General features: G+C 29.7%; 30 protein-coding genes across 34 annotated transcripts; 16 read left to right on the top strand and 14 right to left on the bottom strand.

Moving 5' to 3' along the window:
• Positions 1 to 23,846: 23,846 nt before the first annotated feature.
• LOC123297787 (alpha-N-acetylgalactosaminidase) lies at positions 23,847 to 43,955 on the top strand. Of its 3 annotated transcripts, none has more exons than XM_044879570.1 (8): positions 23,847 to 23,950; positions 41,978 to 42,178; positions 42,331 to 42,505; positions 42,567 to 42,998; positions 43,057 to 43,254; positions 43,311 to 43,475; positions 43,533 to 43,605; positions 43,771 to 43,955. In XM_044879570.1, exons 2-8 carry the CDS (start codon positions 42,006 to 42,008, stop codon positions 43,878 to 43,880), a joined length of 1,326 nt encoding a protein of 441 aa, XP_044735505.1. In that variant the 5' UTR covers positions 23,847 to 23,950; positions 41,978 to 42,005; the 3' UTR covers positions 43,881 to 43,955. The 3 variants fall into 3 exon arrangements, with proteins under 3 accessions (XP_044735505.1, XP_044735506.1, XP_044735508.1); XM_044879571.1 differs by having other exon boundaries at positions 23,847 to 23,948; positions 41,974 to 42,178; XM_044879573.1 differs by lacking the exon at positions 23,847 to 23,950 and adding an exon at positions 41,793 to 41,809.
• A 980-nt stretch (positions 43,956 to 44,935) lies between these two features.
• On the top strand, positions 44,936 to 46,206 carry LOC123297788 (omega-amidase NIT2). The gene is made up of 4 exons (XM_044879574.1): positions 44,936 to 45,076; positions 45,136 to 45,282; positions 45,343 to 45,527; positions 45,676 to 46,206. The coding sequence occupies exons 1-4, from the start codon at positions 45,070 to 45,072 to the stop codon at positions 46,171 to 46,173; spliced, it is 837 nt and encodes a 278-aa protein (XP_044735509.1). The 5' UTR covers positions 44,936 to 45,069; the 3' UTR covers positions 46,174 to 46,206.
• A 78-nt stretch (positions 46,207 to 46,284) lies between these two features.
• Positions 46,285 to 52,154, bottom strand: LOC123297954 (protein germ cell-less). The gene is made up of 8 exons (XM_044879794.1): positions 51,858 to 52,154; positions 51,572 to 51,792; positions 51,348 to 51,499; positions 49,884 to 50,187; positions 49,288 to 49,489; positions 48,427 to 48,645; positions 48,034 to 48,288; positions 46,285 to 46,342 (listed from the first exon to the last, which is right to left on the bottom strand). The coding sequence occupies exons 1-8, from the start codon at positions 51,986 to 51,988 to the stop codon at positions 46,285 to 46,287; spliced, it is 1,542 nt and encodes a 513-aa protein (XP_044735729.1). The 5' UTR covers positions 51,989 to 52,154.
• Positions 52,155 to 53,517: 1,363 nt separating this feature from the next.
• Positions 53,518 to 55,976, bottom strand: LOC123298352 (vacuolar protein sorting-associated protein 37A). Its single transcript, XM_044880334.1, has 6 exons — positions 55,828 to 55,976; positions 55,569 to 55,758; positions 55,399 to 55,510; positions 54,771 to 55,055; positions 54,367 to 54,518; positions 53,518 to 53,736 (listed from the first exon to the last, which is right to left on the bottom strand). Exons 1-6 carry the CDS (start codon positions 55,902 to 55,904, stop codon positions 53,542 to 53,544), a joined length of 1,011 nt encoding a protein of 336 aa, XP_044736269.1. The 5' UTR covers positions 55,905 to 55,976; the 3' UTR covers positions 53,518 to 53,541.
• Positions 55,977 to 57,804: 1,828 nt separating this feature from the next.
• Positions 57,805 to 58,658, bottom strand: LOC123299241 (protein lethal(2)essential for life-like). The gene has a single exon (XM_044881564.1). It carries the CDS (start codon positions 58,474 to 58,476, stop codon positions 57,907 to 57,909), a length of 570 nt encoding a protein of 189 aa, XP_044737499.1. The 5' UTR covers positions 58,477 to 58,658; the 3' UTR covers positions 57,805 to 57,906.
• An 859-nt stretch (positions 58,659 to 59,517) lies between these two features.
• On the top strand, positions 59,518 to 62,124 carry LOC123299240 (probable ATP-dependent RNA helicase DDX56). Its single transcript, XM_044881563.1, has 4 exons — positions 59,518 to 59,672; positions 59,748 to 60,235; positions 60,572 to 61,403; positions 61,807 to 62,124. The coding sequence occupies exons 1-4, from the start codon at positions 59,607 to 59,609 to the stop codon at positions 62,056 to 62,058; spliced, it is 1,638 nt and encodes a 545-aa protein (XP_044737498.1). The 5' UTR covers positions 59,518 to 59,606; the 3' UTR covers positions 62,059 to 62,124.
• A 4,534-nt stretch (positions 62,125 to 66,658) lies between these two features.
• LOC123298255 (ferritin heavy polypeptide-like 17) lies at positions 66,659 to 67,633 on the bottom strand. Its single transcript, XM_044880209.1, has 3 exons — positions 67,540 to 67,633; positions 67,336 to 67,435; positions 66,659 to 67,276 (listed from the first exon to the last, which is right to left on the bottom strand). Exons 2-3 carry the CDS (start codon positions 67,430 to 67,432, stop codon positions 66,696 to 66,698), a joined length of 678 nt encoding a protein of 225 aa, XP_044736144.1. The 5' UTR covers positions 67,433 to 67,435; positions 67,540 to 67,633; the 3' UTR covers positions 66,659 to 66,695.
• A 182-nt stretch (positions 67,634 to 67,815) lies between these two features.
• LOC123298241 (ferritin subunit) lies at positions 67,816 to 74,761 on the top strand. The gene is made up of 3 exons (XM_044880196.1): positions 67,816 to 68,054; positions 72,978 to 73,255; positions 74,075 to 74,761. Exons 1-3 carry the CDS (start codon positions 67,976 to 67,978, stop codon positions 74,387 to 74,389), a joined length of 672 nt encoding a protein of 223 aa, XP_044736131.1. The 5' UTR covers positions 67,816 to 67,975; the 3' UTR covers positions 74,390 to 74,761.
• A 6,098-nt stretch (positions 74,762 to 80,859) lies between these two features.
• On the bottom strand, positions 80,860 to 82,576 carry LOC123298249 (mitochondrial import receptor subunit TOM20 homolog). The gene is made up of 3 exons (XM_044880204.1): positions 82,348 to 82,576; positions 82,069 to 82,280; positions 80,860 to 81,316 (listed from the first exon to the last, which is right to left on the bottom strand). The coding sequence occupies exons 1-3, from the start codon at positions 82,472 to 82,474 to the stop codon at positions 81,203 to 81,205; spliced, it is 453 nt and encodes a 150-aa protein (XP_044736139.1). The 5' UTR covers positions 82,475 to 82,576; the 3' UTR covers positions 80,860 to 81,202.
• A 1,438-nt stretch (positions 82,577 to 84,014) lies between these two features.
• Positions 84,015 to 87,408, top strand: LOC123298228. The gene is made up of 4 exons (XM_044880180.1): positions 84,015 to 85,180; positions 85,456 to 85,626; positions 86,403 to 86,593; positions 87,156 to 87,408. Exons 1-4 carry the CDS (start codon positions 84,092 to 84,094, stop codon positions 87,340 to 87,342), a joined length of 1,638 nt encoding a protein of 545 aa, XP_044736115.1. The 5' UTR covers positions 84,015 to 84,091; the 3' UTR covers positions 87,343 to 87,408.
• Positions 87,409 to 89,644: 2,236 nt separating this feature from the next.
• On the top strand, positions 89,645 to 93,617 carry LOC123298243 (protein preli-like). Its single transcript, XM_044880197.1, has 5 exons — positions 89,645 to 89,684; positions 89,762 to 90,046; positions 90,842 to 91,055; positions 91,133 to 91,288; positions 92,201 to 93,617. The coding sequence occupies exons 2-5, from the start codon at positions 89,955 to 89,957 to the stop codon at positions 92,381 to 92,383; spliced, it is 645 nt and encodes a 214-aa protein (XP_044736132.1). The 5' UTR covers positions 89,645 to 89,684; positions 89,762 to 89,954; the 3' UTR covers positions 92,384 to 93,617.
• A 3,495-nt stretch (positions 93,618 to 97,112) lies between these two features.
• On the bottom strand, positions 97,113 to 102,419 carry LOC123298227 (sulfite oxidase, mitochondrial). Its single transcript, XM_044880179.1, has 8 exons — positions 102,137 to 102,419; positions 101,965 to 102,076; positions 101,717 to 101,898; positions 101,043 to 101,199; positions 99,607 to 99,796; positions 99,392 to 99,523; positions 97,832 to 98,398; positions 97,113 to 97,768 (listed from the first exon to the last, which is right to left on the bottom strand). The coding sequence occupies exons 1-8, from the start codon at positions 102,321 to 102,323 to the stop codon at positions 97,640 to 97,642; spliced, it is 1,656 nt and encodes a 551-aa protein (XP_044736114.1). The 5' UTR covers positions 102,324 to 102,419; the 3' UTR covers positions 97,113 to 97,639.
• A 1,611-nt stretch (positions 102,420 to 104,030) lies between these two features.
• LOC123298216 (regulator of G-protein signaling loco) lies at positions 104,031 to 131,587 on the bottom strand. The gene is made up of 10 exons (XM_044880164.1): positions 130,253 to 131,587; positions 128,604 to 129,166; positions 109,881 to 109,979; positions 109,594 to 109,815; positions 108,575 to 108,730; positions 108,280 to 108,516; positions 106,776 to 107,304; positions 106,257 to 106,417; positions 105,886 to 106,135; positions 104,031 to 105,418 (listed from the first exon to the last, which is right to left on the bottom strand). Exons 1-10 carry the CDS (start codon positions 131,427 to 131,429, stop codon positions 104,904 to 104,906), a joined length of 3,909 nt encoding a protein of 1,302 aa, XP_044736099.1. The 5' UTR covers positions 131,430 to 131,587; the 3' UTR covers positions 104,031 to 104,903.
• A 4,330-nt stretch (positions 131,588 to 135,917) lies between these two features.
• On the bottom strand, positions 135,918 to 138,549 carry LOC123298248 (60S ribosomal protein L12). Its single transcript, XM_044880203.1, has 4 exons — positions 138,381 to 138,549; positions 138,227 to 138,300; positions 137,971 to 138,151; positions 135,918 to 136,174 (listed from the first exon to the last, which is right to left on the bottom strand). Exons 1-4 carry the CDS (start codon positions 138,415 to 138,417, stop codon positions 135,969 to 135,971), a joined length of 498 nt encoding a protein of 165 aa, XP_044736138.1. The 5' UTR covers positions 138,418 to 138,549; the 3' UTR covers positions 135,918 to 135,968.
• An 831-nt stretch (positions 138,550 to 139,380) lies between these two features.
• LOC123298237 (store-operated calcium entry regulator STIMATE-like) lies at positions 139,381 to 143,499 on the top strand. The gene is made up of 4 exons (XM_044880189.1): positions 139,381 to 139,829; positions 139,903 to 140,024; positions 140,121 to 140,317; positions 142,443 to 143,499. The coding sequence occupies exons 1-4, from the start codon at positions 139,558 to 139,560 to the stop codon at positions 142,626 to 142,628; spliced, it is 777 nt and encodes a 258-aa protein (XP_044736124.1). The 5' UTR covers positions 139,381 to 139,557; the 3' UTR covers positions 142,629 to 143,499.
• An 897-nt stretch (positions 143,500 to 144,396) lies between these two features.
• On the bottom strand, positions 144,397 to 147,280 carry LOC123297955 (probable proline--tRNA ligase, mitochondrial). The gene is made up of 8 exons (XM_044879796.1): positions 147,142 to 147,280; positions 146,902 to 147,079; positions 146,715 to 146,788; positions 145,950 to 146,211; positions 145,083 to 145,276; positions 144,798 to 145,013; positions 144,469 to 144,740; positions 144,397 to 144,406 (listed from the first exon to the last, which is right to left on the bottom strand). The coding sequence occupies exons 1-8, from the start codon at positions 147,232 to 147,234 to the stop codon at positions 144,397 to 144,399; spliced, it is 1,299 nt and encodes a 432-aa protein (XP_044735731.1). The 5' UTR covers positions 147,235 to 147,280.
• Positions 147,281 to 148,593: 1,313 nt separating this feature from the next.
• LOC123297957 (gastrula zinc finger protein XlCGF71.1-like) lies at positions 148,594 to 149,430 on the top strand. Its single transcript, XM_044879798.1, has 2 exons — positions 148,594 to 149,125; positions 149,240 to 149,430. Exons 1-2 carry the CDS (start codon positions 148,594 to 148,596, stop codon positions 149,428 to 149,430), a joined length of 723 nt encoding a protein of 240 aa, XP_044735733.1.
• Positions 149,431 to 150,828: 1,398 nt separating this feature from the next.
• LOC123298229 (KRAB-A domain-containing protein 2-like) lies at positions 150,829 to 153,244 on the bottom strand. Its single transcript, XM_044880181.1, has 2 exons — positions 153,100 to 153,244; positions 150,829 to 152,647 (listed from the first exon to the last, which is right to left on the bottom strand). Exon 2 carries the CDS (start codon positions 152,566 to 152,568, stop codon positions 151,120 to 151,122), a length of 1,449 nt encoding a protein of 482 aa, XP_044736116.1. The 5' UTR covers positions 152,569 to 152,647; positions 153,100 to 153,244; the 3' UTR covers positions 150,829 to 151,119.
• A 9,319-nt stretch (positions 153,245 to 162,563) lies between these two features.
• LOC123298224 (nucleolar protein 11) lies at positions 162,564 to 167,122 on the bottom strand. The gene is made up of 4 exons (XM_044880175.1): positions 166,937 to 167,122; positions 166,714 to 166,878; positions 164,148 to 164,517; positions 162,564 to 163,725 (listed from the first exon to the last, which is right to left on the bottom strand). The coding sequence occupies exons 1-4, from the start codon at positions 167,066 to 167,068 to the stop codon at positions 162,602 to 162,604; spliced, it is 1,791 nt and encodes a 596-aa protein (XP_044736110.1). The 5' UTR covers positions 167,069 to 167,122; the 3' UTR covers positions 162,564 to 162,601.
• Positions 167,123 to 168,496: 1,374 nt separating this feature from the next.
• LOC123298232 (RNA-binding region-containing protein 3-like) lies at positions 168,497 to 170,658 on the bottom strand. The gene is made up of 2 exons (XM_044880184.1): positions 170,522 to 170,658; positions 168,497 to 170,441 (listed from the first exon to the last, which is right to left on the bottom strand). The coding sequence occupies exon 2, from the start codon at positions 170,431 to 170,433 to the stop codon at positions 169,084 to 169,086; it is 1,350 nt and encodes a 449-aa protein (XP_044736119.1). The 5' UTR covers positions 170,434 to 170,441; positions 170,522 to 170,658; the 3' UTR covers positions 168,497 to 169,083.
• LOC123298223 (ATP-dependent RNA helicase p62-like) lies at positions 170,630 to 177,976 on the top strand. Its single transcript, XM_044880174.1, has 5 exons — positions 170,630 to 170,692; positions 171,912 to 172,254; positions 172,743 to 173,581; positions 174,956 to 175,077; positions 177,401 to 177,976. Coding segments are annotated over exons 1-5 (1,794 nt in total). The 5' UTR covers positions 170,630 to 170,690; the 3' UTR covers positions 177,889 to 177,976.
• Positions 177,977 to 179,652: 1,676 nt separating this feature from the next.
• Positions 179,653 to 188,742, bottom strand: LOC123298217 (splicing factor 3B subunit 3). 2 transcript variants are annotated; one of them, XM_044880166.1, is made up of 9 exons: positions 188,324 to 188,738; positions 186,734 to 187,740; positions 186,075 to 186,243; positions 184,534 to 184,685; positions 183,916 to 184,071; positions 182,631 to 183,607; positions 181,576 to 181,846; positions 180,480 to 180,765; positions 179,653 to 180,113 (listed from the first exon to the last, which is right to left on the bottom strand). In XM_044880166.1, the coding sequence occupies exons 1-9, from the start codon at positions 188,547 to 188,549 to the stop codon at positions 179,695 to 179,697; spliced, it is 3,663 nt and encodes a 1,220-aa protein (XP_044736101.1). In that variant the 5' UTR covers positions 188,550 to 188,738; the 3' UTR covers positions 179,653 to 179,694. The 2 variants fall into 2 exon arrangements, with proteins under 2 accessions (XP_044736101.1, XP_044736102.1); XM_044880167.1 differs by lacking the exons at positions 179,653 to 180,113; positions 180,480 to 180,765; positions 181,576 to 181,846; ... (1 more) ...; positions 183,916 to 184,071; positions 184,534 to 184,685 and adding an exon at positions 185,894 to 185,952 and having other exon boundaries at positions 188,324 to 188,742.
• A 1,338-nt stretch (positions 188,743 to 190,080) lies between these two features.
• LOC123298231 lies at positions 190,081 to 194,235 on the top strand. The gene is made up of 6 exons (XM_044880183.1): positions 190,081 to 190,188; positions 190,259 to 190,567; positions 190,630 to 190,792; positions 191,390 to 191,979; positions 192,696 to 193,083; positions 194,195 to 194,235. Exons 2-6 carry the CDS (start codon positions 190,329 to 190,331, stop codon positions 194,222 to 194,224), a joined length of 1,410 nt encoding a protein of 469 aa, XP_044736118.1. The 5' UTR covers positions 190,081 to 190,188; positions 190,259 to 190,328; the 3' UTR covers positions 194,225 to 194,235.
• Positions 194,236 to 198,842: 4,607 nt separating this feature from the next.
• On the bottom strand, positions 198,843 to 201,031 carry LOC123297961 (E3 SUMO-protein ligase ZBED1-like). Its single transcript, XM_044879801.1, has 3 exons — positions 200,890 to 201,031; positions 199,006 to 200,847; positions 198,843 to 198,886 (listed from the first exon to the last, which is right to left on the bottom strand). Exons 1-3 carry the CDS (start codon positions 201,029 to 201,031, stop codon positions 198,843 to 198,845), a joined length of 2,028 nt encoding a protein of 675 aa, XP_044735736.1.
• Positions 201,032 to 202,954: 1,923 nt separating this feature from the next.
• LOC123297965 (testis-expressed protein 47-like) lies at positions 202,955 to 204,830 on the top strand. Its single transcript, XM_044879807.1, has 6 exons — positions 202,955 to 203,094; positions 203,188 to 203,355; positions 203,540 to 203,650; positions 203,714 to 203,905; positions 204,321 to 204,480; positions 204,649 to 204,830. Exons 1-6 carry the CDS (start codon positions 202,984 to 202,986, stop codon positions 204,828 to 204,830), a joined length of 924 nt encoding a protein of 307 aa, XP_044735742.1. The 5' UTR covers positions 202,955 to 202,983.
• Positions 204,831 to 205,498: 668 nt separating this feature from the next.
• Positions 205,499 to 207,349, top strand: LOC123298247 (intraflagellar transport protein 43 homolog). Its single transcript, XM_044880202.1, has 5 exons — positions 205,499 to 205,618; positions 205,682 to 205,821; positions 205,889 to 205,915; positions 206,638 to 206,748; positions 206,837 to 207,349. Exons 1-5 carry the CDS (start codon positions 205,577 to 205,579, stop codon positions 207,075 to 207,077), a joined length of 561 nt encoding a protein of 186 aa, XP_044736137.1. The 5' UTR covers positions 205,499 to 205,576; the 3' UTR covers positions 207,078 to 207,349.
• Positions 207,350 to 210,858: 3,509 nt separating this feature from the next.
• Positions 210,859 to 216,929, top strand: LOC123298220 (sodium-coupled monocarboxylate transporter 2-like). The gene is made up of 7 exons (XM_044880171.1): positions 210,859 to 211,290; positions 212,911 to 213,188; positions 214,006 to 214,228; positions 214,294 to 214,434; positions 214,762 to 214,983; positions 215,698 to 216,135; positions 216,288 to 216,929. Exons 1-7 carry the CDS (start codon positions 211,076 to 211,078, stop codon positions 216,586 to 216,588), a joined length of 1,818 nt encoding a protein of 605 aa, XP_044736106.1. The 5' UTR covers positions 210,859 to 211,075; the 3' UTR covers positions 216,589 to 216,929.
• A 180-nt stretch (positions 216,930 to 217,109) lies between these two features.
• On the top strand, positions 217,110 to 226,931 carry LOC123298221 (sodium-coupled monocarboxylate transporter 2-like). Of its 2 annotated transcripts, XM_044880172.1 has the most exons (8): positions 219,354 to 219,372; positions 219,456 to 219,681; positions 221,080 to 221,357; positions 222,540 to 222,762; positions 223,457 to 223,597; positions 223,658 to 223,876; positions 224,653 to 225,090; positions 226,266 to 226,931. In XM_044880172.1, exons 2-8 carry the CDS (start codon positions 219,464 to 219,466, stop codon positions 226,561 to 226,563), a joined length of 1,815 nt encoding a protein of 604 aa, XP_044736107.1. In that variant the 5' UTR covers positions 219,354 to 219,372; positions 219,456 to 219,463; the 3' UTR covers positions 226,564 to 226,931. The 2 variants fall into 2 exon arrangements, with proteins under 2 accessions (XP_044736108.1, XP_044736107.1); XM_044880173.1 differs by lacking the exons at positions 219,354 to 219,372; positions 219,456 to 219,681 and adding an exon at positions 217,110 to 217,168 and having other exon boundaries at positions 221,121 to 221,357.
• Positions 226,932 to 228,933: 2,002 nt separating this feature from the next.
• On the top strand, positions 228,934 to 233,870 carry LOC123298230 (methanethiol oxidase). The gene is made up of 8 exons (XM_044880182.1): positions 228,934 to 229,109; positions 230,564 to 230,904; positions 231,267 to 231,426; positions 231,489 to 231,795; positions 232,336 to 232,430; positions 232,604 to 232,720; positions 233,180 to 233,519; positions 233,805 to 233,870. The coding sequence occupies exons 1-8, from the start codon at positions 229,103 to 229,105 to the stop codon at positions 233,848 to 233,850; spliced, it is 1,413 nt and encodes a 470-aa protein (XP_044736117.1). The 5' UTR covers positions 228,934 to 229,102; the 3' UTR covers positions 233,851 to 233,870.
• A 13,268-nt stretch (positions 233,871 to 247,138) lies between these two features.
• Positions 247,139 to 247,825, top strand: LOC123298245 (ADP-ribosylation factor-like protein 4C). Its single transcript, XM_044880199.1, has one exon. It carries the CDS (start codon positions 247,199 to 247,201, stop codon positions 247,811 to 247,813), a length of 615 nt encoding a protein of 204 aa, XP_044736134.1. The 5' UTR covers positions 247,139 to 247,198; the 3' UTR covers positions 247,814 to 247,825.
• Positions 247,826 to 286,803: the final 38,978 nt, after the last annotated feature.

The following is a 286,803-nucleotide window of genomic DNA, read 5'->3' on the forward strand; positions in this document are numbered from 1 at the left end:
GTATCCTTCCCCGTTTCCATTTAAAAATTATAGATCGAGTCGAAGAACTGCCCCGAACATGCAACGCGATTTTACAGGTTCTAAGAACTTAAAAAACTTGAAACTAAATGTTGAAACATCCTACGAACGCGAAATTTCTTAATCCACCTCTAGATCGCATACATTTTCAATAATGTTACTCCATCTTCTATAGATTAAAAAGTAGAAAACTTCTACTTTTATAAATTAAATTCCGTACAAAGTATTGTCCGATCAACCATAAGCCTAAGTTTATATTTAATTAAAACAAATTTGCCATAAATAATTAAAATTGTTTAAAGTATGGTAAGCAATTATAATTACCAACACAAAATTGGCATTTTTCGAAAACCAGGTAATGTATCCACATATGGCAATAACATCCATACTTGTGTAACAATAACCGATGTCACACCATAGGCAATAACAAAATATTTAACCATTGTCATCATAAACCATATTTGTGGAAATTCATTTTCAAAAGATTGTATTGGCCAAAATTCATAGCGTATTTCATGTAATAATTTTAAAACAGATTTTCTATGATGAAATAAAAACGATTGTTTGACAGCAACCTAAAATAAACCATAAATCGTTCCCTTAAGAATTAGATTTCAACTATACACGACTCCTAAGGTTTCGAATTAGAATATAACACATAATTTATTATGTCTAACAATAATCTTAAAATAAAGTCTTTTTAACTCTACAGACCCAAGACCCAAGACCCATAATTGGCTATGTTGCTCATTTACGAATTCAAACTCACTTTTTACGTTTTGAGCACGCTATAAAATATTTCAGCTCGATATCTTTTTTCGTTTAATAGTTGTCGTGTAGACGGACGTACAAAAACAAAGGAAATGGACTAATTCGGTGATTTTATGAGCACCTGTACCAAAATTTTGTTCATATCATCAATATTTCTAAACGATACAAACTTGGGACTAAAATTAGCATGCCTTGATATATATCCTGATATTATAAATGTGAAATTTTGTAAATATGAATGAATCTATCAAACTAATAACAATATAACTGCAAACCCTTAGGTATATATTTTAAACATAAAGGACATGTCACATCTTAGCGTTAAAATAATTCGGCTATTTTTTTCTTTAAATCCTGAACTATCTTCTTCAAATCCCAATTATATACTGGCTATATGCTTGCCTCTATGCGTAATTAAACGGGTTGTTAAAATCATTGTAAACAATCCGAACTAATTGCTTTTCCTGTATATTTAATATGTTTCCTTCCCTATGTTTCCCTAATGTTTGTTTGTTACACTTTCACGCAAAAACTACCTAATGGATTTGAATGAAACTGTAGAACATCTAATAAATGTTTGTTTGTCACGCTTTCACGCAAAAACTACCGAATGGATTTGGATGAAACTGTAGAACAATATAGCGCATTTTGAACCATATATTAAAGATTTCTGTACAAATTTAAAATAATAAATAAATTCATGACCATCTTTTCTGATATACTCAATGAATTATGACTATTTTACATTTAAAAAAATTGAAAACTGTGCGTAGGTATATTTTAGCTGTGTAAAACAATCCCTTCGAGTGTTATGGACTGGTGGCTGTAAAGCGGTGGTTGTTTTACTTTTAGCCCAGTGAAGTGATCGGATATCAAACTATAAGTTCCATATATAACAGGGTATAATAAATCAGAATATTACTAACAAGAATAACGGTTAACAATGTTGAGTAAGCTGCAATAATATACTCAATATTATTATAATTATGATAAACAAACACATTCTGTAATACAAAAATTGTCCAACATGTTACTATATTAAAATAATATAGTAAACGATTCCATATATTATCATTCTCTGGCCAATTAAATGCAAATGTTTGATAAAGTTTTGTTGGTTTTAAAGTTTCTGCAACTTTTTTTAAATGGAATTCTAAAAAACAACATTATTTTACAAAATTAATATCACAAACAAAAATAAATTATTCTTTGACAATTTTAACCTCGATCAGCATTTAATATTTTCTCCATGATGACTTAAATCTCTAGTAAATTAGTTTTCTGATAAAAGCTTTCAATTATATACCATTCACATATATTTGAAAATATTAGCAATGAGCTTTTATACAAAATTAATATAATTTTCGTATTATTTATTCAATACGCTGTACTTTACTTCCATTATTATAGATCTAAAGATAATTACTATATTTTTGGCATGGCAAAAGAGGCACCCACCACCGGTGCATAAGCAATAGAGGCGCAAAACAAAACGTAAGTTTTATACGTAAAACAAAAAGTTAGGAAAGAATCATGTAAAAGGGGCTCAGGAAAATATATAAAGTCATAAAGTTAAAAATTCGACTATTTTGATAACACAGGCAAATTTAATCCGATCTTATTGGGATGTTTTTGAAACCCACTAACTTTGGGTCATTCTTTTGAGCTGCAATGTCAATTTTCCCTAGCTATCACTTATGTGCTTAACTACAGGACCAGGATTCCACATTTTTGAAATCATTGAAAATGTGGATGTGATAGAGCAAAATTAAATTTTTTGGATTCCGATGACGTCATTAAGTTAAAAAATTCAATTTTTTTGATAACACAGGCAAATTTGATCAGATCTTATTGGAATTTTTTTTGAAATCCACAAATTTTGGGTCATTCTTTTTAACTGTGATGTCAATTTTTCGCTAGCTATCACTTTTGTGCTAAATACTCGTTATGGCGCTGCTCAAACTCTTCTTAAACAATATAATGAGCCCAACAGACTAATAACAACAAGACCTATGCTTTCTGGGTTAAAATTGGAATATTTTATTATTATTTTTGACCAGCTACAGTTGGAGGATCACCTTAAACTATTTAAATTAGTTTTAAATAGTTTAGATTAATTTATTTGTGAACTGTTCATTTTAAATATGTTATTTACATAATTTTTTTGTGACCTGTTCGATTTTTTTTACGTCAGTAATTTCATAATATCAATAAAATTTAATTTAATTTATAAAAATAAATCTATAAAAATATTTCTTGTGATCTCATAGTCTAGAAATGTTATTCTGCAAGAAATTTTGAAATAAAGGTGATTAGTAATTTAACAAAATCAAAATTTATAAATTGACGTGTAAATCACAAGTTTTAAAAAATAATAATATATTTATTTAGATTTTTTTTTAAACGATTTATTGATTTGTTAATAAGTATTTATTAGCTATGAATTCGACATCTAAACGTTTAATTTTAAATAGTAAAAAAAAATATTTTACATAATAGATCTAATTCTATATAATTAGATTCAAATTGGCTCAACTTACCTACAGCATTACTAGAAATATTATTATGCATTTATACATTTTAATAAATCAAAACAGAATTACGGGAACAATTTTTTACTTGTTGTTGGCGTTGGGTTATTTATCAGAAAAATCGTTTTTTTTTACGTGATTTTTCAATCTGGAACAAATGGTAGCTTTTCGAGAACATTGATTTTTTCTAGACGGATTCTAAGAAAAATTGATTTTGGTCTATCATATGTAAATTTTATCCAATTTGCTCTGTTATAAATTTCCCATTAAATTTGCACGTTTTTACAAAAATTCATAATTTTAAAATTCAGTATAGCTTTTTCCACAACGAACGTTTTTTGATGGGCGTTTCTTTCGAAAATCACAATCTTATATTTTTTATTTGAGGGTCTAAGATTAAATGGCCGACCGGGGAAACCGAAGGAAACAATTCAAAAACCCAACCTGGCGGTTGTTCGGCTTCATGATCGGGAAAAGACCACGAAATCCGCCCGGGTAATTAAATAATTACCCCGGCTGTTTACTCGAACAGAATGTTATGTGTTTTGAGAGGGTCTTAGCTTAAATGCCCGATCGGGAAAATCGTCAGGGAAAAATTCGAAGACCCGAACTGGTGGTTGTTCGGTTGCACGATCAGGAAATGTCCACGAGCCCAGACTGGGTTATTTAAAATTACTCTGGCTGTTTGCCCAACCAAAATGTAATGCGTTTTGAGAGGTTCTAAGATTAAATTTCCGATCGGACCAATGATCGGGAAAATATACGAAAACCCGATCTGGCGGGGACCCCTTGGGTTTTTAATTACCTCGGCTGTTGGTGCTTAGCTGCATGCAAAATCTTTAGTAATTACTAAAATACAATTAATTAATACCTTTTAGTAATTACTACCATTTAAAGGAGAAGATCTATGCGCACTGAAGATAAAAATAAAAAGAGTACTAGAAATTTCTAAATATTAAACTTAAGGGGGTGAACTAAGAACTGTAAAGTAAAAGTAAAGACGAATTTGTCAAATTTTATTAATTCTTTTTTTTATGGCGTATTATACGTTACAAACTTTAAACTAAACTTCAAACACCCTTCTTATATATTACCTACATGCAGGGTATAAAAATTTCTAAATTTAAGCTTCCTATGTAATCCCATATCCACGATTTGTTTTTCATATTTCTCCATTTTTCATCCTTCTTAATAGTGTCGATACAGAAAATGCTGTCCGGAAAATCTATCGACAAATTTAACAAATTAAAACTTTGCTCACACAACGTGTTTAATTTTTCATACATGGACCAAAGCTACGTTATTTAAATCAGCCAAACCTCCAGCACTTAATTTTTGTGGATTTTTTGCTATTTGCATAATGTGTATCAAACCCATTTTAAATTTTTTCGATGTTGTATACCATCCACTCTCATATGCTCCCATTCCAACAGATTCACTCTTACAAAATAAAAATAAATTATTTATAGAATTTTCCTAAAGTTTAATAAGGAACTATCCATAAAATTGGCGTATGCAAATTTAAAGACGGGGATAACATTATATAACGGGTTTCATTCAAAATTGAAGCGGACTGAGAAAGTAGAAATTCCAAGTTTTAGATTAACGCATATTATGGACAAGTCCTTGTAAATACTTTATAGATAATTACATGATGCTGTAAAAGGGTTCCAATTACGCAATAAACTAAAGCCATAAAAGTCATACAAATCAAAAATGATATCAATTTCAATTGTTTTGTAGAATCTTCTTCCTGAAATAGATTAGTTTAATAAATGAGATCTATATTCTCATAAAAATGGCCATAGAAAATGGGTCATGGCAGGAAGCTTTATAGGAAATCTCACGTTGCGATGAAATATAATTCATTTTGTTAAACTTTCGACTTCATTTTGGAAAAGACTAACCTCTAAGTCTTAATCATAGTGACACCGAAGCCTAAAAAAATTCTCCTTCTATCGTAAAATCAACTTCATGATCGTGTCCTTAGAATATTTTCAGTAATTAGGACCCAAGAAAACAAAATTCCAACTCATTTGACAATTAGACGAGTATTTTTGCAGGACCGCTTCGATATAAACAGGGCCGGATTAACAAGTAGGCAGAAAAGGCAGTTGCCTGGGGCCCCCGATTTTAGGGGGCCCCCAAAAAATGAAAAAGACTTCTAAAATTTTCTTACAAACATAAAATTCTAGAGAGTGAATGGAAATATACCGACGAACTAGACAAAGTTCCTAAAAAGGACATTTCCGACTACTTTGACAAAACTTATAGTCATTTGTATAAGATTCTAATGGAAGATCAATTAGCCGATGTATTTCCTAACACAGAAATAGCTCTTCGGATTTTTTTAACATTAATGATCACAAATTGTTCTGCCGAACGATCCTTCTCGCAATTAAAAAAAAATCAAAGCTGCTGAAAGAGCTACAACGCGACAAGAGCGATTCGAGATGTTAGGTATACTTTGCATTGAGTCAGATTAAGTTTGTATTTTTTAATCGAAAAAAGAAGGGAACGGGCGTGAAAAAAGGGCCCCCAAATTGATGGTTGCCTAGGGCCCCGTTGAGGATTAATCCGGCCCTGGATATAAACGCTCTTAATCCAGAAGTTATTGCGAGAACTCAAAAACTGTTCACTCGTTCGCTTCAGAAATTCGAATTTTGTACTTTTGAGATGAACTTGCCCCTCGTATCAAGTTTGGTCAAATTCCGAAACAAAAATTGTGTGTGTTTTTCTCATTTTTTCAAAAGAATGCAAATTAAAAGACAATTTAAAAAAAACGGGACATTTTTTTATCCGTGATACAAATTATTTTCTAGAGTAATTTTGGCACAGAAATGTATAAATCGGGATTTATTTGATGAAAAGACGTAAAATTTCGTAATTATCTTCTCAAATTGCATACGATGTAGTTTCAGGTAATATCTCAGAAACTTATCGTTTAGTTGCCAAATGAACCAGATCTTCAAGTTTTTTAAAGTAAAATTTTGATATTCGAAAGACAACAAAACAAACTAAAAAGTAAGAACAAAATGGAAAAATATCCGCTCTTGCACTGTATAGATTTCAAATTTGGGGAATGTTCTCTCTAAAGAAAAAAAATGGCGACAATTACTTCTCCAATCAAAAAGAACAGCACACAATTAATCAAACCCACACCAAGTAATTCAAAAAGATTGTGTTTATCAAAAATGCGTCGTAAATTATCACAGAATCTAAAAAAAAAACAAAATTGATAAAATTGATTGATATGTTATTGATTAAATATTTGTACACAAATTCATAAACCATAACACATGAAAATTTCAATATTTTTCAGTGGCATCCTATCATTTTGTGCGTGGTCCAAATTTCTAAAAGAGTCTTAACCGGTCAGCACTCGCGTTATGAGCATTTTACTCACGTTTGACTTAATTGATATATAAAAAACTTTTATTTTTCAAATGGTATATAAGTGGTTGAAACTTTTTTTATCTTCATATAATTTTATATATTTTCGAATTATGAAGTTTTCAGATTTATCCAACCTATCTATAGTTTAAAAAATATATTTTTGTCAATTTCTTCATTAATTGTGAGAATTTCTCTCATCACGAGAATAAAGTTATAAGTAAAAAAATGTTAACTTAGGAAATTATCGGGCCAGTTCGTGTACTTTCGTTTATTATAAGTCGTACTCAGTAAATTTAAAAAAACTTGTGATAGAAACATGGTGAAATTAGTTAAAATAAATTTAATTATTTAGATTTATTAATTTTCTGGTCTAATATTTTCACTTTTAAATATCATTCAATAATCACATAATCAAAATTTTGTTAATTAGCTAGTGCATTAAAAAATAAATTTATATACAATTACTCTCGTCAAGCGACTAAAGATTGCCGAACGGTTGATGCGAGTGCTGACGGGTGAATTTCGTTTCTATGAGCTATAATGGGCTATTTAATCGATAAAAAAATTTATTTTTACCGAACAAGTTTAATATGATGATTTATACAAAAAATCAATTCCTTATAAACACTTTCCTCATCATGTTCGGTGGAACAATTAGGATCATTTGTATAATTAATGGATTTTAATGCAATTTTTAATAAATAAAATTGTATCACAACATGCATTGTTAAAAATACAAATAACATATCAAAACCAATAATACCAAACATTACAAAACATCCTCCTGTATAGACCCAAACATATGCGATTTCATGTATTGGACTTTTATTGACATCGAATGGATACCTATAACATACAGATTTTATTATTTTACACATATGAAAGAAGAATTTTCGATTCTTAATCTAATTTGAATTAACGAGTATTTATGAAATGGGGCTAGATAATTTTGGGGATTATTGCATATAAGATCTACGTAATTTAAACTTTGTTGTCTTCGTAGCCCCTGATCGTAGAATATTCTGGCACATTTTTCGAATTATTCATAAAATATGATAATTACCAACATAAAATTGGCATTTTTCGATATCCAGGTAACGTATCCACATACGGTAATAACACCCAAACTTGTGTAACAATAACGGAAATCACACCATATGCAATAACAAAATATTTGGCAAAAGTCATCATAAACCATATTTGTGGAAATTGATTCTCAAATGATTGTATTGGCCAAAATTCGTAGCGTATTTCATGCAATAATATTAAAACTGATTTTCTATGATGATATAAAAACATTTGTTTGACAGCAACCTGCAAAAAATTTATCCCCTTGAGAATAACGAATTAATAAAATATCCTTGAAAAACGACTCTCAAGACATAAATGAGAGTAGAGTTCGTAATCTTACATCAAGGTCTCCCAACTACAAACAAGCCCGCGTAAACCATAGTACATGTTATGTGAACCATTGTACAAACTCCTAATGTACCATAGTTCAAAAAATAATGTACCTTGAATCACCCCCACTGATTATACCTGAAGGCGCATTCTTCTATAAAAGTAGTCGTTACAGTTCATTCTAGGGGAAAGAATCATAGAATCGTTTATGATTGAAACATTGAAAACCCTTCACGTTTCTCTTACAGGCTTCAACAACCAATAGCTTCAAGGTTTATTTTAATGACTCGGGGTTAATGATACTTGTTTTTCCCACATCCCACTTAAACTTTGCTTACCTATACTTGGAAAACAAAAAAAAAAACAACAATTGTAAAATTTAATGCATAGGTACATTTAATATATTTAAACTTACATAATGTTGTTAGCTTATTAATAGACATTCTGAAGAATCAACATCTTTATCTTTTTCGCAAAAAAACTTTATTGAAAAACAAAACCGACAATCAGTCTTCAGCCTACCTGCATTCTCATAAAATAACCTCATTTCAAAACAAATACTGCCGTGTAAAGAGAAAGTATCTGAGTTGAAAAATTTGAGAATGATTCAAGGTACATTTGACGACACTAGGTGCTACTCCTCCCAATATAATGATTTAATCAAAACATGAGTTTTAAGATTTCTTGAGAGTGTCAAAAATGCTCAATAAATAAAGCAGTCAATAAATTTCGCCAGTTATAATTAATCGCTTATAATCGCTTTTAGCATCTATGTCATTAGCGACCGAACAAGTTAAATTAAAGCTTTCAAAAGAAGTATCAAAACTGTACTAACAAATAGAACAATGTACAATGTTGAGCATGCTCCAATAACATACTCAATATTATTATGATTTTGATAAATAAATACATGTTGCCAAACAACAACTGTCCAACATGTTATAATATTATAAGAATATAATAAACGATTCCGAAAATTATCATTTTCTGGCCAATTAAATGCAAATGATAAGTAAAATTTTGCTGGTTTTATAGATTCCTCAATTTTTTCCAAATGAAAATCTAAAAAAATGACAAAAAATTTTCCAAAATTAAATCTCTATATTAAAAATTTATAAATTCTTTAAATTGATAAACCTCGATCTGCCTTTAAAATTTTTTCCATGATGATGGTTTCAATTAAAACTAAAATTTATTTTCTGCTGAAAAGCTTTAATTGTAGACATGTCTAAAAATAGGAAAGAGCTTTTTGTTCAAAATGAATAGAATTTTTAAATGTTTTATTTAATACATCGTGTTTAACTTCCATTAAAGATCCTATAAAACGTTTCTATTCGTCAATAAACAATCAATTGTTAAGATATTTCGATACCAAAAAAGAAAAAAAGAAATGATCCAAAAAATATGAAATTTTTTTATCAATTAATTATTCTTTTGTACGTCTTTTGTGAAAAATTCATATCGATTCTCTGTAGGGCTTATACGAAATTAACTATCAACGTCAGTGTTTTCACCAAAAAAAATTTGGCACAGTTCTTAACTTTAGTATGATTTTAAAGTTAAAAACTTTAACAATATTGATAAAGGTTTTTTCATGGTACAACATTTTTAAAAGCACTTATTGACTCAAAAACCAACATTTATTACGACTTCTTAATATACCACCTTGCTGTTTTTAATAGTTAATTAATCGTAAACCGTACAGAAAATAGACTTCAAACTTATACAGGAGGCGTATTAATAAATACTCATTAATTGACATACAAAATATCAGTTTTTTGGAAAACACTTTTGGTAACGAAACCTTTAAAATTTCAATTAAAAAATTGATAAATAGGCAATTTGTATGACTTACAAGTGAATGTTTGTCAAATAGTCGAAAAACTATTATGCATGTGAAACATATAAGTAATACAAGTTGCATATTTATTAATTATTTAAGTCAAATTTTACATTGACCGTTTCTTTAACCGTTTCGAATTAGAAATTTCTTGTTTATTAACAATTAGAAACATTTGGGCAACTAACTCATGGCTTACTGCTTACGAATTATATTTAAAACCTAAGAAACACAATCCACCAGGTTTTAACAATAAGTGAGCGGTTTATTTCATTTTCCTTAAACTGTTACATATTTGACTGTACTAATTACTTATATTAAGTAATATTTATAATGACGTGTTTCGAGATCATCTAAATTTTTGTTGGGTCCAAATTATCAGTTTGCTATCTAGCTTCCTTTTCCAGTTACTATGTTTCCGGGCAGACAGGTGGACGGACGAAAATGTGCTAATATCCAAAATATGTTTCCACCACTATCATTTCTTAACGTTATTAAAAATATACCTCTCGACGTCTCAACTAATGCACATATGCAGGGTAAACCCACGACCCCTCATGCATTTTTATGCATGATATAAAAATCGTGAAATTAGATCGAAATTAGTAATTGCTCATGGTATTTCATGGAAGTGAAAATTATTAGTTATAAAAACTAATTTACATATTTAATTTACATATTTAGTTTTTAAAAACAATATATTGATTGATTATTTGATAATAAGTATTTATTAGAGCTATGAATTCGACATCGAATCGTTTAACATTATATGTTAAATAATATTTCACATAATAGATCTAAATTCTATATAATTAGATTCAAATTGACTTTACCTACCTACAGTATTAGAAAAAATATTATTATACATTATATATTTCAAAAATTGATTCCTAATTTTGAGGATTTATGGGGAAAATGGACATTTTATTTTTTGGTGACGTCACCAAAAACCAAAAAAAAAAATGATTGCCCTGTGTCCCACGCAAATTGAAAATAATTTTTCTTAAATTCTACTTTTAGGTCATGTTTATATCAAATTTGGCTGAAGTATCCAAAAATTCAAAGTTTTTATAGGTATTTGACGATGTTATCAAAGTTATATTAGTTTTGTTTTATTACATTCAAATTTTTTAGAGTTTGTATAAACTAATAATTCCCCGTCATTTTTACTAAATTTGTATCCAAATTTTTAATTTTACGCCTGCATATTTTATATCGTGGATCAAAATGAGCAGCCTTATCCAGAAAACTAATTTTTGTACTGTATTTTGTAAAAAATTAATTTTATAATTGAAAATTTTTGGTAAATTTTTGACACTTTAGATCAAATTTACCTCATCCATTTTTTATACTCGGTGACGAAATGTCAAAATATACAAAATATTTTCCCCCCAACAAATCTCAAATTTTTTACAGTTTCCTAGAATGTAATAAAATTCTACCAAATTTGGATTATATAAAGAATGTTTTTAAAAGGCATAAAACTGAAAATATACCTACACTTAAAATTCATATCTATCTCCACTTGATATTAAGCCCATTGGAAAGCTAATTTTCTATCATTTTTCTTTAAATATGATTTCGGGTCTGAGAATACAATGGACAGCATTCTTATAGTCGTACGAAGCTCCAGTATTATGTCTTTATGAGATTAAAAGGCTAAACCTTTAAAAAAAACCCATTATTTAAAATTGTGATTAAATTTTACAAATCGAATTAAATTTTAATGATTTAGTTTTCTTTGATATAAAACTGTGATTTAAAATTCTTTAATTATCAATAAATATTGCTATAAATAATAAATTATTAAAAAATTAAAAATAAGTAGTAAATACTCCCACAATGTCCAATTTTATTTTCGCTCTACAAAATAGCTGCGCCCTAAATATTCAATGTAGTTGAATGTTCATTAAGATTTTTTTGTATACATGTAATTGAATAACTCAATCATTATGTATCATGAATATAATTGTCATAAATATCTGATGATCAATATCCAGTGTACAAACTGCAAAGATTTTGAAAGTTTCTCAATAAAATTTTATCTAGGAAACGATCTGAAAGTAGTAAATTTTTGGAGACTTACAACAGAAAATCCTTTTTGTATTTTTATAAACTTTTATTTAGTTTCACCTGCCCCGTTGTCTGGATGTACCTATAATCATATCTTGCAAGTCAAATTTGATCCACTTCCCGGTTTCCGATTGAGCTGAAATTTTGCATGCTCATTTAGTTTGGATGACAATGGTAAGGTTGTAGCGTCCTGATTTTCCCATCGCTTTGACCATATTTGATATATATAGTTTTCTTAGTTTTCTTAGTCTTAAATTAAAAGTTTTAATAAAAAATACTTTTTAAGGGACAAGCTTTTATTGTACAAAAAAGTAGATAATAATTTTATCTATGCGTCACTCATACCCGACTATTTGTAAAAGCTTGAGGCGCTTAATATCAAGAATGAATCGGAAAATAATAAGGCATGTGGAGTAGATGAAGCGTTCCGATTCATTTTAGATATTTTAAATTGGGTGCCTCAAGTTTTTACAAATAGTCGGGTATAAGTGACTCTTTAAGTAAGTCATTTTCTACTTTTTGCAAACTTCAATATTTATTTATATCCTTTCTCAATCCCTCTTCTAGACCATGTAAAAAAATTGTCCTAAAATTTGAGAGTGCCGGGCATCGATATAACAGATCTACTATAATTTCTCCTTCTTGATCGAGATTTCCCATTTGGACCTCATCAGCACAACACAAATTTTCTTTTATTCACGACCACAAAATCTCCACTCGATCCTTTATTTCTGCAATCCTCACCCTAAATTAAAAAATATTATGCCCTTCTTGTACAAAAGAAATTAAAATTAAGAAAAAAGAAAGAAAGTTTGGACTAGAAAAATAATAGTACAGTTAATTTTTCAACAAGTTAGCCGTCTTATTAAAATATAATTTACTTGTAAAGCTTGAATTCAAAATCAATCATGCATTTAATTCATCTGTTCGATTAAAACAACTCTACTAAAAATCATCAAACCTTTTTTTTAATAATATATATAATTTAAAAGTAGATATTATTAGCATTTGATGCTAATAGCGTCCTTGACGTAAAACTTAAATTAATAAATTAGTAGTATTTTACGTCCATATACAAGCCTATGGATTATTAGAATCCGATTGTTGGATTAAAACTTTCATTTAAATCGGATACAAAAATGACTTAAAAAATATGCCCCCAATTTTCAGAAATACTCCATTTAGAGTTAATTTTTTGCATCCAATAAAAAAAAATGTTATTTCTTTAAGATCGATTCCATATTGTTTCAATATTATTAACTAGCCAGAGTTCAAATCAAAATCCAAAGGATTTTGGTTGGAGTTTCGTTAGTCCTAACTAATAAATTAGATCATCAGTAAAATGAACACACCAAATCTTTGAAAATGCTTGTATTTATTCTAAACATAGGAGTTATATGGCGTTAATTCATACCCGTTTATTTTTATAAAAATTATTTCATTTTAACATTAATTTACCACAAAATTTTTACAAAGATAAATCTCTTATTTGAAAACAAAATTATCACGATTTTTAATTTTTTGAAAGTAATTCTTACAATTATTTTGTATCCTCATTTTAAGGAAGTTTGTCCTACAAAATGAAATACAGTAAATTATATTTTTGTGCTTTTACATATTTTAAGTACAAAAAATGAGGCATTTTTTAGATAAATGTTGAAAAATATCTACACTTAGTCATTCTTATTGCCAACATTTTAATAATTTTGTAGTATAAAATATAAAATCGATCGAAAATTCTTCTAGTTTTCCTCCCAACTTTTTTTGTATTCTTCAGAAATCAACGAAATGCCCGTACAAATATATATCTTAAATGAGTTTCTGAGATATCGCAATATTTGTATCCGTATCTCAAAAACAATTTGGCAAGTCACCAAATGCACCCCATTTTTGTACTTTTGTACTTTTTGGGTCAAAATTACCGTATACACTGAGTTTTATCAAAATTGGAGATAAAAAAAAATTTGGGTGCCCCTTTGAAAAAATCGTGAAAAACGCAAAAAAATTTTTGTTTTGGAATTTGATGAAACTCGGTGGATGTGGTAATTTTGACCCAAAAAGATTGGACCCACCATAAATTTAAAATTCATAAAATTGTGAACAAAAGGGAGGATAAGTGAGGGTTATAACGAGACAGTCTTTGTTTTTAAAGAAGAAATTGCCTACCAAAACGGTTGGGTATCTGCTATAATTCATATAATAACTAGTGCATTTGCATTAAATACAACCTTAAGGTAATAAGATTATCATGGATATAATTTTAATTGGATTTTACTTTTTTTTTTCAAAATATAAAAATTATTTAAAAACTCACACGACCTTCATGTAAGTAAACAAACAACAACATGTTATATATTATATAACAATATAATAATAATAATAATGAATGTTAAACAATATATAATTATTTGTGTTTAGCAATTACACAATCTATAACGCCTACAACAAAAGTACCTTTAATATTACAAATTTAAAACAATAATATTATAATTTATAATACAATCATAAATAATATTTAATATATGTAAATCGTAAGAAGTAAAGAAAATTTCGATCAATATTCATTTGACTAGACACTATTGATCCCGTCAAATTAAATTAAACAAGTGAAAACAAACAGTTGACTAAGTTAATTGTTGAAATACCATGTATAGACAGTGTTGATTACACAGTCACTTTACTCATATATATACATGTCACACGTACATAACTGATATTACCATAAAATACATACTTTACAATTTGAGCTTATTTTGTGCCCTCACGGGTAAACACTGATGTTTACGAAAACATGTTTCAAACAAAAGTTGTTTATTTTTGTTTAGGAAACTTTTTTTACTTTTAAACTTTTGTTCTATCTCTAACGGTTTACAAGATTATTCCTACGGACCCAAGACTTTGACCTATGTTGCTCATTTACGAACTCGGCCTCACTTTTCACGCCCTTAGAATGATGTAAAAATTGATTTTTAGCTGAATGATGTCAGCTTGATATATCTTTTCGTTTTTGAGTTATCGTGTTGTAAGACAGACAGACAGTCAGATAACCAAAAATCGACTAATTAGGTGATTTTATGAACACCTATATCAAAATTTTTTCGTACCATCAATAATTTTAAGCGTTACAAACTAGGGACTAAACTTAGTAAACTTTGATATACATTACATATATACATAGTATAAATATATGATCTGCTGAAATTAAGATCACCATCGTAAATGAAATCTAAAAAGTCCTCATCGATCCGAGACGTGGAAAAAAATTGACAGGGAGGGATGGGGGTCAAAGGTTACAAAAAAGGGTTTTTCGTGATTTTCAGCAAAACGGTAAGTTTTGTCATACAATTAGATCAGGCAAAATTGTAGATCTGATAATTATATTTAATAATGTCTCAGTCCTTTTTACTTGTATTACAGCTTCAGTGATGTATATACGTAACTACATATATACGTAACCTACATATTTAACGATTACAACTCTTGCAACTTTTTGAATCATTATCATATATATAATCATCTCAGAAACGATGCCTCTAAGGAAAAAAAGTATTGAGACATTTTTTATATTTAATTATCTGATCTTAAATTTTCATCTGAACTTATTTAGGAAAAGTTCTCAAAAATTTTCACTTGAATGTCTAGACTTTTAGTTAAGTTCAAATTATTCAAAACGCTTGCCACATATATAAACTAATTTACTATTTATAAAAATTTCATATTCAATAATGAAATATTGTAATAATAACAAAGAGAAGAATTATTACATTAAAAAAAAACTTATACCGACCTTGAGACAGAACAATTTTTTGTGTGTAAAGTATATTTCGCAAAAGATCTTTTCCTCGCATGTCAGTATACCAAATTATCCATTGTCTTTAATTGTGTACTACATGACCAGATCTACGATTGTCATAAAAAAAGACTCACGATCAATATTAATCATTGACTTCAGTTAATTAATTATTTACACATCATGACAAGATGCCAGATTAGAGGAAACCTAATTAGAGCCTCAAAATTAATCTGTTTCCTAACAAAATCAATTTCTTGACCCAATCATATTTTTAACTCCCGAACTAAAATAATAGGAGAGTTATAAGTTTGACCGCTATATGTGTGTGTGTCTGTCTGTCTGTCTATGTTTCAAGTCCGAGTTTACGGTTCCGTACCTGAAAAAACTAAAAAATTTGCAATGATATTCAAAATTGGTTCAGTTTGGAAAAGGCTTTATGAAAAAAGGAAATTTAATGGAGAGTGTTCTTAGATACGTTTCAAATGCGAATTTAGGGTTTCATACCCGAAAAATTGGAGTTATCCATCCATTTGTTGCGCACATACTTAATGCAAATTTAAGACTTATATGATTTTCTCATAGATGCTTTTGTCAGAACTGGACCAAATTGAAATGGGACGACACGGGAAGCACCATCTTTCAAATAGAAAAAGAATCGAAGTCGGTTAAAAACGGTTAAAAACGGTTTGAAGTCGGTTAAAAACGAAAACAAAAATCCTAGAAAATTGTTCTGAGGAAAAATGCCCGCATTTTATCCAACATATTTTTATCTTTTTAAATCTTATAAAAATATATTATATATTTATAAAAATAATACAAGCACTGATATTCAACACAATTAACTTTATTAATTGTTTATTTTCACTTATTCAAAAGTAAATTATTCGCAAGAATTTATTTTAAAATGATTTATTTTTCATATTTTTTCTTTTAGAAAATAAATCTCTTATAAACAATGTACCAAAATATTTTCAAATCTGCAAATAAAATTAAACAATCAATTTATCTTAATGTTTTACCATATTTAGAGAAGGTTAATAATAATTATTATTTAAAAAATTACCCACGCACGTGCAGCTACGAGCGAAACTAATTAAATATGTAGGAATATATTATTTAAAAAAAAAATAAATAAAAAATATTAATAAATAAAAATAATAATATAACTCATATATTACAAAAATGGCTATAAAGACAGGAAACGCATAAATGGATCATTAGGTGAAAGTGATTTTGATTCTGTATAATATTTATAAAATTAAAAAAATAAATATTAAAATAAAAGAAAAAAAAAGAGTGTATGTATATATTTATTATATTAAAAATACAGGGTCTCTTTTAACACTTGTACGCCTTAAGTTATAAATGTTGTTCAATATTGTTTGCAATATAAAGTGTATCGATTTCAAAAGCTATTAAAAAAATACAAATACCATATACCTTTTTTATATTTATTATAATACAATATTTAAAAGAACAGGACCGAATTCAAAGTATAATAATTTTTATGTAAAGTGTGTAGAAATGTTGATGGATTGTCAATAAGTAAAAGTATTGATGGATTTGTTTTTCTTGAAAACCAAAATCCCGATATATTATAAATGACAGTTCACTTCGGGTCAGCAATGAATATCATTGTAGTCATCTATTCAACCAGGGTTTGATATACTCAATACATTATGACTATTTTCCTTTTTTTTTAATTGAAAACTGTACATATACTTTTACCTGTGTTAAACAATCCTAATTCCAATCATTTTCTGAAGGTTTTAGCTTTTCCAAATCTGTCTAAAACATACACATTTTTATGATACAAGAAAACTCAAAACGCTATACAGTTATGATTTATATTAATCCAAATTCCAATTTAAGATCGTTTTAGATAGTCCTAAATAAATTTTCTTAAAAAAGATAAAAAATTAAATATATTAATATTTATACAAAGTTTTTGACACTATACAACTTTTACACAGAAAAATCACAATTTTATGCAAATGAAGAAATTAGTTTTTCTTATTTACGGTAAAACTTTGTTTTTTATTTTCCTATTAAACATCGAGTCTTTTCTTTATTTATTCTTGAAAAACAACAAGCACGGAAGAAACGTCGAATGTGTTATATTGAAATTTATGTTGATCTAATTTCCAGTTTGAGATCATTTTTCATAATCCTAAATCAATTTTTCTTCAAAAATGTATATGTAAATCAATACGGCTAAAAGTTTTGAGATACGTCGAAACTATACTCAATATGAGATTCAAGCATGTTCACACAGTACCTTTTCCGTTAAAAATTCATCAAATTATTTTGCGATTACAATAATTTCTTTTACTCTGTTCAAGGAAGTTAAAAAGAAGAATAGAAACGTAATAATAGTGTTTTCCGACTGGAAAAGTTGTCGTTTTTCTCACAAATTATTTTGCTTTTCATGTACAAAAAAAAAGTTTCTTTTTTAATTTCAGAGATTTTTTTCGTAATGAATACTTCGGGAAAACTCTAAATAGTATCAAAATTAATAATTATAAGACAAAGATAAATTTCATGGCATGACAACCTCTCAATAACCTTATTACGAGGTCGATAATCAATTAATCTCACCTTAAGTAAATAAAAATTAACTATGTACCAGGATTTTAACTAAAAAATAATTGGAAAAACCTTTCGGAAAAAAATCACACTTAATTATCAAGATATATATATATTCATTTATTTAACCAGCAAGGTCAGCTAATTTAAAATAATATCTCATTAAGTGTGTTCATATAAATGTGGGTTTGTTTATACGTGATCTTCATTAATTTATACAAATTATAGTGGCTACTTAAAAGTAAAAAAATGACAATTATTAAATTATAAAAATCTTGTATATTATTTCCCTAGCCTGTTTGTCTGTCACATTGCGAGATCTTCCTTATTTCTTTATCAATTTCCATGATTTTCTCCTCATTTAAGAGCTTATCAAGCTGGCTACTGACCAAAATTAGACTCACAGTCTAAAAATGTACCGCTTATGAAAAATATAGGCTAGAGAAATAATATTAAGATTTAATTTTTTTCAATGTGTATTTTTATATCATATCTGTAGTAAAATTGCCTATAAATAAAAAAAAAAGTATATATATTACTGTGGATATTTATCACTTATATAATATTTCTCCAGCCTGTTTTAAACCACTGGTACTGTATTGCGGAATTTCGCACGGGTCGAGCTAGTATATATATAAATTTATTCTTGATAAACATTGACCACATAATCACAAAAATTTTATAAATTATTATTACAATTTGGATAATTATGATTGAAAATTATCTTGTAACTTGTAAATCTTATAGTACAAGAGCTGGCAATGTTTTCGAGAGTGAATTTCGGAAATTTCGCGTTAATGAAGAACCCTAATTTCTGTCTGGCAAATAAAAATTACATTAATTCCAGTCACACTAAAATGATTTAAATATGTTTCTTTTAATTATTAGATTACTACTTGGCTCGGTGTTAGCAACGGCTAAACTGTCTAGCAATTATAATTGCTAAAAGAGCATGCTAAATAATTTGATAAAAATTGTCTTAAAAAGATTTTAAATTAAGCAATTTTAGCAAATTTTCGAAATTTAGTTAATTTCCGAAATAATTAATAAACGCAATCGCTTTCAGTTTCAGATGCAGGAAGACTTCATTCCTACCCAATTTCAAACATAAAATAAACATCCAAAATCCGTCTTGAAATGATTTTATTCCTGCTATTTTTAAATTTTTATGTTTCAGAATTTGAGACTTTTTTTAACGTTTAGTTCTACTTTCGATTTGTGCAGATCTAAGTGCAGTTGAAAAAATTCCTTAAAATTAAGAACTTCGTAAGTGTAATTGTAAACAAAACTTGTTGTTACACTGTAAGTGTAATTGTATGCAAAAAAGCAACGGTAATATAATCAGTAAGTTTTTTAGATGTGAAATTGCGGTCTATATAATTAATCTCAACATTTTTTCGAATCCAGTTCTGTTAATTGTATTCTATACAATAAAATAAACATATACCAATATGCATTTCAATTGGAAATAATTTCTTTTTACATACATATTAACATATATACCAGTCACGTAATCGGAGGAGAATACAATACCGGATAAAACATAGCTCAGACAGATTGAATTATATTATATTATATTCTCAAAATCTTTGAGAAAACAATCGATATTGTGTTTGTTATGTCATATAGTTAATATATTATTTTTGTCATTTGATAACTTAATATATTTATTCAATCAGCCATAGAAAATTTATTTTTCAAAATAAAAAATATTAATTTTTTTATACCCTTTGTATATGAAATACTAACTTTTTTAAATGAAACTTCTCTACGCGCATCAATCAAAAACGAAATACAAAGATTGAATCGGTAAAAACACCAAACTTGAAAATCTGCCCCTATTTCTTCTTCTCATTGTCCAACATTAATAATAATTTCATTTCCAGTTCACAGATGGAGCTTGTGTTCTGAAATTTAACAATAGTTCTATTTTCCATTCACAGATAGTGCTTGTGTACTAAAATTTTAAGAATAGTTGTATTTCCCATTCACAGATGGCAATTTATCGGCATTTTACTTAATCAATTATAAATATGTATAATTTATACAAATTTTGTTTCAATATGAAGCGAGTAAAGTTTTACTTCTGCCCTGGGTACCCCGATCCTTTTTTTTTCTACTGAGGTGTCTTTCATGTCCGGATATAGTACCTATATAATAAAAGCCGTTCTACCGAAAATATTACTTGGATTGTATCCTACAGTCAGTTCGATATCAGGATTTATTTGTTATCACATGAAAAAAACATAGTCCATGCCATCCAGCTATGCCTTTGAAGGGTCAACTATTAAATTTTTTGCTGTTTTAACATCTGACTAACACATGGCTTTAGTAAAATTCATGCATAATAAAATGCGGTTATCACCCCTTAACCATAAGAAGGCATAATCGAAAATGTGATATTTATAAAACCATGTAAAATTCAACTGCAACTATAATGAAATTTAACTACTTCAAAAGAAATGTCCCATTAAATTAATGGCAGGGGTATTTTCCTGATGAAAAAATTTTCCACACAAAATCACCCTATTCGAATTTTAAAAGGTATCTTCATCCTATACTGCATTTTCTACCAACTAGCAGGATCCTTTTGTGCCGGTTATGGGATAAAATGGACACAAATTTTCAATTAGTTACACTTAAAATAATAATCCTACAAAGTTTCAGTACATACTCAAAGCTCTATGAAAGTTATTACATATTCGAGCACGTCTACACAGGACATGTAGACAGATGAGTTCAGGAGGTTTAAATGTAACAGGATCCGAGAAGCAAAAGTAGGCCCATGATACACCTTAAAATTCACTCAAAAGTGCGCCTATCTGTCGTGATATCTCGTGGTTTTTTTTACATGAAAGAAGTGTATACAAATTATGACACACCACTCAGATTACAGGGTTTATAAATAATCTACTTTGTCCGTTGTTATATGTGTTGTTTTGAAAATAAAATAATTATTTTTTATGTTATTTAAAAGACGGATATCATAAAACTGAATGCTAATTTGATTTTGTAAAAGTCAAAATACTTTTTAAAAACAAAATTGTGTTACTACACAAAAGGTTAAATTATATATTACGAAATCAAATCGTTAATTAGTTTTTATTTCCGTCATAATCCAATAATTTTATTGTAGATAAAACTTACTTTTTCTGTGTATAGGTAAGTATAAAGATTTTTATTTACAACTTTATCCATTGGAAATGGGATTTATTAGAGAAATTAATTTCAAAATTAAGTTGAGGAAAATTTTTACCCTTTGTATGCTATTTTAGAAAATCTTCAATTCATAGTGTCACAAGTTTCAAAACTACTGTCTTGATATCAAAAATTAATTCCGATTTAATGTACTTAGAAGAATATTCGCTTTCTTATTCTAAGTAAAATTAGATTTTTCATTTTTACAAAGTATCATTTAGTGGGAATTTCAATCCGATTGATTAGTGTACATAAGTTCCTGTTTCTGTAAATATTTATTAAAAAATTTATTTCGTTTTCTTCTGAATTCCACAAAATAAAAGAAAAATTAAAAAAAATAGATATTTTGAACAGTTTTTAATCTTAATAATAATCACATTTCCAAAGTCAAGATAATGGAAACTTATTCCTCTTGAATGCACTCAGTAGAAAATTCAATTTTTTTTTGTCGAATTCTCTTCAAACTATTTCAAAAAATTGTTTTGGTAGAAAAATTACCTACGTTTTTCATTTGCAAAACGCAAAGTATTTATAATAAATTGCAAATATTTATTATGAATATGAATCTATTGTATCCCATTATAAAAAATTAAAGGGTCTTTCATTAAGAGTGTCCTAACAAATGATTTTGTTTGATGCCGTAATTTTACACTTCTTGATTAATTTAGTTTAAGACTTGGACACTATCAATGGAAAACTCTGTATTTATAGGTGTTGTCACTCAATAATTCGTTGTGAATGCAATCGATTTCCAAAATTGAATTTCCCAAATTTAGCCACATTTTTTTAGCCCCGGCTAAGAAAGAATGGTGTTTTTTGTAAACTTTTTGTTGGCAAATAAAAACAATCGCAATTGGGTGGGAGCGCATGGAAATACATTCAACATACCTATTTAATTCATGAATATATTGATTGTGCTCTGCGCCTCCACCACAGGTGTAAAGTATTAAATGCATTTAATCTTTCATTCAATGTTAAAAAAAATACTTGAAGTATAATTTCATCAGGTAATTTAAGGATTTTTTTGTAACTTTGAATGTTAATATATACTTATTTTATTTAAAAAATTACACAACTGCAATTATTCATAGAAGAAAGAGTAATCTCTAATATTCCAATTCGAAAAAAATCAAAATAACTCGGATATGTACGATCAAAAAAAAAGATGGAGATATTTAAATTCACTTGATTGTTGGGAAAATTTCGCGCATCAACTTTTCATATTCCTTTGCGCCATAAAAATAAAATATCTACAAGGGATGTAGAAGAGAAACCTCTAAATCCTGTGATTCTTGATAAAAGATTAGAATTTAAATTTAAGTACGAATGCAGCCTAAAATCAATTGAGCAGTATTTGATTAATAAAAATACCCTTAATCATTTACGCTACAACATGTACCAGAGTAATGTATACTCCTTCTGGGGCAGTAAAAATGAAAAGACAAACTTGAACATTCGACGATTCTATATTATACACAAACATAACTACACGGATGTTATACTCATTGCCTATACGGTCCAATCCAAGTGTAAAAATATTTCTTCATTATTTCAATTTCATACACATTTTAATAATAAAAAAAATATCTTACAAAATTCTAGCATGATATTTTTTTTCTACTACATGCAATGCAATCATTGATAATATAAATGTCAATTACTGTAGGAAATCCTCTTATAAAAATTTCTAGTTACATACCTGTATTCATAGATAGTATTTATCAAATTGGATATTTATTGGAAGTACTGAAGTAGTGTGTAAACCAAGCAAAAAGATGTTCGTGATTTTTAACAACAAAATGAAAAGAGGGGGATTTTTAATATTTACAGTTCTTGTAGAAGTAAAGTTGTTGCTGCTAAAAAAGAAACCATATACAACAACCATCCTACATTCACAACACAAGAAATATTATAATAAATAAATTATCAACAAATAAAATATAAAAAAATTAATAAAACAGAAACTATAAATGCATTTTATAAAATAGGATTTTGATGTAACATAATAATAATATCTGTTACACCATTATTAAGAAAGTACTTACATCCAAGGCTGAGATAGTTTTTTTTTTTGTGTGAGTGTTGATTAAATGATTGTTTTATAAAATAGACGAGAAAAAAAAACACATTTCAATTTCATTCTTATTATTTAATTTAAATAAATTGTTTATGTTTGATTGAAATCTAAGTGCGTTGTTTGTTTTGTTTGTTCGGACTGTACCCGTTATTATTATTTTTGTACGTTCTATTTGTTGTAAAAAATTTAAAAACTTTTATTATTAAAAAGGTGTGAAACTTGAATATGAGTTATTTGTTTTGTGTATGAAGAAATTTTTAAAAAAGGTACTTATTTTTTTAAATCATTTATTTTTTTAACACTAGTTAAGGATACAATCTTCTAGAATCTGAAATAACAATCGGTGGCCTTAAGGCAAAGCGTTAACTGCGAAAGCTTGAAGTACGTTTCTCGATTCTTTGTCCTATTTCTGAAAGCTGTATAAGAAAGCTCGTAATTTTTAATATTTGTCTATTTTTGAGTTAATAAAAAATGGGACACAACTTTTCAAGAGAAAGGTCGTGTTCTAATAAACCAAGCCCTTAAATCTAAAAAGCGTTTATTTAAATTAAACTGAATATTCACCTTTCTTTTAAACTTGATACTTGAGATAAAACTAAGAATGGTCCGATTGTTGCGGATAAATTATCAATTATATTGAAAAATAATAGGCGAATTTTTCGAAATTTTTTAAATATTGGTCGACTGAAAAAAGCAAAGCTTTCAATTTGTACGCTATCTTTTGTATGTACACCAATTTCCCGGAAATTGTTTAACCAATTGGACTTGTTTGATATTTATTCAACTGGTAAACGACCGCATAATTCGAAAATACACTTCGAAATAGAATTGCGATACGAGCGAATATAATAGTATAATAACAGCAAACAAAAATGATGGAAAACTCGGGAAAATTTTGTTAGTGTCCAAAGTTAAAAGCATTTTTCAACAAAGTGCTTAAAACTATTTGCTAAATAATTAGTTGAAACCTAATCCACCCCAAAATCCACGATTTTCTGTTCTATACATGCTAGAAAAATGGGATTTACACCAACCGATTCGAAATAAAGTCAAATAAACCGAATACTTCGAGAAAATTTAATATCTAAATCACAACCCCCCGAAAATGGGAAAACACCTCTCAAACTACCCCTTTTATTTTTTAAAAGCTAGAAAGATGCGGCTTTTTGTTTTTTCTTGTAATGATTTTGTCTGTGTCGCGGGGCCAAGACTGTAGGCCACCACGGGGGTTAAATTTTTCTTAAAATATTTTCAGAATTCGAGAACAGCTCCTGCATGGTTCAAATCTCGTTGTCTAGGCTTATTAACTTTTCAAATAACTTACTAATTTTTAAAATAAAAGTAATTATATGATTATTAGATAACTAATTAGGTAAATTAATTTTTTTTTTTAATAATAAATAATTTAACATTTTTGTGTATATGAAGTAAGTAGGAAAGAAATTATCTTCTTATTATTTTATGATAATAATTATTTTATATATTATTTATATATTTTTAATTTATTTTTTTATTAATTTTATTGGAATGTAAAACATATACTTTTTACTTTCTTGTTGATAATTAAAATATAAAAAGTACATTGTACCTACTTAAAAGCAGTACCTACTTACTGTTATTACATAAGTTTTTTTTTTTTTTCAAAAAACGTGTTTAAAGTAGACTTTTTTTATAGCCGAAGTTAAAACTTTTTACTAGAATACGCTACAATTAAAATTAATTGAACTAACTAGACATGATTTATAATAATAATGGCTTGCAACGTTTTCCGATAATTGTGTATAAAATTTACTTTTCCAAATTTTCGTAAAACGGTTCGCAAAGACTAACTTCACTAGCACGATTACACTCTCTCGTTGAAGTCTGAAACTTTCATAAGAAGAGCTTAGTGAAATTTCAAATAAAAAAGGGGCTGCAAAAACAAATTAAAACCATCTAGTATATTTATCGATAGATGGTTTCCGCGCGATCAAATTAATCGTTCAACAAAGACTTATGGTGATGTATAAGCTAATTTGTGATTCGTAGCAAAAATATTAATTTTACTGCTTATGATTTATGGCAAGAGAAATTTCAACGTAAAATTTCTCTTTTTGTATTAGTTTTTGCCGGCTGGCTGTTTTTACTCTTGGCTTTTGTTGACTCTAATCATATTATAACACATTTTCATAGGCGTATAATTTTAAGGTCATTTTTTATGATGAAATTCAAATATATCTTTACGGGTAAAATGATCCCCTTTTTATAAGCTAAAATGATCCCTATTTTGTGTGTATAAATTATATTATATTAAATGATCTCCCATCATGTAGCAGGTCTTGAATGTGTTGATTTAAATGAATATACCAGTGATTTTTGTTTTCATACTAATCGTTGATGCAATGTAAAAGAACAGTTAATATTTTATGTGAACTGTTTGATAAAAAAATGCAATGGGATCATTTTACACACTATCCTTACAAGGTCGGTCAAAACGATCCTTTTTGAGAAATATTGAATAGTTCTAAAAATTTTAACAGATCAGAAGAAATTTACATACAAATATTGTAACATTTGAATAAAGAATTCGAAAATATTTCGACGTTGTACATATGTCGAATAGTTTGGCTATAAATTACATTTTTTCTTAGGAGGATCATTTTAGACCACCTTCCCTTAGAGGAGCGTCAGGTTATAGATTCTGATACTGCAAGAAAACCTTTACTTTCATGGTAGACATCTACATATATACCTGTATGCATGTCTAAGATGCATTTATGAAGGTTTTATTAAGTGAATGTCTACATATAATAAAATAATAAAAGCTCAATTATAAAAAAGTGTATCTAATGTCCGTTGACAGAAATATAATTTACGTCACGTGATACATCCATTACCTTTTTACAATTTCATAATGCAGACTATTACATATTACATATTACATGTTGCGAATGATATAATAATAAAATTATGTGTATTTCTGTTCTAACAATATTTCTATGTACATGTGAGATAGGTCTTTTATTTCGAAATAACAACTAACTATACAAGAAGTTACTATATTTTTATACTTTCACATATGTCTTAGCTCACAAGAATTAAAAAACATAAATATATGTGTAATTTGACAATATTTATGCTTTGTAATCATCTTAATTGTGTAATTTGTCCGAATAAAAATATTATAACTGTGTCTCTCAGTCATGAGTTCTATGCTGCGGAAAATTACTTTATTAAATCATTTGTTTTTTTTTTAGTTTTGTTATTGCAATTCTTCGATTTCTTCTATTTTGAAATAAAGTAAATGTACTATATTACGGGATGTTTAGGCGCACTTTAAGGACGTTCCCAAAAAATCACTAAGATCATCTTTAAATCGTTTTTCTGGGATCATCGTGAAATCGTGTATATGCATTCTAATTAATGTACTTTGTAAGCAGGCAAAGTTTGTGTTACTCCTTACGGCAGAGTTTCAGAGATATCGCAATGTTTGGTTCGATTTTAGTCTCAAAAACTATTCGACCAGTCATCAAATGTAACCGATTTTTGTACTTTTTGGGTCAAAATTACCTTATATACTGAGTTTTATCGAAATTGGAGATTAAAAAAATTTCTCGATTTTTTGCAATTTTTTAAAGAGAATAAGTACTTTGAAAAAATCGAAAAAATTTTTTTGGAATATGATGAAACTCAGTGGATGGGGTAATTTTGATCCAAAAAGTATAAAAATCAGGTTAATTTAATGATTGGGTGCAGAGTTTCTGAGATATCGCAATATTTTGATCGATTTTAGTCCGTATCTCAAAAACTATTCGACCAGTCATCAAATGCACCCGATTTTTTTACTTTTTGGGTCAAAATTACCTTATATACCGAGTTTTATCGAAATTGGAGATTAAAAAAATTTTTCGATTTTTTGTAATTTTTTTAAGGGGTACCATTTGAAAAACCGAGAAAAACGCAAAAAAAATTTGTTCTGGAATTTGATGAAACTCGATGGAAGGGGTAGTTTTGATTCAAAAAGTATAAAAATCAGGTTAATTTAATGATTGAACTATAGAAAGTTACAATGTCAGCGAATATCATGGACAAAACTTTGGAAAACTTTGAACTGGATCTTTCATGAAATTTATACATTAAAATAATTGATTGCATTTGATTGGGATGAGTTGATGATCCAACTGAGAAACATTGCATTTCTATTTTTATCCAATCTCGTTAAAAGATTAGAAAAGCTGAACTAATTCAAACAAGATCATTTATGAAGCCCTACACTGACCTAATATATGAAGTACACTTTCAATTAAAAAAAATTGAAACAATCTTAACGAAAAATAGGAAATTGATTTCTTTTTTTGCGTATTAGGTTAGTACATTTAATTTAGAAATTGAATTTTGGTTAAAATGAATGAAAATGTAATGGATTAAATCTAAAATTATTAATTTAAGAGCTTCATGAAAATTGACCGTGCTTAGTCAGAAAACTTTTCGAAAACTTTCTGCGAGTTTATGATGATCAACGTAGACTAATCGTAGCCACTTCTTGATATGAAATGTCTCAGAACGTCTTGAAAATGGTCTAGTTTATTTACGAATACTTTCTAGGAACATGACAACTCGTTAAAGAAAAGATAGATCAACTTATAGGTATGATTATTACAAGTAGGAAGTAGTATAATTTATGAGCTTTTGATACTCACATAACCTTCGTATACCTACATTATAATAAACATATCAAAACATCTTCAAGGCAAACTATAGTTTTGTCATCGAAACGAGTATATAATTTAGCCAGGCAGTACAGTAGCGTATTTATTAGCATACATTTTTCAACAAATTTTCCTATGATACAATATCAAACGTTTCTATTATTCTGCTAAAGAAAAAACAATTTCTAGTTTTCTAATATGCAAATTGCTCTTAGTTTCAGATTAGAACTTCAATTTATACTATCAAGACAATTTTTTGTTTGTATAACTCTAAAACTAGTTATAATCGAAGTTTGTGCTAGTCATATCTCTGAAATTCAATAAATTGTGCTGAAAGCTATTTTCTACAAAATAAAAAAAAATTATTTTTTTAGATTTCCATAATTTTAGATTCTCTCAAAATTCAAATACGCTACTGCATCATTTATGAATAAAAAAATATAATAAAATAATCAAATAATTAGCTTCTTAATTAAAAAATTTGTTAGCTAATTGCTCACATAAGATTTATCGACCAGTTTAGGCTAGTAATATTTTTCATTTTTATCTTTATTGTAATTTCATGTAAATTTTCACATGTTTTTTCCGTGTTACCATTTTTATAGCATATAATATGCGCATACTACAAAAAATAAGGTGACATTGTATTTATTTTGAAAATTCTTTATTTATTCTTCCAAATTTCAATTTCATCCCCTTCAAAATAATCCCCTCTCGATGCAATGCACTTATGCCAACGGATTTTCCAATCTTCGAACCACTGGTTGTAGTCACTTTCCGGGATTGCCTTCAGTTCCGTCTTCGCTGCGGCTTGAATCTCGTCTATCGTATCAAAACGGTGTCCCCGAAGCGGTCTTTTGAGCTTGCTGAACAGCCAGAAGTCGCACGGCGCCAGATCCGGTGAATACAGTGGTTGCGGAACGATATGGGTTGAGTTTTTGACGAAATAATCACGAATTATTCGTGCAGTATGGGAAGGTACATTATCGTGATGTAAAAACCATGAATTGTCTTTCCACAATTCCGGCCTTTTTACTATTGGACCTTCTTTACTGTTTGGCCGGGCGGAAGGAATTCATAATGCACAACAAACGCACGCAGTTTAAATTCAAATGTCACCTTATTTTTTGGACACAGTATTATAATATTAATTTTACCACAACAAACTTCAAATATTAAATTCTTTGAGTCACCAATACTACATTCAATTTTTCTTCGAAATTTTTAGAAAACTTTCGAAAAAAAATAAAATAAACGATCATGCAACTTCTCTATTGTTATTAATATTTATCTGAGTGATTCTTTCAAAGTTAAAATACAAAACAAGAATATAGTTTTTTTTAATTTAAAATTTTCTCAATTTCAATTTGTTTTTATTATTGTAATACTTAATTATATCTCGATAGAGAGATCGTGTGAGAATTCCAGAGTCTATCGATATATTTATTATGAACTTGTTCTTCTAATGGCAAATAACTACTGTTATGTAAATTTCTTTCAAAAGGTGCGGCTTCAGCAATTTAGGTATTTGCAGTAATTTTACAATAGTTAATTTTATTCTCTTCTTAAGGGGATTCTTTAATTCAAAATTTTGAAAAAATCAAGTTCCTTAGAAAAAACTTAAGATCATAGAAAAGACATCAAGATCATAAAATTATGCTAAAATTTGATGAAGAAAATCGAAATATAAAAAAAATGAAAGCAATGTACCTTATAACCGATTTCTGTAGAAAGCGGCGTGGCGTTTTGTAAAAAAAAATCCTAGAAAACCACCCATCCTTTTTTTTACAGGGGTAAATTTACCTAAATAAGGATCTATTTTTGAAATTTTTAGAAAAACGTGTAACCACGCCCCTCCTTTTTTACAGGGGTAAATTTATCTTGAAAAGGATGTATTTTTGGATGTACTTTTAGTCTTGAGTCTTACAAATCGAAATGTTTTAAATAGGAGGTCAGCAAAGTGTCGCACCAGCTTAGATACACTTTTTGGGAGACGTGCTCTCTGTCGCGGTCAAAATTTACCAAAAGTGCCATAAACAAATTAATTAATATAAAATACTTACAATAATTTTTTTAAATACTTTTTTAAAAAAGGTTTTTTTTGCAATTCTGAGTGAGAAAATCCCCTTAAGCTTTTGATAATATTATAAATTAATTTATTCAAAATCAAGGGTGACTAACCTTAAAAAATAACCCAATAAATACATAAATAATATATTTATTAAAAGACTCTATGCAGAAAATTTTTTCATAAATACAATCTGAATCTTCAATTCAGCGGAAAATTAATTGTAAGACAATACAAAATATCAATATGTACGCCGATTTGTAGGGACCAAGTACAAATTCAGTCTATCTGTATGTAAGTGTTTTAAGGATGTTCCAGCATGGTATTTGCAGTTTCTATGTTAAAGCAATGGTACAATTTTTTTTTCGACAGAATTTAACGAAAAATTAAATTTAAGAATTTAATAATGCTTACTATTAATTCCCAAAGTTTCAGAAATTTTGACCGTTTAAAATGGGAAATAATTATGCCAACGTCCCAATTTCGATCAATTTACGTCAAAATTAATATCTCGAAAGTGAAAATTAATTTCTAAATTTTTTTTTTAGAATTGTATTGTATAAACATTTTTTTCTACTTTTTCTTCAATATATAATAATATCATAAAAAATAGTTGGAGAGACCGGACATTTTACATGATTTAAATGGGACATGACCCTCAAAATCGCGAAATTTGTCTTTAAATATCTCGCGATCTAAACGGTCAAAAATTATGAAATTTTAGGAATTCATAAATAAAGCTATTATAAACCCGAGAAAAAAAATTCGGCCAAATCTGTCGAAAAGTGATTTCATGCTGGTACTACCTTAATTTACTGTGAGTGTACTAAATTTTTTTTGTAATATAGTTATCTTACCTAGAATTTCTGCATATTTTGTTAAACTTGTAGATAGCTAAATCGCTCCTATTTCTAAGTGTGTTAGACTTTTTTCTAAAGTTTTTTAGATATTTTTTATCTGAATCGCTTTTAAAATTGAGATTCAGTCCTCGGTTAGCAGTTATTGAAGAGAATGACTGAACATGGACTCATTAACACTTAAAGCATAAAATAAATGATATTTGACTTCTTAATTTGTTTATAAACTCAAAAAATATTGCTTTTTTAATAAACAAAATGAAAAAGGATCAATTTTTCAGATATTATTTAAAAAAATAGCCTACAAGGTACCATACCGTATGTATGAATCTTCTGTCGTGTATATTTAGCTGGGATTTGACCTTTAACACTCTGGCCAATTAGTATATTTTGAAAGAGCACTAACGAAAAATAATGAAGTATTCTTTATTGACCCAAAATGTTTGATCTTGCTGAATAATTGCTAACCTATCTAAAATTTGGTCCTCTAGAAGTGAAAACTTTTGTAAACTTAAAAATGAATATCAAACATGAACTTGGTGCCTTTTTCATATTTTCATTTTTCGATGATATTTTAATATCATCAAAAATTTCTCCATTTCTTACTAACATAATAATAAAATGAAATATTTTGATTACGCATTTTTATTATCAAGAATGTGTTATAAATTAATTGTTATATTATTGATTTATTGATTTATTTTATATTGATTGTTGAATATATTGATTTATTAGAAAATTTACAATATTTACAATAAAAGTTTTTTATGAGTGTGATTCGTAAGTGTTCTTTTTGTCTATTTTTTTTAAAAACAACTCTCTCGCAAGATTATCCATGTTTTTATTATACGCGGACATAATTTTTTTTAATATGAGTCCGAAATAGTGGCAGATTTTATTGGTTATTTCTAAAGGGCCAAATGGTCTAAAAACCATTTTAAAAGCTAAAAAATGGTTCATAAAACTAGATTTTTGGGTTTATCATAATTCTTAAATAATGTTTGTACAAATTGAACATCCTTTATTAATAAAGAGTAATACAGGTAACTTCATTCTAGAGGCTCAATTTTCAATTCTTAAAAAGATATTTAATTCCTATTATTAACAATGATTAAGACAGAGATTCTGTCTTACACACTGTTATTAATAAGAATTATAACATCTTTTACAGAATTAATAGTTGAGGCTTTAGAATTAAAGAGGCTTGAGGCTGTAATTACTCTTCTGAACTTCACAAAAGATGTTCAAACATTATTTTAGAATTTTGATAAGCTCTAAAAACAAATTTTAAGCCTAGTTTTTCAGCTTTTAAAATGGCCTTTTTGGAATTTTTCCAAACATGAAACTGTTGATATCTCGAAAACGGAGAATTTTACGAAAAAATCACAAAGAGTCTTTTTGATATAAAATGACCCAAAGAACCTAGAGAAACTTTCAATTGATTCAAAAAATGTCTTTTAACTCTTTCTGTGGAGGGGGAGAGGGTATGCAAAAATTGGACCATTAGAGTTTCTGGCAAGATCCAGAATATTAATCTATAAGGCTTTTCTAAACAAGAATCAATGGACAAAATGCGGTACTCATATTTTGCACACTCAATCCCATCCAGCGCAGGCACTCTCCTATTTGTGACATGGCAGAAATATTTCGTACATTGACTAAATAATATATAATTTATTATTATTTCGGATCTAGATGATAAATTAAATACAAGACAAGTATCTATTAATAATTTATGTATAACACCACACTTATCACAAACAACTTTCATTTGTTTTATAATAATAAGTAATATTTATAAAAAATTTTTGAATCCTCCATATAAGTTAGTGTGGCATTTCATTTTTTATTTATTTATTTTAATGAAATTATCATTTTAACAATAACTCTCTCCTATTTATAAATTTGTGACAATTCATTTAACGCACATTGTTAAAATTTTTAGGCAAATTTTTATGTAAGACCTGAAATATAAACTTAAAATTATACACTTCACTGCGCTTCCACCTATTTTCGACTCTATTCTCTTTATATTATTGTTATGAAACCTATTAAATATACATTTGTTTCAAATTTTTGTGTACTTTTTATAAAGTCCCTCATACATGATAGTTTAAAAGCTTTTGTCATATTAATATATTATACCACATAATATGTGAAGGCAAGATAGTGCAGTTCAATGGCTTACATTTACTTTTACCATATTAAACAAAAAATTACACAAAAGCCGGGACCCGAACCTAGATACTCTAGATATCCAGTCTAGACGTAGCCAACTCTGTCATTTCTGTTCTGTATACTCGATTCCAGTGGCGTCAAAATAGGTCGAGTAAAATGCTACAATCTCCTCCGGAAGGTCCCTCCAACGCAAGAAGGTTGTTAGCACAGGAGGATTCTACCATTTCTTATTACAACATTTAGTAAAATTCATTACTTAAATGAAACGGTCCATGTCATCAGAATACAAAAAATTTAATTTTGCTCTATCATATCCAAATTTTATCCAATTTTGATACACCAAATATGTAATCCTACTAAATTAGGGTCATACTTTTCAAATTTGTGATCAAAATGAACCCACCTCTAATAGATTTCAAGAATGTGGAGTCCTGATCCCGGAATTAAGTATATGAGAGATAGCTAGCGAAAAATTGACATCACAGCTGAAAAGAATGACCCAAAATTGGTGGGTTTCAAAAAAAATTCCAATAAGATCGAATCAAATTTGCCTGTGTTATTAAAAAAATGGAATTTTTTAACTTAATGACGTCATCAGAATCCAAGAAATTCAATTTTGCTCTATCACATCCAAATTTTATCCATTTTTGGTAAACCAAGTATGGAATCCTACTAAATTTGGGTCATACTTTTCAAATTTGTGATCAAAATGAACCCACCTCTAATAGATTTCAAGAATGTGGAGTCCTGATCCCGGAATTAAGTATATGAGAGATAGCTAGCGAAAAATTGACATCACAGCTGAAAAGAATGACCCAAAATTGGTGGGTTTCAAAAAAAATTCCAATAAGATCGGATCAAATTTGCCTGTGTTATTAAAAAAATGGAATTTTTTAACTTAATGGCGTCATCAGAATCCAAGAAATTCAATTTTGCTCTATCACATCCAAATTTTATCCATTTTTGATAAACCAAGTATGGAATCCTACTAAATTTGGGTCATACTTTTCAAATTTGTGATCAAAATAAACCTAGCTCTAATAGGTTTCATGAATGTGGAGTCCTGATCCCGGAATTATGTACAAGAGTGATAGCTAGCGAAAAATTGATATCACAGCTGAAAAGAATGACCCAAAATTGGTGGGTTACAAAAAAAATTCCAATAAGATCGGATCAAATTTGCCTGTGTTATTAAAAAAATGGAATTTTTTAACTTAATGACGTCATCAGAATCCAAGAAATTCAATTTTGCTCTATCACATCCAAATTTTATCCATTTTTGGTAAACCAAGTATGGAATCCTACTAAATTTGGGTCATACTTTTCAAATTTGTGATCAAAATGAACCCACCTCTAATAGATTTCAAGAATGTGGAGTCCTGATCCCGGAATTAAGTATATGAGAGATAGCTAGCGAAAAATTGACATCACAGCTGAAAAGAATGACCCAAAATTGGTGGGTTTCAAAAAAAATTCCAATAAGATCGGATCAAATTTGCCTGTGTTATTAAAAAAATGGAATTTTTTAACTTAATGACGTCATCAGAATCCAAGAAATTCAATTTTGCTCTATCACATCCAAATTTTATCCATTTTTGATAAACCAAGTATGGAATCCTACTAAATTTGGGTCATACTTTTCAAATTTGTGATCAAAATAAACCTAGCTCTAATAGGTTTCATGAATGTGGAGTCCTGATCCCGGAATTATGTACAAGAGTGATAGCTAGCGAAAAATTGATATCACAGCTGAAAAGAATGACCCAAAATTGGTGGGTTACAAAAAAAATTCCAATAAGATCGGATCAAATTTGCCTGTGTTATTAAAAAAATGGAATTTTTTAACTTAATGGCGTCATCAGAATCCAAGAAATTCAATTTTGCTCTATCACATCCAAATTTTATCCATTTTTGGTAAACCAAGTATGGAATCCTACTAAATTTGGGTCATACTTTTCAAATTTGTGATCAAAATGAACCCACCTCTAATAGATTTCAAGAATGTGGAGTCCTGATCCCGGAATTAAGTATATGAGAGATAGCTAGCGAAAAATTGACATCACAGCTGAAAAGAATGACCCAAAATTGGTGGGTTTCAAAAAAAATTCCAATAAGATCGGATCAAATTTGCCTGTGTTATTAAAAAAATGGAATTTTTTAACTTAATGACGTCATCAGAATCCAAGAAATTCAATTTTGCTCTATCACATCCAAATTTTATCCATTTTTGATAAACCAAGTATGGAATCCTACTAAATTTGGGTCATACTTTTCAAATTTGTGATCAAAATAAACCTAGCTCTAATAGGTTTCATGAATGTGGAGTCCTGATCCCGGAATTATGTACAAGAGTGATAGCTAGCGAAAAATTGATATCACAGCTGAAAAGAATGACCCAAAATTGGTGGGTTACAAAAAAAATTCCAATAAGATCGGATCAAATTTGCCTGTGTTATTAAAAAAATGGAATTTTTTAACTTAATGACGTCATCAGAATCCAAGAAATTCAATTTTGCTCTATCACATCCAAATTTTATCCATTTTTGGTAAACCAAGTATGGAATCCTACTAAATTTGGGTCATACTTTTCAAATTTGTGATCAAAATGAACCCACCTCTAATAGATTTCAAGAATGTGGAGTCCTGATCCCGGAATTAAGTATATGAGAGATAGCTAGCGAAAAATTGACATCACAGCTGAAAAGAATGACCCAAAATTGGTGGGTTTCAAAAAAAATTCCAATAAGATCGGATCAAATTTGCCTGTGTTATTAAAAAAATGGAATTTTTTAACTTAATGGCGTCATCAGAATCCAAGAAATTCAATTTTGCTCTATCACATCCAAATTTTATCCATTTTTGATAAACCAAGTATGGAATCCTACTAAATTTGGGTCATACTTTTCAAATTTGTGATCAAAATAAACCTAGCTCTAATAGGTTTCATGAATGTGGAGTCCTGATCCCGGAATTATGTACAAGAGTGATAGCTAGCGAAAAATTGATATCACAGCTGAAAAGAATGACCCAAAATTGGTGGGTTACAAAAAAAATTCCAATAAGATCGGATCAAATTTGCCTGTGTTATTAAAAAAATGGAATTTTTTAACTTAATGACGTCATCAGAATCCAAGAAATTCAATTTTGCTCTATCACATCCAAATTTTATCCATTTTTGGTAAACCAAGTATGGAATCCTACTAAATTTGGGTCATACTTTTCAAATTTGTGATCAAAATGAACCCACCTCTAATAGATTTCAAGAATGTGGAGTCCTGATCCCGGAATTAAGTATATGAGAGATAGCTAGCGAAAAATTGACATCACAGCTGAAAAGAATGACCCAAAATTGGTGGGTTTCAAAAAAAATTCCAATAAGATCGGATCAAATTTGCCTGTGTTATTAAAAAAATGGAATTTTTTAACTTAATGACGTCATCAGAATCCAAGAAATTCAATTTTGCTCTATCACATCCAAATTTTATCCATTTTTGATAAACCAAGTATGGAATCCTACTAAATTTGGGTCATACTTTTCAAATTTGTGATCAAAATAAACCTAGCTCTAATAGGTTTCATGAATGTGGAGTCCTGATCCCGGAATTATGTACAAGAGTGATAGCTAGCGAAAAATTGATATCACAGCTGAAAAGAATGACCCAAAATTGGTGGGTTACAAAAAAAATTCCAATAAGATCGGATCAAATTTGCCTGTGTTATTAAAAAAATGGAATTTTTTAACTTAATGACGTCATCAGAATCCAAGAAATTCAATTTTGCTCTATCACATCCAAATTTTATCCATTTTTGGTAAACCAAGTATGGAATCCTACTAAATTTGGGTCATACTTTTCAAATTTGTGATCAAAATGAACCCACCTCTAATAGATTTCAAGAATGTGGAGTCCTGATCCCGGAATTAAGTATATGAGAGATAGCTAGCGAAAAATTGACATCACAGCTGAAAAGAATGACCCAAAATTGGTGGGTTTCAAAAAAAATTCCAATAAGATCGGATCAAATTTGCCTGTGTTATTAAAAAAATGGAATTTTTTAACTTAATGACGTCATCAGAATCCAAGAAATTCAATTTTGCTCTATCACATCCAAATTTTATCCATTTTTGATAAACCAAGTATGGAATCCTACTAAATTTGGGTCATACTTTTCAAATTTGTGATCAAAATAAACCTAGCTCTAATAGGTTTCATGAATGTGGAGTCCTGATCCCGGAATTATGTACAAGAGTGATAGCTAGCGAAAAATTGATATCACAGCTGAAAAGAATGACCCAAAATTGGTGGGTTACAAAAAAAATTCCAATAAGATCGGATCAAATTTGCCTGTGTTATTAAAAAAATGGAATTTTTTAACTTAATGACGTCATCAGAATCCAAGAAATTCAATTTTGCTCTATCACATCCAAATTTTATCCATTTTTGGTAAACCAAGTATGGAATCCTACTAAATTTGGGTCATACTTTTCAAATTTGTGATCAAAATGAACCCACCTCTAATAGATTTCAAGAATGTGGAGTCCTGATCCCGGAATTAAGTATATGAGAGATAGCTAGCGAAAAATTGACATCACAGCTGAAAAGAATGACCCAAAATTGGTGGGTTTCAAAAAAAATTCCAATAAGATCGGATCAAATTTGCCTGTGTTATTAAAAAAATGGACTTTTTTAACTTGATGACGTCATCAGAATCCAAGAAATTCAATTTTGCTCTATCACATCCAAATTTTATCCATTTTTGGTAAACCAAGTATGGAATCCTACTAAATTTGGGTCATACTTTTCAAATTTGTGATCAAAATAAACCTAGCTCTAATAGGTTTCATGAATGTGGAGTCCTGATCCCGGAATTATGTACAAGAGTGATAGCTAGCGAAAAATTGATATCACAGCTGAAAAGAATGACCCAAAATTGGTGGGTTACAAAAAAAATTCCAATAAGATCGGATCAAATTTGCCTGTGTTATTAAAAAAATGGAATTTTTTAACTTAATGACGTCATCAGAATCCAAGAAATTCAATTTTGCTCGATCACATCCAAATTTTATCCATTTTTGGTAAACCAAGTATGGAATCCTACTAAATTTGGGTCATACTTTTCAAATTTGTGATCAAAATGATCCTACCTCTAATAGATTTCAAGAATGTGGAGTCCTGATCCCGGAATTAAGTATATGAGAGATAGCTAGCGAAAAATTGACATCACAGCTGAAAAGAATGACCCAAAATTGGTGGGTTTCAAAAAAAATTTCAATAAGATCGGATCAAATTTGCCTGTGTTATTAAAAAAATGGAATTTTTCAACTTAATGACGTCATCAGAATCCAAGAAATTTAATTTTGCTCTATCACATCCAAATTTTATCCAATTTTGATAAACCAAGTATGTAATCCTACTAAATTTGGGTCATACTTTTCAAATTTGTGATCAAAATAAACCTAGCTCTAATAGGTTTCAAGAATGTGGAATCCTGGTTCCGGAATTAAGCACATAAATGATAGGTAGCGAAAAACTAAATACGCTGTTTAAATTAAAATTTACAAGAAATTACTAATTATAGTATCGTTTTATGAACCTACATACTTTACTTAGTGATTTATTATAAAATTAAGAAAACCTTTAACGTTGGATGAACTTCTTTATACATTGATTAGGAAAAAGTCCCATCCAATTCATTTTCTACAGGCCTCGAACGGTATAGATACGCCACTGGTCTATACTCTATCCAATTCTTCACAATGTTATAAGCAGTGGACATTATACCTACACCAAAGCACAAAGGCTCTTACATAAAAATGTGTAAAACCTACATAAAAAAAAGTGAAAAGCCTAGCTAAAAATACTAAAAATATTATAAATAAAACATCCTGGTCAATTATCGCACGTTTAAATTAAATGAACGATTAATTTTAATAAACAGTAATTTACATTTAAAATTAATAATTAAGAAATTATGAAATGCTTCTCTTTTTTTTATTATCTCAAAGGTCATTTTTAAGTTAAAAAATAATTTTAATTATAACTTAAATATTTACAAAATTTATTTTTAAATATTAATAAATTATTCAAGTGAAAGATAAAAGAAATCCCAGAAAAATATATTTTTATTCAGGAATTTATTCAAAAATTTTAATTAATTAAAAATTAAGTTTTATGGATGATTAAAAATTTAAATTATGTATGTGAAAACGTGTTAAAAACATTAATAAGTTTTTTGAATTTAACAAAAACAAGTGAAAACAAACAATTGACTGAGTTAATTGTTGAAATACCAGGTATAGACAGTGTTGATTACTATGTCACATTACACATACATGTCACACATATATAACTGATATTCTCATATAATACAAACTATACAATTTGCGCTCTCACGGTTAAACAGTGATGTTTAGGAAAAAATGTTTCAAACAAAAGTTGTTTTTTATAAGGAATATTTTTTTCATTTAAACTTTTGTACTATTTCTAACGAGTTAAAAGATGGGTCCTACGGACCCAAGACCCAATTGACCTATGTTGCTCATTTTCGAACTCGATCTCACTTTTTACGTCCTAAGTACGCTGTAAAAGTTTTAGCTTGATATCTTTTTTCGATTTTGAGTTATCGTGTTCACAGACGGACGGAAGGACAACCGGAAATGGACTAATTAGTTGATTTTATGAACGCCTATACCAAAATTTTGTTCGTAGCATCAATATTTTTAAGAGTTACGAATTTGGGACTAAACTTAGTATACCTTCCATATTACATATATGCATGGTATATAAACAAGGTTAAATTTTGTTATAAAAAAAAAACAAAAATTTATGAAATTTTATAAATTTTTCATATGTTACGAATTAGTATTTATGTGTAGATATAATTGACCGGGGTCGTGTCTAGGATCAAGTTTTTAAATTATTCTAATTTTTCTGGTTATGCAAGTTTTTTTAATTTCATGACAATATACACACACAAAAAATTCAAGGAAATGTAAAACTCCTCTTCCTTTTTCCTTTGATAGCAAACGACAATCAAATTAACAATTGCAAAAAAAATTAACGGATGTGATTGTTTACTAAACTATAATCGGAGGTAAAAAATGTTCTGAAATAAAACGATAACTTAACACAATAATTTTTATGATTCTGGGTTCAAACATTTTATGCAGTTTAGGTATTTTTTTGGTATTTTTATACCATGTATATATAAAAGTTTAGTCCCAAGTTTGTAACGCTTAAAAATATTGATGATACGAACAAAATTTTGGTGTAGGTGTTCATAAAATCATCTAATTAGTCCATTTTTGGTTGTCTGTCTGTCGTCTGTCAACACGATAACTCAAAAACGAAAAAAGATATAAAGCTGAAATTTTCATAGCGTGCTTAGGGCGTAAAAAGTGCGGTCGAAAGATTCCTTAGCAAAAATCGGGCAAATGTGTTTCCAATTTCTATAAAATTCATTATATAAGGTAATTTTGACCCAAAAATACAAAAATCGCGTTTATGTATTGATTGACTGTATAGTTTCTGAGAAAATCGCTCTCCGTGTCCAATTTTGGATTATATCTCAAAAGCCACGCATCTAATCATTAAATAAAATCGTTTTTTGGGTCAAAATTATCTTATATAATAAATTTTATTGATATCGGAGCAAAAAAATCTCTATTTTTTGCAATTTTCTTAAGGGGTACTTATTACCCCTTAGAAAAAATCGGGAAAATATTGTTGTTTCCAATTTCGATAAAACTCTATATATAAGGTAATTTTGACACAAAAAATCAAAAATCGGGTTTATATATTGATTAGGTAAACAGTTTCTGAGAAGATCGCTCTTCGTGTCCAATTTTGGTATATCTCAAAAACCTGGATGCGATCATTAAATAAACTCGAGAGATTAATCAAAGAATTATTTTTAACACATAAAATATATAACATTAATCATAAATCAATCATAATAATATTAATCATAAGGGCTTGCAAAAATAGTCTAAAGAATCAACCGCAGCGCAAAACCGCAGATTTTATGCATCCGCAGTATTGCACACAACAATAATTCTGATTAGCAAATTATGCAGCAGTACAAAAGAGCGACCGCTTAATTCTGACCGCCGTCACATAAAGGCAACCGCACTGTTTCTGACCGCCTGTTTCTAATTGTTCTACTCAACATCACCTGAATAAATTTTTGTATGAACCATAAATTCATAAAAATAAAAACTTATCTAAAATTGTATTTAAGTGGAAGTTATTAACCCATTCAATTTGAAGCCATCTGTTAACAACTAGAGCAATTGCAATCGTTTAAACTTGGTTCAATAATAATAATATCGAAGGGGTGGGTAATTCTAGTAAACTGACCTCGAAATACTTTTACCAAAGAATGCTATGTGTATCAAATCATAAGATTTTCTTCCATCATAAATAAAATTGTATATAAAAATTTATTTATTGTAAAAAAAAAAAATCAAAAATTTATAATAATTTGCAATTGTTTTCGTTACAGATTTTGAAGCACATGTGAAAAAAATATAATGAACTTAACATGGGGTAAACTAGTATGGCTTGGTGTAATTGGATCAATATATTTTCAAATAATAAACACATTAGAAAATGGTTTAGCACGGACACCTCCTATGGGATGGTTAGCTTGGGAACGGTTTCGATGTAACACAGATTGTAAAAATGATCCCGATAATTGTATTAGGTTTGTAAATTTTTGAATTATTCAAACTTCTTTTTTTTTGAAAATGTTTTTTTTTTTTTTTTCAAACAATAAACCATGAACGTTGAAACAAAGCATGGACTGTTTGAAATGTAGATGGCAATAGTATACAGTGAACTAAATTATATTTTTAGTGATCGACTATTTCGTACGATGGCGGATATTTTGGTTAATGAAGGATATGCTGCTGTTGGATATGAATACGTAAATATAGATGATTGTTGGCTAGAAAAAGATCGAGGAATTGATGGCACCTTACAACCGGATAGAGAAAGATTTCCATATGGAATGAAAGATCTTGCAGATTATGTAATAATTATAAAATTATCAATATACACCATAAATTACATTATGAAAATTTGTTTTTTAGCTCCATTCAAAATCACTTAAGTTTGGTATATACGAAGATTTTGGAAATTATACGTGTGCTGGTTACCCAGGCATTTTAGGATATTTAGATATTGATGCTGCAACTTTTGCATCATGGGATGTAGATTATGTGAAATTAGACGGATGTTATTCACTTCCATCGGAAATGGATAAAGGTTATCCAGAATTTGGATTTCATTTAAATAGAACTGGTCGTCCAATGGTATACTCATGTAGTTGGCCAGTGTATCAAATTTATGCTGGAATGCAACCAAATTTTTCATCCATTATTGATAATTGCAATTTATGGAGGAATTATGATGATATCCAAGATTCATGGGTCAGCGTGGAAAGTATTATTGATTACTACGGCAATAATCAAGATGTGATTGTACCAAATGCTGGTCCAGGTCATTGGAATGATCCTGATATGGTAGATAACAACATATTACAATCCAAGTTTCCTTTTCCAATTTTAATATATTTTTTAGTTGATTATTGGAAATTTTGGATTAAGTTACGAACAAAGTAAAACACAATTTGCATTATGGGCAATACTTGCGGCTCCATTATTGATGTCTGTAGACTTACGAACAATTCGTCCAGAATATAAAGCAATTTTACAAAACCGAAAGATTATTGCAGTTGATCAAGATCCATTGGGAATTCAAGGTCGTCGAATTTATAAAGTATGTTTCATTTTGGCAAAATTTATTGTGAGAAATAATTATAAATTATTTTTTAGCATAAAGGAATAGAAATATGGTCGAGACCGATTACGCCAATTGATCAAACTTATTTTTCATATGCCATTGCTTTCGTTAATCGACGTACAGATGGTACACCATCCGACGTTGCGGTCACGTTAAAAGAGCTTGGTTTATCATCGCCAGCGGGTTACAGAGTTGAAGTATGCTTATACAAATCTATTTTTTAATATATTATTAAAATTTTTTGCTATTTTTAGGATCTATATGAAGACGTCAATTATGGAATATTGTCACCACAAACTAAAATAAAAGTCAAAGTAAATCCCTCTGGTTAGTATAATTCAAAGATTCCCTTTATTAAATTATAAATTACTTCACTTCAAGAAAATATTAACGATGCTTTACACGACCTAGTTTTCGAATTATTCGTTTTTAATGATTTTTAACTACTTAAATATATTTTAATAAAATTTGCAATGCCAATATGTGTTTTAGGTGTGGTAATTCTTCGCTGTGATGTTCAAAGAAATTTTAGAAGACCCGCTTACCAACAATCTCAATCTCAATTCAATCCGTTAAGAGTTTTCAATGTAAATAGATATTAGGATTAAGCAAGAACAACAAAAAATAGAACTATAAGATATTATTTCGGTTCCATGTAGATATTTAATAAAAAAAATTTTATACAATTTATTTATATATGTAAATCTATTTCGAATATCTTATTTGTTAAAAATTTTTGTAATTAGTATAAACATTGCCAATTTTAATAATATTATAACTCTCAGGGTAACAATAAATGAAATCTTGAAAAATTTTTATAGAAAAAAAGAATTGTGTTTCCTTATCTTTTAACCAAATCCAAAGTTTCTTGTTTCTAGATTTTTTATTCTGAATGAACTGCAAAATTTAAAATAACAAGCTGTGCATGTGAATGCGACTCTTATACGAAAGATGTATAGGTAACTTAAGATGTAGCCCACATGATGACGCCTGAAGCTGACTTTGAGGGTCAAATTAGGGTTCCACCTAGCTAAAAAAATAGTTTTTTCCAGCGTCAAACTATAAAAATTAGTGACAAAAAAATTATTAATATCGAAAGATGATATTTCGAGATAAAAGTTTTCAAACAGATTCTATCATTTACTGTTTAAACTATTCGGTCTACAAAAAAAAGTTTCAAACACAAAATTTTTGCGTATTTATAAAGAACAACTTTCTAATTAAAAGCGTTCGTCTGATGTTTGTCAGTTAAGAATCAGAGTGAGGTTTTAATTTACCTCAAAACTTAAATCGAATTCGATGACGGCATAAGATGTGCCCCTTTAAAACTAATATTTTTCGTTTGAAGAATTTTCCTGGATTAAATTTATTTGTCGAGTTTCAAGCATATGTTCATTTAAAACACCCCGTATATGTTATGTAAAATGCGGCAAATATTATTTTTGCACGGAGTGGCAAAATAGTTAGATCGGACCCTGGTTAATACAATGTCCTACGTAACTTATAAGGCTCGTAATATTTACCGCCGTAAATATTATTATTCGTAATTACCGCCTTATTTACACAAAGTCTCTTTTCCGGTGTGGCAACACTACATTGTTGACCCCAAACTGACATTTACATTGTTATCATTTGAATACTTAACCTTGAATTTGTAATTCATCGGAAAAATTTTTTTTATTATTATTATTGTTTTAATGATAAGAATAGTCAAGATTTTGATAACCACAACAACATCTTTATTCAAGCAGCAAAAGTTTGTTTCCTAGCAAAACAATTTAACTAAAAAAAATGAAAGGTAAAACAATTTACAATAATTATTTAAACTTTAAAAACTAATTAATAACTTGTTTTAAGGTTTCAAACTTGCATTATTACAATTACTCACAACAAAAGATAAAACAGAAACTCTTAAAAACGCTGCACAATGGATTTCTAAAGCTAAAAACAAGGGAGCCGAACTTGTTGCTTTGCCAGAATGTTTTAACTGCCCGTATGGGACTGGTACTTCTAAATTTATTTCAACAATTGAATTGAAATGATAAAGTTTGCATTAATTTTTAGAACATTTTGCAAAATATGCTGAAGAAATACCAACAGGTCCAACTTCGGACATGTTATCAACGGCTGCAAGAGAAAATAAAATTTATCTAGTCGGCGGTACAATCCCAGAAAAGGAGAGTAATCGATTATATAATACATGTACTGTTTGGAATCCAGAGGGTCAATTAATTTTAAAATATCGTAAAGTAAGTTCCCAATTAATAATTTTGTACTTTTGTTTTTTTGTTTTTTTTTTGAGTTAATTCAAATATTATAAAAAAAGAATTTGAGAAATGGAACTAGGATTTTAAGATTGGAAAAGAAATAATTTTGTTATGTCATTTACTGTTTTAGATGCATTTATTTGATATTGATATTCCCGGAAAAATAACATTCAAAGAATCCGATGTTTTATCACCTGGAAATTCGTTGGGGACATTTAAAATTGGTGAATGTAAAATAGGAATAGGTATATGTTACGATTTAAGGTTTGAAGAACTTGCCAAACTGTATAGGAATGAAGAATGTAAAATGCTTATATATCCTGGTGCCTTCAATATGACTACTGGTCCAAAACATTGGGAACTACTTCAACGTGGTAGAGCTGTAGATAATCAATTGTATGTGGCGGCTATCAGCCCAGCTCGAGATACTACAGCTGGTTATGTAGCATGGGGACATTCTCAAGTGACTGATCCATGGGGAAAAGTTTTGGTCACTGCTAGTGAAAAAGAGGAAATGATTTTTGCTGATATAGATTTAACTGAATGTGATAATGTTCGTCAACAAATTCCGATTTCTAAACAAAGACGGACTGATGTATATAATACAATCCACGTAAAGAAGAATTAACATTGAGAAATGTGTTTTAAATTTTTTTATTTTTGTAAAATAAAATTTTATTCTTGTTATTTGTCAATTTATTTTCCAAATTTTACGTTCAGTATTGAATTTTTAAGTTTCTCAACCCTTATAATTGTTTTCAAGTGTACTTTTTATCGAATTAATTGGTTTATCGTCACTGAAATTATACAGAATCAAATCTCATTATACAAAGCGAAAAAATTGTTAAATAATAGTCTGTAAACAGTTCTAGTATTACGCAGAGAGCGCCAATTTCGATTAGAATAGTTTTCGAAAGAGCGACAAGCGCATCACGCCATCTACGATTAAGAAATGTTCGATCTCTCGTTATCTCAAATAATCGGTATTTTAACTCTCACAAAATTTACTTGACGTTTGAATTTTTATTTTTGTATACAATTATACGAGGCAATCTGCTATACAAACTGGATACATAAAACAAGTGAAAACAAACAATTGACATGAGTTAATAGTTGAAATACCATGCATAGTCAGTGTTGATTTCTTTATCACATAACACATACAAACATGTGACACATACATAACTGATAATCAAGTATAGTACACATTATAAAATTTCCGCCTAATTAGCGCCCTCACAGGTAAACAGTGATGTTTACGAAAAAATCTTGCTAACAAAAGTTGTTTAATTTTTTATAAGGAACATTTTTTACATTTAAACTTTTGTTCTATCTCTAACGGTTTACAAGATGGGTCCTACGGACCCAAGACCCAATTGACCTATGATGCTCATTTACGAACTTGACCTCACTTTTTACGTCCTGAGTACGCTGTAAAAATTTCAGCTCGATATCTTTTTTCGTTTTTGAGCTTCGGCCTGAATTCAGGCCGAAGCCGAATGTTTGACCGAAGGTGGTTTTTTTGGCCGAAGCCGAAGCTTTGGTCGGACACTACTTAGAACATTTAATACTCTACATGGTTTAATTACTCTACAATTCAAAGCTTTTTTGAGTTCACATGAAGTAAGGGAAAACAAATTTATGAATAGAAATCCATATAATTCAAGAAAATGAATAATTAGACAATAATTATATCCAAAGTTAGAAATACGAATATTACGTAAAAAAATTTGTGATCTTAGATGCTATCTCTTCCGTCCACAGGATGTCTACCGTATGTTCGTTCTTTATTTCTTTCTATATAATCTATAAAATCGGGTTGGTTTTTCGGACAGTTCTCCAGATGGAACTATCCTTGTTAAATAAGAGCATAGATGGATACATTCACCAAAATAGCACTTTTCTAAATCACCAGAATACATAATTGCTCTATTTTGAACTTCTTCAGTTTTCAAATTGTCAAATTGCTTAAAAACGAAAATTTACAGTACAATTCTCGTCTCTCTTGAAGTTCAACCACAAGTCTGTGTATAAGTACTAGATATACTTTGATTGTTTCTCGACCAAATAATGAAAAAGTAATATCTTTGGCAGATTCATCTGCTGTAAGCTTTCTCTTCCGTATCCACTTTGTGTTCTTTTCATATTCTTTGACTATTGAGAGTTTCAAGATTTGCTGTTCATTTTTATAATAATTTTTCCTTTCTGCAGAAATTATATGAGAAATTATACGACCTTGATAACAACCTTTTAAATTTCCAACCATTTTTTTTTTTTTGAACACGTAGGCTAGGATTATAAAAGATATTTATTCAATTTTATAAAAAAGAAAAACATAAAAAATTTATTGTACAAAAATATGAACATAAACATATTATTTTGTTATTATTAATGAAATATGAAAGTAGTATAAAGTTATATTATTATGTATTAAATTTTTATTTTACATATTAAATTAATATTATTTTATTAATTATCACCTTGTGCATTATTATTAATTATAATATTACTATCGAGTTGAATTGTTGACTCATTATTACTGTCATTAAGATTTAAATTACTATTTAATTCGGAATTCGGTGTTTTTACTAATAAATTGACAGATACAAGTAATGGAAATACTAATTCTCTTTCTAATTTAAATAATGATACTTCTTCGTTACGTGATAAATTAAAGCCACGAATTGGTGTTGTTTGAATATGATGAATTTGACGTTGTTCATTTAAACAAGCAACGGTTACCCTAAAAAGTTCAAAACAAGTGAAAACAAACAATTATCTAATATTAATTTCACTATCTCTTAAGTTTCTAGCTTATCTCTCGATTTCCTGGAATGAGATGGCAGCCCTATCATAAAAATAACTGATAGAAGAAACTTACCGTAATAGAATGTAACGTTTTGGTTGTAAACTAAGTAACGAGCCATTTTCAAATCGATGATTACGTTTTATACGAAACGATCGTTCTTCTAATATTAAAATGAGATCTAAACCAAAATTAAAACCAGTCCATCGCCACATATGATTACCTTCAATTGGTAATAATCGTCCACAACGTAATGAATGTTTATAAAATAATTCATCGCTTATCTCTTTTGGTCTGCTCAATTTCAAATAAATTTTATTAATAAGATTAAAAATAATTATTAAAATTATGTGATCACGATATCTAGTAAGGATAGACGATACCTAGAATAAAGGAATCGATTTCCCTTGGTCAATATGCGACATTTTTTCAATCAGAAATCTTCCCCATGCTGATAGATGCCCAGATCTAGTAACTTGTTGGGTCAGGTTTAGAATGTTTGTGTCCAAAATCTTAGATCCGTCAATCCTGGGTGAAATCTCGGTGAAGAAGCTGTGATAATCTGCTTAAAATGGCAGCTCTTATCCAGAACGTCTCGACTTCGGGTGACAGGTAGTTCTCAAAGGACACCTTGTTCTGGGTGCCACATACGGAATGAATTACTCTTTAACCACTACTTATTCACCCACTAGGGTTAACTCACGGATTATAACCCACGATATAATATCAGGCAGGATAAAAGACCATAAAATGCATAGAGGGGTTAATTTCTGTGTTCATGATAAAATGTTAAAGAAGATTGAAGAGTAAATATCGTATTTGTACTGACCCAATATAATCTAGTAGTGTCTCGATATTCGGACAAAAATTATGGATAGAATAAACCCTTATTAGATATCGTAATTTTGTTACTTTAATAAATAATAAAAATAATACCCTTTATCTAGACTTTGATCTATACGAAGCATGGAATGCCATTGATGAAGAACTGTTGGATTAATCCATTCATTTGGAATAATATTATCTTTTTGTAACATTTCTATGTCCAAATGATGCATTAATATGTGCTGTAAACGTAACGCTTGAAACGCTTTAGCAAATGGTTTACCCTGTTTTGTCAACAAAAATGGTGTTTTATCTAAAAAGCAGAATTCTAATTATACTTAAAAAAATATGCATCAAATTAATAAGAAATTTTGGTTGGCTAGTTTGAATCGCTAATAAATTTTTAAACCATTGGTTTTGGGATAAAATTGCAAACTTGACGTTTGGGCGATGATTTTAGAGCAGTAGATAAAAAAAATTGGATTTAAAACACATAAATGCGTTTATCGTTTGAAAGGTTTAAGAAGATATTGAATTTCGGAAACTATTCGTTAATTCGTTATAAAACTTGATTTTTGGGCCCAATTTAAATTTTCCTAAGATCCAGTAAAGCAACCAAATAAGCTTTAAACTGACTAAACATGTTGGTCAACGCTTTTTTAAATCGCATCTTTAAATTTATCTCATTGGCATTTGAAGATACGTACCTTGGCGTTCCTGAAAAAATTTCTTGGGTTCAAAGTCATTATCAGTATATTCATCATCATTTTCCGAATGTAATTTTAAGTACATCCAATATCGTAACAATATATAAATAGTGAATTCAGTTTGTATTACAAATAAATCTGGACTGGATATTAATTGTGTCATTAATTCAACGGATACTTCTTTTAACCATTTTACATGATCGTAAAAGTAGCCCATTAAATTCACTAATAACCATTTGAATGCAGCCTCTTTTACATTTGTTACGCCATATTCACAAGCCGCTTCGTAATAATTTACTGCTGTCTATTAATAAACAAAATATATGTTAATACAAAATGGATTATTTATTATGATAATAAAAATATAATTCAAGCTTTAAAGTCCAAAAATACATTTTGAAAAGACAATAGGATACTTTTTATACCATGTATATGTAATATACAAGGTATACTAAGTTTAATCCCAAGTTTGGAACGCTTACAAATATTAATACTAAGAATAAAATTTTTGTATATGTGTTCATAAAATCACCTAATTAGTCCATTTCTGGTTGTCTATCTGTCTGTCGTCTGTCCGCCTGTAATCACGATTACTCAAAAACGAAAAGGGATATCAATCTGAAATTTTTATAGCGTGCTTAGGCGTAAAAAGTAAGGTCAAGTTCGTAAATGAGCAACATAGGTCAATTGGGACGTAGGATTTAAACTTCTGTCTCGTTAGAGACAGAAGTTTAAATGTAAAAAGGTTCCTTATAAAAAATAAACAACTTTTGTTTAAAACATTTTTTCGTAAACATCACTGTTTGCCCGTGAAAGCGCAAATTATGCGCAAATTGTATACTATGTGTTATTTGGGAATATCAGTTATATATGTGTGACATGTATGTATGTGTAATGTGACAGTGTAATCAACACAGTCTATACATGGTATTTCAACAATTAACTGAGTCAATTATTTGTTTTCACTTGTTTTCCAAGTGTTTGAGTTCCCTTGTAGTCGAGAAAATAAGGCATTTAACCCAGGAATCGAATTCACGCCAGTAGATTTTTACACGAGTCAGTGGAAAATATTTGCCTGAGTGTACTCAACAAAATCATACTCATGTGAACTTGTTCTTTTTCGATTTACGCCCATAGAGTGGGGCAAAGTACCCTACTTCCGACTTTTCCATCAGAGAATACGAACTATCCTACTGTTTTGGGTTTAATGGCCAGGGCCCGCAAGTTATGCGTAAATTACTAAAAACGGAAATTGATTTCCTAAATCAACTTGTTTTTAGGGTTGCCAGCAGCTTTTTTAAGTTGGTAGATCTACCAACTTTGAGTATTTTTAGTTGGCTTTAAGATACTCAGAGTAACTAGATCTAAAAAAACGAAAAGATAATCTCCGGTTTTAGTGTTATAATTTCCGGTTTTTTTGAAGTTTTGATTTGGTAGTCCTACTTATGTTGAAGCAATAATTACCTTCGTATTGATTGTATCTCGCATAACAAGTGTGCATTGTTCGATAATACCCTCTAATTGAAATAATGTGGCTGTAGCTAATATCGATATAACTTCTTTTGGTTCAATTACAATTTCATCTAAATATAACGAACCAAAAACTGTTGATAAAGCTAAAACAAAATACACCTCAATAACAGTACGCTCAATATGAATTTTATATATAATAAAAATTTTTAAATTACAATCCAAAGTAATCCTAGGATCAGCAATTTTAATATGAACAATATCTTGAAATGATTCTCGCCATGATCCACCAAACATACTCTTAAAATATGGACTTTGGCATAAATATATTTTATGTAGATGCCACGGTTTTCCCAATGCTATAACAGTTACATCGGAATTTTTCTCCTCTTTATACAAAGCTTGATAAATGTATTTGGCTGTAGTAAGTAATTTTTTTCTACATACAAAAAAAAAAAAACTTGTTTTAAACAGTAATCCAAGATGAAATTAATTCAAAAATACCGTTTTGGTGTATTTAATGTTTCTTCAAGAAATGATTCTGTATCACTGTCAGAAGAATCATCAGATCGTCGACGTTTCTGTCCACGAAGTACACTAAATGGATTTATCAAAGAACTGGCAGAGATACCCATTTCTAAATAAAATTATTTCCAGTAATTTTTTAACTTTTTGTTCTACATCTAGTTTAATTATAAAAAAATTTAGATATGTGTTGCTTTGAATTTTGTTTTTATTTTTATTGCAACAGTATGATACAAATCAATTTAGAATACTTTCAAAGAAATTTTTGTTTACATATTTTCGAATAATTTATTAAATTTTCCAAAAATTATTTTTTAAAATAAAAAAATGTACCAGCACAAACTCTTCACAACAAATTCAATTATTCTATGAGCAAATCTCATAAAATATTTGTATTTTGACAGTATTATTGCCTTATACTGGATTTTTTTTAGGTTACAAAGACATCTGTGCCAAATCTGTGCTAACGTTTTTTTTTTTTTTAATTTATGGATTTAGATCAAAATAAGAATACCATTAACGGCAAATTTTTGTATTGTATACTGCAAACAAATGTATTAAATTGGAGAAATCTTGTTTTTGGGAAGGGAAAAATTCATTAGAGTAAATAAATCCAAAAATGGTTATTACCTAGCCGACCCGTGAGGAATTCCGCAATGAAGTACCCGTGGCCAAAAACCAACTAGAGAATTTACTTTCTTTTTATAGCGTAAAGGCAATTTTATTATAGATATGATGTACAAATTACATACTGAACAAAACCATATCTTAAAAATCAAATTTGATGCGGTCCTCTTTTAGACCGTGGCTCTAATTTTCATCGTTAGCTAGCACGATAAGCTTTAAAATGAGGGGTAAATCATGGAATTTGATAAAGGAATAAGGATGATCTCACCTATTAACAGAAAGTATAGGCTAAAGAAATAATATGGATAGAAACATTCGTAAGGTCTTATAGCCTCAATAGACGCACCGTAAAAGTGTCACGTCAAAAGCCTTTTGGAATTGTATACATGCTCATCGTGTCCACAACGGTGTATCCGCGCTTGTGTTCAACACCATTTTCTTGGTTCAGGGTGTAAATATTAATTTCCAGAGCTTATGAGCTTATTTCAAATTTGTGTACACTATATGTCTATACAGCTCTATGGTATTATTATCTCTATGGATTGTACACTTAGGCAATGTGTGTTTTCCATTAAAGTGTACAGTTCCACTCTCATATGTTAAATGGTATAATGTATTGAGATAACAAAAGCTATTAATGATAAACTTTGACTTGTACGTAAAAAATTTTAAATGAATGTAAAAATTAAGTTTCATAATTCAACGTATATGTGTTATTTACACAAACAGGTTGCATATAATTTGAATCATTCACATAGAACAAGAGTGTCGGAGTTCTAGAGGGACCGGGTACAAGCGTGGGATAAAAAATACATGAAATAAAATTGGTTTGAAATATATATTAATATAAATACTGTATATAATTGAAATTACATCTACCACCTTATATTTAAATGACATTAAATTACATTTACTTCGTGCTGATATAAAATATCAAATCGAATGTTTATGTAAATTAAAAAAAAAAGGAACAAAATATTTATTGTAATGGTATAAAAAAATGTATCAGCCCACTCTTTCTTTGTTTGTTTTTGGTTTAAAAGCCTTTACGTTTTAATTCAATCAATTGATTTGCAAGTTTATCTGCTTTTGTTTTACACAATTGACTCGATTTTTTTGCTTTCACATAGTTTTGTAAAAATTTATCGATACTTATTTCTCCACTTAAAAAATTTGTTGCAATCGCTTCACATTCTTTATCTTTATTCATTGCTTCAATTTCAAGTAAATTCTAAAACATAAAAAATTTGTTTGTAAAGTGTGAACTTGTATTTACGTTTTCCTTTTAAAAGAGTATAAAAGAGAATGAATGTTTCATTTTCAGGCTATGTAACTTTGCTGTCGTTGATTCTATTTCGTTATATTGCAGATGCGCTACTACGTACTTTCAAAAGTACTTCGAGAACATTTGCACAAGAGAAAAAGTTCTGAAGCACGGAACTTGCCGCGCATATCTTATTAAAATGATTTTCGTTGTCAGGCTACGAACAATTTTGTAAGAGTAATTTCCTTTTACAAATGGTCTTGAATTTCAGATTACCACTACAACTTCTTATCTTCAAAATTACTTCTTTGCTCTTAAAATGAATCTTGATAGATCCCAAAAGATCCAAGGATAAAAAAGTTACATGCGGAGTATAATATTACCGTTTTGCGGAGTATATTATGTTTGTTATCAATGCTATGAAAATAGATTTTAGATAAGGTCTGCTCTTTTGAGTGTCGAACAAAGTGGTTTTCATATTTTTGATTGATTCAATTCTCTTCTTATTTGAATATCATTCTCAATGAATGTTCATTAATTTAATTTTAGGATTCTCAGGATATGAGGATAAGCATTCTTATATAGAAGTTTTATTACCTGTATATTTGATGGTGTATATTTGTCCGCCCACGATTGATATATTCGATTTAATGTTTCACATCGACCTTTTAAATTTGATACTTTTTCTATTTTTTCTAAAACTTCTTGTTTCTTTTTAAATAACAAATCTTGTTTGGATAACGAACTAACTGAAATCAAAATTCGATTAAAATAGGGTGAATTTTGAATTATTCTATTAGACCTAGGGTCATTAGTATTTGACTGTTGTTAAGATTTTTTTATGAAAAATTGAGAAAGAAGATTATTCATAAATAAATAGCATTAACATGTTTGAGCAGAGAGGCTGCGGCTCTCCAACAATGCGGATCCCTAGGTTCGAGGATATAAACTCTATGAATAAAGACGGAACTGACCCATATGAATTTTTATTCATTTCTCACCTGCAATATTTTCAATCTGAAGAATTAACGCGTCTATTGTATCATTAATTTCTTTGACTTGTATTAAATTATCTAAAAATTCATCTTGTTTACTTTCACTTTCTTTTAACTTTTGTAATTCTTCTATCGTTAAATTATTTAATTCTGGAAAATAAATTGCTTGCATTGGAATTGGTAAAGACATTGATGTTGATGCTCTTGTTGGTGAATTATATAATCTTGAATAATTGTTGCCATAGTTTTGTGATACAGGACTAGCTCTTCCAACATTTACTGGATCCATTTCTAAAAACGCATAAAATAATCAAACTCTGGTTTAGGCAAGGGCAATTATCCTCTCCAAAAAATGAGGAAGTTGACTATTATAAGCAAATAATTTGCAACTCCTAGTCATAATCTACACTAATTATATAAAGAGAAAAGGTTTTATCTTTTTTTGTTTGTGGTGGATAAACTCAAAATGGATCGATTTTAAAAACTTTTTCACCTATAGAAAGCTACATTATCAACGAGTACTATGAGCCGTATTTTATTTTTTTTTCTAAATTAGGGTTCCATCATAAATTACCTTGAATTTGTAACGAATTTCCATTAGGTATGAAATTAAAAAAATCACAAAAATTCTCACCTGCTGTACAAGGAACGTTAGATGTAGCTTCAGACGCTAAAACAGGTGGATTTCGTTCAAATTCTCGGATTATCGCATGTACCACACGTCCAAGATCGGAATGAATTGTATACTAGTAAAAACATCAAATTATGTAAACAAATATTTTAAAGAGAATTACGCTAACATACATTAAGTAAACCTGGTGCTTTAGTAACTTGGCCATCAACAGATACCCAAGGATGTACAATTAATGGTGTTATTCGAATTTGAGGACATTCATTTGGAAAATCGCCGCTCAAATAAACATTTAAAGTAAGTTCATTATTACCAGCCGTAAATACAATTTTATAATCGGTTCCTTCAGTTAACTCTGTTACACTGAAAATAAAACATATTTGAAACATGCTCGAAACATTGAAAAAACATATATTGGAAAATTATATTTACTTATCATTAAAAATCTTCAAGGTATCTATTTGACGTTTTCTAATATCTATTTCTGGTCGAAAATTTCGTGATAACATTTATATTCCGAAAAAAACTTACGTTAAATTCTTGTTAAAGTTAAGTGTATTCGTTTTGGTTAACTAAGAGAAACTGTCAATTTAAATTAAGGGAAAAATTTATTTACAAGAACAATCGAATGACATTTAAATACAAGGTTGCCATGTGTAATATTTTCTGTCAATGAGATAAATGTCAGTAGAAAAAGAAAATATATTTACGGCACAGACTTAATAAACATAGACCGCTAGGAGATATTTATTCGAAAATTTTTTCCCTAAATTCTGTTTCTAATAAAATAGTTTCGACCACGTTACCCTGAATTTGAATTTAATCTATAAAAGCTTTTAAAAATTTAAAGACGCTTGAAAAAAAGATCATATTAGCGCATTTTATCAACATAGATCTGACAACTTTGCTATTATTTCTGATAAGAAATTTGTTTTAAATATTTGCATATTTTTCGCCTTGATAACGTAAAACTAGAATTTATTTATTATTTTTCCTTGAAGAGAGTTTATTATTACTCTTTAGGTTAAATTTTTCGAAAAAATTAAAATTTGTTAAAAATCTCTACCGTGTGAACTATCAAACAGTGTAATCGCCCACGGTAACCATAGGAAGGTGTGCATTTAATTTTAGGTTAATTTTTCCTAATTATTAATTTTCATTACAATTAATTTTTTTAGAGATAATTTGAAAAATTCACTTATTTTAAGTTTTATTTCGATACAAATATGGCAAAAACAGTTGATTTAGAATTGAAAAAGGTAATAATTTTATAAACCGCACTGAGTTTTTCTTACTAAAGTCAATTTCCTTTAAAAAATTTTAGGCCTTTGTTGAATTGCAACAAAAAATGATTGATACATCACAAAAATTACATTTAGCTGATGTACAAATTGAAAGTCTGAAACGTAGCAGGCAACATGCTGAAATTACTGAAAGGTTAGGATGAAATTTTCTGCTAATACATCAAATTAAAATATTCGATGGGATTTATTACAATGTACTTAAATTTTTAGGGAAATCTCATCTTTAAGCAGCGGCACACGGACTTATGATTCTGTTGGAAGAATGTTTATGTTAACAGATTTACCAACAATAGTAGACAATCTCAAGAAACGCCAGACCACTGCCTCAGATAAAATTGCTACATTAGAGGTATGTTAAAAAGGTTCCGAATGAATATATTTTTCTAAGTGGATTTCTGTTTCAATTTCAGTCAAATAAAACTTACCTAGAACGGAGTATAAAAGAAGCAGAAAATAATTTACGCGAAATGGTGAATCAAAGGAAAGAAGTGGCCTAATGTTTTCGATAAATTTTGTCCTTTTTAACTAATACTTTACTAATTTAATAAAACATTTTCTTGTAATTTATATTAAATAAAATTAATATCGAATTAATTGTAAAGGAAATTTAAAATATATATTATATAATTATTCTTTCCATAACACTGCCTAAGATTTTAGAAGATTACGAAACAGCGATTACTTTCGTTTTTCTCAAAATTCTTCATTTGAATTTGTAGCAATTGTAAGCAATAATGTACAATCGTGGCTTGAATTATTTACCGTTCGATATATTTGATTGCACGCAATTATTTAAAGAAGTACAACCGAACACACTCAACTGATGTAGTTGCGAAACTACAATCATACTTAGTTGAACAAATCATCAGCTTATATTATTCAGTCGATGTACTCACATAATTCGGTGTACATTGAATACATACAAGTCGCTTACTTGTTCAAATGCACGTAGTTTAATGCGAATACTTTTCTAACTACGTGCACTTGAAGCCAAAACTGCACAAGTGCAACCCACCTGATAGTAGTCTTTAACAAAAAAATAAAACTCAGTGTTCAGTGGTTGAAAATTAAAATTTTATTCAAAAAAATTATAAATTATGCCTAATTTAAAATGTAAAATTAGAAAGATTTAAAGTTACAAAAAAATCACATTTATAGGTTTTACATGAAGCTAAAAGTAAGATTACAAATATTATGTAATATTGCTTTAAGATGCTTCTTGAGCTTCTTCAGGTGTCTTCCTACCATTGGCCTGAACTTGCTTTCGAACTGGTCCAGTTTGTGTAATTGGAATTGTGCGTTCCGATGATGATCCTTCAATTGCCAATTTTGGTGCAGATATTGTTAAAATACCATCCGATGATAATTTCGAAATCAATTTTGTACCATCATAATCTTTTGGTAATACATATCGGCGTGTAAATTGTCTAGAAATGAAACCATGCTCATCTTGTTTCTCTTCATGTTTCCCTTCCACGATAATCTGATTATCATCGATTGCTTTTACTTCAATTTCATCCGGTGAAAATTGTTGCACATCCAATGAAACTTCAAATTTTTCCTTGTCACTGACCACAGTCGATCCTTGGTCTAATTTTGAGATAGCTGAACGCCATGGTCGATAATAATTACGACTGAGCAATGATGGTAGTATAAATGGCTCCAATAAATCGTCGTTAGCGAGTCCCAACGCAAAATGTTGATCATTTAATCGCGATGATCGTTGCGACCACGGATCATTTAAAATATCTTGTAAAATGTATGGTAAAATAGACATGGTGTATTATTTTTTGAAAACAAATTACACTTTAATTTATTGCAATAATAATCTTGCTCTGTTTTGAGCACCGACTAGTTCAACAATGTCGATTGAATACCGGTCGACTTCTATTTATATACTCAGACGTATTCTAGAATATTCTAGTTCTAGATTTCATGTCATTCACCCCCTAATAAATAAAATATGTTTCCCCGTCCCCTGCAACTATACAGCGCATCTGATCTGATTCCAGCACGGTCGTTTTATATTGTTCTAGAAATAGTATTCTACCATAGAATGATATAATCGAATATTTCTAGAATATTCTATCATTTGAAATTCCCTCCATCGTTATATTACACAATACGTCCATGTGTTACGTAATTTGGAAAAAGTACAATGAATTTGGCATAAAATCGTTCACAGAAATAGAGCAGTAAAATTGGGAACATCTTTGAAAATCTATCATTCTATATATCATTATAGAACTATTCTATATCATTTTAAATATGCAGTTATTAAAAATCATTGAATGATTTGAAATGATTTTTCTTAACCAGGGAAAAAAATTGTTAACATCTCTGTAAATATTAGACTGTAAATAATAGGACATAAAATAATTTGTTTAAATAAATAAAGATTCTAAGTTTTAAATTTAAACAATATAAATGGGTAATTTGTTGTAGGTCTGTATAAATAAGTCTGCCACTGTACATAGAGGCTATATGGAGTTCATAGTCTATTTTTTTTCAGAATCAAGCGAAACTTTGATTTAAGATAAAAATTTTCATTTGCGATAGTTCTAGGTATGGATAAGAATACATGAATTTTGATTTTTTTGACTGAATGAGTCTAGAATGATTCTGAAATCAATTCAGTTAGTTTTTCATGTCCAACGAGAGACATTAAATTTTCAAATTTTTTGGATATTTAAAAAAAAAATTTCGTTTTCTTATTGAATAATAAAAAATTTTCTCATTTTTATAAAATGTTTTAATTTGAAGAAATCAAAGCATGAGCTATGCAATCTTTACATACGAGCGTGTAATTACTGTTGCCTATACGTAAACTGTCTTTTATGTTTAGAACCATTTTAGAACACATGTTTTTGTATATAACCTAAAAATTGTCTCAAAACGGTATCGAAAATGAGTGACGATGAAGAAAATCCTACTAATTTCCATGAAATGGAATTAGATGACCGAATCCTTAAGGTATTTGTTTTTTTTTTTTTTTTTTTTAAATATACTTTTTAAATATTTTTAACAAAAAATTAAATCAATGTGTAGGCAATAGCAAAACTTGGATGGGTAAAACCAACATTAATTCAAGAACGTGCAATTCCATTACTTCTTGAGGGAAAAGATGTTTTAGTACGTGCTCGTACTGGATCCGGAAAAACAGCAGCCTTTTCAATACCTGTTATACAGAAAATATTAAATTCCAAACAAACGGCCGTTCAACAAGATGTAAAATGTTTAATATTGGCTCCAACGAAGGAGCTATCTAAACAAATTCATAATGTTATTATTGATTTAACGTGTAAATGTTCGCGTGAAGTGAAATGTATTGATATTTCACAACAGGTTGATGTGAACATACAAAAGCCTTTATTGATGGATAAACCGGATATTGTAGTTAGTACACCAGCAAGAGCTTTAAAACATTTAAAAGCTGGAAATTTAAAGTTAAAAGATTCGTTGGAAACATTAATTGTGGATGAAGCTGATCTAGTATTTTCGTTTGGATATGAAAATGAAGTTAAAGAAGTTTTAAAGTAAGTTATTCTATTATGTTTACATGACAAGTATCAAACTTTTTCGAGTAACTGTCTTTTTCGGTGTAATAAAAATACTATCGATTGTGTTTTTCTCATAAATGGGCCTCAATATGCATTTTTTTTAAAACAAGAAACTAGTAATTTCGATTTTCAAAGCCTTAAATTTGATTAAATTTTTGTCAACGATATCGTTTTGGTCTGGTTCGAATTAGTTTATTTTGAAAGTTTGATGAATATTTCAATTTTTTAAAAGAATACTACCTTAAATCTAGAAGATCCAAATTATTGAGGGTAAAGATCCTTATTTTTTTATTATCTTTTTTTTTCTATTAGATATTTGCCGAGCATCTATCAGGCTATTCTCGCATCTGCTACACTTAGCGAAGATGTTTTAAGTTTAAAAAAATTAGTTTTACACAACCCTGTTACATTAAAATTAGAAGAACCCGATTTAGCACCAACAACACAGTTATCACATTACCATTTAGCTGCTGAAGAATCTGATAAAGCCGCGATTTTATATTCGTTACTCAAATTACATTTAATTCGTGGAAAAACGATCATATTTGTAAATACAGTAGATCGATGCTACAAACTAAAATTATTATTAGAACAATTTGGAATTCCTACATGTGTTCTAAATTCCGAATTACCTGCAACAATTCGCTGTCATTCCGTGCAGCAATTCAATCAAGGCATCTACGATATTATAATCGCATCCGATGAGAAAGCTTTGGAAGAACCGTTTAGCGCTGCCGTTCAAAAACAATCACAGAAGAAATCAAAACGTAAGAAGGATAAAGAATCGGGTGTGTCGCGTGGTATAGATTTCCAAAATGTATCGAATGTTATAAATTTTGATTTTCCGTTGGATGTTAATTCATATGTTCATCGAGCAGGACGGACTGCTCGTGGAAATAATGAAGGAAGTGTTTTATCGTTTATGAGTTTAAAAGAACGACCGTTGATGGAGAAAGTTGAGAAACGTTTAAAAGCTGGTTATGGAGATACGGATGTTTTTAAAGCGTACCAATTTAAGTTGGAAGAAGTTGAAGCATTCCGATATCGATGCCGTGATGCTTGGAAAGCTGTGACCAGAATTGCTGTACGAGAAGCTCGATTAAAGGAAATTAAACAAGAAATATTCAACTGTCAAAAATTGAAGGTACGTAAATGTTTTGATATACGATGATATACAGTGCGTTTTATAATGCAACCCAAATGAATTATAAAACGCACTGTATATTATTTTAGACTCAAAGGTCAAATATACAATTTTCGATTCTATTGTCTTGATCAAGAAAACTAAAAGTGTAATACCCCCCTTTACTCTTTCCTTAGATTTGTTAAAGTCAGAGAACCTTTTAAAAGATAAACAGTTCGGTAGTCACTGAAATTCAAGTGACGTGTGTCGATTAGGGTAGCAAATATCCGAGACGAGACTAAAAATGCGTTTATCTTGAAATTTTTGAAACCCATGTTGCTTACAAACGTTGCGCAAATTTTCCATTGGTCTGTAAAGAGGCATTCATTTTTTTAATTCTGAGATTTTTATTTTCATATTTTAGAGTTATTTTGAAGATAATCCAAAAGATTTACAAGTATTACGCCACGACAAAGCTTTACATACAGTTCGAGTTCAACCTCATTTAGCTGATGTTCCCGATTATATTGTACCGGATGCATTAAAAAAATTAACACATATTACAAAAAATAAACGCAAACGTACTTTTTCAAGTCGTGGAAATGCTAAAAACCGGCAGAAACTTATGAATCCATTATTAACAATGGAATTAACGAAAAAGAAAAAAAAATCATAATTTTTGGATAAACATTTACGAAACGTGTGGTTAAGTTTTTTGGCAATGTATTATATTTTTTCATAAAAAATAAAAAAACAAATTTGATATAGAATTTAAGAAGTTGAATATATTATTGACTCGCTTTTATTAGGTTCACTTGTATGTAAGTATATAATGTATTAGTTTTTATTTACCTCAAACTGCCGTATTAATTTCTCACCTCATGCTTTTTTATATAAAAATTTAAGAATTATTTTGTACTTTTTATTTCATTTTCTTAGGTTATGCAGGTACGAAAATATTAACATAAAAACTTGAAAATACTCAAATTGTTCAAATACGTAACTTTATTTTAAAGGTTTATGACCATTAAGGATGTACGAGCGCCAGGGCAATTTTTGATAAAAGGCTTAAATATTTTTTTTTTTTTTTTTTTTGAAATCCACAAATTTTGATTCATATTTTTCATGTAATTTACTCGTTAATATTAACCGTTGTGCCAAATGTGGAAATCATGATAGTGCAATTTTGAAATTTATGGAGGATACATTAAATTTGAAAAATATGACCCAAATTTAGTCGAATTACATATTTTATTGATCAGAATTGGATACAATTTGGCTGTGATAGAAATAGATAAGAATGATATATAGGCTTCGAAAAATAGGCTAATGGATTGTCTTCTCAGCTAATTCGATTGTGCCAAACTAATGGTTCGAATCAACGAACATCGATAATAATCGATGATTATTAAATAATTCATTTTTCCGGTTATGTCATTATTAGATGTTAGGCAAACAATTTAGTTTATACTACTGGACTAAGTTCGAAGTTTACGAACACAATTTGAGCTATTTAAAAACCGTATGATTGATTAAATATTCCGACTATATGGCGTCTCTTTCTATAAAAATTGTAATTAACATATATTATTTAGTTGATAAGATTTGTTATCAATTTGAACAATGGTAATAACTGATAAAAGAATATTAAAATTCATCTTTGGTATTTTTTGAAATTTTCATTTTTCAGGAATACGATTATATTTTTTTAAATTGGCATATTTAATAGGTAAGAATTATGAAAATTTTGCTCCGTTTATCTTGAAAACTTCCGATATTAAAATCTCGTAATTTAAGGTTTATAAAAATTCAATGATAAATTTTTAGTGATAATAAATAATAAAACATAAGAGGGATACCGCAAATGGGTTCCTAGACCAAACAGTCTAGGAACCAATGCCCTTCTTGAGAAAAGCCTGTCACCCGAAGGCGAAACGTCTCCGGCTAAGAAATGCTATTTTAAGCAGATGAAGATATAGGATTCTGTCGATGCCAGAACGACGCAGAAAGCTCACAGGATTGTTGGATTCAATATTTCGAAATCAAACATTCCAAACCTCTCGCTCTGCAGATTTCTGCTAGTCCGAATTACATGTAAGGAGGTTTCATCGACTTTTCCATACAAGGGAAATCATCAGTGTTATGAAGGTGATAGTTTAATCGACAGTGTTTGTCGTGAGCCGCATCACCCTTCTCGACTGTGCTTTAGTAATTTTTAGTGATAAGTATTTTAGGAATTTTATCAAATATCTGTTGGTACGCGATTCACACAAGATGCGTTCGCCTAGAAAACTTTCGTGGTCAAAAACTTACCCATAGAATATAATTTTTTCACATCTGTAATAATCTTAAAAATTATTAATAGAAATGACGTAAAACATGAATTAAATATCATCTAAACAATTATTGAATTTAAAAAATTTGTAAAACAGGCAAGACAAATACTTCTTAGCTGAAACATTTGTTCAAATTAATTATGTAATTGAAGATACTTTTTAATTCTAAATTTTTGCCATCTTTGTTAGCTTTGACCATATTTTTATTAGTATTTTATTAGTCTTTGTTTTAACATTGTAAAACACTTTTACAATTATTTATTTAAAAGTTTATTTAGGGAAAATTTGTATAAAATGAAAATTTAAATATTTACTTCGATACATTCAATATTTGTTTTTGTTTGAAATTGATTGATTATTTGATATTTTGTAATCTTTTTATAGTTTTTCACTTCGATAATTGGTACTAGTCGATTTCGAGTTCATTCGAGTTTTTTTTTTTATACTTTTATCCAAAATTAATAGCCTCTTAAACGGTATATTAATAATAGTCACTTTTAGATAAAGAGATTGCAGTATCGTAGTTAGTTGAAATAGAATGATTTCTTTTAAATATTTGCTTTTAAAGAAAATGATATAGGAACCTGAATTTGCCTCCTATAAAATCTAAAAAATAAGTTGCGTAATTTTGATATTTCTTAACCGCTATTCTTTTCATTAAAATTATTAAGAGAAGTTTTTGAAATTTATCATTCTTGATTATTGATTGAGGATGCTGTTTTTTGAATATTGCCTTTACTTTCAAGATTTTATATCTGGACAACTAAGATATATTCCGACAATTTCTAACAAATTTCATCAGCAAAATAATAAATAATGATCGCAAATACAAATCTTATATCAAAATTTATTTTTTTTAGTTTCGCCAATTCCAAGCCAGCCGGTACATCATTGCTTTTCTCTATAATTCGGGATTAATAATTTTATGAAATACGTAATTTTAAATTGTATCAAAATATAATTAAAGCAATATTTTTGCAAAAAGTATCAAATTACCCAATTTACTGTAAATAAGTAAAGATAGAGTCTAATAGAACTTCCATATCATTCCATGTGAGATTTCATGTAATTCCTTATCGATTTTTTGGATTAAATTTTATCACATAAAATTGGAAAATTTATGTTGACAAAAGTAAAGAATGAAAAAAAATATGATTCATGAAATCTATTTTAATTAACATGATAAATATGAAATTTTAACGATCTTCAAACCAATAAATTGTTGCTAAACTCAATAAACAGGTACTTTAAATTTCCAAAAAAATTTGTTATCTTATGATTGTTCCAATCATTGTAAATCATGAATTATGAAATTTTGATAACAATTATTAAAAAATCACAAATTTTCGTGTTAACAAGTTTTGAAGAGGTGTTAATCTTGGTATAGGGTCGTGTGCTCAAAATCGGAAAACCCAGACGCGTGTCTTATATAACACGATATCAATCGCTTTTATCCGTCTTAATACTAGAATAATTACTCGTTTGAAAATATGGAATAAAATTATTTACTTCTTCATTATCTGGTCGGAAAATATTCTGATTTTTACAGTAAATTTGTTTAATCAATTTGAACACTGAAGAAGTTCAAACTAGAGCAAGTATATTAGTAACGATATATTTAGGTGATTTAGAAAAGTACTTTTTTGATGAATTTATCCATCTACGTTCTTATTTAACATCGATAGCTCGAGCCGAAGAACTGACCAGAACAACAAATGCAATTTTACAGGCTCTAAGAAATAAAGAACTTTATTGATAGATTTTTAATCCACCTAAGTTTAGAATAATGCGTAAAAATCCAAAACTAGAGAAATAGTAAAATTATTCAGACAATAATAATTTTATTGACTTCTTAATTTATGTATCAATCCCTACGATAAATTAAAATGTATCGACTATGTAATATTAAGTATACTATATCCGTGTTATCGGCCCGCTGTCGAACCGGTTCTAGAAAAAAAAATTGTACATATTATATGAAATGATTATTTTAATTATTATTTGTTCTGGTTTCGATTAATGTCCTCGATTTAATGTCCTACGTCCTAAGCTGTTAAAAAGTCATATATTGGGCATTCATTTCGAGAATCAAAATTAGAATTATCAAAATGGCGGCTGTGTATACAACATAGAAATTCTAGGGTATTCGCACCGTGTGTGAATTTTATTGCAAGCATTTCCATGGTAACGATACACTACTTTAATTATAGAATTGTATGGATGCATATATAATTGTATGGATTGCATTTATGACTTACATTGAAAATTTAATACTATTGTCTCACAAATTTAAATAAATAATTATTATATAAGTTTAATTAATTAGTGTTTTTCAATAATTTTAATTTGACATTTTCTATAATATTAACATGTAAAGAATTGCAAATTAGTCATAACAGCCTCCTTTATCGCCAAAATTTTTCACTAGAAGCGCTGGCATCGATTTTATTGTCCTTACCATGACTACACACACAACGAATACGATGACATTTTTTCATAGATAACCAGGAGTACGGACGTCTCAAATGCTTAATATAAGTCTGTGACTCAATTTAAATCACGTTTTCTAATCCGAAATTTTGGCTAAAAATTCTTAAAACAAACAATACCTATATTTGGAGAAATATCGGATTTATATTTCCAGGCTTAATTACAAAAAATATGAATTTTCAAATTATTTACATCGTAAATTATTTTAGTTTTTGAAATGGAATTCTAATTCATACTTTCAACAATTTCGTTGATTTATTTTATCTGAAGTACCTTAGAAAAGATAAATAAAAGACATAAATAAATTTTATAAAATATATTTTTTATTGAAACGTGTAAATGTGTTTACAACAGATTTATTTTTTAAATTAACAAAATTGAAAGGACTGTTTCCATTTTAATAAATGAAATATTTACAGTAATACAAGAATAACTAAATTCTAAAAATGTTTTATTAAAAAAAAAAAAAAGTTTCTTTTTTTTAAACTTAAATATTTTGACTCAAATATTCATCAAACAAGAATAATGAAATAGCACTGGATTCTCCATCAGTATGAAGAAGTGTGCTTAAATCGTTGGTATAACCAGATAATTCACGAACATTCTTTGCTTGACCTTCCATTATTTCTTCTTCTAAGTAGTGACCAATTTCAGGATCATACACAGTACTTCCTTCTTCAGTACCACTTGCTTTATGCGAAACTTGTCCATGGATTTGAATACCTTGTTTCGCTAATGATTTCTCAATATCCAAAGCTTTAGCCAAACTTTCCAACTCGGATACTTCAAAAGTCAATGTTTTGTTGGATGTATCACGAACATTAAAGTCCATTGATCCACCACGTTGAGCGATCTTCTTAATAATATCCATGGATTTAGCCCACTTTTCATCAGATAATTTACGGTATAATTTTTTGAAACCATTACGTTCTTTTTCGTAGTTACCAAAATGTGTTGAAAGAAGTAAATAATCGAATGATACCTCAATATGTCTGGTTACATATTTTTGTAAATCAGTTAATACAGTAGTAATACCTCCGTATTTTGCGTTACATTCCAAATCGCTACCTAGAAAGCAAAAAAATTTGTTATAAACATAGTTTTTAAAATGGATGGTGTGAACATACCTTGTGCACTACAAAAACGTTGTGCAGTTTGGTAACAAAATTCATCTTCAGCGAAGGCAACTGCTGCAAGAGCAGTAATTAAAATAACGAATTTCATTGTCTAGAAAATACGATAAAATTTTACAGCAAAATGTTTTATTATTCGTTTCACCTTTACACACACTGGCGCAGAAGGTGACTAAATAATTGATTTAAATGATTTACGTTTTTATAATAAAATTGACTGCCGATAATTCTGCCAGCAATACTAAAGAACAATGTTGATTTGTTTTTAAAGATTCTCACTTTATAATGGTAGAACTAGAATTTAATGTCCTATCATATGTTATGTTCATGACGAATAATGGAAGACATGCGCAATTGAAAACTGCGTATTTTAATGACAAAGAATTTATTTGTATTGCTATGTGTGTGATTATTGTTCAGCTGGTTGAAAAATTATTTTATCTATAAATTAATGAGTTCGTGTATTTGTGTATTGGACAATTTGATCCAATCAAAAACATATTCCATATAAAAGAGTGAAACTTTTTAAGCATTTAAATAATTATTTAATCACCTTCTGCGCCAGTGTGTGTAAAGGTGAATCGTATAAAACATTTGCTCATTCTATAACCTAAATTTTTTAAAGAGAATCAAAATGAGAATTTTATATTTTGTTTTGCTTGTATCAACTTGGTGTGCTGTTGCTTTTGCAGCTGATGGAAAGCGGGCTAAATGTAAGATATTTTTCTTTTCTTGTTTTACAATTTTGGTATCTTAACAAACATTTTATTGGAAGTTTTTATATTCGGCAATTTCTTAAATAAGAATCATATAGGACTAAACTTCCCGAAAGTAATTTAAGAAAGTACGCATAAGAACCACGGTGATTAGAATGTAATTTTTTAAAAACTTTGAATAGAGGTTATTCATTTACGCGATTAATTTACCAAAATTTCAAAACAATTCTTGTTTACATATTTATCAGTTATCAAAAATACGATGTTTTTAATTTATTTTATTATATTTGCAAATCGTAATATTTTAAAATATAATTTTATAACATAAACAGTGATTGTTTCAAATTTTTTTTATTAAATTGTATAAATTTTCATAGAAATATTCATGTAATTTACAAATTCTGAGCAAAAAAAGAAAGAAAAACATGAGACAAACTAATTTTGATCTGGTTGTTTTTTTCTGTGGGTTATTTTCAAAAAATAAAATAATTGTTTATGGTTGTAAAAAAATATGATAATTTTAATTTATTTTAGCTATTTATGCATAAATAAATTAAAAAATATAAACAATGATTTTGCAATTTTTCAAAGTAATGATGATGAAATTTTTTTAAATATTTTTAAAAACGTAAATGGAATTCAATAATTTTTTATTTATTTTGTATTTCCCCGTAAAATGCAAGTATTTAGTCACGTTTTTATCACGTGGTTCATAATTAATTATGTCTTCCTTTCAAGAAGTAAGAACATTATATCTTGTTTTGAACTTTTTTTTATTTCTCCCTTATTTACAATAAAGGTTTTAAAAACAACTTAATCTTTTTTTTAAAGTATGAAATATTGTATTCAAACCAAATTAGTCATAATTGAATATTTATTTTATAATTTCAAAAAAATTCCATGTTGACGCGACATCCTAATTAATTATTTACTGAGAAGTACAGTTCATTTCTTATATATCTATTTTAAATTGATCTAGAATTTAATACTTTTTTTGTCATACTTGGCAAATTGACAGCATTATAGTTTATGAAAATTTTCAATTGTATATAGATAAACAAGAAATTTTCATGCCTTCAACTGAATTTATTTGAATTTTTTTTTGCTAGTCATATTGACTTTGGATCTTTTTTGATAAAATTAATCTTATTTGTCTATCGATTTTAACACCCACTTAAATCCGAAACATATTTCTTCTTATTGCCACATTAAATAAATAAACCTTTTTCTACAAGGAATCATTAAAATTGATTACAAAATTTAAACAAATATAAGTAGATGATTAGTAAAACAAATGAGTTACTTTGTGTATTAATTTAAAACTTATAATATTAATCAATTTAAAGATTTTTTGAGTTACAAGGGTCATCAGTAATTTAATCATGTGTTCTCTCAGCCTGTCTCCATTAAGTTTATGACAAAAAAGGCATCATAGTCTGGGAAACAGAATTATTATATAATATTTTACTTTTGGTTTAAAAAATCCTAGTATGAATATGCTTGTATGGGGCCTTTTATGTTATACACTGAATGACTAGGAAGAATCCAAAACCACTGTCATTTAAGTAATTGTAAATTCGCCGACAACTACGTAACATCCATAGAGCTAATACCATAAAGCTGTAAAGTCGCCGCCAAACGGTTAATGGCCGTAAAGAGGCGCGTATAGTTGTCTTTGACTCTCTTATACGCCTACAATTTCTGATTCTTTGTACCTCTTTCACTGCGGTCAAGAATTAACTTATTGCATTTCCTATACAGGTCTATGATAAAATCTCATGTTATTTTCAGGCAAGAAACACGTGGCTTAATTTAATGTACTACTAGTTTTTTATTTTGTTAATCAAAGCCGTCTAAAACGTTTTTAAGATCTATCCACACGGGCGTAAAAACTATTTGATGTTGATTTCAAGGCACAGGCGTGGCAATTATTTCTTTTATGAAGCGAATATCAGAATAGTCTCTTCAAAAAGTGATATTTTCTTTTTATACATATTTTGAAATCAACAAGTTCTAAAAATGGATATTATTTACTATTTTCAAGATTAAAATTACCGGATCGATATTTTTGAATTGCAATTAAAAAGGTCATATAAAGATTAGATAAAACGTGTCTTAACTCTTTCTACGTGATTTAGAGGAAGAGAACAAGATAAGAATTTCATGCGTAATTCAATTGATAATTTTGTTTTCTATAGAATCGTCTGACTCAATTTTAGGGTATGAATTCAAGGTACTATTATTATTTGCAATCTAGCAATAATTTATGAAATATGAGCATAATTCGTTATGATATTACATTTTGTATATAGACAAAGAAAATCTTGTGTATCATGTCGGTGACCTTACAATAATTTGATTCATTTAAAAATTACAATAGAAGTAAAATATTTTATAATAAATATCCTTCATTCGTCGAAACGATATTGTGTACCTATTAAATTCTTATCAAATTTCTAGTTACTAGGGTAGATTTGTTATCAAAATAGTTGAATATTATTGATAAATTTTTGGAATTTTACACAATTTATCTTTTTTATAGAACTTTATTTAAAAAAATTCTTGAATTTAACGGGATCTTTCGATTGTTTTTATAAGACAGTTGGGTATTATACAAAAAGTGTTGCTTAAACATGTAATAGCAGTAGCTGGGACATTACGTTTAAGTCTGGCATGTGATTTCACTTTCACATCTTCCTCTACCGGTACTATGATTATTTCCTCAAGCATTATGGTCAGTAGCCAATCTATCCCACTTCTTTATAAATGACGAATAATTTTGATTGAGCTGATGGCTTAATACCATAACCTAGCTTTTCAAAGACTGTCTGTTAGAAGATAATAATAAAAAAAGCTTCTAGCTCCTAGAACCAAAAGTCCTCTATGCATGTCTTCATGCACAATCAACCCATAATCTAGAGATAGGAGTGTCTTTTGCTTGTATTAGAAGCAAATAATCTGACAAATCAAGGTCAGAAGTGATGCAGAATGTTAAAGCCTCACTTCCGGGCCTCCCAAACATAGAAAAAAGTATGTGAGAAATAATATTTGCAGCATTTTAATTAAACAAATAAATTTTAATTTTACACCAATTATATTCAAACGTAAACAGTAATAGCAGTCTATAAATAAATACAATATGGCTACCGTTAAGAATTACAATTCTGAATTCAAGATGGCTACTTAAAAAAAATCGTTATCTTTCTAACTTAATTGATTAAGCCTTAATTATCTAAATTAATTTCTACGTTTCTACTTAATAGTAGACTTGATAAGATACTAAATAAACATTTTTTTTTTTAAATAGATTTATCATAAAAAATTTATTAGAACAAATAAAAAGTATAGTTTTTTATTCCTGTACACAAGTGCTTACACACAAAAAAAAACCTTTGGTAATAATCAATATATTTTATTAATCCAATCAACAAATAGGACTTAATAACAATATTATCAATTTTTAATTTAAAAAATTAAACTTTGATACAAATATGTTTACTCGAAATAATTATATAAATAATTTTTTAATAAAATTCAATTTGTGAAAATAATATGAAAAAAAAATTATTTTATATTTAATTAAATAAATCATTTGATTACAATGTAATTTAAAACTAAAATTTGTTTTCCAACCAGTTATAAGTTGATAAGGAATAAATTCAGTCCATGGAACACGATAGAACAAAAGACATTATCTGTTTATGATGACTAAATACTACTCATGCACTTACCACCATCAATGATTCATTTTTCTGCATTGAAATAAAACAAATTCTAATGAATAATCTGCTAATATGACGCCTTAAAATATTTTTGATTGTAGGTTTTCCCCTAGTTTTGTTTTTTATAAATTCCCTTGAGAGCCCTAAATATATAATATAACGGAATTGCTTAAATATTATAAATTTCCACTGTCAATAGAGTACTTCCATATAAATTTTATTATCCAATACTCAAAATAGCCCCAATGAATACAAATAAATTCTTTCCATGTTTAAATATTTTATATAAGAGACAATAGATCACGTTTTCACTCATTTAGTTCCCAGCCATTCACTTTGAGGCGCTGTTTTACTCCACATAGATCCTCTATCTATATATTTCTATGCAATCAATAAAATGGTCTTTTCTCTAACTCGGGCTAAAAATAATTCATTTTGACACTAAATTTCCTCAATGAATTGTTATTGCCTTTACAATAAGGCAAATTACCCCATATGTAATACTAATAATTTTATCTTTTGCACATTTCCGAATGCAGATTCTTGCAATAATTTATCTCGTTTCTTCAGAAATTGTTGATAAATAAGATAGTGATTGCTCAGCTTAAGATCAAGCATCTTTCAAGGCATAGGTGCTTAACAGGGTAAATTATTAAGTAAATATTACTTCCAACCGTTGGCCGCCATCTTGGATTTACTAAAACTAAAGACCTTTTAATTTTATAAAATGATAAGAGTGTTTTTTTTTTGACAAAGATAGTATTTTTACATGCTGTCTGAAACAAAAAATAATCATTTTATAAAATGAAAAGAGCTTTGTAACCCTTTTAAACAATTGCAGTATAAAAATAATTCTTGAGAGTTCCCTCTTTTTAATGACCCGGTATAGATACAGATATATAATACGTTTATAATTATACATTCTGCAATGTTTTATTTTTAAATCTGAAAAAAAAAAAAAAATAAATAAACAAACAAAAACACCGTAGATAAATATTGCAACATGTTACGAAGTTGAAAACATATCGTTTACTTAACTTATGCACATACTTAACTTTCAAGGTCATACATTGTTTTTTTTTATATTCACAATTATCATATTTTAATAATTCCTGCTGGTAAATAATTCTAAGAAATTGCACATGGAATTTCAACCTTTGTACCAATTTTTATACTAAATATGTATTTTTTTCGACAGGCTCACTTACACCACCTGTATTTACAACAGCATGGCTGGATATGGTTGACCCATGTATAAAAGCAATGCGAAATCAAGTTCGGGAAGAATTAAAGGCCGCTATTACATATATGGCAATGGCAGCACATTTCGCAAAAGATACAGTCAATCGACCTGGTTTCAGTAAATTCTTCTTTGATGCTGCTACCGAAGAACGTGAACATGCTATTGCAATCATTAATTATTTGTTGATGAGAGGCGAACTTACAACCAATATTCATAAATTAATTAACAATAGTGTAAGTACTTTATAATTTTGATGTTCCTAATCTAACCTCTCCCCTCCATTTCATAGCTATAAAAGGCAGAAAGACATTGAAGCAATTTCCATTATCTCCTCCTTCTTCTAAAGTACGGAAGCAAGTGGTTACAACAAATCTAGTTGGATAAGGGCTGAAAAATTCGGAATTTTATCATGTTATTTATATCTACAGAATATTTAGATTTGAAAAATTCCAGCAAAGAAGTTTTCAGTGCTTTACTTGCTGTCAAGTTACTTGGCAAGAAATATGACATCACTACCCTCAAGAGATGGATTATACTCAAGTAGCGAAGCTATAAAAGTGCTAATAAATTTTCAGTCTAAATTATAGGTCGTTAAAGAAGGGTGATGAAACTTTTGACAGGACACTGTCAATTGAACTAACACCTTCATAACAAAAGGATTTCTGATGATCCCAATTGTAGGGCTTTAATGGAGGATCCTGAAACCTCCATACATGTTATTTTCCCCTGCAGAAACCTGCAGGGAGTCAAATTCAAAATTTTCGGGTCCAAAATTTTGGATCCATCAATCCTGGAAGAAATACCGACAGAATACTTAGTTTCATCTGCTTAAAATAGCAGCTCTTACCCGAAGACTTTTTTCTTTTAGGTAAATTGTTGTTCTCATGAGGACCGCTCTTATATTTTATTATTATATTATAAATCGCTAGAGATGTGGTTTAACGTCAACCTCTCTCTCTCTCTCTCTCTCTCTCTCTCTCTCTGTTTTGACTTCCTAGGTAGAACATTCCTTTAATAAAATAACCAATATTTTCTTCTTTTTTTTTTTGTAGTTTGTAGTACAACAAAACGATTGGAAAGACGGTGAAACAGCCTTAAGAGCAGCCTTAGAATTGGAAATTCATGTAACACGTAAAATCCGTAACATAATCGAAGTATGTGAACAACCTCCACCAAACGCTAAAGGTGATTCATACAACGATTATCACTTGGTTGATTACTTAACTGGTGAGTTCTTGGACGAACAACTTAAAGGTCAACGTGAAATTGCTGGTAAAATATCCACATTGGGTAAAATGGTTGGTAAACATGGTGATCTTGCTGAATTCTTATTCGACAAGAAATTATTGAAGGGTGAAGTTTTGTAAAAAGTGATTTTTTTTAAAGAAATTAATTATATTACTTGTTATAATTTTCCAATAAAATTTCCACTGAAATAACATTAAGGATTTTCATTTATTCAACCAACATCTATTTATTATAAATACTGTATCTATTAGTTATCTTCATCTTTATCATTTAAAATGAGAAAGTTATCAATATTTACCGGTAGATAAGGTAAATGTTGGTTGAATAAACTAAAAAGCGTATGTATTATTACTACTATTCAACTATTTGTAATGATTACAGTAAATTTTATTAAATTGTGATGTCAATTACAAAATGAAAAACATTTCACATCTTTGTAAAATTATTTTATTATAGATTATCTTAGTTAAATACAGATTTTGTGATTTGAATGTGTACGCTTTTTTAATTACCCAACCTATAGAATGCTTTTGTTTATCATTTTGGGAGTAGTGCATTGAAGAAATTTTAGTCGGTTCTACTGAGAAACAATGAAACATTTTAGAAATACATATTTGATACTTATATAGTAAGAATTGTAAACCGTATTTCGAATAAGTTTTGAAGAATGACTGCTTCTATTTATTCGATTTTTATGTATAGGCACACACTTTACATACGTGTATGATTTTTATAGAAAAATGGTTTGAAGTTACGAAATATCGCAGCTTGAGAGGCAACTGTCCAGGGTTCCCGGGTGATTAACGAGGAGTAAAAAAAAAGGGGAAAGACACATTTTTATGAGAAGTGGGCGCCAAGTTGATTAAAAAAAATAAAATGGAAGGCAAATTTTTATGAGAAGGGTCGCACACATGCGGGTGTCAAACTGATTTATGACTACTAAAACAAGTGAAAACAAACAATTGACTGAGTTAATTGTTGAAATACCATGTATAGGCAGTGTTGATTACTCTTTCACATTACACATACATACATATCACACATATACCACTAATTCGATTTACATCTAGGCATATAAATATCGCGAGTATGACAAAGTACATGCGTTAAGCAATGCATCTAAGTAAGAGGTATTATAGATGTTATATGAAATTGCAAAAAAGACTTGTATCGTGGCTTCGATGTCTTTTCAGCTATACAACAGTTCTTCTGTTGTGTGCCTGCATAGAGTGGGAGAGAACACATGTATATAATACTGCTCACTTAGATGCATTATATAAAAATTTCAGCTTGATATGTTTTTTCGTTTTTTAGTTATCGTGATGACAGATGGACAGACGACAGACAGACAGACCGAAAATGGACTAATTTAATGATTTTATGAACACCTATACCTAAATTTTGTTCATAGCATCAATATTTTTAAGCGTTACAAACTTGGGGCAAAACTTAGTATTTCTTGGTATATTTCATATACATAAACTAAAGTACATAAACAAAAAATCGAAAAAAATTTATTGGTTCTGATTTGGATAAAACTTAGTATATAAGGTAATTTTGACCCAAAAAATTCAAAAATCGTATTCATTTGATGATTGGAAACATAGTTTTTGAAATATCACCCATTATCCCATATTTTGGCTCGATATCTCCGAAACTAGTTTCCTAATCGTAATATAAATACGATTTTTGTAAATTATGGGTCAAAATTACCTTATAAACAGAGTTTTATCGAAATCGGAGCCAACATTTTTTTTTCGATTTTTTCGATTTTTGTAAAGGGGTACCCCTTAAAAAAATTCCAAAAAATCGAAAAAAATTTATTGGTTCTGATTTGAATGAAACGTAGTATATAAGGTAATTTTGACCCAAAAAATTCAAAAATCGTATTCATTTGATGATTGGAAACATAGTTTTTGAAATATCACCCATTATCCCATATTTTGGCTCGATATCTCCGAAACTAGTTTCCTAATCGTAATATAAATACGATTTTTGTAAATTATGGGTCAAAATTACCTTATAAACAGAGTTTTATCGAAATCGGAGCCAACATTTTTTTTTCGATTTTTTCGATTTTTGTAAAGGGGTACCCCTTAAAAAAATTCCAAAAAATCGAAAAAAATTTATTGGTTCTGATTTGAATGAAACGTAGTATATAAGGTAATTTTGACCCAAAAAATTCAAAAATCGTATTCATTTGATGATTGGAAACATAGTTTTTGAAATATCACCCATTATCCCATATTTTGGCTCGATATCTCCGAAACTAGTTTCCTAATTGTTATATAAATACGATTTTTGTAAATTATGGGTCAAAATTACCTTATAAACAGAGTTTTATCGAAATCGGAGCCAACATTTTTTTTTCGATTTTTTCGATTTTGTATAAAGGGGTATCCCTTAAAAAAATTCCAAAAAATCGAAAAAACCAATACTTGTAATTTTGGAATAATTAATAATTTTGAATGGAATACGCAAAGTTAATTTTTGATAAGGAACATTTTTTACATTTAAACTTTTGTTCTATCTCTATCAGTTTACAAGATGGGTCCTACGGACCCAAGACCCAATTGACCTATGATGCTCATTTACGAACTTGACCTCAATTTTTTTGTCCTGAGTACGCTGTAAAAATTTCAGCTTGATATCTTTTTTTGTTTTTGAGTTATCGTGTCCACAGACGGACGGACGGACAACCGGAAATGGACTAATTAGGTGATTTTATGAACACCTATGACAAAATTTTTTTCCTAGCATCATTATTTTTAAGCGTTACAAACTTGGGACTAAACTTAATATACTATGTTTATTTCATATATACATGGTATACAAATTAACACAGCGTCGTCTCGTTTTCACATCGCTTAGGAGCCTAGAAATGGGTTAATTCGGCACTATTGAAAGTCAAATAACTCAGAAATATGTGTACCTTGGTGTTGTGAATCATCCTTTAACGTCCATACCTTTTTGGACATTTCTTCTTTTCTAAATGCCAAGATAAATAAGGTCCAAAAATCAAGTATATTGTTCTTGAATACGATTTCAGCAGATATTCCTAAATTCTGTTTATCTTACACGATTTTGTTATTTATAAGATAAAATTAACAATTTTCTCCTATTCTTTTGAAGATGAATGACATTTTTCTGGATAAATAAAGTCCAAAAATGCATTCGATAGTTATTCAGCTAAAGTATTTGTACCAATAATGAAATTTCAAATCGAAAAAATCGTTTACTTAGTAGATCTTAAGACTTGTATATAGAAATATATATCTAATGAAAACAAAATTGAAATTTTTCTGGTAGTAATAGCAAAATGTAAATATTCATCCTGTATCAAATTTTAGAAAATGTTACTATAATTAATTCAGTCTTCTATCCAACGTAGGACGGTAATTCATCAAAGTAGGAGAAGGTTCTTAAAGATTATTAATATACATTATAAAACTGTAATTTTCTACCAATCAATTACTGAAATTAGTTAATCTAAAAAATACAAATTTCCTACATGACGAATTAAAATAAATGAAAAGTCCAATAAAATTGTGCAAAAAATAATATATTTGAAACGTTATTTGGTGACAAAAACATTTTATTACTGAAATAAGATTTAGAGTTTTAATAAAAATATACTTTATACATAGCGCAATTTAACTTTATGTTATAGGCTTCACTTGTAAATTGTGAACATAATTTTCAAAAAAATCTTCAAAAACATAAAAAGATTTGTACAAGTAAGAAAAATTGTCAAAAATAATTTTCTCTGTTTTGATTTCCAGAAAATGTATGTCCACATTTTACTCGATTTGTTATATATGATAAAATAAAAAGCGAATTATTTGTTTCTTGTAACAATTCCATTTAACTATGAGAGACTCAAATACATATTTTTTTGTAACCGATAAAAAATTTTGGCTATATAAAATACGTTCGAGACTTATAATATTTATGTTTATTAATGGAAGTATTTTAATCGACGATAGTTTTTGATTAGATATTTGAACAACAATTGGTTTTAAATGTATTTATTGATGAATCATTTGACAGAATAATATAGTTATTGACATCATAAAACTGTTCTGTCAAAATCCCATTTAAAAACGAATCATACTTTTAAATAAATTATTTACATATTTCATATTTATTAACCCTTCAGAATGGTTGTGAAAAGAGATTCTCTCACGCTTATTTTAAAACGATTTTCCAAATTTCAAATGGAATGACCTCAAGGAAAATTTTTATACCTTCACAAAATTGCATGCTCTGTAAGATAATAAATCAAAAAAGGGTACCGCAAGTGTGTCCCTAGCACCAAAAGTCCTCTGTGCCCATGCTCTACAGGATAATGAATAAAATTTTTTTTAAACTCAAAATATAAAGTAAAAAAGGTAAGGTAAGCATATGTAACTTAAACGTATTGTAGACCAAGTTTGAAATTTCGTTCCTGTCGCTTGAGCAATAGCTTGAGATTTTTTCTTATCACAAGAGTAATTATTATGGTACGAAAGACGACCAGTCTGAAGGGTTAAATAAACATAAACTAAAAGAGAAAAATCTTAAAATGCTCAGAGTTCCTCCACTGAGAATTATAATAGTTTCAAGTCATGTTCAACCAAGTATAATATTGTATTTTTACAATATATAGAAGAGAGGTTTTGCTAGTCTGAAAGCGATACTTGGTGATTCGTTCTTAATTCTACCTTAATTTAACTTTTATGGTAAAAATTAAAATGCGTCAAATCTCATTGTAAGAAGAACTCTAAATCATCCTATTGATAAGCAATTCAACAGTTCTGTAAGAATACATAGAATTAGCACCAAAACTGATAATATTAAATAAAAAAAAAAAAGAAAAATCAAGTCTTTCAAATCAACAAAACATTTTGAGGAATTTTATTTAAAAAAACACAAAATTATTACAAAATATTTTGAAATTTTTCAGCTGAAACATTTAAGAAAAACACATTGTGTTTATTGTCCCAGTTAGTTCTTAAAACCAAATAATCGTTTAGATTGAGCAGCTATATTTACATTTCCGATTAAAGCTATGACGTTTTCTTTTTTTTTATATAAATCGCCTATTTTTCTCTATTGAAACAAAAATTCCAAAAAAGTTTTAATACATTTATGTAAATCGCAATAAACAAAACGAATTTCAAGTTACCAAAAGACGAAGAGAAAAAAAAGCTTAAATAAATATAGGCTTCAAATAAGTTTTAGTACATAGGAGAGAAAGGTAGGTAACAAATGACTAGGTTCGATTATTTGACTTTAATTGTTGTGATTTACATAAATTTTCATGTAAAATTTTTATGGCACATAATTTTTAAAACACAAATTCTGTAGATAAAAATGCCATAGCTTTAATTCAGATGCTAACGAACGTATTAATTCTTTTTTAAAGATGAATGAAAACACATTTTCTTGTAAAAATGGCTACCATACTGATTTTTGTGAGATAAATTTTTATTCTAATAGTATGTTTAAGAGCCTAGTTTCAGAAACGGCGTTCATTACTACATTTATATTTTCTCTAAATTAATTTTATCTCACAAAATTTAGAAAAATTGTATGGAAGAAGACATTATTTTTTTGGCAACCTTAATATAACGTGCCAATATTTAATGAATAACTCATTTATATCCAAAATCTTGTAACAGGTCTTAACACTTCGAAAATCATTGTTATTGAAATTTATGTCATTGTTGTCGTCAAAGTTTTTTCACTAATTCTATCCCAAATTAGATTGATTTTCTTTTACTTGTTTAATTTTTCCGCAGTTTCGATTTAAAATAATGTCTATGATTTTGTCTGACCAGTTTCGGTTTAAACTATCAAAGAATTGAGAAATCGATCGATTCTTGAATACTAACATTTTATCTTTTATCATTATGCGCGCACACTATAACCGAAACTGTCAGATTTTGAGAAAAACTATCGAACTAACGGGTTCGCCATCTTTTATGTCGGTATGCAAATACTGAATAACTTTGAAAGAAAAGAAAACCGATTTCTGTATATGAGGTATTTTAATCAATTTGGACCTTTGCAATTTATTTGGACTAGTTTTTGAATTTAATCAAGTGGTCGCCACTATTGGCCAAAACAAAATGTGCCACTTTTTGCGCGTTATAGCAATTACTTCAGTCCGAATGTCTACTTTAGGCTCATTAATGGTCTGAGGCTTGCTGGTGTACTTTTCAAATAATCCCCCAAAAGAAATCCGGAGGGTTCGATGTACTTCTTGTGATGCCAAAATGGTGAGCGCGATGACAATACGCTTTTTTTGAATTCTGGATAACGCACTCTCTTTTAATGATCTTCCACTGCCTCGTGTTCATCAAAATTTGACACTAAACGATGAATAGTGTTGTCAGACGGTGCCTGTTGATCACGATATTTTCCACGATACATACCGACATAAAAGATGGCACTCCCTGTATCAAACTTAAAATTCAATTAAAAATTAGCAACAACAAAAACTTTCGCTATTGTAGCATTACAGATCTTAATTTTATCTAACAGAGACAATGTAATACCTGTTTACAAGAGCATACTATAAAGAACTTGAATAACAAATAAGAAGTATTAAACACAAAATATATTTGTATGTTATTTAAAAATACAAGCCATCGTCAATATATTTACAAAATTTGTTTTTCTTACTCTTTTAAGTCAGTACAGTAGCCACCACGTTAAGCTAAAGAACTACAAGTGTTGGTTATTGTGTTGTTATTAAATTATTAATGATAGGTACGAGATGACATATAACATTTAAATATAAATTGAAATATTTGATTTTTTTTTTCACCAAAATATACATTTTTTATCCATTTTGTTTTTGTTTTTTTTTTAATAGTTTTGAAATATAACAGGAGGTAAGCTACAATTATCTAGAAACTCGAAAACTAAACAATGTAACAAAAATTTCATTCAACATCGTCAACTGTGATACCAGATGCACGTGCTTGTTGTACACCCATACCTTGCATCCTCTGTAGTAACAGGTGAAACACTTGTGGTGGCAATGTTTGTTGTAATACCTTTAAACACAAAAATTTAATTATTAATATAAGTAGAGCTCGGCTTACATGAAACTAGCCGTTTTTAATTAGCCTTTTTCCTGGGAAGATTAAAAATAAATCTAGATGGTAATATATATTTGTAACCCCCCCCCATCTAGTCGCCATCTAGCGGATCTTTTTTTAATCTTCAAAGAAAAAAGGCCTGGAATTATTAATAACTGTATGACCGTTAGAGATATAACAAAAATTTAAATGTAAAAAATGTTCCTTATAAAAAACAAATAAGTTTTGTTTGAAACATTTTTTCGTAAACATCACTGTTTACCATGCTTATCATATTAAAATAACAAAGAAAAGGATATCCATTAATTTGAATTTTGGAGGAGCTTCAACAAAATCCAGGGATCTATGAAAGACTACGCTCTGTAGCCCATTATCGAGTTTTCGGGGTAAAGTTAACATATACGAACTCCTAACGATGACTTAATTTTTTAGGTAAGAGCTTACCCTCGGCCCTCAGCTTTTTATGTACAACAAACAATATCCTTGCCTTTTTTAAACCCTTATCTATCGAAAACGGTACCATATCGCTATACAAACCGAGAAAACTTCAAACGAAAGTTTTTAAAGAGAAATCTATAATATCTGATTCGTCTTACACTGGTGAAATCTTAGATTTTATGTGGTTTTGGTAATATTTCAGAGCCATATCCATTCGATAAAATAATCGATTTTTATATTAACAAATGTATTAAAAAACAAAATTTTACTTGTAATAATTGATGAGGTTGTCCACAGTAGGCAACAGCATTCGCAAGATGTTCGACACCTTGTTCCAATTCACCTGTAGCCAACATTTCTTCACCTAACTGTACTTCTTGCAAGAAATATCTTCGAACTGCCTCATAATCTTTAAGATCAGGCATAACATTTGTCCCTCTACCTGAGTTAACATTGGCTGCTTGTTTCTTCGCTTTTCTTTCTAGAAAATTATTCAAAAAAATCATTATTAAAGTCCAAATGACTTTCACTCGCTTTCACAAACTTACTTTCATGTAATTTCCTTTTAAAATCGGGATGACTACGTCTCTGTTTGTCAAAATAAATGCAATATCCTAAAAATATTGTACCACAAACACCCGCAGCAATACCAATTGCAGTTTTTGATATTTCCATAATTGATTTTGATTTTTATTGAATATTTTCTAATTTCTCCAAAAACTAGTAAGTATATCGACCTAACCTTTTTACCCGAAAGACATAAATTTTCTCTACCAAAAACTATGTTGGTGGCACTGATCATCATAGATAACTATTTATACTAACTGATTATTATTATATAAAATAGTTATTTTAAAAAAGGACCACTTTTATTTTTTGAGCCAGAAACAGTACTCTTGGATTAAATAAGGAGAGTCTAAATATTCATTCCATGGATATAGGAATATTTTAAAAGAGATGGAGTATAACCGAGTGTGGTGAGTCTCACTCAGGGGGAAGAGGCAGGGTATCATTGTGCCTACTTTCTATTGGCTGTTAACTAGGCGCATGCTGAAAGTATGCTCAAAGCTTTCTTTAAGTGTTTTTGATTCGTTTGTAAGCATGGAAAAATATATTCCTTCATCCAAGGGTAATTAGATAAAAATATTATATTTGTAATTAATTTCTAAATTGTATTAAAAAAAAAATACATTTTTTTCTTTAGGGTAAAAGATTTTACTTTAAATAGAAAGATTTTTGGCTCGAACCAATCTACAATACACGCACAATTCGCTACCCATTTAAATTTTCCCGCAATTGAGAGTGCGAACAGCCGCAACCAATCAAAAGCAGGCATATTGCTTGAGGCAATCTTAAACCATGGATATAGAAATATTAAAATCTAAAACACACGAAATATTATTGTTTTATTTGAATTTCCCGCAAATGATAGCCGCAGCCAATCAAAAGTAGGCACATTGCTTCCCCCCTGAGTGATACACCCCCCTCGTCTAAAGTAGGACTTTATACTACATCCCTACTATAATTACTAGATCCGTGATTTATTCTATTCTGCTTTGCATTTGGTTTCGATAGTTTGATTACCAAAAATGAAGGTCAATCTAAAAAAACTTAAATTAAATTTTCTCAAGTCGTATTTTTTGGATCCCTACTTCTTAATACAATGAATCTATCCTACTATAAAATTGATTTTATTTTTATTATTTTATATTCGTTTAAATACCCTAATCTCTGGAATATCTCTGGAACTACCAATCGGATTCGTAAAAATTATTTTTGTATATACGATAATCATATTCATGAGGAATAGTATAGGCTTTCTAGTATTAGCAAAAATAGACATCCCTTCAAAAATTGATGAAAGTCAATTTACGTATCAATTTTTATTAGCATTAGTATTCAATTAATAAAATGTGTCACATAAATCGAACAAAATAACAAATATTAAACGTTATTAATTTATTTGGAAGTTAAACAAAAATAATATGATTTGACAGTTCCAAAACTAGTACGGATAGTGTATAGTCGGCTTTACATTTTTACATAAACGAAGAATATCCGAGCTACATTCGTTGAAAATCGTGTGTTTTTGTTTAACGAATATTTTGAAGCATTTAAATAATTTGAAACTTTGACCATTTAAATCTAAGATTTAATTAAAGTTGTTCGTTTATGAGATACATATTTTCGGTTTAAATACGATTATTTAAAAATATTGTTTTATTAATTAATTGTTTTACTATTATGTTAATTTATTAATTCTATTTAACAAAATAAATGCCGGTTTAAAAAATGGCTACAACGACATATCCAAAAAATATGAAGAAAACTGTTGTCGACGAAGAATTGCGAAAAGCATTTCAAGAGAAACGTAAAGCAAGATTTGATGAAATTCAAGAAAAAATTAAATCTCAACGTGAAAAACGTACAGCATCAAATGAAAATTTAACAAAAATATCATCAGCTAGAAAAATAGTTCCTTCTTCAGCTAGAAAACCAGTTACAACAAGCAAGACTAGCACAACTCCACAAATAAAAATGACGAAAGCAAGCCAACTACGTTTGGAGAAAAATAATCCTCTAGCTAAATACAAACCAGAAGAAATTGAAAAACTTATCCGTAATCAATCTGACGATACGAAAAAGGTTCCAGCAAGTGTAAAAAGACCAAATTTTCGTACATCACCATGTGCGAATAACATGTCAGCCTCAAGTGTCAATCGATCATCTCGAATTGAATCCAGACCGAATACTGCTGCAAGAACAGTTGCCAAACCTCCGTTAAGACGTTCGATATCTGCTATGCATATTAAAAACAAATCACTCCCACCATCAAAACGTCCTATGCATTTAAGAGGAATACCAAAAGCTCATTCCGCAGAAAATATATCAATCCATAATGAAATTAACGTTCCAAGTCCAATAATAGAGGAAAATGAACCACAAATTAGTCGAACTGGACAGAAAGCGGTCATGTTTATGACACCGAATAATCCACCAAGAAAAAGTTCTCAATTTTTGCCTGGTCGTACACCAGCTCCATCCGAATTACGTGAACGATTATTGAGTTGGTTAAAGAAACGTGGTAAATCATTGAACGCATACTCTCATTTACGATGTTTTGGAGTTCATCAATCAACACCGTATCGACCAGCAGGACGTTCCCACGTACATACCGTCGTGCAGGATGAAGAAGATGAAAATAAAGAAAATCGACCAGAATTAGCACCTGCTCCATCGACATCCGATTTTGTACCAAAAGTTGTTGACTATACAAATTTCACTAATGATAACGATTTATTTGGGACACCAAATCCAAATACTGACGACAAAAAATTAGCGCAGGAAGCTTTATGTGATTTGCATGCCTTGATTTTAGAAGTAAGTATAATTTTGGGTTGAGTTTTATACATTTTCTATCATGATACCCACCCGCTTCGCTGAACAATTTCTATTTTAAAAGTAAAGACCACCGCGTTATAGCATTAATCTCTCTGCAACTTTTGTTTAAGTCATTTTTTTGATTTGGTGGTCCACCCTGTATAGCTAATCATATTTATCCCCAAAATATAGACTTATACATTGTATCGAAGGTCAACGCAGAGAGGTGTGAGTTTGTTATAAATCCGTTTCACAACTTTAACTTGTATTTCCAGAAATATCCAGAAGATCAGTGTAATGCATGGCTGTCAGCATTACAAAAGAAATACCCACATTTACAGGATCAACCACAATATTGGGAATGTCGAGCCGCTTTGGGTGAATTAAATGGTGAATTTAATGAAGCTGTTGAATGCTATCAACAAGCTATCATTAGTGGTGCTGAAGTAAGTTAAAAATTAAATAATTTACATTATTTAATGTCAAGATTTGTTTCCTTAGAAACAGAAATGGGTTAAGAAAAGACTTTTTTTTAGTTTCAAGTTTTTTATTTTTTTAGAACATGTAAAATTGCGTTTTTTGTTCGGGGCAGTTCTCCGACTCGAGCTATCGTTGTTAAATAAACACGTCGATTGATAATTTCATAAAAAAAGACACTTTTCTAAGTCTCCAGAATTTCAGAATACATCGTTACTAACATACTTACTCTATTTTAAACTTGAGTGTTCAAATTGATTAAATTGCTTAGAATCGAAAATTTACTGTAAAAATTGCTGTACAATTCTCGCCTTTTGGGGAGTTCAACCACAAGTCTGTCTAAAATTACTAGATCACTCTGAATGTTTCCAGACCAGATAATGAAGAAGTAACATCTTCGGCAGATTCATCTGCTGTGTGTTTTCTCTTCCGTATCCTCTTTGTGTCCTTTTCATATTATTTGACTGTTAGTTCCAAGGCTTGCTGTTCATTTTTATTAAAATTTTCCTTTTCTGCAGAGATTATATGAATTAGACGGAAAATTACGGACCGTAAATTTTGCATACTTACACAATTAATTTTTTTGTTTAAAAACTTCCATGCATCCACCCCTTTGTAACGTCGTGTCTGTCGTCACGTGCCTACTTTATCTTATGGATAATCCGCCTCAGGGGACGAGAGGTTCCTTTATTAAGTCTGCTCATAGTTCTCCCCTAGTTTAATGAATATTTAATTTAAATTTTAGATCAAGAAAATTGACCATTCGATTGAAAGATTATTGGAGAAGTTTAGTGTCCTGGATTTGGATACATCAACCAAAAAACAAGATACAAAAGCTAAAAAACAACGTTCGAAAATTATTTTGGATGCTCGAAATGTTTTTAAATCTTCAGTTATTAAGTTTGCTGTGCAACAACGTGAAAGTAGATTAACTAGGTAAATCAGAATACAATTAAAATATTTTTACACCCCCTCCACTCTCTTAACAACCAATATTGATATAAGAAGGGGAGGTGACTGGCGGTTATTACTGTTTATGCGTTATATAGTTATTGTTTCAATAATTATATAACGCATCAAACGCGAATCAACAGAGGGGCAAAATTCTATTTAAAAAAATTTGGCAGTGAATTAGCAAATAACTTGCGACCCTAGCCTATACCTAAACAGTTAGTTTAGAGCTAGAATGGAATATATGGGAAAAAGTTTTGAGTTTACATTGTTTTCTAGAATAAATTGATCCCAAATATAAAAATCTCTAGTTTACAAATAAATAAAGTGTTTTTTTTAAGAAGTTAATCGATGAAATAAAACTGAATAAACAGTTTGGTCCAGGAAATCAACTCTGCGCCAGTAGAGTTTAGTTAGACTGTTATTTTATTTCCTCGATTATGTATGTTGAACCCCCAGAAAATTGTAAAAAGTCAGGTAAAAAAATTCTGAGTACGAAAAATATTTCAACAGCGACATTTCGGACAAATTATTATTTTTTTTACAGAAAAAATCAAGATCCATCCACACCATTGGTAGCAAAACCCGTTCGTCGTAGTACACGATTTAGAAAATCTGTATTTACCCAATCAACACCAGTAAACAATGAAAAATTATATAATTCTATTAATGAGATTGAGACATCAATTGGACATGTGAGTTTTCAAACGAATCGTGCATTGTTTGAACAATGAACGTTGGGGGTTGAAAAACTATCACGAAATAATAATATTGTTACAAAAAATATTTATTTTTATACGAAAACAAACATTTTGATATTAATTGTAAATTTTTTAATTTTATACTTAATTGTACTAATATTTTTCTCTTTATTAATTGTTTTTTAAAAAAAGTTAAAAGTTTAATTACTTATCTTGTATTTATGCTAAATTAAAATAATAATTGGCATTTTTTGAGTTGAAAATTATTTTATTTGTAAAATTAAGTTTCCCGCAGGGTTTGTCACCTGTATTCCCCGGGTAGTGTCGGATTAACCATGTCGGGGTCCCTAGGCAATGTGAAAATCAAACGCGGTGCCGTTTTTAGTCTTGTGTGAGGTCCTTCCCATACAAATTTGTTTTCCTCCTTATAAAATTTCCCCCTTTTTTTTAGTCTTCGTAAATCAACTTTGTGCTTGTGACATCCTTGCCGTACTAATTTGTTTTTGGCCTACTGGTTAATCTTGCCCTGTCTCCGTCTTTAAGCGAAAAATATAATTGTTTTTCACCACCGACGCAAAAATAGAGGTGTTATAAGTTTGACCGCTATGTGTGTGTGTGTGTGTATCTGTCTGTGGCACCGTAACTTTTAAACGGATAAACCGATTTGGATACGGTTTTTTTGTTTGAAAGGTGACTAGATCGAGAGTGTTCTTAGCTAAGTTTCAAGTAAATCTGTTTAGTATGAAGAGAGTTACAAGGAAAAAACCGCATTTGTCGGGGATTTTTTTAATTTTGTATAGATATATAGGGTTGCTACCTCAAAGTTCCGGGATGTCGGAAGATAGTGAAATTAAATACTGTTCAATATTTTTGATATTTGTGTACTCAATTTTTCCGTAATTAAATATTTAAATAAGTATATGCTTCAAATCATTTAAAATAAAATCATCAAAAAATATCTGTATTTTCTGAATTTTGAAGAGTATATGTTGGAGTCGGGAGACACTATACAATTTTGGGAGTACCTACCCTGTATATGTACTCATAAAAATCGCACGGATTTACATAGAGAGAGTATATATATGTACTAAAATGTGCGTTTTTGTAATACAAACTACATATACATGGCCTAAAAGGGCTGTACATCTCTCTATCAGATATAATACAGGCAAAAATAAGTCGATTTAACTAAACTTGTCTTAGTATCTTAGCCCAAACGTAAAATGCTATTTTACAGTAATTAGTTATATTGACATTATTTTTTAGAGCAGAAAAGGCAAGATAAAAATTAAGTATATCATCTGCAATACATTGACGTAGGATTTTTAGAATTCAAACCCCCGTATTTCTATACCCATGTAAGTAAAGAATTGAAAGTATTTAATTAAGATTCAGTAAATTATGTAACCTAAAAAAGATACTAAAAATAAAATAATCAAAAACTGTTTTCGTTTATAAACGGTTAGAAGAAAAATTGTCATCATTTTTACTAGTTCTAGATTTTCATAGAAGAAAATTTATGCATATTATCGTGTTGTGAAATCATAATCTGTATTCAAGCATGATCAGTTTAAATTGGTTTAAATAGAACATGCTGTATTCGCGCTACCTTACATAGGAAGAATACAAAATTATAGTATTTACATTTCAACGTCGAATAAAAGCTTCCAACCTAAAACTTATTGCTAAATGTCATTGACAAAATTTTGAGATGAAACCAATTGAAAATTACTTTTATGTTTGTCTGTTATGTCTTTTATGTTATATCTGTATGTTTCTTCTTTGGTGGCACTCTAGAAATCATACGCGTTGGCCGATTTTAATGATTCTTACGTCAATCGATATGTTTTAAAAAGACATGGCAGTAATGAAAATTCAATATGGCGACAACCAAATGACATATTGTGAATAAGGCAAACATGAAATGTAAAGTGGAGTATCGTTGAGTAGATATTTGAAAATCCTAAATAAAAAGTGTAAAATAAAAAATTAATTTAAAAATCAAAATTCCCAACTGTGATAATTGAAGCCTGAAATAGAAAAAACAAGTCTAGTTTACATAGTGACTATTTAGCAGTCGGGAATCATTAAAATCTAGACCGATTCAAATCTTCCCAATAATGAGTCCCGCTTTAAGTCGCTATGTAAATTATTGGACTTGTTTTATTTTTTTCATTTTTAACTTAACTTTATTAATTTTAAATTTTATTTCGTATATCGAATGATGGTCTTTGGACATTGTTGCTAACTTACCGGAAATTTATTTTATTTTATTCAGGAAAGTTTTGTGTGACTGTGACTATACATATATTCAATATCAAATGGCAGTACAATAGTCCAACTATTATTAAATGTACATTACAAAATGTTTATAGGTAATTATTAAAAATAATTATTTATTAATTAAAAAATTAGTGAAATGATAAACTATATAATATTTTGATAATTTTAGATGTTAAATATTAAAATTTCTGCAATGCATATTTGTATTAATTAAAAAAACATGGTAAAAGTCACGTAATCATCTCGATATAGAATAAATTACCATGTTATTCCAAAGATTGTAATTGAAGTTTAAAATCCTCGTTGTTGGAGCACATCTTTAAATTTTATTGAATTTTTATATTTTTTTTATCAAAGACAAAATGGCAAAGTATTATGAATCGACAACAGTGTTTAATTTTAGTTGGGACCAAGTTGCTCAAGGATTTTGGAAACGTTATCCTAATCCACATAGGTATTGTGTAATTTCTTTTGTGTTTTTTGTGTTGTTAAGTGAATTTGTATTTAGTAATGATAATAATTTTCAATATGAATTACTACGGAAAATCATCGAGAATAATCGATAGATAATAAAAAAATCTTATTGATATATTTTGCAAACATTGGTGACCAAAAAATGTTAGATTTTATATATCTTGGCTATCAAAGAATAAGGTTATTCGGACACTATTGTGTGTTTACCGTGAGTGTCACGTTAAAATACCTTGGAATAGATGATTAGCGTGAACCTAATATTATCAAAGTTTTTTGAGCTTTTCTCAAATTTTCTGAGGATTAGTAAATGAACGCAATTGTAGGGAAAAACTATTGATTTTTTATCAGCTCGGTGAACGAATTCGTAATCTACGTAAAAAAATGCTTAAGTTTGGTTTTTTATCTGACGTTCCAGGAGCTTTTTATGAAAATTCGCTAAAGTTAGCTTTAGATAACTGTTAGATACACGATAGTGCCCGAATATCCTTATCGTAAAATGAAATATACTTACTCATTAAACTGTAATTTAACACAATGAAAATTTAACGATTTGATGGGCTATGTAATATATTAAATCGGAGGATGTCGAGATGCTTCTTTACAGCTCTTTACCAACTCTAGTTACTATGCGTATTATTTTCTAGAGAAAGAAAACCACTGCAAGGGTACTGTTTTTGAGTTTATTTTACATATTGTACTCAATAAATTACAGAATGTCACTCTTTCCACCCAATCTAAGAAAAGTTTGTAAAGGTAATTTTTGAAAAATTTTTAGCTCACATGTTTTATCAGAAGATACAATAACACGAGAAGTCAGATCTGGGAAACTGTTCACTAAGAGATTGTTAACGAAAACAAATCGTGTTCCAAAATGGGGTGAACGGCTAATAAGTAAGAATACTGTAAAAATTGTCGAAGAATCGATCATAGATCCCAATGAAAAAGTACTGATTACTTATACCAGAAATCTCGGATATGCACGAATTATGGTTAGTTTTATTTTGTTATCGCTAGTTTTACAAACTCAAGAGAGTTTTACAAACTATTCTTCATTTTTTTTTTTCAGAGTGTCATTGAAAAAGTAGTATATAAAATAAATACTGAAAATCCCAACACAACAATTGCTGTTCGATCTGCATGGATTGATTCAAGAGTAATGGGTTTGGGTCGAGCTATTAAAGCATTTGGACTCGATAGGTTTAGAAAAAATTGTTCTCAAATGGTAAGAATATTTTTTGATATATTACATCACTTTCTTAATTTTTACATTATTATTACTTATGTAATACTGGGGACCGATCACAATCCGGAAATTATCAGACTATAATAATCAATTTTTGATATTTTATCGATACGTTAAAAAAATAAACAATAAATTTTTTCTGTTCTTGTTTTTGAAGTTTAAAAATAATACTTAAATTTTAGTTTAAAAAGAATTTTATCAAATTCCGACCCCAAAAATTGTTTGTGATTTTTTCAAAGGGGTTTTACCTTAAGAAAACTTCCTCGATTCGATTTAAGGCAATTTCTTTAAGAAAATATTTGTCTGCTAGTCAAACAAATTGGATTTTCGTTGTCTTTGAATGCTACTAAAAACAGCGAAATAAGTGGGAAGTATGCAGAGGCGCATTAAGAAATTTTGCGTCCGTAGACACTTTTAAGAATTAAAATTAGCTAGTTATTAAGTTTTAAGTAATATCTTCGGCAGATTCATCTGCTGTGAACTACCTCTTCCGTACGCCGCCCTCTTTGTGTTCTTTTTATATTGTTTGACTATTGAGAGTTTCAAGGCTGTTCATTAAAACTTTCCCTTTCTGAAGTAAGTATATGAATTAGCCATAAATTTGAACAACTGTTCAAATGTCAATATCAACGGACTGTAATTTTTTTTAGTGCTTACACTTTTATTTTTGTTTGTTTAAAGACTTCCACGCCCGTGCCCGGTCATAACCTCGCGCTTGTAGGCACATGCCTACTTTTTCTTATGGATAATCCACTTCTGGAAGATGATGATATCTTGTTCTTCATAAAAAACAAATTTTGTTTAAAACTTTTTTTTTCGTAAATTTTCATAAACAGAATATTTAAACAATTTATCATGTTAGTTTTATAACTCATGTTGTAATATTTACAGGTAAATGGCTTTGATTATGTTTTACACAATATGTTTCCAAAGATGCAACCACCAAATTCACAATCGCATACATCTCCATTATCGACAGCAGAAAAGCTAAAGGATGCAGCTCGGAGTGCGTCTGATTTAGCAAAATCAAAGGCTAAACCAATTTATGCGTCGTGTCAGGCAAATCAATCTTAAGTTTTTTTATTATTATTATTATTTTTTTGTTAATCGCAAACAAGGTAACTATTTTTTGTTTTTGTAAATATGACTTTTCCTGTATAATTTTTTCCTCTTTTTACATTGAAAGAAAAAGACGTAAGTTGACTAAGTTTACAATTTTCCATTAATTATACGATGGAATTATAATTCGTGCATATATTATTCATTAATTAATTGTATATTTTAAATTTAGTAAGTAATTAAAAAAAAAAAAAAAAGTAAAAATTGTACAAATGGTTTTGTTGCTTAGATTTTTATTATATGTTTTCGATTATTTTCATTTTGAGTCCATACAGGGTGTTATGGAGTCATTCATAAAATATGTCACGTTAAATTTCGTTTTTGGTGATTCAGTCCTTCGGAGCATTGGTAACCTAAAGAAAAAAATAAGATTAACAATGAACTGCGAATACCACGTCTTCTTTGAGTTCTATTCTCTTCTATCACATTTCGCCATCCAATGTGACGTGTAATGTGACAATGCAACACCCCTCCTTCGCCTTTTACGTGACGTTTTTTATAAATGGCTTTTAAGTAAAAAACAGGCCAAAATTTTTTCTCGTACTTAAATAAAAACAAATACCAAGGGAAAATATGAGTTCAGAAAGAAAGGGAAAACGAATTTAATTTTGAAAAATCGGAAATACTTTGTTTTATGAAAAACTGTGTTTGGCACTTTTTAGAAAATAATCTGTCCGTTAAAACTGGTACAGCAAAATCGAAAAAAAAGATTTTAAAGTTCTTTCTTATTTGGATTAATCGACTAAGTCGTCTGATTTATAATTTAAGTACTAGCGTACACTTAGTCTGAAATATTTGAAGTTCGAAATTGTAGTTTCTTCGCGTTTCTAGAATTATGAAATAAAAGCTTAATTTTTCTTAGAAAACGGTACCATCGGCGTTGTAACAAACTTATCATTCATACTTTTTTCTTTGAAATTTATCGGAATCCTTTAGTATTATTTTCATTTCAATTGTTGATGTTGAGAGATTACTTATCAAATTCAAATGATTTAAGTACGAGAATAGCAAATAATAATTGATTAAATTAAAAATTGAAAGAATGAAACTAAGTTCTTAACGAGCTTTAAATGGGATCTTTTCATAATGGTGTCTCGGTCAAGAAAATTTCACCTTTAAATCTATAAAATCTGTATTGTAAACTATCGAGTTTGCGAGTGCCATTTTTATAAAATTTTGTATGATTTTTAGAAATAAGTAAAATTAGATCAAATTTTGACTTTAAAATTTAACGATATAAAAATATGTAATTTTAAGATAATAGAATTCCATAGGAGAAAAAAACGATTTAGAAAACTTTCTTTTCATTAAATCGTTAATTTAGTTTAGAAAATTGAGGTTTTGATTGGTTTGATAATAATAAAACATAAAAGAAAGATCTTTTGTGCTCTTCAGGTCTTAATATATTCTTAAGGATTTAATTTTCTTAATCGGAGTAAAAATAAGCATGAAATAAATGTATTTGACATTGGTTAAGATAGCATTAAAATCGTCGATTATTTCGTAAGCACTTATTTGTAGTCAATTACATTTTTCCAAAATATTTTTACGAAACGTTTTCATTAACGTTGAAATCATACATTCTTAATAGCAACGAATTTTAAATAATTCCAAAGTTTAACTTTGTGTCGACTGTACTTAAAAAAGTATTCAGGTGATTGTCTAGAAGTTGAAGAAAAACAAAATTGTTTTTAAAGCCTTTGAATATAAAGGGAATGTCATAGCAATTAATTTACTAGTCTTAAAAGAATAAATATTCCAGCAGAACAGTTTTCGGGGTAAATTTCCATTCCAACTCGTTTATGGTTACGTCTTACGGTGATAGTTCTCTCAAGAGACTCTCAAGTTTGTGTTAGCTCCTAGACGTCACCTTATATAGATTTTTAAAAGAAGTATCCGAAATTAAAATGCATTTATTTGAACAAAATTTAAGAGCTAAAACGTAGAAAAAATGTAATGGCAACGCATTAAAAATAACTGTTAAATTTTTTGATAGTCAGCGCAATAGATGTTTTAGATTGCAACGCGTTAAATCCCTTAAAAAACATAATACGAGTTCATATTTTAGCAATTTGTGATTGTCATAATAAAGCGATAAAAAATATTACGGGGTTGAATACGAAGTACATTCCTACGAACATATAAACAATCACTTGTTATCCAATTAACGCAACGGCTAAACTCTCGGTTTCGATATGCATATCCAGTGATGATATATTTCGATAATCGTTAATTAATCACAGTTATATGGGTGAAATTGTCAAAAGATTTACGGATGTATCTTATAATTTAAAAATCACGAGGTATAAATAATATGAATATTGGAGCCGAGAAATATGCCACAGCGAAATATTAATCATATTTTAGTCATAGTATTTAGTTGTTACTTGTTTTTTGCAATATTATATTTAACATTGTGTGTATAATCTTTAAAAAGTTTTAATAAATTAATATATTGGTTATAAAATTAGTTGTTTATTTTAAAATTTGAACTGAAACCGTTTATATAAAAAGTGGGCCATATAAAATCAATACGTGAAAAAAATTACAGGATTCTTTTGCAGAATTCATTAAATTTGACTTTGACCTTAGGTCATCTAAACGCCTTTCAAAATGTACAATATGGTTTTTCATGTAAATTTAAAACATTTTTTTGTTTGTTATAAATAAATAAAAATAGTTATAAATAAATAAATATATTTTCAATTTTCTATCGTATTTTTTCTTTCAGAACAAAATTATTAATTAACTAATTAATTTTTTTTTAGTAAAGGTACAAACAAATTCTTATAAAATATAGGTCAGATAAAGAAGTTGGATTGTAAATACGTAATATTCTTTTTGGATTTTCATTTTATTTTTGTGTGGTATTTGGTTTGTAAAAAAAAAGTTGATGCAAAAAAATTTTTTTAAGATGAAATTAATTATATGGAATTATGTGCAAGTAATTCGTAAATAGTTTTTATGTATTTTGATTTCATTTAAATAAAGTTGAAAACTCAAACCCTGTTTTTATTTTATTTTTCCCCATCTCTCTGTAGCTATACAATATTATTTCAGTTAAAAATAGGTGAGTATTTCGAACTTCACGATAGGTAAGTATTTCAAACTTCGTTTGCCATTTTTTTTTGTAATAATACTACTCAAAATTTTCCGAAAATGAGCTTTACTTTTTGTTATAATTTAAGAAAGTCGAAAATATGAATATAATTATTTATTAATACGAATAACAGAGCCCTAATGGTGTAATGGTTAGCGTATCTGACTTCGAATAAATAGTCCCTTGGTTCGAAACTAGGTGAGGACATATATTAAAAAAAAGTTCATTAAATCTTTTAAGCAAAATCTGATTTTTATTTTCATTTTTTTTCAAATTTCCACCATAGCATGTTTGCCTAGTAAATGATGAAAAAATTAGTTTTTTTTCGTTCAAAAACTTCAATTTTTTTCACATTTCTACTAGGAGAACATCAAGGACGGACGGAATAAGTAGTACCTGATAGCAAGGTAATTGTTGTCACCTCGTAAGTCAGAAAGTTAGTGGTCTGCACACCCGTATTTGGTGAGTGTGACCTCTAGTGGGCAGACCAATAACTTTCTGCCAAAATAAAATTTTAGACTTTCGGGGTGAAAACACTTACTCACCTTTCTCCTTATCAGGAACTACTAATTCCCACTTATGTTCTCCTAGTACAAATGTTGAAAAAATTGAAAATTTTTTCCAAATTATATTATTTTTTGAATATAAAATTAAACTGACCAATTATTTATATTAGCTGACCAATTATCAGCGAATGCTTCCCGATCGCGCATAGGTGGAGTTTTTTCAATCTTTAATAAAAAATTTTCTGATGCTGACCAATTAATGAGACCAACTGACCTTTTATGACCAATTTCTGACCTTTCAGATGGTATAATTGGTCAATCGAAATTCCCACATGAGGTGCTAAGATCGCGGAGCTTTCTTGTTAAATGAAATTTTATAAGATTTTGTAATAGGAGAACATGTTATTTCACATAAAAAATTTATTATGTTAGTCCCACCTTCCTACTTATGTCATAAATCATTCTTCTGTCAGGGGGTGGGAATTAAAATGACAAAATATACCTCCTCTTTTACTTATATGTAGCTATTGGTTCTCATATAAATTATCTAAAAAAATTGACTATCTCGTCATATAATTAAAAACTAATGCGTACATAGGAAGTTACGAACCAAAGTACTCTGTAATTAGAGGCGACTGAGCTAACCACTACTCCACCTTGAACATATTATACGTATCAATAATGTAGTATACATACCTTTTAGTCACCTTTTTTCAATAAACTTTCTAAGACCTAAAAATTAATCGAGTATCGAATCTGACAATAATTTATATACTAAAAATTTCTTTGGAAAAAATAAAGAATTGACTTATATACTTACCTACCTAATTTTCAAGGTTTGTATATTTTACGCATTGAAGGCTTCCTTACTCAATATTTTAAAAACTTTTATACTTACCTATTTTCATTTAGAATGCAAACTCGTTTATCATGATTTTCCAAATAACATACATGAAAACTTCGAGAACAATGAAAAAAATCGTACTTTAGAATCTCAAACCACTAAATTGAAATTCCTGAGAGCTTATGAAAACTTTATTGGAAGGATATTTCTAAAACAGAATTTTATTTTTACGTATTTATTTTTAAAATTTTTATTAAAACAAATATTTACAATAAAAACATATACCAAGCACCTTTAGAAACATTAGTTATACTCATAAAAAATCGGAATATCCAAGCTGGAACAAATCTTTCTAGACTGTATTCTTGAAACCAGAAATATTCTGGTTGGATCTTTTCTTCTGAGCTTTGTTTCAGTTCATAGCCCAGAGTAGTGAACGTAGTAAAAAAAATTATATTTTATCTTTTACCAAATAAAATTTTTAGATCAGTGTTCGTAACCGAAAAAATTTAATTAAACATCTTCATGAACATTAACGGTAAAGCTTCTTAAGCTGTCAATTCAGGTTTTTAGATTTAAAAAATTTTTCTATTGCGTAAAATAATCCAAAAAGTTTGCCTTAACGACGATTGTATCCATACCAGACCGGCAGATGATATAAAATATTTGTTTTTTACAAATCATGTTTATTTGAACCTAAAAAACGGTTTATTTTTCTTAAATCTGTTTAATGCCGGTCGAAAATTAATTTTATCACTTTTTTAGTGTTCTAATATTAGTTTGACACGGTGGTAAGCATTATTTAATACACCCCTTAAATTCCAAATATTGTGAAAACTTTCTGGTTGAGTGTTGTAGTTAGAATCTACTGCCTTCGACCAAATTTCAACCTATAAAATTTGCAAAATTTAATAACTCTATAACTAGTTTATATTTTTAATATTTGAATTTACCTCCTTTTCATTAGAGTTAACAGGAATTTTACACGACCATAATGTCCAAGAGAAATGATTTGGAGCAGTTTTCGAACTCTGTTTTTCAATTGTCGCTGTATACCAAAATTTACCTTCATCTTTTGTAACATCGATTCGAACAATTTGAGAACCACCTCCAGACCATGCATAACCTTTGACTGTAATAAACCCATCCTCGACGTGAACTCGTTCACCATGTAATGGTGAACATATTGCCGATATAACTGGTAATTCTTGAATAGCTGGTGATTTTTTAAAATCAACAGTATCCCAATCAGTACTTGGGTTAAATCCTTTATAATCATTTTGTTGCCAATGTGCGTTACTTTCATGCTTTGATAAAATTATACGATTTAACCATTTAACGTTACGCGCACCTACAACACCTGGAATAACAACACGTACGGGATATCCATGGTCACGGGGTAACGGTTCACCATTCATTTCGTATGCTAATATAACTTCACAACGTTTGTCGGTTCCTTTCCAGAAAGGTACTGATGCACCATACGGATGATTTGTCACATCAACATCATATCCTTCAAACTAGAAAACAAAAAATGAAATTTAATCTTTAAATTTTCGATAATGTTTTTAACTTTTGAGAGTTTCGAAAAACTATATCCGCTAGTGTCTTTTTTGTAGTCTTTATAGTAATAATAAAACAAAAGAAGAGTAACGCAAATGGGTCCCTAGCACCTAGACCTGAGGATCCTATCTGTGTCTTCCTTGAGAACAACCTGTCATCTAAAGGCGAGACGTCTCCGGATAAGAGATGTTATTTTAAGCAAATTAAGTTATAGGTTACACAGCTTTTCCGCCGGAATTTCTTCCAGAATTAATGGATTCCAGGCTTCGAACCCAAACATTTTAAACTTGACACCCTGTAGGTTTCTCCAATTGCAAATAACATGTATGGAGGTTTTCTCGTCCTCCATACAGTCCCTACAAATGGGATTATCAGAGATCCCCATGATATAAAGGTGGTAGCACAATCGATAGTGTCCTGCGAAGAGCTCCACCACCCTTCTCAACTGTTTATAGTCTTAGGAATTCTTTCGTTCGCAGAATGAACAGAAAAATCGGAAGATTCCAACAGATTCGCTAAAAAAAAGTGTTTCGTTTAGTAAACAGGTTGTAGATTCACTACATTTGCAAAGTTTTCAGAAAAGAAGAAGGTGCCAATAGAATTACTACAGATAAGCATTTTTTTCTCAGGGGGCTAGAATTTTTAACTTAGTTCAGTCAATTTTCCTAGAATTTTTTTTTTAGAGTGCCAGAATTTCATTTTTTGAGTCTTTTTTTTGCTTGAAGGAAGCACTCTAGAACTCTTTAGGAGAAAATTTATTTCTTTATTAACTCCCCGCTAAAGAAGTGATTTTGAAATCTCTTATCATGAATGCAAACAGAGAGTATCGCTTCTACTCATGAATGCAAATAGAGATTATCATTTCTACATTGTCAATAACGAAAATCGAAATAACACAAAATTTTCCTCTCACAAGTAGCGAACTTCTTAAAAATAATTTTAAAATAAACCTGAATATGATTGTACGGACTGGAATCAGTAACTCCTGCAACCTTTTGTAATACATCGTATAGTTTTGGACCACTCCACACAGCATTTCCAACTGCTGCCGTTCCCCAATCTAATCCTTTAACAGCTTTGATCTAAATAGAAAAAAAAAAAAAAAAAAAAAAAAAAATAGAAAATTCACCGAGAAATGCAATTTATTATTTAAAAAAATACATACTTTTGTCATTTCACTGCGTCGATTTCCAGCACACATTATGGTAGCTTCCACAGAATGTTTAGGGAATTTTTTTAAATCATCTAAACTTAATGTAAATGTTTTTTTCGAATCTTCCAATTCAATTTCCAATTCATATTCATTTGGATCAATTTTCGGTACGGGTAAATGATTTCGAACGAAAAATAAATCACTGAAATTTTTCCATTTTCAATAAAATATTTTAAATTGTGATCAAAGTAATATTTCCAAGTTTTATATTTAAAATAATGGCAATTTGTAATACAAAAATTCGACTAAGTGTGAGTGGACTCCATTCACGGAGTGACAAAGCGATAATTTTTGATTTAAAATGAAATCTTTAGTAAATTTCTGGATAAACAGGATAAAAACGTATTTTTAAAATCCAAATGAAATCCATTCATTCCGATTCTTTTCCAAATAGTTGTAGAATGTTACATACAAAGTACGCAATCTTTTGATCTGAAATGTAAGACCTATTCAGTAGGCGGATTCAGAAATATTGTGGCCGTATGTAGTTTCAAAAATGAGCACCCTCCGTAATAAGAATCTATCAATGAAGTCGTTTTTTACAGTTCTACAGTTCTTTAGTTTCAAGTTCTTTATTTCTTGGAATCTGTAAATTTACTGCAAAAATTGTTGTACAATTCTCGCCTCTCTTTGAAGTTCAATCACAAGTCTGTCTATGTCTATAATTACTAGATAAACTGTTCCGTTTTTTCTTTGTATCCTTTTCATATTCTTTGACTAATGAGATTTACTAGGCTTGATATTCATTTTTATTAAAATTTCCCCTTTCTGCAGAAATTATATGAATTAGAAGACTGTCGTATAGGTCATATATTTTCTTTGAACCTCGCATCTGTAGGCACGTGCCTAAAATAAGCACGCATATTTTATATTCCTGTCCCCAGGAGAAGAATAGCATTCAACGAGAGTACGAAGGTTCTATAGAGACATCGAAGACCTATAAGCTACACGAACTCAGATTAAATAGAAAAAATTGTATACGTTTAGTATATTTTAATTCGGTACGGAATACTTAAAAAGAACAGAAATTATTTTATACCTGTCTCATATTACAATTAAATGAAATTTGATAGAGAATTATCGATGAGTGTAATCGTCAATTAATTGTCAAATTTCATAAAATATTATTATAATTTCAAAAAACTCAGCTTTTATAAGCTCAAAATTTTAATTTTCATCATTAAAACTTTTTAAAAAAATTTTCAAATAAGGTAAAGTAATTTTGTTAAATAATAACTCCATGGATAATTTTTATTCGTGATTTGTGAATTTTAGAATAAAAACAAATTTTACGTGGCCAAAAATGATTTGGAGCTGAGCGCAGAATACCAAATTTGGAATATTATTTTTACATAAAACTTGGAAATAATATGATGTTTTATTTATACTTCGGTGTTAAATAACTTTCAACTAAAATATCTGGACGACATTCAGCATTAAACGGTTTTTCCGATACTGGTTTCAATAATGGATGTCTATGAGGTTCGTTTTCATAAGGATCGTATGTCTCTTGTTTACTCGTTTTTTCGCCTTCTTTTACGTTACCTAAACATAAAAATATTCACAATTTTCGATAATTACTTAACATGTTCGATATAATTACTATTAAACCCTAATTTTCATACGGATATCCGTTGTTGCCACGGATATCTGCGCCTTTAAGGATCACGGACGCAACCACAGGTTGAACACAAGGGCCAAAAATACGCAAGCCTGTACTGACTCGACCCTATTACAGGCATGACCAAATCGTGGGATACAGGGTGAGACCACGTGAGATAAAATTATCAATCCGTGTCTCTAACTGTATATCCACGGATATCCGGGTCTGAAATTTTAGGCACGGTTATATTATGTATTAGTTATATAAATTATAGGCACGGATATTCGTAGTGGGTGGCAATACACACTCTTTCAAGCTCTTCTAATTTATAAAAAAATAATGCAAGCTCTGATATTCAACGCCTTTCATACAGGGTATTTTAATAATTAACTCAGTCAATTGATTGTTTTCACTTATTTTTGGTTGACTTTTCTTTATGCAACTTTAAAATTGCATTACCTATTCGCATATCTTCTAAAATTTCTTGAATTTCGCTACTATTATGTATTGCATACAAAGTCCAAAACGGTTCTAAAGCGCCACCAGCGGCCATGAGAATTTTATCACCTCCAGGATGTACTTCAACAAAATCTGTAATATCGTATACACCATTTCGATATGTTACCCATATTCGATTGTCCCTTGAAAGCAAATTCTTAATAAAACGTAGGGCTTTTCTAAAAAATTTTTATCGCTCATATACATACCTAGTATTGTGCTTAGCAACTTCGTCAAGAGTGTATGTTGGAAGCTTTGCGACAAAACTTTCGGAACTTGCAATTTCAACTGAGCTTGTAGCATTGTAAACCTTTTTTCGAGCTGTGGAAAATGATTTGATTTAGTAAGAAAAATCTGTGTAAGCTTTTTAAAGCTACTTACATGTTAAGTAATAAATAGACCAACAAACTACACCTCCTGTTGCTAGGAGTAATCGATACGATTTTCTCTTATTATCATTATCATTTGAATATTTATAATCAATCGGAATTGTAGCACTTTTTAAAGTTTGCATAAAAAACGTCGAAGTATACGCATTTTTAAGCGTTTTCGCTATTATTTTCGACATGATTAAATAAGAGTAATTAACACAATCTCTTAAGTATTTGCATTATTAATCGCGGTAGTAAAATGTATACATAAAAGTACTTTAGCTTAATTAACTACGTAGATTAGAGTGTTTTTAGAGAGCTTTCTATTTTTTTATTTGAGGTTATCCGATATTTTTTATAATGTTTATTCTTATTTTATGATAATGAAAAATATCTTTTTAAGAAAAGAAATTGTTGACGTATCAAAATAGTTTATTGGGTAAATAAATAAATTATGTAATAATGATTTATTTATAATTTAATATTTTTATCAGACCCATCACGATGTGTTTATTATAATTTTTAATTTTTAAGAAATTTTATCGAATAAAATCATTATTTTTAAATAGAAATGTTCCATGAAAGAAATCATTTTATATGCAAATGTATGAAAAAAATAAAAACAAATACAACAAAGTTTGACAGTTTTACAGAAATATCTGTCAATTATATATAAGGTGGCCATAAAAACAGATTCCGACTTTGTTCTTGGTTTAAGTTTTTAGTCTAGGGTTGATACTTTTAAGTTCCGAGAAGTCGGGAGATAGTGAAATAAATCGAATTTTATCACCGATTCATAAATGCTCATAATACGATATTTTTGATATTTTGAACACCCAGTTTTTCAAAAAATTTAAATATCCTTCAAATAATTTAAAATAAAAGCTGCTCAGAATTATCGAATTTACCGAAATATGAAACAAATATCAAAAAAAAAATTTACTTTACCGTAAGTATTTATGTTGATATCAGGTGTCAGGAAAACCTATTCTATGTTTCTGGAGTTTCCCGATCGAATCCGGAGAGGTGACTAGATTTTAGAGTGAAATTTGAAAATGTCAATGGTATACAGGTTGCCATAACAAACAGATTTTCAAACTCCGCGATGCCGAGAATCATATATATTTAGGATCTCAGCGACACGGTAGTAAAAAAAATGAACCTTTCATCAGGTCATTCAGGTCATTTTCATTGAGTAAAAAGATTATAGATCGATTATAGAATATTTATTTTGATTCCTTTCGTTAGTTTAAAAGGGTGATTATTCTTGTTGTGAGAATTGTTGCCAAAATTCCCAGTTTAGCCATCCAAATTTCCCTTTGGTTTATTAATTTTCCATTCCCTTTTAATTTTTGTTTTGTCTTAGGAAATTCATGTAAAATAACATTTACTGAATTACATTCAGCTACACATAAAATCGGTAAATAGAGTCTTCCTTAGCAGAATTGTCCCATTTAGACTGTTAATTGAACGGCTAATTAAGCTAGCTGGTGCGATATATGCATCGGGTGATTTTGTTTAATATCCATTGGCTTACAGTTGTCTTGAATGCATTGACTTGAAAATTAAGGGATTTAAATTCACTCCTCCAAAATACCTTAGATAATGTAATGGCGGTTGAAGACAATGTAATCATCTATCTGCAAGGTATAATGAAACAAAAAATCATAGAACATAAAATAAACTACAAATTATTTAAAAAATATTTTAATATTTTAATCTATTTTGATATACTGTCTTGGACATTTTTTAATCAATTAATATTATTATATTATTTATATATATATATATTTATAATATATTACAAAAGATGCCATCATATAAAAAAAAAATATTAAAAAATAATATATAAATTATGTAAATTTGTTAAAAAATTTATACAAAAATAAAATTCACACTGATCGTTTAAAAAAATGAATTATAATTATTTACAGATTATGTTAAAAATAGACGGATAATGATAATACATAGTAATGAAAAATGCGAATTTCGTACATAATTGTTCGCAGTGACATTTGGTCAATTAGGATATAACCTCATGATGACGCTTTACGCTGGCGTTGAGTGTTAAATTAGGGTTCTACTTAACTGATAAAGTTAAGTTAAATTGTAAATATGAGCTACAAAAAAGTTATTAATATCGAAAGTCGATATCTCGAGTGTAGCTCTTTACGATGTAACGCTACTAATTTTTTTTTCAGATGGCAGCACGACCTAAATAGACCACATGACCTAATTTGACGCTCAAAATACATCTTTAGAGAAACTTTTCAGAGACGATTCATTACTGTACATCATGGGTATTATTTTAATAAATTACGAAGTAGTCTTAATTTCTATTTTGTCAATATTTTCAGCGTATCTTGATATTATTACACAACGGTTGGGGCAAATACGATAACGTTATCATCTTCCATTTCGTGAACGTATAAAAGCGAACGAACGAATACGCACAAACATCAATCTAAAATTGGTGTTAATTCACTGTCCTGGCTATGAAGATATATTGAAAATTTCAATTTGCCCTACGAGAAGTTAAAAATAGAAACAAACATGGAAATCATCGAAAGTCAAACGAAATGAATATAAGACATAATTTTCACATTTTTTTAAATTTTAATTTATTCATGCAAGTATTCTCCTTCCGCAATTTTTTCCGCCCGACAAATAACTAATTGCCCATTACATGCGCAAATTTCATCATTGCATAGTATTACCCCATTATTACCACACTATTAACCCATTTTTCTTTACCGATCAATGTTTTAAAATAAATTCTATACAAAACTGCTGCTATTACTCGTTGATTGTTCCAAAAACGTAGTTGAATTTCCTTTGGCTTCTGTTTGTTGCTGTGGCTGCGGTTGTGTTACTAATTTTGTTGGTGATAATTTCTTCCAATTGGACGGTTTAATTGGTAACACTTTAGGTTTGGGCGGTAAAGGCGGAGGTTCTGTATCATGTGATAAATTGTCATTAGTGGTAGGAATAGATGGCGGTAATGATAATTTGGACGGGGAAGAATCATCCATTGATGAGGATGAAGTCGCTACTGAATCACTTTTTTGTTGTGTCTTATTACGAACATTATAGAATGTTCGATCATGATTGTCCATACGATGTTCAGTATCGTAAAATTTCGATGCAAGTAACTCAGATTCATTGTAATTTAGTTTCTTTTTATTAGAGTTTTCTTTGTCTTTTAGAAAATCAGGTAATTCGAAATTGATTTCTGTGCCACGTTGATCTTCTAAACGAAAACGTTGAGCTCGTTTTAAGCCTTCGTATAATTCTGTAAACAAAAATTAACAATTTTAATTCAGGCCTCATTAACAGTAAAGATACGGTCTTTTAGGATTCAGAATTGTATAGCAATTTTACGATTTTCTTCTGGGGAAAATCGTGAATATCACAAATTTCAACCGTAAAAGTCTGAGATTTTAAATTACAATACTATTACCAGGATAAGAGATATTCTGGATAGTTTCGCTTTAGGTATGATGAATTTGTATATAAAAGTGCACTCGATTTAAAACTGTCTTTTTGAATCAGTGTTATTAATAATTTATGTATATGTTTTTTTGTATAGAGCCTGAAGAAGCTATAAATTAAATAGCGAAACGTTGCAATTATTTGTTTGCTAATTGGTGCTTATTTCTTTGATTCAGAATATCTCTTATCCAGATAATAGTATTGTAATTTTTTCAGATCTAATCTTTTTAAATTATTTTAAAATTCAATCAATTTTTTATTACTTACCATCACTTTCAGAGGTTTTATGATGCGTCATTTGTAATTTAATACCAGGTTTTAAAATAGCTATAAGCGGTTTTTTAATACTGAAATCAGATCGTAAATCATCTGCACTACTGTGAGTAGACGTTGTATGGTTTCCTTTATTTCGTTCAGATTTTTTACTTTTTCCATTTGCCGAATTGTGCCGATGTAATCGTGATGATATACTTTTAGCAAAATTTGATGAGTGTTCAGAGCCCCAATCATCATCCGACTATAAAATATAAGAAAAAAAACGTATTAATGGTAGATTTGTAGTTTATGAGATATAGCTCACAATCGATACTGAATCAAGAAATATCGAATTCGAAAATGCATAATAATATAATTTGTACCTTTAGTGAATCGTGATCCGATGGCATATGTGGTATTCTATTACATTGTCCTTGACGTAAATCCTCAAAAACTTTATTAGTTATTTCATTCAACGATTGAATTGAAGTTGTGTTTGGTTTCGAAAGATGTTCCGTTGAGTCTTGGTACGACGATGCCATATCTAAAAATAAATTAATTTGATCAAATATAAACTAAAATGCCCCACTTTTAACGTCAATTGGAATGTTGAATATATTTTTTTATCACTTTATCACAAAGAGGCAGATATTTTCAAAGTGATATTATTGTTTAGTATCGCAATAGAGATTACATACATATAAAAAACTATTTTGCAAGAAAAAGACGGGCAATAATCTTTGAATGCTTATACTTTTTCGTTTTTAATCAATTTTAATTTAAATTTTGTTATGATATCAAGTGTATTTTTACATTTTAATGGGTAATGTAGCAAATTCGATATCACTCATCTACTCAATTTGTTAATGTGAATGTATTTATTTGGAAAGAATATATTTTACCTGTCGATGATGCCAACGAATTATTATTATTATTATTACACATTTGTATCGATAGACGAAAACCATCTACAACCGTAACAGGTACATGAACATTCATTAATCGTTCACATTTTGCCGATTCGAAAACTCGTACTAATTCCAACTTATAACCATATTTATGTAGAATGGGTCGTAATACATCTGTTAAAATTTTTGTTGGTTTCGATTTCACCGAAATAATTTTACGATTTGGTAAATCCAATTTAAATACAATACGATGTTCAACGATCACCTCACATCCAGCCAAATCGGCCGATGATTTATTTAAATCGATTGGTTTTGATGATTTTGATTTTAGAAATACTTCGAAATTTTGATATGATAAACCACGTTTATCTAACAAACGATTTATCATTTCACGTATTGTTTCGCATGCGCGAATTTGTACTACAGTTGTCGCACCATCAGTTAATATTACTCGACAAAATGCGTTACGATTTATTCCATAATTATTTACTGATGAGTTGCCTCCAATACTTTTTGAATCATCCTAAAAATTAAAAGTTGTTTATGAAATAATTTTATACAGTCAAAAGGCCAAATAGCCAGCAAATTAGCCTGGCAGTCGCGTTAATATGGGGAGGAGTGTTAATATGTATTTGTAATTGGCTCAATCGAAAGTTAAGGATTTAGTTACAAATTTTTTAAGTTATATTTCTAAAGAGACTAAGGGTAGCAAACTAGCTAATCAAAATGAAGCGTATTATAATATATTTTCTAGGCTCCTTCAAAGTTGATTAGGGTTCAATATCTCACATAAGTACTGTTTTTTTGGAAGATTTAGTTATAAATTTCGAAACAACTATTAAAGGGGCTATATTCGCCGAGCTACATTGACAGGATAAATGGTGTTATATCCCGATACAAAGAAAGAAAATTAGAGTCAGCCAGCTATCCAGACATGCCAAAAGATGTCAATACCCTAAGTAGAGTCAATCTTTTTGAGAGTTTAGGAGCCTCTCATTTCCATAGCAAGATGTTCCGTAATTTACCGAATCAAAAAATGGCTAAGACAAGCCGATCTTGCTTACTGGGAGTTTGCGCAGGACATGCGACAAAATAAACTGTGTATAATCACAGCTATGCCATTCGACTGTGCTTTCCTGAAACTTACTAGAGCACCGTTAAGAAGGGTGGTGGACTCTTGATATAACACTGTCGATTGAACTACCACCTTCATAGCATGGGGATCTCAGATGATCCCACTTGGAGGCCCTGTATGGAGGGCGATGAAACCTTCATACATGTTATTTGCACCTACAGGGCGTTAGGTTTGGAATGTTTGGTCCAAAACCTTGGATCCATCAACCGTCTAAGCAATTCCGGCGGAGAAGCCGTGGGCTTTTTGCGTGTAGTCAGACCTCGACTGAATCCTATAGCTACATCATTGCTATAATTTTTCTCTAACATTAACATATTATTATCATTTTCATAAAAAAGTGACAGGCTGTATTGGAATTCTTACCGTAACATCCCAACTAGTTAACGAAGTTCGACTATTATACATATCATTTTGTTCCGACGAATCCGGTTTACTTTGTAACGAATCATTCGATTGCATTTGGCTCATATTACGAGTTGTTATGTTCGGATGACAATATTCCATTTCACCACGATCTTTTGATTTTGAACGATTTTTTCTATGCCATGGTAATAGAGATTTTCGTCGACGATCTTCGGCATTACTCAGCGATTTTTTTAACTGAAAAAATAAAAAATTCGTTAGTTTTTGCAACTTTTAAATGACAGGATCAATTTACCTTACTAGTAGATGAACATTTTGCAGAGTTATGGACATCAGATTCACTTTTGTTTTGACGATTATCGTCATTTGCCAAACATTTTTTGTATAAATCCGATTTTAAAAAACGTGGATAACAATCGAATTTCATTAAATTGAATATTTGTTTTTGTGCCTATAACAAAAAATTATTACATCAAAGGAGATAGAAAATTAAACTACACGAATTCATCAGTCAGGGAAGTTTTCCACTAACGGCCAAGCAAAAAGAAGAGAAATTTTTTTATGATGTATGTATGAAAGTCTAATTCTTTGGCAAGCACGCTACTAGGGGCCGAAATCTTGGCAATAAAAATCCAGGCGCAATTAGTGTGATAAAAAAAATGTAGATTCAATTATCTCGATGAAACAAAAGGTGGATTGGCAAAACCGCAAAGATAGTCGCGAAGCCCGGACACTGTGGTTTGATATAGATAAATATGCAGGAACTTGTATGCATAACCAACGAAAAAATCCCAAAAATAACTGTATATAGTAAAAAAAATGAAGGACCATAAGTATTTGTTTTTATACTGCCCAGAGTATAAAAATAAGTGCCAAATATTAAACGCTGCGTAAATGGATAGTCTTCGTTTGCTAATAATGCATATCAAGGAATGGCTACGACAAGCCCATCTTGATTACGAGGACTTTGCGCAGGAAATGCGACAGGTTAAACTTTGAAAAACCACAGCTAACTATTCGATTGTGCTCGCCTGAAGCTCACTAGAACGCAGTTGAAAAGGGTGGTGGGACTCTTGACAGAACACTTTGGGTTGAACTACCAACTTTATAAAATGGGGTTATTTGACAATCCTACTTGTAGGGCCTGTGTGGAGGACGAAGAAACTTTCATTCATGTTATTTGCACCTGCAGAAACCTGCAGGGCGTCAGGTTGTTCTCAAGGAAAGCACAGAGGATCCCTTGGTCTAGATGCTAGGGACTCATTTGCGTTATCCCTCTTATGTATTATTATTATTAAATATATATTAGCTTACCTGAACAAAAAGATCCGTATCCGCTAACACCAAAGCATCTTGTGTGATATTTCGTGCTTGTGAATCAACATTCACAGGTTCTACTGCACCCTTACATAGATGTTTATTATAAATTAGCTGGGCTTCTTTAACACGTTCCGTTGATGATTTAATATTTTGGAAATTTTTACATGATACCCAAAAATGTATGTTTTCAGCGGAAAATTCTTTTTCTAGAAATTCCTGTAAACATAATAAATATTTTAAACTAGAATTTAGTTTAAATTGTTTTAAGTGCTAAATCATACCGTAAATGCTTCACGTCCTTTATCATCTTCGAGTAATTTATCAAAACTCACAGCCCAATTAGCAACTCGACCAGTTTTATTTTCATTAACATCTTCTAACTGAAAATTGAAAAAAAATTGAAATTAATTTTTAGTAGTCAAATTTTAGGATAAAAAAAGGAGCGAGGCTTTACCAAATTATTATAGCAAGCAAAACCTTGCGCTTTTTGTCTCATCTGATAACAAAAATCAAATGAAATAATATTTCATTGTATTTTCATTATAAACTTTCACCATTTTTTCTTTCAATAATTATTGGAAGTGAAAGGAAATTTTATTGTTTCCTATTTAAAAAAAAATCTTTATACGGAGGTTCTTCCAAAATAACTATTTTTTTAATCTTTGTATTTGTGGTAGATTTTATCAGAAAATCCGTTTTGATTTTAAATAAGTCTAAATAAAATTTTTTCTTTATTAAGGTTGTATGGTGACTATCAACATATTCATTATGAGTGGCCAAAGAGAGTTTTTTAAAAAGTTTTATATGAATATACGAATTTTCAACTATTTATAGCATATTATCATCAAAACTAAACGTCAGAAGACTTTTTTATAGTTTTTCTACAATGTACGATAGTTGATTGATACCAAATAGATCAACAGAAAAAAATAATTAATTTTTTACAGTTTGCCAATAATAAAGGTCATACATAGTCACAAGCAACAGACAATTGTAATAACGAATTAACGCATAGCCTAACAAGCGAAAACAATTGTCTTCTATCACTGGAAGACAGTAAAAAATAGATTATTTTTTTCTACCAAGAGCTGATAATCCATATGGAATATTTGTTAAAAATCCAAAACAGTATATTATAAAGAATCATATTTAATCTATACATGTCATTGATCTAGTGGCCGTACAACCTTAATGCTCAAATAAAATGTGAATTATTTGCAATATATCGTGCAAATATATCTCGATAAGAATAAGTTCAAGGAGATTTAAAAGTTCAATTTTTATTTAATGATATTTTTTCGTAACAAAATAGAGACAGGAAACGGTGTTTTGTTTCTTCCATATCTGCTAAAATAACAGAGACCCCGATCATGGGGAATACATTTATATAAAAATTAAAATCGAACTTAAATTTTGCATATTTATGGTAAGAATGACCTGATTTTCCCATTGCTTCCACCATATTTCATATACATACATTTTTTAGTTTAAGAAATAAGCTTTTATTTTACTAAAAACTTTCAATTTAAAATATCGAGGAATACTATAGAAGTCATTATAAAAATAAAAATTAGTTTTTGATTTCCTAAAATGCTAATATTTTAAAATTACAGGATATTTTATAATCAAAAATTAAAAAATTTAAAACAAACCATTAAAAAAACGAATATTTTGCAAATCTTTTTAAATTTACAAAGTCAAATGTTATCGTGATTTTTATTTTTATACACAATTTTGATCTAATATTTAATTTATGAGCAATTAAATTTTAAAAAATATAGTTACTTTTTAATTGGGTAATACGGTTTTGTAAGCAATCAGGACTGTTGTAAGAATATGCAGGGTTACATTACTACATTAGAAAGGTAAAAGTAAATTTTTAAAATTCTGTTTAAATTATTTTAGGAATTTGTATAAATTGGAATTAATTAAGGAGCTGTTCATAATTGAGTCAGCAGATGCCTAGTTAAAATTATCCATAAATGAGGTGACATACTTCTTTACTATGAAAGTAGGACACAAACATAATAGTACCAACAGTAAAAGATGTATCAAAAATCGGCTAATAAAGGAAAATGAAATAAATCGCTCGCTTTTTTGCAAAAACCTGCAGAGGGAGAGGGGAGGTGCATATCTTAAATTTCGAGTTACTTTAGCATTTTGATCTTTTTAAAATCTTTTAAAAGTTATTTTATTCTATCTGATTTACTTACGATTTAAACCTCCTTCACTTACACCCAGCAAATAATTTTTTCTTAAGAATCAATAAATTCTAGGTTTATTTATCGTACTATATGTAGAGATTATGATTTACAAAGCGTGAGCAAATCTCTCATCACGCGACTAAAGGTTATCGAACGGTTTACACGAGTGCTGACTGATTAAATTAGGCAAAAAAATTGGATCTGAACAATTAATTCTAAACACTAAATAATTCCAATATTTCTATCAATACAAAAATGTTTAATACCTGTGTTAACGATAATGTTATATATTCCGAATATCGTAACGATGATCGATGTCGATGTGATAAGCTACGTAACGATGTGTTACGCCATCTTGAAAATGTATTATCAGGTGCACAATAATTAAATGGTAAATTATTATTATGACCACATATGGGTGGTAAATATCGAATAGCACCCATTGATTTACGTCTTTCTTCCGTTACACTTTCAAAATTATTGTTATTAGTCATGATTTTTTTTTTTTATTAAATTAAAAATATTTTTCAATTACATAATTTACATTTATTTAAAAACAGAAAATTTTTTAGACACCCTATATAAAAAAATTTATATTTTAAAATTCATGTGATGCATTTTTCATGTTTCGATTTATATTTTTTTATGTAAATTTGTGGATTTATCTAATTTTATCTGACCATTTCAAGGATATTTTCTGCATAAATTTTTATTTGTTTACATTTTTTCTAGTATCTACGTCATATTCAACAGTTGGCAATTTTAAAAATAAACATGTTTTTTGTTACGTGATCTGAAGTGTCAATCAGGTTATGACGTGATTGTTCACCTTTACTATCGAGAAGAAGGAATCAAGGTTGAGCCAGTCAGGTCCGTAACTAGGACGTGGGAAAGAAGGCAAAAGCCACCGACGCATAAGAAATAGAGACGCAAAACAAAAAGTTAGCAAAGAATCGAATCATGTAAGAGGCGCTCATTAATTGACGTTAGAAAAAAAATTAAAAAATTCGATTTATTGATAACACAGGAAAATTTGATCCGATTTCATGATTTTTTTTTTGAAACCCACTGATTTTGGGTCATTTTTTTCAGCTGTGATGTCGGTTTTTCGATAGCTATCATTTATATGCTTAATTCTGGGACAAAGACTCCACATTCTTGAAACCAATTAGAGCTAGTTTAATTTTGATCACAAATTTGAAAAGTATGACCCAAATTTAGTAGGATAACATTCTTGGTTTATTAAAATTGGATAAAATTTGGATGTGATAGAGCAAAATTAAATTTTTTTTATTCTAAATTTAGTAGGATAACATTCTTGGTTTATCAAAATTGGATAAAATTTGGATGTGATAGAGCAAAATTAAATTTTTTTTATTCTGATGACGTCTTCAAGTAAAAAAATTCTATTTTTTTGATAATATAGGCAAATTTGATCCGATTTTATTGGAATTTTTTTTGAAATCCACTAATTTTGGGTCATTCTTTTCAGCTGTGATGTCAGTTTTTCGCTAGTTATCATTTATTTGATTCCGGAACCAGGACACCACATTTTCAAAACCTGTTAGAGCTAGGTAAATTTTCATACTTGATTTATCAAAATTGGATAAAATTTGGATGTGAAAGAGCAAAATTAAATTTTTCGAATTTTGATGACTTCATAAAATTTAGTTTGACTATAAATTACATTTTCTTAGGAGGATCATTTGAGGATATTTTCCTCTAGGTCCCCACATAGGATCTTGGGAATTTTTGCACTAGTAGTAAATATATTCAATTAAACGACATATTATTTATTTACCTTAAAAGTTCTATCAACATAATTTAAAGTAAAGCACATTTTCTATTTTCTGCAATATACTTATCGAATTTATTGCCGCAGTAAATATTCGCACAATCGTATTGATATGTAATAAACACTTCGTATAATAATCTAACACTGATATAAAACATATTCCCGATTACAACAAACATAACTCTGATTACTCTCTCTGATTAATCTTTAATATGAACAATAATTTCAATATGGATTTGATGGTATCTTCATAAAATTATGAATCATTAATTAAGTGGTATTGGCATTCTAAGTTATCTATTTGGGTGAGGTTTGAACGAATAATAACATGGCTGATAAGATTTTATTTTTATTTCCTTGAAATATAAAATAAGTCATGCAATGCAGACAGGTGTAAATACACGCTATGCTTTGCTGCTTTGGTGGCGCCAAATTATCATCGAGTTCCTGATAAAAAGAGATATCCACGCCTCCTTCCCGGTCTTATAGAGCCTTACTATAGATTAGGATATCATTTTAGACAAGCCCAAGAAGAAGAAAAGATTTCACTTTCAAGTTTCTGGTAAAAATATATATATCGATTTTACTTCCTATTCTTTTCACAGAGTTTTTAAGAAATCATTTCAGGCATAGAAACGTCTACATTTAAAGTCAACTTTAATTCTTATTGAATAAGAGAGACAGGACATAGAGGACTTAGATCCTTTAATTCGGCGACGGATTCTGTTGGAAGCAAAGGGCGTTTAAAGGGTTTTGAGCTTGAGGTCGAGAGCTTCTCAACGGAGATTTCTCTAATAATGGACGTGTCTAAGGTTTCCGAAATATTATATACTTGGCTTTTCTTACAGGTACCTACAAGTGTAAATTCGAGACTATCGAAAATTTCGAAAAAAAATTACAACATTGTTTAGTCCAAAACGCCTTAGTCAAGTGCAAAAAAACAACACAATTATGCGGCCTCGCCATTTAACTCGGCTTTCAAAGTATTTTCTAGAATTGTATTAGTTTTTATCTTTAACAAGACCACTAGTTTTTTTTGTGTTTTTTAAATTGGCTTTAGCTACTGCTATACAGCCATTATCAAGACCACTAGTTAAAGCTACCTGCAAATTTTCCACTGTCTGTTTTTTATAGATTTGAAGAAAATGCACACAAAAGTATTGTCCTAATTTGCACCCTCACAGGTAAACAGTGATGTTTACGAAACATGTTTCAAACAAAAGTTGTTTATTTCTTTATAAGGAACAGTTTTTAAACTTAAACTTTTGTTCTAATTCTAACGATTTACAAGATGGGTCCTACAGAAAATCCAATTGACCCATGTTGATAATTTAGAATTTCACTTCTTACGGCGTAAGCATGATATAAAAATGATGAGGGGTGGGCAAGCGGAATTGGACTAATTAAGTGATTTTATGAACACCTATACTAAAATTTTTCTCATGGCATCAATATTTTTAAGCGTTACAAACTTGGGATTAAGCTTAGTATACCTTGATTGTATAAGGGTATAAAAATTAACTTTATTTCCAAACAGTGTATTTTTTATTGTAAGTAAGAAAAAAATGGGCTCCCAAAACGCAGAGAACTGCAGGGGTAAAAATAATTGAGTGAAATGTTATAAGCAACGATTACCTAGGAAGTGTAATGCCAAATCTTCTTATATTATTAGTACAAATTATCGATTTTTTTGTTCTAAAATTAATAGTTTCAAAACTTCGAAACTGCATATTAAGGTACGAATGGCCACAATTACACCATTTAAATGATTTGAGTTAGCCACCGTTTAGCTAGCCACCGTTTTTTCCCTCAAAAGATGGCCTACAAGATAAAAGTGAGAAAGACACATGATGTTTCAATCTAGCGATTTTTTATAGTTTCAAAATTCTCGAGCACTCTGTATGTATTGATTCTCGTTTGCTATCAGTATTTTGTCAAACTATACGTACAACAATAGTTACATTTAAAAAAGAATTTTATAAAAGACAATTGACAATAATATAATTTCATGAGAATTGTAAAATATTTCTAAATAGATTTGTGTATATATTTTACATTTTAGAGATTCTATCAAAAAATCATATTTAACAAAAACAACAACAACAAAAAAAGAAAAATGGGTTAACAGAATATCATTATATGTTTTATTGTTATATAATATCAGTATAATAATATAACTGTACGCAATCATCCATCGAAATTTCTCATGCTCCAATATACACAATAAAATATATTTCCATTATAAAAAAAAAAAACTTTGGTGTGGTAGTTACACAACTTCCATGTATACACTCCGTTTACGGGTTGATTTTCTAAAACTGTATGGAGAAAATAGAAAAGGAGTTCCCACAAAATCTGAATAGCTAACTTTATCGTTATGGACTCCCGCTTTAAACCAAAAATCTTCGCTCTGTTAGTAAATGCCCAGATCTGAAATACTTTTTTCAGATAGTTAGACCGCATTTCGTCCTTTTGAGATTTCAAAACTTTAATCGAGTCTACGAATGCTTCGAGGAGCTAAGCCCTCTAGTACTGAATAATATAGCCATCTATATATCTATATATCTAGGCTAAAGTGGATGCCGGTCTATACTGGCGTGACTGCCAACTTGTTGGTATGAGAGGGATCATCTCAAACGCCCTTTTTACATGAGACTAGAACTCCCAAAAGAATGGAGTGGCTACGACAAACCCAGCTTTATTACTGAGCTTTTTCATGGAGCATGCAACAGGTGAAACTGAGTATAACTATAGCTAGGCTATTTGAATGCATTCGTTTGAAACTAACTAGATTACAGTTGAGAAGAGGAATGGGCTCCTGGCAGAACTACCATTTTTTCATAACTTGGAGATCTCTGATGGTCCCACTTGCAGAGCTTATATGGAGGACGATGAAACTTCCATACTTATTTGCAGCTGCAGAAGTCAAATATAGAAAGTTTGGTGTCCGAAACTTTAGACGAAATCGGTGGAAAAGCTGTAAATTTTCTGCACTTCTTCTGGCCTCGACAGAATCATATAGCTCCATTTACAGTAATTTCGACTTAGAAAGGCAAAATTATATTTTACTAACTACTACGACATTATATTTTACCAGCTACAACTTACGGAGTTTGCTTTTTGAAATTTTGCAGGGAAATAACATTTTGCTCAAAGAATTACAAAGTCTAAATAATTCGAACTACCGCGTATTTTTAGTGGTTCACCGAAAGTAATCGACATTTTTTTTCGATTTACTGAGGATTACGACTTAATGAGGTTCGAGTTATTGAGATTCCACTGTATTATTATTAAGGGCTTCCACATAAGTTTATTGATTTGCCGACGAGCAAATCTGATATCGAATAATAGTAATTGACAAATTTATTCCTGATATCATGTCGCAGAGAATCTAATGACTTTGTTTCTTCATGAGGATGCGAAGAGTGTGTTGAGAGTGTATGAACAAAAGAACCTCTTTACTTCATGCAACTTGTACATGGAAGTAAAATATAGTTATGTTCATATTATCATAATAAAATAATCAAATGTAAACATGTGTTCATGATATACAGGTGAAAAAGTGTTTTTATCTACATTCTTTATTTGCTTTTATTTAATTTTTAAATTCTAAATTTTCATTTGTAGGTAGACCCTACATTGATATGTAATATATGTGAGGGTATATTAAATTTAATCGAAAGTTTATAATACTCTGCAGGATTGATGATATAATCATCATCTCATTTCAAAAATTATTGATTTGCTAAAACAAACAATTTTTGTTTTTAGACTTATCTTCTATGTCTAACGTTTTAAAAGATAAATTTTTCGCTTGCCACAATGTCCGATTTTACTTGTTCGCGGACTTCAGGTCACTTGATGGACTTTTTAAGAGCTTTTATGAACATTTGTACCAACATTTTTTTTCAACTCTCATTATTACATACAGAGTTGTTAAGCAAAATTTTACAATTTATATGGTTATACGTTGTAGACTAAATGTGGCCACCCGACTGACTTTAGACTACCACCAGGGTAAATTAAAAATAATATATTACCATATAAATGGTAACATCTTATTGAACAACCCTATATAAAGAGATTTTGATATAATCTGGGTGTGGACATCGGAAATGTATAAACATTCTTTAAGAATAAAATGGATTCAGGCCATTAACTTTTTAAGGGGTAAATTATTAATGCGTAATTAAATAACATAACAAGTGAAATTATTCAATTGACTGAGTTAATTGTTGAAATATCCTATATAGACAGTGTTGAATATTAGTGCTCGTATTATTTTTATAAATAAGATAAGTTTAAAAAAATAAAAAACAAAAAGATTAATGTAGAATAAAATAATGGTCATTTTTCTCCGAAAATATCGAAAATTATTCGTTTTTTGAATTGGTTTAATACGATTTTAGAATCAATAGACTCACTATTTGAAGCTACCTACAATTTTTTAACTTTCTATCTTTTATAGGTTTGAGCAAATGGAAACTTTTGGAAAGTTTTGCTTAATTTGGACCCTCGCGGGAAAATAAAGATATTTACGAAAAAAAGTTTCAAACAAAAGTTGTTTATTTTTATATATAACAAACATTTTTTGTATTTAAATTTTTGTACTATCCCTTACGGTTATGCTACGGACCCAAGAATCAATTGACCTATGTTGCTCCTTTACGAACTCAGACTCACTTTTTAAGTCTTGACTGCGCTATAAAAATTTCAGCTCCATATCTCTTTTCGTTTTTGAGTTATCGTGCTGAAGATAAGTAAAATTTTGATATTGATAGACTAACGAAAATGGCTTAAATTAGGTGTATTTATAAACACCTCTATCAAAATTTTGTTTACAGCATCAATATTTCTAAGCGTTACAAACTTAGAACTAAATTTTAAATTTATAAGAAGTAGTCACAAACAACGTTAATTATATACCGGGTGTAACGAGAAGATTGGAACACACGTAATAAAGAATTAAATAACAGTCATAAAAATTTGAAATTGAGTCATTTTATTTTGTACTAAAATATACTTGACATAGAATTGATATTTTATTTAAAAATTTTATAAAATCATAAAGATCTAAGACAAGTTGGTGACTGGAGCTATGGAAGTATAGAGAGCAAACTATTACTAGGATAAAAAACTTTTTTTTTCCAGTTATTTATTAAAATGACCTTGTATATTAATTAATACTAATGAATAATGTTTGTATATTTATTGTTTGGTATTCAACAGATCATATTTTATCGTTGGACATTTACTTTAATACAGGATGTTCTGGGTTTTTTTATAAAAGCTCTAGAAACGTTACACAAAAGTTGATTTCAAGACGGCTGTATTTTGAATATTTCTTTTGTTATTGAAATTAGATAAGGATGAAGATTATCTGCATACTTCAATGGATATCTGAGAGTTTTTCAGATACGGACTAAAATCGATCAAAATTTCCCCATCTACCGAGTTTCATCAAATTCTAAAACCAAAATTTTTTTCAAAGGGGTAAAACTCAGTATATAAGTCGAATAGTTTTTGAGATACGGACTAAAATCGAACCAAACATTGCGATATCTCAGAAATTCTGCATTGTAACTTATTATAGGTGAAATAATTTTTTAAATCGGTTAAGCAATTAATTCAAAAGTGACGAATTTTCATACAAACGAGTTTCATATAATCTTTCATCCCCAATTTGACCCTCTTAAAGAATGAATTTTTATGAAAAAAGTAAAATAAACTTTTGTCTCAAACCATTTTTTATTTACTATGATTTAATTTTATAATCAAAGAGCGTGCGTCCAGTGTTAGTTAAAGCAACGTTTTTCATGTGCAACACGTACTTCATTTCGAAGTACCAAAGTTCAATAAGAACAGAAATTTCCAAAATTTGCGCATAATTTACGCTCTCACGGGTAAACAGAGATGTTTACGAAAAAATGTTTCAAACAAAAGTTGTTTATTTTTTTATAAGGAACATTATTTATAGTTGAAATTTTGTTCTATCTCTAAGGTTTCTCTTAAGGTTTACAAGATGGGTCCTAGGAACTCAAGACCCAATTGACCTATGTTGCTCATTTACGAACTCGACCTCACTTTTTACATCTTAAGCACGCTATAAAAATTTCAGCTTGATATCTCTTTTCGTTTTTGAGTTATCGTGATGACAGGCGGGCAGACAACAGACAGACAACCGGAAATGGACTATTTAGGTGATTCTATGAACACCTATACCAAAATTTTGTTCATAGCATCAATATTTTTAAGCGTTACAAACTTGAGACTAAACTTAATATACTATGTATATTTCATATATACATGGTATAATAAGCAAGTTTATTTTTTTCCTGGGACACAGTGTACACGTTATTGAATGAGAATATATTTTTATTGTGAATCTTAAATGCATAGATAGATCAGAGATGATTAAATAATAGTAGGATAATGATTTTTATGACTAAAAATAATTTTAGTAATTGTCAAATCATTCATCACTCATCCACTGAGTACAATTTATTTAATTGATTTAATTTAATTGAATTAAGTATTTTATACTTATTGACAACTCTATGTATTATGACTGAGTAGTACATTCATATTTTATTATTGTTGAGAGTTTAAAGTCGAAACATTCAATATGATGTTTAAACTGTTGCATAGTAGACAGATGGAAGGTTGTTTTAATTTATATAATCAAATGGCATGTAGAAATGTAGTTAGCATAAACGCAATTTAGACGACGCAGGCTATAATGTGGTTATCGAAAGAACGATCTTGTGGGTATAAGACGATAGACTAATTGGTATTGAAGATAAACTTTAAAACTTGCTAACGAAAACAATTATTAGATCCGTTAAAATCCGCCATTGAACATGAATAATTTTTGCAGGATCTCGTTTAAAAAATGATCCTGAACGTAAAGTTCAGATTGCCGGTGGTTAACCCGGTAGGATATTGCTTAATTTTTTTTTTTTGGGGTCAAAATTAACAAAAAAAACAATTTGTATAATGATCTTAGACATTTTTCTATAAACCCTCCAATTTTCGAGTAGAAAATTCGTAAAATTTTTACGATTTTCATCTCTCAAAAAGTGTACCAAAAATCAACTTTTAATATGTATAAAACTTTTATTTGTAGTGTATTTTAAGTGCTTGATAGTTGTAAGACTGCGCGAGAAAAACCACCCAAAAATAACGATTTTCTGTTCTATACATGCTAGAAATATGGGATTTTCACCAATCGATTCGAAATAAAGTTAAATTAACAGCAAAGTTCGAAAATTTTCATTTTCCACAACCTCCCGGAAAATTGTAAAAACCGTTTTTCCGACATCTTTGGTTTCAAAGCTTGATTCAATGCTCAACAATCACTTCCAAGATTTGAATCGATATTGATCCGATCGTTATTCCTTCTATAGGAAGTTGTAGGCAAACTATGCAGTTTGAAGAGAATCTATCATCGATTTTAAATATGTAGCGCTCTCACTAGCCGTGGTATACCCCTTTTGCTGGACAAGTCTCTTATATTTGTTGTCCGCTTTGACTTCCGTTCGTGTTCAGTAAAGTTTGTATTTGTTCGAATTCCTTAATTAATCGCTTGTTATTCAATGTTTGTAGACAGGTTATAAAAATTTATCATCGATTTTAATTTCTTCGAAATAATTATCACTTTTTATCAAAAAAGGTGATTTACCGAAGCATTTTACACTTGTAAAAAAAAACCTTCTAGACTTTTTCTTTTATGAATTTGCTGGTGTGACAGGAAAGCTTGACTATACTATTATAATAGAGCTGAAGAGTTGTTCGTTTGTTTTATCTCGTTTAAACGGAACTACCAGTCGGTTTCGAAAAATTCTTTTGGTATCAGTAATGAGTGAGATCAAGACCAAGACCATAGTTGTCTTAACTAATTACAAAAAATTCCTTCATCTATAGAAAGCTACATTATCAGCAAGTAACGTGGACTGTATTTTATTCTTTTTAAATGGTTCCGCACCAAAAAATTAAAATCCCATGAAATTGGCATCAAAAGGGGGAATAAGTGAGGGCAAAGAAAGTGTCGACTTATAACGCGATAGTTTTTAAGGTGAAACTGTCCAACAAAGTGGACGGGCAACTCTTAGTCTTATGAATAAATCTTTTGGAAATGATTTTTAAAATATTCGTTAGAAAATATGACCGAAGATAAAATATCCAATATAAATATCCGTTTTACATAGTTTTTGAAATATTTTTTAGCGACACGGTAACACCCATCTACTAAAATATATTGTTATTCAGAATGAGGACCCTAATATTTTTTTAATCGTGAGAATCAGAGGTGTGGATACAATTACTATAGCATAATATATCAATGATGTTCTTCATTTTGTCACATGATCAAGGAAAACGATATAATCAGTAGATCGGATTACTCATCAAGAGTCTTTTTTTTAAGCATTTCCGTCCTTTCCCTCCTAAATATAAATCCTATCCTTATGCATGATTCATACCGTTAAAAACACATGTGAATTTCATTATTATCAATCGCAATTAAATTGTTTAATATTGTAACTATACAGGGTGAGTTGTGAGGAATGCACCGAACAGGAGTGTCTCGTTAGCTAAAAATATGAAAACGATCGGACAAGTTTTGGTAAGGGGTGTCCTAAAAGGGCACTAAAGGCTAAGGGTGGTAGGTAAGATGTGCAAAATTGTTAAATAGGAGAGATAAAATTTGAATAGCCTAATTGCGGCAAATGTGTAAGTCTGCCACTGGATTAGTTAGCCACTTAATTCTTAAACAATTTTGATAACATAGGCAAATTTGATCCGATTTTATTGGAATTTTTTTTGAAACCCACTAATTTTGGGCCATTCTTTTCAGCTGTGATATCAGTTTTTCGCTAGCTACCACTTATGTGCTTCATTCCGGGAGCAGGACTCCACATTCTTGAAACCTATTAGAGCTAGGGTAATTTTGATCACAAATTTGAAAAGTATGACCCAAATTAAGCAGGGTTACATACTTGGTTTATTTACATTGAATAAAAGTTGGATGTGATAGAGCAAAATTAAATTTTTTGGATTCTGATGACGTCATAAAGTTGAAAAAATCGATTTTTTTGATAACATAGGCAAATTTGATCCGATTTTATTGGAATTTTTTTTGAAACCCACTAATTTTGGGTCATTCTCTTCAGTAGTGATATCAATTTTTCGCTAGCTATCACTTATGTGCTTCATTCTGGGACCAGGACGCCACATTCTTGAAACCTATTAGAGCTAGGTTAATTTTGATCACAAATTTGAAAAGTATGGCCCAAAGTTAGTAGGATTACAAACTTGGTTTATCAAAATTGGATAAAAGTTGGATGTGATTGAGCAACATTAAGTTTTTCGGATTCCGATGACGTCATAAAGTTATAAAATTATTATTGTTTTTGATAACACAAGCAAATTTGATCCGATCTTATTGGAATTTTTTGTTAAACCTACTAATTTTGGGTCTGTGTGTCAGCTGTGATGTCAGTTTTTCGCTAGCTACTATTTATGTGCTTAATTAAGGAACCAAAACTCCACATTCTTGAAACTTATCGTAATTCATCCAAATCGTTAGAGCCGATCCCGACATATTTAAGGCGCAACCTAAATACTTGCCACCAGCGCTATGTACCCTCGTTACGGTCCTGAGGGCAACATCCCGGAATAATTTCAATCGTTATCAAAAAACTTGCCATTTTATCACAAAATGTACTAGATTTTTATAGAATTATCAGATAATCATGTCTGATTATTCTGTTCACCGCGAAAAATAATCACATTTTATATAAATAACCACAATTTGTATTGGAAAATCTGGATACTAAGGTAAACCACAAAAGGCTAGGAGACATTTTATATTGCGTTTCACAAATCTACAGCTAATGAATAAAAAAGAAAGAAAATCTGCATTATATATACAGCGTGTCTATTTAATTTGGTCCCATATGGAAAACTCTTTTTATTATAAGGTTTACGAAAAAAAAATTTTCTTTATAAAAATCTCTGCTTTCGAAAATATTAACATTCAGCTTGTAGCCACATCACCCCCCTGGCCAGTGATTCGCTATGTGTAGCCACAAGCTATTCACTTTTGACATCGAATGAAAAGGATGTCCCCCTCAAATTGAAAAAGTTCGATAAGCATGTTAATGATCGTTTAGAAATGTAGACCATTTAAAACAGATAATAAGGGTAACGGTTCAAGAAATCACTCCCGAGATATTTGTGAAAAAACTCAAAAACTTCAAATCCACTTTTTAAAGATCTAAAGCACAGCAAAATCTTACGAACACTTATTCTTTAATTTTTGTCGAAATAGATAATTTCTAGCAATTACAAACTTAAGAATATAAAATAAATAATGTATTTTAAATATTTTCAGCGATAAATACAGACAGGAAATATCGTAAAATTAAATAAACCGGGGTGGGGTCCACAGAAACGTGTAACAAACAATCAAATTTAACAAATTATAATAATACCTAATTATATACCTATGATTTAAATATTTGTTTAAAATACTCAAAGATAAAACTACTTTTATCATTAACAAAATAATCAACTCAATTAAAATGCATCACATTACTTAAAATAAATAAATTAAAATAAAAACTGCTTAGTAAACAAAATTTTAACGAAATAAAATAACACTTGCAATAACAAAATCACAAAAAATCACGCAACACTTTTACATTTTTGAAAAAAAAGAACTTACAATTTAAAAGAAACTTTTATTATTATTATTCAACTGAAATTTTAACAATTTAAAAAAGAAAATATTTTTGAATAATTGTCATAAATATTCCTATTTAAGAGACACCACAATAATGAATCAGTCTCTTCGTTTCATATATGTCTCTCAGCCACATATTATTAACACAATAAACCTTTTTATTTATTTAAGTTAGTAATACAAAATAATAATGCGCGATTAATCGTGTATATGCTTTAAAAAACTGATGGTACAATATGAATAATAAATAATATAATACTGTTTAGTTGTTGAGTAAAAGTGACTTAAACTCAATGAAGTTTCAATTAATACTAAATATTGTGATGTATTATTTAATTGTTATACTTTTTTTAAAAGTAGGGGGATCGATGGTGGGGGATTATTTATTTTATAAATAAATTAAAGTTTTTATAAATTTTATAATAATTATTTTAAGATGGTAATCGAAACGTTTCATGAAAGAACTCTGCAATAATAGATAGAAAAATGGCTTTCTGTGAAACTTTTCTTAACCCACCCTAAAATGTTCTTTGAATCATTCTGATCAAAAGCTCTCACTGTCACACTGTCACAAAAATGTTAAATGAGTAGATTTCGAGTTGCGAGCGATCAAAGCTACACATATAATATATTTATTGAAACTTTTTCAAGTCACCCCCAAAATGTTCTTCAGATCGTTCTGATCAAAAGTTCTCACGGTCATAAAATTTTTTAACGAGTACCTTTCGATATAGCCCATAGTATAACCATAATGTATGTGTAGCTCTGATCGCCCGTAGCTCGTAAAATACTGAAAACATAGTCAGACTGATCTGGGTACCGTACCAATCTAACGTTAAAGGAAATGAAGAAGTGGGCTCGTTGATGCGAGAGGAGTCGTCTTAAACGCCCCTGTGATATCTGAGACTACCATTCCTATAGCAAGATACTCTGTCATTTATCGAATCAAAGACCAGCTACGAGAAGCTCCTCTTGATAACTGGCACTTTGCGCAGATCCTGCGACCGACCAATCTATGTATAAACACAGCTAGATCATTCGACTGTACTCGTCTGAAACTCACTAGAGCATAGTTGATAAGGATGTGAGACTCTTGTTAGGGCACTGTCAGCTACCACCTTTATAACATGAAGATCTCTGATGATCCCACTTGTAACGTCTGTATGGACGAAATCCTCATACATGTTATTTGCACTTGCAGAAACCTGTAGGGCGTCAGGTTTAAAATTTTTGGATCCGAAATCTTGGATCTATCAATCCAGGAAGTTTAGAAGTGATGATTTGGCTTTGTCATTTGGAAGTGGTGATTTTTTTCGGCATAATGAAATCGAATTTTAAATAGTTTTAAGTCCAATGATTGAATTGTTCGTGCATGAAAATTAACATTGTTTAATAGAATATGAAACCTCAAGCAACGTGCCAGTTACCATTTTAAATATAATAATATATTTTTTTTTTATTATTTGATTAATTCAGATGAAAAACCACAATAAATATATTACGTAATAGACTACAATAAATAATGTCTTTATTTATCTATTGCATACAGAAATACCAAAAATATTATTATATACATTATACAAAAATGGGGGAAAAGTTTGGCAACCCTCAAATTACTTCCAAACGGTTTAAGATAAAGGTTTGAAATTGATATGGAGTTCAAAAGGGCTATAATACAGTTTGTGTAACAATCATATCACTTACGCATCTCTCTTTGATGGGGCTGTCATCTCAAAGGGATTTTAAGACAAGCTTAGATTTCCAGGCCCTAATTCCGACACTGGCAACATCTATTTTGAGATGATTTTATAAGCTTCGGTCAGTTGCCATCCACAAAAGCGACACTTCAGAACTCGAATACTCATCACAACGACTCTTACCTTTGCCTAGAACCCCGGAACAACTGCAATAACTACCTATAATCCCGGACAGGGGCCTTGGGTAAAGATCAAAAGAGAAAAAGACAAATTTGTGCGAAAAAGGCGCCATAATGGAGTACCAAGTTGATTTACGAAAACTTAAAAAAGAGAGGGGGAGACCATTTGATATTCACATTGTCTAGGGGACCCGAAGAATCGCATTGCCTAGAGATTCCAACATGGGTTAGCCCGTCACCAACCTTTGGTATCTTCAAATAACTCTTTGCTTTTAATACTACTTTGTTGAACCCAAAAAACGGATTAACATAATCTAGTCGTTTTGTCGAATAGCAGCGAATGGCTTTCGAATCGGAGCACGAAATTAAAAACATTACTATTTACATACAGATAAATTGACTGTAAATACTTTCACCCTCCCTATTTTCTAAACTTCAAATTGAGAATCTTGTATGGTATAATAATATTTATCGTATACATGTATGTATATAACATTTAATACTTAAGTATACTAATTAAAACGAATCAACTCATTAATATATTCATTATATTAATTAATATCAATTATTTTTTTTAAATATGTAAGTAAACATATTTATTAAAGCAAAAGGCGTGGTATTTAAATAACCCTTTCTATACAATTTAGTGAATGAAAAAGATACAAATAAATTTTGGGGTTCCATGAATAATCATAGTGACAGAAACACATTGGTGTTTCATTTCATTTACACATAACAGCCCCTTTCACTTAGAGGTGTTCCTACCTTCAAGTGAGAGCATGATCTCAAGCGGTACACAGAGGTCCTATAGGAGAATCCAATAATATTGGGGTTAATAAAAAAAATACCAATAATATTGGGGTTTTCCCTCGTTGATATCTCACGAATAAATTATTCATACAAAAAATAATGAGGTTACCCTCAATTATTAATAAGATCATCAAATTTTCGCGGTATTTAAGATTAAATTCAATGAAAAAAATAAGTTTTAAATTGCACGTACGCATATGCCATAATTGTAAATCTTTATTAGATACAGAGTGGGTAGGGGGTGATAGCTTGCATGAGAATATTAAATTAACATAAAATATCAATTTTAAACTGGCAGGTGTTAGAACGTTTAAATTTTCTAAAAGAAGACCTTGATAAAATTTTTCAAAGATGCCTCGTGTCTAGTCTTTGGTACATTTATCAATTACAGTAAAACTTACTTAATTCGGACTAGCATCTAATTTGATTCAGCGAAAATAGTAATCAATTTTTAGTAGACTAAATTTTTGCAGCAAGACAGCGTGTGGTTTGAAAACATTAAACTACCCGGCATCGGTATTTAGTTATCTCAAGGTTGAATGATAGTAAAAAGTATTCCATTCAAATTTAACAACGTTTATCTTGCTATATTGTCACGAAAAAGAACTGAAGAGATTTACTAATGGTGGAGGGGAAAATAAAGAGACCCATTTTAAAATTTTAAGCGCAGGAACAAAAAAAAATTATTCGCTGCAACTTTTAACTCAAAATACACTGATTCCATTAGCAATTAGCATTGTTTCATAATTAAAATAATTTCGCATGGACCCTGCATTCCAAAACCCTTTGAAAAGTGAAAAAAAAAAACCAATTGACTGAGTTAATTGCTGAAATACCATGTATAGACAGTGTTGATTACGGAATCATTTGTTTTTTTATCATATAAGAAAAGAAATATAGCCACTATTAGAGAGCCACATATACATACTTGTCACACACACGTAACTGATATTCCCATATAATACATAATACATAATTTGCACCCTCAGAGGTAAACAGTGATGTTTACGGTAAAATGTTTCAAACAAAAGTTGTTTCTTTTTTATAAGGAACATTTTTTACGTATAAACTTTTGTTCTATCTCTAACGGTTTGCATAAGGTGAGTCCATAGGCCCCCTTGATCAAGACCCAATTGATCTATGTTGCTCATTTACGAACTCGACCTCACTTTTTACACCCTGAGCGCGCTATAAAAATTCCATTCTGATATGTTTTTTCTTTTTTAAGTTATCGTGTCCAAAGACAGACAATCGAAAATGAACTAATTGGGTGATTTTATGAACACCTATACCAAAATTTTGTTCGTAGCATCAATATTTTTAAGCATTACAAACTTGTTATCGACTACATAAGCCTATTAGCGACCCAAAATACACCTCCTAAAAGTAATACCACCGGTGCTTTTGCTAGCGATCTAATTGATTAAAGGTCGATGGCAAATGTACAACTTTTTATAAGCAAATTTATTAAACAATTAACTCTGTTATTTGTTATATGTTATATCATAAAACTTACTTACGAAGATAATCAATAAGGAATCCAAACTAAAGAAAATACAAGAAAAAAACACTTACCATTTCGGTACTTTCGCTGCAAATTGATTCCTGGCAATCATTATCATTTAAATAACCACCTCGTGAACGCACATCCGGTTCGCTAACAGCTGACAATTGTATACTCCGTTGATGATTTTGTTGTAATTGCGTTGAATTTCCCGCTAGTCCACTTAAATCTTGTAAACTACCAAAATTCGTCACTTTATCATCATAATGATGATCTAAGATCAACGGTTCCGATTGTATACTATTCAAATCATCATGACTATAATTTCGTGCGGAAGATGATGTCGATGTAAAACCTCCACGTGATTGTTGGTGATGCTGTCCAATACTTTTTGGTGTTTTAAATAAATATTGATCTGATATATTATCAATTGATTTACTACGCTCTAAATGTCGATCCTGATGTAGATGGTCATCATCTTCGCAGGTATTTTTTGTTTGATTACTGTTAATCAGAGTATTTATTGCAATCGATGAACCATCAATAGCTGCAGGACGTGGATGAATTGATTGATTATGAACTGTTGGTAATGGTAATTGTGCTGGAAAATCGACGACTAGAATTCGATCTGAAACTAAACCACAATAATTATGCAACAAAATGACATCTCCAGCTACTTTTTTGTTATAATATATCGTACAATTAACATTTTTGGCTTATTATTTCTCTACTCGACAGCGGATTATTGAAAATTGACATTCACGCACAGAAAACGTCCATAATAAATACGATAGAGAGTAGTAGGGAAGGACTCTCGGAAAGACAATTGTAACTGACAAATTTATTCTTCTTTCATGTATACGAAACTCCTTGTGTATGATTATCAATTTGAAAAAACTAAATATTACTGAAAATCATAAATTTTAAGTGGTGCCTTAAAGTTTCTAAAGTGATGCAAACTACTTTTATTGGGAATATAAGTATGGAATACCGGGATCCGTGAGATGGAGATCGAAAAACCAACTTAATGATTTTTCACCCAAACGATTTTAATTTTATTTACTTAAGAAAGTTTTCTGAGCATATCAAGATTTTAAAATGGTGCAAAGCTATTTTTCAGGACTTTTTAAGTATATAATTAATCAATTTTAATAAGAATTGTGAGGGAGGAAAACCTATAAATGGCTTTAAGCGTATTATTTAATTGTCTGCTAGCTTCAGCCCCAGTTTAGCTTTCTTAAGCATATAAAATGAAATCAAAATCGTTAGAAAGGAAAAACATTAAGTTAGTTTTTCGACCTCCATCTCCACGAATTCCGGCATTTCATACTATTTTTTAAGTCCCTATAAAAGTGCAAACTTGAACCTTTTTAAAACTTTTCAATAATATTTATACAAAATATTATTTTCAATAATGTTTTGGTTTTTTCAAATTGATAATGATGTACAGCGAGGTTCATATATACCTAAGAGGAGAAAAATTTGACTGCTAGCTTCCGTTCACTAGCTTTTAAAATGATTAATTACTGGAAAAAATGCTCATGAAAAGCATAGACACTTACTTTGTACCTTTTAGAATAGCTAACTTGCCTTTCAAGCTTTCTACTACAATCATAAATAGCTACAAAGGAAAAAACCTTTCAAAACGTGATTTTTCATCAATTGACCGTCGAGAAAAACAAAAATAAAACGTTAATCTTACAAGATTATGCATAATTACCTAAACCACAATCATCACGAAATCCAATTCCTGAATCACTGTTACTCGATGCACTAGGTTGTGGTGAATTCGCTACCAAATTCTCACCAATTTTATGAATAATCGGTGATTGTTTCATAATCGATTCATTTAAATTTGGTGGGGGTGTACGTGGTAAACCATACATTTTTTGTACTAAATTCACAATGTACTCCGATGATTTTGGAAACTCCAAGCAATCGCCTGAGATAACATCTCGCGTACATTTTATGTTAAATGTTTCCGATTTTGGAATATGTAAAGCGTGATCAGCGGCTAATCGCGTATCAATAACAAAAACATGGCAACTTATTGAAATATCAATGTCTTCTCCAGCATGTGGTGGTGATTGTCGCCACGATTGATTAAAATACCGCGTTGCATAATTTTCATCAGTGGTATTAATAGCGGTAGTGATTAGACCGAAATAACTAGGGTCTTTCTCCGAGGAGTTAATATAAGCGATACGATTTGAAGGATACACAGCTAACGTATGTTCGTGACAATTTGTCAGGGTAATACAAGATGGAAGAATCATCATGACGACACTTGTCGGTGATCGACGTTCTTGACGAAATTTTCGTATACAACTTGAAACTGTATGCATTCGTGACGACGGTTGTAATTGATTTGGCATCTCGATCGTTCCCAAATATCCAATAAAAACTTTATAGCCTGGTGGACTTACAACTGTTGGAGGTGATGGACACGATTCTTGTACTTCAACATGATTCACACCCCATTGTGGTTTTAATTTATTCTTAAAATTTGTATACAATGAAGTTTCCAATTTTTTATTAACCCGTGGTCGATTTGGATACCTGGGTTTTCGTGTAACATAATTTTCGCTAACATCTTCATCACTACTATCGGAGTAATAATATTCAGCAATTGACATTTTAATTGGACCAACACTATTGCCAATCAGTTGGACGACTGCATCGTGAGTCACTTTGGATACAGATAAACCATTCACAGAGATTAAAAAATCACCAGCTTTTAAACCAGCTTGATCAGCTGGTGAATTTGTTACGATGCATGAGAGTATACAAGGTTGTTGTCCTGATATTGTAAAACCAAAACCATTTACACCACGATCCACTTCGACTGTACGGATACCATAATTAGGTCGTTTTTTACGACGACGATGCGCTATCATTTTGAGTTTTTTTTTGGCTGTACCTAATTTTTCTATAAAAATGTCATTTTTTTTTATTACACTCACACACACACGTCACGAGATCAAACTCTCACTTCAAAACAACATCTTGTGTTAGCATAATATTGTGGTACATTCCTCTGTGTATAAACTACTTTCAGAACTTTCAAACAACAGCCAATCATACAGGTAGGTTTGTTAACTTTTTACAACAAACTTTTATTAAGGAGACTAGAGATGTTATTATCATTAAAAAACTAGTTAAGATTCTCAATGTCAAACACTATTAAAACGTTTGTAAAAAATCTTTTATAAAGAGTAGTATACATACAATTTAATATTTTATAAATGCAAAAATATAAAATCATAAATTTATTGTTTAATTTTATCAATTTATACGTAAAACTAAAAAATTTAAATAAAAAATACTTTTTAAAGCACAAGCTTTTATTGGACGAAAAAGTAGAAAATAATTTATTCTTATGAGTTACTCATACATGACTATTTTTAAAAGCTAGAGACGATCAATTAAAAATAACAAGAATGATTCGAAACGCCTGCTTTTGAAAATAGTCATGAGTGACTCTTAGAAATTATTATTTTCTACTTTTTAGTACAATAAGTGCTTGTCTGCTTGTCCTTTAGGTATTCATAAAATCACCTTACTAGTCCTTTTTCGGTTGTCCGTCTATCTGCCTGTCTATCTGTGGACACGATTACTCAAAAACGAAAATAGATATCAAGCTAAAATTTTTATCTCGTGCTCAGGACATAAAAAGTGAGGCTAAGTTCGTAAACTTCGCAATGTAGGTCAATTATGTGTTGGGTCCGTAGGACCTATCTAAACCGTTAGAGATAGAACTTAAATTTAAATTCAAAAAAAGTTCCATATAAAAAAATAAGCAATTTTTTTTTGAAACATTTAAATTAAGGTAGTACCTACACGAAAGTGATATTCCAAGAATTTCTCAAAACTCAGAATATAAAATATTTAATTCATAATACACTTGCTGTTAAAATTAGAAGATGATTTACCATGCCATACATGAGATATTAGCAATTAAAAGTGACGCAATTTGTACGTGTACATGGGAGAAGTGTATAAAAATACACAAATTTACAAATATTATATTTATTTACCAATGAATGACGTCCACCATCTCTATGAAAAACTAATATAATGTAGAATACTATATTTAGAAAATATATAAATAAAAATAAAAATTATTTACCATATAGTTTCGATAAAAACTTAAATAAATAACTCGTTTTAGCGATGATTTTTGTGGAAAAGATATGAAGACTAATGTTAAAGGCATATGTCATAGTGTGTGTGTTTATATGTATACTAGAATCAGTAGTGAGGAACTACAGTCTTTTGAAAATAATATATGGTATATGTATAATAGTCATAGCACAGTTAATGCACTGAATGATAGTATTAGTCCAAAACTTTTTGACTGGACGGTCGCGGAGGAACTACCTTAAATTGTTAGAGCATGCATGTATGTATGTGTCTGTTTATTAACATTTAAACTGATAAAGTAAGAAGAAAGAAACTTCTATTACTTTGTGTGTAATAGTGGCTATCTTTCTTTACTTACTTGACGTAAAAAGCAAACAACTGCTCAATTAACTCAGACAATTGTTTGTTTTCACTTATTATATTGAAATTTTTTACATACCATTTTTATAATGGTATTAACTGTACAGTCTCCTTAATTTTAACAAAACTTTTAACTTACCTGAGATTAGTAACCCATCAGTTAAATGGTATTCTGTACAAACTTCATTTAGGTCCATTTAATAATTATTTTTTAAAAACGGTTAAATTTACATAGAAATTTAAATGTGGGAATGCGTATAATTATTTTATATATTTTTTAATTGTTTATAACAATGATCATGTCTTAAAATATGTAAATAGAATAATAATTCAAACATAAATTATTATTTTAAAAAAATTGAATCCATATGCACTTTTTTTTTAAATTAGATTTTTAATAATTTATTCCGAAGATTAATTTAATTGGGTGTTTTCCCTGCCATCCACTCAGTTTTCCAATCAACTTTCCAAATCTCTATAATCTAGAGTGTGTAGTTTGGCAAATATTTCATTCTTCCCCATCTTGCATTTTTTAAGAAATATTAGTAAAAGTTAGGAAAGCTCTTTCTCCGATAATAGATAGAATACTAAGAGCTGTGAAGGTGTCAGCTATTTTATCGTTTCTGCCTCCGAAGGCTGAGTAAATATGTATAATTAGTTTTGAATAGAATGAGTGGATATGAGATTCAAGTTTCTTACATTGAAAAATTCATTTTGTATTTTTCGTTAAATACTTTTAGGTCTTTTCCACTCTTCGATATTTACTGAATGCATTTTATGATAAAACTCAGTATCGGAAAATGATCAGGATGAGTATTATAAGAGTTGAAATAAGGATTTCATTTTTTAAGGAATTATAATAATTTTCCGCTCTTTAGAAATTTCTTCTTTCTAGAAAAAGGCACAAAAATTTTTCGATGTTATATATGTAAATCACTTGAAAACTTGCCTCATTTTTAAGCAACACTAAAATACTTGCAATCCTCTCGAAGGTAGAAATGGAAAAATGAGACACTCTAATTTTGTCACTACGAAACGTATACTAGCAAAAAATCTAGAAAACTTTGAATTTTCAATTTAAGTCATGTTTTGAGTACAACAAAATTAATACGTACACGTATTTTAAATTAATTTATAGTTCAATATAATAAAATGGAAGATCTCTTTGACAAAAAATTACTTAATAAAAAGGGCGGACTTACTATCTTTGGAGAAGATCCTATTTTAAAACGTTTGAATATTATAGTTTATTTATTTTATAGTGAAGCTGCATCAGACATGGATAAATTATTAAAAGAATTGAAAGCAATTAATGTTGTAAAATCATTTTTTTAATCGCTATGCCTAATTTTTTGCCTTCTACATCATATTAATCTCGGTTTTTATCATGATCCAAAAATTGACCAAAGATCTTGTATAATAATTCCCGAAATACTTGCATAATGGTTGCCACCAGTAAGGTAAATTGTTCTATTTACGGCCTTATTTCGAAGGTATCAATCGACCATTAAGTAAATAAATTAATCCCTTAAGGCCTCAATATTTACGATCTCATTTCGAAAATATCAATTGACCATAAAGTAGATAAATTAATCTCATAAGGCCTCAATATTTACTGTCTCATTTCGAAGGTATCAATCGACCATTAAATAGATAAATTAATCCTCTAAATCCGCATTAATGAGGCTATGGTTGATACATAAAGGTTCGTCACCCCTGTAATACAGTATCTTAAAATCCTAAGTTTTTTCTACAACATATTACGATTCTAAATTTATTTGTGTAAAGCTGAGATTCATATTTGCACTGAAGTCAGAAAGCCTAACTACACATTTTTTAAAACCTTTTAAATTTTGAAACTGTTCATAGGAAAGTCACCGACGTAATTTAGGAATTGAAATTGTATTCGTTCCTTTAGAATATGATCCTGAAATAGTGAAAGCACAATTTAAAAAACAAGGCAACTGGTACGCTGTTCCTGTGACGAATGATTTGACTAGGTAACAAAAATCTTGAATCTTTTGATAGCTTGGGCGGCGCTAAGATTTAATTCAGGGGATGCGCCTGCATCTACACCTGGGTTGATCAAAGCAATCGACTATTTTCTTTTACTTTCGATACCGAAATATGGTTGCAATGCATCTCTAGAAAATTATCCCCAAATATGGAATGATATTTATTATTATTAGGAAGGTCCTCCTCATCAAAATTTTCATTTGTACCTGAACCCATTATGAACAAATTCATATCTTGACATTTAACGAACGTACAGCAAAGCCAGCACAAAATTTTGTAGGAAGTTTAACGTTCTACAGACGTGTCTGGCATTTTTTCCACTAATCTAAACAATACACAGATATTAAGAAAATTTGAAAGACTGAAAAAATTTTTTTTCGTTAATAACTCGCTAATTAATAAAACTCATAAAATGAGCAATATATACTTTTGACGAAAATTAACTGATCTACAAAAATCGTCTCTTTTGTTTATTAAATTACTGTAAGCGTTTAAAAGATATTCACGTAACTAAAGTTCATATCAATTTTCGAAGTTTTAAATAATTTTACCTTAGAAAATAATATTTTAAATTGTTTACACAAAACGCATTTTAAATAACAGAACGCTGGAAAAAATATTATTATCTACAAATTTAAGAATTGTGCCAAAAGTTCGAAAATCTTAATGAAATTAAAATACATGTGTTGTTTTAACTATTTCAGAGAACTTATATTCAAATATGGAATAATAAAAGATCCTACCGTTATGGTAGTAAGAAGAGACGGGAAAATCATTTCATGGGATGCAGAATCAGAAATCAAAGATATTGAATTAAATGTATTAATAACGTGGCCTGAAAGATAAAAATAAAATACTACTACTAATTAGAAATTCGTTTTTTTTGTTTTTATTTACTGCAAAAAATACATAATTTCCTATTCTTCTGGAATTTCAATGCTTCCTGCATTGATTTCTTCAATAACATCATGTGGTGGTTTACCATCAACAGTACATCCAACAGATTGTGCTGAACCAAGTACTTCTTTAACTGTGCCAGACATTTGTCGTGCCATTGATCTAGGTCTCATTGTTTTTGCAATGTTTATGATTTCATCTAATGTTAAATTTCCATTATGTTTAACTGTAATAAAAAAATATAAAAATTGTAGAAAATAGTGTAAAAATGCTAATTCAAAATGCGGTGGAGTAAGTTTCTCTCGGCAAAAGCCTACAATAATCGTTTAAAACGAATAAATTGGTATTTAGGGCGAAAAATACAATATTGTTTAAGGTAGTTGGATCACGCCAGCAAAATTTTAAAAAATCTTTTATATTTTGAATAAAAGTAAATTCACACCCTGTTAAATTTTAAGACAATTTACGACGCCTAACATGAGATAATTGCAATTATAAATGATATTTTTAACACACAAAAGTATGGGAGAAGCGTCGAAACATGGCAATCTTTGTAATTTTTTCCAGTTAAGGAGGCTTACCGTTTTGACTAAAAACTAATATTTAGAATAATAATATATTTCGAACCATTACCAAAAAAAATGCAAATTATTCACCATTTAGTTTCTATGTGTATTCCTAGCATATTCTTTGTGAGACAGTATTTGTAGAGGTACAGTAAAGGCCCTCTTTACCAGGGAAGTAGAGGATACGTGGCACCCGAGCGCGGAGTCATGGTGTATAGGGACAAACCATACCATATTTATGGTATTTTTTATGTAGATTACGCATCTGTTGGCGTAAATAGTGAAAAATTAACAGTTGTTCTTTAATTAACGAATAAATATGTTTTTGCATGAATAAATAAACAGGATGAACTTAAGGATAAAAAACACGCAGACCCATGCTAACTCGACCCCATTAGAGGTATGGACAACCTGTAGATCAGGCGGTGAACGCACTCATAATGTAGATTCAAGTTGCTTTAAAATGGACACCATTATATACTGAAAGTGATTTTGAAATATTCAGTTTTCGCGATTAATAACACTTTTGGTACAAGCTTATTTAATAATTAAATAAATACAGCCTAAATGGCCAAGCGGTCTAAGGCGTTAGTCTTTGAACGTTGGACTATTTACACAAAAAATAACTTTTATTGAAAATGGAAATTTGTAATTTTCGATTAAAGAAAAACTGTTAATTTTTACCATTTCCACCAACGTATTCGCAATCTACGTAAAAAATGCTTTAATTTGGTTTTTCCTGACGTTCTAGGAGCTTCTTTTTTTATACTTTTTCTAAGATATTTTTTATGGCACTTGTAGAACTATTTTTAGAATTTTGTAATATATAAATTTTTACAATAAATTTTTCTATAATTACCTAACCTAATTATTATATATTGTGTCCCCGGATAGAGGTAACTATACTGGTAAATTGCCCTTTTTTTTTATAAGTTGGCGAAATGTTACTAAGAAAAGTCACTCGTAAGTTTTAAATATACCTACATACTTTTCGTAATAAGCAAAACTTCTTATAAAGAATGACTTTTTTTCTTAAAATGTGAAGTAAGAAAATTTAAGTATAGTTACTTCTATCCGGGGACACACTGTATGTAACAAAATGGAATTTACATTAACAGGTGAAATTATACTTAAAAATCTAAATGAACAAAATAATATAGTTTACATGAGCGCTACTCAGCTTTTCAATTGCTCAAGATTTTTAATATACCGCAATAAATAATTTCTAAAAACAAGTCGTCTCCAGTTTATTAAATTAACCCAGGTTCAGTTTTGTTAAAGGTAAAGTGTTCTGACTTGGGTCTCAGAAATTTCGGTTTGGTTTTAAGAAATTTCGCAGCAAAACATTACACATTGACATTTTTAAATTTGTACTTAAATATACTTATGAGATGGGACACGATTTAGGTCATAAAAACCTATAACATAGTAATTTAACTAGAAAACAAACACTTACTATTTTTTTGCTTCTTTCTGTCACGTGGAGGTTCTTTAAGTGCTTTGATTACCAAGGAAGCAGCTGAAGGTACCACAGAAATAGTAGCTTGTCGATTTTGGATTTTTAACTGTACTGTAATTTTTAATCCTTTCCAATCTGCTGTTGATTTGGCAATATCATCACCAACTTTTTTTGGAGACTAAAAAAACATTGAACCCATTATTTAGTACAACTTAACCTTAAAGTGTAAAAAAAAATAAATTCGTATACTTACCAAACCAAGTGGACCGATTTTGGGGGCCAGTGATGAGGTTGCTCCAACTTCTCCACCAACACATCTTAAATTTACTACAAATACAAATATGTTAAAATTAGTTTGAGGTTATATGGCATGTCCCGAATTTCTAATAAAAAATGTTTATAATTACCAATTTTAACTTCGGTAGGATCGAATTTTGGTGGCATTCTTATAAATTATTAAATAATATTCTACAATTATAAAACTGCTATACAGATGTTGACAGATTTTAAAAATTATTTTCGATGAGCGAATGTGTTTACTTGTATCACACCGTCCATCAATTTTAAGAAAAGAGACAGTATTGCCATCTATACATAGATGCATGTTTCCTGTTGAACAAAATTCCCTACTTTTAAAAGTACTTTTTTTAAACTTAAATATTTATTTTAAATTTATTAACAAAATTAACTACTTATATCATTGAAAAGGGCAAAATTTATGGATAAAAAAAGTCTCGATTTTTTGCAATATTTTTAAGGGAAAAATTTGAAAAATTAAAAAAAATGCTCCCTTTGCAAATGCAAAAAAAATTTTTGTTTTGGAATTTGATGAAACTCGATGGATGGAGTAATTTTTACCCAAAAAGTATAAAAATCAAGTTAATTTAATGATTGGATGCAGAGTTTCTGAGATATCGCAATATTTTTATCGATTTTAGTCCGTATTTCAAAAACTATTCGACCAGTCATCAAATGCACCCGATTTTTATACTTTTGGGTCAAAATTACCTTATATACTGAGTTTTATCGAAATCGGGGATAAAAATAAAGTCTGGATTTTTTGCAATTTTTTTAAGGGGTTTGAAAAAAGTCGAGAAAATCGCAAAAAAAAAACTCCGTGGATGGGTTAATTTTGATCCAAAAAGCATGAAAATCAGTTTAATTTAATGATTGGACCTATTGAAAGTAACAATGTGAGCGATAGTATCATGGGCAAAACTTCATTTTCAAAAAAGTTCGAGTTCTCCACCAAAAAATTAAAATCTATAAAATTGTGAACAAAAGGGAGGATAAGTGAGGGCTAGATAACGTGATAGTCTTTATTTTTAAAGGAGAAATTTCCCAGCAAAGTGGGCGGGTATCTGCTAGTATCTGATATCTTTTATGAACGAAGCCATCACTCTAGTCGTCACACGTATTTTGATTTTGACAGCACTGTCATTTGACAATACTCATAAGTGACAAAAGTCAACATGTACCAAAGATTACGTTTTTGAATAAATACTTACAATAGCACTTTACATATGTGGCGATTTTTGAAAAATCGTTTAGTTATTTAATGGTTTTGAATAATGACAATTTGAAATGGGCGGAGAAATAGTTTCTATTCAAAATGAATCCAATCCACATTGTAGTAAAAATGCACTTACGAACATGTTTGGATGGTTTTTACAAATTGTTTTAGCGTGTCTGGCATTTACGTGTTTAATTTTAAAACGATATTTTGAGCCACCGTTGGAGCGACGTCCATGGCAAATATGGTGGTATGATACTTCAAAACAAGGAATGGGAGCATTAGTTATTCATTTAGCGAATGTGTATCTTGCTGGTCAATTTCAAGGCGATCCATGTACCTGGTAAATCACTCATGAGCTCATATAATAGTACTGAATTTGTTAATTACAAAAAGGTTTCAAATATTTTTTTTAGGTATATAATTAGTTTTTTGTTAGATTCAACCGTTGGTTTGTTAATTATTTGTATTGGTATTCGAATGTTCCAGTATTTAGCTCAATCAAGAAATTGGAGCGCTATTAATTTTGGAGAGTATGGTAAGTATTTAATTTCTATTTAATCTCTTTAAAATATTCAGAACTAAAAAGTACTTCTTTAAGATTGTAAACGATTTGTTTGTATATTTGTTTTAGGTAAACCTGCATCCACGAACGCGTGGCTTGCACAATGTTGTTTGTATATTCTGTTAATGATAATTGTTAAAATTTTAATTACAATAATAATACAGTTAGAATTTTGGAAAGAAGTTCGAGAATTTATTTTAGCACCAATCACAAATCCCGACGTTGAAGTGATTTTTGTAATGCTCATTATTCCATTTTTTGTTAATGTAAGTATATGGAATATATCTTATGTATTTATCCAGTCAAATTACACTTTGAAGGTTAAAAAAATTCCCATAGAGCTAAAAATTGGTATGAATGATCAGAATACTATTATAAATGAATTGTGAAAAGTCCCCATCAATCCTCCTAGTGCAAAAATTTTTAATGAGGGGGGAAGTTTGCAAAAATAGGTTTTTTCGTTTTTCAGCAAAACGATGAGTTTCACAGCAAAAATAGTTCAGACAAAAATTGTAGATCATTTAATTTGCTACAAAATGTATCTCTGCACCTTTTTTTATAAGTACTGCCATTTTTGGGATATAGCGGTTCAAAGTATTGAAAAAATTATTTTATTCGTAATGTACTTTTAATTACATTTTTGAACCGTTGTACGTGTAAAAATATGAGTCCCTATATCTTATACATAAAAAATTATAAAATTTTTAGAATTTAAATCAACATCAAGCACTCCGTCCCTATTTTTATTTAGTAGCATGGCCTGAGTAACATCTGCCTTCATTCAATTGTCAGCGTGGTGATGCTCGTATACCTACCTCGTTTCAAAGGTCTCATACTCCACAAAATACTGTTAGTCGTAAGTATTGAAAGAGGTGGTGAATTTTCGGAGTACCTGAAAGACCAGACATCTGTAAAAATTCATGTGCAGTGTCGAAAAAATTTTATACTCGAAAGAGTAGCATTGATGCTGTGAAAAGACAGCGCCAAGAAGAAGAAGCTAAGCTGGTTCATCAAAAATAAGTCCTCATATTTTTACTCGCATAACGGTTCAAAAATGTATTACGAAAAAAATACTTTGTTCAATTCTTTGAACCGCTGCTATATCACGAAAATGACAATACTTATGAAAAAAGGTGTAGAGACACTTTTGGTAGAGAATTGTTTTGCTGAAAAACGCAAAAAACCTATTTTTGCAAACTTCCCCCCTCAATAAAATTTTTTGCACAAGGGGGATTGATGGGGACTTTTCACAATTCATTTATAATAGTATTCTGAACATTCATACCAATTTTTAGCCCTATGGGAAATTTTGTAACCTTACTTATATTTTATGGACTAATTTGATTGGAAAATTATATTATTTTCACTTGAATAAAACTTCAATCGTGAAATTTTGAATTCACATAGATATCGCCTGAAATCAATCACAATCATCAAAAGAGCTCGATTTTTTTAATTTTTTGAATCAAAATTACTCTAATTACCAAGTTTTATCAAATTTCGATAAAATCAGTGTGTAATATTGATAATCTATTCGACAGATAGGAAAAATTTTTTACGTGGAAAAAGGTCGTAAGTTACTGAAACTTCGGGATATTGTTCAGGGAAACATTTTCTCAAATTTCGACTCCGAAGATTTTGTGCGAAAAGAGGGAGAAGGGAAAATTTTCGACCTGCAAAAAAAATTAAGAATTCTATCTCATTTCTCCTTTTATACCCGAAATGGTTTCTGGTTACCATCACCAATTTGGAATCCGAATGTGGCCATAAAAAATGTGAAATATCGAAATAATATAAAGAAATGATATTGTTCTAGGGCTTTCGAGGTTGGTGATTCCAAATCTGAACTTATTATTATATTATAAATAGCGTCCGGAAAATTCAGTTTTTAGCCAAAAATTTTATTTTGACCAATAACAATAAAGTCAGATATCTTTTTTTGTATCCAAAGTTGGTGATTGTAGTCAGGAATCATAATTACAACATTTTAACATAATTTGGATATACCAGAAGAAATAAAGTGGATTTTTGCATTTTTTGCGAATTTTGCTTTTTCACGAAACGTCATATTTCAAAATTGTTCGAAATTTAACGTTCTATAAAAAATGATGAAGATGGAGGAAGAAAAACCGGAGGAAGATCGTGAATTTTGCAGTTTTTCCACTTTTTTTCGTCAAAGTCCTGGGGATTATAAAATGGAGAAAATGTTAATTAACCGTCTCTGAACAACATTCCAAAGTTTCATAACTTCCGACATTTTTCCATCTGAAACTACCTGTCGACTGTAGTATTAATGTCTTCAAAAATACGAAAATTACATTAATTTGATTGCACGATAAGTAATTTCTAAAATTGTATACAAGAATTTACAACAGATATTTTGTTTTCTAGATTTTAATATTTTGGGTAACAGATAACTATTTAATGAGAAAGAAGACTGTCTCATTCGATTATAACAATGCAAATCGATTATTAAAAATACGTTTTCGTAATTTACAAAAAGTGAAAAACGAGGATTCTGGAAGTGATGATCAATTATTATCTGATGATCTGTTAGATATCAATGAATGTCTTTAAATTTTTTATTATCTAATCTTAAAATATAGATACTTGCGGGCTAAGAAATTGACTCGTTTTTTTACTAAAAAAATGGCATGTGTACAACTTAAGAGTCGTCTGATTTTTCTATTAATATTATTTCTCCGCCGAAATATATCTCGTTATTATTAGTAGTCTTTTTTTAATCGAGTGATATAATCTAGAAACAGGAACATTGATTCAAATCCATGTCAAAATTCAAAAATTTCTTTAGTTTAAATAAAGTGGATCGATTTCTTTGCTATTGCAAGTATTTCTTCAATGCCAAATATTTAAAAAAAAACATGAATTTTTATGTTTTAGAAATAGTTTTATGAGAGATCTAAATGCATTTATATTTTATTAAAATATTTCCATATTCCAATGACTTGATTTACAAATTTTAGACATATATTCCAGAAAAAGATCAGAGCTGCCAGCTAGGGCCAAACGTTTTTATTCCGTTGGGTCACTGAAATTATTCCGGATCAAAGCTTATTAAATAATTATTGATTTTTAGTCAGTTTAAATTACTGTAAATTAGATAGAATATGAAAATAACTAAATAATTTGTTTTTTTTTTTTTTATTGCCATAAATTATAAACGATGAGTCTAGCCTCAAATAAATAATGCATTCCTTTGGCGATAAAATTTTTTAACACAAAGTTTACTTACCATTTGAAGTTTTGCCCAATCCAATTATACGAGGCAATCTAGACTGCAAACTAGATACAGAAAATAACAAACTGATTTTGGTTTTGTATCCAATTATTCCATCTGGCAGCAACCCGTGTAGAAAATTTTCTCGAGTAAAAAACACTGGCCTAAATATTTTTACTGAGAGTTTCTTTTTTTTTCTGACATACTAGCGCGCGTATTAAATTTTTTTTTTGTAAATATTTTACTGATGTAAATATTTCAGTCAGTTACATATTTCAATTTGTTATATTTATATGAGAAAAATCAATATTTTTTTAAATAAATGTATATTTTAACATGTTCTGTATTTTATTTTTAACTAGAGCTTTCATTTGCGATTGCGTTTAGCTTTCACAAAATTTCTATTAGTGCAGTATGTATGGCGGAAAATACCTCAGCATTAAAATAATGCTAAGAAATGCTATTCTAAACAGATGAAGTAAAAGGATTCTGTCGAGGCCAAATGCCACGCAGAAAGCCCACAGCTTCGCGGCCGGGATTTCTCTCAAGATTGATGGATCCAAGATTTCGGACTCAAACATTATAAACTTGACGCCCTGCAAGTTTCTGCAGGTACAAATAACATGTATGAAGGTTTCACCGTTCTCCATACAGGCTACAAGTGGGATCATCAGAGATCTTCATGGTATGAAGGTGGTAGTTAAATCGATGTCCTGTCAAGAATCCAACCACCCTTTTCAACTGTGTTTTAGGGAGTTTCAAGTACAATCGAATGTTCTTGTTGTGTTTATACACAGTTTGGCCTGTGTCCATCTTGATTATTGTGTATGCAGTACCAATAATCAAGATGGGCTTGTAGTCATTCGTTGATTACGTAAATTACGGAGCATCTTACTACTAATTACGAGTTCACTGCCTCATTCCCTTTAATGCTAGAGTGTCCCGGTACCCAAATCAATCGGACTGTGTTATTCAGTGACATTAATGGGTAACTTGATGTAAATCTACGTTTAGATGCCATTACTGTAAAAATGAACTGAAACTAAGACCGCTATAGAGATACTCGACATCAAACACAATTTTTCTAAAATTCACATAAAAAGTCATTTAATCCAACCTAGGAATATGGGTTTTAGAATAGAAAAAGAAATATTTCTAAATTAAGTTTTTATTTTTGACAAAAAATCAATAAGTGCTGATTCAGAGAATGAATGTTCAGTTTTATTGACTAAATCGTGTAACTCAAATTCTGGTATATCTTCTAAGCTTTTTTTACCAATTACAAGAATAAATGGATAGCCAACACGTTTTGCTTCCAAAAGACGTTTCCCAATCGTCATATTATTTCGATCATCAATTAAAATATCCTCATGTATTGTTGGTACGGCATTCAATGTATTATACAATTCTTCTGGTAAATTCTGAATTTTTGTCTGTTCTTTACTACCCTCCTAAAAAGATATTCAAATTGAAGTAACAAATTTGAAAATCAATGTTCTAAATTTTACCTTTGGGCCAATTATAATCAATGTGTATGGTGAAAGAATTCGAGGCCATCGTAATTGATCATTTTCTGATAAAATTTCTAATGTTGCAGCTAAAATTCGTGATAAACCTAAACCAAAACATCCCATTTGTAAATGTTTGGGTTTACCCTCATTTGATAAGTATGTGGCGTCTAATGGTTTTGAAAAACGGTCTCCCAATAGAAATGTATGCCCAACCTAGAAAGTAAAAGATCATTTTTACCATCTCCTTCGTGACTTTTCTCCCCACTTTTTCAAAGTATTTACCTCAATACCGTTTAAAATTTGGAAATTATCATTCTCTCCACATTTTGTACATATTTTCTGATCAACAGCGATTAGTTCTTGATTGCAAGCATATTTACATTTATTACAAACTATAATTTGATCTTCTCCAATTGGAGACATAAAATGGTATTCGTGAGAAGATGTGCCACCAATTGTTCCAGTCGAAGCTTGTACTAAACATAATGGGTGGCTCATTTAATTTATTTTGCCAAATCTTCAACAAATTTTAAGGTAAGTCTAACGGCAGAAGAGAGAACGTAATATCTTTATAAGAGAAAAAATATAGTTCTCACGCAGAGTAAATTCAACAACGTTCCCGCTTGTACAATTCACTTCTGGATTAGACTAAATTTATCGTCGAAAAGTAATTTTTGTTTATTGTTTTTTCGTAAACAAACGGTCAATTACATCCCTAATTTGTTTTATTTACATATATCTAGTTTTTGTGCAAAGTTATTTTCTATAGCAAAAACGCGAACTAAAAATGTTCAAAAAAGTCTTCTAAATAGAATGAACACCTATCTTGAATGAACGCTGCTTTTCAACTTTTTATCGTCTCAAAACGTACCTTAGATCGACAATGTCTGAAAATCGGCCTCGCTCGATATACATCGCGGTGTAGAGGTCCATGCGCACAAAATTTTGGAAAAGTTTTTTGCTGTAGCTAGCATAATTGACTTATTGAAAAATATTGACTGAATTTCACATTTTGAAGTTTCTTTTATTTACAAAAACAAAAGTTTTAAACCCTCCCTTGGATGATGCCTGCGCACTGGCATGTTTATTTCAATAGGAAATCTACTAAATTTTTTACCGTCTACGGTATGCTTTAGCAATAATAATTACCTTTTAGAAAATCAATTCCAATTTTTTGAAAAATTCTATCGTATGACTGACAAATTTCATTGTAAGTGTGTTTAGCGTTATCGATGTTCGAATCGAAAGAATACAAATCTTTCATTAAAAATTGACGACTCCGTAATAAACCAAATCGTGGTTTCATTTCATCACGAAATTTATTTGTAATTTGATATAAACGTAATGGTAGTTGTCGATGAGATATGGGAGACACAGATGATATTAAATCGGTGATTGATTCTTCGTTTGTCTGAAAATTTGGAAATATTTCAATTTTGGTTCTTTTTGATTTTAACTTTACCTCCATAAACCGGTACAACATTGTGTATTTTCATTCAAAAAATTTGAAACTCGTAATTAATCGCCTTAAATTAACACTTAGTAATTTTGCACCTTCAGAAATCTGCAAGACCTCATATTCAGAATATTCGGATCTTTTGGGTAACAGATTATTCTCAAGGAAGGCACTAGGTCCTAGGGATCCAAAGCTCGAGCACTTGAAATAGTAATCAGATCTCGATTTCTTACCAGAAATCTGGACCTCACAGTATACCAAATGATGGTAAGAGCACCATTTTATTATGATAGCTCTAAGACATGGCCATAACCATCGCAATAAGACTCAATTACCGCCTAAAAAATTGTTTTCTTAGATAATTTCCCTAAGAAAATAATGGCTGACGAATATAATTATTATTGTGTCTGTATATAGAGGTTGTGTGAGTTAACATCGATTTTTTGATAATTACCTACAGGATTTATAATTAGTTCTTTGCTATGCCGATCATTAACCACAAATAATTCCGAAGTAACGCTCTGATATCTACCTAAAAATTTAAATTTGGGAAATTAGGGTAAACAATTTATTGATTTTAGGAGCAAGATTATGATCTAGATAAATTTGTGTGTTAATTTTTTTTTTCCAAAACTATTAATCTACCTGTTTTCTGCCATAGCTGTGCACTTGTTAACAATGGCATTTCAATTTTCTGCCCATCAATTGTTTTCATTTCGAGTTCAATAAGTTTAGTCAATTTTTCAATAGATCGTATCCCAAGCGGTAACAAATGATAGCATCCAGGATTTGATGGTTTTATAATTCCCATATTCATCATTAACTTAAAAAATAATCAATTCATTAGAGATTTATGTTTTTCTTTTAATTTTGCAGATATTTTACCTTTTGACTACATGATAAACCTTCTAAATTTAAAATTTCCGCGTTTCTAGGTTTTATGGTTAATGGTTGAAAAATACGACTTAATCTGTTCATTTTTTTCCTATTTATATATTGTGAAAAATTATGGATAATTTAAAATATTTTCACAATACATAATTTTTTGTTTGGAGAAAATTTTCAAAGGAATTGAATTTTAAACCAAATTCACACAAGTATTTTAGGTTATATTATTTTTATTCATAGACATAGAATATAGATAAACATTTCTAGACTGCGGAGTGTAGATGTAGAACAAAAGTAAACAATTATAGAACGAAACTTTGGTGTCTATTTTCTCCAAAACTTTAAAAGATAGGGAATTGAAAATTTGCAGGCAAATGGCCTCATGAAAGACTTTCAAAAAACAATTTCTATACCAAGTATTGCGATCTGACAAAAGGAGGCATGACATCTGGTTGTCAAAGTAGAAACTAATTTCAAGTTACAACTTTTAGTGTTGATCATTGAGAAGTTTGGAGTTGATAACTTTTTGCAAGTTGTTATTACAACAATAATAAATAATTGATAAAAAAATTAAATTATGGCGTCTGGAAAGTATTTACCTCAATTTAAAAGCACGAGAAGAGTAAAGTGTTGTGTGAAAAATTGCCAAAGTCGTTCCAATACCAATACAGATTTTAGTTTTCATAATTTGGCCCAAGGAAGCAAATATTACGAAAATTGAAAATTATTTTGAGAAAATTGATGTCTTAAAATTATGGCAGAAAGCACTACAATTAAAACATATCTTGCTTAGTCAAAAAGTATGCCCACTTCATTGAACAGAAAATGATTATGTCTTATCAAGTAAGTAATGTCTTATAAGTAAGTACAATGTTTATAATGTATTATAATGAACTAATATGTTTAAATCTAAAAAGATTACTGAAGGTTTTCTTTTAAATTAGTTGTTTGTAAACAGTATGACGTTAAACTGAGCACATCCTCCTCACTTTCGATTTGATTTTTTCCACATTTAATCACATGATCTGCTTTCAAAAGTCTTTCACCTTCAGAAAAATTACGATTACTCGGTTTTGTTTGTCCCCAACAACATATTTCATTAATATTAATCATTCCCTTTTTGAAAAATTTCACAAAGGGTATGCATTGCTATGTTATTTTTCAAATTTGTCACTTTATGTCAGCCATGTTTTTTTAGCCTCGCCCATATGTCAGATCCCAATTTCAACAATTAACTGAGTCAACTGTTTGTGTTATTTTTTAGAATAGTCGGTCATTTTTTTAATTATAGTCTGTGGGTAACATTGACAATAAACGTCGACTCGTAAACGCGTTCCGCGTACTCTCTTAAATACTAAATAGGTGAGAGCAAAGAACACAGATATAACACATTTATATAGGATAAGAATTTAAAACGTTGGCTTTTGAGAAAATTGAAATAAGTTCATAATGGCTAACATTGAATTTGTTGATCCTTTGCTAATCAAAGAAGAACCTATCGAAAATGAAGAACAATTAAATACCGAATTGACATTTCTAAATACCGAATTAACTTGTGAAAAAATATTTACTAAAAAACTAACTTTAATTGCACATCAAACAATTCATACCGGAGAAAAATCATTTTTTTATTGTGACGTGTGTGGTAAAAAATGTATCAAGAAATCGGATTTAGTTAGACATTATCGTATGCATACTGGCGAAAGACCTTTTCCTTGTGATATTTGCAATAAAGCATTTAAAGGAAAATCCGAATTAAATAGACATAGTCGTCTTCATACAGGAGAAAAACCATTTTCGTGTGATATGTGTGAAAAAACATTTAATGATAAACATTATTTAGCAACACATAGGCGAATTCACATTGAAGGAAAACCCTTTTTATGTGGTGTTTGCGGGAAATCATTTGATCGCCAATCACATTTAATTCAGCATGAACGAGTTCATACTGGAGAAAAACCCTTTTCATGTAATGTTTGTGGTAAAACATTTGCTGCGAAAAAAAGTTTAAGCTCACATGAACGAATTCATACGGGAGAAAAACCTTTTTTATGTGATATTTGTAATAAATTATTTGCTCATAGACACTCTTTAGACAGGCATAAACGATCTCATACTGGAGAAAAACCATTTTCTTGTGATGTTTGTAATAAGAATTTTGGATATAAAAACGATTTAGTACGGCATAAACGAATTCACACTGGAGAAAAACCTTATTCGTGTAACGTATGTAACAAAAATTTTAATCAGAAAAGTACTTTAAATAGTCATAGGCGAATTCACTAAAAAATTACTCCACCTTATGAAGTAGAAGAAAAATGAGAGGTAGTTTATGTGAAAATACGTGACATTGTTTTGAATTTTGAAATTGGTTATTCGTTATAATTTTTTTGTATTCATCCAATAATAATTAAAGCCATTTTTTCTATTACTATTCTTTTTATTTTATTTAAAAATCACGGATCTAGTAATTATAGTAGGGATGTAGTATAAAGTCCTATTTTAGACGAGGGGGGTGTATCACTCGGGGGGAAGCAATGTGCCTACTTTTGATTGGCTGCGGCTGTTTGCACTCTGAATTGCGGGAAAATTTCAATGGGTAGCGAATTCTGCGTGTGTTGTAGATTGGTCAGAGCAAAAAATCTTTCTATTTAAAGTAAAATCTTTTACCCTAAAGGAAAAAATGTATTTAAAAAAGCGAATTTAAAAAATTATTTACAAATATAATATTTTTAACTAATTACCCTTGGATGAAGGAATATACCTTTAATATTCCCATGACCGACTAAATACCTAAAGAATATATCGTAAATAGTTCGTAAAATAATAAAAATAAAACTTCGCTTATTTAAATTTAGATTAGGTTTACGAGTACATAATTCAATACATAAATAAGTAATAATTTCGTCAAATAAATTTTTACATTAATTTCATATTTAAAAAATTCTATAATACGTTGAAATTTAGTATTGAAAATTAATCGACGTATTTTTGAGACATTCTTAAGACTTCTTTTGAATTTCATTAGTTAACTTATAATAGTTGTAACACTAGGATTGAAGATTGAATATTCACTAAATTGAATAGAATATTGTTACGTTTATTTTACTTATATCGTTGATAAAAAAATACTTCACGTATTTATTTTTTTTTATAAATTTTACTTTTCTTTTGAATATAAGATAATTTATTTATGTTGTCCACACACTTCATCCATATGTCAAACATGTTTCCATGCTTACAAACGAATCAAAGACACTTAAAGAAGGTTTTGAGCATACTTTCAGCATGCGCCTAGTTAACAGCCAATAGAAAGTAGGCACAATGATACCCTTTTAAAATATTCCTATATCCAGGATAAAAATATATTATCTTAAAGATATTCGCTCCGTGCATGATTTCTATTTCAGGGAGTTATCATATTAACGACACAATACTTTATTAATATCAGTGTATGAATGTACTGATAAAGTCTATGGATTGTATTTATGGTTTACATTTAAAACTTAATACTATTAAACTATCAAATTTAAATAAGTAATTATGTTAATTTACATTTAAAAAAAATATTATTTATACAATTTCGTCTCTTATTTCCACAATTTCTAATACAGCTAGTTTAATTAATTGTTATTTTTCAAAAATTTTAATTTGACACTTACTATACCATTTACATGTAAACAATTGAAAATTAGTCATAGAAATTCCCTTAAACGCCAAAGTTATCCATTGCCTATGCATCCAATGAATACCCACTTCAATTCAGTCTACCCTTTTTAATAAATATTCAGCCAAAACTTCTAATACAATATTTAATGAACTGGCTAGCTGATGCTTGGGCCATTCATACAAAAGGGTGACCATCGAAAAAAAAATCGAATACTGTGATTTGGTAATAATGAAATCAAACAGCGTAACTTAATAAGTCATCTTTTCAGCTGCTTTCTACATTTATTTTACCCTCTTCACCCACTGTTATTCCGCATATTGCATTACAACACTATTGCAAAATTCACACTTGTGCGCTCCAGTGACGTCATTATGGCATACTGCACAAGTGAAGTTCGACTCTAAATTTTCAATGTTATCATTATTTTCATCACAGTGCGTCACTTCAATTTCATATTGCGTTACAACACTGTTGCAGTACTCACACTTGTGCGCTCCAGTGACGTCGTTATGGCATACTGCGCAAGTGAAATTCGCCTCTAAATTTTCAATGTTATCATTATTGTCATCATAGTTCGTAACTTCAATTTCATATTGCATTGCAACACTGTTGCAATACTCACACTTGTGATCGGCGTCAGTTAGGTCGTTGTGGCATACTGCACAAGTGAAGTTTGACTCTAAATTTTCAATGTTATCATTGTTGTCATCACTGTTCGTAGCTTCAGTTTTCAACTCCATCTCCGTTTCTATCATTGAAGGTGTAGAAGTTGGAATATCAGACCCATTTAAACCAGCTTTAGATTCACTGCCAAATAGTGTTTTGTATGGAGATCTTCCAATGATTCGATCGAATGATGCATCACTGTTCGTAGCTTCAGTTTTCAATTCCACCTCCGTATCTATCCTTAAAGGTGTAGAGGTTGGAATATCAGACTCATTTAAACCCGCTTTAGGTTCACTCCCAAATAGTGCTTTGTATGGAGATCTTTTAATCGTTCGATCTAATGAAGTATTTTTAAAATATTGTATGAAGAAGCAGCCCAAAGACCAGTTTGTTGAATTGTTTTCATTCATCCAGGCTCGGAGATTATTTTCGATGTCTTGATTGCTTCTCTCGTGGCTGCCTTGAGTTTGAAGCCCACGCGGATTCCCATGAACAATTTTGCACTCGGGCCACATTATAACTAACTCTTTTATAATATTTGCAGTGAATTTACGGCCATTGTCTGATTGTAAAGTGCAGGGTACCCCGAATGTTAAAAAAATCTTCATTAGTTCAGAAGCTACCTCAACTTCTCTTTTTGTTTTAAGCGGACGTAGATTTAGAAATTTTGTTGCGTTGTCTTGGTAGCTTAAAAGCCATTTAAACTCTCCATCGGGGCAGGACTCAAAATCTATAAGGTCGACTTTTCCACTTAAATTAAAATTACGTGAGTTGATTGGCTTCGTTACAATAACTTTTCTTGAGACATTTCTTTTAATTTTACATACAGGACAAAGAGACACGAAAATTTCTACGGCTTTCTTCGGAATATAGTATCTTTTCTTTATGTGGTATAGTATTTTATCTCGCCCACCATGGCCACAGGATAAGTGGATATTTGATAAGATATGAAAATACTGTTCTCTAGGTAAAATGCGTATCGGGGGAGCATTGGCTGTGAGTCTTTTAAAAATTAAACAATCTTCATTTGCAATGGTCATAATATCGTATTTGTTCATCCAATAATAATCCATAGCCGTCCTTCTCATGGCCCCTTGAGCTTTTTTTATTTCGTTTATAACCTCTAAGATCCTTTCTGAAGTCCAAGCTTTTCGTTGAGATCCTGAAAAGATAGATTCCAAATATAAATTATGTACTGCATAAAATGCATATAGGTATTATGCATTATATATTATGAAAATATAATAAATATGAATATATATTATACAGATACGTCAGTATTCTCATAGCAATGATATAATTGATAAATTATTAATTATAAAAACTTTAGTAAAAAGTAGTATTTTATAACATTTTGTCTATTTGAAATAGACCTTTTCATTTCAATTACGATTCATTATTGTTTCGGACTGTCAATAATAAGTTGGACAAAGACACAAGACATTTGTTATTCATTTGTGAAAACACTATCTTCTTTCTGTTATTCACTTTATCACATTATTTTTTTGGCATACTCTCCGAAACAAAAGGACTCTATAAATTTATATATGTCTATAGAATACACAATATATATGTCTATGGGAATATGTCAAACAAATTTAGGTTATGTAAACGAAATATACCATACTCAGCCAATTTACTATCGAAAATTTCTTTGAAATTTAAATTACTCGAATCAGCCATGGATAAATTTTCATTATTTTTGTCACTGCACTTAACAATGTTGCTTTCTGAAGCCATATCGTCAATATGATGGGGTTTTCCGCGTTTTCACTGCAAGGTGGCAGAAAGTGGAACTAAATTTAAATTACTAGGCTAGGCAAATAGTTAAACGTTAACTTTATTGATCTAAGTCATTTGATTAGCTGTTTGATTGAATGACTGAATATAATCAGCCCGCTAATTAAACGACACCGTTTAGTAAAAAGGATAGGCTGTTAATTGAACGGCTATTTAAGCTATTTGGCTATGACATATATACAAACTTAATGTACACTGTTAGATTAATTTCACACGGTACCCCTTCTCTTCAATTCCCCTTCCTGAAGTCAATTAAAACGCACGTGCAGGTATAAAAAAGATGCGCTTTTCTGCATTCGGTACGGAATTGCTTGAATCCTACGGGAAAACACCCCCAAAATTACATTTTTCTGCTCTTTATATACTAGAAAGATAGGATTTTCACCAATCTACTGTTTTGAAACGAAAATTTCGCCTAGCGTATATGAAGAAACCCATATTAGACAAAAACTATTGGAGAAGGAGAAATGAGGAAATGAATAAGAAACAAAACTGGTGTATTTTTTATAAACAATTTATAATTGTTAAAAATTATGTTACGATTAAAAGCCTTAAAATTATGTTTGTAAATTATAAGAGATATCACATAAAAATACGTTATTAAAAAATCCATTATTTTGTTTCTTTTGTTGTATTTAGCAAATAACGCATTAAATTTTAAAATCAACCCAAATACTTGAAACAGTTGCAAACAAAGTGAATAAAACTTGTATAATGTACATAATTTGAACTGTTTCATACACTAATTAATAGACCGGTCCTTAGCTCGAAAAATGGGTCGATGCTCTGATCTAGGCGCAATTCATTTCAAATGATAGGTTTTTTTTAAATTCATAAATTGAATCTAATCGCCGTCTATACCAACGATAAAGAATACAAAATTGATGGCGTTTAGATTTTTATATACTTTATTAAATCGAGAACGATTATTAAAGTTGTCTTTCAAGATTAGAATTTTGATCCTTTTCAAGTGAAAATTCCCATACGCCATTTATCAAGGACTTTTTGTGTTGCTATAAATGGCTATAAAATTTGAGAAAAATAAATTGTTATACATATTTCAAAGTAAACGTTGGACTAAGGACTGTTCTACAAGGGTTAATTAATATAATTAATAAACATTTAATAATTTTTGTAAATGGCAAATAAAAAATTAATATACGAAAAAAAAAATTCTTTTACAATATACTATTTAGAAAAATTGTACTTTTAAAATTTACAATGCACATAACAGAAGAAAAGTAATCAGATGTCAGTTTATATAATCTAAGATATATTTCTCGTATTCGAAGTGAAACTTCTTTAGCTCTGAAAATTAATTTATTATAGCCATTCGATAGGCACGAATTATTTTCGCACGCTACATCAACTATCAAAGCTTCACTTAAAATTTCGTACATTAAATTTCATGAAATTAACGTCGTATTATTAATAGTCAGTAAGGAAAATATAGTCCAGCAGATTTAAAGGATCTTGTTGTATCTCTAAACTCGTTAGTAACAAATACTTCGCTCAAATACCTGCTCCAAAATGTTACTCAGCTCTCCCACTACTATCTGTTCTGCCCAAATTTTCTGCTGATTTATTTTTCTCTATTTTTGCTTGCTTTGTATTCAAAGAAGAGAGAATTTCCTATTTATATCATAATAAAAAATCATATACACACAACTAAGTTAAATAATATGCTGAAACAAAATCATTGCTACTCTTAAACTTTGTTATTAAGGGGTTAATTTCATGAAACTCTTCCATAATCAAAACATTTACACATCTTTAATGACTAGAATTTAAATTTAAAACAAAAGAATACCAATTTTTAAATTAAAAAAATCAATAATAACCTGAGTAATGATGATACGAAGGTGGATTATGCGACGGTGAACCTAAATGAGATCGAGCAGTTAACGACGATGGATGATAAGCCGCTGGCGACATTGAATAACTACTAAAACCACGTGTTGACAATCGAGTCGATTCCGACAGCATACGATGTGTATCCGGTGAAGTCACAATACGTGTTTCAGACAATTGATCATTTGATAACAATCGATTTGTTGTATGATCCGATAATAATCGACTATCCGTTCCTAGCAATGCAACCGATAAATTATGTTCACTCGATATTAAACGTGATTGATCCAACGATAGACGACTATGATCCGTTAATAATCCATGATGTGGTAAACCGTGTAACGTAGTACCATGTCGACTTTGTGATGTTAAATCCAATGATACCACACGTAGAATATCCGTCGGAGGCCCGTAACCTCCTACTCCACTATCCCGATCTGTATCACCATACATATGATGATATCTGGATACACTTGATGCGGCCGTATGAAAGCCATGATAGCTACGTGCCGACATATCTAAACCTTGTAACTCTGTTGAATTTAAGATCATCGGTTCAAAAGTACGATCCGTTGTACGAAAATCTGCTGTATCAATATACGATTTTGATGTGCGCATGTCTGTATCTAAGGTTGAATCATAATCATAGCCTTTATTACGTATTTCAATTTCATATTTGGATTCAAGATCATATTTAAGAGCACGTAAAGCTTCGGAATCGATTGATTCATACGCTTTATTACGAATTTCATCGACTGTATTTTTCAATTCTGATGTATCTAAAACATCACTATATGGTTCGTTACTGATTCGGATATCATCGTAACTTTTACGTCCATCAGTTACATCAATTGTTATATTATACGCATCACGTTCATCTGGTAAATCAAATTTACTTCGTAGCGAGTCATATTTTCTAATTGATAAATCAGTCGTATCTAAATCACTACCGTAATGTGTTTTATATGAACTAAAATCTAATTGTTGCTCTAAATTACGATCTTTATCTTTAATCGTTAAATTTTGTGCTCCATCGCTATCATTTGAAATGTTATTAAAATCATAACGGGGTGGAGTATGATTCGAGGATCGATCTACGTCTATTAAATATTCGTTTCGTATACGACTTGTATCGTCATGATGCCGAACGTAATCATGGATTAAATGGTTCTGTAATGGACTATTCGGTGAACTAAATTCATCATTTTGTAAACCATCTGTATAATCGGTGACATCATCTCCACCTCCACGTGGTGGTTCAACTCCAGGTATATCATTATAGTTGTCTTGTTGTGATAACGGATACAAATTTGATACCACTAGATTATCACTGCATTGATTGGATTCAGTGTTCATTTGTATATCACTAACACTATCTAGTGCAGCTTCCACAAGTAAACTTGCGTTAGAACTATCGTGTCGGGGATTATAAACATTTAAACACATAGTGAACTTATTATTTTCTGAATTATTTTCGGGTTGTGATTCATCAACGTCTAATATAATACTAGAGACAGAGCCTCCATCATCAGCTACACCCGGAGGTTGTGGATCTTGGTCATCGCTAAAGTTTACACTACATATTTCGTTGTTTTGATGATGATTTGTGATGTCGCCTAACCATTTTTTGCTACCTTTACTTAGCATTGGTGGTACGTTTTGGAATGAATGTTTTACAAGGTCTGTACAATCTGTTGTACAGACCTTGCTGCTGTTTGAGTCTATGTTGTTCGGTTCGATTGGAGAGGTGGGTCGTGATGCTATTGTAGGTAGTGGAGAACATGATTGTTGAGTATGATGTTGTTGATCTGTAGGTTCGTTTGAATATTCTTTACTGCTGTTATCATTATCCACTAAAATAGAAAAAATATCAATTAATTTCAATTTTTAACCACGTTCAGGGCGGTTTTCGTGCAGGAATTCACAAATAAACAATAAACTCGGATTAATGAATTAATTAATAGCTTTTCGGATGATAATTTTTAATATTTGCTACGAAAAACATTTTGAAATGGGTCTTCTTTTTAATTTTATACAACTGTAGATCAAAATCAATGAACTTACTTGAATTATTTTGGAATATTTTTGGTGGCGATTTTATACATTTTTTAGATTGAGTAGTGGGAACCGTAGCGGTAGTAGTTGGTGCTAAATCATCGTCAATTGTTTGTCCGCCGCTATAAGCTTCGAATGTATATTCAACACTTCTTTCAATTGTTGGCATCATATCTTCAGTGAATCCATGAACTTTTTTGTAATGAAATTGGAGACACTGCTTTGTTGTGAATGCTGCATTACAATTTTCCTCTTTACATCTAAAATAAAAATGATTAAGATGCTAACTCTTTAAATACACAATATGTACCGAATTGAATAATATTTTTGCACTGTTTGTTAAAAGTTAAAAATAGTTAAAATACACAAATTTTAGTGTCTTTACTTGCATATTCTGTATACAAAGAGTGTAAAAATAGTCGAAGGTCCTAACTTACCTAAATGGTTTAATTCCACTGTGCGTCAACATGTGTATTTTTAAATTCGATTTATTTTGAAATAATTTTCCACATCGCGAACACGACAAAGATGCACCAGTCGTTAAATTAACTTGCGGTATTGCCGCTGGTGTTGATGAACTATCGGACACATTTCCTGTGCTTCGATGTACTTCACGCGCATGTCGTTGTACTGCTGCTCGAGAACCAAGTAATTTTAAACATAATGGACATTGAAATTCACTTAAAGATATATCTGAAAACAAAAATAATTCGATTTTTGACTTTGAGAGATCCTAAATTCATAAGAAAAAAATTATTTTTGTACTTACCACTGTGCATTCGTTTAATGTGAACCTTTAATTTTTGTGGTTGGCAAAATTTACGTCCACAAAAATCACAAAGTGGTCGTGATCGATGTGGATTTGCTGCACAACCATATGTTCGATGCATTTCTAAGTAGTTTAATCGTAAGAAGAACTATAACATAAAATAATCTTCATGAAATTTAATGTTAATTAAAAATACACAATATTTGCAGGCATGTAACTTTGTTACCCTTGGGTCTTTTGGGATCTATTACGGCCCAAAGAACTTAAAATTAGAAATTAAAGAACTTAATTTGTTACCTTTTTACAAAATTGACATTGGTATGCACCTTGCCCATTATGTAATTCCGCAGCATGTTTAACAATATTATCTTTACCTAATATCGCTTGACCACACACTTTACAATGGTATTTTCGTATTGTTAAACTGTAACGTGCATCATGAAATATTGAACAATGTGTCCGATAATACAGTGCATGATCAAATGTTAAATTACAACCACCACAATTTGTTTTCTCTAAACGACGTTTACCATTCGATGTAGCATTCGTAGAATCATCAATCCAATATCGTAATTCATCATCGATATTTATATCATGAATCGTTACAAGATATACGGTTTTGTTACGTGTTATTGCGCTTATGTTCCGTTTTTCACGTGTTTCCGCTGGACGTATATATCGTACCCAATTTGAATTTGATGAGTCTTCTGTATTGATATAGAATGGTTTATCTTCAAAATTGATCTACAAGTTTATTAAAAATTCATAATTAAAAAAAAAAAAAAGTTTACTTTCAAACAGCGTTGGAGTTAATCATTGGTATCGAAATGTTTACTATACGTTCCTCTGAGGTTTTCGCTTCTCATTACAGTCCCTAGCTCCGAAATTGTTTTTAGATTAATTTTGTTGAAGTTTCTGTAGCAATTAATTTTTGAATCCATTTTGTAAACTTTGGGATCTAGACGGACCTAATAATAATAATATTTTAGAAAAGTACCGCAAATGGATCCCTAGCATCTAGACCTAGGGAGGCTCTCCTTGAGAACAATCTGTCACCCGAAGGCGAGATGTCTCCAGGTAAGAGATGCTATTTTAATTAAGCAGACGCCACGCAAAAGCCCACAGATTAACGCCAGAGTTGATCGAAAATATTTTTGAAAACATACTTTAGGCATAAAATTAGAAAAAAAACACAAGAAAGAGGAAACTTCTCCTGGTGGTCAAATAAATTTCTTTATAGACACTTCATAATTAATAATAAAAAATAAAAATTTAACAGACAAATTGGTAGAATACCTAATTATACTCACTTCCCAGATATGCTTCATATTAAAATCATCAGGAATGTTTACTTCCTTAATCGGAGGTCCAACCAACGGACCCATCTCAACATATTTATCAATTTTGGTATTTGCAAATACTCCTAAACCATGAATTTCATTCACTTCTTTTAAATAACAAACGGATGGTAAAGAAGCACTTGCATAATTAATATCCTCATTATCGATTTTTTCCGAATTACTAGTCCATTCATTTAACGTTATTGTGTCGGGAATTTTTTTTAAATTTCCTAACAGTGGACATGTATCTTGCAAATGACGTGAATCACAATTTAAACAAAGTTTAATTTTAATTGTTACATTATCAAGTTCACCATTCTCTTCGGTATCAGTCACCGAATTTTGATTTTCGATTTCAACTGTTGGAGTTGGTTCTGGTATAATATTAATAATAGGTTCTAGTTTTAACGGAGGAGCTTTACGAATATCATGACATTTTTTCTTGTTACGTCGTTTCAACTCAGCTTCTGTATCATCTTTACGTCGTAGTTTTTTTCGTTTTTGTTTTTTAACATGATTCGATAATAATAAATCGTTCTCATTCGAATTACTTACATTATTATGCTCTACATCAGTCTCGATTATATTAAATTCGATTTCAGATTTCAAATTTAAATTGGCACAATTATTTTCAACATTTTGTTCATCCAATAAATAATTAATTTTATGAAAGGAAGATTTAAAATTATCACAAATTTTTAAATCATTGTTGAAATGTTTTTGATTGTTAACAATAATTGTATTTGATTCTAAAATACCATTTTCCGTTAATACTTTATATTCCGATTTAATGGTTTCGTTAATAACTTTTTCTTTTTTGATTGTTGGTGTTTCTTTAATTTTACTTTCGTCTTTGATTTCATGGCTTTCTTCAGTGGTGATGTAATCATTATGGCCATTTTTATGAGTTGATTGTGTGAAGAGATCATTTTTATTACGGTTTTCATTATTTTTATTTGGTTTTGGATTTGTTGTAATTTGTTTTTTTATTATTATATCGTTTGATACATTATTTGTAATTTTTTCGTCGACAGGATTAGCGGGAGGTGATGGCGGATTATCTGAATTTTTATCTGATGCTAAATCATTTAAACTAAAATAATAAAAATGGAAAAAAAAAGTTATTAAAAGTGGAATTAGAAAAGAAAGCTTGTTTCAACAAAGGATTAAAATTAGGTGATACTGGCAACCAAAATTTTCTTTTTATTCAACGTGAATGCTTCATAATGCTAAAATTATTCGATATAAAGTTTAAAAGAAAATTACAACGTTTTATCTGTCGATTTCACATCGATGAGCGTTACTTTAGGCATTGTCACAACGGAACAACAAACTTTTGATTTTTCAGGAAATTTTCGAAAAATTATACATTATTCCTTGGAACGGGAATGTGAACCTAATCTTAATTCAAATAAGTGAAGTTTTCTTTTTATTATTTTACGAATTATTTACGATATATTCTTTAGGTAATTCGTCGGTCATAGGAATATTAAAGGTATATTCCTTCATGCAAGGGTAATTAGTTAAAAATATTATGTTAGTAATTAATTTCTAAATTGTATTTTTTTTAAATACAGTTTTTTCTTTAGGGTAAAAGATTTTACTTCAAATAGAAAGATCTTTTGCTCGGACCAATTTACAACACACGCAGAATTCGCTACTCATTTAAATTTTCTCGCCATTGAGAGTGCGAACAGCCGCAGCCAATCAAAAGCAGGCATATTGCTTGAGGCATACTACATCCCTACTATAATTACTAGATCAGTGGTTTCGATTGATTAGTAGTCCAGTATCAACATATCCATAGTTACAAGGATAGTCAAAATATAGAAGTAATTCAAACCGAAACAATTCCTACTGATAGCATAGAACGCTTTAGCGGCAATTCAAATTTATCAAACAAATGAATAACATTTATATGAAAAAAATTGACTATAATGAAATAAAAACAATTGAAACATACCCAATTTTATCTTCTAATAATTTCAATAAATAATGTACAAAATCTGAATCATTTTTAATTAAACATTTATTTTTATACAACTTCCATTTTTTGACGTTTGTTTCACCGATGTCAATCAATGAAGTAAATTCACTATTAATATTTTTTTTAATAAAATGTTTATTATGATTTTTTCCATCACGTAATTTAAATTTTTCTTTGCAGTATTTATCTTTTGTCAATTTTCTTGGCATTACTTCATTATTAAACACACTTTTATTATGAATATTAAAATTCTTTAAAAAATATGTTGTACTATCGCCTATCCTCTTTATTATAGAATAAGGTCGTTTTTGTGACGTCATATGTATTGTATTTATTGACTGTTTTTATGAGCATTAGATTTAAATTTTAGAACTAATATAAAATATTTCTACTGGAATATTCATTTTATTCAATTTAACTATTTCCATTAATTCAAAACAAAATTAGTAAAATAATAGGATTCACACTATAAACATAAAAATTAACAAATTTTCATTATCAAACATAATTTAGGAAAAGACAAAGAGAACAGAAGCTAAATTCTAAACTGTTGTTTCTAAATTTCTGTAATTAATTTGTTTTATAATATTCCACTATTTTTGAAAAAGTACTTCAAAATGTTGATTTTGCTAATAAAAGCTACCAAAAATTTATTTCGGAAAAATACACACGCTTTCTTGCCAAAAACTTAAATTAAATTTTAAACCTATTTTAAACTGTCAAAAACGCGGGCATCCAATTTGATGACGTAATATGGGTATCACTATACGAAATAACACAAATAACTTTGACAGATATATTCATAGACAACTGATTATAATAAATATAAATACTTATTATCTATGTATACATTATACCCAACTGTCTACATCGAACTAATTGATGGTCTATGGCTCATACCGCTGTGACATCACAGCAGGGCTTACCCGCGTTTTAGGTCACGTGATATACAGTTTAAAAATTACGATTTTTAATTTTAATATTTAAAAAAAATGTACTTTTATGACTCGAAATCAGAATATTTAAGTATATTTTTACATAAATTTTAACTTTTTTCAATTTTCATGATTTATTTTTGACTAACGATAATACCCTATTATACACTACTGTGCAAAATATCAGGAATTTATTAAATTTAGTTTAAAATGTAAAACACTTAGAACTATTGATGGTAGAAACAAAAATTGGGCCACCTGCCTGCCTGTGAACACGAAAAAATGAAAAAATATAACGAGCTGAAATTTTTATATAAATTTCTGGTTTCACCAATTAAAAAAAAACTCAAATAATCGAATAAAATTTATTTATTCCTTAAAATATTAATATAACGACATTTGTTCAATCGAATACCATTTCGATACAATCTGTTTACTCTTATTATAACTTTTACCGCGTCTAATTAAATCTAAAACGGTAGCCGTTAATTTATTTTCATTAATACATGCAATATGTGTATCAACTAAATTATAAAATAATTTTAATACTTTCAGAATATTTGGATCTTTTGAAAGTTGTAATTTTTGATAATGTGCGTCCAATAAAAGTGAACCCCATTCAATAATCTTGATTTCAGATTCAATTTGATTTTTTTCTTCATTTAATGTTAATACGTTATCGTTTAATAAAATACAAATATATTTTAACAATTTTAACGAATCCGATACTTGTAGCTTGTCTCGTAAATATGGCATTATTAACATATCATTATACGGCAAAGAAATAACTCTATTTAATATGTGACAACGTTTTAATGGTTGAATTGGGCAATCCTCGATTTCTACCTTTTTACTAGTACCGAAAATTTGTTCATCCGAATTTAAAACAAATATAACTAAATCGACAATTAATGATTCGGGTACTTCGTTAAAATATTTTAATGAATCTAATAAATTGGTAATATTTTTTTTTTCAATCATTTTTGGAATTATTTCCGCACATATTAATCGTTCTGGATATCCTTCATTTTGAAAATTTTCAATTGATTTTTTAATTGATTTGGGTATATTTTTAACATGTTTCGATTCCTTAGTTTCTTTCTCACCCCAATCAACGTTTTCTGTTAAAATTAATACATCGTCATTGGTTGTTTGTCGATGGCTACCAACTAATGCTGCCAATTGTTCGGTAGCCAGTTGATAGGGTAAAACTGCTAAATGATTACCGACTGTCAGTAATATATTGTCACGTATTAAATACATTTTTGAACCCACTGTATATAATTTAAAGGCTTGTTTGCACTGGGTTACTTTAAATTGTATGTTGTAGACGACTAAACTGGCGCCTTCTTCATTTTTATCAGCACCATAAAGAGCAATGTACGTTGAACTTAATACTAACATGCATACTTTGTTTTTACAACTTAATGATTCAACAATGGATAATAATGGTCCTGGAAAATCGTGATTTGTGTTTAACGGCATTACATGTAATTTACCATCTGACCCTAAAATCATAATTTATATGTTAATAGTTTCCAAGTCTTGTAGTTTAAAGCGCTTGGGAAGAAGCATTCTATAATTATAGCTTAGGGATTTAAGGACGAATATCATCTAACTGAAGCTAATTTTTGAACTCAGTTACATTTAGTCAATAAAAGCATTTCTTAAAAGCTTTTTCATTTAATTTAAGTTGTTAAAAATATAATTTACTTAGTTTTATGTAGTTTTATTAAAAATACAATTTCTAATTTACTTTAAAATACAATTTATATAATTTTCTTAAATGTTTTGTAAGATAGTAAACAAATAATTTAGAAAATTTTATTAGTTTTTATTTTGCAGCGTTTAAAATCGGACACTTTTCTGGCCCACTGCCATTAAGTATTGATCGATTTAATTTGAAATGAATCATATACGAAATACTTACATAATGTAACCAAATTAAGACAATCATCTTTACTAATTAACAAATGACCAATTAATGAAGATGATAAATTTTTAAATTTTATTATTGTTATATTATCAGTGTCTTCATGTTTATTATCCGCTGTTACATGTATAATCACAAATTTATAATTTCCGTTTTCACATTTCACCAGTAAACTGATAACAAAACGTTCATCAAATGTAAATGTATCATAACTTTCAATAACATCATTATTTTCTAAAATCGGATTAGGTGATTCAACTTTACGATTATCTAACGCATGTTGTAATGCTGATACAGTTCCATTCTTAAAGAAGACTAAAGTTGTTCCATTTTTCATGGAAATTAAAGAATGTATCGGGGTATGAAACTAAAAAAAAAGCAATATATTAGAAAATAAACGTAATATAGTAAGTTATTCGAACGCGCACACAATTTAGTTTTGTACCAGAGGCAGATTATCCACCTACAGGCGCGAGGTTACTAAAGGACGCGCACGTGGAAGTTTTAAACAAACATAAAATTAATTACACAGGTCTGCAAAAAAAATTTTTTTGTCAGCTGCATGAGATATTTTTACTAAATTATATGTTTTAGAATGCGCTGATTTCAGAAATGATGGCAATTGTTTTCTATCACGTAAGGCTTTTTTGCAAATTCAAAAACAAAAAATTGGTAAAAGCACTCGTTTATTAAAAATTATACAGTAGCCTGCAAGCATAGTGACATCCCATCTTCCTTGGTATCGTCTCTCGATATGGCGGACATCCTGGTGAAACCGCTCCCCCTGTTCTTCATTGTAAGCTCCCGAGTTTTCAGGAAAATAGTCTATGTGGGAGTGTAAAAAATGGACCTTCAGGCTTATCTTGCAACCTTGAGCTTCGTATGCTGCTAGTTGAACAATGGTTTTGTAGTCAGGATCCTTAGTATTTCCACAAACTTCCACACTACATCCTTGAACGATACCTAAGCTTCTTTTTCCTTCTCATTCATACTTTCCACAAAGAGGGTATCAGTTAAAAGCCTTCTTATGTCGGGGCCAGTAAAAACTCCCTCTTTCAACTTTGCTTCTGACAGCTTCGGGTATTTTGTGCACAGATATTTAAAACAGTCTCCGTCTTCTTTCAGTGATTTTACAAATTATTTCATCAACCCCAATTTGATATGGAGAGGTGGTAACAAAACTTTTTCTGGCGGCACTAAAGTAGTATTGATAACATTTTTCTCTCCTGGTTTTAAATTTTCTCGGGGTGGCCAATCACTTTTAGTCCAATGCTGTTCTCTGGCTCTACTATCCCATAAGAATAAGAATCAAGAGTATTCAGTATAGCCTGCCTGCTAACCCAAAAGCATCGTGAGTATTTTGAACTCCCCACAAACCATCCATTAATGGTCCTGATATTTGATTCTTCCCAGGACAATGGCCAAGCTAATTTATTTTCATTGTGAAATTTTAAGACTAGTTTAATATAATATTACTATAAAATACTATATAATACTACTTAAAGACTAGTTTATGTTGTTACTAATATCTATAAAAACCTATATGATAGAATGTTTTGAATATTTTTCCTGTTTTTGGGAGGTCAAAATCTATAAGAAAATGTAAAAAAATCCTATGCAGTTTTTTAGTCGCAGATCTGTGTTATTTATAAAAATCACAGTCCGCTGATTCTGTACATTTGTACAGTTATTCAAATGTATGTAAATGTAAAAATTTTAATAAAAATGAACTCTAATCCTTGAAACTCTGATTAGTCAAAGAATCGAGATGAATCTGCCGAAGATATTACTTCTTCATTATCGGGTCGGGAAACCTTCAGAGTGACAGTATATTTGGTAATTATAAACAGACTTGTGGGTGAACTTCAAGAGAGGCAAGAATTGTACATGCAATTTTTAAGTAAATTTTCGTTTTGAAGCTATTTGATCAATTTGAACACTGAAGAAGTTCAAAATAGAGCAAGTATGTTATTGATGATGTATTCTGGTGATTTAAAATAGTGATTTTTTTATGAAATTATCCATCTAAGTTCTTATTTAATAAGGATACCTCGAGCCGGAGAACTGTCCCGAACAACCAACGTGATTTAACAGGTTCTGAGAAATAAAGAACTTAAAACTAAAGAACTAAAAAAAGGTTTATATTGATATATTTTTATTATGAGGGGTGTTAATTTTTAACTGCCCACGGATGCAAAATTTCTTAATTCACCTCTACACTCTTCTTGTGAAGCGCGAATCCAAAGAGTAAGGATTTAAACTATTTTTAACGAATATCTTGTACCCATAGCCATAATTCATAATACAGTTTGATAAATTGAAGCTAGAACGGAATATCTTTACACGAGAGGAATATCCTGGAGTAATTTCTTCAGTAGATACAATTTGTTTTTAAATCGCAAAATATACCAGACTTTCGTGTCTATGGATTATTTAAGATCAAAATAAACATAAAAAAAACAACAACTGTATACGGGGTCTACAATTTCGTTACAAACTAAAAACTTTAAGCGTTTATTCTATTGATTTGTAGCGAAGTTTATGAAGATGAACATAGGTTTACCTTATACTTTTTGATTCGATCCAAATTTTCGCAATCGCTACCAAATATACGGATGAACGTATAATCAAATACAGCAACATATTGATTAAAACTTTTATCGTACACAATTTGCGATGTTAAATGATCCTTTGTACTCCAACTATGTATTTGCTTTTGATCTGAAAGCTTTTAAAAAAGAAAATTGCATTAAATTTATAACCTTAAATATTATCAAATAAAATACCTTATATTTAATTGCCATATTTTTGCCCAATGTCACAATCACGAAACCTTCTGTTTCATCTTCTACAACTCCTAACAAACTTTTTTGATCAATTAACGGGCATAAACCGTAATATACACCAAGTTTTGCCATGTTTATGTTACAAAATTTTCACATTGTTTCTATAAAAATTGAAATGTGTGCATGTTTTTCGTAAATTGGAAATTGTAGCTCGATCTAGTGGTAATAATTCGTAAATACTTTTCAGAAATACATTATAATGCAAAGTAGATTTCTATTTTACCAAACATTATTTTAAAATTTGGTACGAGAACCAGCAACGTTTTCATTTACTTTTGAATTTTCCTTATTGAGCTTAGGTAGGAATGAAGTACGTCTCGCACATAGATATAGAGAACGATTTAACAATACTAAAGAATACATCCTGTATTCTTTGACAATACCTTCATGAAATTGACCACTCTGGAGAGAATAGAAAGATAGAAATCGATAGCATCTGAGAGCGGTTATCTAACACTGGATACCCGATAGTAAAGCAACCTAATTTTTGTCTTGCAAATTAAAATTACATTTTATAATCATAAAACTTTATAATATTAAAATTATCGAAAAGGATATATGGACACTATCGTGTGTTAAGCTTTAAAATTAACAATTTTCGCATTTTTTTTTTTTTCAGCAATGCTCACTAGTAAGCACAACTTCTTTCAGGTATCAGGCGATACTACATCCCAGCCTATAGAGGTGAAATATCGCAATCGCAGCCCAAACATTGATTTCAGTAGAGAGAGGTTGATAAATTAGGCTCGTATAGCTGCCTTCGTCTCTTCTATACGCCTATAATTTCTGTTTTTTTCTAAGTCTCCATTACGGTTAAGAATTCACATTACGTTTCCTATGTCTATACAGCTCTATGATAATAATAGACTTAGGTTGCGGGTTCGAATCCAGGCAGCGGCAATGTGAACAATTTATAATTAATGGGAGTGGAGAATTGATCACTTTGTCGTCGCTTGGATAACGAAGTAACCGACTCCACCCACATCAAAAATTTAATTGTAAAATATGTTTGTAATTGAATAAATAAAGATTAACAAATAATGATGTGAGTGGCCTCTGTGATAAGGCTTATGTCACAAAAACGGAGGTTAAACTCCCATTATTATTATTATACAGCTCTATGGTATTATCTCTATAGAAATATTCAAAATCCAGCCGTCTTAAAATCAAATTTTACTTGACGTCGCAAACTCTTTTGTTATCAATTATTTTATTCAAAATTTTGACCCAAAAACAGCCTCTAAAATTTTCCCGTTTCTTAAATGTCTATCAAAAACTACAACTGGCACTAGACCTATAATTAAAATAACTAAAAAAAATATGATAAAATATAATTTATTAAGAATTATTAATAATAACTAAAACAAATGTTTATAAAAATATAATTTATTAAAAATTACAAATAAATCTAAAAAATGTACATACAACCAAGAGGCGCACATTACTTTTCATCTTAATTATTTAAAATAAATTCACGCATAGGCAAATTCACGCAATTGTTTACGTAAAAAACTGGAAAATACGTTTAAGAATTATTATATGTTATTTGTTAAGGCAAATTACATCCGGGCCACTTTGGCGTTAAAGGAGATAAAGCAGAGGGTTCGTTGGCACGAGCGGAGCGTCTCAAACGCACACCTTTTTTAACTGAACTAGCCATTCCCACAGTAAGATGTTCCGTAATTTACCGTATCAAGAATGGCTATGACAATCCTATCTCGATTACTGGGGGGGGCTTTGCGCAGAGCATGCGACAGGACAAACTGTGTATAAACACAATTACGCCATTCGGGGTGCTCGCCTGAAACTTACTAGAACACAGTAGAGAAGAACTACTTGATTGAATTACCTACCACCTTCATAATATGGAAATCTCAGATGATTCCACTAGCGGGGCCTTTATGGAGGACTTACTTAGAATTTTTGAGTCCGAAACCTTGGATTCTGGAAGAAATCCCGGCGGAGAAGGAATAGGCTTTCTGCATGGTGCCTGTCTGATTAAAATAGCCACTTTACCCGGAGACAACTCGCCTTCGGGTGACAGGTTGTTCTCAAGGAAGGAAAACAGAGGATCCCTTTAAACCAAATTACTTAGTCTTAGCTGATCTCGCAAAAACAACACAAATTGGTTTATCCTTAAGTATATAACCATTTGTTTCTTGTACAGCCTGTTTTGCTAACGCTACAGTGGGTAACGTTACAAACGCTTGACCTTTCATTCTACCTTCTTGCATCAATCGAATATCAAACATATTCGAATGTTCCTCGTTATCATCTAAATATCGTTTGTAAATATAATTTAAATCATCGACCGTAATATTTTTCGATAAGTTCTTTATATAAAGTCGACAACTTGGGGCACCAGCATGATAATTTTTAAAAACTGGTAAATGATCAAAATCTTTTTCCGATATTTTATTTGCATTTAATTCTTTTTCACTAATTACGCCTGTTTTCTCCGCTGCTTTAATTGAACTATTGATTGCATCTAAATCTTCTTTCACTTCAGCTAATTTGACCCGATTTATTTTAATAAATGAACTTTGTTCTGAGTCTTCGATCATATCTGATTTATTTTGTTTAATATTTTCAACACAATCCGCGCTTACTTTCATCTCAATTTTACGTTGGCTTGGTTCTAATTCAACTTTATCAAATAAGTCTTCGGTATTGATTTGGCTCGATTTTTGTGGATTAACAACAGTTGGTTGCGGTTTAATAAATTTCGGTCGTTTAACATGTTTTTTCTGTTGAGAAAGTTTTCGTTTTACTGGAATATTTTCATCTAGTTTGTATTCTTCTGGATCACTTTCAAGTTCTGATTCACTACTTGTTTTTGGTTGAGGTTCGATTTGTGGTTCATTTGATTGTGATTCACTTGGTTGAGACATTTGTTGAATTTGTAGCTCTGGAGGATCCGGTATATTCGAGAACGGTGGCGGTAAATTCATTTTATTCATTAGATGTAACACTTGAGTATAAAATTTTGGCACTGATGCCAGAGCATGTGCTATATTATTTACAGTTGCTACATTCGCTCGTGGATAAATATATTTTAAATGAGGTGGAGGAGGTTGATGAAAATCAACCGAACTATTCCATGAATTTAATTTATTTATAAATTCCTTAAAATATTCTTTACCATGATCGGTACTCTTATCGGTTGAGATTTTATCAATACGTGGATCAGCTAAATTCACTGTTTCTTTAGCGTATTCAGCGACTAAACGATTTCCTAATACTTCAAGTTGATGTAAACGAAACAATACATTTCGTGCCTTCGCTTCAGTTTCAAATTTTGCAAAAACAATTGGTTTTCGTTTAGATGTAACAATTTTAACTGATATTGCACCAAAATGTCTAAGTAAATCTTCTTTATTTGCATCAGATAAATCTGATGGTAGATTTCGAATCACCAAAACTTGTCGACTAGCCATTGAAATATCTACAACAAGTACAAATTTTAAATTTAAGTAGGCTTTGATTAAAATAATTGAAAAAGAAGCAAACCACATAACTACTTACGAATATTCTAGAAATTTGTTTCACAAACTGTGAATATTATTAAAAAAAAAAAGTCAAAATACATTTTGTGAGAAAAAAATCTGCTTCACGCAATTTTGATTGATTTTACTTTGTGTCGTGCGCAATAGTTATCATAAATTCCATTACCATTTTGTTTCAACAGAATAAAATGTAAGTAATTATTTTTAACTCGTATGGCCTTAATTAAAATGATATTTAGTAATTTTCTTTTCAATTAAATTAAAGTAAATCGAAAATCCTGTACGTTTTCCGGCAACATAACCAAAAAAACAAAAAAGTCAAAAGTAACATTGAAACAGGGTTGCCAGAAGTATTCAACAGAAAGTAGCACAATCTGTCGTCTGTCCGTCTGTTATCACGATTACTCGAAAACGAAAAGAGATATCATGCTGAAATTTTTATATTGTCCTTAAAACGTAAAAAGTGAGGTCGAGTTCGTAAATGAGCAACATAGGTCAATTGGGTCTTGTGTTCGTAGGACCCATCTTGTAAACTGTTAGAGATAGAACAAATGTTTAAATATAAAAAATGTTCCTAATAAAAAAATAAACAACTTTTGTTTGAAACATTTTCTTATAAACATCACTGTTTACCCACGAGGGCGCTAATTAGGTGAAAATTTTGTAGTATGTATTAATATGGGAATATCAGTTATGTGTGTGTGGCTATTTAAGAGTTGAAATCTTTCTTTATTTACGTGACGTCAAAAAACAAACGATTGCGTCATCAAAACTGTCTATACATTGTATTTCAACAATTAACTCAGTCAATTGTGTTTTCACTTGTTAAAAATACGTTAATCGTGAGATCATATTAAAATATATAAAAAATTTGCACATATTATGTTCTTGAAACGAACACATAAATGTTATTGTTATTTTTGAAATAGATATAGATATAGATTGGGAATACCAATCTTGATAGATAAGTGCAACGACTTATTGATACATATGTGATGCAAAAGGCAGGTGACGGGTGTAAAAGTTTAGTAAATTATAGACACATATATATGTCTTTAGGAATAGATCGAAAAGTAAAGTTTAAAAAATTTATTAATTCTTAAGTAACAAACTATCGTATAGACTAGCTTCAAAATAGCCCAAATTGTGGAAAATCGCCTAATAGAAATTTAGGCGCAAGAGACATTCTAAAATCGCTCAATTTGTGGAAAAACGCCCAATCTGACAACCCTGGTCAAAAGTAACATTGAAATCGATGCGCGTTTGGTGTAAATTATTGTATTCCTATAGCGCATTCTTTCAGTTAAAATACTTTACAATTTAAAAAGCTAGTCATTATTACGTTGCCGGTTATTAAGATTTTCTTGAAAAAAGTATACAAATATTATCAATATTTTTTCTCATAAAAGGTATTCAGATTCACGACGTGGTGGAGGTATGTCTCGTGGATATGGAAATGGTCAAAATGGTGGATCAAATAACCGATCATTCAATAATTATAATCGTGGACGAGGAATGAATAATGGACGTAACAATCGCGGCGGTGGAAATTCATTTCGAGGTCGCTCTAACTATGGAAAACCTAATGATTATGTGGCAAAAAATGTTAATGGTGGAACCTTGAAAACTAAACAATGGGATATGTCTGCGTTGCAACCATTTAAAAAGAATTTTTATTTTCCAAATGCATCGAATCGTCGCAGTGCTGAAGATATTCAAACTTTCCGAGATTCTCAAGAAATTACACTCAAGGTAATTACAAATTTTTATTTCGTAGGTACTAAATGTTGTTAAATTTTGTTTAAATTTATTCGGTCTGATTGTTTTGTTTTCTTGTGCTACGGAAAAATGAACACTTTTATCAGTTAGACAATGAGTATTACCAATTTTTTTTCCAACCAAATGCCCATGCCAGGAAATAAGCCAATAACCAGAGCAAAAAAAGTAGGTGCATAATGCAATTGATCTCTGAACCATTTTTTTTTTTTTTATTGGAAATAATTACAGGGGTGTCCCCTGAATGTAAACCCAAGTTGGGAGCTGAAAATGATGAGGGCTTTTTAATACCGCCGGCCATAATATGCCTTTATGGCCGCGGACGGTATTAAAAAGCAACTAACGAAAAGTATGAAACGATAATTTTCGTGAAGCTTGTGATTAGCTAAAAGCAAATATCGCATGTAACAAATTTTTGTAATCATCTTCTGATTTTCTCTAATTTATATAAAATTTTCTTACAGGGCTCTAACATCCCAAACCCTATACAATATTTTGACGAGGGAAATTTTCCTGCATATGTTTTACAAGGTCTTTCAAAAATGGGTTATTCAGTACCGACGACTATTCAAGCTCAAGGTTGGCCAATTGCTCTAAGTGGTGGAAATCTTGTTGGAATTGCCCAAACGGGCTCAGGAAAAACGCTTGCCTATATATTACCGGCTATGGTGCATATTAACAACCAACCTCCGTTAGAACCTGGCGATGGTCCAATTGCATTAGTTCTTGCACCAACACGAGAGCTTGCTCAACAAATCCAACAAGTTGCAAATGATTTCGGCAAATTTGCGTCCATTAATAACGCATGCATATTTGGTGGTGCCCCAAAAGAGGGACAAAGCAGAGATCTTGCACGCGGTGTTGAAATTATAATCGCAACACCAGGTCGATTGATTGACTTTTTGGAACGTGGTACAGTAAATTTGGCACGCTGTACATATCTTGTACTTGATGAAGCTGATCGAATGTTAGATATGGGATTTGAGCCACAAATCCGTAAAATTATTCAACAAATCCGACCAGATAGACAAGTTCTTATGTGGTCAGCTACGTGGCCCAAAGAGGTGAAAGCTTTGGCTGAAGACTTTTTGCATGAGTATACTCAATTAAATATTGGATCGTTAGGATTGAGTGCTAATCATAACATTTTACAAATTGTGGATGTTTGTAAGGAGCATGAAAAAGATATGAAATTGCGTCGTTTGTTAGAAGAAATATCGTCCGAAAAAGAGAACAAGACTATTATTTTTGCGAAAACTAAACGAAAATGTGAAGAAATTGTCCAAAATGTTACTAACGATGGGTAAATAACATTATTTAATTTTAATAGTTTTTGGCTGGATTAGTTTTAAAAAATACAGTTTTAGCGAAAGATTATTATTTACCGTTTGTTATTCTATAGGGTAATACACCTATTTTTGAAAAGTGTCTCAATTAAAATCTATAGTGCTATAATAAACCACTAAAAAAAAACACAAAATTTGTATAAACATTTTCAAATTTCGCGCGTAATTTAACGAAAGCATGCTCTGTATGGTGATATTTTGCATGATCATCATCAATACATAGTATAAAACAAAGTCGCTACGTCGAACTACGGAACGGATTTTGATGCGGTTTTTTTTAATAGATAGAGTGATTCAAGAGGAAGGTTTTTATGTATAATACATCCATATTATAGTAGAGTAGGGGGTTGAAAGGGATATGCTTCAAAAATTAAAAAAGTTGTGCATCGATTAAACTCAAATATTGACACGATATACAACCAGCTTCAAAGATATATTTTAACCTTCGGAGGGTAGAAAGGTGTAGCGAGAAAGTGGGAAGGAATTATCGAATATTTACAAATATACCTAAGTGGGGTATCAAATAAAAGAGCATGACGTGTACATTACAAAACTATTATCCCACGCAAGGAAATGTGGAGGGAGGGGTGCAAGTGGGGATGTTGCCCAGCAAAGCGGGTAGTTCACAGCTAGTTGTTATATAATTTAAACTTTTTAGCATGAAGGTTATAAAGAAGGAGAACGATCGCTATAGAAAATATTGTCCCCAAAATATAGACAAAATAAGTTAGGCGCTGGGATCGCTAAGTTGTCTCATTAAAAGCGGGCTATTGTGCGCTAATTTCAAATGATCTATCAACGTTTAATGTGTGTGTGTATAAAATCATTCAAAGGAAAAAACAAGCAAATAATGAAATTATTATTAATTATTATTATTATTTACAAATGAATAAATTATCTATTCTACTTTGTAAATTTGAATGGTACTAACTTCGTCTACTTGTACTCATAAACAGCTAACTTCGCAGATACTACTTACCGATGACAGCGCGGCTGGTGGCTGAAAAATGAACTATAAATTCTACAAATAGGGCTATTCATTTTAAAATCACGATTCACATTTGTTTCGTACTAAATGATTTATAACCAATGTGATAAAATGAATAACAAATATCTTCTATCTTAGTCCTACTTATTGCTGTCAGTACGAACAAATAAACTCTGCACTTGCGCTTATGACATGATGAAAAGGCCTATTTTCAGGGACAGCGCGCTAATGCTTTAGCAAAATTTATTTCCTGACTTTTTGCCTAAGTTATCTAAATAATATATTTTTATATTTTCGAGATTATCACTAACAAAAATTTTAAATTACTGATTTATTTTTCTAGTTGGTCTGCAGCGGCGTTACATGGTGATAAAAATCAAAATGAGCGTGAATATGTATTGGCTGAATTTCGTTCAGGACGTATTATAATATTGGTTGCTACTGATATTGCAGCTCGTGGACTTGGTAACGTATTTTAATTTACTAATAACAATTTTTTTTACTTACAAATTGGTAACTAACGATTTTATAGCTAAATAATAGTCTGATACAACGAATTTTGCAGATACGTTCAAAATATGACGTCATTTTATTTTCATATTCCCGTCAATTTTTTTATTTTATTTTTCATTACATTGTTACTATTCTTTTCAACCCCCCAAAAATTTTTTTTTTCATTTTTTAAAAGTGAAATGTAGAACTACAAATTTAAAATCAACGCCAATGAACCATATGCTTGACAAAGAAAGGTAGTATATTCTCTCTTCTTTTTATGCTAACTTATGGTAAGTTACTGTTGATGAATATAATTTATAAATTTTTATTTGAACAAAGATTTTGGAAGATATATTTATAGTTAACAAAAGGAAATTCACCGGTGACGGGCATTGGAAGCACAGATAGCACAGGACTGCCGAACGTCCTTAAACGAGCTGACGGAACTAATGAATGAAAACCTGGTATGGGTAACGGGACACAGGGACATTCCAGGGAATTGTGAAGCCAACCAACTTTCTAAAAAAGGCAAAAGAGTGCCGTACAGAAGCATCAATAGACATCCGGGAATGAGGGTATCTTTAAAAAGGTGAATTTTAGATGGAGGGAGGAAAACACTTGTGGGTTTGAGTATAATTATAGGTGTTCCGAAGATCTTATATCGATTCAAAGGGCCACTATAAGCAAAATTGTTGCCGCTATTACAGAACACTGGCTAGGTGGCAGGGACCGTGAACGCCTGAGCCTGACAGTGTATCAAGATTATTTCAGGAGCTGTCACATTGGAGAGCCAGCCTTTCTTTGACGACTTCTCCCATCTTAACGTCAAAGCACTTAAGCAGTTTTAATCTAATTACCATGAACGTTTGCCTATCAAGAACTAAAATGAGCTTTGCAACCACTCTCCTTGGAAAATTTAGCATGAACACATAGAACATTTCCATCTTTCATGGAAATCACAGGCTCTTGTGAAAGTGGTGTTGGAAATTTTACAAATCGACAGGAAATTATGCTTGAATTACGGGCAAAAGTCATCTTATCTCTGCCTGAAAAAAACTGAAAATCAATTGAAAAATATTTTCCCTACAATTTATTTAAAGGAATTCCTACAATTGAAATGAGTAGCGTTTTTCAGATCATAAAGGAATCTCTGCAATTAAAATGAGTAGTTTTTCAGATTAGAGTTCATAATAATTTTTCGAGTTAAATATCACCTTATTCCACGGATGTTCAAAAAACGAAATATGAATATCGTATCTATTTTAATTTTTAACACATTGTAATTTTAAATTATCATATCTGAATTTGACCTCTCCAGAATAATGAATCTGATCAATTCTGACTGTCTATTGTATAATTTATTGCGTATATTAAGATTTAATTTCAAAATAAACCTCGAGTAATTTAACTGGCACGGTCGTTTCAAAATTGAAGAAGTTATGATTACTTGACTTGAAAAGTAACGAAATGTAATCTAATTTATACGATTAAAATTTGCACAATTTGGCGTTGTTACTTGATCGTATCAAAATAAAAAGAAACAAGGCAGCAAAACCTTTTAATTTTAATTCTATTTATTTAATAGAATTTAAGTCATTTTTTGTTACAGCTCAATTACGAGCTGATTTCAATGGAATTAAATTCATCAAGGAAACATTTCATCTGTCCTGGCTTAGACCATCGGACACTTTTTATTTCTTTTTTATGAACTGCCTGTTTCTACTTAAATAACGACCTGACTTGTAGCATTTCGCAGGTACAGTGTCACTAATAATGCAATCCTTTATTGTTCAGACTAATTAGCTGATTTAAAAAAAAAAATGTGTAAGTAAAAGGTGTTCCTATACTGTGATTTAAAAATTTATTTCACACCAAATTGGGTTATGACATCTGGTAAATGAAATAATAAGGTTGCATCGCCTTTTGTCATTTTAATTCAGTTATATCGTCGAAAAAGGAGCTAGGCTTACGTTAAATCGAAATTACAATGGCAGGTGAATTTCACCGACAATCTCAATTTCCACACTTGGGATTCCGAAAAGATTGAATTTACGAGGTAGATCAGAATTGTTTTCAATTTAAACCAATTGGGTTATTGAATTATTATGAAAAAATAAAAAGTTATGTTCAACAACTCAATTAGGTTTCAGAGCAGGAGTAGTATTTGCCGTTCATTTCAAAACGACTGATTCGATTTAACGTAAGCTTTAATGTACTATATTACTGGATTATTTCCCAATGTCTTATATTTACAGGAGGGATTGCATATAACATAAAAATTTTCTGTATACAGATGTTGACGATGTTAAATTCGTTATTAATTACGATTTTCCACAATCGTCAGAAGATTATATTCACAGAATTGGAAGAACTGGACGTTCAGAGCGTACCGGTACTGCGTATGCATTTTTTACATCATCAAATGCACGTCATGCAAACGCGTTAATATCCGTATTACGTGAAGCGAATCAAGAAGTCAGCCCTAAATTAATTGAAATTGCTGATTCATTGAAAAATGAATATGGTAATCGTGGAAAATTTCGTAATAATCGTGGTGGAGCAAATGATGGAAGTGCTTTACCAACGAGATTTGGTAAAATATCTTCAGGTGGAAAAAATATGCGGGGAAACGTATCAAATAATGGTGGGAATCGTTATATAAATAATGGGGGCTCGAATACAAACATGAGATCGGTTCCTACTACCCATAAATATAATTCGCAAGTTCCCCCACCACAATATAATATGTACGATGCTTATGATGCACAAGATCAGTATTAATTTTTTTGGGATAAAATTTTACTTCGTAACAAAACTTAATTAACTAAGTCAATTTTTTAGGGATATGTTTTAGTTTTAATTAGAAAACACTGCACAATCAGTATTATTTTTTTTGTAGCACAATCAGTATTATTTTCTTTTCAATTGTTTCCTATGTAACTGTGATTTTGTTAGGGTTGTATCGTTAAATGATTCAAGATTCGAATTTAAAAAGTGTGATATTTAAGGATAAAGAATGGTATTTTTTTTAGTTGTAGGAGGTATATGCTACAGTTTAAATTCAAAACTAATAATAAAAAAAATTCTGATTCATGAACAAGAAATTAGAATTTCCTATTCATTATGATTGATTACTGATTCACAAATATATACTATTAATCAGAAAACAATCAGAGTAAGAAATTTGAATTTCCTATTCACTCCAATTTCGTGAATTTTTATTAGTGTTTTGCTTAAAAATCTTTGTTAAAACTAGAACTTCAGAAAAATATTGCTGGTTTTGAACAAATAGGTTTTTTAGTACAATCCGAGTTTCAACTTGTGTCATGTATTTAAATATTTTAAATAAAATATTAATTTATTTAATTAACTACTAAATTATTAGTACTCAGAATTAATTTAAGGCTGTGGCGATAATGATCTACTAAAAGTCGGATTTGAAAAAGTGTGATAAATAATAAAAGAATGTTATTTAGTTTTTATACTTTGAAAATTATAGAATGTTCCAAGGTTTATTTTTTAGTTTCTATTAATAAATTATCTGCATAAATAGATTTTTGTATGTTTTTTTCTTGAAACCTTAAATTTCAGTTTTTCAGATTTCAAAAATTTTAATTAACAGCATTGCCAGCCAGTGAGCGATTAAGAGGGTCTTTAAAATTTGAAGTTATTGTAGAATATAATAAAAAAATAAATTTAAAATATCAAACTCGATTGCGTTATATAAAAACTGAAAAGAAAAAAACATGATCAGTCGAGACCCATTCAAATCTAGACTTGTATTAATCTTCCTAATAATGGTTCCGAAGTCGCTGAAGACAAATCGATTGATGTTTGGTCTCTAGCGTGGCATATAGGAACATGGAACGTATACAGACTGGTAATAACATTACCACTTCTTTGAGTCACGAATGTTACAAATGTAAAAAATAGTATATGAGCATGGTTAACTACAACTTTCCTGAGAAGAACACAAAAAAAACTTTTGATTTGGAATTTTATGAAACTCGATGGATGGGGTAATTTAATGATTGGATGCAGTTTCTCAGATATCGCAATATTTGAATCGATCCTGTAAATGTGTCAGAAACAAATCGATGTATGGTATGTAGATAGTGATCCGGAAATGATTTTCAACTTTCAGTCGGTACATTCGAACGTCGAGTGTGTTTTGGCGCTGGCTTTCCGCAATGTCATATTCATGTCTCATGGATTTCTCTCACGGTTTTGAAAATTCATTATTCTCAATGAGAGTTCTAGCCCCCAAACCTCTCCTATAATGAATGAGAGATATTACCCGAAATACACATGTATTTCAAATTTGGTTACTTGGCAAAAACTTGTACATTCCTAATAATGATAGTTTAGTGCGTAAAATAGATTGTTTATAACGGAACCTAAACTTCTTACAGCAGATTTTTCACATGGGGAACTTCATGGAGATTGTTTACAACGGAAATAAGATTTCTTACAGCAGATGATCTTTCACATTGTTTTTATTACGATTTTTTTATTTATAAATTAAAAATTATACATAAATGAAAAATATTACAATATTTTAATGTCTTTAATATTAAATTTAATATCTTAAAATGCATATCTGGTACGGATATCTTCCAACTTCTTGGAAACTTCAGCCGGTGTTCGTCGATCTAAATCTTCAGCAATACTTTTCTGTTTAGCTAAATCTAATGAATTGAATTGTTCACATAAATCACCATCGATCACATTCTTAACTGGATAATAATAACTTCTGTATGAGATATGATCACGTCCACATAATGGTGAATTCTCACTACGCATGTGCATCTCTAAATGTTGAAAGAAATCATGATCTTCACGTGATGAAAATGGTACAAATGCCCCTACAGCACCACTAACGGTACAATATACTAGTGCTTCAGAGCCACCGGGAATTAAAGTTGCTTTTTGTAGTGATGTGACTATTTCACCAACATGAAAACTGGCAACGGTGTCCGCTTTTTGTGATGCGCCATTTAATAAACCTGGAAATGAAAATTTTTTGTTTTTAGAAACAATTGGTATTTATGTTTTTAAAGTATTTTTCTGTTTTAAATAAAAATAATCAGCTATTGTTTTGAATCACTTAACATTCATAAGTCTAGCATGTTAAAGATTGTTACATCATTTCAAAATGGGGTCAAGTGTGTGTCACACACTAACTAATAAACATAGGGTTCCGTTACCTAGTGCAGTGTAAAACACCTCAGTATTAATAAAAAATTAACCTGTCCGATTTTCGAGTACAATAATTAGGAAAAAAAAAGTTTAAAAAAAAAAACTTTGAAAAATTCGGAGGATAGGAAGAAAAAAACTGAAAGGCTTTAAAAAACTGTTTTTAGAAAATTTACCTCGATCCCATAATGCTTTATTGCCAGTTGGATCTTCATCAACATCATCGGAAACGTCACTAGCCAAACGTACAATTGTAATATTCGCAAATTTATCAGCTATTGCCATTGTATCGTAATCCAAGATTGTTGTCGTTGTAACCCATCGTGGTACAGTATCATCAGCGAATATAATTAATTGATTTTCACGGCGTCGATAGCGTATCATATAAATTGATTCTTGAACATCGGCCACGTAGATACGTTGACCCATTGCTTGAATGTTGACGATGTGATATGGAATGTGCTATATTCAAATAAAAATTCATATTAAATTTCAAGTGGAAATGGAAAATCTTTGATTAAATTTAATTAGAAAAATCAGCACTGCAGGATTTCATCAAGTTAAGCAGAAATAGTTTTTTTATCATCATTTAAGAATAAAATAGTGAGCAGTAGAATTCCATTATTAAGGTTTATACACCACCCCCCCCCCATCCCTCATTAAATGCTTATTATTATATAATACAATGAATAATCCGGATGAGTCGAAAGTTGAAAAGTGTGGAAACAGCACCGATTTTAACGAAACTTTTTGTAACGTGTTTATAGGATCCCAAGGAACATTCAACCAACTTAACCTAGCCATAAGGGGGCATAGGTCCTCAGCGGGGGTGCATATGTAGCCCAAAATTTGTAAATGCTTATTTTAGCTTAAAATGCCATTGTACTATAAAGTATACTTTTGGTCGCTGCATAAGAATCCGATGTCAGATTACACAAATTCTTTCACGTATCCCAAAAATCGTGCATTTTTTACTTTTTGGCACAAAAACGAAAAACTCAGTATTTATCGCCCTAACTGTATCTAATAAGTATTTATGGTGGCACATTACGAATCTGATGTCAGATTAACGGGTTCTGTCACGTATGTCCGTGCCATTTTTGGCCAATAATTTCACTTTATTGTAATTTCACTTTATTCGTTATATACACTATCAATCTTTTGCTCTAGGAGGAAAAATCAAAATCTTATTTCCATAATAAACAGGAAACGCAAATACGTTTTCTTAACTTAATTTGATTTCAATACATTTATTTTGGTTTTAATAATTACCTTATTTTCACATTTTCGTAGAAGTTTTTTCTTCCCTAAATCATACAATCTCAATACTTTGCCAACCGAAGCTAATAATCGTCCTTGATGTGCACATAATGCACCTGGTACTTCATTACATGATGTTCGATGTACAAGTTCAAGGGTAGCTCCACCATTTGATACTAAATATGTATCCAAAAATCCAATAGTTGCGACACGTGGATTCAACTGCATATCTTTAGCAACACCAACAATTAAATATAAATTACTTTCAGGTTGATTATGAAATCTGAAACAAAAAAATCGTAAATTGTATTTTATGTCGAAATTAATATTGTGAACACTATTAATTATATTTATAGGTATGTTCCTTTAACCCTTCGATCATCGCGTGATCGGTAGACGCTGTACTCGAAGTCTGGTAGCTGATTTCGAGTACAGCATCGTCAGTTATTCAAGCTAACCGTAGGTCCATCTATGTTTTATTATTTGAACTATGCCCAATTATGATTCATAAAATATTCTAGATCTTATTATTGTTAGAAAATAAAATTATAAATCTACTTTGATGTTAACAAAGTAATTAATGTTATAATTATGATTTATAAATTATTTCCAAAGAATAATGTTTTAATAATTATATGTATAATTTGCATATCGCCGCGACCAACTCTGTGTGGAAATTTCACGTGATAGACGAAGGTTTAAATTTGATTGTCGAAGTTAAATTCGATTTTTAATGACTTTGGATACTGCTCAACAAAGAGGTGACTTAATTCCATATAAATTCGAATAAAGAATGGGATCGACGTGATTTTCGAACAGTTATTCGAAAATCTTTGACGAACGTTTTATGATTAATTTGAACAGAAATTTTTTTTCTGAGAAAAATTTTGTACTTACAATCACGCAAACGAAAAGGCGAGAAAAGCTAGTGGAAACATACATATGAAATTTTCAGATTAAATACACTAATCACAATGAATCAGTAGTGTCCTAAGGCAATTCTTTAATCATCATATTAAAAATTATATCATTTGCAAAAAAAAATATATAAATGAACAAAAACTTACCGTACAAAACATAACGAAATCGCAGCTTCATTCTGTTCCAAACGATGAATTAATAAACTATTGCCTTGTTTTGAATCCATAACACGTATTAACGATGCCCACATTCCATGTCCAGCTTTTGGTGCTGAAAATATATTTTCTGGTAGATCTTCATTTAAAAATGCTTGTGCCATTTCTTTTGCTAATTCTTGTTCATTTTCACCCGCAGCTTCACACATCTCTTCAGCCATTTGAATTCGTCGTTGTTTTTTTGTATCGTCCGTGTACGCATTATGTTCAGTTTCAATAATTATTAGATTATTTGATTTTGGATGTATCACAAACTTTCGTGGGGTATACTCCAATGGAAATGATACTTGGTTAAACACGGCACCCAATTTTTCCAGGGCAAGAATTCGTAATGTATTCGATGAAATTGCAACAATACCTTCAGGACATTGTTCCGATGAGAAACCGCTTGCATATTCTAGTGTTTCATACGATAAAGGTGTCAAGTAAAAACGATTTTGGTAGTAATATGACAGCCATGAACGACTAGATATGGCTAAAACCGCTTCAGAATCTTGCATTTTAATACGGAATAATTTAACTGGACGTGTTCCCAAATATCGTGTTCTTGGATCCTTCAATTCACCCAAGACTGGATCAAGCACAGTCCGTGATAAAGCTCCATTTGATAGACCCACGTATAAATATAGCGACGATGTGGATCCAGGAAGATCATCTTTGTTGTTATCGTGATCAGAGCAACCCATTTCAACGATACATAGAGATTCAGGTACTACAGGAAGATATTGAGAAGATCTTGGTGCTAAACAATCAGCTGGATCTAAAGATATAATTTTCACAGTGCTATTTGAGAGACCTACAGCTAAGAAATTTGATCGTTGTTTTCCTGGCTCGACTGTGCCAAGGGCCATACATAAAACTTCCGCTTCCATTGATTTATGCTCATCATATTCCCCCAAAAATCCTGCCTGTAAACAATGGATAAAAAACATATAAATATGGTTTATATATTTTTTAAATCTAACAATTTTTTTTCTAAAACAAATTATCAGATCTTCTTTAAGAGGGAAAATTTGCTGCTAAACATCAAAGTACTCAGCATTTTGTCTCATCATATTGAAAATTACTAACTTAAATCTTAACTGGGTTTGTCGGACCAATCTATGAAAATTTTCATAAAATAGACTTCTCTTTCAAGGCCTAGGGGTTTGAAAAGTTTTTAATTGTGCGATTAAGATCAGGTTTTCAATTTTGTTAATTTCACTTTTTTACTTACCACATTCATTTCGAAGTAAACAAGTTCGCCACCAGCAAATGCAATAACAACCTGTCGTTGATTCACAGCACAACGTACAATCGATTTTTTCCCCGGTGCTTTCCAATCATTTACACGACGTGCGGCATTGATATGTCGTACACCGCCTGGATAAACCTGCAATAATATTTTTTTATATTAATAAATGGCTTAACTTAAAATATATTGTGTGAATATTTTTAGGATTTTTATATCTACCTTGAAGTTCACTCCAATAAACACATTTTCAATTTAAGGGAGGCGACAAGGTGACTGTTTTTTAATATTCGCATACTAGTTTAATTCCATAATGAATGGTTTGATAAAATCATTAGAAATAGCAAGAATATGCGAAAGAATAATTAAATTTAAGCTCTTTGTAGCCCAACGCAAAATATTTACTGTGGCTATAAAATACTTTAGTCGGAATTTATTGTATGACAATTTAACGAAATTGTTCCAAAAAGACGTCGCGAATTCGCTGTAATAATGTTTAAAACAATAAATAATCGCAAATATTTTAGAGTAAATTCATGTCATCGTTATATGTAAATTTTGCGTTGGTTTAATATAGCCTAAAAATATAAAAATTATATTTACCTGAACTAATGCATCTTCGGCGAGTGATGCACAACACAATGTTAATTCCGTACCCAAAAAACCACTATCAGTGACTTCTTCAACAGTTTCACCAATTGAAAGTACTAGAGTAGCATTTACAAAAGATACGATAATATATGCATCGTATTTTTCTGTAACATAAAATCAAACTAAAAAATTAAAAAATATATTTTTGAAAATACAAAAAAAAGGGATAATTTAAATTATCTGGGAGAGCCGTTTTTTAATTTTTAAATTATAAAGAAAAAAATCAAGTACCCTTGATTTAATATTTTATTCGAAATAAAATATTTCGACAATTTAAGGTTGTTATGAATTAATAACTTTCCTTATTATATTAAAAATTGACAGTCAATTATTAATATAATAAGGAAAGCCTACCTAAAATATAAAGTCATTTCTGTTCTTCGTTTTCGGGAAAACGTTGTTAACGTGACTTATTTAAGGCGGGTTATTACATTATATTATAGGGAAATGAATGTTTATAAACTAATTTAAGGTTCATAACTCGAGACCCAGAAATTCAAGCTTAGAAAGGCTTATTAATATCTGTTCATTTACAAATCATTCCTGTTTTTTGTTTTTGAGATAGTTATGATAACATAAACTGATTGTAAAATGTCAACATAAACATTGCAGTGTTGTCAGACTATATACGTCACATAAAAAATGATTTGTCCTGAATGACTGACTGGCGGATCAAGGCACACCCTAAACCGCTGAAACTTGGAGGGTGTGTTCTTTGTATGATGTAGGCATCCGCTAAGAAAGAATTTTCTGAAATTCTACTCCTAAGGGGGGTGAAAAACGGAAGCAAAGTGAGAGCAAGGGAGGTGAAGGCTGTAATTCGGTGGTTATCAAGCTACTAAAAATATTTATTTAATCATTTAAACTCTTCAAAATAATCAAATATGAAATCTAATAATTAAAAAAATGACAAAAACACATTTTTTCCACAATATAAAATTTAAAAAAAAAAAATCTTTATTTAAAGTTGGCATGGGACAGTGACAGGGGGCAATGAAACCCCTTTTCAGATTCATAACAACCTGAAATAGAAATTTTAAAGATCAAGGACTTCACTTAAAACGTAAGCGAACGTAACGATTATTAAGTGGAATGAATAAGAGAACTTCCTTATTTTATAAGCAATATGCTACATGACAATTCAGATTTATTACACTAATCACAACCAAATCATAGGTGTCCTAAGGTAAATTATAAATCATCATATTTGCACATGTAGTTCTTGGCAAAAATTGTTCCTTATCTTTGGTTCATGGCTGTTTTATTAGATTTACTTTAGATCAGTTTTTTGTTTGAACGATGGATATCTTACCTTCTCATAAAGAAAATATTTGATAAATCAGCCAGCCTTGGAATGAATCATCGGAATCTCTGAAAACGAAAACAAAACTGGTGTTTGATTAATCGGAATCAAATTCACCAGCTTGTTTAGAACTTGCTTTTTTTTTTTGCTAAGCTAACTTTTTAAAATAAGTTATAGATTTACAACATACCATCAATTCTGCGTTTTACAGTCCATACTGCATTTGGATTTCCGGGAAGTTCTGATACAGCCATTTCAGTTACTTCAAGACCGTGACGTAATACACGTAACGATGACCTGGGTCCTCTACCACATAATGCATAGAGTTGTGGTGTATCTTCATTGGCTAAATCAGCAACCTATAATAAATAAATAAAAAAAATGAAAAATTGTAATTTAACTCTCCTGAAGATGTATTTTGTATTCTAGAATAAATTATCAGTTTAGAAGGTTGTAATCACTGTTCAATCAGTTGAAACACGGATCTAAAAAGTCATCATTTAAGGTGTCCAATTTTCTAAATTTCTAATAATTGAGGAAATCTAATCGAAAAAACAGTCTGACCAAGGAATGGAAGCCGGTGGAAAATTTTATTCGTTCTTGACGGAAATAAATTAAAATTCATGGTTCTCGTAAAAAATTTGATTTGAAAACCGTTTAATTTTATATTTTGGGCGATTCTAAGCATTTTTCAAAACTTGAAAATTTTCACCAAAACTCATAGTTTTCGATATACATATAAACGTTTTTTCCTCGGTCGAATACCTTATTTCCTCAACTACCAGAATTTCCCATTTCTGGCCACCTTTTATCATTACAAAATTTTATATAATTCCGATTAACGCTTACCTGGCATGCCAAAATAGGAGACAACGATTCCATTTCATCAATTAAAACCAAATTTCGTAGTGGACGTGGAGCAAAGAAGAACGTATCACCTTCTTCAAGTGGAATGGCTGAACTAAATTCAGGTTCATCATCATCATCACCCAAATGAGCAATCTGATAAAGATAATGATTTCCAAATTCAGATGCAACAAACAAGAACCCTGTTTTCATGACACACATAGCCGACGCAACCGGAACCGTGTCAAAATATTTCAATTTAATTTCCGTGACAATCTCCTTTTGTACTTCTAACGTGATCTTAAAGATATCGCCTTGTTCGGTTTGAGCCAAGAAAAAGAACATTGACTTTGTTTTATGCGTAGCCGAGCATACAAATATCATACCACGTTCTGGGTCATCCAAATCGTTTCGTCGACGTGGAATAGGACATCGAATATCGGGTTGATCACCAAGATTTTTATATGTTAAGTAGTTCTCCGAGCAAATTAATACTCCACTTGGACCATCTTTATCTCCAGGTACTGATATTAAAAAATTAGTGTGTTCTTCAAGTGGTTCTGAGTACGTTCGGACCACGTGATTTAAACCAACATCCAATTCGTAGAAGCTTAAAATCTGTTGAGTTTTTTGCGCTGCTTCACCCGTTGGATCTGAGTCAGCTTCTTCGTAGTCGATTTCCAAACATGCGAACATTGGATTGTTAAAACCATTGTCCACACCAACCATGTGAGTTACTAAAGTGTTAGATTTGTGGGCCTCGAGGGGTGATGAAATGGTCAACCGAATTAGTTCGTCTCTGTTCAAAATATACACCAATTTTTGTTTTTCGATTGCACCAATCATGATTGCACGCCCTTTTGGATCTATGGCCAAATATTGACCGGGAACTATTCGACGACATCCTGATTTACCGAATGTTTCTTGATGAACTTTTTCGAATTGATTTTTGGCTGGGTGATATTCCAAGATAACAATACGCCCTGAATCCGATCCAACAACAATATAATCTGTAAATATCAAAACATGTTCAAATAATTATTTTTTGTATTATCGAAATGTTTTGAGAATGTTATCTGAGGATTAATGAATGAACGCAATCACAGGGTTAACCAAATAATCCACAGACTAGTGCTAGCTCTTCGCAGGCCCCATTAAACGCATGGCCAACACGTGGATTATAAATAGACGGGAAACGCAATCACAAGGAAAAACTATTAATTTTCATCTGCTTCAACAACGGATTCGTAATCTACTTAAAAAATGCCTTAATTTGGTTAATTGTCTGGCGTTCTATAAGCTTTTTAAAGATAAATTCGTTAAGGTAGCATTTGTGTTAGACACAAGTGTTCGAATAGCCTTACTGATTTCTTATTACGGATTTAAAATATCGTATGCTTTTCAGTATGTACTTCTCGTATAAATATGTACGAGGCAAAAATACCAGGTAACGAGTTCTTTATCTAGTTCATTACCAACGATGCATGCCCTCGCAAATTAATTTAGCACTAACTTCGACCGATATACGATTAATTCCATACATCGGAGATACCGTAGTGCATAATTTCAAAAATATAATTGAATAAAACTTACCTTTGGTTCCTCCCGTCAATCGTACAGGCATCAACGATCGAATAACACCAAATATTTCAATCGCCAATAAAGTATGAACTTTACCGGTATTTGCATCGGGCCGTAATAATTCAAGACTTTTTCCACGTGAGATTAAAAGCTCTTGTGTTTTCGTACCCGAAAAATTACCGTGAATGGCATGAGTAATGCCGGTAGCCCGTTGCAACGTTAAATTGTACAAATACATAATGAAACTAAATTAACGCCATTATTTAAAAAAAAATTTAATCGGCAATTAATTAGTTTAATACTTATATTCAATATTTTTAAACATTTATAAAACGATTATATCACCGTTTTGTAATATTTGCAGATAAATTATCCATGAATTCTGTTTAAGTTTACTTTTCACAACTTAATTCAACGAATTACAAAGCGTAAATGAAATTGAAAGGACGCCACCAACGTTGAGAAATCTATCCACAAAAGATCATAGATAATATTTACGGATCCGGATATCATTAATGATATTCATGATACGTAGAGAGAACTTTATGAAAATGTATTTATTTAAAAAAGTAAATGCTTGTTAAAATCAAAAGACAAACAGCATATTTTATATTATAAAGAAATTGTCCTTATGCCTATTGTCCTTTATTTATTTTAAAATTTATTATTTAAATATGTACTTAATATAAAGGCTGACCTACATGTATCTCAGCCTCTCAGAGGTGTGGGTTGTCAAATCTACGATGCTGTGTTATTGAGATTGTTAATGGTCATACAGGCCATCACATATAAAAAACGTAAAACGTAAGCAAATTGAATCAATTTTGTTTAACGTTTTACATTTTGGCAGTTGAAAAGCTGAAATACTTGAATATGATCGACCAATTTTTTTACGTCTTACGTTTTTCATTATTTGTGATTACTTAAAAGCATTGATATAAAAAATAATAAATATAAAACAATAAAGAAATAAAATCAACACGAATATATATCTTTAAGTAGAATGTAAGTAGAATAAATGCAAACTACGCCAGTCTATTTTTATAGTGTCTTTAACCTTAGTTTGAGCCACTAAAATTGAGTTTAGAAGCAAGCAATTTGCCATTTTTAGTCAAAGTATTGGAGAGAGGCAGATATAAAATATTAAATATAACTTGATCCCACTTGGTATTATATACAACAATAAGAGCTCTGATCCATTGATATACCAAGCGAAGTCAAACGCTGATGTTAACAATTCAAAGAATGATTTTATTACGTCCGGACATATGCAGGTAGCAAGCGAATGCTGATTATGATTGATAAACTCCACCAAGCCCTAATAAGTTTTTTAATAAAGAAGGTACGGCGTACATACAAAGAGGACATACAGAGGAAGAGTTTTCTGCTTTTTTTCTATACCGAAAATCACTTTCGGTCAAATTTTCAAAATATATATGGATCTTGATAATTCTTGACGAATATCTCTGGAATACTTTATTTCTAATTTTAATGACCTATTCACTGAGCAAAGGAGTGAGTGGAAAAATGCCATACTTCAGATTTATGTACAAGAACAAGATTTTAAGCATAAACTGGAAGATGAAAATTTTTATTTGCGTTCCTCGAATGCGTAAGGTTTTGTTAGATAAATATCTAAAAATAATATAGAAATACTTTCGTGATTTTTGATCCATATTTCAAAAGGACTTTAAATCAAACTTTCAAATGTCTAGTCAGTGATTGAATCATTTAAAGTAGGCTTTACCAACATTTTAGAATCATGTAAATGTACCTTTAATAAATCAAAGAACAAACAAAATTTAAGTATGGAAGCTGTGATGGAAGTGTTTATAAACTGAAAGTATACTTTTCTTGAGTTAAGAAAAACTTTGAAAGTATAAATAAATATTCAGAATAACATGTTGAGAATAATCTATTTTATAAATTAAATATTCTCTTTTGTAGTAAATATTTATAAACAAAATCTCTTGAATAAAAAAAAATCTCGTAACAGTATTAAAAGTTTATATTCAGTATGGATATCACGGAAACTATGAAAAATGTATTAGCGAAAAGTTTACAGCAAACAGCTGTAAACGATGTTACAAATCAATCGAATATAGGTTTCCCGGGATCTGGTTATGTTACAGAAAAATTATATATGCTTTTACAATTATACTTACAAAATAAAGGATGGAATCCTTCCGTAGAGTTACTACAATGTTTTACAGAATTAAAAGAAGCATCGATGCTTCCTAGTGCTGCTTATTTACAGTAAGATCTTGTATATAAAATTTGCCCTAGATATTTTATCTAACCAAACAAATTGTTTTTAGAATGATGGCATCTCGAGTTGCGTTAGATACTCAAGGTAGATTAGTTCTTCGTGAAAATGGTAAAATTATATTACCATATGAACATTTTGCAAATGCTGTTATGCTTAAACATATGGCTGGTCCCCATGGACTTCATTTGGGACTGGAGGGTACAGTAAGAGCTGTAAGTTGCATGTATATTATTATTTCATGGTATCCAATAATTGAGGATTAAGTTCCTCATGAATCGTTATAAATACAATTTAATGCCGGATTTGATGGTGATGGCGCCCTAGACCCAATATATATCTACAGGGTGGACCATTATAGATTAAAATGGTTTAATAGATCGTTTTGTAGTTGGACAATCAAAAATAACTTAAATAAGAGTTGCAGAGTTTGATGGAGGGTGTATCATCAGGGGTATATAAGATTGGATCTAGTTCTTCGGGTTGCTTTAATTGTCAATTTAGGTCCTAAAATTAGCTTTAATACAATCTGATGTTAGAACATGATGTCCCTCATCAAACTCTGCAACTTTTTTTAATGTTATTTTTTGTTTGATTAACTACAAAAAGATCTATTAGCCTTAATAGATTAAAATGGCCCACCTTGTATATATATATATACATCGACCGGTTTCCATAAAAATTTTTAAAATCAAAATCAACAAGGCATCACGGATCTAAACCTAAACCCACCACTTATAAATATTTAATCCGGTGTGACTGGATACCCTGTTTGTAAATGTTTTTGTATTTTCTAAAATTTCTTTTTATAGGTAATGGAATCTTATACAATAGGTCGAGAACAATTTGGTATGGAAAAAGAATTTATCGTGGAAGTTGTTCAAAATTGTCCGAATGCTGCATGCCGATACTACAAAAATCAAATGGATCTGACTCAAAAAACAATACAACATTTAACTCAAACGGCACCTACATATATTTCAGACGGACAAACAAGTAACAGTGATTCACAGTTTCCTATGCCGATACCACCGCCTAATTTAGGTACACATCTCGGTATGGGTCCAGTGGATTTAACAGAGACAAGTAGTAGCACAAAAATGGAACGTCCTAAATCGGTTGCTCCACAACCCCAACCAAGTCAACAACAAATTACAGCCGCAATAATTCAACAACAGAATCGTGTTATTGCTCAACAGAATTTAGAGAAACAACGTCATCAGTTACATCAACAACAGTTGCAGGATATTACAAAACAGGTGCAGGCAGCTCAGCAAGCTCAACAAGCTCAGCAACAGCAAGCTCAGCAGCAACAACAGCAACATCAACAAGCGCAACAACAGCAAAAGAATCAACATTTTGAATTACCTGTTATGGATCATAAACTAACTGATTTCTTACGGTAAGATGTGGTTTAGGATGACGAATAGGGAAATCTTTAAAACTTGAGTATGCTAGGGAATTAGAGAATAATCAAGGTTTTGAAAATTTTAGTCTCACTCATAGAGCAGTATTAAGGTGAAAAACTAAGTTGGGGCTATAAAATATGGGGAATCTAAAAAATCGTGTAAATCAGAGTCACAATGTATTTTCTTTATCGTAGTAAGTGATTTTTATTAGAATCTGTACAAATAAAAAACAGGGAATTTCTCATTTAATCTTAGAATAGGGAGGGGGCGAGGAACCTTTTAATTATAAAAATAATTTACAGTGGAGCCTTTATAACGCCAAGGGAAATGCAAAAAATATTTAGTTAATAATTTTTCGACTTAACAAGTAACTCGAGATATTAATTTAAGAATTTAATTTCTAAAATTCCGAATCAGGAAGGCAGGATTTTCAAATACATATTTATTGAAACAAATTACGTCATTATATTTTACTATGACTTACGGAGTCTGTCAATCGAGGTTCCACTGTGCTAGTAATACCTCGAAGGGAAATAACATTTTGTTCCTGTTACAAAGTCTCAAAATAATTCGAGGTACCGAGTATTTAGGGATTTTGGAAAAGGAAATACCGTTTTTTTAACTTACTGAAGATTAGAACTTGACTAGGTTTGAGTTAAACGAGGTTCCACTGTATATAAATAATAATTCTTAATTTGGCATTTTTCAGAGCAAATTTGGAAAATTTAGAAGGTTTATCATCAGCCAACAAAGATCTACTAGCATTACATAATGGTGCATGGGCAGCCGGTGCAAATGCAAACGGTGGGGGTAACGGTCCTGTGGACGATAAACGTAACGTCAACACAAGTAATAATACATCGGTTGGCGAAGGTGGCCAAGAAAAAATCGTACGTGCATTTGCCGAGGTTATGAAGAATATGGCACGTATGAAAACTTACGTTCGACCATCAATGTGTAAACCATATGGTAAACAATCTGAAGCGTTACAGAAAACATTAGTTGATACAATTCAGCTAGTACAATCGTTACGTAGTTTTTTACCACCGCCACATATTCAAGTTAGTTCATGGAAGAATGAGGATAAACATCGTGTTGTAAGTATAACTATTGATTAAATTGCTTAAATATAGTCAAAACCGTTTGTACCGACAGGGTTTATAACGAAGAGGTATCTCCGAAAGCTTTGCAAAATGGTAGATTACCACGAAATTATTATTTTTTTTTCCAAATAAAAATTAAAAAAGAATAAATATTTTCGTATCTAATTGTACGGTTTCTTAAGTGTCGTTATAACTGGTTTTGTCTGTATTTAGTTTTTAGCAAAATTCTCACAGACCTGTGTGAGAATTAATTAATAGAATTCAAGCATGTAAATTATCATCGTAAGGGCTGTATTCTTTTCATGATAATTGAGATTAATTTCATACAACATATTTTAACTCAGCATGGTTTTCGTGCAAAAAATGTATTATCACTTTATCACAAATATTCCTCAATAACTCTTATATTATGGCGAAAGATATTGAATTATTTACACAGTTTATTGAATATTACTTAAACAGCAAGAGCTAGAACAACGGCGTAATTTCCAGTCAATTGGGTAGATGACCATAACAAAATTTTAAAGTTAAATTAAAATTGATTAATAAACGAAGAGGTTATAATCATTCAAAGATTGCTGCTTGTCTCTTTCTTGCAAAGCAGAGTTTTATATGTAATCTCCAATCGTCCAACTGGATCAACTGTAATGTTCTGATTTGATTCCAACTTAGTCCAACTTCCCTGTGATTCCATTTGTTTATTCTTATTTTGTTTCGTTTTAGTAGCGCACTGCGTCTAAAGCATTAGGCTAGCTCGTATGAAGCATAATCACAAACGAGTGATTTTAATAGCTTCCGGAGAATGAGAAATTTCGAAAAATTAATGATTTGCCTTTTAAAAGGTAACCCCAGTATTATATTTTCATTGACTGGCGAAAATGGTGGAAAAATTAAACTAACGTTGTTCTAAATCTTGCTAGAGAAACACGACTTATTATGAATTAATGTCTAAAGACTTAAAGATATCTAAATATTAGTAACAACTTTTGCTACAGGCTAATTCTTTACTAATCGATCGTATGTGTGCCATTTTATTTTTAATATGAAAATGAAATCATACTTTCATATTTTGTAAAAAAATTTAATTATATTTTATCTTATTTAGGCGAAAAATAATTGTGCCGCATCAGAGTAAATTACTTGGAATAAAAAAAAATTGCTGTCCACCTAATATAAAGCATGGGTAAATAAATTCATGATTTCTGTCTTCCCAATACTATCAAAATTTTTCCAAAATTCATTAGAAGAACTCCTTAATCAGTCCAAGCGTTGATCGTAAGAACTTAATCGGCATCGAACATACAGATAGTTTTAAAAAGTTGAAAGGAGAGAGCATAAGACAAACTTTTTCTTTTATACGATTTTGACCAAATAGATTTAATGATTTTAACAGTTTGAATACTCAAAATAGAGATAGTTTTTAATGTCGAATGCGAAATTTTATGCAATTATAGATGTTATATAACTCAGGCAACTATAAAATGTTTTATGTCCATAACAAGCGACTTTAGTACAAAACATTATTCCGTTAACTTAATGAATTTGGAGAAAATCAAATTCAAAAACACGATATTTGTACATCTACGATTTCGTAAAACTTCACATTCCGTAGTTGGAATCTATCTCTATTTTGAGTACTCAAAATTAGTCTCAAAAATATCAGTTTGACCTTTGAATTGATTAATATAGAATTGAACTGACAATGGTATTTTGAATGTATAGATAGATATCTGTTTATAAAATTTGTAAAGGACTCTGCACTTCCTTATGAGTAATTACTTTTGGTTAAAATTTCTGAAACTATGGTTTCTGATCATCCTTTACGAGCAGTTTAGGATGCTTTCGATTCACCCGTTTAAGAGCTTCGGTGGCACAGACAGATAGACGCACATAGCGGTCTAACTTATAACACCCCCCCCCTCCTTTTTGCGTCGGAGGTTAAAAATTACACTGATGAATGAAACTTTCTACTTAAGTAAATATTAAGCTCTCGAACGAGTGTATTATTGCCTATTTTTAAATTTAGTCATCCATATCTAAAAACCCTTTTAAGACTATGTTTCCGTTGAGATTTTGGACTAAGATAAGCCACTCATCAAGGACTAAGATAAGCCATGGTTTCAGAAAGTTTGACAGAAAGCCATTTCCATATGACCACTACAGAGTTGTTTTATGTTGATAGATTTGCCTGTTAAATTACTAATTAGGTCATTAATCAGATTTTCGCTTGGATTTGATCAAAATTGAATATAATATTTCGGGGTTTATTATGTTGTCTACTTTCATTTTCCCAAAATATCAACTGGATATTCGATACCGATTAAGTTTTAACAGTCATCGATAGGACTAATACATTTAATTAATTAATAATACACGCTTTTATTAGAGAACAAATTTTTTATAACTACATTGGATTATAATTTTTAGGAATCAAAAAGAATACAAGAAAAATGATTGGCTGTTTTTCTTATTTAAAAATTAACATTACAACAAAAAAAAAAAAAAAAAAAAAAAAAAAAAAAAAAAAACGAAAAAAAAGTTTGAATTTCTAGTCATATGTTCTGGGATCTGATGGTTAATGTAAATTTTTGTTTACATAGAACGAAAAAAAATATAAACAGTTTAATTTGAATCCAAATTTTAATTCTGTGATAATCAATTTGAGATAATATGACAATTAGCTTAAAAAAATTGAACGTGATTTGAGGTATTATTATTGTAGAACAAAAATTCTTGAAAAAAATTTTCTCAAGTTGGGCAGCATATGTATCGATAATGATCAAATAATAAACAAAAAAAGAGAGAAGTATAAATTTTTACTTCTTCCTTTTTTTTTACACATCTAATTATTAATTAATCAACTGAATTTTTATAACAATTACTTATTATATATTTTTAAAAACATTAAAACGAGAGCTGATGAACGATTTATTTTAAGGATCAATTCTTAAGGAGTAAACTCCAAAAATGGTGATCATTTTGTAGTATTTCAAAGTTTCCTTTATTTTAAGAAGAGTAATTAAAAAAATATTTTTCTTAGTTTTTTCATTACCGGGTTAAAGTTACTTACTCAGGACGATCAGAAGATTTTGCAGACCTTGCAGAAGAGTCACATTAGGTAATTGTCTTTAGTACTCAAGGCGTTCATTTTGTAAAGTTAAACCAGAATCATTTTGAATAAATCATTCACCAGTTCTTGAACTAATATCTAATTTGTAGGTAAAATCAATTTTAAACTTATGTAAGTAGGATTTTTATTGAGACTGTAAAACAAAACCGTATATTTATAATATGTTTTATTTGTGTATATTTTAAATGTTTATTATAGTAAAAAGATTTAAAATGTCCTGCTCTAGTTAATTAGCTATAGATAAAGTTATACTTTTTACAATGTATTTTGCTTTATAGAGTTGGTTTATTGTATGTTGGACTTTACAAACAAAGAGAATAAATAATATTACATATGGAATATATGTTTTATTATTTATTCTCTTTGTTTGTAAGGTCCAACATAAAATAAACCAACTCTACTACAGTGTTTATTATATAATCACTTTAAAACGAATAAAATAATCTTAAATACACTTGAAATCTTTTTACATAATTATTTTTTTTTAAATACAAGAGCGTCACTGGATTAAGAAATAATATTAAAAATTTTATTTGAAAGATTCGCGTGGTTTTGTCTTCAACAAATTTTTCCTCATGCTTAAACAGATTTTTTTTCGTAAGAATTTTTTGATAAAGACACACCATTCATTAATGCTAAGGTATAGTAGCGGCAAGCTTGGATCCACGGCATAGGGATAAGCAGTTTAATATATTTATTTACAAAAATCGTAGCGCTACTGTATTTATAAATTGAAATAAAATTGGCACACGTTATCAAACTTGTTTTTATGATGATAGAACATGAATCTCTATTCGAAGTTTAATTTATTAGTGTAGATGATATTGGTAGATTTTCATCAAAGCCAGAATCAAGATTAAGATCTAACATCATGAATACATTCAACAATATATTAGTCAACTCAGGAGTGTAACAAAACGGTCATTGGCAAATTTTTAAGTAATAGACTTAACAATTAAATGCGGAAGAATGTAATTGAACATCTGTAGTGGGGAAATTGTGAAATGATGCCAAACCTGCTATCAAATTGTTGCATGACAGAGTTACTCGTATGTATAAACAGTTGATTTTTATCCAAATATGTATAAAATTTACTTGATCACGTTTGTACGATTTAAGGGTTTATATGTGCTCGTACAAAAATCATAGGCAAAATCAAATCTCTTGGAAGGAAAATAAATTTTCGATTTAGACATGAAAAGCTGATAAACAAACATAGTCATAGTCATCTAGAGCCCAGGTATATTTTGATAGCTCAATTTAGAAAGGGATTCGGTATATTACGGAGTAGCTTGCTTTAGCAATGGCAGGCTCAGGTGAAAGAAGTGTTTAAGACGACCCCTCTCATGCCAATGAGACCGCTGCTCATTCCCTTTAACGGCAAAGTGACTCGGTACCCAGATCTTTCGTGATCTTGACAACAACCTCTCAAATTTCTGTGCTTTCTAAATATACCTTGGCCCTGACTTAATACATATTTTCGCAATTTTAATTTAGTATGGAATTATAAATTTGTAGGAGTTTTTTCTGTGTAATTAAAAATTCCTTTTTAGAAAGCTCGAAATACCAAAAATTTTATGTTTATAGAATATTTTTAGAGGAGAATCTTAAATTAATAAAATAATATTGTGCGAAAACTACTAAAATTTTACACAATGATAAACTTACTTTGGTTGGCGTCATCTTGTTTCGCTTATTGATGATTTCTAATAAAGGATAAACAAACATCACATTAGGAGTTTTAAAGAACAAAAACATTAATAATTTTAAAATAAATAATATTTGTATTTTATTAATTAATTTCTGTTTTATTTAAATTTAATATAAATTATTTAATTATTTCTTCTTTCTTTTTCTTTTTTTGCATAAATATTTAAAAATATTTTTTAAATTGTACATAAATTTATGCCGTTTCGTGCAATAATAAACATTTTTTTAAAGGTGATTTAATTTTATTTTTTTATTATTGCATTATTTGTCCTTGGGGCGTTGCTTTGTTGGCCGTATTTTATTCAAATCATCAGACTATTATTGATAAATCTAATTTTAGAACAAATCTTCTTACTAATTTTGTTGTAAGTTAATTTGTTCCGAAATATTGTACACATTTTTCAAAATATTGGCTAAAGCAATTCTCCAAAGAGCACGAAAATTTAGATTTACATTCATGGAGTCCCTCGTTGTCATTCATAAAACTTACAGTAGTAGTAATTAGTATAGATGGTAAATTTCGCACTCTTCACTAACTGATAATCATCAAAAAATAAATTCGTTTTTTTTTTTGAACATTTAAAAAAAATTTCTGAGTTTAATGGGGGAAATTATGTTCTGACATCAGACGGACCTAGTTCTTCGGGTTTCTTTAATAGCCAATTTAGGTCCTAAACGGTAAGAGATTCTATCGTCATTACAAGCAATACACCTCTATAAAAACACAGATTTCGAGTGGTCAATTTGGATTGCTCATAGAAAAATATCGTTTCTAATGGGTCGCGATTATACCGACCCTAGTTGCCTCTACTTTCAATTGATTTGCCAAAAATTAAATCGCAAAAGGACGAATGTCTATGACTTGATATATTTTATAGACATGTTGTTTTACGATCTAATTACTATCACATATTCATGGCAACACAAAATATTTTGTACCAAATTCAATTATTCCAACTTATTATCAATTAAAATTTCATTTTAATTAATTAATTGTCGATTTTGATATAAAAAATCCGAAATATCAGCAATATCATCTTCACACGTTCCATTTCGTTGTAATGAAAAAATATTACCGGTCGTTGAATACCATCGTTCTGAACTTACAGCTGATGCTGGTATTGCTAAATATTTCATTGCAAGCTCAGCAATCGCTGGATATTTGGTTGCATTCGTTTTCCACCATTCAAATGGATCCAAATCGAAACGCAATTGTGGCTCAGCTAGATAATTTTGAAATTGTATCGTAAAATCTGGTGTCTCCTTCACTTCATTCCCATATAGAAATTCTAAATCTAATCGTTGTTGCGGTTCAGATGGATAACCATGAAATTGTACGGATAAATCATCACCATATAAAAATTCTAATCCACTTTTCAGCGATGATTTATGCGGAGGTATTGGTTGAACCACGGTTTGTTGGACAGCCGTATGCGGAAGATTTGATTGGAGTAAATATTTCACTTCAGATCGGATTGTCTCTCTTACATGAATCGGTTCATGCTCTAAATCTTTATATCGTGGATCCAAAAAACAAGCTATATGACGTAATGATACTGTATTCGTTGTATTCCATTCGAGATCAAAACGATGTTTTAATTCGGAAATTATCGTTTGTTTAAAATAAATAATAACCTCATCGTCTTCATGTTGAAGTTTAAAATGTTTCTCGAAAACTTTTTGCAATAATGGTCGAATCATTGATACAGGAGAATGACTTTCTCGACAAAACAGTGTAGTTGCTACATGTAATGGTTTTAAATTGTATACAAGAGATTCAATTCGAGCCCATTGACTTTCTGTGATTATTAATTTTTGTGCAATCGACGCATTTGTTACCACCCAATCAGCGATAACATTCGAAATCGCACATCGATTTACATATAATCGATCTAACATTAAAAAAATTGTATTCCATCGTTTGGTGCAACATTGTAATAAATTTGTTTTTGTCATTCCCAGTTGTTCTTGCTTTGTTTCCAAAGCTTGTTTTGCAGATGAAGATCGATTAAAATGATTTACAAGTTTACTACATTGTTGAATCAATTGTTGAATATTTTCTTCTTCGAGGGCGCTACTTATAGCTAATTGAAGTGTATGCGCTGCGCATGTCACATTATAAATTCCGGCATCACCATAAATTAAGGAAATTGCGTGTACAATTGTTTTTGTATTATCTGTGACTACTGTCATCACTTTTTGAGAAATACCCCATTCGGTGAGTGTATTTTCGAATTCATTCGCAAAATTCTTGGCTGTATGATGTTCTTCCATTTCTCTGATGGCTAATGTATATGATTTGGCACACCAACGATTGTTTACCACATGCGCAGTAATTGTAATAAAGTATTGTTGAGAGGAAGACCAACAATCAATTGAGCAGACAACACTTTTAGCAGCATTTAAACCTTCCCGTACTTTTTGCTCAACTGATGTTTTAAGCGCAATGATTTTTCGTTTAATTATTTCTTCCCCACAAGATTTATAATTAGGTTCAACAACTGTCATAAAATTTTTAAATCCAATACTTGAACAAAACGATAAAGGTAATTGATTCATTGCAATTAATTTCGCTAGGGCTTGATTGATTAATTCTTTTTTCTCATTGGGGCATATTCGATCGGACGTCGATGGAGCTGTAAGTACGCTACGTGTATTTTCTAATTTTCGACGTTTTCGTGGTCGTTGTGGATTATCCGGATTTGAGTTATCTTTAAACATGTTTAAATAAATTTGTACATCTCGATAGGTGATATTTTGATAAATCCCTCGTAAATTTTTCATCATTCGATCACGTCCTCCATGTCCGGTTGTAACATGGGCGTGATGTAATATTTCGAATAATTCCTCATCATAAATAAAATATTTAAGACTATCGCCATCAGAGACAGGCGATATTAATTTTGTGATACCATTCACTTCAAGAATATCGTAACGTTTTAAAAATTTATAATCATTGCCCTGTTTTTTTGTTTTTACTTTCAGCTGTTTAACCTTTTCAATAAGGGAATCATATTTTGTTTTATTCATTGTAACAGAATTCAATTTAACCGATTGTCGTTCAATACGAAGTTTCTCATAAAATTCCGTGTATTTATCCATTTTTGAAAAATTGTATTTTGTACACAAAAATCCAAAATTATTAACATTCACTGATTTTAATTAGTTAATGCTGACAGCTACTAGACACTGTGTAAAATTACTGAACATTTCAATTGGATTATAAGCAGATGCAGATGTACGTGGGTACGATAAATTATCAGAGATGTGAGTTTCTAACAGAGAAGTATTCAGGGAATTTTTGATATTTTTTGTATTCTGTATACTTTTACTGTAAATGTTTGTAATAAGAGTATACATAAACTGATACTGGTGAGTCTGATACTGGTGAATATTATTTTATATACATGGTTCATGCGCACTGTATATAATAACTAGTGTACGTCGATTTGTATTTACAAACATTGAAAATGTATGTCAGCTTTATTCATAAACAATACAGGATTTAAAAAAATATTCGCTGTAAAAATTGTAAAGTTTGGGAAAAATATGTATTTCTACAGAAAATCACGTGCTGGGGACCATATAAAATTTTTGATGAATGGTGGAAATTCCTAAAAATATTTTCTTTCACATAGATTGCTAAAATATCGTTTCTTCATCCTCCTCACTGTGACAGCGCCTGCAGTATTCATGATAAACTATCTGGCCCAGGCGTTCGGCGTACCTGCCGCCTAGCCATAAGATAATAAAAAATTGATAGCATATATGTGCCAAAAACATCCAAGTATTGTTTTCAAGAGGTTAAAACATAAATTTCGAAAAATTCTTGTTTTTTTTTTTAAAATGCTTTTTTTTCTTATTCAAACAATTTGATACTTCTTTTTGGTCAAAAAAGTTGGAAACCCTAACAAGGTACGTTATCTTTTCCGTTGATTCATTCGACGAATACATCCAGTTCCCATAACACATGCAGTTATTAAAAAAAGTCAAATTTTTTAACTTTATGACGTCATCAGAATTCAAATAATTTAATTTTACTCTATCACATCCAAAATTGTATCCAATTTTGATAAACTACATATGTGATCCTACTAAATTTGGGTCATACTTTTCAAATTTTTGATCAGAATTAACTTAGCTCTAACAGGTTTCAAGAATGTGGAGTTCTGGTCTCGGAATTAAGCACATAATTGATAGCTAGCGAAAAACTGACATCACAGCTGAAGAGAATGACCCAAAATTAGTGGATTTCAAAAAAATGCCAATAAGATTGGATCAATTTTGTCTGTGTTATCAAAAAAGGGGAATTTTTTTACTTTATGACGTCATCAAAATCCAAAAAATTTAATTTTGCTCTATCACATCCAAATTTTATCCAATTTTGATAAACCAAGTCTGTAATCCTACTTTGGGTCATTCTTTTCAAATTTATGATCAAAATTAACCTAGCTCTAATAGGTTTCAAGAATGTGGAGTCCTTGTTTCGGAATTAAGCACATAAGTGATAGCTAGTAAAAAACTGATATTACAGTTGATAAGAATGACCCAAAATTAGTGGGTTTCAAAAAAAATTTCAATAAAATCGGATCAAATTTGCCAGGGTTGTCAAAAAAGTCGAATTTTTTAACTTTATGACGTCATCAAAATCCAAAAAATTTGATTTTGCTCTATCACATCCAAATTTTATCCAATTTTGATAAACCAAGTATGTAAATCTACTAAATTTGGGTCATTCTTTTCAAATTTGTGATCAAAATTTAGCTCTAATTGGTTTCAAGAATGTGGAACTCTGCTTTATAAGTGATAGCTAGCGAAAACATATGTTGACCCAATCATATCTGACATCACAGCTGAAAATCAGTTATCATTGTTTATGATACATATCAGTTATCATTGTTTATGATAATCTGGTTTTAGACCCTCCTTCAAGTTTCCATAGTAACGACACAATGATCAAACTTTTTAAATCTGTAGATGATACGAGAATAAAAACCAAAATATCATCTTTTTTTTTTAAAGTGTTTCATTAATTTAAATTTTCAAAGAAAGAAATGACTTCAAGAGACAAAATGGCTTTGAAGGATAAGACTAAATTGGAACATATTGATATACACGCGTCATTACTAAATGTTTTGAAAAAAAATTTAGAAATAGCAAACAGGGTAAGAATCATTCGGACTCATATATCTTAAAACTTAGAAATTAGCCTTGATATTCATATAGAAAATACGACGTCATTGGCCTATTATTTACAGGTAACATTTATACATAGAGTTATTTATGTAGGTGATCACAGTTTTACGGAAGATCCTTCAATTGCTGAGGCATTTGGGACTGCCATGAAACTGTTGGAAGGCCGGGGTTGGGAACCATTATCTGGATTATTACTATATTATGAACGCTATTATATTCATATGATTGAGGTAAGTTTAAAATATGTTTCATAAAATGATAATGGCAAAATATTTGGGAAATTAAAATCTACAGTTCAATCATAGATTTTGAAAAAACATGACAAAATAAAAATGTCATTTCATTTCATGTCACCTTAGGATTTTGCTTCTTGGGAGTTTTTTTATTTTTTGATAATAATTTTTCGTATTATAGGGACCTGAAGAAAGCATTATGAGACATTTAAAAAGAGTATTTTTAAACCCTAAATATTCTCCACATCTTAAAAGAGGAAAAATTGTTGTTGCTTATCATAATATAAACCAGGTAAAAAAAAAAAACTTCAGTTTTTCGAAGTTGCCAGTCAATATAACTGTTACTTTTTTGCAGAGATTTTTTAAAAAATGGGGTGCAAGAACTGCTTCACCTCCAACTTTATTAACGAACTTGGATGCTAATGCAAATACGGATGAATATCTCCGAATAATACGCAGTTTTCTTGAAAAAATGTATAATTTATGTAAATTTTTACAAATACCATCCAGCGATGATGAGGGTGATAATAATGATGACAGTTTTGAGGTGAAAATTTAATGCATCTAGTTTAAGCCCTCTTAGATAATAGCATGTGGCTCCGCCCTCATGATTTCGTTGTTTTTGGATAAAAAATCATACTAAAGTCACCCTCTTAGTTAATTTGAACCCAAAAGTAACGAAAAATTAGTTGAAAATTTAATCGAAATAATATTTTTTTTAATACGGATACTCACTGTGCATTCGAATTCGAAAACTTCGAATATTACGGGCTTAAGAAGCTCTTATTTCGTAAACTATATACCAGGCGTACATTTCAATTCGTTTTTCGTTGATTTTAGGCAGTTAATCACCCTAAAACTTGATTTTTTTTAAAAATAAATCAGTTATCCAAAATTTGGGTTTTATTGCTATTTTTTCAAAATTTAATATTTTTCAAAAATTTAAGAAGACTTTGTTTCAGGAGGAACAAACAGAGGATATGGGTGAAATAACAAAAGAGGCACAAGATTTTTTACCAGAATTTGCTCTGATAGATTATCTTTTACAGTCTCAGCAATTATTAGACATTAGTTCATACATTGGGCAATACAAATATTTAAGTGCTTTAGAACCTTTTCGAGGTAAATTATTGCTTTTAAAAAATTTATTTTAAACAATCTTAGGGGAAATTTGCATTCATTTCAAAAAAGTACTCAAGATCAAAACTGTCTTCTTTCAATATAGAACCAAGTTCCATAAAGTTTGAAAGGGGGAGATTATTTTAAATTCTATTTATGTGTTTGTTTTAGAGAACGTTTGGCCGATAGAATTCGAAAAAACCCCATACGATGTATTTGATATTCCTGTAGATCCAATTGAAGATTTATTAAAACCTGAAGAAAATGCCAGTGAAATAGAGGTGGAAATTGAAGAACATAATATACCAGAGGCACATGAAGAACCTGAGCAAGACGATGAAATAGAAAATTAATTTAAAAGAATTGTAATTTAAACAAAAAATTTATTAGTTGAAAAAAGAACCAAGAGATCTCACTACCATTCACTGTACTTTCAATGTATTTATAAGTGTTTAGTGATGTGACGAGTCTGTGTTTTTGTAATAAAATAAGAAGTTTTGTATTAAAATTTAACTTATTTCAGCATGTTTGTATTTTGTGATTTTAATAAAATAAAATAAAATTTGTAGTTCGTACTTAAGCTTGTCTTCTTCAAATCTGGAGATATAAATTTTGAGCAACTACATAATTCTAGGTGTGCACCATTGTAACTATTACTTCAAAGAAGTCTTTAACTGAAACATGATTTCTGTAAAAATTGTTGAGCTTGAGGTAGTTGAAGCTACCTGCAAATGAAACTCCCTATCTTTTACAGTTTTGGGGAAACTGGATACCAAAATATTGCTTTCATTTGCACCTTCACGGGTAAACAGTGACGTTTAAATTTTGTTCTATCTTAAATGCGTTATATGAATAAATTTAGCTACTAGCGATGGTTGCATTGCAATCGAAATATATCCTTCTACCAATAAAATAACTTATATCTTAACCGACTCGGCGCTTCACTATGTTATATTTAATGTTACCACGGTAACTAAATAGTATCAACAACCTGTAAAGGTACCTGTCTTTTATTGTAAATTCCACTGATATGGTTTAGATTTTTAGAAACTTAAGTTCTTCTTTTCTCTGTTTTTAAAAATCAGTATCAATCCACAAAATGTTTTGGGACGAAGAATTAGATTTCACTTTAAAATCAAAGGTATTTAACTATTTAATTAGTTTATTGAACTGGAAAAGTTTATACATTTTCTATACTTTTAAGATACCAGCAAAAAAAGGTAGAAGAGCAAATAATGGAAGCAGTCAAAAAGATTCCTCAAATGATTTTTTCCAAGGTACAGAAATTCCACCACAAATTAAAAAGTCAGGTGGATGGGCTGATGAAGCGTTAAAGGGCAAAAAGTAAATTGATTAAAATTAATTAAAACTTGGAGAAGTTATCTAAAAAATTAAACTTTTCATTTTGTAGGAATAAGACTTTAAACGTTTTGGAACAGTGAGTATATACTTCTTACTTGTGAGTATATATTTATTATCCTCAATACTATAAATCTTGGATGAAACCTCAAGTTCTAGTATATGACGGGTAACAAATATGGAGGTTTTGAATTTCTCTTGGGTCTTCTCTAAACAGATGAACCAATTTTGATTTTTTTTTGTTTCGTTTGATAGGTAATTTAATGGAGAGTGTTGTTAGCTATGTTTCAAGAGCGAGTTTAGGGTTCCGTATCAAAAAAACTAAAAAATTCGGTTCAGTTTGCAAAAGGCTTTAAGGAAAAAGATAATTTAATGGAGAGTGTTCTTAGATATGGTGCCTTTTCATACAAATTTAATGCAAATTAGCTTTTTTATATCATCTTTAATGAATTTCGTGTCTCCTTGTCGTGTCTTCTTATACAAATTTTACCTTCCCCACCTTTTTTTTTGTTTTGTTTCGTAAATGGACTTCGGGCCCTCTTGTGATGCTCAAGTATGATCATTGCAACAACTGGAAAGGTACTTAAAGCTGTCATAGGTTATCATTTCAAAGTTTCGGAGAAAATGATTTTAGAAAAACATGGTCCAACCATCCCGAACCTACCCTAAACAAAAGCTAATCACCAAACAAAAAATCTACGACATTTGCTATCAATAATATAGTTAATAAAATACCGAATATAATTATATAAATTAATAATTATATAAATTATAATTTAATAAATTAAAGAAATATTTCAGGCAACGTTTCACAGATAAATCAAAAGAAGAAATTTTTAATAATATACCTGAAATACCAGATTCAGATGATCTTACAGAAACATTTTCAGATCAAATAGCAGCAGCACCCAAGTAAGTTTTCAAATTTCTCTGATCTGAGCATATTTTATCTACGAAATATTTTAACTATGAAAAATATTAAATTATTGTTATGTTTTAGTGTTGTTGTAAATCGTACTGAAACTTATTCACAAATTAATAAAGATTTAATGAAAAATAGTTTATTAAGTGCATTAGGCAATGCGGACATATCAATTTTAACAGAAGGTCTTGCAAGTGAAGAATCGTTACGATCAGTTATTGAATCCGATAAACCATGGACGTTTGATTCATTATTTTCAGAATTATCAGAAGAATATTATAAAATGCATTGTAATTCTGAAACATCACCTAATGTTTGAAAAAATTATGTTTTTTTAAGATGATTACCTTATAGTTGGTATTTTAATGTTTATAATAATACAGGCCCGTGCGCACGGGAGGCGTTTTGGGGATCAAGTTCCTCCCATTGAAAATCTGGCAATATAAATTTTGAATTAACAAAATAGTCCTGTAAATGAACCCATTTATGAAACGCATTTCCACTGACAAATCAGTTATCCACATCCATGTATATTTTGAGCTTGGTGCATTCTGTGACTTTGTCTTTGAGTCGAGTACTTCAAACAGAAAACCTGGAAAGAAGAGGAAACTTTGGGAGGAGTTCATCTGAGTCGACAAAGTTCAACTTCGACGAAAACGCATATATTTACTATTTACAGTTTCGCCTGTGATTACAGCGGCGAATGAACGTTTCTTTTCAACTTTGCGTCATCTTTAAACATACCTTAGATCGATAATGTCTGAAGATCGGCTCAACGGTTTAGCCCTCGCTCAATATAAATTGCTTTGTAGAGATCGATGCACACAGAGTTTTGGAAAAGTTTTTTTAGTACCTCGCAGAATTAACTTATTGAAAAGTAATGACTGAATAAGATATTTGACATAATTAAATGTTCTCTTTCTCGAAAAAAGAATTTCTTGTTTTTATTGACTTTATAAGCTAACATGGCGAACGAAAATTTGAATAATTTCTTGGATAATTTTAAACGTTTGAATCCCTCCCTGCGCACGGGCCTGTAATAATAAATAAGATGTATTAGAATTTATTAATAATTTCTTTTGTAAATTTTAAACAATTGTTGTTGATTTATTGTCTTTTTTTTCTAGATTAAAAATTTGTTTTTATTAGTAGGTATTTATTTTTCGAGATATCATTATGTAAATATATGCCGATTTTATAGTTTTGATTTATTTATGATAGTATTGTGGTAATTTTATAATGAAAATTTACGCGAAATTATCATCGAGTTTGTTTTCTTTTATAAATTAATAATGATTTTGTCGATTATTGTACTTAATTTCTTAATAAAACAGGTTTAAATAAAGAATTGACTGAGCTAATTGTTAAAATATCCATGCGTAAGCAATGCAGAAATCAGTGCTTGCATTATTTTTAATAAATTAGAAAATTTAAAAAAACTAACAAATTAATGGAGGGTTTTTAGGTTACCATTTGTTTTTGTTTTCAAAAATTTTTCGAAATATTTTCTAGAACTTTTTATACCATGTATATATGAAATGTATCAAGGTATATTAAGTTTATTTCCTAATATTTGAAGCAATGGTTTTGAAGCTATATACTTAAAGTTCCAACCGGCAAGAAGGATTGAGGGCAAAACCACTGAAGATAGAAATTTGAATAATTTTTAAAGATTGCTAAAGTTGCAATGCAGAGTTTCGCAATATTTGGATCGATTTTAGTCTGTATCTCAAAAAATATTCGACCAGTCATCAAATGTACCCGATTTTTGTACTTTTTGGGTCAAAATTACCTTATATACTGAGTTTTATCGATATTGGAGATTACAAAAATTTCTCGATTTTTTGCAATTTTTTTAAGGGCACCCCTTTGAAAAAATCGAGAAAAACGCAAAAAAAATTTTGTTTTCGAATTTGATAAAACTCAGTGGATGGGGTAATTTTGATCCAAAAAGTATAAAAATCAGGTTAATTTAATGATTGGACTTATAGAAAGTTACAATGTCAGCGAGTATCATGAGCTAAACTTCATTTACAAAAAAAGAGTTTCCCCACCAAAAAATTAAAATCCATAAAATTATGATCAAGAGGGAGGATAAATGAGGGCTATAACGTGATGGTTTTCGTTTTAAAAGGAGAAATTGCCCAGCAAAGCGGGCGGGTATCTGCTAGTGTATACTTATATATCAAGGTATACTAATTTTAGTCTCAGGTTTGTAACGCTTAGAAATATTGATGATACAAACAAAATTTGTCAATTGCTTTTACTTGTTTTCCAAAATTTCAATAGCTTATATCTAGAAAAGGAGGTTTTTCCGGCTATAAGTGTATTGAAAAATTAGGATTATTTTAACGTTATCTACTATTTGATTGTCCTGTTATTATAAATTGGTACACCCTATATAATAAAACTGCATATTCTCTATATGTATAGCAACAAAACGAATTAAAATAATTTTTAAAGTATTTATCTAACTTAAAAGATAAAATTTATTCAGCAGGGGACCAAATAAATATGTGACGTAGACATATAAAAGGAAAAATTTAACGAAAAGTTGATTTAAGGACATTAATAATTTTATTGTTTTTCAAAAAATTATTGTTTACAATTTTCATGTAATAAATCAAAAATTATTATTTTTTAAATAAAATTCATGAGGGTGAGTGTAGGTAAAATGTAAATGGAACTTGTGAAATTTAGGTATCATATACAAGGATATGCAAGGATTGAATAATAGTAGGGATTTCAATAAAACTTTATAAATACATTTTTTGATTAACAAAGTTTTCAAAAATTACAAAAAATTCTTAGGTCATCGAGCTTTTTATTATTATTTTATCGTTCAAAGTTGGCTGAAAAAATGATGAATCATATTGGTTATCAATTGGGTTTTTTCTATATCAATCAATTTCTATATCAAAAAATCTAGAGAGTGTGATAAAAAACTATCTAAAATATTTAGACAATTCTTCCCGTTTATAATAATAACATAAAAATAAAACGTTGTCGATGATATAAAAACCAAATTTTAATTTAATTATGAGTTCATTGAAGATCCATCATTTGATGAACAGAGACGACTATAGTTAGAGTATTGTTGATTGAAGAGCGATATCTATATTATAAAATTTATAAGCATCCTTGCACACAATGTTTTTTATATTTTTGTAGTTGCGTGGTATTGTAAAGCCAAAAAAACTCATTACTTCACTACAAAAACTTAATACTTAATAATAAAATTATTATAATTGTAATGTAACATTTAATATTAAAAAGCGTGGGGTGCCAAACGAGGTAAAATACGATACAAAAGTTGACAAGGGCAATAGAAGGCCTGTGTTCATGATTTGGACCTAAAATTATCGAGAAATTTAAGCGTTTTTCTTTCGATTAAATGCAATAATGATATATTTTTAAGTTGTATTTCCTCCGAAAGCTAACGTTTTTCGGGAAAATGTTTAAAACAAAAATTTTTAGTTCTTTTATGACGATCAACTTTCTAATTTAAACTGTTATTCTATCTATTACCGTTTAGGATCTAATTTGGCTATTATAAAAAACTTGAAGATCTAGGTCCAAACTGATGTCAGAACAAGATGTCCCCCATCAAACTCTGCAACTATATTGCTTAAGTTATTTTTTTGATTCTTTAATTACAAAACGATGTTTTTAGGTGCATAGATTAAAATGGCTCATCCTGAAAACAACAATTTTCTGTTTTGCTATAATTTTTTGATCGGGAATTGGAATTTCCTAGAATTGGCAGGTACTCGAGACAGAGTAGTTACGCCACTGGAGACAAGGTAGATAATATTTATAAAATTAGGGCTCTATTTAAATAGTTTGTGTATTTTAACATTAATTCTTGAATACTTATTTGCAAAAATATGTGACGTATCAGTCAATAGAAAATTCTCTAACTTTTATTTTATAAATAAAAGAAATTTTGCATCAAAATTATAATGCAAAAGTTTCGTTGCATTAAGTGAAAAGCAATCTTTTCTGAAACAATTTACTTAAAAGTGTAATAATATTATTGTGATAAAAAATTTAAAGTTTTCTCTTTTACGCAATTTTCTTGTAAAATTTGTAAAAATGAGCTCAAATTTTTTTGAGCTGATAATTTAAGGCTTTGCACATGCACTGTTACAAACAATACGAGAGTGTCATATTTCTAATTTGCTTCAAGTGCCGTAAAAAATAAAAACGTTAGAAAAATACTATAAAGTGAATCTCTAAATTTCGAAATATAATTTATAATAATTAATTTCGAAATAATAACTTGTGATAAAATCAATTAAATTTTAATTAAATAAAATGATTGATTTAAATACAACAGCGAAAATCATGGAAGAAGCTACATATACAGCTTTTGCATGGACGGATTATATTCTTTTTGTGGGAATGTTACTTATGTCCGTCGTGGTTGGTATCTATTTTGGTTTTTTTCAAAAACAAGATACCAGTGATAAATATTTATTTGGTGGAAAGCAAATGGGATATTTTCCTGTTGCTTTATCGTTAACTGCTAGGTATGGTAATCGGAAAAAATAAACCCGGAAAAAATAGACCGAAAATTTTATAGCCCCGGAGTATTGTTATAATGACGTGTTGCTGAACTTTTTAACCCTTACTTTCAAAAATGGGACACTTTAACAGAAATTTTGTTCGGTTTTTTCCTGGTCTATTTTTTCGGTCTATTTTTTTCTAAATCCGCTAAGTAATGAACGTAATTTTATGAGCTGTAGTTTTGAAAATTCTGATCTTCAAATTTTGTATCCGCACTTTCTGTCTCTTGATTATTTTGAACCAATACCTAAACCATTTTCTAGTAAATCCAAAGCTGTGATTGCAATTGAAAGGACCCCGCACTACTGTATATGGATAGTGGCTTTCGGTCAAATGCCGCCAGAATTTACAAAATATTCTTATTGTCATTCTGAAAAAATGCCTCAATGGGCCCAAATCTCAGCAGCGTGCTGTTTTCAAGATATTCCATGTCAAAGCTCCCGATTTTCATTGAATTTCAAGAGGTGCTATATCATATGCAATCGCCTAATTTCCGCCTGAAACGATAACAGGAAGTTGAATTGGTTTCTGCCAAAGTTACAAATGAGTCTTATCATAATTTTGGGCACTTCCGGCTGCCATAACTCAAAACCGGCTGTTCCAAAAAATTCAGAGATTCTCTAGGAATGTTGGGTAACTTTACCTCATATTTTGGCAGAAATGGATTTCTGTCATCATTTCAGGTATAAATGATGCGATTGCATATAATATCTTGAAAACGGAATGTTGGCGAGATTGTACAGAATGACAAAGAAGAATATTTTCTTAAATTCTGGCGATATTTAACCGATATAAATATCTCATTTAGAGTGGTCCAGGGTTCTTTCTGGCCATCGTAATTGAAGCTATCCACATTATTATTTTTAGCCTAAATAAAATAGTATTAGCTTGCGATTAATTTGGGTCATTGGGGGATAAACAGCCGATTATACATGAAGGCTTGGAATTAGTAGGTTGTGCGGTTACAATCGAATTTGGTTTTAAACCATGTCTTAACATTCAGCTAGTGTTCGGGAAAGTAAAATTGAAACTACTAAACTTAATTTCTAGCATTCAGGCAGTAGGTTGGCAGTTTGCCACTGGGTTGGATTTTCAGAGAATTGAGAAATATACAGTATGTATAGCTAAGTTGACTACATATGAAAAACTTTTTTATTATAAGGTTTACGAATAAATATTTTTTCTTTATAAAAAGCTCTGCTTTCAAAAATATTAACATTGAGCTTTTAACTTTTGAAATCGAATATACAGGATGTCCACAAATTGAGTAAGTTTGATGGGAATGTTAATGGCCGTTTAGAAATGAAGATTATTTTGAACAAATAATAAGAGAAACGGTTCAAGAATTCACTCCCGAGATATGCAGGAATAAACCTTATAATAAAAAAGTTCTCCTTATGCAGCCAACTTAGCATCCTGTAGGTATATCAAAATGTTTTTTAATATACAAAATATGAAATCGATTGAAGATTGAATGTTTATAAAACTGCAGCCATTTTTTTTCGTATATAAAATTCTTAAATGTATCATAATAAATTCTAATTTATCATAATAAATTCATAATAAATATAAAAATGTTTCAGTCATACTTCAGGAATAACATTATTGGGTATACCTGCTGAAGTATATTATTATGGTTGCTCATATTGGGCAACATCAATATGTTGCGTATTAATTTGTATAATGGTTTATTATGGATTTTTACCAGTTTTATTAAAACTCAAAATAACAAGTAGCTTTGAATATTTACAATTACGTTTCGATCGAAATATTCGTTATATAACGTCAACGTTATTTATTATCAAAATCTTAACATATTTACCAATTGTTATTTATATTCCAGCACTTGCATTTAGTCAAGGTAATTTAATGTTTATATAATGAATTTTATCTGTTTTTAATCCCCGAACAAAAAAAAAAAGGTGTAATAAGTTTGACCGCTATGTGTGTCTGTCTGTCTGTCTGTCTCTGGGATCGTAGCGCCTAAACAGATGAACCGATTTTGATTTTTTGTTTTGTTTTTGAAAGGTAATTGAATGGGGATTGTTCTTAGCTATGTTTTAAGTGCGAGTTTAGGATTCCGTACCCGGAATAACTAAAGCGCAGTAGGTTAGGCTAGGTTATATTGGCTGTCCACGAAAGACACACTTAGGCTAGAGACCCTATTAAGCTCAGTAAGGTAAAGTTATTTTTGCATAAACAGAATCTGTGATATTTTTACATGATGATGAAAACTTTATTGAAGCTCAATCACCGATTAATTTTTGTACAATTTACATTATTGTGAGTTCTTCCATTAGGTACTGTGTTAAAATTCACAATTCTAAAATGAAATAATTCCAAATTTTGACCCGCAAGAGGTCCCAAAATTTTGTTGATTGTGATCAAGGGACTTTGAACTATAATCTACCGCAAAAAAGAACATTCACTGCACTGTTAAATGTCCTAATGATTCCTATAACTTTGCATACTATAAAATTTTAAATTTTTCTAATATTAATCTAGAAATTCTTAAAATTAATTAAGATAATTAACGATTCTTTAATCGTTAACGGTCGAAAAACTTTCAATCTTAAACTTATTTAGTTTGGTGATTTTATTTATATGAAACTTAGATTTAAGTTTTATGAATGCAATTATTTATTCTGAAAGTACTTACAAATTTTCCTATTTTCCAGTAACTGGTGTTAATGTTCATATGATAACGCCTGTGGTTTGCTTTGTTTGTATATTTTACACATCTGTTGGTGGTTTCAAAGCTGTAGTTTGGTCGGATACTTTTCAATTTGCAATAACTGTTGCAACGACTTTCGCCATTTTCTTTTTGGGTATTCATTACGCCGGTGGTATTCAGAATATATGGAATCAATCAGAGCTTGGAGGAAGATTGGATATTATGAAGTAAGAAATTTTTTTAATAATATATTTTGTGTTATTTAAAAAAAAGATTCATTTTTTAACTTTAGTTTGGATCCAGCTTTATCAAGTCGTACAACATTTTGGGGATATATGATTGGACTAACAATTTCATGGATTGCAGATTTAGGAGTGAACCAAGGAATGATACAAAAATATCTATCCATGCCAACTATAAAGGATGTTAAGAAGTAATAAAATGAAAAAACAGTCTTTTTATAAAACTTGGAAATTTCTTTCGATCAAATTTATTAAATCTTTAGAAATTAATAAAAAAAGGGGCACTTAATAGTTCTTCATTAAATTCGAACGACTTTCGTTTCTTTCCACACTTCTAATAAAACCAGCTGTTTATATGGTCTACGCCAGGAGTTGCACTTTATGTATCTGATTTCGGTTGGTGGGCTTGATTTAAGCCAATCATTCCTCCTAGTTTCATCAAATTTGGTCGAAAATTTTTCCATTAGTTTTTGCGAGATTACTCATTTATAATTTTTGTTCGATATATATTTTTTTAGGTCACTAATTTGTTTCTGCATTTCTTTTTCTATCATAAAATTAATGTGCGTCTCCACAGGCCTTATAATGTATGCAAAATATCAATATTGTGATCCATTAACTTCAAACAAAATACAAAAACCGGATCAAATTTTACCATTCTTTGTGATGGATGTTGTTGCATCAAAAATTCCTGGCTTACCTGGTTTATTTGTCGCTGCTGTGTTTAGTACTGCGTTAAGGTAAGCTAAATATACATTATATTTGTTCATTTTAGCAATTGGGAAAGAAAATTTACAGAAGGGAAATCTTTGAACTTCTGTATAGGCTCTCCAAAGTGAGTCAAATATCAAGGGTGTGCCTTTTATGGCGGCAACTCTCACACCTGGCTCCTCCCCATTTTTAAATCACCAAATCATGTTATTTTGCTGTTTTTAAGGGTTTGCACACCTTCTTAGGCTCTCCATTTGTAATAACTATGTTCAAAATTTGCGTGTTAGATAAGTTATTATCAATGCTGTGCTTTTTGGTGATGTCAACTGCTCAGTCACCTTTCGCCCTTTTTTATATTAAAATTATTCTTGTCCGCGGTTTTTAAAGCTTTCCATGTTTCCATAGTTGAATAAGAAGGTTATTAGTTCAATTAGTATCGAGAAATAAATCTCTATAGGAGTATTTCCAGCCCTTTTCCATCTCTATACTATCTATAATTGAAGTTATAAAGGCTTCAAGAATTTTGTGTAAAACTAGTTTAGATTAACGAAGCGAAGCATCTCTTGGCTGTGTTAAATCTTTCTGTATCCTTCTCGTTCGTAGATATTTCAAATTTTTATAAACATGAAAAGACAAAAATTTTAATAAAAATCATTCAAATTAGAAACATATAGTAAGGAGAAGGGAGGGGGGTATAACAAGTGATGAATCTCTATGGCTAATTGATTATTTTTAATTTTTAGTACGATGTCAGCTCAATTAAACACACTATCCGGAACAATATATGACGATATAATAAGCCCCATGATGCCTGAAAAGAGAAGAACTGACCGTGCTGCAAATATTATTATGAAATTATGTACTGTGGTTATTGGTGTCATAAGCACTGTATTGGTGTTAGTTGTGGAGAAACTTGGTGGTGTTATACCATTAGCTACAGCAGTATTAGGAAGTTTAGCTGGAACAACATCTGGTTTATTTATACTTGGTCTTTGTGTACCATGGGCAAATGCAAAAGGTGCACTTATTGGAAGCTTTGTTAGTATGTTCTCAACTGTTTCGCTTATGCTGGGCGCTCAATTACATATGGCTGCTGGAAATATACAATATCCAAGATTACCACTCTTAACGATGGGTTGTTTTGAAAATTCGACGATACCTATTGATCAATTTAATCACACGTAAGCAGTTTTTAATTATACACATACAAAAATCCAACACTTTTTGTTGCTAAAAAAAGGATGTACCTAACTTTGTTATCCTTCCTACTTTGGGCGCGTGTTTTTTAAATTATTGCAACGGTGCCAGTTTATAATTTCTCATTTTGTTTTAGATTCCCAGCAATTTATGATAGGAAGCCAATTATTAACGACGATGAAGTATTCTTCCTATTTAAACTATCTTATATGTATTATCCATGTTTTGGAGTTCTCGTCCAAATAACTACAAGTTTGATAGTTAGTTGGATAACAGGGTTTAATGACTTAAACGAAATGAATCCAGATTTAATTCCACCTGTTCTACAATGGCTATTACCGAAACAACCAATGTCGGAAAAAGAGAAAGAACAATATAAAAGTGTTGAAGAGAGCTTGGAAATGTTAAGGAAACAACGAGAAGCAGAGGCTTGTTGAAACCATTTTGAGTAGAGAAAATTAATCAATAGTAATTCAACAGTAAGCTCCACGTCCGTCAGAAATAATATATAGAATATATATTTTTGGTTATGCTTTATTTGTTCTTTGAAACACTAGTAAATATTTACAAACTTTTCCCTCTTCTTCTTCGCAAGTTTCAAAAAGGTAGAAAACGCAGTTACAATTTACGCCAGATAACGTGGAGGGGAGGAAAAAGTTATAAGAGACTAAACGCTCTCTTAACGAATTATACGAAAAAAATTACTTCTTTATTTTTTTGGGTGGGGAAGATAGTATCTATTATTATCACAAGAGGCCCACTAACAATCTTCAGTATTTAAAAAAAATTGTGTGAGTCAGCTCCGGTGCCCGGCTGGAATTTACTCCTTAAGTGTTGTATAGTGTGCTGTGTCCGTCAGGTTATTTTCATGTTTCAAACAATAAATGCTTTGTTATACGTACTATGTAGTATAATTTATATATGGTAACCCAGAAAAACTCGAAGACGTACGATGAACGTTGGCTGAGTCCCTATGTAGTCATTCTGTATCGATGGGTAACAACTACACTGTATGCTGTGTCCATCAGGTTATTGTCAGTTTCAAACAATAGATGCTTTGTCGACAGCATACAAGTATACAAGTTATACACACACAATACTAAAAAGTGAAAAGTGCGCACGATAGGTTCTAGATTTTACTCTTCATATGCTTTTATACCGGGATTTTTATATGAAAATCGATTCTTAAGGAGTAAACTCCAAAAATGAACGAAAACTGGAGAAAATAGTACAAAAATTAGCCCAGAGGTTTCCATACCCCCACAATCAGCCCTCGGTACTCCTTCAATAATTTTATGACGCTTATGATTACAGAGAATTTACTGCATTTGACTGTAAATGAGGCAATTCTGAGCTATTTGTAATAAATAGATAATTTAATTAAATCGAATATTTAAAAAAAAAATTCATTGTTTTTGAATGAATGCATCATTTTATAATTGATTAATGTTTAAAGATATTAATTACAATTATCATATAGACATATCAAGGTAATTGAATCATTTATCCTAGATATTATTGGGTATTTTTATTTTAAACCTTTGAATGAGAAGTATGTTTTGATTCATTGACCAGACGAATTATCTATATTTTTATAATTTTAATACAGCAGCGGCCAGACATGAAGGCGAACACTAAACAACAACGAAATTAGGCAAGTATCAAATGAGTATATAACGGTGATATATATTGGTTGGTACTTGCCTATTTTAATTTTTATCTGAAGTTCGCCTTCGTGTATGGCCGCAGAATAACAGTGTAATAAATAAAACTTTCTTTACTATGTACCTAAATTATTAAATAAAATAAAATGCTAAAATGAAATAAATAATTTTTTCGACTACATTCAATTTTCCAATTTACAGTTTTTCCTATTATTCAAATTATTAAATTACCACCAAAAACATTCCTTTGTGTCCCTAACCTTACCCTGATGGGATCCTAAACTTTTTTCAGGTATCGCTAAGTACAAGGAAGTACACGATGGCAGTGATTCATTTAGATCGTGAGATAATCAGCAGCAAATTTTGGGATTTCCCCATTCAAAGCATGTTAATAAAACTAACTGTTTTCCGAACAATTTTTTACGATATTAAAAAATTTTCTCGACAGAATTGAGGTAATTTAGCAAATGCCTCGTGGAAGCGCTTTTGAAATCCTTACAGCTCAATTCATTAATTACAGAAACTATATGTAAACAATCATGAGTACCTATGTCGTCTTATTTAGAGTGATAAATAATAGTTTTTAATAACAATAAAACTATGAATTTTTATTTCCTGTGTAAAATAAATAAAGATAAATAAACAATGATGAAATTTATAACAATATCCTCGAAATTATTAAAATAATAAAACTGGAAATCTCAGGCTAAAGTCTTTTTGATTGATCAAAGTTCAAGAACAAGGAATTTAGGAAGGTAAAAAAAAATAGCCTTCTTTGAGACAGACCTTTTCTTTAGAATAATGAAAGTTTTTTGCTTATATTTTATCCAATTCGAAAATATCTTTTTCGATATTTAATATCGATATCAAGATCATAATGCAGTATGAACAGGATATTTCTAAAAATACAAAATGCATATCTCACATAAATTAAAATAAATGGGATTCGTTTGTCTATAAATTATATTTTTAATATATTTATTTATCTAAAAGATAAATAAGATTTATACTAAAGGATCAATGAATTTATTCAACGACATTATTCTTATTATTTATAAAAAAGACAATTACAACTAAGGAAAATTTCCAGGAGTCACATTATTAATTTATTGTTCAAAAAAACTCACGTTAATTTAACACAATGTAAGTTACATTATATATGACGAACTTTTACGTAAAAATTATAAATTACAGAGAAAAATTTACGACGAAATTATAAAATTTGTGTATTTTAGATAATTCTTAAGTAATTATTTACAATTAACAAAAATTATAAACGTAATAGAAAATCCTTTTACCGGAGGCTTTTTTTTTATAAATACAGAGAAAATTAAAATTAAAGTTTAGTCCAAAGAAAATGAGTTCAACATAAATTTGAAAATCATTTTTTTTGAAAAATTTTTAATTTACTCGTTTTTTTCATGTATTGTCCCAAACAATACAATAGTGTAATATTTTTATTTTATTTTAAGTGCCGTAAAAAAGTTTAAGTGCCGAAAATTTATTCGATAATATTTTGTTAGAAATTATAATAAATTGACGAGATAATTTAAAAATGTAATAATACTTTAAAATGTGATTTTAATTTTGATAATTATTAATATTTAATAATGGGGTAATTTTAATTTTGTTATTTGTAGTTTGAAAAATGATTTCAATTGATGTAAATTCAACAGCGAAAATCATGGAAGCTACATATAGAGCTTTTTCATGGTCGGATTATATTTTATTTGTGGCAATGCTAGTTTTATCAATTCTAGTTGGTATTTATTTTGGCTTCTTTAAAAAACAAGATACCAGCGATAAATATTTATTTGGTGGTAAACAAATGGGATTTTTTCCTGTTGCACTTTCATTAGCTGCTAGGTAAGAATCCTTATATATTATTTCTTCAGTATGTTTATTTTTCGAGTTATTTAACAATAAAGACAACTTTTTCGTTTTTTTTTTCGAAATTTTTTTTTTTTGCATTTAATTTACAAAAAAAAAAAACTTTAAAAAACGTTAAAATTTTTGAGAATGTTGTCAGTAAATAAATAAATAAATTGGAAAGTGGAAAACATTAATTTTAATTCCAGTGGTAAATTCATCAGTTTGTGTGCTGAATAACTGGGAAAATATTGACTTTTCGAAATATACTTAAATGAAACTTTTAGCTTAGATTTCATCACTTTGTCCATTTTCAACATATATTGTTCCACCCCCTAGAAGGGATGGTTACCACCCCTAGACAAAAGCACTACAAGGAACCATATAACTTTTGATCTAGAGGATGAACAAAGCTTAATTCCAAAATTCCAGGCCAATCGTAGTTATCGGAAATAATTTAGAGCTTTAAGCCTCGTTTACTGGAGTATCTTGAGAATACTCCAGTAAACCAACACAATTTAAAGATTTTCCTAAGAAAACTAAATTCTTTTGGTCCTTCCCGAAGAACGCTCTTAATTTAAAAAAACGACGTGTTGCACTCCGGGAGTGCCGGCAGAAGTGAAAACTTGAATATTAACGTTGTGCATTTTTGATATTTTGGAATGGTTAGGGAATAATTTTACACGAATTGCTTTAATTATCAGTATAAAAGTACTATCTTTTATGTGGTAGAATACAATAATTATTTATTGGGCTATCGTGCACAAACATGACAATTTCATGAACGAACATTTTTTATCCATTACAAAAAAGTATACAATGCCGTTAAAGAAATTTTCACTTAAAAAAAGAAAAAAAAAATTATATTTTTAATAAAAAGGCAACCGCATAGTGTTCCTAAGCGGTCACCCATCCAAGTACTGACTGTGCTCAATGTTGCTTAAATTCGGTGATCGGACGCGAATCTGTGTACTGAATGTGACATGGTCTTACGAATTTTCGATCAGGTCACGTGTCCTGACGCGAGTTTAACATTTTTACCCATTACAAAAAAAGTGTACAACGCCGCTAAAGAAGTTTTCACTTCAAAAATTATTAAATATGTACAGATTTTAGTCCAAATTTCTTAGATGAATTTTTGTATTATACCTATACCTATACCTATAAATATATATTTATAGTTGGTTTATTTTTTGTTGGACCTTACAAACAAAGATTATAAATAATATACCATATGTATATATGCATTATTATTTAATCTCTTTGTTTGTAGGGTCCAACATAAAATAAACCAACTCTAATAATAAGTTTCAAATGCCTATATTGTATAGATCTCATGTATTATCTTTGATAATATTTATATAACAAATTAAATTTTTTTTTCTCAATTTTCAGTCATCTTTCTGGTATAACATTATTGGGTGTCCCAGCAGAAGTATATTATTATGGTTGCTCATATTGGGCAACATCAATATGTATTATAATTGTTTGTTTATTTACAATTCATATATTTTTACCAGTTTTATTTAAAAGTAACGTAACAAGTAGTTTTGAATATTTACAATTACGTTTTGATAAGAAAATTCGATATGTAACGTCAACATTATTTATTGCAAAAAATTTAGCATATTTACCAATAATTATCTACATACCAGCACTTGCATTTAGTCAAGGTAATTACTATATATTTATTTGTGCAAATAAATTAAGTAGGTATTATCCCTTTTATTAGTTAGGGAGAGTTAACTTATTTCATTATCGTTGATAATGGACTAGGTAGTATCGACACTGTTTTATCAAATGAATGCTTATGAAAATTTATATTACCGGATGTTAAACTTAAACAAGTGAAAACAAACAATTGACTGAGTTAATTGTTGAAATACCATGCATAGACTGTGTTGATTACTCTGTCACATTACACATACATACATGTCACACATATACAAATATGTGATATACCCATATAGGTAATACTATAAAAATTACGCATAATTTGCGCTCTCACAGGTAAACTGTGTCGTTTACGAAAAAATGTTTCAAACAAAAAGTGTTTATTTTTTTATAAGGAACATTTTTTACGTTTAAACTTTTGTTCTATCTCTAACGGCTTACAAGATGGCTCCAGCGGACCCAAGATCCAATTTACCTATGTTGCTCATTTACGAACTTGACCTCACTTTTTACATCCTCAGCTAGATATCTCTCCTCGTTTTTGAGTAATCGTGATGACAGACGGACAGACAGACGACAGACGACAGACAGACTGACAACCGGAAATGGACTAATTAGGTGATTTTATGAACACCTATACCAAAATTTTGTTCATAGCATCAGTATTTTTAAGCGTTACAAACTTGGGACTAAACTTAGTATACCTTAGTATATTTCATATACATGGTATAAAAACATAGGTTTTTCTAAAAAATTGTACATTTTTTAATCATTCAAAAAGTAACAAGTAATTCTCACTAATCAAAAGAGACAATAACCGCTAAATCAGTTTCTTCATTTTCTTGTCACAGACTTTCTTTCAATAAAGTTTTCGTATACTGAATATTAAATATGTTAAAAACAGGTCGCATTCGGAAAATGTGCGTTTTCCATGAAAACGTAAACACTTAGCTGAAAAAGTTAGCTAAAATACAGAGTGTTCTATTTAAGTTAAACAAGTTATTAGCGTTTAAAACTTGTAACTCTTTAGTAATAATTTTGAGACAACCTGTATACCTACGTAATTCATTTTACAACAAATTTGTTGTAAAATGAATTACGTAGGTATACAAGACCACTAGAAGAAAGCTTGTTTATTTTTTTTGAAATTAAATTTTTTTAATTTTTTAATTTTTGTACAGTGACCGGTATTAGTGTTCATCTTGTGACACCAATTGTATGTTTCGTTTGTATATTTTACACATCGGTAGGCGGTTTCAAAGCTGTTGTATGGACGGATACTTTTCAATTTGCGATAACTGTTTTTACCGTAATTGCTATAGTGGTTTTGGGCTTTATTTACACTGGAGGCGTTGCAAATGTTTGGAATCGAAATGAGATTGGTGGAAGACTTGATTTTTTCAAGTAAATACTTTTTCTTATTTTTATTAATTTCAGTAAATAGGTTTCGAAATCCAAATATCTTAAAGGTATTTTCGGCAATTATTTTTGAAAGAATTAAATCCATTTTGACTGGAATCTGATATAATCATTCAAAATATAACAGCCACTTACAGCAGATGGTGCCATTTAATGTATTATTGGCAAATCTTCGAATACGTCCCAAAAAGGATAGAAATCATAAGTTCAGGCAAGGTTGGTCAAGGAAAGGTGTCTGGATGACGTGAAAGGTGTCTTCTCGGTTTTTGGTGGGCTTATCGATCTTTTCTAATGATACCCAAATGTATCGCTTACAAAGGCAGTAATATCCAAGTTTTGAGTATGGGTGCAGTTAATTATATTCGCCACGGGCGTAAAATTCGTCCCTGCAAATATCTTTTGCCTATATTTTGGTTCAAGCCTTCCTGATCAAAAACTGAAATCTTAACTAAAACTTTTGCATGGCAAATTTTTTGGATCGAGGGGGTATTCTTCGGTTCATTTTATCGGTACAATATTATTAAGTTTTTTCAATTCGTAAATACCTAGCCACATTCAGTTAATTTCTAAACCTTCGTATTTTTGAGACTTTTATTCAGAAAAGTTCAAAGAGTATTACTTTTCTAAATTTCATCGAAATCCATTTCTTCTACAAATTAATAAAAATGTTTTATTTTAGTTTTGATCCATCTTTAGTTACTCGAACTACTTTTTGGGGTTACACCATTGGTTTAACAATGTCATGGATTTCTGAATTGGGAGTAAATCAAGGAATGGTACAAAAATATTTATCGATACCAAATATATCCCAAATAAAAAAGTATGGAAACTAAAGTCTTCTAAAAATTTCCATTATTAATTAGTAATTTTTTTTTGGTAGATGTTTAATTCTTTTTGTGGCTGTGTTTAGTGGAATAAAAATGCTCAACGTGACTACTGGTCTCATAATGTACGCAAAGTATCAATATTGTGATCCATTAACGTCAAAGGTCATTCAGAAACCAGATCAAATTTTACCATATTTTGTAATGGATATAGCTGGAAATATTCCTGGTTTACCTGGCTTATTTATCGCAGCTGTTTTTAGTACGGCACTAAGGTAGGTATACAGAATTTTGATTATTTTTGTATTGATAACGTAATCACGTAACATAAGTTATATTTATACCGATTTACAACGTTCCGTCTTTATTTGAGCCTTCATCAAACTGTGTGTTATAGCACTTAAGTAGTTATGAGTTAATTGTTGAAATATCCTGTATGAAGCACCTTAAACTATGCTGCTCATTTACGAACCCGTAAGCACGTAGGATTGCCACCTAGGCCAGGTCTCTCGTCCGGCCCATTATGCAGTTGGTGTTTTGGGGGGGGGGGGGGTGTTGCAATGAGAAGCGGGAAATTAAAAAAAAATCCAATTTCGTCTTATTTAATTAATTTTAACTACATAAAAATTATAGGTATGAAGTAATATTAAGTGCTACAAACACTAAAATCATGAACAATATCAATTCTCACTACTCTAGTTGCTGAGGTTAAAATCATCATGGTGGCGATTCAGCAATCATAATGCTAATTTTTGCTTTTTCAACCCTGACCTCGCGGTGACCTAACTAAATTTTCAAAAATTTATAACTATATGTTTATATAAACTTCTTTGCTTATTTTGAGCTAGAGGTTGAGAAAACATGCACTTAAAATAGTGACATGAACAATTTGAAAACTCAAGAGCCTGATGAGGAGTTTTAAAAATAGAATACACGTGGCAAAAGAATAAAAAAACTATTTTATGATTTTACATAATTCAATCAATTAAAGTACCATTAAACTTTCATTAAGGACTTGATTAAAACTTATCTTTTTTTGAAATACTTGTAGCACAATGTCAGCGGTCTTAAACACATTATCTGGAACAATTTACGATGATGCAATAAAACCATTCCTGAGCAAAGAAAAAAAGACTGAACGTAATGCAAGTTATATAATGAAAATTTGTACTTTAATAATTGGATTCATCAGTGTATCATTGGTACTTGTTGTGGAAAAGCTTGGTGGAATTTTACCGTTAGTAATGGGTATAACAGGATGTTTTGCTGGAACAAATTGTGGTTTATTTATACTTGCTACTTGTGTACCATGGGCCAATTCTAAAGGTGCTCTAGTTGGAAGTTTTGCTAGTTTGATTTCGGCTGTTTCAGTTATGATTGGTGCTCGTTATCATATTGCTTATGGTAATATTCAATATCCAAAATTACCACTTTTAACAATGGGTTGCTTAGAAAATTCTACAATACCTTTCGATCAATTCAATTATACGTAAGTATCTATAGATTTAAAAAAAAAGTATAAAATTATTTAATTGGATTTGGTCAAATTATCTCACTTTTTATATTTTTATTATATTTTTGTAAGAAAAAAATAATAATTCCGTTCATTCACTGATCCACGGGAATGCCATGTTTTTAAGGAAGTCGAGTTAGCACGAGCCTGCGAATTTTTTTGGCTTTTTGATCAACCCTGTGATTACGTTTATTCACTGATCCTCAAAAAATTTGAGAAAACCTCAAAAAACTTATTTATTATTCTCATGATAATCGTCTACTCCAAATTATGTCAACGTGAGACTCACGCTAAGCACACGGTAGTGTCCGTATATCCTCACCCTTTTTTAATACAAAGTAATTTTTATTAGTTTTTTTTTTAACTTTTCCATGTATACTCATTAATAGGTGTGCCTTTCTTATTTGTTTTTTTTTTTTTTAACTGGTAGACCGTTTTCTGGCAAGAAGTAAACTTTACAATCTCAAGATTGTGAGAGCATACTTTACCTAGCTATAGTTAACTCTGACTAAGACCAGTAACAGTCGATTTTATCTAGGAAGAGTCAATTCTTACTAGAGGATCAACTTTGTCTGTAACCTATACAATGATTTAATGGGGAATTTATTCGTCAAATCCATTAGTATTTTTCATTTTTAAAACCCGCTAATTGCCTACAAGAACAGTTTATTCTAAAAAATTAAATAAAACAAAGTAGCATAACAATCAAAACGCTGTAAAGGCCCATATGCACTTTCTTAGTCGTCTTGGAGGCTTAATATGACTCCAGCCATACTACCGAATAAGAATTAGGACCAAATAGCTAACGAGAATTAAATTTACGAATTGACGATTTATTAATACCCGGATATTTCTCTCAGATTTATTGTTTTTCATTGAATCAGTGTTGTTCAGATTAACAAAATGGAATTACAATTTTAGCTCTACCTCTCTCAATTATTGTCGTACTCTTTTTGAGAATTTGGCTACGGGTACTTAAAATCTCCTACGAGCACTTGGAATTCAAGTTATCTTAAAAATTAATCTAATTAATTCAAAAAGTTCAACAAAAAATTTATCAAAATCCGTCAAATAAATTTTAAGTTATAAACCCTTTCAAAATCACATGAATACAAATAATTTCATTTTAAAGAGTCTTTTGTTTATTTTAGATTCCCGACAACTTTTGATCGCCGACCAATCATTAATGAAGACGAAGTATTTGTCTTGTTTCGAATGTCCTACATTTTTTACACATGTTTTGGAACAGTTGTTCAAATTGTTGTTGGATTAGTAGTTAGCTGGATAACAGGATTTAATGATTTAAAAGAAGTCAATCCAGATTTAATATCACCTGTAATGCATTGGGTATTACCCAAACAACCAGTATCCGAAAAGGAGAAAGAACAATACAAGAGTGTTGAAGAAAGTTTGGAAATGTTAAAGAAACAACAAGAAGCGGAAGCTTGACGCTGACTCGAGAATTGATTATATTAATGAAGACAATTTAAAAAAATTTATTTTTATTTATTTCAAAGAAATTTGAAATTTTTTTATCGATGTTTACGATGTTATTTTTATGCGTGATTGTAAAAATGATCTGCTATTATTATCTACAATTTTTAAGTTGAAAAATTGAAAGTCATCATTATTGAAAAATTTTTTTATATCGAATATGACGATAGAGTATCCTTGTCGATACAGGGAGCAGTTATTCTAGTGTTAAGCACTGTGGTACTGTATATTAATAATTTTTTCTTCAAAGTAGAATGAAGAAGGAAGGATTTAGATAAATCGAAAAAATTTTACTCTTGTGAAATGAAAATATTAAACCAATATATCCTACCGTTTCTGATAGGTTTCATTAGGAAAATTTTTTATAATTCAAATAAAAACAAGTGAAAACAAACAATTGACTGAGTTAATTGTTGAAATACCATGTATAGACAGTGTTGATTACCAGCCATACATACATGTCACACCCACATGACTGATATTTCCATATAATACAGAATATAATATATTCGAACTTAATTTGCACCCTCAGGGGTAAACAGTGATGTTTATGAAAAAATATTTCAAACAAAAGTTGTTTATTTTTTTATTTTTTACATTTAAACTTTTGTTCTATCTAAACTTAATATACTATGATATATTTCATATATATACATGGTATAAAAAAAGAGGATTAATAGATTTCCGAGTTAAAATTCACCGTAGAGTAGGATAAACCTAATCTGCATATTAAACTTTTTTTTTAATATTTAGTATTTATAACGATTAATTTTGTAAAATTATTATTTTTTATTAAATTTTGGGTAATTAATATATGCCTGTGATAAATGCAAATTTGTATATGATTTACTAATATTTACTAAAGTAAAATAAATAAACTAAATTAAATATGATAAAAATTATTTTTTTTTTTTTGAGCACCTACACATTTAATAATCATATTTTTAGTGATAATTTTACGACAATATAGACCTATACACTGTATCGTAGGTCAACGGAAAAAGGTAGAGGTGTGTTTTAAATCATTTTTGTTGTCCCTGAAATACTATTTTATAGAGGCTTTGGAGCCCTGGGTCTGGAATTAAAAAAATAAGTGATAGTTGAGAAAAACTGACATAGCAGCTGAAAAGAATGACCCAAAATTAGTGGATTTCAAAAAAAATTCCACTAGGAACTGATCAAATTTGCCTGTGTTATAAAAAAAATCGAATTTTTTAACCTTATGACGTCATCAAAATCCAAAAAATTTAATTTTGCTCTATCACATCCAAATTTTATCCAATTTTGATAAACCAAGTATGTAATCCTACTAAATTTGGGTCATACTTTTCAAATTTGTGATCAAAATTAATCTAGCTCTATTACGTTTCAAGAATGTGGAATCTTAGTCCCGGAATAAAGCACATAAGTGATAACTAGTGAAAAACTGGCATCACAGCTGAAAAGAATGATCCAAAATTAGTGGGTTTCAAAAAAAAATCCAATAAGATCGGATCAAATTTGCCTGTGCTATAAAAAAAATCAAATTTTTTAACTTTATGATGTCATCAAAATCCAAAAAATTTACTTTTGCTCCATCATATCTAAATTTCATCCAATTTTGATAAACCGAGTATGTAATCCTACTAAATTTGGGTCATACTTTTCAAATTTATGATCAAAATTAACCAATCTTTAATAGGTTTCAAGAATGTGGAGCCTTGGTCCCGGAATTAAGCACATCAGTGATAACTAATGAATAACTGGCATCACAGCTGAAAAGAATGACCCAAAATCTATCTCTATTACGTTTCAAGAATGTGGAGTCCTGGTCCCGAAATTATGAACCCGAAATTAGTAGGTTTCAAAAAAAAAATTCCAATAAAATCGGATCAAATTTGCCTGTGCTATCAAAAAAATCGAAATTTTTAAATTCGAAAGGTGTTTATTAATTTAATCGAAATTAATGAACGCCTATTACATGATTCTCTACTAACTATTTTTGTTTTACGTATAAAACATACGTTTTGTTTTGAGCCTCTATTTTCTATGCGCCGGTGGCGGTTAATTTTTAGTAGGCTGAGTTTAAGGTTCAGGTTTCTGTTAACTATCTTAAAAAATGAAGCCCACTCCCCTATATTACTGTGCAAATTTTCAAATCGATATTCCTATAAATGACGAAAGTGTGAGCGTGTCTTCATCTTAGATTCTACACACTGTATAAATATAGAGGTTGTCTGGCGTTCACATAAGATTTTTTAATAAATTGATAAATGCACTATAATCATGAGTTTAAGTAAATAAAAAAAAACATAGTTAAACATTCTCATTCCACTTCTATTTAATCAGTAATAAGTTTGTAGTTATTACATTCGTGGATCGTGGTTCGTTGATGATCGTCAATACTAAATAATTTATTTAAATTAACACACAAAAATTGATATTAAAACAAAAGTATTCAATAAATCAACAATATCATAAGTTATTTGTGCGCTCATTAAATTCAACTTTCAAAATGTCAGGTAATAACTTCAATTATTTCTAAAATATTTATCCAACAAACAAGCAACAATTTGTTTTAAGATTTTCATGAAATTACTTGTTATTTATCTGTAATTTTGTAGTCTATCCGGTGTCCGATGTTCTCTCATATCTCAGAATATATTGTATATAAACACCAGTAGCTGGCAGATTAACAAAATCTTTCTTTTTGTCAATTTTTATCGTATTGTACCGATTTAAGATGGGAATTCATTAGTTCTTCTATAAATTCTATACAGTTCATAAATGTTAGGAAAGTTTAGATGAAACTACGACTGAGTATAAATGATAAAAATATAGGATTTGTTTAAAGTTTGCGGTCCACCGGATCTTACATTATCTTAAAAGAGTGAAACAGATTTATTTAATCGTGCAATAGTTGTTAATAATAATAGTCGTTTAGGAAAAAATGTTTCAAGTAAAAGTCGTTTTGCTTTAATATCTCATAGAGACATTAAATTTGACCATGACTTGCAAAGTCGTTTAAAATCAACTTATAGGTTCCTTACCGATAAGAGATAGAAGAAAAATTTTAAACCGAAAGTTATTTCTTATTAAAAAACAAAAAAACTTTTGTTAGAATCATTTTTTCGTTCGAACCAAAAACATGCCATTGATTTCTCAACTGGTTTTCGTCTTGTTGATAATAAACTTGAAAATAAAAAATCTGAACTTGACATGATAACATTGAAACAGTACAATAAACTTGATTTATTATTATGAAATTACACTTTCGATTACAATAAACTCCAACATTACAAATTTTTATAAAAGAAATTAGAATACCATTTTCGTTATGATTCAAAATTTTTATATTATAAATGATTTAAAAAATCAAAAAAACCCGACTGAGTTAAATACAAAATGAAAAGACGAAAACATATACAGCAGTTTACATAGTGACTTTAACTTTCGGGACCCATTAAAATCTACACCGGCTTCAATTTTCACAATAATGGGTCGCAACTGTAAAAGTCGCTATGTAAACTGCTGTACTTGTATTTTTCTTTTCCGTTTATATTTAGCTCTGCCAGGTTCTTTGATTTTTTTAAACCTTTTTAGTAAGGATTTTTAAATACCTATTCAACGATACCTCACTTACCATAGTTTGTCGGCTTTCATTTTCAGCCTATGCATGTATGTTTGGGAATTGAGGCGCTCTAAAGACCAAACGCGTGAACCGATTTTAATGATTATAACGTTAACCGATTTGTCTATTTAATAGCTATTTAATGATACCCCATTTGGCATTCGCCGAAATTAATCCTTCCTTTTTCACAATATGACATCTGGTGGTCGCCATATTGAATTTTCACTATTGCTATATATCCTTATTAGCACTCTCAAGGTGAAGACAAAGACAATTCCTTTGCGTTGGCCAGTCGGGTGAAATAATAAAGTTTCTGTATTGACGTATAATTTGATGTTCTATTAGGTTGTGGGCCAGGATACCGTAGTCCTTTGGAGGCAATGAAAGGTCCAAAAGAGGAACTTATTTATATTGTTTGTATACAACCAGATAAAAATCGTCAAAAACCTGATTATTTAGCAACAGTTAATGTGAATCCAGCATCGTCAACATACTGTCAAGTAATCCATCGCACCTATATGAAATATGTTGGCGATGAATTACATCACAGTGGTTGGAACATTTGTTCAAGTTGTCACGAGGATTGTACACGTAAACGTGATAAGCTTGTGTTACCATGTTTATTGTCTGATCGTGTATACATTGTCGATACTGGCAAAAATCCACGGGCACCCACTTTACATAAGGTAAATTTTAGGTTCTGTAACATATAGTGTATCATTTATTTGATACCAAATCTTGTCAACGGATTAATGGCCATCATATGTTTGGTGGCCAAGATAATCGACGAGGTATCTGACCAACGAAGTATCTGAATGGATTAGCTTTAAAAATTTTATGTGCAACGCATTCCTACTCTCCATAAATAAGGTGTAAGCCTAATATGAGTACTACCTAATTTCTAGGGACGTTTCAGAAGATTAGGAAGTTCCACTAAAAATTCGAATAAAAGGCGTCGGAAACGTTTTTCATGATAAAGTTAATTTAAGTTTTATTTTATTTTACGTATTTTTGAGTATTTAATTTTATAATTTTAATATATTTAAAGGTTATTGAGCCTTCGGAATTGCATAAATTCAATGTGTCTACCCCGCATACGACCCATTGTCTGGCAACAGGCGATATAATGATTTCCACAATGGGTGATGTGGAAGGAAATGGAAAAGGAGATTTCGTATTAATAGACTCTGAGACCTTCAAAGTGAAAGGTAATAAACGAAATAACTGTATAATTCCATAAACTGATTTTGCATACGATATTTATACTCAGGTACTTGGACGGATGGTAAAACAGCAAAATTTGGATATGATTTCTGGTATCAACCATATTGGGATGTAATGGTTTCCTCAGAATGGGGTGCTCCAAAAATATTTAAAAATGGATTTCAACCATCCGAACCACGTGATTTATCAATTTATGGACGATCGATAAACTTTTATTCGTGGTCTGAGAGGAAATTATTGCAAACCATTGATTTAGGTTTTGATGGAGTTGCGCCACTTGAAATTCGTTTTCTTCATGATCCAAAAGCTTCTGAAGGATATGTTGGATGTTGTCTTAATGGCATTGTATTTCAGTAAGATTGCTTAGACACGTTATAAATTGCTTAAACAAGTATATAAATTTTTGAATTTGGCGTATGCAGTTCTAGCTTGTTAGGTCTTGCAGCCAATTTGTTTTAGATCTAGGTCCAATATAATTTTGGCAGACTCTAATCTTCTCTTCGAAGATTTTCTTTTTGGGCTTCCGAAAAATTTTAATTGCTCTAAAAAACAAAAGTTTATGAATATTCGTTTAGGATGATATTCAAACAAGAAGAAAGTTGAAAAACAAAAGAAAAAGTCATTCATTCTGATATTCGAAGAAAGGCGGGATATCCTTCGCTTGAGCCGTTAAAAATTTCAATTTTTGGACCTTCTGTTTGGTCAAGTATTGGGAAAAAATTATTTTTGTCCAATATTCAACAATTTTAATGTTGTAATTACAATTTTTTTGGTCATCCTGAAAGAGGGCCCTCAGTTATGGGACTTTTTTTTAAAGAAAAATTGTTAGGAGTCAAAATATATAAACGCTCATTTTGATATAAGTTTAGAGACACAAAGCATTTTTTTTACAGTTTTGAACGTACGCATTCGGGAGAATGGTCTGCAACGAAAGTTATAGAAGTTCCACCAAAAAAAGTTTCTGGTTGGCCTGAGGAATATATAAAAGGTAAAACTTTATACTTTTAGAGAAATTTGAAACTCCCTTGTGGAAAAATTATTTAAAGAATGAATAAGTCTTAATTAGTCTTAGAAACTCTGAAAAAGTCTTAGGAGCTCTGGAAACTCTTTTCTACTTTATATAATATAAAAATTTTATTCTACTTTATTTTATGTTTTTAGCCATGACTTCTGATATTCTGATTTCTTTGGATGATAAATATTTATACATTAGTAACTGGCTGCATGGAGATGTAAGACAATATGACATAACCGATAGAAAACATCCAAAATTAACAGGTAATTTAAACCGTTTTTCATTAAAAAAAATTCAAAAACTTGTGAAGTTTGAAACAGCTTTATCTCCCAGTTAAATGTAATTTGAAGTTTTTGAATACGATAAACTGAAAATTTTGTATCACACGAGAAAAGCTACCTTATAATTTTCTAAAACGTTTTAAAGCGTACACGGGGAGCAAATTTTATTTTGCAAGGAATTCAATCTAAAAAGTGCCTAATTTTCTTTGACAGTGCGTAAACATGGCCATAAAAGCTCGCACAAGAACGCGTAAAAACACATACAGAGATGGCTTAAGATAGTTTCTGTGCTGCAATATTGTCAAAAAGTTTTGTATTATATTCGTGATTAGATAGATGATGAAGGCTTCACACACACAATCGGTTTGAAATTTCGCAAATATTTGAACTTTTTTTAAATGTGTCGACTTTTTATGATGTCAAGTGTATTTTAATATTTAGGACAAGTCATTCTTGGCGGCAGTGTTTTAAGTGACTCAAAAATAAAAGTAATTGAAGACAAAGAATTGAAATCACCACCAAATCCAGTGTATGTTAAGGGCAAACGATTACATGGATCATCACAAATGATTCAATTATCCCTGGATGGAAAACGTTTGTATGTAAGTTCCAGTTTATTTTCACCATGGGATAAACAATTTTATCCTGATAGTATTAAATTTGGTTCATGGATTGTTAAAATCAATGTGGATACAGAAAATGGTGGAATGCGTCTTGATGATAACTTTTTAGTGGATTTCGGAGCTGAACCTGATGGACCTGTTCTTGCACATGAAATGAGGTAATTATATCATAAAAATAAAATGTTGACGGAACCTAAACAAATTTGAAGCCCTTTGTGATTTCTTTGAGCGAAATTATATAGTCCTGCGAAACATTAGTTTATCCATCGTGATTATTTCTTCCTCGTAGGAAATTTTCACTAAAAAATTCTTATGAAAGTGAGGAGCTAGTTTAAACTTTTTGAAACATTTTGACAAATTCCTTTGTAAAAATAACGAAGGTTTTTATGGCCATTTGCTATTAATGAAATCGATGAAAATAAATTAATTTTATTTTGTTTTAGATACCCAGGAGGTGATTGTACATCTGACATTTGGCTTGCTAAATGAGATTTGGTAAAAAAATTGATTGTAATATTGTTTTTGTTTAATAAATTTTAATGTTTTTGTTAAGATTTTTTTTCTATATCCTTTTTATTAAAAAAAAAGTGTATAATTATCAAATAAATTTAATACATACGTATTTAAAAATAAAACTATTTTCAGAAGGGAAAAGATAAAACAGGAAATAGTAGGTATACGATTTAAATAACATATTTTTAAATCTGTATAATAAATACTGCATGTTTCTAATATCTTAATAGTTGAATACTTACCCAGGAATATAACTCTTACAGAGAATTACATTTTTAGAGATAAAGTGTGGTTTTAAGTCACTTTTACTCAGTTATTTTTTGACTGCGAAAGGCTACTTTTCTCGAAGTAAAAAAAATAATATAATATGTCCTCGAACTCACTACGATAGACTTCCGATAACCAATTAATTTCTAACAAGATCTTATTTGTTTCACTTGTGAATTCGTCTTGATTTTCAATTATTTGCCGCAATAAAGATTCATAACTCTTCAATGCATAAAACTTTTTAGTTGCATCCAATTCTGTATCATTTAAAATTGAATTTAATAATTCCTTGACAATATCAGGTTTCTTTTTTACGGTATAATGAATCGATACATAAATTTTACGATGTAATTATTTGATAACTCCAAAGATCTTTTAAAAAGTACTGCAGCTTTATCATAATCTTGACGATCGAATAAAAAATTTCAGTATAATCAAATATACCCTAAACGTAATCATAATACTCTTTTCGTAAATTATTTTTTGTAATTGATTTTTTTTATAAATTGGTTCCAATAAGTCAAATGCCTGTTTTCATTGTTTGGATAGTTCAGATATTATACGTCCATGGTTTAATCTTGTATTATAAGTCTATGGTCATATTATAAAGGCTTTGTACATATAGAAATAATTCACCATTATACTGGAGTAAATCTAAGCAAAAAAAGGCTGTTATATGGATTAAAAGTTCGAGCAACGAAACTTTGGGGTTTTTCTTTTCACATCAAAATAAGTATTTTTTGAAATTTTTTACTTTCCCGGAGTGGTGCAACATGTTTAAAAAACAAAATGGCGTCAAAAATGAAATTTTTTTCAGAAATTTTATCATTTTTATTTTATATTCGCAAAAGGAGACATCGGTGCATATCCAAATTTGGTAGGTTTGTAGTCCATGTTAAGAACTACTCCTCATAATTTTTTGGTGGGGTTTGGTCCCTTCCCCTCCCAGTTATATATATATGTATACATACATATGGTAAAACAGTTCATTTGACTATAACTTGAAAAATATTCGATTGATTTTAATGAAACTAATATCAATAGTAGGTTTTATTACTTACAACTTTCGGTTAAAATTTTAGCGAAATCCGTTAAATAGTTCGGCCAAAATTTCCAATTTAGGAAATTGTTTAAAATGGCTGCCATTTTATGCCATTTTGTCCTACGAGGTTAAATTTTTTTTTAAATTGTAGCATTTTTTATTATCTTTCGATTTTATAATAAGTGGCTTACCCGTAAAATGACTCCTTGATCCATATTTTTGCGAAAAACGGAAAATTTAGCACTTTCTGGAAATAATTGTTTGGGGGGTGTATGGACTGGCTTTGGGGCGTGTTTTTTGCTTTGGCATGAGAAAACTATTTTTAAAAGAGGTCTATATGGTTTAAAGCAAAATTTTTAAGTTTTAACCCCCGCGCTGTAAGAGGGAAGGGGTGTATGAAATAAATGTGTCTTAAAAGATTTTAAAAAGAGGTCAAAATAGCTTAAAATGCTAAAGTAACCCAAAATTTTAGATGCTTTTATTAATATAGCACTTTTTACAACATCCACCCCTTCCCCTCCCGCTTTCATAATTTTTGCAAATTCAAAATTTTTATGACGTATAAAGGGGTTTTTGGGGTCGCTGATCTCGAACTTTTGGCCCAAATAAGTACACCCCCTAAAAATATTACAATTGTTTTTGATAATCTATTGCAAAATTCGAGATCAGCGACCCCAAAAACCCCTTTATACGTCATAAAAATTTTGAATTTTCAAAAATTATGAAAGCGGGAGGGGAAGGGGTGGATGTTGTAAAAAGTGCTATATTAATAAAAGCATCTAAAATTTTGGGTTACTTTAGCATTTTAAGCTATTTTGACCTCTTTTTAAAATCTTTTAAGACACATTTATTTCATACACCCCTTCCCTCTTACAGCGCGGGGGTTAAAACTTAAAAATTTTGCTTTAAACCATATAGACCTCTTTTAAAAATAGTTTTCTCATGCCAAAGCAAAAAACACGAACCAAAGCCAGTCCATACACCCCCCAAACAATTATTTCCAGAAAGTGCTAAATTTTCCGTTTTTCGCAAAAATATGGATCAAGGAGTCATTTTACGGGTAAGCCACTTATTATAAAATCGAAAGATAATAAAAAATGCTACAATTTAAAAAAAAATTTAACCTCGTAGGACAAAATGGCATAAAATGGCAGCCATTTTAAACAATTTCCTAAATTGGAAATTTTGGCCGAACTATTTAACGGATTTCGCTAAAATTTTAACCGAAAGTTGTAAGTAATAAAACCTACTATTGATATTAGTTTCATTAAAATCAATCGAATATTTTTCAAGTTATAGTCAAATGAACTGTTTTACCATATGTATGTATACATATATATATAACTGGGAGGGGAAGGGGCGAAACCCCACCAAAAAATTATGAGGAGTAGTTCTTAACATGGACTACAAACCTACCAAATTTGGATATGCACCGATGCCTCCTTTTGCGAATATAAAATAAAAATGATAAAATTTCTGAAAAAAATTTCATTTTTGACGCCATTTTGTTTTTTAAACATGTTGCACCACTCCGGGAAAGTAAAAAATTTCAAAAAATACTTATTTTGATGTGAAAAGAAAAACCCCAAAGTTTCGTTGCTCGAACTTTTAATCCATACACAAGGCGTAATTTCACTCTACTATTACTGAACTTGTTGTGATGTGATTTTGTTCAGAGAGTATATCAGTAAAATTTTGTTGTTGAATTAGTTGTTGAATAATAAAATAAAGAATTAATGGAATCGCATCATCGTTTATTAATTAAATAACTTTTTAATAAACAAATTAAAACAACCATTCTTTATTTATAATATAACAAACAGTTAATAATTTTATAAGTAATAAATAAAAATGACTTAAATTTGAACATGAAACTGAAAAACATTCGTTAAGAGATATTATATGATCATGTGAATTTTGTGTCTGTGAAACAAGAACTTATCGACTAGATTATAAGTTGTTACTGATATTGATGAAATTAATTTGAAACCTAGGCCAGGTGTGGCTCAAATTTTCTTGGTAGTACACTTGAGTTTCTTTTATTATCCTTATTTTCTTTTCCACAAATTGTCCTAAGCTTTTCAGACCATGCATATAGATCTAGCCTAGTTTGAAAGTCTTCGAACTCTTTACGATAGACTTCCGATAAACGATTGATTTCTAACAAGATTTTATTTGTTTCGTTTGTTAATTCGTCTTGATCTTCAATTATTTGCCGCAATAATGATTCATAACTCTTCAATGCATAAAACTTTTTAATTGCATCTAATTCTGTATCATTTAAAATTGAATTTAATAATTCTTTAACAATATCAGGTTTCTTTTTTACGGTATAATGAATCGATACATAAATTTTACGATGTAAATTATTTGATAGTTCCAAAGATCTTTTAAAAAGTACTGTAGCTTTATCATAATCTTGACGATCGAAAAAAAATTTTGCTGTATAATAAAATATATCTGAAACATAATCATAATACTCTTTTCGTAAATTATTTTTTGTAATTGATTGAACTTTTTTATAAATTGGTTCCAATAAGTCAAATGCTTGTTTCCATTCTTTATTTTCAATATAACAAACGGCTAATAATTTTACAAGCAATAAATAAAAATGACTTAAATTTGAGCATGAAACTGAAAAACATTCGTTAAGAGATATTATATGATCATCTGAATTTTGTGGCTGTGGATCTATTTCGATATTTAGTAAACAAAAATCGTCTGGTATACATTCTTTGCCCTGTTTAAAATATTTGATAGCTACGTTATACCAATTCAAAATAAAAAAACGACTTCCAATTTTCAGTAGTGTATCTAAAGGGATTTTATATATATTAGATATATCGTTTTTTGGGTAAAGACCTCTATTCAAGGAGTTTATATTATATTCGGGATTTATATTCGATGGAATTGATTTATCGTCTGGTTTCGTTGATTTTTCATAAACTACTTCCAAATTTTTACAATATTGACTTATTAATGACATAATATGTTCCATAATATAATACTCTTTGTTTTCTTTCTTCTTAATTCGCGGTTCAATCTCTCGTAAATATTTCATTTCATTATCAATTTTTCTCGAAATATTCATAATTTTATCTAATGTTTTCATTTGTTCTTTGATTTTATTTTCTTGTTCAATTCTCTTTAGTTTATCTTTTCTATCTTCTTCGCGTTTCTTTTTTAACTTTTTACCACTTTCGATTATTATTTTCTTATTATCATCGTTTATTGATAAAGTTTTAGGTAACAAATTTATTTCTTCCTTTATATTTTCCATAATTTTTTGATTATTTATTTCTAATTCTTTTGTCAATTTTTTCATGTTTTTATTATATGATTCAGTTTCTTCGAATAATTTTGGATTTAATTTATTTATTCCATTATTAAAATGATCCATATTTCTTGTAAAATGATTTAAGTTCTGAGTTAATTTTTTCAAGTTTTGTTGATATTCCGAATCAATAGAAACAATATTTTTACGCAATTTTTTATCAGGATTTTGAATATGTTCATAAACATTTATTATGTCGTTTTTTAAGTAATTAAGAACTTTCATAGGACCAGTCACACTCGGACTATCTGCACTAGCAGTTTTACCAATGTTATCGATCTTAGCAGTAGCTTTGTCTGTTTGTTTTCGTCTAAATTTTAGAATCTTGTATAATTCTGTACAACGAGCGCTTAGAAATTTTAAATCATCATAATTTAATGAAAATTTCTTATTTTCATCAATCTTGATAATCGTTAATAAATATTCTTTAATTGTCGAAATATTCTTTTTGATTTCTTCTATATCGTCTTGACTCTCTGAATCTTCTTTGTGAAGATTTATAAGAACATATTTTATTTTATATAAAAATTTGAATTTATTTAATTCCGTTTCCGCTTCTTTTTTTTGGATTAGTTCTGCGCCTTCTTTATGAATTATTCCATCTTCAATTATCTCATATAATTTTTCACCGATGATTGTAAATTTTCGAGCAAAATAATACATGTCATCTCGAATACTAAAATCCACGTTTTCAAATGTGGTTATTTCTTCGTTAATTTTTTTTAAGGTAATTTGATCATATCGTTCGTTACATATTTTAATAATGTATGCCATATTATGTTCATCAGGATCGTAATTTTCATTTAAATCGTGTATTTGTTTTACCAATTGATCATCATCTGTTGGAAACTCTTTTTCATCACATAGAATACGTGCGATTTTCTTTTGTAAATTTACTAAATCAATTTTTAATTTCGATAATTTTTCACTACCATTTAAAAAGTTTGGTGAATCATTTAAAATTTCGCTTAAATGATATAATTTTTCAAAATAAATACCGCCTTTATTGATTTTGTTTTTTTCATCTATTAATCTATTAATATATCCATATTTATTTCGTATACAATTAGCATCAAAAACGTCTTCTGATAATCCATTTTTACCATCCGATAATTCGCCTATATCAATAAGAATTTGTTTTATAGTTGGATATTCAGCATCTTTAAGCTCGTTTATCTTTTTAAATATCTCGTTTAAATTATGTAGATCATTTCGTTTAGCTTTGTTAGCTTTTGTTACATTAATGATATTTTCCACTTTCATTTTTAATTCTAAATTTCTTTTAGAATTGCATCAACTTTTCTCACCAAATATTACCATTAAAACTAAAATAAATAATAATAATATGAGTTTTTCAATTAAGCCAGCCCCACACTTGACTAAATATATGATAACATTCGAGTGTCCTAACAAAAGTTAATAATATTGTGTCAGGTTCGTAACCAGAGGCGCAAAACAAAACAAATGTTTTTTTATCTAAGACAAAAAGTTAGTAAAGAATCATGAAAAAAGAGCTCATTAATTTACATACAGTCATTAAGTTAAAAAATTCAACATTTTTGGTAACACAAGCAAATTTTGATCCGATCTTATTGGAATTTTTTTTGAAACCCACTAATTTTGGGTCATTATTTTCAGCTGTGATATCAGTTTTTCGCTAGTTACCACTTATTTGCTTAATTCTGGGACCAGGACACCACATTCTTGAAACAGCTATTAGAGTTAGGATAATTTTAATCACAAATTTGAAAAGTATGGCCCAAATTTAATAGGATTACATACTTGGTTTATCAAAATAGGATAAAATTTGGATGTGATAGAGCAAAAATAATTTTTTTGGATTCTAATGACGTCATAGAGTTAAAAAATTCGATTTTTTTGATAACACAGGCAAATTTGATCCGATCTTATTGGAATTTTTTTTGAAACCTACTAATTTTGAGTCATTCTCTTCAGCTGTGATGTTAGTTTTTCGCTAGCTATCACTTATGTGCTTAATTCCGGGACAAGGACACCACATTCTTGAAACCTATTAGAGCTAGGTTCATTTTGATAACAAATTTGAAAAGAATGGCCCAAATTTAGTAGGATTGCATACGTAGTTTATCAAAATTGGATAAAATTTGGATGTGATAGAGTAAAATTAAATATTTTGGATTCTGATGACGTCATAAAGTTAAAAAATTCGATTTTTTGATAACACAGGCAAATTTGATCCGATCTTATTGGAATTTTTTTTGAAACCCACTAATTTTGAGTCATTCTCTTCAGCTGTGATGTTAGTTTTTCGCTAGCTATCACTTATGTGCTTAATTCCGGGACAAGGACACCACATTCTTGAAACCTATTAGAGCTAGGTTCATTTTGATAACAAATTTGAAAAGAATGGCCCAAATTTAGTAGGATTACATACGTAGTTTATCAAAATTGGATAAAATTTGGATGTGATAGAGTAAAATTAAATATTTTGGATTCTGATGACGTCATAAAGTTAAAAAATTCGATATTTTGATAACACAGGCAAATTTGATCCGATCTTATTGGAATTTTTTTTGAAACCCACTAATTTTGAGTCATTCTCTTCAGCTGTGATGTTAGTTTTTCGCTAGCTATCACTTATGTGCTTAATTCCGGGACAAGGACACCACATTCTTGAAACCTATTAGAGCTAGGTTAATTTTGATCATAAATTTGAAAAGAATGGCCCAAATTTAGTAGGATTACATACGTAGTTTATCAAAATTGGATAAAATTTGGATGTGATAGAGTAAAATTAAATATTTTGGATTCTGATGACGTCATAAAGTTAAAAAATTCGATTTTTTGATAACACAGGCAAATTTGATCCGATCTTATTGGAATTTTTTTTGAAACCCACTAATTTTGAGTCATTCTCTTCAGCTGTGATGTTAGTTTTTCGCTAGCTATCACTTATGTGCTTAATTCCGGGACAAGGACACCACATTCTTGAAACCTATTAGAGCTAGGTTCATTTTGATAACAAATTTGAAAAGAATGGCCCAAATTTAGTAGGATTACATACGTAGTTTATCAAAATTGGATAAAATTTGGATGTGATAGAGTAAAATTAAATATTTTGGATTCTGATGACGTCATAAAGTTAAAAAATTCGATATTTTGATAACACAGGCAAATTTGATCCGATCTTATTGGAATTTTTTTTGAAACCCACTAATTTTGAGTCATTCTCTTCAGCTGTGATGTTAGTTTTTCGCTAGCTATCACTTATGTGCTTAATTCCGGGACAAGGACACCACATTCTTGAAACCTATTAGAGCTAGGTTAATTTCGATCATAAATTTGAAAAGAATGGCCCAAATTTAGTAGGATTACATACGTAGTTTATCAAAATTGGATAAAATTTGGATGTGATAGAGTAAAATTAAATATTTTGGATTCTGATGACGTCATAAAGTTAAAAAATTCGATTTTTTGATAACACAGGCAAATTTGATCCGATCTTATTGGAATTTTTTTTGAAACCCACTAATTTTGAGTCATTCTCTTCAGCTGTGATGTTAGTTTTTCGCTAGCTATCACTTATGTGCTTAATTCCGGGACAAGGACACCACATTCTTGAAACCTATTAGAGCTAGGTTCATTTTGATAACAAATTTGAAAAGAATGGCCCAAATTTAGTAGGATTACATACTTGGTTTATAAAAGTTGGATGAAATTTGAATGTGAAAAAATTTTGATTTTAGAGATTAATCAGTTCCTTATGCATAATAACCCAGTATCATTTAGAAGAGTAATGAGTTTGGTCGGAAACGTAGAGGTAAATCAATACTTTAAATTGATACTCTATCAATTGAATAAATTACAAAATTTTATCAATTAAATGTACAAGTTTGCCTTTACTCTTATATTAAATACTATCAGTATACGTTTCATCAAAATCGTTAAAGCCGATCCCGATATATACAAAGCGTAACCTAAATACTTGCCACCGGCGCTATGTACTGAGAATTTCATAGATTTTGACGACAATGAGACATATTATTTGTTTGACAAAATAAACTCAATTTTTATTGTGGTCAGAAGATAAAGTGACCAACGCATTACACAAACATTAAACGCAGTTTTATTACAACATGATTATAAGTCAGCTCTGATAAATCTCGGTTTACCAAACATTGGCAGACTTGTCCCAAAGGTCTGAACTTGTTATTATTTAAAATTGATGGGGCAGTACATTACAATTTTTGAATTTTACATATAGACTGTATTTTTTTTTTAACAGAAATTAAAAATTTCAATCTGTAAATTTATTATTTAAGTTTAGATAGCACCTAAAACATCACTAGTAATCAAATTGTTGCAACTATTTAATTACTAAAAATAATAAATAATCGTCTTTTGACTCTGCCCGTTTTGGCAGAAGAAAATTTCCGTTAACATTTTAAAATAACTATACTAAACTCTGACAATATTTTACACTAGTATTGGACATGATTTAACTTATAACAAGTGAAAAGAAACAATTGACTGAGTTAATTGTTGAAATACTATGTATAGGCAGTGTTGATGACGCAATCGTCTTTTTTTTGACGTTACGTAAATAAAGAATTACATCCACTCTTAAATAGCCGCATACACACATAACTGATGTTCCCATATAATACATACTATAAAATTTGCATCTAATTAGCGCCCTCATGGGTAAACAGTGATGTTTTCAAAAAAAATGTTTCAAACCCAATTTTTTTATAAGGAACATTTTTTATATTTAAACTTTTGTTCTATCTCTAACGGTTTATAAGATGGATCTTACGGACCCAAGACCCAATAAACCTATGTTGCTCATTTACGAACTTGACCTCACTTTTTACATCCTAAGCACGCTATAAAAATTTCAGCTTGATATCTCTTTTCGTTTTTGAGTTATCGTGCTTGCGGACCGACAACCGGAAATGAACTAATTAGGTTATTCTATGAACACCTATACCAAAATTTTTTTTGTAGCATCAATATTTTTAAGCGTTACAAACTTAGGACTAACCTTAATATACTATGTATATTTCATATATATATACATGGTATAAAAATGCATAAAATAACCAGTGGATTTTTAAAAGGAAACTTAAAAAGTCGCATTTATTAATGATAGAAAAATAAGGTTACCTATTTCATATAAATACAATTTTCCAGAAAGAAAAAAATTAACATACCGTTTTTATTAAATATTTCTGCAAATAATTTTAAAAAATATATATATTTTTAAATTTAAATTTTCACAGTTTTAGACAACGTTACACAAATAAAACATCTTTCCAATGGCAAAATGAAAACAATATTATTAAATAAACTAGTAAATTAATAAGAATTGCCAAGAATAATTGATGGCAAAATATTATCAATATTGGTTTAGACTCTCTGATTAGATAAGAGACATTAATCAATTTCAAAACACCAAAAACGGAAATAAAATGGAAATAATTATGTCGTTTAAAAATATGAATAATTAAATTATTTATGCTGAAATCACGAAAATGATATAAATCAAATATTTTACAGGTTGTAAAAAAAACATCGAGTCGAAATTTATCGAAAAGTACAGACAGAGTGTATTTTCAATCAATTACTGTTACTGTAGTTTTTAGTAAGGGTTTACTCTGCCGAGGAATAGTCAACTCTTACTAAGAATTGACTTTTCTTGTAACAAATTTACCTATAATTTTTTCTAAAACCATTATTTTTGGAGTAATTTTGGGAAGCCGGTATTTTTTTACATCATATATATTAATATATCTAAATAACCTGCGGTTTTTCAAAGTCAATTAGTAAATAATAAAAATTTTGCAACGTAGGGTAAAAAGGGGCTTCTTTGTGTCGTTTTTGCTTTTAACAAGTGAAAACAAACAATTGACTGAGTTAATTTTTGAAATACTATGTACAGACAGTGTTGATTACGGAATCGTTTGTTTTTTTACGTCATGTAAGTAAAGAAAGATAGCCACGCAGAACTGATATGTATTCCCATATAATACATATACTATATAATTTGCGCCCTCAAGTGTAAACAGTATTCTCTAAATTTTTTTTCTTTTTTCGAGAGTGTTTTACAAAACTATTAGTTGATTCTCCCTGCAAATTTTCAACTCTCTATCTTTTATAGTTTTATAGAGATGTTTCAAACAAAAGTTGTTTATTTTTTTATAAGGAATATTTGTTATATTTAAACTTTTGTTCTATCTCTAACGGTTTAAAAGATACTCAATTGAAGTTTACGAACGCAAACTCACTCTGTAGGTCGTGAGCAGGCTATAAAAACTTCTGCTTGCTATATTTTTTTTACCTTGCTATATACTTCATATATACTGGATATACATACTATTTAAAATATAATTATATGCTCAAACAAAAATTTTTTTCGAAAATCGAAAAATCATGATCGAAAAATAAAAGTGGTAAACTTTTCAATTTATGCTATAAAAAACCCAATTCCACTTCGACCGTACAAATTTATTCACCATTACGGAAATCCGAGGTCAAAACTCCCAGGCACTGGACTATTAGGAATTCAATAAAAGAGTGTTCCTTACATAATATAAATTAAAAGGTCAAGAGATGTATTAATTTTTTGAAAAATGTAAGTCAATAATTAAAGGGAATTTAATGTTACCAGTAGCCTAGTCGGTTTGTCTTTTTTAAATAAAGCGTAAGTGAGGAAAACAATACCTGTACTTCTGTATAAGCCAGAAACCTATAAGCGAAAAAGAATCCCTTAAAATTTCGCTTATCCAGGGGTCGACTACATTCCCGCGAGCGGCACCAAAAACGATTCTACGCGCAATGAATAATAAATTAAATAGCTTCATATTTTTTGAATTTAGTTAACCGGTAAAAACGAAAACTGTACGAACAAATATTTTAAAACATATGCTGCCAACTATGAACAATAAATGACATTACAATGAACATTACCAGTTATGGCGACTTGCTCTTTGATATAATCATTTCTCTGTACATCAGAGTGAACAGTTTAAAATGGGAGGCTCTTCAATAACAGTGTCTCCCAAAACATCTGTTAAATGATTGAATATATAAAATAAAGATACATGATTTAAGTAAATGCAACAAAAGTATAGTTAATTATTTGTAAATAAATATTAATTCTTCTCAAGTGTTTTGTGTGATCAATAAATAAATGGTATCATACTCCTTTATATAAATGTTAATTTTGTGAAATGTTTTGTTTATGAAGAAAGTTCTTTATTGATTTTAATTGTGAATTTGTTAATTAATTTACTGTTTCAATTATTTTTGATTGTGAATTATGAATTATTTTCATATATTTACAACAGTTTACGTTTTGTGTTAATTAGTGCAAAAAAAGTACCTTGCCTATAAAATTGATTGTTGATAAGACTTTTTGGAGTCTTATCATGGTCTAAAGAAACATAAATAAAAACGTTTTTTTTTTAAACAAATATACCTGTATTAGGTATTTATTAATAGACGTGATTTGAAATTGATGCAGGTAAAAAATTAAATAAGTGAAAAGGGATTATAATAAAAGATTTTTTTTTAAATATATATGTTTTGGACTTTTGGGGGCTTATTATATCATATTATCCATATATTAAAAAAATTATTTATTTTGAGGATTATATAATTTACAACATTTTTAAATTAATGGTCTTTTTAGGATTTATTTTACCTTAGTAATTGACGTTTTATATGGAGGATCCTTACCTAAGCCAGATTCAATTAAATTGCATGGTTTTAACATAGTTAATTCGTCCATAATTTTTATTGTATGTTTCAATATTTTGGGTTTTTTGGATCATATAACTTTAGTTATTTTGTAAAAGGTTATATTCGATTTAAAATCTTCTTGATCAGTTTACTACTTTTGAATCTTATTTTTATAATTTTCATCCCTGGTTTCAACTACTGTAAATTGGAATTCTGAGTTCGATTCCCGAACTTTTATAATTTTTTCATTTCGCTATTTCAAAAAGTATAAAACATTTTAATTTCTTATACATTTTTTTTGAACCTGTACGCTTTTTCGAAATACATTTATTGAGAGAAATATTTTAACGTAGACGTTTTGTTGAAATAAACAATACGTGAATTCTTCTTGAGTTGATCTTCTATCGTGGAATTATCCGTTTGTCATTTAAGCACTTAACAACAGTTTTTCGAAATTCGAAAATTGATTCCAGAAAAAATAGCCTCTATAGAATCCTACAAAGATAATAATGGATTTGCATTTTGGTTAAACTTGAAATTTTGAAAAAGTCAGCTTAAGCAATTCTGTTACAAACCAAAAATTTGGTTCATTTTGATTACAAGATTTGGGCCAAACGAAAAATTGATAGCAAGTAGCAGTAGGAATAATTTTTCTTATAGATTTTAGGTTCTACCGGGCAAATGAAATTAATTGTTTTTGTTTCTTTACTTTTAAGATTTAAATCGAGGCGATCATAATTCGAGAGCGGTGCAAAGGAATGGTAACTTCCTAAATAGAAATACAAGATTAACCTTCTTCAACTATACAAGTTATTCAAGAAATTTAAAAAAAGGTTTTTAATTACAGGAATTATGCACAAGTGAATTTTTAAATAAATTAAAATGTAAAAAAAATTAGTTAAAAATAAAATTAATAATTTATTAATTTTGAGTGTGATAACAAAATTATTAGTTACTCAATGGGGGCAAACATGGGAAAGAATTCATCGTTATTAGACGCTTTACCAAGCACACAAAGTACATTACATGTTGTAATGCTGGGCTTGGATTCAGCGGGTAAAACAACAGCATTATATCGTTTAAAATTCGATCAGTATTTAAATACAGTGCCAACAATTGGTTTTAATTGTGAAAAAGTGAAAGGTCAAGTGGGTAAAGCAAAAGGTGTGAATTTTTTAGTGTGGGATGTTGGTGGTCAAGAGAAATTACGACCATTGTGGAAAAGTTATACACGGTGTACGGACGGTATTGTGTTTGTATTAGACAGTGTAGACATTGAACGTATTGAAGAAGCTAAAATGGAATTAATGCGTACAGTGAAATCACCGGATAATGCTGGCGTACCAATATTGGTGTTAGCGAATAAACAAGACTTACCGGGTGCGAAAGAACCACGCGATTTGGAAAAATTATTAGGATTACATGAGTTGGGTGGTAGTACACAGCATACATGGCATGTGCAACCAGCGTGTGCTATCACCGGTGATGGGTTACATGAAGGTATGGAAGTATTATATGAAATGATCTTAAAACGACGTAAACTTGCAAAAATGGTTAAGAAAAAGGCCAGATAGACTTGCCTGTAATTTTTTAGTTTGTTTTTAAATATTTGTTTGTAATTATTATCTTTTTTTTTGTTGTTATTGTATTATTAAAAAGGTTTATTGTCTTTTTTGCAAAGTCGAAATTTTTGAAAATTTAACATGAAGTTTATATAAAGAATTATTTTTGTTGAATATTTATTATTCATATTATGGTATAAGTGCTGGCAACGTCAAGAAAAAGTTGATTTCAAGTCGGCTGAAATTTTGTTATTGTTGAATTTTGATAGGGATGAAGTACGTTTGACACCTGAGAGCAGTTGCATTTAAAGTATTTCTAACTAGTCTAGGAAATAAATTGATTCGTGAGGACGTCTACAAACTTTATGAACAAAAGTGATGTGGGAAAGATGAAAAACTGGAAACTAAATATCGATCGAAATATATTACACATTCTCGCAAAACTCGTTCTCCAAGAGACGAGATGTATACTGCCTGCCATTCGCACCAGGAACTTCGGGACCATTTCGTAGTGATATTCGTGTTCAGCGGCCCCAAAAAAACCCCTAGTAGTTATCAGTTTTCCATTTCTTGCTCATCACTTTTGTTCACAAAGTTTTTAGAAGGCCTCACGAATTGAATGCAATAACCGCATCTCTATCCGTCTTATTGCTCAAAAAATCTACAGTTGACTCGTTTTTAGTGCTTAAATGACGATACTAGTTTTTAAATTACAATCTGATTAACGGTTTTCAAGATTTCACTCTCACAAATCTAGGATTCCAAATTCGAGGTATTGAAGATCGGGTATCTTGGAGTCTTTTAGTCTACCAGATAAATGAATGTGATTTTCATTATTTTGGATCAAAGTAACCTTAGAAACTGATTTTTTTTTAAATCGGCTACAACAAATATGTTTTCAAATTTCGAAATTTTTCAAAGCGGTGCGTGCCTCTTTTAAAAAAAGCAAATATACTAGAAAATTTATTTATCACCGATTAAGACTAATCGGTAAAAAACACGGCAAAAACGATACCGCTGGTTAAAATACGATCCAATTAACGGTTTTCGATATATCTCTCTCATTGTTCTGGGATTCTAAATCAGAGGAATTAGGTTAAGATCCAATATCTTGAAATCCTTTAGTCTAGCGCTCAAGTGCAAGATATACTCCCTCCCTAATTTCAATAAGAAATATTCGTCAAAAACGTGATCTCTCTGAGACGTTGTCTGCTCTCGTATCATTATAAGATAGTGGCGTAGCTTTAAGACTTGTTTTCACGATGGTAGATAGCCCTTCTTAAATTTAGACCCACTTAACAGAAGAAATGGTAACATACAGTCACTCTTTACAATTCCTCAAAATAAAGATAGTTCTTAATAATTAAAGGAACTTTCAAGTTAATGGGGATTTTATTCTTCTGGTTTTCTTGGTATCTACTTGCTCCTCGTGTACAGAAGAGTACCGGTACAAGTAGTCTTTTTAGCCTGTAAAGTTGATGGGAAATTTTTTATTCTGATTTTCTTGGCATGTGTGCGTTTTTCGAAGTGTGCAGAAGATACCCAGGGGATTGGATTGACGGGCTCGATTTTTAAGATAGGTCTAGTCTCTTGATCTTGAATATAACAGAGGTTTCATAGGTGTCGACTATTTTTATATACAAAAGAGGCGAATTTCTTATTACTAGTCTTTCCTAGTCTTTAAAGATCAAAAGAATAGAAAAAAACAGCTTTCTCGAAACCTTCGGCTTAACCGAAATTCGACTCGAAAAGATAAAAGTTGATCAAATTGCTGAGACTAAATGGTTATAACCACTGTCTCTTGTGTCACAAAAAGTATTATCAGCATTTATAAATCAAACATAATCCTCAATTAAACCTCATCTAAGGAAATAAACTTAATGTTCAAATAGTCTTTTCTCATTCTAAACCCACAAAGAAAATATTTGTTTTAAGCTATGCCACTAGTGTTTTGTTTAGTACCTAAAATAATATTTTGTTAAGCTTTAGAACGTAAAAACCATTCTTGACTGAACAAAAAAAATAAAATAAAATCACAACGGCACTAAAAATAAAATGCTGCTATTTTTAAATTTTTTATTTATCATAAAAATACACAACAGTGCAGTTTTTTTTTTATATATTTAAAGTATGCAGCTAAAAATTTTACACAAATTCATTTTTATAGTTCCTTTTTTAAAATTAATATAACATTTTATAGGAGTAATCAAGTTACAATTTTAAGTAATTTATTAACTAGTTTATTATTATAGTTCCGGAACCATTTAAAAACGTTATAATGCCATCGTTTCGTAGTAGTCTAGCACAATAATAAATTTCAAGCAATTGGATCTAAGTGATTGCGTTCCACTATATTTGAAGAATGCCTTAAATTGGATTTAAAAATATAATCAATTCAACGAGACCCCTCTGCGGCAATATATGATTATTTGTTGATGATAAAGACCCCCGACAACTAAACAACCTGGTTTCCACAGCAACACTGAGGTTTCAAAACCTGGTGATAATTTCAGGAATTTTGAGGTTCTAAAAAGCCAGGAATTTTATTTGCGGTCCAGGTTAATGCTAAAAAACTACTTGTGAGTTTCTGGAATTGAATTCTGATGGCATGATTCTTCATCGAAATCGAGGAATGTATACAGGTTCTATAACTGATTGCAGACCGCTTCGCTTCCTGAATAAGCTGAGAAAAATAAAGAATTTTTTTTTGCAGAAATTTTGCATTGAAGTCACTACTTTGCACTATGATAAAATACATCCTCAAAATGCTCTGTCATTGGATAATTTTATTAATTGATTTGGTTAATTATCTCGGAAATTAGGTTTCAGCTCGAAATTTGGCAAAGAACTTTTTTGCTCGTCTTTATAACCTTATTTGGGAAGTCAAGAAATGTGAAGTCATTTATAAAACACCTTGTATTTGCGTTTTTCAATGAGCTGTCATACAACAGATTGGCTGCCGCTCCAGGTATTTTTGTGGGCTCGGGATCTACATGCATTACCACTTTGATCTGAATTGTACGGAGTTCATTATCTGATATTCTCTGCTAGATTATTACAAAACCATGGCTAAAAATATAACATAAAGGATTCATGAATGACTTCCGGGGGATATTGTTTTTCATAAATAATTGTTTTAACGTAGTTTGGTGAAATATTTTTTTTAATTTAGTGTAACAAGTATTTATGAGTGAAGCCGCAGGGAACAACTACATTGATCGTCAAAGAAAGTGGGACAGATATAGCTAGAATTTTGTGTATATCAAAATTAAATCATCCACAATTGGATGTGGTCATTTATATTTATTCGAACAGTCACAATACGTTTCGGGTAAAAAATTCGAACTTGAACTAAAAATTCGAATTAATAAATCTTGATTAATTTATTTTTGTCCCATTATCTATGTCGGTCATTGTATTATTTAATATATTCTAAAAATAAACTTATTGATTAATTTTGTTACATATAATATTAAAAAAACCCCACTATGTACAGGATGTATCAATTAACAAATATGTTACGTGACCTAATTGTAAAATTTATTAAAAGATAGTTTTAGCAATAGACGTTTTATACGAAGTTTTACTGTAATATGTGCAATCACAATATTTATAAAAAAAAAAAAATATTCACCATTTTTTAATTTTTGCTTTATGTAATAATAATTGTGAGTACAAAAATTTCATAAATTTATACGCATACAATTATTTTGTCAATCAATCATATTAAGTGTCAATAATATTCCTACAGGAATTCATATTACTCGTATTCCTTATTCCACTATGCTACGTTAAAAATAATCAATAATGTGAAAGTATAAAAGAACAAATTTTTAAATATACGTGTAGTCGACAATTTTTTAATATCCGCCTGTTTTAGTTTAAACATTTTTAATCGTTTTTTTGTTTGTTTGTTTGTTACAAAAGTTGTACATTTTAAATAGTTCAATAGGTAATTAATCATCTTACGAAAAAAAATAATTCAATGAAAGTTAATGATGAATGTTTGTTTTAATTTGTTTTATTTTTTGAGAGTACCAATTATGTACAGAGTGTATCAGAATAATACAGAGTGTTCGGAAAAATAGTGCAAATTTTCATTACATTACACAATACAATCACAGACCAAGAATAAATTCTATATTTCATTTCGCTTACATTTTTAGAGTTCCGTACCCTGAAAATAAACGAACGGAATCCTATTACTAAGATTGTGCTGTCCGTCTGTCTGTCAGCGGGCTGTATATCATTTGAGTGTCAGATATTGCCAAAATCATGGATTCCGGGCAAACCGGAATGCTAGTAAGCAAATCTAACTTCATATTTTTTATGAAATCATGCTAAATTATATATTCTGGAACTTTGATTTATTCTGGGCCACACACAAGGGGGCGCCAAGTTATTTAAGAGGACTTAAAGGAAAAACACGGCGCCGCCTGACTTTCAAATTGACTGGGGGCCCCGGGGAATTGAATCACCAAGGGTCTCCGGCATGGGTTAATCCGATTGTCGTTACATCAGTTAACTAATGGTTTCTAGGTGTTCCGATTATTTGATAGAGACAGCTTATATAGCATGTTCTTTGAAGTTAGAAAGATTGCTTAACAATTATTTCTTATATGAGTTCGAGAAATTTTTCACTATTTTGATGAATAATCTGTAAATTGAATGAAATTAAAATTTAATCTTTTTATAAATGTTAGATAAATAAACCATGAACACCCTGTATATTTAACGATGACAATTTCAACGATAAAATAAATTATAATACGATATCGCGAATTTCGTTATATTTGTTTTTTTTAATCTAAAAGCAATTTGTTAAAAATATATTAAATAGGTCTGTTTTTTCTTTTCAATTATTTTTTTAAAGAAAATGTAAATATAATTAAATTGTGTACGTGTTTCTTTTAGAGATCAATTTTAATGCGCACTGTTTGTATCAAATAAGCCTTTGTAGTTGTATATATAAATATATTATGTATGAATGTGGTAAAATAATAATGTGTGAAGATAAAACAGACCTACTTTGATTATAAAAAAATTTTTAAGTCAAGTAGTTTATTCAGGAATTTAAGATAATGTTATGAAATGCATTCGAGTAAATATTAATTGCGTGTATGTTTTTTTGAGGGATAATAACGTGGCGTAGTAACCAAGTGCACACAAGCATGACCGTAAAAAATAATAAGAACATCCGTTAATCGTGTATGTGTCAATGTCACGATATTATCGCTAATAAAGATGTGAAAAACGATTATTTCCTTAATGACCACATAAAAATATAGGCCTATTTATAAGTAGCACACTTTTTTAATTTAATCTTTTAAGGCGCCTATGTACAGGGTTTTCAAAAAGTATCAAGATCCCATCTGATTCAGAAATTAAAGACGAAAAATAAAAAATACATGTTTTTTTATTATCAAACCAAATTTTTAAATTTATTTCAAATTTTAAGTACTTTATATAAATTAAAGTCCTTCATGCATTATTAGTTTAATACCTTTTTCCATCTTAACACATTATACCACATAACATATGAGGGCGAGAGTGTAAACTACTTTCTATGGATAAGCAGAAAATGGTACTCCGTAGTTCTGTATATCCGAGTATCCGGGTTCTGATTTTTTTGAAACTTTGTCTATAATTATTTAGTCATTTGATTTTAGTGGTACTAATGGCAGTGTCTGATTTGATGGTGATAGGGGCCAAGGTATCGCCAGGCGCCTTTTTTTGTAAAGAAATACATGGTCGTTTTAACCATATTGGGCGCCTTTCTTTAGTCTTCGTATATCAATTTCGGCGCCCTTCTCGTACAAATAACTTTTTAAATTTCGCCGTCCATTTAATGTAGTCATCCTAGACACAGGCCTCACGGGTCTAAGCCTAAATCCGCCACTGATGAAAGGATTCCGCTACAATAAAATTCCGCACCACCCTAAAAACTTGCTACGGGCGCCTCTGATTTTATGATTTGTGTGGTCATTATTACTTTTTACTCCCTCTCTTTTAACTCGTAATGTTTGCTTGTTTGTCGAAAAAACTTGGGATCTTTTCTCGTGATCCAATCGAGCTGAAACTTTGCAGGCAGATTCGTGGCGACGCGACGATAAAAGTGATCTAATAAATTTTCGTCTAAAAAATTTAATTATAGATTTTCGAAATTTTATGGTAAAATTAATATACAAAGAAAGAGAGTATAAAACTTGAGCCAAATTTTCTCGTAAAATGTGAAAACAGTTAACTTATTTTAATATAAAGTATAAACTACTTGTATTTTGACAAAGTAATTTGATATTCTCGAAACAAAATGTATTAATAATTCTGGTATAGAAGTTTCTAAATCATACCAGACAAGTAATACAGTTTATACACGAAATATTACAATTAAGTATTACAAAATGATATTAATTTACTTTTAGTTATTATTATTAGTCTCTATATGTGTGTTTCTATCGATTGATTGTAGAATTGATGGCATTAAAATTGTAACAATTATTATCGAAAGCGTTTGTTGATTGAACTAGTCAAAAATATTTGTTAGCTTCGTTTTTGAAGAAACACAAATTTGAGTCTATTAATAAATCTAAAGTATTTAATTTTGATTGGTGCATTTTTTGTAGTTTGATCCTGTAAATGTATATATTAAAAAAAAGGTCAACCCAATTTGATTTGGTTTTAAGTTTTTACCTATAATAGGTTCAATTAAGTTGGATTGACCTTCTTGGGCGATATATTATTGTGACGATGTTTCGACAGAATAAATTTTCCCTATGTGAAAGCAGATGTTTTTTATGAAGAACCAGACCAAAAAAATTCGTTGAGTTTTCTAAAGCTGATCGTTTAAGGATTGGTTATAGTAGTTGTGTACACAAACACATAGATATATGTTATCGAAATGGTTATGATTTCCGTGGTATTTAAATGAATTTATTAATGCTGAAAATTGTTATATAGATTGTAAATTGCATATATATAACAGTTATGACTGTCAGTCAGTTAAATGTTACAACAGGGCTGGTCAGTCAGCCCTTATGTATGTACAATAAATAAATAAGATTCAGTTATGATTGATGTGGTATTTAAATGAGTTTATAAAGCTGAAGTTAGGGCCTCACTGACCAGCCCTGTTGTAACATTTAACTGGCTGACAGTCATAACTGTTATTTATATGCAATATACAATCTGTAAAACAATTTTCATCGTAAATTCATTTAAATACCACGGAAATCATAACCATTTCGATAGCATACATCTGCCCCTGTTCTATCGTTCGGTTGACTGACCACAGTTTGTGTGTGTACATAACAACTATAACCAATCCTCAAATGATCAGCTTTAGTAAATTCAACGAATTTTTTTTGGCCTGGCTCTCTCATAATTATAAGTACATATTATTTATACGCTTATTGTGTTTTAATTTTAAAAAAAATAAATTGTTGGACACAAGCAAATTGCTTTTAGATTTCTTTTATTAAAAAGTGTTATTTAGAAAACTATTTTTTATCTATGAAGTTACCTATCAACCAAAATACAAAATGCCTATAGCATATTATATTTATTAAAAAAAAAATCTATATATATATATATAAACATATGTAAAATAAAAAAATATATATAAATAAAAAAAATATGATTATGTATAGTTTTTATTTGTAACTCTGCACTCAAATTTTTGTGTAGTGTTTTTTCATTGTTGTTTATGTAACTTTATATATGAATCGTTTTAAGTATAAAAAGTTAAGTACCTACATACTTTTTATTAGAGAGCTCTCGGCTGATAGTGTCGCGTCTCGCCTATGCATTTTTTATTAATTATATTTTTTCGTTTCTATTTAACAGTGGCGTAAAGTTATGTCTATGCACTTCGTTTCAAGGAAGAATCAAAAATAGATTATATAGGACTGGAAATCATTGTAACGCGAGACTGATATTATGTCAACAACGAGGTTTCGTTTATTATTTTTATTCAGTTGAAAGTGGTATTACAGCAAAAGGGACATGCAAGTTTTACTCGCGAACAGGTACTGTTATTTTCTGTTGCGGAAAATAAAGATTCAAGGTTACACAAACAAATGTCGGAACGTCAGCTAGTCAACTGGGGGCAGTAGATCTTAGAGAAGAGACAAACATGCAAACAAATTTCTTTTCGCAATGACAAATTGTTAAAAATCTAAGCCACCCCCAAGTGGAAGGATTGATCGGATAAAAGACAACGAACTGATATGTGGCTGATGTTTTTTCATCACGCTCAGAACAGCATTTTGAACGTAAAATTTGAACATCAGTCAGTAATCCGGGGACAATGTACCGCGAGTAAAACTTGCATGTTCCTCTTAGGTAATATTCTTGCTCAGTCTTTAAAGTTTGTTGATTTTCTTTTGAAAGACGCTTGTGAAAAACACAAACTCAAAAAATAAAAACCAGTAAATTTGATACAAATTCAGGCTCTTTCCGAGATTCCTATTTCTCGATAATATATTCTATTGTTCTTGTAGGATGCTCTTTTTAAGGGGAGCTAATGTTTTTGCTTTGCTCTTATAGACACATTCGGTGGTAAAGGCTTACTCGTATTTAGTCACGACTTCATAAACCATTTAAAACTGCTGAAGAAAAGTTGGCAAAAAATGGTTCACTTAAATAGATAAACCAGTTCCTATAGTAAGAACTGAAAGTAACAAAGCAGGTAAGTCTTTATTTCTTCTTCATCGTAGCATAACTTGCAATAGTATATAATTACTATTGGAGATTGTCTAGTTGCCTAAGCGTTTGGGAAAATTACCTCCAAACCGGTGTCTTATAATGGCTGCTATAATTTGGTCTGTAAAAACTCTTTGAAATAATATATCGAAAAATTTTCATATGAGATTCAATTGCACTATTCACTTCAATTTTTTATTTCTGGAAAAAGTAAAGTTTGACAAAAATTTCATTTTCCGCCAAACGAACTATCTCTGTCTGTAATTTTTGTATCTTTGATTGTGCACTTTTACACTTAGTGTACGGTATATAAACAACGCGTTCTTTTTGCTAGGTTTCCTATAATTTACACTTTTTAGTGTATTTATTTTACTCTCAGTGTACTATATCGGGACAAAAGAAACAAGAAATTATGATAAATTTACGCACAAATTCTTTAAATTAATTTTATTAATATATGAAGTCGTTATCAAGGGACGAAAATATTTAAAGAATAGCCGTTATTTAGAGAAACCTAATCGGCAATTATAAAACACACCGGTTAATGAACTAGATATACGTTTATATGATAATAAAATCGATTAAGCATGAGTTTAACTTTGTATCAATTCTTACGTATATAATACCTACAAACAAATTTTGTTTCTTGGCAAACCTTGGCACAAGTGTCATAGTAAGACAAACTAAAGAGGTTACTCCTTATTTGCTTAATCTTTTACCACTCAAGTATTTCCTTAAATCTGCTAATTCCAAATTTTGAGGGAGGAATGCTCAAAAGTGACAAGTTGAATCATTTTCAAAAATACTTCTTCTTTACTGCAAAAATTAGAATTACGTAAATCGACATATTTTTTTCGCTTTCGCTATAAGCATTTATTTTTTTGTAGGGGCTAAGGTTTCCTCGATAAAATGAGAACCTAATGGAAATGTTTGACAAATTTAAATTACGTTGGATTTGTTATTGAATTATCTATCTATCCATATTTTAATCCAAAATTTGTAAGAAAATCGAAAATATAATAAAATTGCATTCCTGATGTATACAAAGCTACAAAAATGTAAAAAATTGAAATTATTGGGTAAAACTTGTACTTGGACGCCGTTCTACCCAGGACAGCGCTGCCAACTTTAGGTAAATCAAAGTATTCCTTATTTTGCTTGAAAGAAAGAATTCCTGAATGTTTTACACAGTATTGGGTTTAGGATAAATAAATGCTCTAATTTCATTATTTTTAACAAAAACATGACATTAACACAAGAAAAGGGGGAAAGGGAGAAGAATATACAGCCTATTTTATTTGTGTAAGGGCTTTTCTCAACTCTCTGCTGCTTTAAAATTAACATCATCGACATGATATTATTTATACAGAACCCTCAAAAAAGGTTTATGTTTAACATTAAATGTCAGACCTACTAAATAAAAAAAAAGATTTATACGTTTAGATAACAGAAAAACTCATTTGATATTATTTATGATTTGTTTTTTGTGGTACATTTAAAAAACTTATTAGAACATTTATCGTTATTATTGTACGCCACTGTTAATTTAGAAAGAAAAAAGCTATTAGTTTATAAAAACAAAAATATTATCACAAGAAAAAAGAACATAACAAGTTCTCTATTATCACATGTGTGTATGTATGTATATTGCTGCGTAGGTGAACTTAAAACTCTTTCAAAACGAACCAAATCTCGTCGCATTTTAAGTTTATTTAACTGCATCAGCTATTTAATAAGATAGATAGGCTAGACGACGTGGGCACGACTTAGAAAAGAATTCCTTTGGAACCGACGCACTTCTATGTAATTGAATCAGATGAAACATTAATAACGTTTTTCTTCCAACAGTTATCCGGCAAGTAATTTTTGAAGTGAAAACTTCTTTAGCGACGTTTTGCACTTTTTGGTAGGGGAAAATGTTATGGGTTCGCGTCACCGACATGCTTTGCGCGCGCATTCTTATAGCAGTATATCTGTAGCTATGCAGGTGACGTATTGTGTAACATTAGTGCTGCATATATAACAAGTACAATGAAATTTATGTAAATACAAATACTATCCATAAATCATATGATTGTATATTCATTATTATTTTAATTGAATTGTATTTATATTTTGTCATAATCTTGTACAGCAAATAATATATTTAAATAATAAAACACCATATAAACATGCATATAATCGTTGCTCGGAGTGTCAATAGATGTGAAAACCAGATTGATGTTTATAATTTTAATTCAAATATTATGGAATTTCAAATTTTTATACTAAAAGTTCTAAATTTTCACTTCTATCGGCAGTCTCTATGACTGCCAATTTTTTATTACCTCGAAGTGTGCTTTGACGCTGTCAGTTTTGAGCAAAAAGCGATGGGATTAGTTTTAGATAAAATCTAGTCAATGAAGTGGTTAGAAAAGATTTCGCTATTTCACACTTTTTTAAAAGTAGAATCTTTCTGTAAATTTAGCATCCAGTAAACAAACATCAATAAAAACCTCTTGGCTAATTAAATCGGAGAAAGATGGAAATTAATCTCTTTATTTGTATGTTAAAACTGAAAAAGTAAAAATTTTTACGTTTTTTGGACACCTCGCTCAAAGCATAACCAGAAAATTGATGGAAACTTTTTTAGGCAAATGAAGGAATTAAAACCATTTCTAGCTTTCCTCGATCCATATGTAGCTTGGCCTTATTCCCATATATTGGCAACGTGTCTTTTTCTAAGGTTTCGGCAAACACGAAGACGAACATCAAACAATAAAAAATCTAAGTATATAACATCGCATTGACTGTTTGGTACTTGCCCATTTTCATTGATGTTTGGTGTTCGCCTGTGTGTCTGATGTAATGGGTGCTAAATTTACAAAGATTGTGTCCGGGCAGAGCATTGGTTTAGTAAAAATTCTGTGCCCTCCTCGTCTAGACTAAACTAAAAAGATATATATATAATATATTAATAAAAAAAATCCCAAGAACAAGATTAAATTAATATGGAGAGATTGAATTAATTTTTTCAACCAACGCATTATTTATCGTCTTGCCTAATCGTTGTTAAATGACAACAATCCCCTCTGCTCACCCCACCACATCTCAATTTGTGTATTATAACTTTTGAATATTAGAATATAATATAATTTGTAGTGTGAAGTTTGTAGTTGTATCTGCTCAGTCTGATAAGGAAATTTTGTATGCTAAGAATAATATGAATATAATATTATGTTTTTATAAAATATATATATGGCGTTTTTTTATTTATTTTGAGATTATATTACAGAATGTTTCAGGATTTCATATTTATTGTTTACGCTCCAAGTCAATTTTCATTAACGATCCAAGGTTGCATCATTAAAGCTTTCGATTAAACTAATCAGTAATTATTTTTAGAATTTTATTTATAATTGAAACAATATTTAACTGTTTTGGGTAATCGTCTCGTCTCATTGAGTATATTCGGGAAAAAAAAGCAGAAAAAAACACGGTCGCCTTTGTTAATTTCTATCACTCTTTATACAATTTGTTTTCAGTGGTAAAAAACAGGTAAGTAATTTATGGGGTGCCAAATTATTATTATTTTTCTTATTGTAATCGGATTTAATTACTAAAATTAAAAAGGTAAGGTAAAATTTAAAAATAATTGGAGGAAATGCTACTTCGCTGGTTGGAAGACGCTAAAGAAGACTCTCATTGAAAGTTAGCGTCTATAGTTGAGAATCACAACAAATACTTCTCTCCAGAATGAAAGAAAATCTTAATTCAGGCCATGGCTCAAATGAAATAGTTGCGGCACACTTCAAATATTTATGCAATGATTGATGGTGTCGATTTTTTTTAATACCCGACTAAAAAGAGGGGTATTATAAGTTTAACGTATCTGCGTGTCTATCTAAGGCATCGTAGCTCATAAACAGATGAAACAATTTTTATTTTTAGTTTGGTTTGAAAGGTAATTTGATCGAGAGTGTTCTTAACTATGTTTCAAGTTCGAGCTTAGAGTTCCTTACCCGATATCAACTAGTAGAAAGGTGATGATCTAACGAATGAGCAGATTTCACTGAATGAATACTCTCGATCAAATTATCTTTCAGTCAAAAAATCAAAATCGGTCCATCCGTTTAGGAGCTACGATGCCACAAACGAATCGATCAGATCTAATTTTATGCCCAGAGTTTCTTTAATTATTTAATTTAATATTAACATTTACCTTAAGCAAATGTTATTCTGAGACATTTTGTATATATTTATACCTACATTCAAAGAGGCAATTGGACTGATTATTTGATCACATGTACAAATATAGAGTAACGTGTAGGCTTCTCAAAAAGAATTCACTTGTCTGACAGTATTATGAAATGGAAAACATTACCAGGATGACGCGTCATAATTCAGTGTCGACTCTTTAAGAAATTTCAATAGTTGAAAGAGTATTCTTTTCGAATATAGTCGATGTGGATAGATTTTTGAGTAAATTTATTTTCCTAAAAGTGCGCTTATAATTTTTAAGGATTTGTTCACCTCCGGAATCATTTAATACTGTATGTTTTGTCGAGGTTATTTAAAATTTTGTAAATTACACTTGTGTATGGAAATCAAAGCAACAGTATAATAATGCAATTTTTCAAAACAATCTGCAATGTATTATACGATGATGTTTAAAAATATATTTCATAGCAGACCACAAAAATTAATAAAACAATTAAGTGAATTGGAATGTATTAAATTTATGAGAATTTCACTTTATTTAGTGTTTGTTATACATTTTATAAATAATATAATAAATAATTAAATGTAACACCGTAATTAAAAACAATTTGAATATTTCAACATTTTTATTACATACCTCTGTATATATTGCAGGTTACAATCAACAAAATTAACCGGATCCTGAAGGATAGATTTTTCGAGATTTTTTCTAAAATCGCTTCAAAATAAAAGCCTTTTGTACAAAGTTTTAGTTGATATCTAAAAAATTATCTATCCAATCGTTACATCAAAACCAACCTTTGCATTTTTTGGGTCAATAGTACCTACAAGTTTTTGCAAATTTCAAGATATATTTTTTGGAAATTTTGTATCTTCTGATTTTGTATTTTGAGTAATTTGAACCCAAAAAATTCAAACATCTGGTGGATTTCATAATTAGAAGATTAGTTTCTGAGATATCAATTGAAATTGTATAAGAGAGGTATCCCGGAGAAATTTCTACAGTCTGCACCTTAGAAATTTGTCGTTAAATCTCAAAATCAAGGTAGTAGACCCAAAAAATATAAAATCCCAATTCATTGACATGACGATTGCATGAGTATTTTCAAGATATTGTTCTGAAATAAAATTTGTTCATTTGTTTAGGCCATATCTCAAAAACTCATATAATTGTTATATGAAATCGATTTTTGGATCAAAATTACTTTACACACCAAGTTTACTCAAATTTGGAAAATTATAAAAGATCATATCTCCGATTAATTTCATCCAATCAGATTTTTGTATCTTTGGATTACTTAGACTAATTAGGATTCAAAAAATATAAAATTCCAGTTCATTGACGGTTCGATAAGTATATCGCTTGAAAGGTCGATTATTTATATACTATGACGATATCTCCAATATACTATGTTTAATCAAATTCAGACAAAACTTTTTTTTTCTGATTTTGTGACTCATTTGTTGAAAGGGGTAGGTAAATTTTTCTTGAGTAATTTTTGACCCAGAGAATGCGATTCATTTGACGCTTAGACACGTAGTGTTTTGGATATCAAATGAAAATCATATACGAGAGATTTTCATGTGTACATGAAAAAACAATTTTTGTACACAGAAGTCATGCGGATATTTCACACCAGATTTTTTGAATATATAAATGAAATAAAATAGTACACAATTCTTTTAAATTTTTATATAATAAACATTATACATTACACAGTATTCATTGTACATACCGTACTAATTACTTTAGTAATTAAAAGTAATATCTATACTATAGTATAATTATTGTAACAGGTAATATTATTGTAATGACAATTTTAATTTTCATCAATATTAAAATTGTATAATATATCATGTTTAATATTCGTCTAGAAAAATTAATTTTATATTTTTAGAAAACCTAGAAATGTTAGGGAATTTTTAATATCAAGATAAACAAGTGAAAACAAACAATTGACTGAGTTAATTGTTGAAATACCATTCATAGTCAGTGTTGATTTCTTTATCACATTACACATACATACATGTGACACATACATAACTGATAATCAAGTATAGTACATATTATAAAATTTCCGCCTAATTGGCGCTCTCACGGGTAAACAGTGATGTTTACGAAAAAATGTTTCAAACAAAAGTTGTATAATTTTTGATAAGGAACATTTTTTACATTTAAACTTCTGTTCTATCTCTAACGATTTACAAGATGGGTCCTACGGATCTAAGACCCAATTAACTTATGATGCTCATTTACGAACTTGACCTCACTTTTTACATCCTGAGTACGCTGTAAAAATTTAAGCTCGATATCTTTTTTCGTTTTTGAGTTATCGTGTCCACAGACGGACGGACGGACAGACAACCGGAAATGGGCTAATTAGGTGATTTTAGAACACCTCTGACAAAATTCTTTTCCTAGGATTATTATTTTTAAGCGTTACAAACTTGGGACTAAACTTAATATACTGTGTATATTTCATATATACATGGTATACAAATTTTGGATCGTTTCTATACACTTACATGGAGTTTTATTATTAAAATATCTACAAGTTCTTTTTACAAAATAAAAATTTTCATAAAAAATACTTTTTAAGAGACAAACTTTTATTGTAGGTACTAAAAAGTAGAAAATAATTTTATCTATGAATCACTCGACATACCCGACTATTTGTAAAAGCTTGTATGAGTGACTAATACTTAACATTATTTTATACTTTTTAGTACAATAAAAGCTTGTCCCTTAAAAAGTATTTTTTATTAAAATTTTTAATCTGTATAAGAAAATGTATATATATCAAATATGGTGGAAGCGATGGGAAAATCAGGACGCCACTACCTTACCATACATTGTCATCCAAACTAAATATGTATGCAAACTTTCATAAATCATAAACCGGGAAGCGGGTCAAATTTGATTACAGACAGACAACGGGGCAGGTGAAACTAAATAAAAGCTTGTAAAAATGGCTTCTAATTTAAAAAAAATTACTGAAAAGTTAACTGGGCTGTGGGGTGGATCTGGTGAGACTCTTGAGATTTGAAGTTTCCACGAATAACTTCGCAGCATAAAAAAAATAAAAAAACTCGGCCGACTCGAACGGCTCCACCTAATGTAATTTAATTCTTTTCGGATCATATTTTCGTTAATACGCTTCGATCGACACCTCAAAACACGAAAAAATTGACCACGAACGTTCATACATACACACAAACACATTTTTTTCCAAATTGGTATTAATTCCTTGTCCAGTCCATGAAACGGAAAAATATGTGGAATATTTTGATTTCGAAAATCGGACTCATTAAAATAACTTCCTAGACTGGGAAGTCAAAAATAATTTATCGTTAAATTTTTAACCAGTTTCGTTTCAACAAATAATTAAATTAACAAAGTTATGAAAATTACGTAATTAAAATATTTTACAAAATATATTGAAAATGAAATGTCGATTTACACACTTGACTTAATTAAGTATTTTGTTTTCGAAAAGTAGACATTTTTTTTCGTTTTGCTAATATACATTAAAGAAAGATGACATAGCATTATTTTGTACCTATATTGTTTGATCAGGTATATAATTACTTAATTGAAAAAGAACTGAATTGTAAATTTAATTTATCGATGACCGACAAAATAGAACGAAAACAATTCATTAAGTTTACAGTGAGTCCTAATAAAATGTATAAAAAGTTTAATGATAGAATAAGCAAATTTGATTTAGGTTTCATTTGAATACTTTAAAAAATCTTTTATTTTCTAAAAATATCATTTAAGTTTTGTTGAAATTATTAGTAATCTGTAGACCCACATACCACAAAAAACACAAAGTCTCGACGATGATTGGTAAGTTTTTTGGGCATTGACCTGATGACTATAAAGTCTTTCACCACAAAATCAGATAATGTTTGGCACCAATTGTTATGAATGCATCAAGAAAAAAGAAGTAATGGATGGATCGAAAGTAGTTTGTTTTTAATTTTTTTAAATCGGAGATCTGGTTTCCCATAGGATGAACACAATCATAAGTACAATAAAATTACTAATAATAATGAATTAGAAAGAAACGAATAAACATATTTAAAGAATGAACCTTACAAATTACATAATAATTGTGGTAATAATTATAGGCCTTTATTACGTACGTAAATAGATAGTTTATACAAGTAATGAGAGATTATAAAATGGTTGATACTTACAAAACAAGGAAACAAATCTTTTACTAAAAATCATTTAATTTCATTGCGTTTTTAGATAAATGTTTTTTTCGGTGTTGCAATAAGTTTTTATCACTTTCCCAAACGAAGTCACCGTTTAAATATAAAAAAATACTACAGATTACTCAAGACTTTAATGTGACTACTATAACCTATAGAAGAGGTCAGTCGAGACAGAGATGGGAGAAGAAGGAAAAACCTGAATAGAAATAAAGCAAATGGCCCCGAATTGAGTACGGTGGAAAACAATTGCTCCAGCCCTACGCCTTCCAACGGAATACTAACACAAAAAAATGCTCTGTTCAAGATATCTTTTAAGAAGATTTAGCCTTGACCCTCAGAATCATTTAAAATTCAGCTTTTTTTTTGTATGAGAATGTAGTTTTCGTTAATTGAGTCAAGTCTTCTGTGATTTATGCAGTGCTAGATTTAGGCTTAGACACGTGAGGCAGTTGCCCATGGTGGTACAATTTTAGGGGCAGTAAAAAGACAAAAATGTAAAATGTTAGAGAATTTTTCAATAAAATGTATTGAATAATCTAATGATTGAATTTACTTTAGGTACTTTTAATTATTCCAGCTACAAATTGTTCAGGAGAAAGATCTTTTGCATCCTGAAAAAGGTAAAAAATTACTTTTGCGCAAGCATGGGCCAAGATAGACTTAATACTTTTGTATTATTGTCCATTGAAGCTAAATTGGTGCAAGAAATTGGTTATAAAGATATATATTATCGATCGACGTTATTTCGCGCTAACTAAAGCCAGAAAGAAAAAAGTGACTCTATAAGTGATTATTTAAATAAAATGTTATATTTTTATGTTATACTCATACTCCTTTAGAAACTGATAATAGAATATTAGAATTAGGACAACGAAAAAGAAAAAATAGTAATAATCACTCCCTCACAAAGCAAAAAGAGCCAAACCGTGCCTAGGGCGGCATCAAGCGCAAATCCGTCACTGTCGTGTATTGATATTTGTAAAGACGTTTAAAGCACGATTAAATTGGTCACATTCTTCCCGTAAAAGTCTATACACAGTTCTTACAGAATTGTTAATTCTGTAGAACCACAAAATTACACTCAATGCAATTACAAAATTGAAAACATAGGAAACTGAAATTGAATTATATCCTTTATATTCGAAGGTTCTATCTGTATTGAGTCCCAGCCATCATTTTTTTCTAATCGCTCTGTATAAAAAAATAAAAAGGAACAAGTTTTTTTTTGTACTTCTAATTACCTACGCGCACGTTCCATTTTGTGACCATAATAAATATTAACTTGCCGCGCGTTTATTGTGCTTAACAACAGGTTTTTGTTAGTGAAGAAACAACTATAATATATTATTGGTTCAAGTATCTTGCCTTATTTATTTACACGTAGCTATCAAATAATGTGAATTTTTTTTTTTAGAATTATATTTCTAGTAAATTTCTCATACATGCTATGCATGTATACGTATACTCGTTAAAGGGTGTCCCGTAATGTACCCCTCTTGAACTTGGATAACATTGAAGATAAAAATCTAGCCAGAAATGAATATAAGAAAAGTCATTCGAAATTTTTGAATCATTAATTGTATCAATAGATAGATATTAATTTCGGTTTCTGTGGAAGATTTTGGCCTGGTTTAACCATCGAGAACATATGCTAAGAAACATGGGACATGGCAAACTTATATTTTAAATGGTCAGTAGCGCTTTCTCAAAATGGAATGATGCACATTCAAATCTCTACGGTTAGTTTTCGTAATTTGTCACCATTCAAGACCTTCATTCCTTAAATGGTCAGTAGCGCTTTCTCAAAATGGAATGATGCACATTCAAATCTCTACGGTTAGTTTTCGTAATTTGTCACCATTCAAGACCTTCATAAAAGATCCTTGGTTCAAACTATAAAATTGCCAAATTTTCTAAGGTGGCTTTTTGGCAATTTTCAAAAAAATATCCGTTTCTTCCAAAATTTAAACATCCTAGATATTTAAAAAACGACGCTTTCCCAACTTTAAATGTAATATTTTAATGTTATCTGCCATTTGATGAAATACTGCTGTGACAACTTGGACCACTCTGTAAATGATAAATTTATAAGAGGTGTAGAGCGCAGGGTACATAATAATAATATAACTGAATACGACATTTAAGTAATCTGCGCTTCCACAGTTATTCAATAGTTTCCATACATTTTTAGCGAGTTGTGTCATTTACGGTCTCGTAAATCTTTGGTGGTATAATTTTATACTCTGTATATATGAAATATATATCAAGGTATACTAATTTTAGTACCAAGTTTGTAACACTTAGAAATATTGATGATACGAACAAATTTTGGGTCAAGATGTTCAAAGATCACCTAAATAGTCCATCTCCAAATGTCCACCACCCGTCTGTCTGTCTGTCTCTCAACACGATAACATAGCTAAAAAAAAGAGATATCACGCTGAAATTTTTATAGCGCGTTATTTTAATATCCTGTTTTATGAATACGCAGTCGAGGCTGCGGATTTAAGTTAGTATAAAATGATAATAGTAAACGTCTTTAGACAATTGTTACACTTAACTGGTTTTATCAATCGTTTAATTCTTATAATATCTACGGATTTGCTTTGTCTGTTTAGTGAGATGAAACTCTTATTAGCCTTAAGCTGTAAGTATTATCATTATAACTTCACCTGTTGTTTATTGACAGAATATTCCAAGATTATTTTTTTGTCTACTTCCTAAGCTAATTAGCGTGTTGCAGGAAAGTTGTTTCAAGTTTTCAACACTTGCAGATCCATTAAGATTTATTAATTTATTAATTTCTTGACAGGAAATCAGTGTATTTGCTATTAAAGTCGAAATAAACAAACAATAATATCTCTTTAAGAATTGTAGAATTCTCCAAAGTTTTTCTATAATCATCCAACCGATTAAAGCAAATGATTGATTATTATTGCTGCTGGTTCTGTTGGGAAAAACCTGATTTTATTTGACAAAGATTTCTGTTTTTTGTAATAAATGAAATTTTTTATATGAATCGCCACACAAAATGTTTAATATTTTTGTAAATTATTTCCAAATGACTAAAAAAGTTTTTTTTGGTGAATATCGAGGAAAAAATTAATAAGAACCAAACCACAAAAATGTTACCTCATTTCAAGTATTGATTATATTTTTTTAAATATAAATTTTTATATTTTAAACTTAAATATGTTTCTTTACTCCCATATACAGAAAATTATATTTGTGTGTTCTAATTCAGTGAACATTTTCACCCGCTCTTAACACATTGACCTAAAAAAACTCGAAGAAATAAGGCATTTGACGCAGGGAAAAACTTTGCGCCATGCTTAGATTTGTATGGGAGCCGGTGGAAAATATTTGTCTGAGTGTACTCAACAAAAAATATTCATGTTAACTAGTAATTTTTCGATTTACGCCCATAAAGTGTGACAGAAATTCCCTAGCTCTGGACATTATCTTTATTTAACTTTTATATAAACTATTGAATTATATATTTTAGACGATTACAAACAATTTTGATCATAACAATGATATAAAATTTTTTTGAGAGGTTTTCATTCGAAATCAACTATGTATGTATACTGACGTAGTGTGGAGCTGGCATGCAATTTGAAAATATATGTAAACCTAAAATTCATTTGACATATTTTTACTAAAAAAGATTCAAACGAAAATGCTACCGAGAAATCAGAATATATCACAACGCATTAATCATATTATCCGGAAAATGTAACATGTGAACATTGTAAAACGGTGAATCAAATTAGCAAAATTCAGCAGTTTCCAATACTGAAAAATCTGTATATATAAAAAGAGAGTGTTTGTTTGTATGTCCCCGATTTTCCCTAAAACTAACCATTGTGTCTTTCGATTTTTCTCGAAAATTCTGGAATGTTCCATGGATTTCTATCGAATTTTCTAGAACTTTCTCGAATATTCTCGAATGTTGTATGGATTTTTATTGAATTTTATCAAACTTTCTCGAACAATCTGGAATGTTCCATGGGTTTCTGTCGAATTTTCTAGAATTTTCTCGAACATTCTGGAATGTTCTATGGATTTCTATCGAATTTTCTAGAATTTTCTCGAACATTCTGGAATGTTCTATGGATTTCTATCGAATTTTCTAGAACTTTCTCGAATATTCTGGAATGTTCCATGGGTTTCTATCGATCTTTCCCTTACTTTTCCGTACACACAGAGAGTGTAGACATAATATTGGGATCGGCCCAAAAAATCTTACTGTTCCGTACACACAGAGAGAATTAAAAAAAAAGTCTTTCATTTAACAATTTTGATATTTAAATGTGCAAAAACAACCCAGCGAAGCGGGTTTAACAGCTAGTTCTTATATAAATATTCGGTCATGGATTAAACTTTTCGCTCAACGACTATATTCGTACTCTGAGCATCATACAAGTATCATAAATTATCATCAACCCATTGAGACCTGCTAAATAACTAAAAAAAATATGATTTTTTCCCCTTACAATTGTTTCCAGTTGTTTTGGTACGGAAGCTGGTAACGTTTTTGAGAGTATATTTTAAAACCGCTGAATTTCGGATATTTCTTCCCCGATAAACTTAGATTGGGATGAAGTACGTATTAGTTCTGAGATTGGTTGCGTTTATTACAGCGAGAAGCGTGCAAATAAAGCACCCATTTATGTCTGTCTAATTGGGTGGATGACTGATATCGTATTTGCCACATTACCCATAAAAATGTAAAAGTAGACTTGATACCATAACAAAATTTAAAAGTTGAATTAAAATTGATTAAAAAACTAAGAAGCTATAAGCATTCAAAGATTGTTACCCGTTTATTTCTTACTAAACAAAGTTTTATATATATAATCTCTAGGGCGATACTCAATAATGTCACATTTAAAGTATCTTCCCATTTGTTTAATTAGGAGTTTTAAACGTTCATATTTTGCATACTTATAAATATTTTCAAAAACCAACTTCACTTTTCTGTTCGTGCAATGAGAATTCTTCATCTTTTTTTTTTTTAAATAATTCTAACTCCGTGTTAGCACAATAATTTAAAATCAACAATTATGGCTGCATTTCGAAAATTCTCGCTAGTAAACAAGAAAAGAAATATTAAAAATCCAGTCGTCTAGAAATCAACATTTTTGTGACGATGTTAACTCGTATACCATTTATTACCAATAATAAACACGTGTATAGCACGATTTAATACTACGCGCATTCTTTTTAACAAATTGCAACTACTAATACCTTTCTTCACCATGGAACTGTACTCGTACAACCTTAAGATACACACAATGTAATCCTTATTAGAAGGAACTTAAAAGGATTCGTCATATGTTTTAATAATGTCTTAAAAATAAATAAGTAAATAAAATAGAATAAAAAAGTAAGCAAGCGGTCATTCAACTTAAAATCTCTGAGAAAAATATTACTTTCAGCAGTGGGTGGTTTTCAATTACTTTTTTTATTGATAATTTCTCTTAAAATATCATCAATAAATGTTTATTCAAAATTTTACCTAAAAAGGAATCACCTTTGTTTTTTTAAAAAAAGTCGATTTATACAGGGCTGTCTGTACAAATAGTCTTGTTTCGTCGATTTTATTTTACCTTCTGCCAGGGTTAGATTTAACTCTGACATACAAGCTTAAAACGATTTTATACGACCCCTGTAGTTCACACACGACAAACTTCCCAGATGGGGAAAAACATTAAAAAAAGGTCTTGTTAGCCTTTATAGATTATTCTTCGAAAATGTACTGCAGTTTATGCTGGAACGATTAATATCTCCGATAAATGATGTGTTTTATCCACTTTTCAGATTCTGTTTATTCAGTTTTTTCCAGTTTTTTTATTACCATTAAAAAACGGCTCAGCTAATTCTTCTGGAAATACACGATTACACGTCGAATAAGCCCAGTGGCGTGTTACTATCATAACTGGTTCGCGAGAAAATCGAGGGGAAAGAATCCGAACGACCATACGCACATACGTACACACAGACATCACATTGAAAAGGTTTGATTCGGATATTGCGGCTTTGAAACCGCGGAAATATGTTACTCTAAATCTACCCAGCTCGTACCATCCTTATATGGATGGAGACATTTGGTTTTTTTCTTTTCTATATCATTGCTAATATGTTTAATTTCAATTTAAAAGTTTTTTTTTTATATATTTTTTCATTCGTTCCAAGTGAAAATTATCAAAAACTTCTAAAGTATGTCTATTTTTAAAATTTTTCTATAATGAGCAATGTATTTTTATATCGATTTTCAATGATTTTTTCTTAAAAATTTGCATTGATACCTGTGCTGAAATTTTAACCACACATTCTTTGAGTAAAAGTCTACCTATAACAAAATTGTAAGTCTTTAAATGAAACATTGTTGTCATGTTCTTACATCTGCGTCAGTTTTAATATCCAAGGGCCCAATACTTAATTAACTCGACACAGTTTTGAATCAATATATTGCTGGATTGCTATTCTCTCTGAATGAGTTCATCCATGTTAACTAGCATTAGATTCAGTGTAAAACTACCTTAACATTATTAAAGTCCAGATAATTAATATAAAGTATAAATGAATGTATTTTTTTGTTTTGTGTGTCTGTTTAATATTGAGGTCATAATTGGTATTATTAAGTATTAAAATTAAAACTTGTGTTATAGTAATGTATGTAGTTTTTTGTTTTAAATCAATGATAGGAAAATATTTTTTTTAAATATATAATAACCTCGCTACGTGTTACATTAAATTTTTATCAATTTTAAAATGAAACATCGAATACAAACACCACATAGCTTCCTTGTACGCTAAAGAAGAATAAGGTACGTGAGGTAAGTAAGTTACAAAATGTAAGAACGTAAAAAATCTTATTTCACTTCACTCTTTTCGCACACATGATGTATACTCGACGATATTGGTCCGCAGTCACTCGCACCGCCAACATTCCCATAATCCGACACACTCTGGTTTTTAATAGTGCCGAATTTATGCGAGATTATACTGCTTTTTATAGAATTTTTAATTTAGATGGACCTTAAAATCCACAGGTATCTTAGTTAAAAAAAGTTATTTCTTCTGTTAAAATCTGAAATTTTGTTTATCGCTACCCAAGATGCTCAACTGGATATTACAACATTAAATGCAAAATTTCTATGGCTTACGAATTTCGATGCGATAGCTATGCTGAAACAAGAGCCAAAAAGAGCTTTATAGGGATTCTCAAAGTGAATATTCTCATTAAAATTCAACACCGAATTTTTACGCAAATGCAATCCTTTACTTTATACAAGGAAGTAAAACTGAAATATTCCATTATTATAAAAACAAAAAATAAATTTAATTAAAATGTAGGACACAAATTTTTTTTTTTTTTTGTTAATTCAAGGATATTTATGCAAAAAAAAAATTGAGATAAAACATCAGTATACATTAATATTATGATAATAATCGGGGTATGCACCCGGAAGAATTTACAAATTTAGTTAAAATACATTATTTTTTGAACTTTGTAATTTTGTATTTCGTGTATTAAAAACTTTTTTTTATGTAGGCTAGGAGTTCAAATTTATCCACACAATTTGAATGAAACTGGGTTTCTCAGAATTTTAAGGATCTTTGAAGAGTGAAAATTTTTTTTCGAAATATCTCAAAACTACTTAAAAAACTCGACAAATTGTTTGAGAGTGCTTGGACGAAAATTAATGAGCACTGTAATGGTCATTTTTGCTTCTTGGTTTTCTCATACTAGCACGGGGGGAGGGGGTAAGCACCACAAAACGCGTTGTAGGTGTTTAAACATTGACGATGAATAAAATGACTTTATTAATATGAAATTATATTTACTTTTTCAGAGAAAGTTTTCCACCGGAAAGTAAGTAACATTTTTTACCGAAAATGTAGTAAAATAAAAGAAATTGTAACTGTAATTGGAGATAAATAAGTTCTGGGATTAGAAAGAATCTCATAAGGATTAAGTATTTAAAAACAGCTAAACAGTCGTAGAAATTAGCTAGATATATTCCCCTTAGGGCATACAAAAACTCCACCTTCAATATTTCACAAACTGTGTTTTTTAACAAATTTGATATTATAATAAAATTCCATGTTTTTAATTTGTTCAAAATACTCAGAAAAAAACTATTTTTAAGTATAATCTAATTAATATCTATCATTTTCCATATAATGAGATTTGAAAACATGCTGAGTATTATAACTGTATTATTTCTGATGATGGTCCGTATACACAAAAATCTAGAACCTTTATTTAACAGCTTCTTGCTCATAATATTTTTTCACTCATTTAGAGATATTCACAATAAATATACGCAATTGTTCAAAGTTCAAGATCATTATATTTTTTGTAAGAGTTCAATGAAATTTGATAAACTTATTTTGCAAATTTTTTGTTTACAGTCTCCTATTGTTTCAAGTCAACGTCTTTTGTAAAATAGACGTATTTATTTGTGATAACAGTGACTAATAAATGTAATTAAGTTTGTTTGTTTTAACTCTTTTATTCTTTATGTATCGACTACTTCTCTTCTTAAGATTCATGCTGATCAATTCGACCGAAATTTGGGTAGGTATGTATTACACTTTTAGCGCTTTTTTCTGCCTTCACTATCACATTTAAAGAGAAAATTCGGGATATTAATTTTGTTTCGTTGATGTCATGAATAATTTCGTGTAGCTTTATGATTTAATGTAAGTATAGTACATGATAGCAATTGGTTAACGTTTTGATGGAAATGGGCCTAAACATTGTCACTATTATTAAACTATTTATTTAAATAAGTACTAAAATACCCGACCCTGCTGTAAAAGGTAGGGCACCAATTTCGCTTAAGAAATGCCTTTTAGACGAATTATGTTTCTTGGTTGACATTGGCTCCGTTGGAACCGTTTGAAATAACTCAACCAGTGGATTTTTATAATGTGTGTCGCAGTTAAGATGGAGACACTCTCATATTTTCGTTTTTTTATAGGAATATCGATTTGAGATTTTGCAAAATCATACAAAGATGATGGGTCGCATTTTTTAAGATACTTAACCCATATCTGAGCTTTAAACTCAGCCTACTACAAATTAACAAATAGGGCTGATTCTTAATATTTTGTCTAACGTCAGAGATGTTTAGAGATATCGAAAAAAATTATATATTTCAAGTTTATTAAAATATTTGAATATATAACACGATTAAATTATCAATTTTTCCAGTTTTTACATTCCATAGCACACTAGTTATGAAAGTTTATTTTTTAATTTTACAACTGGTGTGCTATGGAATGTAAAAACTGGACAAATTGATAATTTAATATTGTTATGTGTACAAATACTTACATAAACTTGTAATAATTAGATAGGAGTGTGGACCAAAATATCGAAAAAATTAAAAAAGCTAATTTTGTCATGAAAATCGGTATATATGGGTATACAAAAATATTCTATGCAACTTTTTCTACTAATTTTTTTTTCGATACCTCTTACCATTTCTGCCGCTAGAAAAAATATTAAGAATCGGCCCTATTTGTCAATTTGTAGTAGGTTGAGTTTAAAGTTTTGATTACGGTTAAGTATCTTAAAAAATAACGAAAATATTAGGTTGTCTGCATCTTAAATGCAATGACCAAAATTTCCAGGTCTTGGTTTTCATCTCAATTCATATAGATAGATTTTGGTATTGGTCTTGTAGAAGTGGTATTGTCTTGGTCGTGAAAAATTTGCAAGATCAACACTAAGACTAATTTTGCTCATTATTAGAGGGGCTGAAAGATCGAACGTATTTAATGAATTCCCGTGGTGAGAAAGGGAAACAATTTATTCTTAATCAAAACTTTTCAGTCCACTATTAGTTTGATATTTATACATACTTTGTTCTAGTTTTTATTACTATTTTATATTAATTTTGAACATATGTAAAACGTACAAGCAAACATGAAGCTTAATAACATACATACAACAGTTTTTTTTATGATTATTATTATATTTATTCAGTTTTGTTTTGTTAAAATACTATAAAATGCTGTTTTTAATCTACGTATAGTGATGATGATATGTATTATAAAATCTCACAACACAATGTCTGACTATTTGTTAATAAATAATATTTCATACATATTATATACATTGTATGTAGATATATATTTTATGAATATGAATAGAATTATAGAATTAAATAAAATACATATGCAATTATATTTAATTTAATATAAAATTAGTATAAAACATTATTATATCAAATACAATAATCATATAATAGGAATGAATGACCATCAACACTAAAAAACTTATGTTCGTTGGCCGGAAAGATACTAACTACCAACTATTATACATTTACAATTGTTACGATACTTATATACTGAGAGATTTGGAATTATTGATGGCCATTATGATTCAGCTATGACTACGTGTTTATTTCCTTAGTTATGCTAAAAATGGGTGTTTCTTCCGTTATATTTTTTGGGTAGGAATTAAACACAAACATGTATAATGAAATATATCAAGGTATACTCAAGTTTCATCTTTAGTCCCAAGTTTGTAACGCTTAAAAATATTGATGCTACGAACAAAATTTTGGTAAAGGTGTTCATAAAATCACCTAATTAGTCCATTTTCGGTTATCTGTCCGTCTGTTTGTGAATACGATAACACAAAAACGAAAAGAGATATCAAGCTGAAATTTTCATAGCGTGCTCAGGACTTAAATGAGCAACATACCTAAGGCAAGATCTTGGGTCTGTAGGATCCATTTTGTAAACCATTAGAGATAGAACAGAAGTATAAATGTAAAAAATGGACCTTACAACTTTTGTTTGAAATTTTTTTATATATAGTATGTATATACAGGTACCTATTGTTTATACTTTAAATTTATATTGACCGAATTTATTAAATATTTTTTCGCAGGGGTTTAGACAAAATTTTCATAAAAACGCCATTGTGGCTAATTTTAACCTGTCAAAAACGATGCTAATGACTACACAGACAAATAATTCAGATAAATATACTATTTTTCAAATTTTTGAGTTTATTTATTTTAATAAATCACTTCCATTAAAATTGGAATCATTTTTTCCAAAAGTTTGACCTAAAATCCAAATTATGCTTCTCGAGATATCAGTTTCACTGTGATCATTCTTTTTTAATCACTTACTATTAGCAGTGAGTTTGTCTGAGTAGTACCATTCATATAAATTATTGTTTTAAAAATAATTGTTTAAATCCGTGTATGTATGGTAAATATCTATTAATGGAAGTTTATTCAGCTGAAGTTATTCATATAGAACACGTAAAAAAAATTCACGGGAGCCATCCACACCTTTAGAAACATATTTTCAAAAATCAAAGACATTCGATTGAAATTGAATATAAAATTTTTTATATTTATTTTTGTATTCGTTTTCGGTAGTCCAGTCGAATTTTGGATATTTTTCCAAATAGTTTGAAGGTCAAGGCCAAATCTATTGTATCCATCAAATATCCCCTTTAAATTGAATAACTGACATAAAGGTATTTTGATAGGGGATTTCTCTGACAAAATATTAGGCATGGTCTATATATGTCAACGTAATATTGTAAGTCTCGTCAGATTGTAAACTGGTTACAAAAAATCACCCCAAATAGCGCTAACTAAGCGCCTATGAACGAAAATCAACTCATTGCGTTATGTTAAGTTGGTCTAGGTCGAGTTAGCACGGGTTGCGATGGTTTTTGGCCCCCTTTGGAATTCAAATTTTCAATTTTACTAGTTAGTTTTCAATCTGACGTATATTACAATCTTACGGTGACATATACATGACTTTTACAAAATATAAAATCTAATATGAACTCTCTGTGACTTCCTTGAACACTTATAAGATAGCCAAAACGAATTCGGGGAAAGTCATCGCTACATCATCTCCAAATTAAGCTAGAGAGTCGAAAATTGGTATTTAAGTTGGGTTAGATTCAAGAAATACCTTTTGCGTCAGCTTCCTCTCTAAAATTTTGTATTTTCGTTATGTTGGAGGATTTGTGCGCATCCACGGGCTCTCGATATTGAAGAAGAGGTTTAAGAATAAGTATTTAGTCCTTTTTGGGATTGCTAACTTTCCAAAGCTCTTCATCTACCCCGTTTGTTTATTGAAAATACGCCAATCTTGCGGTTTTTAAGATCTTACGCAACTCCCAAGTCCTCTAAATTGAATCTGATAATTGATTCAATATTAAGAAGTCTGTGAATAGCCAAAAATTAACAAAAATCAAAAATTATTAATTAAACATCGAAAATTTTTGAATAAATTGGAAATAACAACACTATAGTTTGATGCTGCTATATTCAGGCAAAATTTACCAAACGATGAAATGGTTTGAACTGTTTTCATCAACAATTTTCTAAATATGGCAATGAACCAAAGTAAATTCAGATAGGTGTTTTACAATTCGATAAAAACGATACCCTTACTGTGCTTAATGAATCATTACATGCTATCAAATTTAATTATCATCATCGTATTTTCACATTGAAAATTGTTGTTAAAATCAATGAAAATTTAGGTTACGAACTTTATTATCTGTGCGTGTTTAATAAATAATATTAATATTTTATCTTCAAAAAAAAAAGAGTTTCAAAACAAATTAATTATACTTGAATAAATCCTGTCAATAATATATATTTGAGTAGACATCATCAAAAAAAAAAAAAATTCACCTTGAAAAAACTTATTTAACTGTGAAAAATTTACCAAAAAATACAAAAAATATTGTTATTTAATTATTTTGTTAATTTGTACACTTGCTTTATACAGAGTGTTACAAAAATACATTAGTTATAGAGTGTTAAAAAAAATAATAACAATGTATAAATTTTAATAAAAAAAAAGAAAAAAGATTCTTCAGTTTTGTAATTTCACAAATTCAATGTTATTAATTTTATATAAATTTAATGTACAATATGATAAACAATTTGTTATTTTACAAAATTGTTGTGTAATTTTGCTAATATTATATGACAAATGTACTAAGTATGCAATGCGATTTTACATTTCAATACATGTTCCTACCCAAAATAGGGGATAAGGAACACAAATTTTTATAAATATTACAAATTTAATGTATAATGACGGACGATTAGTTATTTTACAAAAGGGTAGTGTAATTTTGATAATGACGAATGTATACTATATATACAATGTGATTTTACTTTTTTATGTCAATTTTTATCAAACAACTATATACATATTCGAACCCAGCTTTGCCCCAAGGATAGCAAGAATTTTTTGGCTGCAAAGAGACAAATCAGGAATGTATAACCTAAAAATTTAATTTTAAAAATAATTTGAAATCTACGTGTAGGCACTTTTCTAAATAAATCTATGGTAAGTTCAGGTCGAGAATACCTGATGTCCGTTCCCCCTCATACTTCCATGATTATATACAGCATATATCGTTGCTGTATAGTCATTCAAAAACGCAGTTATTCCAAAGATTGAAATTTTCACTTCTGTTGCAGGTCTCATGACTGATTTTTTTTAGCAAGCAATTGCGCTTTATAGATCTGTTACAAAATTACCATAGGAATTTTTAATAGCGTTTTCTAAATTTTGATATGCCGATAAGTCGAACCTCATTTTTATACACAAAAATTACTCCCTTTTTGAACCCAGCACAAACTTTTGCGCCTAGGTAGTAGATACAAAATATTTAAAATAGGCACAAAATATATAAAAATACTATATTTACCGTTACTTTAACGATTCCAAATTTTATGGTTTAGAAAAGAAAAAATTTAGTTTCTTATCAACTAAAAATATTAAAACGTTTGAATAATTTTATTGCCTTTTTGGTCGATATCATTGTTTGTGATTTTCATGCGAAAATTTTTCAACATTATCAAAATAGAAGCGTATAATCATGAAACGTGTTAAAAACAAAAAATCATTTATTTTTAAACATATTAGACACTGATTACTATACGAAACCAATTGAAAAATCAAAAACGCAATCACACGCCTTGTTGACTCAATAAACTTTTAGTGAAGAGCAATTACCTATTGTGTACTTTCAAACTTTCAAGGCCAACGATTAACTATTATTTTTCAGCTAATTGTAAACATTTTGAAACCATGATACGTTTATTGTTCAATCAAAGTTAATTGCTAAAAGTTTTTAAATATTTTTTAACATTTACCACTTTTGTTACGTTGTTACGTTAGTTATTTTTAATGTGGATACTTTTGCGGATCTTTTTCGGTTATTCTACGCTCAAAATGCCAAATCCTTATAATCTAAAGTCTGATTTTCCTAAACGTAAAATAAAATAGGGTGTCCCGTAATAGGTAGAGACAATAAAAATCGAATTAAAAAAATCTTTAAATGTTCTCAAATTAAACATATATAACGATGGTGGAAGCGCTGGTTATGTAAATGTATATAACAGGGTATACAAATTAATCCAAAAGAGCAATTAAATCCATTGATAATACAGTAGAATCTCGATAACTTAAACCTCGGTAACATAAAAACCTCTGTTACTTCAAAAAATACTATGTTCCCTTCCCATCAGAGCCCAAAACCTCTATAACTTAAAAGACGCAACCTCTATAACTTAAATAAATAATCTCTGTATAGGTCCTCAGTAACTACATAGAAACATGTACATACCTCTATATTAACTAGGGTACATAGAAACATGTACATACCTCTATATTAACCTTTACCTAACATAGACACTTGATAACTTAAAACCTCTATAACTTAAAATATTTTGTGTTTCCCTTGGACTTTAACTTATCGAGATTCTACTGTATTTAATCGTAGGTCCTTTAATTTCAATTTTTTTTTAATATTCCAGTTTTTGTTGAAATTTTCAATAAATTGTACCTACCTAACAAGTTCCATTTTCTATTGAAGGTTATTTAATTTTTTTTTTATTAAATTAATAATGGACGCGTGCATTTCAATTTTTGTATTTTTTTATTCTTTGCATAGATATATGATGGTAATTTAGTCATGCATTATTAATTACGGAGTGATTTTAGATTATTGAAACCATAAAGCATGAAATGACACAAGTCCTTCATTCAAATAAATTTAACTCTGTAGATATACAGAGTGACCCGTGAATCAATGGACATAGCTTAGGAGCGTATTCTTACAGATTTAATTCGAAAGTTCCTTATATACTTTTATCCAAAACCCAATAATTAAGAAGTTATGCGCACTATTATGTTCCCAAAGATAATAGTCAAGAGGAGTAAACTTAACTATTGGGTTTTGGACAAAAATATATAAGGCACTTTCGACTTAAAACTGACCAAAGAATACACCCTTAAAATATATCTATCAAGTCACGAAACATCCTGTATTGCTTTTGCAGTTCTTAAAAAAATAAAATTTTAAGAATATTTAATAGTTTTAACCAAAAAACAAATTGTTGCTAGTTTGCCGAATATCTCGGGTCTTGATATTGGAATTAAAATACTCAAGAATCAAGAAGATAAGTTCGAAAATTCTCAAAATTTGTTGACAAAAACGATCAAAAGAGAGAAAAATGATTTAAAGAAATTCAGTGATTTTATTTTTGTATTTCCTGAGATATTAATTTTTTAATTGCTTGGAAGTAAATGACATGGACTAAAATAGTTGCATTAGACTAAACAATTTATTTTTATAGAACTAATTAAAACACTGGCTTCGAATATAGTTTGAGACCAATAACTGGGTAATAAAATAATCATGAATTGAATATTGAATTTCGATTTCTTCAAAAATACTAAAATTTTGTTTCATCATTGTACTTCTGTTTAAAAATGATCATCAGTTTTTAAAATGACTAATAAAATATTTTATTTTCTTCACCTATTTTTAAAACTTGTTTTGTACAATTCTATAATTACTTACATTATATTTTGTACTTATAGATATATTCATATGAGTACTCTAGGCGCCAAACCTGATGGATGTTCACAAATGTACCCAAGTTTAGAATTTTGAAGATGCATAGAAGAACTAGGGAAAATTAGACGAAAATTAAGAGTAAAATTTTTCGATATATACCATAGTTTTTGAAATATTATTTCCCAAGGATTTTCACCACTTATAGGTCAAATAACGCACAAATGCCATTCATTACATCATTTTAAATGAATTTTATGGAAAACCGAGTGCCGCTTGTTTTAATTTTCTTTTTAGGAAAATATTTGTCATGCTTTTAACTATAATGAATATAGGTTTTCCAAAATAATCTTAAGAAAATTAGCATTGTTATGTAATAAAGCATATCTTTAAAAACACTTCAATATAGGATTTATATGTTAAAAACGCAAACTTGAACAGCTCAAATCTAAAAATTTAGCACAGTAAGGGATATTAAAATATTTACCTGTTTATAAAGTGCATTAATGAGAATGCATATACTCGATTTAAATGAAGATCCTTGGAAAACGTGATTTTTTGAGAACGTCCTTAAGTGATGCCTAATTTTTTTTTAATTATAAAGAAATAGAAAGATTGAATTTCTTAGGCTCTTTTAAGTTACATAAATGAGTTCTTTTACAAACAAAAAAATTAAAATAATCTAGCATTTTTTTGTAAAAGACATAAAAGAAAAACCAATCAATCAATTTTTCACTTTAGAGCCAGGCACATCGAATTTAGAGCAGCAAATACAAGAAAAAAAACAAGTGAAAACAAACATTTGACTGAGTTAATTGTGGAAATACCATACGTAGCCAGTGTTGATTACTCTATCACATTACGCATACATACATGTCACACATACATAACTGATATCCCCATATAATACACACTATACAATTTACGCCTAATTTGCGCTCTCACGGCTAAACAGTGATGTTTACGAAAAAATGTTTCAAACAAAAGTTGGTTATTTTTTTATTTTTGGAAATATTTTTTACATTTAATCTTTTGTTCTATCTCTAATGGTTTACAAGATCCCAATTTACCTTATGTTGCTCATTTAATAACTCGACCTTACTTTTTAGCTCCTGAGTACGCTGTAAAAATTTCAACTTGATATCTTTTTTTGTTCTTGAGTTATCGTGTTGACAGACAGACGGACAGACAACCGAAAATGGACTAATTAGGTGCTTTTATATACTCCTATATCAAAATTTTGTTCATAGCATCATAGCAATTATTTTTAAGCGTTACAAACTTGGGACTAAACTTAGTATACCTTGGTATATTACATATATGCAAGGTATAAAAATTTGTATGTGGCCATTGATCTATCGGCATCGGAAAGAAGTTTAGCGTCTAGACTAATATACATCTTTTATAAAAACACTGACATACAATTATGTTAATGAACTCAATAAACACATTTATTTAATATAAATAAAATTATTTTAATCAATTTTATTTATATTTTATTAACATAATCGAAATTGAATTCTCGCTTTTTTTTTCTTTATTTTAATAAAATGTATACCGTTCAAAGTTCTAGTATTCTAATTTTGGTATAAGTGACTTTCTTATGAAAGTATTATGATGATCTTTTATTTTAATCGGGACTGTTTGAAAATGAAACATGATTTTTTTTTTAATAAGTGCTATATTTGGAAATTTGTTGTGGGAAAATTACCTATCCATAATCTCCTTCCAAAATATGATGGCAATATGGTGGAAGAGGTGGAAATTAAATTGCTTTCCTTCTTAATTTTTTTTTTTAATTTAAAATTTATAAGAATGTTTTTATAAATAAAAACTTTTATTGAACTAAAATTTTCGATTTTCTAAACATTTTAAATTAATCATCTCAAGATTTTTACAAATAGATCCTTAATTGAGTGAGTGTAAATAATGCCGATTTTCCACTAAACGGACAAACAAAAACAAAACTCAAACTGCAACAAAAACAAAATTAAAACTGTAATAGCCATTGGCTAATACATTGCCAGTCAAAAAGTTTGTAAAAAGTTGCAGTTTTGTTTTTTTCGCCTCAAGTTTCAGTTTTGTTTTTGTTTGTTCGTTTAGTGGAAAATCGGCATTACATTGCCAGTCTCCAAAAAGTTTGTAAAAAATTTCAGTTTTATTTTTTTCTGCTTTTAGTTTTATAAAAGCAGAAAAGAACTATAGTTCTTGTTTGTCTGTTTAGAGGAAAACCGGCATAAAAGCTTACGTTTTGAAAAGTATTTTTACTTACATTTTTGTCACTGCGACATAATTAAGCACAGAAGCTTTGTAATAATCTTTTAAAATGTATTAAAAAAAAAAAAAAACTTTTACTTTATTTAATATTTAAAGCACCTCATAGACGTCTATTTTTTTCAATGTTACTAAAAAACTGATATGTGATGTTTTATGTTTTATAAATGACTTGTTCAATTATTTAAAAAAATGCATCTATTGATATTTAACTTGAACGTCAATTAAACAATGCAGAAATTTGCGCAAAAATGTAACGGCATACTTATGAAGTCAATTGATTTGTTCATTTAAAATTCAAACACAAGGAGACTTATTCATTTAAAATTTTCTTTTTTACATAAAAATGTTCCTTATTATCATAAAAATAATCTCCTAAAATTTTTAGAAGAACTTCGAAGTAGAAATATGGCCCACGAAATAAAGTTTACATCAAACTTGGAAAATTAAAACCCAAAATATTGTTATCATTTGCCATATCGATGTTTCAATTTTTTCTTTTAAGCACCGTTTATACACCATAAAGTCTGGAAATGATGAAATGATTCGTGGAAAAGTATTTTGAAAAACGAAAAAGTACATGTTCAATATCTTTTAAGGGTCGAATAATAGTACCTGCCTAACTTGGATCCTTTTACTTCTTTAAGGATAGAAATCCCAAACTTTTTACTGTGTGGGTTTTTATTTATAGCTCCAAACTTTTTCAATATTATTAAATTTATTGCTAAATAGTTAATAACGGTTGGTGAAACATTAAAAATGGGAATAACCTTTGTAGAAATTTTGTGTTAATTTCATTCAAAATATTTTCCGTAATATTTTAAAGTTACTGACGCCCATGGCAACCCCCTCCCCCGTCAGTAGCAAATTATGAACCTACTTTTTTGATCTTTCTATTTTCGAATTGTTTTATCTGATGTAAATGTTATATGGCATCATGGCATACTTAAATAAAAAGTGTCGCCTATGTGGTGCTCTAAATGCAGAATAATGTCAACATAAGGTAAACTTTTATATAACAATATACACTGTCAACAGTTTGTAATAACTGACTTTAGAGATTAGATTAAATTCATTTAAAATGAAAATAAAATATTTAAGTATATTATCTGCATAATAAAAAAAAACTATTTTTAATTCTTACTACAAGGATTTTCAGGAATTTATTAAATTTTACAATTGTCTAAATAACATTTTGATAAAAACATTTTTGCTCACTTAGTCATCAAATTTATTTTAATGAAATAATTTGCGATTCAAAAATTTTGAATGTTTATCTAGTGACGATTCTGGCATAAAAACAAATTTGTGTAGATTTTCATAAAACGTATGGAAAGTTTCAATGAGAATGTGAAGGTCTTCGAAGAAATTTTTGTATGAAAACTGCGTAGAATTGTCTAAAATTTTTAATATTTAGTTTTTCATTTATAAAAATTAGTATAATAAAACAAAAGTTTCCCATCTGCCTCATTCCCTATTCGTCTTCTTTGGTTAAATCAGTCAAATATGGCTATGTCAAATAAAAGTCCAAAAATTAGACCAAGGCTCCATAAACTTCGTAAAATACTAAAGAGAAACTAATTCAATATGATATGATTCTCATTTGAGGAATATGAAACCGCTGTTCTATATCACTAATAAAGTCATGAGTACATGAAAGCTGAAATCTACATGATATTTTTCGCAGCTAAAATTTGGAGATTTTAGTTGCCCTTTGAAAGTTATTTTTGCTTTTAAATGAACACTAAAAGTGCTCTTGTATTTCGGAATTTATAAAAAAAAAACAAGTGAAAACAAACAATTGACTGAGTTAATTGTTGAAATACCATGCATTGACAGTCTTGATTACTCTATCACATGTCACACATACATGATATCCTCATATAATACATACTATACAATTTACCCAATTTGCGCCCTCACGGGTAAACAGTGATGTTTACGAAAAAATGTTTCAAACAAAAGTTGGTTATTTTTTTAATATTAAGTTGGAATATTTTTTACATTTAAACTTTTGTTCTATATCTAACGGTTTACAAGACCCAATTGACCTATGTTGCTCATTTACGAACTCGATCTCACTTTTTACATCCTGAGTACGCTGTAAAAATTTCAGCTTAATATCTTTTTTCGTTTTTGAGTTATCATGTTGGCAGACAGACGGACAGACAACCGAAAATGAACTAATTAGGTGATTTTATAAACACCTATATCAAAATTTTGTTCATAGCATCAATATTTTTAAGCGTTACAAACTTGGGATTAAACTTAGTGTATCTTGCATATTACATATATACATGGTATAAAAATACCCTTCAAAACATGGCAACTTGCCACTTCACCTTCAAAACTGTTAACCCTCTGCTGAAAATAGGATAATTCTGCATCCCCAATGTTTTCTCAGAGATTGGGGATAGGTTATTGAAAAAAGGAGCAGCCCGATTCCAAACGGAACATATGCTCACATTAAATATGAGTTTCTTGCGGGCTTATAACAACTACAGCGTCTTGAGATACCAGGACGATTAAAAGAGACCATAATTTAGCTAATATATACCTAAGCAAATGAAGAGACCGTTTTCATAAATATTTTCGTGTAATTATCTTGAAAATAAAAAGAACCTATTATGTTAATTTATATATTAATATTATTACCATAATGTTATTATTTAATTATTTAATAATAATAAATTAAAGTCAATTGTAATAATTAATATGCGAATTTTAATGATTAATCGTTTCTCTATTGAATATGTTTAAATATTTATTAGGTACAGTGAAAGATATACAAAATGAGATATGAAAGGTATATACAATTTTAAGAATATAATAAGGTATACAAAAAATCGAGAAATTTTTGTTATCTCCAATTTCGATAAAACTCATTATATAAGGTAATTTTGACCCAAAAAGTACAAAAATCGGGTGCATTTGATGACTGGTCGATTAGTTTTTAAAATACGGACTAAAATCGATACAAATATTGCGATATCTCAGAAACTCTGCATTCAACCATTTAATTAACCACATTTTTATACTTTTTGGATCAAAATTACCCCATCCACCGAATTTCATCAAATTCCAAAACAAAAATTTTTTTTGCGATTTTTTCGATTTTTTAAAGGTGATTTTTTCAAATTGACATCGATACGAGTCAAGGATCCAGGTCCCGGAAATGTCTAATGTGTGTCTCCATTTATACACTTGGTATTATAAGTATTTTGCTAAACAAATAAAGTTTAAAAAAAATTTTTAATATTACTATAATGGTTAGCATGTAAGTCCCGCCTGTTGTCCCTTTTCTGTACCCTTTCACATATATTTACAGGTATATAAAATAAACGTTTTATTATCATCATTTTTATTGTACTTTGTTTTATTTAAATATACAATAAAATTTATAATTCGGATTAATTACTTCTCTTAAATGACTATCAAATAAAAAATTTATGAATTATTTTCGTATAATAAATATTTAATTTTCATGAAACCTTGAAAAATCTATTCTTATATTTAACAATTTTTTTTTAATTTTACAAAGTACTTCTTCTAGGTTATTTTAAAACATGAAACCTCGAAATTTATTCCGAATATTTTTCAAAATTCAAGAAATTAACTCAAGCATACATGATTAATATTTAATTTATTTGTCACTTTCTTCTTCCAAACGAGATCTAATAAATATTGTTTTGAATCTTCGACAGTAAATAATGTCCTA

Source organism: Chrysoperla carnea, chromosome 4 (genome assembly GCF_905475395.1).
Source record: "Chrysoperla carnea chromosome 4, inChrCarn1.1, whole genome shotgun sequence".
Lineage (NCBI taxonomy): Eukaryota > Metazoa > Arthropoda > Insecta > Neuroptera > Chrysopidae > Chrysoperla > Chrysoperla carnea.

Coding starts and splice junctions, on each gene's coding strand:
- LOC123297787 (XM_044879570.1), top strand. CDS start 42,006: ATGAACTTAACATGGGGTAAACTAGTATGGCTTGGTGTAATTGGATCA. Junction 42,179..42,330: donor GATCCCGATAATTGTATTAG/GTTTGTAAATTT, acceptor TTATATTTTTAG/TGATCGACTATTTCGTACGA. Junction 43,606..43,770: donor AGTCAAAGTAAATCCCTCTG/GTTAGTATAATT, acceptor TATGTGTTTTAG/GTGTGGTAATTCTTCGCTGT.
- LOC123297788 (XM_044879574.1), top strand. Junction 45,283..45,342: donor TAACTGCCCGTATGGGACTG/GTACTTCTAAAT, acceptor ATTAATTTTTAG/AACATTTTGCAAAATATGCT. Junction 45,528..45,675: donor TAATTTTAAAATATCGTAAA/GTAAGTTCCCAA, acceptor TTACTGTTTTAG/ATGCATTTATTTGATATTGA.
- LOC123297954 (XM_044879794.1), bottom strand. CDS start 51,988: ATGGGTATCTCTGCCAGTTCTTTGATAAATCCATTTAGTGTACTTCGT. Junction 51,500..51,571: donor TCCTAGGATTACTTTGGATT/GTAATTTAAAAA, acceptor ATTTTGTTTTAG/CTTTATCAACAGTTTTTGGT. Junction 50,188..51,347: donor GAGATACAATCAATACGAAG/GTAATTATTGCT, acceptor GTTTATTAATAG/ACAGCAGTAAATTATTACGA.
- LOC123298352 (XM_044880334.1), bottom strand. CDS start 55,904: ATGTTATCACGAAATTTTCGACCAGAAATAGATATTAGAAAACGTCAA. Junction 55,511..55,568: donor AAGCACCAGGTTTACTTAAT/GTATGTTAGCGT, acceptor TGTTTTTACTAG/TATACAATTCATTCCGATCT. Junction 54,519..54,770: donor TCAGATTGAAAATATTGCAG/GTGAGAAATGAA, acceptor TTTTGATTTCAG/TTAGTTCGTTATCCAAACAA.
- LOC123299241 (XM_044881564.1), bottom strand. CDS start 58,476: ATGTCTATTTTACCATACATTTTACAAGATATTTTAAATGATCCGTGG.
- LOC123299240 (XM_044881563.1), top strand. CDS start 59,607: ATGAGTGACGATGAAGAAAATCCTACTAATTTCCATGAAATGGAATTA. Junction 60,236..60,571: donor GAAGTTAAAGAAGTTTTAAA/GTAAGTTATTCT, acceptor TTTTTCTATTAG/ATATTTGCCGAGCATCTATC. Junction 61,404..61,806: donor TCAACTGTCAAAAATTGAAG/GTACGTAAATGT, acceptor TTCATATTTTAG/AGTTATTTTGAAGATAATCC.
- LOC123298255 (XM_044880209.1), bottom strand. CDS start 67,432: ATGAAATTCGTTATTTTAATTACTGCTCTTGCAGCAGTTGCCTTCGCT. Junction 67,277..67,335: donor ACGTTTTTGTAGTGCACAAG/GTATGTTCACAC, acceptor TTTGCTTTCTAG/GTAGCGATTTGGAATGTAAC.
- LOC123298241 (XM_044880196.1), top strand. CDS start 67,976: ATGAGAATTTTATATTTTGTTTTGCTTGTATCAACTTGGTGTGCTGTT. Junction 68,055..72,977: donor TGATGGAAAGCGGGCTAAAT/GTAAGATATTTT, acceptor TTTTTTCGACAG/GCTCACTTACACCACCTGTA. Junction 73,256..74,074: donor ATAAATTAATTAACAATAGT/GTAAGTACTTTA, acceptor TTTTTTTTGTAG/TTTGTAGTACAACAAAACGA.
- LOC123298249 (XM_044880204.1), bottom strand. CDS start 82,474: ATGGAAATATCAAAAACTGCAATTGGTATTGCTGCGGGTGTTTGTGGT. Junction 82,281..82,347: donor TAAAAGGAAATTACATGAAA/GTAAGTTTGTGA, acceptor ATAATTTTCTAG/AAAGAAAAGCGAAGAAACAA. Junction 81,317..82,068: donor AACCTCATCAATTATTACAA/GTAAAATTTTGT, acceptor TTGTGTTTAAAG/GTATTACAACAAACATTGCC.
- LOC123298228 (XM_044880180.1), top strand. CDS start 84,092: ATGGCTACAACGACATATCCAAAAAATATGAAGAAAACTGTTGTCGAC. Junction 85,181..85,455: donor TGCATGCCTTGATTTTAGAA/GTAAGTATAATT, acceptor TTGTATTTCCAG/AAATATCCAGAAGATCAGTG. Junction 85,627..86,402: donor CTATCATTAGTGGTGCTGAA/GTAAGTTAAAAA, acceptor TTTAAATTTTAG/ATCAAGAAAATTGACCATTC.
- LOC123298243 (XM_044880197.1), top strand. CDS start 89,955: ATGGCAAAGTATTATGAATCGACAACAGTGTTTAATTTTAGTTGGGAC. Junction 90,047..90,841: donor CGTTATCCTAATCCACATAG/GTATTGTGTAAT, acceptor AAAAATTTTTAG/CTCACATGTTTTATCAGAAG. Junction 91,056..91,132: donor TCGGATATGCACGAATTATG/GTTAGTTTTATT, acceptor TTTTTTTTTCAG/AGTGTCATTGAAAAAGTAGT.
- LOC123298227 (XM_044880179.1), bottom strand. CDS start 102,323: ATGTCGAAAATAATAGCGAAAACGCTTAAAAATGCGTATACTTCGACG. Junction 98,399..99,391: donor GTCCGTACAATCATATTCAG/GTTTATTTTAAA, acceptor TTTGTTTTCTAG/TTTGAAGGATATGATGTTGA. Junction 97,769..97,831: donor TTAACTCTAATGAAAAGGAG/GTAAATTCAAAT, acceptor CAAATTTTATAG/GTTGAAATTTGGTCGAAGGC.
- LOC123298216 (XM_044880164.1), bottom strand. CDS start 131,429: ATGATAGCGCATCGTCGTCGTAAAAAACGACCTAATTATGGTATCCGT. Junction 108,731..109,593: donor ATACGGATCTTTTTGTTCAG/GTAAGCTAATAT, acceptor TTTTTGTTATAG/GCACAAAAACAAATATTCAA. Junction 106,136..106,256: donor CGGATCACGATTCACTAAAG/GTACAAATTATA, acceptor TATATTTTATAG/TCGGATGATGATTGGGGCTC.
- LOC123298248 (XM_044880203.1), bottom strand. CDS start 138,417: ATGCCACCAAAATTCGATCCTACCGAAGTTAAAATTG. Junction 138,301..138,380: donor TCCTACCGAAGTTAAAATTG/GTAATTATAAAC, acceptor TTGTATTTGTAG/TAAATTTAAGATGTGTTGGT. Junction 136,175..137,970: donor CAGAAAGAAGCAAAAAAATA/GTAAGTGTTTGT, acceptor TTTTTATTACAG/TTAAACATAATGGAAATTTA.
- LOC123298237 (XM_044880189.1), top strand. CDS start 139,558: ATGGGCGGAGAAATAGTTTCTATTCAAAATGAATCCAATCCACATTGT. Junction 140,025..140,120: donor TATTAATTTTGGAGAGTATG/GTAAGTATTTAA, acceptor TATTTGTTTTAG/GTAAACCTGCATCCACGAAC. Junction 140,318..142,442: donor TTATTCCATTTTTTGTTAAT/GTAAGTATATGG, acceptor TTTGTTTTCTAG/ATTTTAATATTTTGGGTAAC.
- LOC123297955 (XM_044879796.1), bottom strand. CDS start 147,234: ATGAACAGATTAAGTCGTATTTTTCAACCATTAACCATAAAACCTAGA. Junction 147,080..147,141: donor GTTTATCATGTAGTCAAAAG/GTAAAATATCTG, acceptor TTATTTTTTAAG/TTAATGATGAATATGGGAAT. Junction 145,277..145,949: donor TGGAATTGATTTTCTAAAAG/GTAATTATTATT, acceptor CATTATGTTTAG/TACAAGCTTCGACTGGAACA.
- LOC123297957 (XM_044879798.1), top strand. CDS start 148,594: ATGGCTAACATTGAATTTGTTGATCCTTTGCTAATCAAAGAAGAACCT. Junction 149,126..149,239: donor CTTTTCATGTAATGTTTGTG/GTAAAACATTTG, acceptor GACACTCTTTAG/ACAGGCATAAACGATCTCAT.
- LOC123298229 (XM_044880181.1), bottom strand. CDS start 152,568: ATGAGAAGGACGGCTATGGATTATTATTGGATGAACAAATACGATATT.
- LOC123298224 (XM_044880175.1), bottom strand. CDS start 167,068: ATGGCAAAACTTGGTGTATATTACGGTTTATGCCCGTTAATTGATCAA. Junction 166,879..166,936: donor ATATGGCAATTAAATATAAG/GTATTTTATTTG, acceptor CTTTTTTAAAAG/CTTTCAGATCAAAAGCAAAT. Junction 164,518..166,713: donor ATCGAATCAAAAAGTATAAG/GTAAACCTATGT, acceptor CTTTTTTTTTAG/TTTCATACCCCGATACATTC.
- LOC123298232 (XM_044880184.1), bottom strand. CDS start 170,433: ATGGCTAGTCGACAAGTTTTGGTGATTCGAAATCTACCATCAGATTTA.
- LOC123298223 (XM_044880174.1), top strand. Junction 172,255..172,742: donor CTCAAGAAATTACACTCAAG/GTAATTACAAAT, acceptor ATTTTCTTACAG/GGCTCTAACATCCCAAACCC. Junction 175,078..177,400: donor TATTGCAGCTCGTGGACTTG/GTAACGTATTTT, acceptor TTCTGTATACAG/ATGTTGACGATGTTAAATTC.
- LOC123298217 (XM_044880166.1), bottom strand. CDS start 188,549: ATGTATTTGTACAATTTAACGTTGCAACGGGCTACCGGCATTACTCAT. Junction 187,741..188,323: donor ATTGACGGGAGGAACCAAAG/GTAAGTTTTATT, acceptor TGATATTTACAG/ATTATATTGTTGTTGGATCG. Junction 183,608..183,915: donor TTTACTTCGAAATGAATGTG/GTAAGTAAAAAA, acceptor CATTGTTTACAG/GCAGGATTTTTGGGGGAATA.
- LOC123298231 (XM_044880183.1), top strand. CDS start 190,329: ATGGATATCACGGAAACTATGAAAAATGTATTAGCGAAAAGTTTACAG. Junction 190,568..190,629: donor CCTAGTGCTGCTTATTTACA/GTAAGATCTTGT, acceptor AATTGTTTTTAG/AATGATGGCATCTCGAGTTG. Junction 193,084..194,194: donor ATGAGGATAAACATCGTGTT/GTAAGTATAACT, acceptor TATCTTATTTAG/GCGAAAAATAATTGTGCCGC.
- LOC123297961 (XM_044879801.1), bottom strand. CDS start 201,031: ATGGATAAATACACGGAATTTTATGAGAAACTTCGTATTGAACGACAA. Junction 200,848..200,889: donor AGTAAAAACAAAAAAACAGG/GCAATGATTATA, acceptor ATATTCTTGAAG/TGAATGGTATCACAAAATTA. Junction 198,887..199,005: donor ACGATGGTATTCAACGACCG/GTAATATTTTTT, acceptor ATTGATAATAAG/TTGGAATAATTGAATTTGGT.
- LOC123297965 (XM_044879807.1), top strand. CDS start 202,984: ATGACTTCAAGAGACAAAATGGCTTTGAAGGATAAGACTAAATTGGAA. Junction 203,095..203,187: donor ATTTAGAAATAGCAAACAGG/GTAAGAATCATT, acceptor TATTATTTACAG/GTAACATTTATACATAGAGT. Junction 203,651..203,713: donor CTTATCATAATATAAACCAG/GTAAAAAAAAAA, acceptor ACTTTTTTGCAG/AGATTTTTTAAAAAATGGGG.
- LOC123298247 (XM_044880202.1), top strand. CDS start 205,577: ATGTTTTGGGACGAAGAATTAGATTTCACTTTAAAATCAAAG. Junction 205,822..205,888: donor GAAGCGTTAAAGGGCAAAAA/GTAAATTGATTA, acceptor TTCATTTTGTAG/GAATAAGACTTTAAACGTTT. Junction 205,916..206,637: donor ACTTTAAACGTTTTGGAACA/GTGAGTATATAC, acceptor GAAATATTTCAG/GCAACGTTTCACAGATAAAT.
- LOC123298220 (XM_044880171.1), top strand. CDS start 211,076: ATGATTGATTTAAATACAACAGCGAAAATCATGGAAGAAGCTACATAT. Junction 211,291..212,910: donor GCTTTATCGTTAACTGCTAG/GTATGGTAATCG, acceptor AAAATGTTTCAG/TCATACTTCAGGAATAACAT. Junction 214,435..214,761: donor ACTATAAAGGATGTTAAGAA/GTAATAAAATGA, acceptor ATATTTTTTTAG/GTCACTAATTTGTTTCTGCA.
- LOC123298221 (XM_044880172.1), top strand. CDS start 219,464: ATGATTTCAATTGATGTAAATTCAACAGCGAAAATCATGGAAGCTACA. Junction 221,358..222,539: donor AGCACTTGCATTTAGTCAAG/GTAATTACTATA, acceptor ATTTTTGTACAG/TGACCGGTATTAGTGTTCAT. Junction 225,091..226,265: donor TTCGATCAATTCAATTATAC/GTAAGTATCTAT, acceptor TGTTTATTTTAG/ATTCCCGACAACTTTTGATC.
- LOC123298230 (XM_044880182.1), top strand. Junction 231,427..231,488: donor TGAGACCTTCAAAGTGAAAG/GTAATAAACGAA, acceptor ATTTATACTCAG/GTACTTGGACGGATGGTAAA. Junction 233,520..233,804: donor GTTCTTGCACATGAAATGAG/GTAATTATATCA, acceptor ATTTTGTTTTAG/ATACCCAGGAGGTGATTGTA.
- LOC123298245 (XM_044880199.1), top strand. CDS start 247,199: ATGGGGGCAAACATGGGAAAGAATTCATCGTTATTAGACGCTTTACCA.